The 288358-nt window shown below is 42.4% G+C and overlaps 1 protein-coding gene and 2 long non-coding RNA genes across 7 annotated transcripts; 2 read left to right on the top strand and 1 right to left on the bottom strand.

The window, feature by feature from the left end:
• The first annotated feature begins 69454 nt into the window (after positions 1-69454).
• Positions 69455-202854, top strand: MTPN (myotrophin). Of its 4 annotated transcripts, XM_060414890.1 has the most exons (7): positions 69949-70138; positions 98318-98456; positions 99425-99635; positions 117842-117955; positions 118790-118873; positions 158013-158163; positions 202659-202854. In XM_060414890.1, the coding sequence occupies exons 3-7, from the start codon at positions 99573-99575 to the stop codon at positions 202808-202810; spliced, it is 564 nt and encodes a 187-aa protein (XP_060270873.1). In that variant the 5' UTR covers positions 69949-70138; positions 98318-98456; positions 99425-99572; the 3' UTR covers positions 202811-202854. The 4 variants fall into 4 exon arrangements, with proteins under 4 accessions (XP_060270872.1, XP_060270874.1, XP_004008140.1 ...); XM_060414889.1 differs by lacking the exons at positions 69949-70138; positions 98318-98456; positions 99425-99635 and adding an exon at positions 69455-69819; XM_060414891.1 differs by lacking the exons at positions 69949-70138; positions 98318-98456; positions 99425-99635; positions 202659-202854 and adding exons at positions 69455-69819; positions 195729-195745.
• Positions 202855-244088: 41234 nt separating this feature from the next.
• On the bottom strand, positions 244089-264200 carry LOC132659710 (uncharacterized). Its single transcript, XR_009600452.1, has 5 exons — positions 263836-264200; positions 257088-257223; positions 252146-252248; positions 250665-250902; positions 244089-244616 (listed from the first exon to the last, which is right to left on the bottom strand). It is a non-coding gene; the product is annotated as an uncharacterized LOC132659710 (long non-coding RNA).
• Positions 246522-280539, top strand: LOC114114614 (uncharacterized). Of its 2 annotated transcripts, XR_009600451.1 has the most exons (7): positions 246522-248558; positions 249010-254805; positions 255479-255595; positions 255912-267153; positions 268048-268195; positions 268584-268853; positions 276960-280539. It is a non-coding gene; the product is annotated as an uncharacterized LOC114114614 (long non-coding RNA). The 2 variants fall into 2 exon arrangements; XR_003589247.3 differs by having other exon boundaries at positions 249010-255595.
• Positions 280540-288358: the final 7819 nt, after the last annotated feature.

The raw sequence follows: 288358 nt of genomic DNA, 5'->3' as shown, positions 1-288358 counted from the left end.
AGCTTTAGCAAGAAAAGGGATATATTAGTTTATATAACTTTAAAAAAATAAATCCATGGATCAAGGCAGCTGGAATCAGGTTTTCAAATAATGTTTATATAATTTCATGGCAAATAGATGGGGAAACAGTGGAAACAGTGGCTGACTTTATTTTTCTGGGCTCCAAAATCACTGCCGATGGTGATTTTAGCCATGAAATTAAAAGAAGCTTACTCCTTGGAAGGAAAGTTATGACCAACCTAGACAGCATGTTGAAAAGCAGAGACATTACTTTGCCAACAAAGGTCCATCTAGTCAAGGCATGGTTTTTCCTGTGGCCATGTATGGATGTAAGAGTTGGACTATAAAGAAAGCTGAGCACAGAACTGATGCTTTTGAACTGTGGTGTTGGAGAAGACTCTTGAGAGTCCCTTGGACTGCAAGGAGATCCAACCAGTCCATCTTAAAGGAGGTCAGTCCTGGGTATTCATTGGAAGGACTGATGTTGAAGCTGAAACTCCAATACTTTGGCCACCTGATGAGAAGAGCTGACTCATTTGAAAAGACCCTGATGCTGGGAAAGATTGAGGGCAGGAGGAGAAGGGGACGACAGAGGATGAGATGGTTGGATGGCATCACCAGCTCAATGGACATGGGTTTGGGTGGACTCCAGGAGTTGGTGATGAACAGGGAGGCCTGGTGTGCTGTGATTCATGGAGTCGCAAAGAGTCAGACACGACTGAGTGACTGAACTGAACTGAATACCTGCAAGTAATGTTCTCTGGTTCTCCTTCTCTCAGCCCTGCTTTCTTTCCCCTGGGTTGGCTTAATTTTCAACCAGACTTTCCCTATTGGGAGCAAAGATGGCCCCTGTAGAGCCAAGCTTACTTGGCCTTAGTACCTCGACTCTGAGAACAGCACCTCATTCCTGGTAGTTCTAGCAGAAATCCCAGGAAGGGCTCTCATTGACCTGGATTTGGTTGTTGTCCATCCTTGAAGCAGTCCCTCTGATCAGGGTAATTTTATGCTGATTGTCTGAGCCTGCATCGCATGCTCACTCTTGAAAACAAAAATGAGGGGCCCCATCCAAAGCACATGGACAGGAAAGCAGTTCTCCAAAAGCAAGGTGGGATATGTGATGGTTAATTTTATATGTCACCTCAGCTGGGCCACAGGACCCAGATATTTGGTCATGTTGCTATTAGGATATTTTTTAGATAAGATTAACAATTTAATCAGTACACTCTGAATAAAGCAAAATGATCAGGGTGGGTCTCCTCCAATCAGTTGAAGTCCTTAAGAGAAGGAAAAAACTGACTGCCTGTCCACCCTCTCCTTTCCCCCTTCCGAGAAAGAGGGACTTATGCCTCCAGGCTGTATTCAGACTCAAGCGGAAATGTCAGTTTTTCCCAGTCTCTAGCTTGCTTCCTATCTTATGATTTTTAGGCTTGCCAACCTCCAACTATTTCAAGAGCTAGTTCATTAAAATCTCTCTTGAGATAGAGCTGATAGAGATATTGGTTCTGTTTCTCTGGAGAAACCTAACTAATATAGACACATATAGATATAGACATATTAATCTAAAGAAGGACATAAAGATGCTAGGTGGACCAAAAAATATGTATGTATACTCATTGATAGTTAACAATTGTTACAAAAGGTGAGTTGGCAGATTTTTTTTAAATAAGGCTATCATTTCTACCTTAAGTGGGAGGACAGGATGCCTGAGTGTACATAAATCCTCAGCAACAAACACCCGTGTAAAGGTAAAGACATGATTTATCCAAAGTATGTAGCATGTGTCTAAAATCCAGCTTCCTATTCTCTTTCAAATATGGGAGATAAAATCAGTTTAGGGACATCACCAGACCAGGATATGGACAGAAGTGGGTCCGAAAAGTGCTTTGTGGATGAACACAGATCTCTAACAACCCAGAGCAGGAACTGGTGCCACAGACAATGTATCTGATAGATTCCAACCAGGCCGAGGACTCTGCAGGAACACGGATGTACACTGGACCTTCAGGGATGCATTATGGAGACTTAACAGAACCTTCAGCTGTCCTGGTTTCTCTCCTATCTGAAGTTTATTGTTTGGATTCTTTTGCTTGAAAACAGAATCTTTTTACTAAATCATAACCTGCAGTTTTGCAAGTGAGAGAACTGGTGTCAACATTTTAGGGATCATGGAAACAGATTTTTTTTTCTAGGTCTTCGCATGGAGGTCCAAAGTGTTCTAAGAAAAGCAACCTTAAAAATTAATCCAGGACATTTCAGTCTATAACACAATGGTTGCACAGTGAAGCTTGCTTTACGGCTCCCTCAAAGGACACTGAGGAAGTTAATAAACATTTCTCACCCACCATAAACAATAAAAAAAATAATTTTTAATGCCGCATATAGTATGCCTTTCACTGAGGCACATAAGTGTTTTTGTTTCTTTTTAATGACAATTTCAGGAATTTTACTGGCCTCTGGTCACACTACCTTGCAATCCAGTCTATACTGAAAATAGCTGGCATGCTAGCACCATGCCAACACCCACCTAAACACACTAGCTTCTCATAAAACTTCCCTGAGGGCAGCATACAATGAACAATTTGAATTTCAAACAATTCTTGGGTGAAACAGTATAAATAGGGAACCAAGATGATGACAAAGCAAGTCAATAAAGACTGGGACAACAAATCTAACTTGAAAGTAATTTCCTGTATTAAACAAAAATGCAAAAGATTCAGCCACAATTCAGTTTTCCTGTTCATAAAAAGTCATAGCTATGAAATGATCAAAATAAATAGATAAAATTAAAATTTAAAAAGTGAATAAGAAAGACAAAATTGGAGCTGAAGCTCCAATACTTTGGCCACCTCAGGCAAACAGACAACTCATTGGAAAAGCCCCTGATGCTGGGAAAGATTAGGCAGAGGATGAGATGGTTGGATGACATCACCAACTCAATGGACACAAACTTGGGCAAACTCCAGGATATAGTGAGAGACAGGAAGGCCTGGTGTGCTGCAGTCCATGGGATCACAGAGTCCAACACGACTTAGTGACTGAACAACAAGAAATGAAACACAATTAAATAGATTGATGTATTAAAAAGACTGATAAAATGGTAAACTAAGTTTTAAAAACAACAAAAATGAGTCTCAGGTAAAAGAATATTCTAGAAAACGTAAGGAGCATGAGAATAATTTAGAATATCAATTAAAAGAATATCAGAAAACAAAATAAAATTATAAACATTTTTAGAAATTCAGAAGTCCTATGATTAATACCCTATTGAGAAGTAAATAAGGTCCCTTGAAGCAAGATGACTCATGGTAGCCTTTCAAGAGGTTTTATATCTCTGGGCAAATATCCCTAAACAGAGGCACGTGGTCCAGAGAGGGTCTCAAAGTAACTTCTGTAGATCACATTTCCAATTACTAATCAAACCAAAAAAAAGAAAAATCACCTAATAAACAATACAACCACAGAAGTCAACAACTTCTTGGCAGACTGCATGGAGAGGAGAAACAATACTCTCCCAGGGACCCCTCTAAACTGTAAGATCTCAGAGGACTGGACCCCATCATGCAGAGCCTGAGGGGAACTCAGTTGAACTGGACAGAGCTGAATCATTCCATAAACTCATAACCTTAAGGAAAGTGCATGCTAACAACATAATTAAGCTACCCCTTTAATCTCAAAGCACGTCACCAGCTTCATTCTCTTCTTCCAGGTACATCGTGGAATGCATCTCATATCAAGCTAGAGCAGCCCTGTTCCTTCAGGTTTTCAGCACCTAAATGAGAGTCTTGAGGACAGAAATCATAGGTAGACCAAGGCCATATTTGGGAGTGAGCATTTTCACCATTCTCAGAATCTCTGGGGGTGCTAGTTCAAGGTGAGACTCTTGGGGCACATCACAGACTTAACACATCAGAATCTCTGAGGTTGCTGCCCAGGAATCTGCCCGGCGAGTCAGCACCAAGTAAGGGACTGGTGTGCTCACTAACACTGCAGAGTCACCAACTTCAAGGGAAAGTAGGATCAGAGAAACCTAGAGTCCATAAGCCACAAATGCCCACTCTGGGTAGGAGTAAGTATCTAAAGCAGAGACTGTGAGGAAATCCAGCCACAAGAGTAAGGTCACAGGAGTCAAGGTCATAGAACCAGAAAGGTAGCATTAGGGTCTCAAAATATTTTCTGGATCCCAGGGGCATCTCTTTGGAAAACCACAGTCGCCATCCCCTCCAGGCATGCCTCTGCAGCTATTAAAGGTGTGGTGTGCTAACAGATTACAACTCCTTACTAATTAAATTGTAAGTCTTGTTTCAACTTTCTTAAAAAAAAAAAAAAAAACCAAGGACACTAAAATGCAGGCATCTTGAAGCTAGCACAGAGTCACTGTCTTAATCTTCAAGGAACACAACACCCCAACAAAATCTATATCAGAGCTAGAGCAAAGAGTCCTTGAGAGCTGGAGAGGGGAGTTGTTACTGTGATCAAGTGCAGTTAAATATTGCCAGAACAAAAAGTCCTAAACAGACCCTTGAAGTCTTAGCAACAACCTGAGAACCTTGTTTCCAAATTTATAGTCTGCTCAAAAGATTGCACTGCCACACACCTTAAATCTTGTGCTCAACTCTAGATCTCTCCTAAAAACCTGGGTCTCTCACAGTTTTTGAACAATAATGCTAGAGTTTCTCCACTAATTTTAATGGAATACAATCTAGAGTTCCAGATCTAGGAGATTCCTGGGAGGTCAACACATTGTCCCTCTACACTAAGAAAGAAGGCAGTTACAAACATTTTTTACAAAAGATATCTCTGCTTGCCACACTGGTTCATGCTAGGGATTCAGAAAAAAAAAAATAATCACAAGATCACTTTTCACATATGCTTCTTACCCATGTCAGTTTCTCATGGTGAGGAAGAGAGATAACACATACTTCTATTAACCTGGCTTCAGGCTTCCATGGGACATCATCACTATAGCTCATGACCTCTCCCAACATGCTTACTTATTTCATTCCATGGTGGGTGGAATGATTTGTAAGACTACTGAGGTCTTCGACCTCATCTTTCCATTCTTCTACCTCCCTTGCAAAGAGCTCTGGTCTGATCCTCTATCTCCTCAAGGTTGCAAGGAAGCCCCTATTTTACAACTGGGTAGATGAACCTCCTTAGTTCTGGGATAAAAAGCTAAGAAGTTCAGTATTCCCAAAGGTTTAAGTCATAGTCTCCAAATTAACCTTTATTACTAACAAAGAGGATATTCAGAATTCCATCTGCCTTATTCTTTCTCTCTCAGTTGGTTGAAGGAATTGGAAAGGAAAAGTAGAATAATGTATTCAGTTCAGTTCAGTCACTCAGTTGTATCCAACTCTTTGTGATCCCATTGACTGCAGCTCACCAGGCCTCTCTGTCCATCACCAACTCCCACAGTTTACTCAGACTCATGTCCATTGAGTCAGTGATGCCATCTAACCTTCTCATCCTCTGTCATCCCCTTCTCCTCCTGTCAGCACTTGGGTCTTTTCTAATGAGTTAGTTCTTCGCAGCAGGTGGCCAAAGGATTGGAGTCTCAGCTTCAGCATCAGTCCTTCCAGTGAATATTCAGGATTGATTTCCTTAGGATGGACTGGTTGGATCTCCTTGCAGTCCAGAGGACTCTCAAGAGTCTTCTCCAACACCACAATTCAAAAGCACCAATTCTTCAGTGCTCAGCTTTCTTCACAGTCCAACTCTCACATCCATACATAACCATTGGAAAAACCATAGCTTTGACTAGACAGACCTTTGTTGGCAAAGTAATGTCTCTGCTTTTTAAAATGCTATCTAGGTTGGTCATAGCTTTTCTTCCTAAAATGGACTGGAATGGACTGGAATAGGTGAATTTAACTCAGATGACCATTATATATCTACTACTGTGGGCAAGAATCCCTTAGAAGAAATGGAGTAGCCATCATAGCCAACAAAAGAGTCTGAAATGCAGTACTTGGTTGCAGTCTCAAAAACAACAGAATGATCTCTGTTCGTTTCTAAGGCAAACCATTCAATATCACGGTAATCCAAGCCTATGCCCAGACTAGTAATGCTGAAGAAGCTGAAGTTGAATGATTCTATGAAGACCTAGAAAACCTCCTAGAAATAAGACCAAAAAAAGATGTCCTTTTCATTATAGAGGACTGGAATGCAAAAGTAGGAAGTCAAGAAACACCTGGAGTAATAGGCAAATTTGGCCTTGGAGTACAGAACGAAGTGGGGCAAAAGCTAATAGAGTTTTGCCAAGAGAAAGCACTGGTCATAGCAAACACCCTCTTCCAACAACACAAGCGAAGACTCTACACATGGGCATCACCAGATTGTCAATACCGATATCAGATTGATTATATTCTTTACAGCCAAAGATGGAGAAGCTCTATGCAGTCAGCCAAAACAAGACCAGGAGCTGACTGTGGCTCAGATCATGAACTCCTTATTGCCAAATTCAGACTTAAATTAAAGAAAGTAGGAAAAACCACTAAACCATTCAGGTATGACCTAAATCAAATCCCTTATGATTATACAGTGGGTGACAAATAGATTCAAGGGATTAGATCTGATAGATAGAGTGCCTGAAGAACTATGGATGGAGGTTTGTGACATTGTACAGGAGGCAGTGATCAAGACCATTCCCAAGAAAAAGAAATGCAAAAAGAGGCCAAATGGTTGTCTGAGGGGCTCTTACAAATAGGTGAGAAAAGAAGAGAAGTGAAAGGCCAAGGAGAAAAAGAAAGATATACCCATTTGAATGCAGAGTTCTAAAGAATAGCAAGGAGAGATAAGAAAGTCTTCCATGGTGATCAGTGCAAAGAAATAGAGGAAAACAATAAAATGGGAAAGACTAGAGATCACTTCAAGAAAATTAGAGATACCAAGGGAATATTTCATGCAAAGGTGGGCACAATAAAGGACAGAAATGGTATGGACCTAACAGAAGCAGAAGATATTAAGAAGAGGTGACAAGAATACACAGAAGAACTATACAAACAAGATCTTCATGACCCAGATAATCATAATGGTGTGATCACTCACCTAGAGCCAGACATTCTGGAATGCAAAGTCAAGTGGGCCTTAGGAAGCATCACTATGAACAAAGTGATGGAATTCCAGTTGAGTTACTTCAAATCCTAAAAGATGATGCTGTGAAAGTACTGCAATCAATATGCCAGCAAATTTGGAAACTCAGCAATGGCTACAGGACTGGAAAAGGTCAATTTTCATTTCAATCCCAAAGAAAGACAATGCTAAGGAATAATGTATTGGCTGTCTTCAAATCTCCAACATTTGACTTTTAATTTTAATTTTTAAAAGAGCGTATGATTTGGGAGAATGCCATTCTAACATGTATACTATCATGTGAATTGAATCGCCAGTCTATGTCTGACACAGGATGCAGCATGCTTGGGGCTGGTGCATGGGGATGACCCAGAAAGATGTTATGGGGAGGGGAGGTGGGAGGGGGGTTCATGTTTGGGAATGCATGTAAGAATTAAAGATTTTAAAATTTAAAAAAAAAAATAAAATAAATAAAAGAGCGTAAACCCCTCTGGTCAGAGAGATAGAGGATTCCCCTCTGCCCAACACCATGAATACAGACTACAGGGAAAAACAGCTTCCCTATATGGCCTCATTACATGTATTTCAGGGTGACTGTTGGCAGAAAACCAAAAGCACTGGTTGTATATTTGCAGGTAAGGATTACCAGTGGATTGAAGGCATCATTGCTCTGTGTTCCACCCTCAGTTTCTGGTTCTAAGTGGACCAAGTGAATTTTCTGTTTGCCATTTCCGTAATTGTTGATACTTTCTCACCTGCACACCTTCGCACACACTATCCCCTCTGGAATGGCCTCTCTCCTGCCCTTCCCCAACTGTTGACCTAAAAACTCCTGCTTATACTTCAAGACTTAGTTCAAATTTCACTTCATCCTGGCCCTATCAGACAGAGTTAAATACTGCTTGGTTCTACTGTAACGTCGCACTTCCACCTTTATGAATTGCCATCATTACTCTTTCCATGCATTCCCCTCCTCTCAACCCCTACCTGTTAGCCTGAGAACTCAGGAAAGTATAAACTGCCTTCTTTAGGATCTGTATAATCTCCATTCCCTAACCTAGTGCTTGGCATGTGGTAACACATAATAAATATGTGACGAGAGAGGCAGATGGAAAACAGAGAGACAGAAGATACGAGAAAGAGAGACACACAGATACAGTGTCAGGAGAAAGACAGAGAGAAATAGGAAAAAAAAGCCCAGAAAGAGAAACCAGAGAAGGCAGGAGAAGCCTTGATGAGGAAGGAAGGAAGAAAAGAAAAGTTAAGTCATGAACATAATAACTACATAGCCCCTACTCCTACAAAAAGTATTTGCTAAGTTCTTGCTGAATGCTAAAGACAGCTATCAATGGAATAAAACTAGCCAGCACAGACAGGTACAAGGGCATGTGGAAATGGCTCAGAAGCAAAGGGGCTGCTCTGACAAACTGTCTAGAATCTAGGCAGACCTGCAGACCTTCATTCCCCTGCTCATCGAAGTGTAGGGGGAAGAGCGAGTTTGCTTGCTGCAAATATTCATAAATCCTCCCACGTGTGGAAGCTTTCTATTTCAACTGTGTTGTGAATAAGTGACTTATCTGCTTGCTAAGAGCATTTCCCAATTCTGCTTGACTTGTCTCATAATTTAAATGCAGAAGAAAAGAGTTTAAATGGATTCATTTTTAATTTTGACCTCTAAACCCCATGGCGGGGCTGTGGGTCTCTTTGGTAACTTAAACATTCATGTTTGCGTCAGAAGGCTCTTTCCCAGTAGTCACACCATGGATCTGCAGGATGAACTGTGAGTCACTCTTGCAGGTGTGGAGGTGTTAGCGTGTGATTACATAAGCATTCCCAATAATGGAAAAATTTCTGGAAGTTATGGCAAAGGACAAATAAAAGCAGCAATATCCATCGAAATGTTGTATCTCCCTGTCATAATAAAAGATGGTCTGTGTATAAAGTAGTTTATAACAGCTAGCAAGCAAATCAACACTTTTTAGATGATGATCAACCAAATCATCATGTACCAAAGAGGGGAAAAAAAAAGAACAAAATATAAATAGAAATAATAACTAGCTGTCTGTTATTGTTTAGTCACTCAGTCGTGTCTGACTCTTTTGCCACCCCATGGACTGTAGCCCTCCAGGGTCCTCTGTTCGTGGGATTTTCCAGGCAAGAATATTAAAGTGGGTTGCCATTTACCTCTCCAAGGGATCTTCCTGACCCAGGGATTTAACCTGTATCTCCTGCACATCTCTTGCATTGCAGGCGGGTTTTATATCACTGAGCAACTGGGAAAGCCCAATAATAACTAATAATAGTAACTATGACATGTCCTCATTTTTACATTGTTTCTTCCAATTAGTGGATTATTTCTTCACAGAGTAAAGAAGTCCATGATGTATACAAAGCATTTCCTATGTCTACCTTAAGGCGTCTCTACTAGGCTGTCAAGTCATAGTGGTCAAGGACCAAAGTAATTCCTTGGTTTGCATTTAGCACTAAAGCACGTAAATATGTTTTTATATTTCTTTCTTGGTGGTAGCAGTAGTTTTGTTTTATGGGTTCTGTTTTCTAACATTTTGTTTCCAACTCCGTGCACCCAGCATCTGCTGGGCACCTTCTCTTTAGGAAATACTGTGCTAAGACCCGAAAAAAATGTTGTAAAGAAACAAACGAGACTCGGGCTCTATATTCAAGGATCTCAGGGTCAGTAGATTAATATAGACATTCTATCTTCCATCAGCATGGTCCCCATAGTTTCCCCGGGGAACTTAAAGAGAGAGCTTAGAGGTCCACTCTGCCACCCTCCATCTCTCTTTCCCCTCAAGCATGTCTCACTGGGCTCATTTCACTCTTTCAACACCTGTTTTATTTGCCTCTACATCAATGCCATGCATCTACTTGCAATATCCTCTAAGCAGGTCACGGGTGTTTTCAGTACAATAATAGGTCTTACTTGTTTGATGTCATTCAGAGCAAGGAGACAGTACCTAGGCTAATAAACTGTTTTGTCTCATCTTCCTAATGCTTATTTGAAGACATGAACTATGTCTGATTTTTTTTTTTTTTTTTTTTTTTTTTTGGTGATAGCCAAATACTCCAGCATAGCACAAATTCCACAGAACACTCTTAGGAGATATTTGTTGAATGAACTAATAGGAACATGAACTACTCAGAGCAGAAGCACTTTTGTCTGCTGGTCTAATCGCATTCTCTTCTGGCTCTGGAATTTTGTTCTGCTATTTTCTTTATTCCTCTAAGAATGAGTTCATCTATCTCAAAGTGTGTTATGAAAATGAAAAACTTTGGAATGCTCTATACAGTTCTTGGCTCTCAGAGAGTGCCTTAGTAATGGTAGATGTAGTATAACTTAACTCTCAAGATTAGAGGATTAATCTCAGGATGAAGGAAGACCACCCTTCCAACTCTTACTTTGAGGGGTGAAGGAAATTGAACCTTCATACTCTGGCCTGAAATGTGTCTTCACCCTCAAAAATACTCAATTTGTCAGATTTATAGGTGGAAACTAAAGGAATTTCTGAGGGTCTGTGTGAGAGCTTAGCAAACAGTGGTTTTTAGCTTAGATGTCATGAATGGGCTTCAACCGATTCATTAATTCCCAAATGCTAATCCAAAGTGTATGAGTAAGCATGAAGATGAATTTTTCTGTGCAATGATTACACAGCTTTGATTAGGTATTCAAAAGAATCAAGGGCTCATGATAGAGTTAAGAACTCCTGCCACTGAATAACCATAGGGTGAAGTGAAGTCGCTCAGTCGTGTCCGACTCTTTGCGACCCCATGGACTGTAGCCCATCAGGCTCCTCCGTCCATGGGATTTTCCAGGCAAGAGTGCTGGAGTGGATTGCCATTTCCTTCTCCAGGGGATCTTCCTGACCCAGGAATTGAACCCAGGTCTCCCGCATTGCAGGCAGACACTTTACCATCTGAGCCACCAGGGAAGCCTGCTATACCTTAGGGTAAGTTCTGCTATTCCCTAAAAATCATTGAAGAGAATTTTCTTCATGAGTTGAGGTGTCCAGGAAGATCCTTGCACCTAGGGTAGATGTCATATTTAATAAAGTCAAAGAATTAGTGATTTTAAAAAACAGAGAACTAAGAAAGAAGGGAAAGATCTGATATCCAGAGGCACAAAACAGCAAGATGCCCTATGAAGAAACAAGTTCCTACGATCAAAACCTGACACATGCTCACTCAACACTTGGGCTTGAAATATATTAGAAAGAAATGTCATAGCAATTAATAAGCTTCCATTACGGACACGACTGAAGCAACTTAGCAGCAGCAGCAGCAGCATACCTCCTCTCCATATTCATTGGGGGAAAAAATAAACAGAAGATGAGCAATTGCAAAAATCAAACAGCTGAGTTTCGTTAGTTCCACAGGATATTCCAAAGAGAACATATTTCTTTTTTAATGGAGTATGCCACCAGCAGCCATGAGATGACATAAAGGAAGTTTTGTGGCAATACGAGAATATTGTTTCATGGGGCCAGCTCTGTAAGTCTGATTTCAATCATCTCAGATTTCAGAGGCCCATAAAATGCAGTGGTTCCAGATATTCTTCTCTTAGTATTACTATTTAAAACTACCCAATTATTTCCTTAACTAAAATTTTACCACTGCTTTCTTTCAGTGCTTTTATCCTGGTTTGTTGTTTGTTATCATTAATGAGTGCTATTTTACTGAATGCTTTTTATCTGTACCTGTTGAATTATTTATATTTTTTATTAAATTATAGTTAATTTACAGTGTTTCAGGTATATAGCAAGTGGCTCATGTGTTTTATATATATATACAAATATATGTGAATATATATACTTTTTCAGATTCTTTTCCATTATAGGCTGTAGGTTATTACAAGATATTGAATATAGTTCTCTGTGCTATACAGTAGGTCCTTATTGTTTATCTATTTTATATATAGTAGTCAGTTCAGTCACTCAGTCATGTTCAATTCTTTGCAACCCCATGAAATGCATCAAAATTTGTCTCTAAGCTTCATTTGCAAAGTATAAAAATAATTCTGAGTCACTTTGGGGTCATAAAGATGTTCTAATTTTCATCACTCAACTCCATTGTCTTGACAATTGTAACATTTTTTGATTGCTCATATAATTTAAAAGCACATCGAACAATCTGGAATTTTGCCTACATTTCTGCTTTGATTATGCTTATAAGATTTTTTAATGGACTTACATATTACTGAAATTTAAACTGCTTTTCTTGAAAGTCAGCTAAAAGCTTTTATCTGATGTTCCGAGCTTGAGTGATAGACCTTCACAAAACTGGTTGTATACACCTTTCTCCTAGCTTTGAAGATCCCATGATGTATTCTGAAAAACCTGGCCTTCTCTGATATCTTTAATTGCATTGCCTGATGAGTAAAAGGTTGTCTTCTATTGAAAAAAAAAAAAAACTTTTAGTTTCTATGTGGCTCTATGGTGCAGCCTTGTTTAAAAATATTTTTGTTGATTCTTACAGTTACACTTCTAAATTTGATTTCAATGATATAGCACCTGTGGGACTACCAACGGTTCTAACACAACCAAGGTCAACATCTACCCTCCACATCTAGTAAAGCTGGTACATGAACACAGCTAAGTGATGGCAACTTGTCAGGTTCTCTCACAAGCACCTGGAAAGTCTCTTTGGAAAGGTTTTCAGACACATCCTGATTTCAGAAATGTCACAATGTGGGAAATGTTCATCTTGATATCAATCTAATAGCTGATATTCTTTTATTGAGATAATACACCATAGACTTTTTCATGTAAGTAAATCACATGGTTTAATTCATTTAATCTGCACAACAATCTAGAAAGCTATAGCTCCTATGCCCATTTTACAAATGAGGAAACTGAGGTCATAAGGTTAATTAATTTCCTGAAGACCACCAAGTTAGATAATAATCAAGTGAGATTTGAGGCCAGCCCATCTGATTCCATATCCCATGTGTTTAATCAGTGTATCAAAATGCTTCCTAATTAATTACATCATAGCCAATAAAAGTCATTAAGAGAAAATTAACCATCAGAATCAATCTATCTTGATATTATTCAATAACTGAGCTCAGTTCAGTTCAGTTCAGTTCAGTCCCTCAGTCGTGTCCCACTCTTTGTGACCCCATGAATCACAGCACGCCATGCCTCCCTGTCCATCACCGACTCCTGGAGTTCACTCAGACTCACGTCCATCGAGTCCGTGATGCCATCCAGCCATCTCATTCTCGGTCGTCCCCTTCTCCTCCTGCCCCCAATCCCTCCCAGCAGAATCCAAGAAATGCAGACAGCGCTACTAAGCAGTTAATGTATACATCAACATCATTTCTGATACTGTTGGATAAATCACAAGTCACATGTACTTAGGCCTCTCATCTTAAAATTCAAGGAATGATTTCAAATGACAATAATAATAAGTGGGAAATAACTTGCAGTTAAGGGGTTTTGAGGCGCTGAGCTCTTGTTTCACCTCTTCTGGTCCAGGCGGCTGGAGCAGGACAGTGCCATCCTGACCATCACTTTCACAGGATGAGGGACTGAGCAGATGAACATGAAAGGCCCCTGCCCCTTTCTTTTTTATTTATGTATTTGCTTTTATTGACATATAGTTGGTTTATAACATGTTAGTTTCTATTGTATAACAAAGTGAATCAGCTAAGCATATACATATATACCCTCTTTTTTAAAATTTCCTTCCTGTTTAAGTCACCGCGGAGCATTGAGTAGAGTCCCCAGTGCTATAAATAGGTTCTCATTAGTTATCTATTTTATACATAGTATCAATAGCCTATTTCATACATAGTATCAACAGTGCATATTGATACTATGTGTATAGTCTCAATTTTCCAATTCATCCTATGCCCCTATTTCCCACCTTGTTATCTATATGTTTGTTCTCTACTTCTGTGTCTCTATTTCTGCCTTGTAAATAATATTGTTGATACCAATTTTTTCAGATTCCACAAGGATGTGTTAATATATATGCATTGTTTTTCTTTTTCTGACTTTTTCACTCTGTATCACAGTTTCTAGATCCATCCAGGTCTCTACAAAAGACCCAATTTTGTTTCTGTCTGTGGCTGAGTGATATTCCATTGTCTATATACCACATTTGCTTTATCCATTCCTCTGTAAGGGGACACTTAGGTTGTCTCCATGCCCTGGCTATTGTAAATAATGCTGCAGTGAACACTGGGATGCATGTGTCTTTTTGAATTACGGTTTTCTCTGGGTATATGCCCAGTAATGGGATTGATGGATCATATTATAGTTCTACTTTTAGCTTTTTAAGGAACTTACTGCTGTTCTCCACAGTGGCTGTATCAGTTTACATTCCCAGCAATAGGGCAAGCTGCTGCTGCTGCTGCTAAGTCGCGTCAGTCGTGTCCAACTCTGTGCTACCCCACAGACGGCAGCCCACCAGGCTCCCCCATCCCTGGGATTCTACAGGCAAGAACACTGGAGTGGGTTGCCATTTCCTTCTCCAATGCATGAAAGTGAAAAGTGAAACTAAATAGTGCAAGAGGGTTCCCTTTTCTCCACACCTTCTTCAGCACTGTTTATAGATTTTATGATGTTGGCCATTCTGGCTGGTATGAGGTGATATTTCATTGTCGCTTTGATTTGCATTTCTTAATAATTAGTGATGTTGAGCATCTTTTCGTGTGTTCATTAGGGTTCCTGAACCTTTCACATCAGGACTGGTACCAAAGGAATGGGAATGGTACCAAGGGGTGGAGTGTGGCACAGCAGGATGTCACTCGCCTCAAAGTGTCAAAGGACAACTCAAGCACAGTAGCTATTGCAGAACATTAATGCCATCTAAGGGCCTATATTCTTTATCAGGAAACTGATGCTTCCTCATCCAGACCTGCCAGGATGGGTGAGGAAGGCCTTACTCTGTGCTGTGCTGTGCTTAATCACTCAGTCATGTCTGACTCTTTGAGACCCCATGGACTGTAGCCCGCCAGGCTCCTCTGTCCCCAGGCTCTTCTGGGGATAATCCAGGCAAGAATACTGGTGTGGGTTACCATGCCCTCCTCCAGGGGATCTTCCCAACCCAGGGATTGAACCCAGGTCTCCCACACTGCAGGCAGATTCTTTACCATCTGAGCCACAGGAAGCCCAGACCTTACTCTAGCCGCAGCCAATAGCAAACATCTTGCCTATTCAATTAAAGTGCATCAATAAAGTTTGCAATATTACGCTTCAAGCACAAGGAACATTTGCAAGCCAAGCATAGTAACTCAATCAGGGCACCAGCAGGTTCTTAAGATTTCCTTCTCTGATTCTGGAAACCCATCCTGGAAAGCTTTATTACTTTCCAAAGTGGTCAATGTGGTTATTTGTTTTTCTTTAATAGTTTATCTAATGAACTGAAGAAATGCATGATTATTGTTTAGAGAACTAAATAGAAGGCACAGCAACTTTCTGTGTGGGCGTTAAATGTGTTTGCCTTATTTCTCATCAGGCGCTGGGCTTGCTCTGTTGCCCATTTTTATGGCTTCCTTCCTTTGACGTTTCCATCTCCCTGCAGCTCATCATGCTCATCCTTGTGACTTTTAGGTTAAAACTGGTTACCTCGGGTTGATGTATCCTTTTCTTTCTTTCATTTATATTTTTCATTTATCTGTGCTACAAACACTGAGTTCCTACCACGTCTCAGGTGCTGCTAAGTATGTGGTCCTTGTTCACTGGGAACATTGCAGTCAGTTCAAACAAACACCAGCTTCATTCAATAACAAACAGAAAATTCAGTTCTATTCTTCCTTGGAATTGCAACTGGCTTCTGAGTTGCCTTGGGACACCCTTAGAACAGAACCTAAATCTGCCTGTCTTTAAGTATCATCCATGCTGTGCAGGGGGAACCTCGGCCTTTGGAGGATTATGGATTTTGGCCTTGTTCACTTCCCATCCAAATTCTGTATCAACTACTAGGTGTGAAACCAGAAATAAATTTCATAAATTCTCCAAGTCTCTGTTTTCTGCATTTAGTAAACGTCATTTTACCTTTATCTCAGAGTAGTTCAGAGGACCAAACGTTACTGTAAGTAATGACGAACCAGGCAGTCAGTAAATGTTACTTCTCCGAGGACTTACCTCATTCTTATTTATATATTCCTCCTATTTACATTGTGTTACATATTCATTCTTCATCTGTTTACTGAGCCCCTATTATGTGCAGGCCCTGGGCCAGGCTTTGAGGACCCAGTGGAAAACAAAATGACTCTGTGGCACATCCCATAGAGTTTACTACCTGGCAAAGGTAAACTCTTAATTGAATACAAAGAGAGCTAGACATTTTTCCTCTCAAATGGGGCAGAAAAGAATGACAGTTCTGGAAGTTCTAAATAGGAAGTTCTTACAGGCACTCTGATGGAATGGAGACTTATCTCAAGGCTTTATTTCCAAAGCAAGCTAGCTTTCTACTAAAATCTCTGTCCATGGGGTTGGGACTGGGAATGCTGATGGGCGGTACAGCCCTACCCACACTGCACCAGCCAACCTCCCTGCAGAGAATGCCTCCTTCTGCTTACACCTGAATTGCCTCAGCTATTGATACTGCAGGCCTGATCTGTGCATGGAGGTGTTTCAGGCTGCCCTCACTCATGAACCAGATGAAAAGAAGGTTCCATGGCTTCCCATATCCTTGTCCAGAATCCCCAGCTCTCCTTCCAAACTGGCTTCCAGGAAGGCAACCAACTGCTCTGCTGGTTCATCTTTTCTGCCCTGGCTGTGGATGAGGAGACCTCTTAAGCCAGCTTCCTTAGTCACTGGATTCTTTTTCTTCTACTCACATGTCCATTGCTTATAAGGCAGCCATAGTTCATTTAATTACTAGTGACAAAACCTATTTTTTATTTCCTTTGTTCTTTGGTTTGGAAGTGAAATGCTTTTGTGCATATATATTAATATCTGTTTAGTGTTCTTTTAGGCCACATTTCACACACCTTATCTCATTTAACTCTTAGGACAACCCTGAGATATGGGTGTCATTACTCCTCCTATTTTGAAGATTTAAAAAAAATCAAAGCATAGATTGACATGTAGGAGTCTTCAATTCCATAGGCTCTTTCCATTACCCCAATATTGAAGAATTACTACAAATATTCTGCAGACAAATTCATAAGTAGAATAGGATACAAAAACTGTATGTGCAATGGCCAGCTGATGCATGCACTGAACTTGCCTTTATTTTTCACTTGTTAAATATTCAATCCTAAGCACTCAGGCATCTTCTACTCTATAGAGAGCACTTGAGTCTAAATTTTGAGAAGCAATATCTCAACTTATTCATCCCTATCAAGCTAGTATTCAGTAGTACATTTTCTTAAGCATCAGTAGACCAGAGGACTTTATAAAAGTAATGGAGTACAATTATTACCATGCACATCAATTCTTTGTGTCTGTGTTACACTTATTTACTGGCAATGTCCCCCCAGTGTCAGCACTGTATCTTTAGTACAACTTTAGAAGAAAATTGTGTTCTCCTCTGACTCATACATCTCTAACAAAATTACTAGCAAAGATCCAGTTCTCAATTACAGGCACAAAGTAGCCTACATTTTAGCATATATCAAACCCATCTAGTTCAACAAGTGTTCTCTGACACTGATTAGGGCGAACAGAGAACACTGATTAGTTTTCTTTGACACTGATGTATTTCCTCAGGATGGGACAAGTCAGTAAGCCTTACAAGTTCCCCTAATACCATATTATTAGATTGTATTTTCCTTTTAGATCTTCAGTTTTTGTCTTCACATCCTAAAATCAATAGCGATCAGTTTTAAAGTAGATTTTTTTAAGGCATATGTAACTTTGAAATGGACACCTCACCAGCAAGATGGGAAAACTTTAGCAAATTTGCCCAAGAAAACTCCTCTAATTTTATGTGAAGTTTTGGGGGGCAACCAACTTACTGCTTTATTCTTACTCACCCTAGTAAATGTTCAACAGTATAATATATCCTAAATGTTACAATATGAAGGCCTGCCTTAGTCTTCTCGAGCTGCTATAACAAAATACTATAGACTAAGGGGGCTGAAACAACAAACATTGGGAAGTCCAAGATAAGGTGTGGTTATGATCACATTCTGGTGAGAGGTCTCTTCTTGGCTTACTTGGCGACCTTCTTGCTGTGTCTTTACACAGCAGAAAAAGAGTATGCAAACTCTTTAGTCTCTTCTTGCAGGGCATTAATTCCATCATGAATTTACCCTTATGACCTCCTCTAGACCCAATCACTTCCCAAAGTCTCTACCTCCAAATACCATCACAGTTGTGTTGGGGCTTTAATACATGAATTTTCAGAGGACATAAACATTTAGTCCATAACAATGCCCTAGCCATTTAGGATGATTCATAGATTCATTCTGTGACGATCTGTCTAAAAGGCTTTAAATTGCTGGTCCTATCACTGGCTTGTGTTCACTCCAAACTATGCCTAAAGTATCCTTTGCTAATCATAACAAAGCAACAAAAAGCCAGGGTCTGACCAGGGAGGAAGAGTAAGAGGCAATAAGTCAGGATAATAAAAAGAAGAGACAGTTCAGAGTTCAGGGACCTGGACCCTGTACAGCTCTGTCACTATTTCTGTCTCCTTAAATTGCGTCATTTGCTTGGGCTGCACCTTACTTACCAGAAAAATGAGCGAGGCAGAATGATCTCTAAGGTATCACCAGCTTCAATAAATAAAGATTCTATGATTATACAAATAATGTATATCCTGAGATTGTTGAGAAAACATACCACAGACTGCACTGAGGAAAACTTTACAAGGAATTAAGTGTGAACAAAGCCGTAGTGAATAAAGAGTGACTACTGACTGAAATAGTTATCTTGCTAGGTTCTCTGTTTCTAAGGGGAACGAACTTCAGTGAGATCAACAAAATTTTCCTGCTTGGAACAGACTAAGTAATAAAATGTGAATTTATTATCTATAATACAAGTAATGCTTGCCATCTGTTGGGTTGATATTCTGTGCTGGGCACTGTATGTCTTTAGCTCCTGTGATCCTTAAACATCCTTGCAAAGTAGACTCTATCACTGCCTTCTTCTCTCTGCTCCAATCACATTAGTTTTCTGGATCCTTCAGATACAACAAGTTCACTCACACATCTCCTGGCTCATCTTGCTTCTAGTTTTATCTCATCATTTGGGTGTCTACTCAAGCGGCACATATCAGCTGAGAGTTTTTCTTTCCCTGACTAAGTACCTACTCTACCTTTACTCACAGCCACTTTCTATCCCATTGCCCTGTATTCTTCATACCACTTATCACTATGTGAAATTATTTTAAGTGTGTTTTTTCTCCCTCCACTCTCCACCCTGGCTGCAGTGTGAGCTCCATGAAGTCAGGTACTTAGCTTGCTCACAGCTAGATCCCCAGCACTTAGGACAGAGTTAGCTTAGTTTCTACACATTGAATAAGTGAAGGTCATCCTCACTTTACAAATACAAAACTTCCAGCCCAGAGAGGTTCAGTGACTTCCCCAAGGCTACATACCAAAGTACAAGGGCCAAGGTTTCAAGTTCAAGGTTACTGAGCCCTAATATCCATGATCTTCCCAGTGTTTCCCAAATTCATAGATGTCGGAATCCTCTCTACAATAGTTTGTTTTTTTGTTTGGTGGTTTTGTTTTTCTGGTAATCTAAAAGTAAGCATGTTCAGAATGATATATCATGTCAGCTTATTACTTTAAAAATGAATACATCTCCGAAATTTGGGGGCTTGGCTTGCTCTTGGATTTGCCACGACTTTAACACCATCTAAGCAAACATACAAAGGAGGCTTTTTTCCAAGAGAAGACTAAGTGATGTAATGACATATGATAGGAAATAAAAGTTTACAATAGTTCAAATGGGAAAAAATGGTAGAAGAATGGAATCATCACTTGACTTACGATGATTTAAACATGCCAAATTCAAATGAACCTGTGTCGTAGCATCTAGCACCAAGACAAAATGAGCAGAATTGTCTGAAAATGGTCCTAAGAACTCACTTTGAGTCACCTGAATTACAAGCCCAGTGGCCACCTTCCCCCAGCAGGACAATCTGGCCAAAACCAAACTCTGTATGGATTCCTTAATGTTTCCAAGTAGCTGGTTTTCTCAGACAACTTTTTTAACACTGGAATCAAAAATTCAGATATCCCAAGGAGTTGAGTAGTCTGTCTCACTGCTAACATGACTACTTTTCTGCATTTATACTATAAAAAAGGTACAGCAGTAGAGGGCAAAGAACCTTCACAAAATCACACACCCACAGCATGTACAGTTAAGCTTGCTAACTCCAACCACCTCCCTCCACAGACAACCATATGTCTTTCTTCTCACAGATTCTTGCCTTGTAAGTTTCCCCTAGTGAGACCTGTTCCCTATTCATTCTGGCTGGCATTGTGAAATTATTTCTGAACCCTCTTGCAAGATGGATAGTAATCATGAAAGGACCTATCTTCAACGAAAGGTGGTAGCTACAAAGTATCCACTCACATAATGAAAGGTAATTTAGTTTTTAACAAACCAGCATTAAATAAGTGTCCCAGATTTGGATTCTGTTGATCTTATAGATTGTATCCAATTAGTTTGTAAATTTGATTTGTATTATAGTTATGTAAAAGCTATAAGCATAAACTGTTGATATCTGGTTCTGGATTTATTCATATGGTCATACCTCATCTTAATGGGCTTCACACTTATTACAGTCTGGGATGGGGGGAGCTTTTTTTTTTTAACAGATGAAATGTTTGTGGCAACCTGTGTCAAGTAAGTCTATCAGCATCATTTTCCAACAGCATTTGCTCACTTCATGTCTCTGTGACATATTTTGGTAATTCTCAAAATATTTTCATTATTATTATATTTCTTATAGTGATCTGTGATCAGTGATCTCTGATGTCACTATTGTAATTGATTAGGGGCATTGTAAACTGTGCCCAAATAAGTAGTTTGGTGGGACATATATATACCACTTCTTTATTCATTCATCTGTCAATGGACATTTAGGTTGCTTCCAAGTCTTGGCTATTGTGAATAGTGCTGCTATGAACATAGGGGTGCATGTATTGTTTGAATTACAGGTTTGTCTGAATATAAGCCCAAGAATGGGATTGCTGGATCATATGGCAATTCTATAATATTTTCTTGGTAAATCTCCACACTGTTTTTCACAGTGGCTGTACCAATTGACATTGCTATTGACATCATAAAAGTATTCCCTTTTCTCCACACCCTCTCCAGCATTTGTTATTTGCATACTTTTTAATGATGGCCATTCTTTCCTGATTGAGGTGGTACCTCATTGCAGTTTTGATTAGAATTTCTCAAATAGTTAGAAACTGTTGAGCACCTTTTCATGTGCCTGTTGGCCATCTCTGTGTTCTCTTAGGAGAATGTCTATTTGGGTCTTCTGCCCATTTTTAAATTGTGTTGTTTTGTTGCTGTTGCTACTGGCTTGTATAAGCTCTGACTAGCACATTTCTGTTTCCCTATGGAAAGAAATCCCTAAGAGGGTGCATCTTGGTAACAATGAGTTTCTGTAGTCCTTCAGTGACACTACCTAAGCAGCATCCCAAACATGTGAGTATGAGTAAGCCTGAATGAGGAAGATGCTATTCACCCCTCAATATCAGAAAACATACTTTGGGCTGAGTTTCCCCTTGCAGTCATGAGTTGTACTGAGTCACACATGGTTCTCCCAGAGGTTGATGGGAGAACCCCTTGATATAGAATATTTTAGCCTTAAACTACTTCAGCAAAACCTGACCTTATCAAAATTTAAGATTTGACTGGAGTACAGGAAGGGAACATTCTCCATATAATACTCCATCCCTACTGGAGGACTGAAAATATTCCCTTGAGTTTCCTTATGGAATCAAGCAGTCCCAGGCCCCCTTTCTGACACCAACACTGAATTTGCCTAAGAAACTTGAAACAGTAAGAGTTTTATCAGACACAGGAACCCAACCAAATAGCACAAAGGTGAAGGATAAATCACTGGACACATTCATTTTTCTCTCCCTCGTTGTACTTTTGCAAATCTGTAACCCCTAGTTCCATTTCTGCTTCTCCATCTGCCTTTAGGGAAACCTTGCCAAGCATGTGATCCCTTGGAAATTAAGCCCTCATGACTACGTCTCTAGTCAAGTTAAGTTGGGTTCTTCCCTCATTTGTTTTTCCATAAATCATTTGAGCTTTTGAGTTTGCCAACAAGCATGATTCATAAATTCATTTGCTGTTGAGTTTCTCAATATAATTTTAATTCTGTAGTTTAATGAACTGGCTTATAACAATATTCTAAAGACATCAAATCTCACTGCTGATCCTGTTTTGGCATACTGTGTTCACCCTGCCTCCTACCTACATGTTTATTCTTTCAGAGAATTAACTTATTAAGTCAAATTTCCAGAAGAAGACAATATTTAATCCCGCTATTGTTTCTAACTCAAAGCAAGTGCAGTAATTGGTTTCGTATACAGAATAAGCAGCCAACTACATTATTAATATATAACGCTATCAAAACATATATGTCAAATGCTATTTTAATGTGCTGACTATTGTTTAATAAATTATCCAAATATTATCAAAATGTAATGTTTCCATGTGCTTTAAACCATGCACAAACCATTGAATTAGACTAAACAGACCAGTAGAAAGCTCCTAGGAACTGTTCAGAAACCAGAGATAAAAGCTTAAAAATAGAACAATACTTTTTTAGTGTTTATTAAAAACATTCCCCATAAGGCTTTTGAAAGGAATCATTTGAAGAGCTATAGCAGTTTAGTTGTTCTGGAAATGAGGTTTTATTAAAGAGAGAGGAAAAAAGCAAGATGTTACCAAAGAGATGGAATTTCAAAGAAACTGAGTTAAAATTAAAAAGTAATTTAATATCTCAGTTCATAGGACTCTTAAGACTTCAGCTCAAATTTTAGACATGACTAAAAATATGATAGGAGTATTCTGATGACCACACTCTTCTCCCCTCAGTAACCCTCACTGACCCTCCTACTCAGACCCTTCATTTGGAGAGACTCACAAAAGAAGACTGTCTTCACACTTTCTTTATTGGGCATCTCAAGAAACGCCCAAGAAATTAAGATGTAACCTGTCACAATTAAGAAAGGGAAATAAAGACTCTAGTACTAAAGAAAGAAAAAAAAAGACTCACCCAGAGATAAATTTAAGTATTGCTCAAAGAAGCTGTGTGTGTGTGTGTATGTGTGCATGTGTGCTAAGTCACTTCAGTCATGTCCAACTCTTTGCAGTCCGTGGACTGTAGCTTACCAGGTTCCTTTGTCCATGAGATTCTCCAGTCAAGAAGATGCCCTTCTCCAAGGGATCGTCCCACCCAGGGACTGAAACCATGTCTTAGTCTCCTACATTGGCAGGCAGTTTCTTTTCCACTAGTGCCACCTGGGAAGCCATATATATGTATACACATATATATACACCCACAAACACACATATGTATATAAATGTATATGCATATATATACCACAATCCATATATCTATATACATGTATATGGGTGAATAGAGCATATGTCTTTGTATATATATGTGGAAAGAGGGAGCATGTGTTTTCTTTAGGAAGATTTTGTTCATTTCTGGTTTAGTCTTTCTGTGCATAATCCTTTAAACTTATATATTTCAAAGAGCATCTGTATGTCAATATCAGTATAGATATATATTGATAAATATACAGATACAAATATGTTAACAGTAGCAACATAAAGAGTTTTTACAATACTTTAGGATTGAAATGTACACACTGCTATATTTAAAATAGATACCTAACAAGGACCTACTGTACAGCACAGGGAACTCTGCTCAGTACTCTGTAATAACCTAATAGGAAAAGAATTTGAAAAAGAATACATATATTTATGTATTTATTATTTTGCTGTACATGTGAAGCTAACACAAGATTGTTGATCAACTCTGCTGCTGCTGCTGCTAAGTCACTTCAGTCGTGTCCAACTCTGTGTGACTCCATAGATGGCAGCCCACCAGGCTCCCCCATCCCTGGGATTCTCCAGGCAAGAACACTGGAGTGGGTTGCCATTTACTTCTCCAATGCATGAAAGTGAAAAGTGAAAGTGAAGTCGCTCAGTCGTGTCGACTTTTAGTGACCCCATGGACTGCAGCCTACCAGGCTCCTCCATCCATGGGATTTTCCAGGCAAGAGTACTGGAGTGGGGTGCCATTGACTTCTCTGTGATCAACTCTACTCCAATACAAAATAAAACTTTTTAAAAATACCTAAGAATAAATTTAACTAGCAAGAAGCAGAACCTTCTTGAAGCAAATGTTTATCTATGTCGAGGTCCATAAAAGAAGACTTAAATACATCACATACCCTGTTCTTGGGCTAAAAATCTTAAGCTTGTAAAAATGTCAATTCCATTTAGATTAACGTACAAATTTAGTGAGATCCAAGTAAAAATACTGGAAAGTCTTTTAACCTTGCATAACTGCAATTTTTTCCTTTTGTATAATTTTATTGGCTAATTCTTTCAGAAAAAATTAAATAATGACGGTAATAATTATCACCTTTTTTTTTTTTTTACTATACTTTCCATCATTAGGAGTTAGGCCAGCATTGGTTGATACAACATACACATACTGTAATTTTTTAGTTACATGAAATAAGCGTAACACTGAACTTCTTAAATTCAATCAACACTGCTTATCTGCCTTTCTGCTTTCTTCTTGTGGCTTCGTATGCCACCATACACTCCTACCTCTTCTTCACTATGGTCCTTTGCTGTCTATACCTCTTTATTCTGACGTCTAAAAGTTGAAGATCCCTCGAGTTTCTCTTTATCTAAACTCTTGTTCATGTAATCTCATCTGGTCCATCGATAAGATCCTAAATTAAAAGAGCCAAGCTGGGCCTCTTTCCCAAGTTCCTTCCTCATATCCAACTCCCTTAATGACATCTCCACTTGCGTGTCATTAGGCATCTCAAGATTATCATGCCCAAAATAAGACTCTCTGTTCTCTCTGCCCCCAAACCTATTAGTCACCTCACACACTCTTTGTCTCAGTAAATACCACCAACAACCCACTCAGTTGCTTAAGTCAAAAGCTGAATTCTTCTTGATTCTTCCTTTTCCCTCATACAGTCCTTTCAGCTGTACCCCCAAAATATCTTTCACATTTCTTCCTTTCTATTTCTATTCCTCCATCCCAGTGCAAGCCACCATCATTTTTAACATAGACTCCTACAGTAGCCTCCTGGCCAGTCTCTCTGCTGCCACTCTACCTGTGCCCCCGAGCCCACAGCCCATCCTCCGTGCAGCAGCCAGAAGGATTGTTTTAAGCATTAACCACATCTTGTTACTCCTCTGCTTAAAGTCCTCCAATGACTTCCCCTTGAAAGTACCATAAAGTCCAAGCCTTTCTCTGCACCCCAGCCAACAAACCCCTTGCTGGTAGGATTCCCACTCACTCCTCCAACCTCAACTCACACCACACTCTTCATCACAAGTTTCCAGCTTTCTGGCCATAAAGAGAGAGGGATCTGATTAACTTTTGATTTCCAAATCAATAATTTTCTCTTTATTCTGGTGTTTATATATACAATTTTTTCAATGTAAAGTTATGATATTTTAAAGGAGTCCTCTGTTTTACCCAGCCTGTTGTCACTTATTGATGTATAGCTAGTGTTGTATTTAAACAATTCTTGTCCTTTGCACCAAATCTAAACTCCCTTCTACCACATACAGTCAACGCTTTCCCACTCCATCAGGTGCACAAAATATCTTTACTGAGATGAGCTTATATTCAGTGAAACAGGCAAACCAAAAAAAAAAAAAAAAGGTTGGATAGAAGGATAATTATGCTATACAGATCCCTCCAGGGGATCTTCCCAACCCAGGAATCCAACCCCAGTCTTGTAGGTCTCTCACTCAAGTGGGTTCTTTACCACCAGTGCCACCTGGGAAGCCCCATGTGGAAACTGACACTCCTGTGAAATTTTGTGCATGTGCAACTGAGCTCAGAGAAAGACTTTCACACACGGCTTCTGATTATGGACATCCAACTGAAGCAGAGCAAGTTTGGGGGTTCCTGTCCCCCCTTATCTTAACCTTTTTCTTGCTCCCTACCTCACAGTACTTCATGCTTCCTGCTTCCCACTTCCTCCACCCCGAACCAGAAGTCATTCAGCATCTTCACTGGCACTTGTCTGGTGTGCATTAGTGAAAATGATCCAAGGCTCATTGTAAGCATTTGTCATTTAAACTTTTATAAAAATAGAGAAGGGCTTTGTTTCCTATTAAAGGCTTTGGGAAACTTAGGGAAACCCTCCATAGTCACACTGTGCTGTGCTTAGTCACTCAGTCACCTCCGACTCTTTGCGACCCCATGGACTGTAGCCTGCCAGGCTCCTCGGTCAATGGGATTCTCCATGCAAGCATACTGGAGTGTATTGCCATGCCCTCCTCCAAGGGATCTTCCCAACCCAGGTATTGAATCCAGGTCTCCCACATTGCAAACAGATTCTTTACTGTCTGAGCCATCAGGAAAGTCCCCATTGTCACATTAGGTTGTGTATTTTAGGTAAAATGTACACATTCTTTAAGGACACTTGTATATCCAAGCATGTTTTGTAAAGTCCTTACATTGATTATTTTAGGTGGTAGAAGAAGTACAGAAAAGTGGAATTAACCATTGTATTCACTTCCTACTGCTGGGGCAACACCTTTCCAAAAATGTGGTAGTTTGAAACAGCACAAGTTTATTTTCTTCTCATTCGGTCAAAATGGGTCTCACTTGGTTGAAATCCAGGGGTCAGCCAGGCTTCTTTCTGGAGGTTCTAGGGAGGAATTGTTCCTTGTTTTTTCTGCCTCTAGAGTCTGTACAAAAAAGATCTTCATGACCAAGATAATCATGATGATGTGATCACTAACCAAGAGTGAGACATCTTGGAGTGTAAAGTCCAATGGGCCTTAGAAAGCATCACTACGAACAAAGCTAGTGGAGGTGATGGAATTCCAGTTGAGCTGTTTCAAATTCTGAAAGATGATGGTGTGAAAATGCTGCACTCAGTATGCCAGCAAGTCTGGAAAACTCAGCAGTGGCCACAGGATTGGAAAAGGTCAGTTTTCATTCCAATCCCAAAATAAGGCAATGCCAAAGAATGCTCAAACTACCGCACAATTGCACTTATCTCACATGCTAGTAAAGCAATGCTCAAAATTCTCCAAGCCAGGCTTCAGCAATACATGAACCACTAACTCCCTGATGTTCAACCTGGTTTTAGAAAAGGCAGAGGAACCGGAGATCAAATTGCCAACATCCTCTGGATCATGGAAAAAGCAAGAGAGTTCCAGAAAAACATCTATTTCTGCTTTATTGACTATGCCAAAGCCTTTGACTGTGTGGATCACAATAAACTGTGGAAAATTCTGAAAGAGATGGGAATACCAGACCACCTGACCTGCCTCTTGAGAAATCTGTATGCAGGCCAGGAAGCAACAGTTAGAACTGGACATGGAACAACAGACTGGTTCCAAATAGGAAAAGGAGTGTGTCAAGGCTGTATATTGTCACCCTGCTTTTTTAACTTCTATGCAGAGTACATCATGAGAAACGCTGGGCTGGAAGAAGCACCAGCTGGAATCAAGATTGCCGGGAGAAATATCAATCACCTCAGATATGCAGATGACACCACCCTTATGGCAGAAAGTGAAGAGGAACTAAAAAGCCTCTTGATGAAAGTGAAAGAGGAGAGTGGAAAAGTTGGCTTAAAGCTCAACATTCAGAAAACGAAGATCATGGCATCTGGTCCCATCACTTCATGGGAAATAGATGGGGAAACAGTAGAAACAGTGTCAGACTTTACTTTTTGGGGCTCCAAAATCACTGCAGATGGTGACTGCAGCCATGAAATTAAAAGACACTTACTCCTTGGAAGAAAAGTAATGACCAATCTGGATAGCATATTCAAAAGCAGAGACATTACTTTGCCGACTAAGGTCTGTCTAGTCAAGGCTATGGTTTTTCCTGTGGTCATGTATGGATGTGAGAATTGGACTGTGAAGAAGGCTGAGTGCCGAAGAATTGATGCTTTTGAACTGTGGTGTTGGAGAAGACTCTTGAGAGTCCCTTGGACTGCAAGGAGATCCAACCAGTCCATTCTGAAGGAGATCAGCCCTGGGATTTCTTTGGAAGGAATCATGCTAAAGCTGAAGCTCCAGTACTTTGGCCACCTCATGCGAAGAGTTGGCTCATTGGAAAAGACTCTGATGCTGGGAGGGATTGGGGGCAGGAGGAGAAGGGGCCGACAGAGGATGAGATGGCTGGATGGCATCACTGACTCGATGGACGTGAATCTGAGTGAACTCCAGGAGTTGGTGATGGACAGGGAGGCCTGGCGTGCTGTGATTCATGGGGTTGCAAAGAGTTGGACCTGACTGAGCGACTGAACTGAACTGAGAGTCTGTCAATGTTCCTTGGCTCGTGTTCACCCTCCATCTCCAGAGTAAGCATCTCATGGCAGCTGACCTCTGCTTCTGTCATCACACCTCCTTCTCAGATTCAGACTCTCCTCCCTCCTCCTTTTGTTTATAAGGACCCTCGAGATTACACTTGGGTGAGCCTGGAAAAACCAGGATAAAATCCTCATCTCAAAACCTTTCATCACATCTGCAAAAATTCTTTTGCTGTACAAGGTAACATATTCTCTGGTTCCAAGGATTAGGACATGGACATCTTTGCAGGGGAAGGTGTAACTAGTTTGCCTATCACAGTGATGAGGGGGAAAAGAATAAAATAGAGCAAGAGAAAGGTAAATTAGCAGTAGAAATAATAGTGGGTCTGTAAATTCCATGCATCTGAGATTAGAAACTCCTTGTTTCACCAAAGTATTGTACAAACCAGTGATTCTCAGCCTTAGCTACATGTTGCAATCACCTAAGACGTTTTTAAACCTCCTGAAAACTAACCCAGGGGCTTCCCAGGTGGCTCTGTGGTAAAGAATCTTTCTGACAAGTAGGAGGTGGGAAGTGGGAAGATTTCCTGGAGAAGGAAATGGCAACCCACTCCAGTATTCTTGCCTGGAAAATCCCATGAGCAGAGGAACCTGGTGGCCTACAGTCCATGGGGTCACAAAAGAGTCAGACACAACTTAGCAACTGAGCATGATCACAAATAACCAACCCACACCCCAGGCAAGTTAAATCAGAATCTCTGAACATGGGGAGCATCAGGAGTCTTTTTTTTTTTTAAGCTTTTTTTTTCTTTTTTTTTTTCACTTTTAATTTTTACTTTATTTTACTTTTCAATACTGTATTGGTTTTGCCATACATTGACATGAATCCGCCACGGGTGTACATGAGTTCCCAATCCTGAACCCTCCTCCCACTCCATATCATCTCTCTGGGTCATCCCCATGCACCAGCCCCAAGCATCCTGTATCCTGTATCGAACATAGACTGGCGATTCATTTCTTACATGATAGTATACATGTTTCAGTGCCATTCTCCCAAATCATTCCACCCTCTCCCTCTCCCTCAGAATCCAAAAGTCCGTTCTATATATCTGTATCTCTTTTGCTGTCTTGCATACAGGGTTATCATTACCATCTTTCTAAATTCCATATATATGTGTTAGTATACTGTACTGGTGTTTTTCTTTCTGGCTTACTTCACTCTGTATAATCGGCTCCAGTTTCACCCATCTCATTAGAACTGATTCAAATGTATTCTTTTTAGTGGCTGAGTAATACTCCATTGTGTATATGTACCACAGCTTTCTTATCCATTCATCTGCTGATGGACATCTAGGTTGCTTCCATGTCCTGGCTATTATAAACAATGCTGCAATGAACATTGGGGTACATGTATCTCTTTCAATTCTAGTTTCCTTGGTGTGTATGCCCAGCAGTGGGATTGCTGGGTCATAAGGCAGTTCTATTTGCAATTTTTTAAGGAATCTCCACACTGTTCTCCATAGTGGCTGTACTAGTTTGCATTCCCACCAACAGTGTAAGAGGGTTCCCTTTTCTCCATACCCTCTCCAGCATTTATTGCTTGCAGACTTTTGGATCGCAGCCATTCTGACTGATGTGAAATGGTACCTCATTGTGGTCTTGATTTGCATTTCTCTGATAATGAGTGATGTTGAGCATCTTTTCATGTGTTTGTTAGCCATCTGTATATCTTCTTTGGAGAAATGTCTATTTAGTTCTTTGGCCCATTTTTTGATTGGGTCGTTTATTTTTCTGGAATTGAGCTGCATAAGTTGCTTGTATATTTTTGAGATTAGTTGTTTGTCAGTTGCTTCATTTGCTATTATTTTCTCCCATTCAGAAGGCTGTCTTTTCACCTTGCTTATAGTTTCCTTTGTTGTACAGAAGCTTTTAAGTTTAATTAGGTCCCATTTGTTTATTTTTGCTTTTATTTACAGTATTCTGGGAGGTGGATCATAGAGGATCCTGCTGTGATTTATGTCCAGAGAGTGTTTTGCCTATGTTCTCCTCTAGGAGTTTTATAGTTTCTGGTCTTACGTTTAGATCTTTAATCCATTTTGAGTTTATTTTTGTGTGTGGTGTTAGAAAGTGATCTAGTTTCATTCTTTTACAAGTGGTTGACCAGTTTTCCCAGCACCACTTGTTAAAGAGATTGTCTTTACTCCATTGTATATTCTTGCCTCCTTTGTCGAAGATAAGGTGTCCATATGTGTGTGGATTTATCTCTGGGCTTTCTATTTTGTTCCATTGATCTATAGTCCTGTCTTTGTGCCAGTACCATACTGTCTTGATGACTGTGGCTTTGTAGTAGAGCCTGAAGTCAGGCAAGTTGATTCCTCCAGTTCCACTCTTCTTTCTCAAGATTGCTTTGGCTGTTCAAGGTTTTTTGTATTTCCATACAAATCTTGAAATTATTTGTTCTAGTTCTGTGGAAAATACCGCTGGTAGCTTGATAGGGAGTGCATTGAATCTGTAGATTGCTTTGGGTAGTATACTCATTTTCACTATATTGATTCTTCCGATTCATGAACATGGTATATTTCTCCATCTATTAGTGTCCTCTTTGATTTCTTTCATCAGTGTTTTATAGTTTTCTATATAGATTCCAACAACACGTTAAAAAGATCATACACCATGACCAAGTGGGCTTTATCCCAGGGATGCAAGGATTCTTCAATATCCGCAAATCAATCAATGTAATTCACCACATTAACAAATTGAAAAATAAAAGCCATATGATTATCTCAATAGATGCAGAGAAGGCCTTTGACAAAATTCAACATCCATTTATGATAAAAACTCTCCAGAAAGCAGGAATAGAAGGAACATACCTCAACATAATAAAAGCTATATATGACAAACCCATAGCAAACATTATCCTCAATGGTGAAAAATTGAAAGCATTTCCCCTAAAGTCAGGAACAAAACAAGGGTGCCCACGTTCACCGCTACTATTCAACATAATTCTGGAAGTTTTGGCCACAGCAATCAGAGCAGAAAAAGAAATAAAAGGAATCCAAATTGGAAAAGAAGAAGTAAAACTCTTACTGTTTGCAGATGACATGATCCTCTACATAGAAAACCCTAAAGACTCCACCAGAAAATTACTAGAGCTCATCAATGAATATAGTAAGGTTGCAGGATATAAAATCAACACACAGAAATCCCTTGCATTCCTATACACTAATAATGAGAAAGTAGAAAAAGAAATTAAGGAAACAATTCCATTCACCATTGCAATGAAAATAATAAAATACTTAGGAATATATCTACCTAAAGAAACATCAGGAGTCTTAAATGTTCCTCAGGTGATTCCATTTGGCAGCCGAGTTAGAAAACCCCTGGTCTAGGTTCTTGATGCTTAGTAAAGACCTCTTCCTGTGCGTTTTCACTAAAGACTTGTTCCTGATTGGTTAAGGGACCTGGAGCTCTCCCAGTTGGCTGCTGCCTAGTTCCAGCTACGTTCACCCCTGACTGGGTGCTCCATTCTCAGGTGAAAGATGCCGCATTCTAGTTACTGTCCCCAAGGGCTCCTGTCTCCTCCTTCGAATCCGACCCTCCAAGCTGCCAGGGTCCAGTCACCATCTCACTGTGCTCTCCACCTACCTCACGATAGAAACTGCTGCCTAAATCTCTTCTACTCCATCCTAACTTTCTCGCAAAGTATTAGGACAATGCTTTGCTTCTGGGAAAGGTCATTCCCAGTTCCTTGGCCCCATCTCTCTTTTAGCCTCCAGCATCCAGCAGAGCAGCCTCTGAAACACCCAGAGGGTGGAAGCGAGGACATGGAAGGAAACACAGGAAAAACACAGCTGCCTAAGATCTTAAGAATTGAGAGGTTAGTTCCAGACAGTGTGTGTGTGTGTGTGTGTGTGTGTGCATGGGTGTTTTAAACTGCATGTGTAAAAAGTACAAGTGATTATCATTTTGAATAACTCATGGGAAGAAAAACTGTAACATCTCATCTTGATTCCATAGAAAGTAATACCAAGTGATTTTCATGAATTGTTTTTTACTTGCATAATCATTGCATAACATGAATATTATATATAATTTTATGCTGCATAAATATGTGTATGTATATGTCAGATAAACTTCACTTAACAATAACCCTTATAGTTCCTTGTATTACGTATGCTACAGGTTTTGGTTTGTAACATCATACAGGAAATTTTGGTATATGAGATTCAGTTTTGAAGTCCATTGTTTGATCAACAACATACCCAGTTAATGCCAAATGAGCCCTGTTCTATCCAGTGATTCTTCACGGAGCTTTTTACAATGTTCTGTCTGATAAGATGCCACCTTTTCCTGTGACCTGGTGTAGAAACAAGACTGATTAACTGAAATATTTTCAGTACACTGAATAGGTACAGATAGTGTATAGAATATTCATTCTTCCAGCAGGGGGCTGTCTCACCATTATAAGTGTAGCTGGGAAAAAGTATTTAAAATTATCCACTCCACTGTACATTCAGGTACCCATCCACCAAAATATCATTGAGTGCCTACTAACTGCCAACTTCTGTTACTTTCCAGGAATACAGTAGGAAGGCCTTGGTCTCAGGGAAATTAGAATCTAATTTCTAAATTTTAGCTACCTCTAATAAAAGTAATCATTGTTTCTTAAGTAAAAGCTGTTATTACTGGGACATTCATTTGGGGATTGGGTGATTCTGGTTGCTGAGAAAGTACTTCGAAAAGATTTGGAATATACGTTAAATTTGATTTTGTTCTCCTCTGTGCTCTGAGAGATATACTTCCTGTGGCAACTAGAAAGAGAAACTAACTGCCTCTGTTCCTTTGATCTACTCTTCTGAGATCCAGTCAATGTTCGATTCTGAGAGAAAATGACTGAGCTAAAGGTAGAAGCTTCCTATGCCAACAATTTCAAATTGCTTGTTTTAGAATCAATTATTCTAAGAGCTGGTGGTTTCCCTGGTGGTTCAGTGGTAAAGAATCTGCCTACACAGCAAGGGACATAGTTTCAATCCCTGGATGGGGAGTATCCCCTGGGGAAGGAAATGGCAACCCACTTCAGTATTCTTGCCTGGAAAGTTCCATGGACAGAGGAGCCTGGTGGGTTACAGTCCATGGGGTTTCAAGAGTCGGACATGGCTTAGCAACTAAACCACCAACCACCACCATTCTAACAGCAATGAGAGAATGAGAAACAATATTCAAGATGCAGAGACCATAAACATTCTCTAGCACGATGCTTGTCAAGCAGTTTTATATATTGACTAGTCAGGAAAACTCAAGATTTTTCAGGTTACATTTCTGTCTTCCTTCCCAATGAAAATGGCATCATTGCTTCTTATGGGAGAAAACCATTCCTACAACTTGGATTTTCCACTTTAATGAGTTTTTTAAATGCAAATGAGAAGATTGGTACTGTTTTAACAACCAGTAAAACATTAACATGAGAACATATTTGAGAGGTAAAACATATTGGCAGCTTCTAATCTTCCTTCTTAACATTTCAGGCTGGATGCAGCTTCAGGGCCACAGAATGTACCTTGATCCCATATGCAACCATCTCATCTTGCAGATTAAGGTCTAGAGCCCAGTGACAACTCAGGATTTGTCCACATTGCACAGTGAGTACACAGGACATCATTTTTTTTTTTTTTCAGAATTAGTTCTTAAAAATTGTGAAACCAGAGATTCTGTGAGTTAAAAAAGCATCTTAGGAAGTCAACCAATTCAACCAGCCCAAAGTGAAAGCCAGTTCAGTAACCCCTCTGAAAAGACATCACTTAAGAAATGACAGATTGCTAACTGCCTTCACCCCCTCACAGGAGCCCACTCCACCCTGAGAATTCTCATCTTATAAAATCACACTTTGGGCCCAAAGACAACTTCTCATTGTTTCTAGCTTTGTTCTCTGCATCTGTATAAAGGGTTTCACTATAACTATTTAAGAACAACCATCATAACTTCAGTTATCTTTTCCAAGTTCAGTTCAGTTCAGTTCAGTCGCTCAGTCGTGTCTGATGCTTTGCAACCCCATGAATCCCAGCACACCAGGCCTCCCTGTCCATCACCAACTCCCAGAGTTCACTCAGACTCATGTCCATCGAGTCAGTGATGCCATCCAGCCATCTCATCCTGTCATCCCCTTCTCCTCCTGCCCCTAATCCCTCCCAGCATCCAAGTTAAACATCCTCAATTTTTTCAGGCATTTTGCATTTCCAAAGTTTCTCCCTAAATCCCACCCAGATCCTAACATGTGATGTCTAATGTGAGGTTATTTCAGAAGAATGTGACAAGCAGTGAGTACAAAGCAGTGAGTGGGATAATCAGAGAAACAAAATATTTCCATTTCCCAGAAAATGTTTTATCTACAGATGAGAGGAAAAAGAATAATCACTCTGAACAACTAAAGGAAAAACTTTTTGCCTTTCATGCCATTTCAATCAATAGAAGGGCTTTTTCAGTTTAGCCAGTTCTTCAACCTTAAGAATGAGTTTATTTGGGGGGGGGGGGACAAGACATTTCATCCATATGATAGCAATTTACAAATCAACCCAGAAATTCCAGACACCTCTCTTTCCACCCGAAAATCCCAGAGGGGTCCAAAGGGATCAATGTGTACCTGGAGGTTCAGTGCTCTTCTGGGGGTATTACATTGTCCAGAAACACATAATCTCCACTGTCTGGGATATAAGAGGTCTTTGGATTAAAATCATAAGCATACCAGAAAAACCACCAAGGTGTCATCTTCTATTGGTAAGTAATTCTAGATGTGTTTATGCAAATCAATGAGTAAAAGATACTCTTTGCAACAATTTCCAAATACAGTTCCTAAAACTAGTTTTAGCTGATTAAATATGGTAAAAATGAATCCATTGTCCTCGGTCGGGCTCTTCATCATTGAGCGAATCAATTGTCACTCAGAATAGTCCAGCTTAAGGCCAGCAAATCTGTATTGACAGGTGTTCAAATTTCACACTAGCCCCTAACAACTTACATGATTTGTCCTTTGAATATTTTCAATTAGAAACCAGCCATGTGTTCATCTTGTTACCTGTGTGTCAAGGCAGAGTTTCTTTTCAGAGACTTACAGTGATCATATTCACTGTACTGAATTGGAAGTCAGAAAACTGCATTCTAATTCTACCCTCCCCAACTACTCCTGTGGGTAAGTAATTCCTTGGAATCTGTTGCCTAACAGAAAGCCCTCACGTAAAAATAACTGAACTAGTTCAGTTCAGTTCAGTTCATTTGCTCAGTCGTGTCCGACTCTTTGCGACCCCATGAACTGCAGCACGCCAGGCCTCCCTGTCCATCACCAACTCCCAGAGCCCACCCAAACTCATGTCCATTGAGTCGGTGATGCCATCTAACCTTCTCATCCTCTGTCCCCTTCTCCTCCTGCCTTCAATCTTTCCCAGCATCAGGGTCTTTTCCAATGAGTTATCTCTTCGCATCAGGTGGCCAAAATATTGGAGTTTCAGCTTCAACATCAGTCCTTTCAATGAACACCCAGGATTCAGTTCCTTTAGGATGGACGGGTTGGATCTCCTTGCAGTCCAAGGGACTCTCAAGAGTCTTCTCCAACACCACAGTTCAAAAGCATCAATTCTTTGGCACTCAACTTTCCTTTTAGTACAACTCTCACATCCGTACATGACTACTGGAAAAACCATAGCCTTGACTAGACAGACCTTTGTTGACAGACTAATATCTCTGCTTTAGAATATGCTATCTAGGTTGGTCATAACTTTCCTTCCAAGGAGTAAGCATCTTTTAATTTCATGGCTGCAATCACCATCTGCAGTGATTTTGGAGCCCCCCAAAATAAAGTCAGCCACTGTTTCCACTGTTTCCCTGTCTATTTCCCATGAAGTGATGCAATCAGATGCCATGATCTTCGTTTTCTGAATGTTGAGTTTTAAGCCAACTTTTTCACTCTCCTCTTTCACACTTTCATCAAGAGGCTCTTTAGTTCTTCTTCACTTTCTGCCATAAGGGTGGTGTCATCTGCATATCTGAGGTTATTGACAATCTCCTGGCAATTTTGATTCCAGCTGTGCTTCCTCCAGCCCAGCATTTCTCATTATGTACTCTGCATATAAGTTAAATAAGCAAGGTGACAATATACAGCCTGACGTATTCCTTTCCTAATTTGGAACCAGTCTGTTGTTCCATGTCCAGTTCTAACTGTTGCTTCCTTACCTGCATACATGTTTCTCAAGAGGCAGGTCAAGTGGTCTGGTATTCCCATCTCTAGAAGAATTTTCCACATTTTGTTGTGATCCACACAGTCAAAGGCTTTGGCATAGTCAATAAAGCAGAAATCAAATTCCTAGAGTTGTTATAAATATGCAGTAAGAATAATATATGTGAAAAATATTTCTCAAAATCCTACATGAGACATTGTTATTATTATGCTTTGTATTTACTTGATTTTCTCCTTTATTTATAAGATATAGCCACCTGGAATATTTTCACATTTCCATCTTAAGCAATGGCACCCCACTCCAGTACTCTAGCCTGGAAAATCCCATGGATGGAGGAGCCTGGTAGGCTACAGTCCATGGGGTCGCGGAGAGTCGGACGCGACTGAGCGACTTCACTTTCACTTTTCACTTTCATGCATTGGAGAAGGAAATGGCAACCCACTCCAGTGTTCTTGCCTGGAGAATCCTAGGGACAGGGAAACCTGGTGGGTTGCTGTCTATGGGGTCGCACAGAGTCGGTCACGACTGAAGCGACTTAGCAGCAGCAGCAGCATAACCAATGTGGAATATTTTCACATTTCCATCATTATTATAGCTAAACAATAATAAAACATCAACACAGTGAAGTACTTTTCAAATGTTAATTTTCATAGTTTGCCAAAGTTACATAACAATGCTCTACCTTTAATGTTCCTACCATTTCATTTTACTTTTTCTAACAAGTACAGAGAATGATGAATTTAACTAAGAATGATTTCAGATTAACTTCTCTAACATAAAGCCCTCAACTTTTATAATATATGAAGAGCAAGTATAATAAGCACAGAAAAATGTAATTGCTTTTTAGGAAATATTTGTTTCCAATTTAGGCTTCAGAGTAACGTGGAAGACTAAATTATACCATTTTTAATGGCTATCAGGTAAAACTCTCAGGATCAGTAGTGCATTAAGAAATAGAAGGGCAATTATAGAAAAAAGAAAAATTAACTTTAAAAGCACTGGACCTTAGGCTCTACCATTATTCCATAAACCACAAGAAGACCACACCATTATTGCTGAAGTAATATTATCAGTCATGCTTTATAATATTCCTGTATACAGCTAGTTGTACCCTGTTATAACATTTGTAAGTGTAGATTTTAATCCCATGTTTTCATTTTTATAATCAACAAATAAATCTATATATATTCATCTTGATGATAATTTATAATTTCTTTCATCCTGTATTTTATCTTCATTTTTTAAAAGTCATATTTAGCAAATGGTACAATGTACACCTGTAGGGTATTTCTGGCACCCAGGTTTGGGTGTCCCATTCCCATTTTCTGTGACTGAACTAAATTCTCAGAATTTCCTTACTCAGTGTGTGTTAGTCACTCAGTCATGTCCATCTCTTTACAACCTCATGGGCTGTAGCCCACCAGGCTCCTCCATCTATGGAGTTCTCCAGGCAAGAATACTGGAGTGGGTTGCTATTTCCTTCTCCAGGGTATCTTCCCATCCCAGATTGAACCCAGGTCTCCCACACTGCAGGCAGATTCTTTACCATCTGAGCCACCAGGGAAGCCCCAAATAATTAGAAAGTAAAAGCGACTAGGTTCCACCAAGACTTGAATTCAGATCACTGGATTCAGAGTCCAGAGTGCTAACCATTACACCGTGGAACCCCTCAGCTACTCAACGTCTGCTGTGATTTGTAGCATGCCCCTCCAGCCACTTCCTATCCTATTCCAGCTACATCCAGCTGTTTGGTGTGTGCATCTAGTTATCTGCAAGCCAGCTGCTCCCTTCATGGATCCAATGAAAGACCAGGTAGACAGGATGTCTTCATCCTCAAAAGAAAAATCTGAAAATACCCTTAGCATGCTCCTTGTCCAAAAATAGAGACACCAGTTCAGTTCAGTTCAGTCGCTCAGTCGTGTTCGACTCTGCAACCCCATGAATTGCAGCACATCAGGCCTCCCTGTCCATCACCAACTCCCGGAGTTCACTCAGACTCATGTCCATCGAGTCAGTGATGCCATCCAGCCATCTCATCCTCTGTCTTCCCCTTCTCCTCTTGCCCCCAATCCCTCCCAGCATCAGAGTCTTTCCCAATGAGTCAACTCTTTGCATGAGGTGGCCAAAGTTCTGGAGTTTCAGCTTTAGCATCATTCCTTCCAAAGAAATCCCAGGGCAGGGGGTCCTTAATTGTTTGTGCATGAGTTCATTCATTTAGAGATGTTGTAACAAAGTATCAGAGCACCACCTCTAGAACAGCTTCCATTCCTAACTCTGCTACTTATTAGCTATGATCTTGGGTGACTTACTTAAACTCTCTGTGCCTTAATTTCCTCAACAAAATGTGGGAAATCATTGGACTTACTCATAGAGTTCTTGCAAGAAGTAATTGAGTTAATATGTGTGAAATACTTAGTTCTTGATACTTAACATGTGTCCTGTTTGGTCCTACTGGTCCCTACTAGTGCTGTTACTTGAGGCATTATCATACAACCTTGAGCAAAGGAAACAAACAACCCTTGTGGAACCTGGACAAATGCAACTCAAATCATTTCACAAATATACAATAGCAAACATGATATAAATACATAAGGGAAGACTGCCCCCCCCCCCCCGAGAATCATGAGTCTTATTTACCAGCTTTCTTTCTTTTTTTTTTTAAGTTTATTTGGCTGCATCGTGTTTAAGTTACGGTCCGTGGGACCTTCTTTGCATCATGTGGGATCTTTCGTTGCAGTATGAGGGCTCAGTAGTTGTGTCTCACAGGCTTAGTTGTCCTGCAGCACAAGGGGTCTTAGTTCCTTGACTAGGGATTGAACTCACATCCCCTGAATTGCAAGTAGATTTTTAACCACAGGACCACCAGGGAGGTCCCTACTGAATTTCTTAATACCTATAGTTGTTCCATTTTTTCCCAGGTGACAGGAAGAAGCCTGTTCAGTTACAGACTAGTGAACTAGTATGACTTATCCTTTGTGCTCTAGTTCCAAGAAAAGGCCTAGTTCCCATTCCTCTCCATCTTGTTTTAGAATACGTCTATTTGATAGTACAACCCATATGTCATGATTCCTGCAACAGAGAACTTCCCTTTTGAAGCTCAGCCCAGGACCTGATTCTATTTAAGCCAGCAACCCTCCTGGGCTCTGCCACTCAGATAGCAGTGGACTCTCATTGTTTGGAATGTTGCCCATCTTCCCACAACCTTCTACTGCACACACTTTAGGATACCTGTATCTGGCTTCAAGGGCTTCCCAGGTGTGCTAGTGGTATAGAACCTGCCTGCCAATGCAAGAGACATAAGAGACACAGGTTTGATCCCTGGGTCAGAAAGATCCCCTGGAGGATGGCATAGCAACCTACTCCAGTATTCTTGCCTGGAGAATCCCATGGACAGAGGAGCATGGTGGGCTACAGTCCACAGCGTCACACAGAGTCAGACATGACTGAAGTGACTTAGCACACAGGCATGCATCTGGGCTATGGTAATCATCTCTTACATGACCTACCTATTTCCCCCATTAAGCAATTGTTTTCTGAATAATCAGTTGTTGGTTATTATTTCCAACAATCAATTCTTCACATACCAAAGTGAGAGAGCATGAACACAAATCCTATCATGTTACTCCCTACTTAAGACTTTTGGGGCTTCCTGCTGCACTTAAAACATAATCCAAGCTCCTGACCCTGGACATGAGCCTATACCACTTGGCCCCTTAGCTCCCCTCTCCTGCCTTACCTTCCAATCCTACTCCTCCTCTCCTCCTTTAACACTAAGCTCCCACCACACTGTCTTCAAACACACCACAATGGCTTACACCCAAAGAGCTGCATGCATCTTACTTTCTCTGCCTCACGTCGTGAACCTGGTCTTGGCAAGACTGGCTTTCTCTTCTTCCTTCCAGTCATACTGAAACACTTCTGTCTCAGAGAAGCTTTCTCTAGCTTCTCATTTAGAAAAACAAGTCCCTCAAACTTCGCCAGTCATTCTCAGCAAAGTCCAACAGGACTTCCTGTGATGGGAATGTTGGAAATGTTCTATAATCAGTGCTGATCAATACAGGAGCCAAGACTCACATGTGGCTATAGAGCACTTGAAATATGGCTCCTGCAGCTAAGGAGCTAAGTTTTTAATTTTATTTCATTTTAATTTATATTAATATGAACAGTCCCATGTACACTATAGCACCACTATATTTTCTTTTTCTCAGTGCATCAGTAACTACTTAAAGTTATGTTCATTTCTTTCATACTGTTGAAGGAAGAAGAGGGGCATGGGAGGAGAGTCATATCCCAGGACTTGAGTGAGTCCCTGGGACTGGCCGCCAAGTGTGGGTCCTTGGTTTCATGCCGGAAAGAATTCAAGAGTGAGCCATAGTAAAGTGAAAGCATGTTTATTTAGAAAGCTACATATTCCCAAAGCAGAACACAGTTTATCTCAGAAAGTGAGAGGACCCTTGGGAGAAACACACTCTAGAGAGTGTGGACCATCTGAGAAGGCAAGAGGCCCCAGGGTACCTGGTTGTCAGTTTTTATGTGCTCAGATGCTTAATCGTGTCCGACTTGCACACCATGGACTGTAACCCACCATGCTCTTCTGTCCATGAGATTCTCCCAGCAAGAATACTGCAGTGGGGTGCCATTTCCTTCTCCAGGGGATCTTCCTGACCCAGAGATCAACCCCACATCTCCTACATTGGCAGGCGAATTCTTTACCACTAGCACCACCTGGGAAGCCCATAGTTTTTATAGGGGTAGGTAATTTCATAGGCTGTATGGGAGGATTATTCAAACTATTTTGGGAAAAGAGCAGGGATTTCTATGAATTAGGCCATCACCCACTTTTTGGCCTTTCATGGTAGGCCTTGGAATAGTCATGGTGCCTATAGATATGTCATTTAGCCTGCTGATGTGTTACACTGAGCATATTCTGAGGTTCAAGTTCTAGCGGAAATTGACTCATCCACCATCATGGACTTAGTTGGTTCTAACCAGTTTATGTTGTGTCCTCAAAGACTGTCATTCTTTTAAACATTGTGCCTCACCTCCTTCCTGTCTCAATAAGTTCCATAAGGGCAGGGATCTGGTCTACCTAGAAAAAGTGCTGGACACACTTTCTTTTATAGTATCAGTTGTCTATTTCTGCATAACAAATAACCACAAACTCAGTAGCTTAAAATAGCACTTATTTATATCACAGTTTCTGTGATTCAGGAATTCTGACATGACTTAACCAGGATGCTCTGCTCCAGTGTCTCTCACAGGTCTGCAATCAAAGTGTTGGCCAGGGCTGGGGTCTCACCTGAAAGCTTGACTGGGGAAGGATCTGCTTCTAAGCTCATATGGTTGTCAGCTGAGTTCAATTCTTTAAGGGCTCTTAGAAGAAACGTCTGTTCCCAGCTGGCTTTTTGGAGAAGGCAATGGCACCCCATTCCAGTACCCTTGCCTGGAAAATCCCATGGATGGAGGAGCCTGGTGGGCTGCAGTCTATGGGGTCCGCAAAGAGTCAGACACCACTGAGCGACTTCACTTTCACTTTTCACTTTCATGCATTGGAGAAGGAAATGGCAACCCACTCCAGTGTTCTTGTCTGGAGAATCCCAGGGATGTCGGAGCCTGGTTGGCTCTCGTCTATGGGGTCGCACAGAGTCGGACACTACTGAAGTGACTTAGCAGCAACTGGCTTTTTGCCTGGAAGCTGCCCTCAGTCCCTGTCTGTGTAGGTAGCTCTTCCATTCCGGTTCACTTTATCAAACACGCAAGCCAAGAAGGAAACAGAGAGTCTGTGCTAGCAAGAGAAAAGTTGCAATCTTACATAAACTGATCATGGAAATGACATCGCATGACCTTTGCTGTACTCTGTTGGTTAGAAGCCAGTCACTAGGCCAGCCTATATTCAAAGGGAGAGGAATATGCAAGTGCATGAATACCTGGAGGCAGAGATCATGAGGGGCCATTTTAGGGGGGGGTCTGCCTGCTGCAGGAGGTTCTTAAACCTCTTAAACCTCATTCACTCCTGAATGAGTGAATGAATGAAGATTCTATTCTGGCTGAGTGGTTGTTCCAGGTGTAGCACTTCTATTCCTCGCTGTGGAGTGTAAAGTCTCTTGAAATGATCAAAGGAAAGATAAGGAATCCTTCCCTGAAGAAATATGAAAATTAAAAGAGGAATGGAAAAGGAAACTTTTCGCAAATTAGGCATATGTCTACTTTATTAAGAGGACAGGCCCTGACATCAAATAGCTCAGATTCAAAGCCCAGTACTGCATCTTCCCAGTCATGTCCTCAAGTTCTCTGTGCCTCAGCTTGCTCATAGCACACAGTTGTCAGGAATCAGTGAGTTAATAGATGTAGTGAATTTAGAACAGTACTCGGCAGAGAATAAGCACTCCAGTTACTATTATTATTATTACTGCTACTGCTACTACCAAGTTTTGTGTTGAAAATGAATTTTCTGCTTTTATAGTTGTTAATGAGATTCTTATAAGTTAATAATTATATCATTTAGGGTTCTTAGTTGCAGGCAACAAAACCCAACTCCAGCTGACTTAAACATGAAATGGAGTTCATTAAGGAGTGACTCCCTGATTCACTGGAAGAATTAAAGAAATGGCATGGGGCTATGTAATCAATAACAACACCCCAAATCATGAGGCAGAGCCTGTCTGGTGAGGCCCCCTCTTCCCTCTTTCCCCACTATGCCATTGTCATCTCTGAATCTCAGGTTTATGGCTTGCACTGCTGGCAGCCCCAGTTCCAGATGCTGTCCTGAGGAACTCAGTCTTCCTTCAGCTGTCACGGCCACCTGGCTGTGGGCTTCAACTGGCATCATCTAACTGATGGAGGCTAGGTCTCAGAGAGATCCCAGAAGAGCAAGGATATAGCATCTTCTTCTATGGTTGTGGCTAAGCCCACCTCCTTCCAAGATTCATTAGAAGGAGGATTTCTAAAACCTAAGATGAACATCTTAATAGTTGATGGCCAAAACCATTTTTAAAGGTGAATGTCCACCAAAGTGGTCATTAATCATTTCTCTCTGATGTTGTTCAGTCACCAAGTCATGTCCAACTTTTTGCAGCCTCATGGGCTGCAGCACACCAGGCTTCTCTGTCCTCCACTATCTCCTGGAGTTTGCTCAGACTCATGTTCATTGAGTCAGTGATGCCATCCAACCATCTGTCACCCTGTTCTCCTCTTACCCTCAATCTTTCCCAGCATCAGTTTCTTTTCCAATGAGTTGGTTCTTTGAGTCAGGTGGCCAAAGTGAATGATTTTTTTAATACATGGGCAAGTAATCTGCTTGCAATGCAGGAGACACAGGAAATGCAGGTCTGATCCCCAGGTCGGGATGGTCCCCTGGAGGAGGAAATGGCAACCCACTTCAGTATTCTTGCCTGGAGAATCCCATGGACAAAGGAGTCTAGTGGGCTACAGTCCTAAGGGTCACAAAGAGTCGGACATGACTGAGTAGTCAAACACATATTAAAATTTCAGGATGTTTCTGCAGAAAAGATCTCTTAAGGATTTACATCCCTCTTTAGATTCTTTTCAAAGTTATAATGGTATTCTTGGAGCTGAAATGAAACTTTGGATCAAAATACTAATTGTTTAATTTATTTGCATTACTATTTTTTCACCAATGGATTTTCCTTCATCAGGAAATCATTAATTGCATATTATACTTCTCCAGCAATCCTTGTATTCTTTCAGCACTCAGAAGCTGTGATATTACAAGCCTCTTGCCCTGTAAAAATTAGGTGGTCTTTATTCATGACTTCCTTGGAAGAAGTTCAAAATCTTATTGCTTATGGTATTTTAATTTTATTTTTCTAGGAGACAGTCATGAGAGCATCTCTCATCAGAAACTTTGGAAGAGATGGCTCTGGGCTCTTGTAATTCAGTACTAAAGTTAAAGTTAGTCATGCAGTCGTGTCCGACTCTTTGTGACCCTATGGATTGTAGCCCACCAGGCTCCTCTGTCCTTGGGATTCTCCAGGCAAGAATACTGGAGTGGGTTGTCATGCCCTTCTCCAGGGGAATCTTCCCAACGCAGGGATGAAACCCAGGTCTCCCACATTGAAGGCAGACAGACGCTTTACCGACTGAGCCACCAGGGAAGCCATGATTCAGCACTAGTGAGCTTGATGTGAAATAGAGACTCCACATGGTAAAGAAGGAGTTGCTGACACCAACATCAAGATCATTTTACATGCCTACCAACAGCTTACATTTAATGTAAAAGAGAAAGACAAGATATTTCTGCTCCAGATAATATTCTACTGCCATTATCGCAAGAATCTGGAATTTTTCTCTAGTCTTTTACTATGGTCTTGAGACCATAATTTCCTCTTTTATTTATACCTGATTTTTTGTTGTTGTTTAGCAACTTAGTCTCTAAACATGACTTAGTCTCTAAGTCATGTCCATTTCTTTGCCACCCCATGGATTGCAGCCCACAAGGCTCTTTGGTTCATGGGATTTCCCAGGCAAGAATACTGGAGTGGGTTGCCACTTCCTTTTTCAGGGGATCTTCCTGACTATAGAGGGTCACTTGACAAGTTAATTGCATTGCTTTAAAAAATACAATAGTTTGAAGCAATTTAAAAAAAAATACTAAAATGCAGTTCATGTGCAGGCTGGTAAACACGAAGTTTAAATCTTCATTATTTAATTCAGCTTGACTCATCTTAAATAGTGGCTCAACCAAGGCAACTTTGTCCCTTGGGGGACATTTGGTAATGTTTGGAGATATTTTGTCACAACTAGGGATATGGATAAAGCAGAAATTGATGTTTTTCTGGAATTCTCAAAAAAGCAAGGGAGTTCCAGAAAAACATCTATTTCTGCTTTATTGACTATGCCAAAGCCTTTGACTGTGTGGATCACAATAAACTGTGGAAAATTCTGAGAGAGATGGGAATCCCAGACCACCTGACCTACCTCTTGAGAAACCTATATGCAGGTCAAGAAGCAACAGTTAGAACTGGACATGGAACAACAGATTGGTTCCAAATAGGAAAAGGACTCCGTCAAAGCTGTATATTGTCACCCTGCTTATTTAACTTCTATGCAGAGCACATCATGAGAAACGCTGGGCTGGAAGAAGCACAAGCTGGAATCAAGATTGCCAGAAGAAATATCAATCACCTCAGATATGCAGATGACACCACCCTTACGGCAGAAAGTGAAGAGGAACTAAAAAGCCTCTTGATGAAAGTGAAAGAGGAGAGTGAAAAGGTTGGCTTAAAGCTCAACATTCAGAAAATGAAGATCATGGCATCCGGTCCCATCACTTCATGGGAAATAGGCAAACAGTGGAAAGTGTCAGACTTTATTTTGGGGGGCTCCAAAATCACTGCAGATGGTAACTGCAGCTGTGAAATTAAAAGACGCTTATTCCTTGGAAGAAAAGTTATGAGCAACCTAGATAGCTGCGGGGGGAGCGCTCTGCAGAAAGAGAGAGGCAGTGGAACTTCCCTCAGCGAAGCCGAGGGGTCCCGAGGAGAGATCAGCCTGCTGCCCGCCAACCCAGCCCCTCCGCGAGGGAGAAAGAATCAGACGCGACAGGGGTTCCCTCTGAGCAGTTCCGCTTTATTGCCACAAACTCTTGGTTTATATAGGCAAGCAAGAGGGTTCTGCGAGGTACCTCCCATAGTTACACCAATCACGTTAAAGGTCAAATTACAATATGCCATAGTTACACCAATCACGTTAAAGGTCAAATTATAATATGCATATAAGGTCAAGTCGTCATGAGCTTAACAGGAGTCTGTGGTAATGACGCACTGTCCACCTACGGACGTCAAGAAAGCCAATCAAAAACTTTAACAGAGACCACGCCCCTATCTTTTCTGCAGGACGCCATCTTGGCTTCCAACCGCAAAAGCTAGCCCCTTTTTTTTAAGGTTTCCCACGTAGGGCCCCACAGATAGCATATTCAAAAGCAGAGACATTACTTTGCCAACAAAGGTCCATCTAGTCAAGGCTATGGTTTTTCCAGTGGTCATATATGGATGTGAGAGTTGGACCGTGAAGAAAGCTGAGTGCCGAAGAATTGATGCTTTTGAACCGCGGTTTTGGAGAAGGCTCTTGAGAGTCCCTTGGACTTCTTCTGGAGGAGATCAACCCTGGGATTTCTTTGGAAGGAATGATGCTAAAGGTGAAACTCCAGTACTTTGGCCACCTTACGCAAAGAGTTGACTCATTGGAAAAGACTCTGATCCTGGGAGGGATTGAGGGCAGGAGGAGAAGGGGACGACAGAGGATGAGATGGCTGGATGGCATCACTGACTCGATGGAAGTGGATCTGAGTGAACTCCGGGAGTTGGTGCTGGACAGGGAGGCCTGGCGTGCTGTGATTCACGGGGTCGCAAAGAGTCAGACATGACTGAGTGACTGAACTAAACTGAGGGATGGGGAAGGGCAATGCTACTGACATTGGTAGAGGCCAGGGATGTTGCTAAACACTCTACAAACAGCTCCTTACAACAGACAAAAAAATCATCCCACCCAAACGCCCAGGTCAAGAAACCCTAATATGAACACAGTGGCTTTCCCTGGCATTTCCAGTTTTCCTTCCTCACGTCATAGTCCTTTCCCTTCTTGGTCTAGAGATATCTTGTGGCTCTCAGGTCTTTAAAGAAGCAAGATTCTCTCCAGATAGTCGCCCCAGAGCCCAGCGTCAAACTTGAACTGTAGTAGATGAAGCCTGCTCTTCAATTCTGAAAATTCTTTGGGCAAATTTGCCTCGGTAAATACCCCTTCAGTTCAGTTCAGTTCAGTTCAGTTGCTCAGTTGTGTGTGACTCTTTGTGACACCATGGACTGCAGCTTGCCAGGCTTCCCTGTCCATCACCAATTTTGGGAGCTTGCTCAAACTCCTGTCTATCAAGTTGGTGATGCTGAAAGGTTGTTGCTGAATCAAGCAAAGATGCTGGGATTCTTGGCCCCCGGAGAATTCAATCCGGGGCCAGAGACGAGGCTTGATCGCTCAGAGCTTTGTGTAATAAAGTTTTATTAAAGTATCAAGGAGATAGAGAAAGCTTCTGACATAGGCATCAGAAGGGGGCAGAAATAGTACTCCCCTGCTAGTCTTCAGCTGGATGTTATATAGTCACTAGCAGTTTGTTAATGAAAGAAAGGAATGTCTTAAAGCTCAGAATGGCACCAGGTCCTCACCCATAAGATGTATTTTCGGGTAATCTTGACACCAAATGGTTCATCCTGGGCCATAAAATGATTAACTTAAATCTTAATGGACAGATTACCATACGAATAGTTTCATTTACATAGATTAGGGGAACAATATCTGAATATAACACACTGGTTTGTCAAGTAGGTTCTGAGCCCAAAAGGCGGAATTGACTTGAAGACAGAGTTTGGGGTAAATGTATGGTACATTAGCATAGCTTAAGACAAACTTTTCCATAAGAAAAATGCATTGATTATCTCAAGGTTTGAGAACAGTTAACTTCAGGTGAAACCAGGTGTCATTATGGCAACACAGTATTTTAAGAGAAACCTCCTTTTAAATTTGTATAGAGAAGGAAAAAAATATTGCTAGTTTGTATCCTTCTGTCGCTTAAGAGAGAGAAAAATGTCTGACACTTGCAGGCTATTTCCTCCTTTTGGAGACCCCTGGCCTTCCTGCCTGTTACCCTCTCAATGCCAGTCAACCATCTCATCCTCTGTTGTCGCTTCTCGTCCTGCCTTCAATCTTTCCCAGCATCAGGGTCTTTTCCAATGAGTCAGTTCTTTGCACCAGGTAGCCAAAGTATTGGAGCTTCAGCTTCAAGACTAATTTCCTTTAAGATGGACTCCTTTAGGACTTAGGGGTAAGTAATACGGCTTGGTTTTGAGCCTTTTCTGAAACACTCAGTTATGTATATTTGAACCTGAGATTTAACACACTTAACTGCTGTTCTCACCAAAGATGCATGTTTGTACACCCACCCCTGCAGTTTCTCTGAACAGTATCATCCTAAAGCCCTAATGGGCTTCCAGCTTCTCCACCTAGAGCTCACGTGGCCTTGGAAAGTCAGACAAGCTCTCCCTGCTTCATTTCCACATCTGCAAATAATATAATGAAACTATTAATAACTATTAACAACAAGGTAGTTTTATGGTCAGATGAAATAATACAAAAGCCATTTCATAATCAGTGAAACAGTAGAATGCTTTTGCCATTATCCTTCTTTTTCTTGCCAGTTCTTTTGCATACCTTACTCCCCTGTGGTTAATCTGTGTAGCCTCCCTGATAAGGATGTCACACAGCATGCCAGTCAAACATTTGCTTTTAGCCACAAAATCAGCATATCTACAACATGAGTTTTTGTTGCTCTTGCTCCTACCCATAGAGACAATGAATCTATTGATACATAATTACATATTTTAAAGCATAGAAAAGAGATGACAAGGGACTTACTTCCCTGGCAGTCCAGTGGTTAAGACTCGCCTTCCAAGGCAGTAAGTATAGGTTCAATCCCTGATTGGGAGCTAAGATCCCACATGCCTCCTGGCCAAAAAGACAAAACATAAAACAGAAGTTATACTGCAAAAGGACAATAATGAAATTGGCCCCTCCCCAAATCTAGCAGAAAAAAGCATTATAGAGATGGTTCAGGATTTTTACTAAAAGACAGCTGGGGATAGAAAATAAAATGAATTATCACAAAATACCATATTTTCTATTAGGCACAGTCTTATGATTTGTGGTTACGGAAAAAAAGAAAAGCCACCATCAAATCTAAGAAAGAACAAACAATAAACAAAATTCTATAATCTCTGAAACAGAAATTTACTCCAGCCCATAGAAAATAAACATAAATGTGTCAGACAGATCAATACATAATATTTGTGTTAGGCTTAACATTTATACGGAGAAGGCAATGGCACCCCATTCCAGTACTCTTGCCTGGAAAATCCCATGGATGGAGGAGCCTGGTGGGCTGTAGTCCATGGGGTCGCTAAGAGTCGAACACGACTGAGCGACTTCACTTTCACTTTTCACTTTCCTGCATTGGAGAAGGAAATGGCAACCCACTCCAGTGTTCTTGCCTGGAGAATCCCAGGGACGAGGGAGCCTGCTGGGCTGCCATCTGTGGGGCTGCACGGAGTCGGACACGACTGAAGTGACTTAGCAGTAACATTTATAAAACTTTTTTTATTGATGACTCAGTTAGTTTATGTTATAAAAATACAGCTCATGGAAGTTTGAATTAGCGTCTTCCTTGTCCCTTAGGATGTTTCTCAAAACTTAGTATAAATAATCCATTTACCTTGGAAAGCCTTACAGTGTTAACACCATTGTTCATAGAGTCATTGCTGTATCTAAGCATTTGAAGCTTTCCCAAAGAACTTGAGTTCCCCGTTGCCTCTATTCTCCAGTATTGAATGGGAAAACAAGCCACATAAGGAAAACTATAAGAAAATGAGTGATGCAAAGGACAATCCCAGTCCGCTGGCTGTGAACATTGTGAACATTAATGAGTTGGCTGTTGATGAAAAGGTCAGTTTTCATTCCAATCCCAAAGAAAGGCAATGCCAAAGAATGCTCAAACTACCGCATAATTGCACTCCTCTCACATGTTAGCAAAGTAGTGCTCAAAATTCTCCAAGCCAGGCTTCAACAGTACGTGAACCATGAACTTCTAGATGTTCAAGCTGAATTTAGAAAGCCAGAGGAACCAGAGATCATATTGCCAACATCCGCTGGATCATCAAAAAAGCAAAAGAGTTCCAGAGAAACATCTGCTTCTGTTTTATTGACTATGCCAAAGCCTTTGACTGTGGATCACAACAAATGTGGGAAATTCTTCAAGAGATGGGAATACCAGATTACCTGACCTGCCTCCTGAGAAATCTGTATGCAGGTCAAGAAGCAACAGTTAGAACTGTACATGGAACAACAGACTGGTTCCAAATCGGGAAAGGAGTACATCAAGGCTGTATATTGTCACCCTGCTTGTTTAACTTATATGCAGAGTACATCAGGAGAAACACGAGACTGGATGCAGCCCAAGCTGGAATCAAGACTGCTAGGACAAATATCAATAACCTCAGATATGCAGATGATACCACTCTCATCCCAGAAGAGAAGAACCAAAGAGCCTTTTGATGAAAGTGAAAGAGGAGAGTGAAAAGGCTGGCTTAAAACTCAACATTCAGAAAACTAAGATCATGGCACCTGGTCCCATCCCTTCATGGCAAATAGATGGGGAAACAGTGGAAACAATAAAAGACTTTATTTTGGGGAGCTTCCAAATCGCTGCAGATGTTGACTACAGCCATGAGATTAAAAGACGCTTGCTTCTTGGAAGAAAAGTTATGGCCAACCTAAAAGCATATTGAAAAGCAGAGACATTACTTTGCCAGCAAAGGTCCATCTAGTCCGAGCAATAGTTTTTCCAGTAGTCATATATGGATATGAGAGTTGGACTATGAATAAAGCTGAGCGCCGACAAATTGATGCTTTTGAACTGTGGTGTTGGAGAAGACTCTTGAGAGTCCCTTGGACTGCAAGGAGATCCAACCAGTCCATCCTAAAGGAGATCAGTCCTGACTATTCACTGGAATGCCTGATGCTGAAGCTGAAACTTGAATACTTTGGCCACCTGATGCAAAGAAGTGACTCATTGGAAAAGACCCTGATGCTGGGAAAGATTGAAGGTGGGAGAAGGGGACGACAGAGGAAAAGATGGTTGGATGGCATCACTGACTCAATGGACATGAGTTCGAGCAATCTCCAGGAGTTGGCAATGGACAGGGATGCCTGGTGGGCTGCGTCCATGGGGTCACAAAGAGTTGGACATGACTGACCGACTGAACTGTTAATGACAGAGCCTTTTGAGCAGCAGGTGTTAAAGACCCATCCTCTCTGCTTATCATGCTGCTCCCCTGAGTTACCTCCCAGACTTTACAGCAGCGTGAAACACTACCTCAGAGACTGCAGAGTGACTGAGTCTATTCACATCAAGGTGAATCCTGGGTGTCAACTATCCAGCTACCCACATTTGATATCTACTTGTATTTCCTAGTAAACCACCTTTCAATTTTATAAAATGTGATTCCTTCACACCATATGTATTCTTGGTTCAGTTCAGTTCAGTCGCTCAGTCGTGTCCAACTCTTTGCGACCCCATGAATCGCAGCACGCCAGGCCTCCTGGTCCATCACCATCTCCCAGAGTTCACTCAGACTCACGTCCAGCGAGTCGGTGATGCCATCCAGCCATCTCATCCTCTGTCGTCCCCTTCTCCTCCTGCTCACAATCCCTCCCAGCATCAGAATCTTTTCCAATGAGTCAACTCTTCACATGAGGTGTCCGAACTACTGGAGCTTCAGCTTTAGCACCATTCCTTCCAAAGAAATCCCAGGGTTGATCTCCTTCAGAATGGACTGGTTGAATCTCCTTGCAGTCCAAGGGACCCTCAGGAGTCTTCTCCAACACCACAGTTCAAAAGCATCAATTCTTCAGTGCTCAGCCTTCTTTACAGGCCAACTCTCACATCCATACATGACCACAGGAAAAACCATAGCCTTGACTAGACAGACCTTAGTCGGCAAAGTAATGTCTCTGCTTTTGAATATACTATCTAGGTTGGTCATAACTTTTCTTCCAAGGAGTAAGTGTCTTTTAATTTCATGGCTGCAGTCACCATCTGCAGTGATTTGGGAGCCCAAAAAAATAAAGTCTGACACTGTTTCCACTGTTTCCCCATCTATTTCCCATGAAGTGATGGGACCAGATGCCATGATCTTTGGTAAGTATGTATAAAGAAGACATTTCAGGATTACTTAGTCAGGAATGTTATATATGCAGATACTTTTATGTGTATCCTAAATGGAGATCCACTCCCCTGTAGCTACAAGCATGTTTTTGGAAATTATTCTTGATGTATATGAAGTGAAGTGTTAGACACTCAGTAGTGTTCAACTCTTTGCGACCCCATGGACTGTAACCTGCCAGGCTCCTCTGTCCATGGGATTCTCCAGGCACGAATACTGGAGTGGGTTGCCATCTCTTTCTCCAGAGGATTTATCCAAACCCAGGGATCGAACCTGAGTCTCCCACATTACAGGCAGATTTTCTTTACTGTCTGATCCCCCAGGGAAGTCAAATACTGTGTCTCTGTATTGTTACTGGATTCTGCACTGACAATTTATGGCTCCTGCTCTTGAACACATATTTTTGTTTAATAGTCCAGTGAGATTTCAGCTCTTCAAGAGGTCATTAGTTGAGTCATGAGTATCATGGACTCAACCTAATGTGGCAGACTTTGCAAGCTAAATCTCTGATTCTTAATCCATCCTGCCTGGTCTAGTTCCCTAAGGGTCCATTTCAGCATTTGCTATCACTTGTGGCAGCATGACCTTTGCCTTTTCTATCTTAGGTTCAGGATTGCAAAATTGATGCCTCAGAGACTGTTCAGGAATATGCCTGAAAATTCAAGTGCTGCCAAAGCTGAGTAGAAGTCCCTGGCACTAGAATCCACATCAGTTCAGTTCATTTCAGTTCCTTTCAGTCACTCAGTCATGTCCGACTCTTTGCAATCCCATGAATTGCAGCACTCCAGGCCTCCCTGTCCATCACCAACTCCTGGAGTCCACTCAAATTCATGTCCATCGAGTCGGTGATGCCATCTAGCAACTCATCCCTTCTCCTGCCCTCAATCCCTCCCAGCATCAGAGTCTTTTCCACTGAGACAACTCTTCAGATCAGGTGGCCAAAGTATTGGAGTTTCAGCTTTAGCATCAGTCCTTCCAAAGAACACCCAAGACTGACCTCCTTTAGAATGGACTGGTTGGATCTCCTAGCAGTCCATGGGACCCTCAAGGGTCTTGTCCAACACCACAGTTCAAAAGCATCAATTCTTCGGCGCTCAGCTTTCTTCACAGTCCAACTCTCACATCCATACATGACCACTGGAAAAACCATAGCCTTGACTAGATGGACTCTTCTCTTTCACTTTCAAGAAGAGGCTTTTTAGTTCCTCTTCACTTTCTACCATAAGGGTGGTGTCATCTGCATATCTGAGGTGATTGATATTTCTCCCGGCAATCTTGATTCCAGCTTGTGCTTCTTCCAGCCCAGCATTTCTCATGATGTACTCTGCATAGAAGTTAAATAAGCAGGGTGACAATATACAGCCTTGATGGACTCCTTTTCCTATTTGGAACCAGTCTGTTGTTCCATGTCCAGTTCTAACTATTGCTTCCTGACCTGCATATAGGTTTCTCAAGAGGCAGGTCAGGTGGTCTGATATTCCCATCTCTTTCAGAATTTTCCACAGTTTATTGTGATCCACACAGTCAAAGGCTTTGGCATAGACAATAAACAGAAATTGATGTTTTTGTGAAACTCTCTTCCTTTTTCCGAGATCCAGCAGATGTTGGCAATTTGATCTCTGGTTCCTCTGCCTTTTCTAAAACCAGCTTGAACGTCAGGAAGTTCACGGTTCACGTATTGCAGAAGCCTGACTTGGAGAATTTTGAGCATTCCTTTACTAGCATGTGAGATGAGTGCAATTGTGCAGTAGTTTGATCATTCTTTGCTATTGCCTTTCTTTGGTATTGGAATGAAAACTGATCTTTTTCAGTCCGTGGCCACTGCTGAGTTTTCCAAATTTGCTGGCATATTGAGTGCAGCATTTTCACAGCATCATCTTTCAGGATTTGAAATAGCTCTACTGGAATTCCATCACCTCCACTAGCTTTGTTCATAGTGATGCCTTCTAAGGCCCACTTGACTTCACATTCCAAGATGTCTGGCTCTAAGTGAGTGATCACACCATAGTGATTATCTTGGTCGTGAAGATGCTTTTTTGTACAGTTCTTCTGTGTATTCTTGCCACCTCTTCTTAATATCTTCTGCTTCTGTTAGGTATATATCATTCCTGTCCTTTATCTAGCCCATCTTTGCATGAGATGTTCCCTTGGTATCTCTAATTTTCTTGAAGAGATCTCTAGTCTTTCCCATTCTGTTGTTTGCCTCTATTTCTTTGCACTGATCGCTGAGGAAGGCTTTCTTATCTCTTCTTGCTATTCTTTGGAACTCCACATTCACATGCTTATATCTTTCCTTTCTCCTTTGCTTTTCACTCCTCTTCTTTTCACAGCTATTTGTAAGGCCTCCCCAGACAGCCATTTTGCTTTTTTGCATTTCTTTTCCATGGGAATGGTCTTGATCCCTGTCTCCTGTGTAATGTCACGAACCTTATAGGTATGAATTAATAAAAGGAAAAACAGCATATTTTCCACTTGGTTGTATTTTGTTCATAACAATATATTTGTTTCTATAAACCAAGGTAGTAACAATAAATTATCCTCTAATAATTAAATATAAAGTGAAATATAATTCAGAACAAGGAAGAAATTCACACATCTCAGTAAATTCTCACAGATATCTGCAGTAAGTCAGGATCTTCCCATGTCTCTAAATATCTCTGTTTGGTCAAGTTATCTCACCACCTTCCTAAAATGGCCAAGGCTGTTTAATCTCAAATGACTCCCATTCTAAAAATGACTCTAGATCCTATGAAGTGGTGGTACCTAGCTCTAGCACTGTATTTGACAACTCAAGCTGTGTGCCCAGCCCAGGCGTTGTGACCATCCAGATTCACAGCCATCCCCATACACAGCATGGTCTGTATGCTGCCCCCAGGCCCAGCTTTAACCTTGGATATCATCAACACTTGCTGCCTGGAACTCAGTGCTGATACCCAAGCATTAATTTCTGAGTGCTTAATCGGGACATGAAGAACAGAGTTCTTTGAAGCCTCATCTCTCTCTCTCTCTTTTTTAAAGGTATTTGAACCATATGCAAATATATCCATTCATATTTTTTATAAAGTTTTTATGAGTTTGTTACAATATTGCTTTTGTTGTTTATGTTCTGGTTCTTTTGGCCATGAGGCATGTGGAATCTTAGTTCCCTGACCAGGGATTGAACCTGTGCAGCCCATGCATTGGAAGGCAAAGTACCAACCACAGGACCATCAGGAAGTCCACCTTGAAACCTCATCTTGAAATTGTTTACATATAAGGGTCTTAATTCTTCATGACATGGAATCTAACTGAGGCATGCACGCATGCTCAGTCACTCAGTTGTGTCCAACTCTTTTGTGACCCCATGGACTGTAGCCCACCAGGCTCCTCTGTCCTTGGGATTCTCCAGGCAAGAATACTGGAATGGGTTGTCATGCCCTTCTCCAGGGGAATCTTCCCAACCCAGGGATCTAATCTGCAGCTCCTGCATTGGCAGGTGAATTCTTTACCACTGAGCCACCAATATAATCTAAATAAAAACTTGACCATAGCAAGAGAAATAGGAAACTGAATTTTATACTCATTAGACTATCTGTGTGATGTTAGTGCCATCTTAGCACTGCATTGTTTTCACCACATTGTCAGTAATATTCTATAGGTCATTCTTTCGCCTCCTCCAAGAAAACCCCCACAGCATATTCAGCAATCCAAAATATTGTCGGGACTTGCCCTGGCTGTTCATATTCACCTACCTACTAGCTGAGCCCACTCACCTCCTGATTCTGCCAACCCTATACCCACCTTGGCCTTTGCAATTGCTGTTCCTTCTTCCTGGAAGTTTCTCCCTGCAGAAGCTTCAGTGGCTCACTCCTTCTCATCCAAGTCTCAACTCAAATATTCTGCTTCAAAGAGGCTGCCTTTCATCACCCTACTTAGCAAACTTTGCCCCCTCCAACAACATTCACTATTATAATGCCCTTCTCTCGTTTCTTCATAGCACTAAACACTACCTAAATTAGCTTACTAATCTATTTGTTTATTATCCTCCACTAGACTACTGATCCACCTGAGAACAGGAATCTTATCTGTTTAGTTACCACTTCCTTCTCAATTTCCCAAACAGTGTCAGGCACTGAATAAATATTTATTGAATTAACTGCTTGTTGTAAATTCATATTATGTTTGAATATCTGATAGAACTATGTCTACCTCATTGCTCTTTCTTGTCACCTACCTTTATAATATTTTTATATTGCAGTGACTGCAATTCATTTAACTGAATTGGACATAAGCTCTACTCTAAATATTGAACATATGTAGATATGCTCTAGATATTAGATATCTGCTCTAGATATTAGATATTGTCACCCTGCTTATTTAATTTATATGCAGAGTACATCATGTGAAATGCCAGGCTGAATGAAGCTCAAGATGTAATCAAGATTGCTGGAAGAAATACCAATAACCTCAGATATGCAGATGACACCATCCTTACGGCAGAAAGCAAAGAGGTATTAAAAAGCCCCTTGATGAAGTTGAAAGAGGAGAGTGGAAAAGCTAGCATAAGACTCAACATTAAAAAAACAAAAATCATGGCATCTGGTCCCATCACTTCATGGCAAATAGATGGGGGAACAATGGAAACAGTTAGAGATTTTATTTTCTTGGGCTCCAAAATCACTGTGGGTGGTGACTGCTGCTCTGAAATTAAAAGATGCTTGCTCTTTGGAAGAAAAGTAATAACAAACCTAGATAGCATATTAAAAAGCAGAGACATTACTTTGCTGACAAAGCTCTGTCTAGTCAAAGCTATGGTTTTTCCAGTAGCCATGTACAGGTATGAGAGCTGGACAATAAAAAATGCTGAGCACCAAAGAACTGATGCCTTCAAACTGTGGTGCTGGAGAAGACTCTTGAGAGTCCCTTGGACTGCAAAGAGATCAAACCAGTCAGGCCTAAATCAAACCAGTCCTGAATATTCATTGGAAGGACTGATGCTGAAGCTGAAACTCCAATACTTTGGCCATCTGACATGAAGAGCCCATTGTTTGGAAAAGACCCTGATGCTGAGAAAGATTCAAGGCACGGGACGGCAGAGGATGAGATGATTGGATTGTATCACCAACTCAATGGACATGAGTCTGAGCAAACTCCAGGAGATGGTGAAGGACAGAGAGGCCTGACATGCTGCAGGTTCCATGGGTTCACAAAGACTTGGACACAACTGAACAACAAGAACAACAGCTACTTATATATATGACTTAATAAAGCTAATTCAATTTTTCTGATTCTTAAATTAATATTTGTTGATAGAAAACTTAGAAAATGTAGGAAAATATACAGAAGAAAGCAAGATATCAACCGTACTCCCATAACTCAGAGTAACATGATTAATCACGACATGATTAATATTTGATTCCTTCTAGTTTTTTATATGCATACATACACACAGTTAACGGTTTTGCACCCAATTCTATTGTATGTGGAGAAGAGACTGGGAGAGTGTGAGAGGGGTTTCTCCACACCAACAAGAAAAGTTCAGATATCACCTGGATGTCCTACAGCTCAACCCAGTTATGACACTATCTAAAATGGCAACCAACTCCAGTATTCTCACCTGGAGAATCCTGTGGACAGAGGAGCCTGGCAGGCTCTCCCCACCTCAGTCTCAGATGCTAATCACAAGGCCAGGTTTTTATCTGTGCCTTTGAAAGTTCCATCCCTCTAATCACGTGGTTGGTTTTATGGGCAACCAGCCCCCATCCATAGATGGGATCCCAAAGTTATTTTATTAACACTATAAAATTCACCTTTATAGTTCTCAGCACTTAGGAGATTCTAAAGGTTTTAGGAGCTTTGTGTCAGAGACAAAGACCTAATATATATTTCTAATGATAAGTCACAATGGCACCATGATACTCCTTTTAAACATTTCTTTCTTTCTTTGTTTTTGACTGTGCTGGGTCTTCACTGCTCCGTGGGCTCTTCATTAGTTGCGGCGAGCTGGAGCTTGTTTTTGGTTGCAGTGCGTGGCCGCCTCATGTGCTGGCATCTCCTGTTGCAGACCACAGGCTCCGGGGCGCACAGGCTTCAGTAGCTGCGGGCACTTGGGCTCAACAGCTGTCGTTCCCGGGCTCTGCAGCACAGGTTCAATAGTTGTGGCGCATGAGTTTAGCTGCTCTGTGGCAGGGATTGAACCTTTATCTTCTGCGTTAGCAGGTGGATTCTTTACCACTGAGCTATGAAGGAAGCCCCCAAAATACTCTTATAAATCCATTTCTGTATGTTTTTATTGTCTCGAATTTAACACACATACCATAGTTCCCCAGTACTGCTGAACATTGTTAGTGATTACCTGTGGGAAAGTAAGTGGCGTGGTTTAAGAGAGAGATCAGAGACTGCAATAAAGACTGTTTTCACTTTATTACTCTATGTGCAGTGGTGTTTCCTTAAAATTTTAAAAACAGGCATACATTCACATAGTACTTTTGTAAATGGAAATTGAACATGGCCCTCCTACGATCATGCTCTGGTAGCTCAGATGGTAAAGAGTCTGCCTGCAATTCAGGAGGCCCCAGGCTTGATCCCTGGGTCAGTAAGATCCCCTGGAGAAGGGAATGCCAACCCAATTCAGTATTCTTGCCTGGGAAATCCCAGGGACAGAGGAGCCTGCAGGGCTACAGTCTGTGGGGTCGCAGAGAGTTAAACATGACTGAATGACTTTACTTAAGATTATTCTTTTTATGTGTTATTTTGAAGCAACCTCAAAATTTGTTCTGAAAACTCTTTAGGCCTGTTTATTATTGACTCATCACCATGCAAAATTGAGGTGACTATTCAGACACAAATTTTGGCTAATTAAGGTCTTTCTTTAATTATGCTAAGAGAATTCACCCATATATTAATTCATGAAATATTTATTGAACACCTACTATGAGCCTGTGAAATGAAAATATTTCCTGCCATATCAGGAGACAAGAAATGTCACAGGCATCAGTGATTTCTGGCCTCCAAATGTGAAAGTGTGTGCTCTGTGCTAAGTCACTTCAGTCTGTCCAACTCTTCACACTTCCTGCATTGGCAGGCGGGCTCTTTACCACTAGCGCCACCTGGGAAGCCAGGCAAAATGTTAACGAGGGCTCCCCAAACTGTGATCCAGCAGATGCTGCAACCCTATACGTTGATTGCTGAGGAGCTGAGGCAATGCAAGAAGCAAGGTGAACAAAGAAACAGGATTGGCCTCAGGTAGCTAAGGTAAACGTGAAAGGAATGAATTCAGTGAGCCCAGAGAATTGCTTCTTCCCATACAAAGAATGCTAAATTCCTTAACTTGATCCTTGATTTTTCAGACTGCCTGCTCCCTTTGTTGCAAACTCATATATAGCCTGACTTGCCCTCCTGCCTCCTTGGAGCAGTTTTCTCAGAGCTACTGAGATGCTGTCTCCTGGGCTCAGAGTCCTAACTGTTCCCACCAAATAAAATAGCTCTCTACTTTTAGGTTGTGACTATCTTTTTTAGTCAACAAGCCAGTGTTGTGATAAATATCTGGTATATACCTTACAGCAAGATAGACAGGATTCTTATCCTCATTAAAAGCAGACAATAAATAGGTATCATTCAGGATAGGCTAGATTATTCTGCAGTAATATACAACTCGTTGATATAATACAACTCTACCACACATTAGCAGGGGAATCTGCTTCTCATAGTTACTCAAGAACTCAGACTGAGGGTTTCTTCTCTACTGGAAAAGGAACATCAGAGGAGCCCCCAATGGCAATTAAATGTTTGTGGGAATTCTCTGACTGTCCAATGGTTAGAACTCTGCACTTTTGCTGCTGAGGGCCTAGAATTAAGAGATCTCGCATGCCATGCTGTCTGGCCAAAAAAAAAAAAAACCTCTTAAGGCCCAAAAGTGATATATCACTTATGTTCCTGGCTCATTTGCTGGAACTAGTCACATACCCCTACCCAATCACTAGGCGGCCAGAAAGTGCTCCAAAAGGGGATGACTGCACAAGCAAGACTAATGACTACCACAGTCATCCCTGCTCATCAGATATTAGGTTTACTTTTTTTCCCATGTGCAAAATATACACATATTCTCTTCCAGAGAAATAACATGAAAAATTTCATCCTATCACAACATCAAGCTCAAAGTCCAGGTTCTGACAGTAGTCAAGCCTAGATCTGTATCTTCTCGGGATCTGGAGACATATGAAGAAAAGTTTGTGCCACACCCCTTACCTAATAGATAATGACAGAGGAGAAACTGGGTAACTGCCATAAACACTCCCATTTGAAATGGAGAAAAATGGGAGAGAGATAGCAATCAGTGTCCGGCAACTGTGGAATCCTACCAGGCAGACACTGCAAGGGTGTTGCCTCCTAGTCTTTCCACTAGGGTGGGGGATGTTACTTGTTAGGCCTCAGTTCTGATCCATGGTACACTCCCCTCCCCCACTGCATTGTTCTCAGATCCTTAGCTCCATCTTCTACCTTCTAGGGAAGGTCTTTTCCTTCATTCCCCTGTGCCCTGTAGACGTTGTTCAGTCACTCAGTCGTGTTCAACTCTTTGCAACCCCATGGACTGCAGCATGCCAGGCTTCCCTATCCATCACCAACTCGTGGAGCTTGCTCAAACTCATGTCCATTGAGTCCAAGATGCCAGCCATCTCATCCTCTGTCATCCCCTCCTCCTCCTGCCTTCAATCTTTCCAAGCATCAGGGTCTTTTCTAAGGAGTCAGCTGCTTGCATCAGAGTATTACTTTGCTATTAATGGAGCTTCAACTTTAGCATCGGTCCTTTCAATGAATAATCAGGACTGATTTCCTTTAGGATTGACTGGTTTGATCTCCTTGCAGTCCAAGGGACTCTCAAGAGTCTTCTCCAACACCACAATTCAAAAGCATCAATTCTTTAGCGCTCAGCCTTATTTGTGGTCCAACTCTCATATCTATACATGACCACAAGAAAAACCATAGATTAGACTATACAGACCTTTGTTGGTAAAGTAATGTCTCTGCTTTTTAATATGCTGTCCAGGTTTGCCATAGCTTTTTCTCCAAGGAGCAAGTGTCTTTTCGTTTCACTGCTACCACCATCTGCAGTGATTTTGGAGCCCAAGAAAGTAAAGTCTGTCACTTGTTTCATTTCCCCATCTATTTGCCATGAAGTGATGGGACCAGATGCCATGATCTTAGTTTTCTGAATGTTGAGTTTTAAGCCAACTTTTTCACTCTCCTCTTTCACTTTCATCAAGAGGTTCTTTAGTTCTTCTTCACTTTCTGCCATAACAGTGGTGTCATCTGTATATCTGAGGTTATTGATATTTCTCTTAGCAATCTTGATTCCAGCTTGTGCTTCCTCCAGCCCAGTGTTTCTCATGATGTACTCTGCATTTAAGTTAAATAAGCAGGGTGACAATATACAGCCTTGACGTACTCCTTTCCCAATCTGGAACCAGTCCGTTGTTCCCTGTCCAGTTCTAACTGTTGCTTCTTGACCTGCATACAGGTTTCTTGGGAGGCAGGTAAGGTGATCTGGTATTCCTATCTCTTGAAGAATTTTCCACATTTTTTGTGATCCACGCAGTCAAAGGCTTTAGCATAGTCAATGAAGCAGAAGTAGATGTTTTTCTGGAATTCTCTAGCTTTTTTCTGTGATGTTGGCAATTTGATCTCTGGTTCCTCTGCCTTTTAAAATCCAGTTTGTACATCTGGAAGTTCTCATTCACGTACTATTGAAGCCTGGCATGGAGAATTTTGAGTATTACTTTGCTATCATGTGAAATGAGAGCAATTGTGCGGTAGTGTGAACATTCTTTGGCATTTCAATGAAAACTGACCTTTTCCCATCCTGAACATAAAGAATAAGTCCTCAGGTTTTGAGCAGTTTTCTCAAACTACCTCCTGACCACAGAAAGGTGAGGACCAAGGGTCATTTTAAGTTTCGCTTACAGTTTCTTTTAGCACTCACTGGTAGAAATTTTGGCACTACCCTAAAAATTTTAGTCATCTTCTTTATTTGATTCAAGTCATCTGAGACACAAATTTTTATTTTATATCTCTCTTGTGGGTAACTTGAGCCCATGAGGCTTTGTTAACAGGAAGACCTGGGCCAGTGTATCCAACTTACTGGGCACCATTTTAATCCACTCAGAGGTTTAGTCATGAATGTGACAGTCATATCCTTGATCTGATCCTTGACATAAGGCTGAGTTCTAATTAGCCTTTGTTGTTCATCTCATTTAAAGATGAGAATCATTTGTATCTTCCAACAGTGCAAGTTTCCAAATTTTTGGATTCTTTATAATCTCTTCCATTTCTAACTATAAACTCAACAATTACTCTCTGATTCATCTTTTCCTATAATGTCTTATGTAATCAATAATTACCAACATTCAAATGTACCTAACAAACATATACAGAATATTCTATCTGACAGTATCAGAATACACATTCTTCTCAAGTGTACATGGAGTATTTTTTAGGATAGATCATATGAAAGTGTTAGTCACTCAGTCATGTCCAACTCTGTGTGACCCCATGGACTGTCGCCCACCAGGCTCCTCTGTCCATGGGATTTCCCAGGCAAGAATACTGGGGTGCTTCACCATTTCCTTCTCCAGGGGCTCTTCCCAACCTGGGTTTCCCACATTGCAGGCAGATTCTTTACCATATATAAAGGGGAAGAAGCCCTTACGTAAGGCAACAAAACAAGTCTCAAAAAATTCAAGATAGAAATTATATCATGTATCTTTTCTAACCACAGTGGCATGAAACTGGTAACAGGAGGAAAGCTAGAAAATTCACAAATATGTGGAAATATTTTTCATTAACTTGTTTATTTTAATTGGAGGATAATTTCTTCACAATACTGTGATGGTTTTTGCCATACATCAACATGAATCGGCCATCAGAATACATATATTCCCCCTAAAATATGTGGAAATTAAACAACACAATTCTGAACAACCAGTGGATCAAAGGAGAAATCAAAAAGGAAATTTAAAATATCTTAAAACCAACGAAAATGGAAACACAACATACCACAACTTATGGGATATAGCAAAGCAGTTATATGGAGGGCATTATGCAAGGTGAAATAAGTCAGACGGAGAAAGACAAGTACTGTATGGTCTCATTTAAATGTGGAACCTGAAAAATCCAAACCCACAGAAACAGTAGATAGGTGGTTACCAGAGGCTGTGAGGTGGGGGAAATGGGTGAAAGTGGTCAAAGAGTACCAAATGCCAGTTACAAGATGAATAAGTTGTGGAAAATCTAATGTACAGCATGGTGATTATACTTAACAATACTGTTTTGTATACCTGAAGAATGCTGAGAGAGTAAATCTTCCAAATTCTCGCCACAAGAAAAAAAGTAACTATGAAGTGACGGTTGTGTTGACTATCCTTGTTGAGGCAATAATTTTGCAATATATACATATGAAATCATCATGCTGTATATCGTACACCTATTCAATGTTATGTCAATTATATCACAGTAAAGCTGGAAAGAAAATAAATAAAAACATGTCCTTCACCTCCCCAGCACCCCACCCCACCCTCACCAAGCAACACATAAAAATAGTTACCAACACATGCCACCAGCTTTCCATTTCCCATTCTCTTCCACCAGAGCCACAAGTTTACAGCATACATTCATTATCTGCCTTCCATGCTATCACAGGAGGTTGTTTTGCCAAATGTTTCTTTCCTGTGAACATGAATCACCATCCATATGGCTTCCAATATCACTTCCTTTGTTGTGTACCACCTAGCCCCAAAATCAATGCCATCTATTGAAGATTTTTGTTCTAGTAATAGCCCACCACTGTCAGTCAAGATTGACTCAGTGTTGCTGCAGTCATAAACACCACAATCTCAGTGGCTTGAAACAATGAAAGTTTAATTACTATTTTATTCATTATGGGGTGGCAGGGGAATTCTGCTCATTGCAGTTGCTCAGGAACACGGCTGACTGCAGCCACTGTTTCTAATGTTGCTGGTTGCTGCAGGAGAGAGAAAAGGGCCCTCTGAAGGGTCTTGCATTGGCAAGCCTGGAAGTGACTCATGTTACTTCTGCTCATAACTAATAGGCCAAAATAAGTTACATGACATTATCCAACCACAAGGAAGCCAGGAAGAGCAATTCTCTCTTGTGCCTGGGATGCCAGACAAAAGGAAAAATTGCTGAATGCCTGCCAAAACAGGTAACCAAAAAGCAATGAATATATTTGTGATAAGTGAGCTAAATTTTAAAAGAAAAAGTAGGTTATAGGCTAGACACAATTGAGGGGCCTATTTAAAGTGAATAGTGTGGGAGGCCTCTCTGAAGAAGTAACATTTGCGTTGAGACCTCCAAGTGAGCATGAATTAAGAGAACATTCCAGACAGGAAGCAACAAGCTTAACAGCCCTAGGGTGGAATAGGCTTGATTTTTACTGAAACTGCCAGAAGATGAGATCTATGAGAAACAAAAAAGTAAAGGGATGTGAGGGGAGTGTTATGGATGGGAGAAACCATCAGGGTCAAATCACAGAGGACCCTGAATGCCACAGCAAATAAATAGAATTTATTCTAAAATGCAATAGGAAGTCATTGAAAGGTCTTAAGAAATACATGTTTGATTTATGTTTAAGAAAGTAACTGGCTCTGTGGTAAATTACTTGGAAAAGGGTGAGAGTGAAAATGGGCATGCCAGCTGGGAGGCGATTGTAGCAGTGAAGAGATGACAGGGTTAGGAAGGGCCATAGCGGGGTAGTCAGCAGGGAAGATGCCAAGAAGTGAACCACTTAAGATATATTTTGCAGAGCTTACTGATGGATGAAATAAAAGAAAAGTTGGGAGTGGAAGGAGTTGTCTATGACTCGCATTGTCAAGGATGAACAAAGCAGGACATTAGTTAATGTGGTAAGGACAGATTTTTATTAGTAATAACTACTGCTGTAAGGAAAAAAGAGTCCAACATGAACTGAACAAAACTTCAATCTGTACAGAGATGAATAGGTGTTTTAAAGGGAGAATGATGGAAAGGCGGGGGAGTCAAGTCAGGGAAGTAAAAAATTACAAAAGCTTAGTTAGTGTCAATGTGTCTGAGTCTTTCAATCCCATGCACTGTAGCCCACCAGGCTCCTCTGTCCATGGAATTTCCCAGGGAAGGATACTGGAGTGGGTAGCCATTAGGAGGGCATGACAACCCATTCCAGTATTCATGCCTGGAGAATCCCAAGGACAGAGGAGACTGGCGGGCTACAATCCTTAGGGATACAAAGAGTCAGACTCAACTGAAGAGACTTAGCACACATGGACGCAGTCAGTTTTGATGCAATTAGGCCTGCTGTATCTGCTAGTGGTGATGACTGGAGTTAGGATTCTACCCTCCTGCAGAAGCTGGGAGAGAGAGGTCCCAGTCTTGGGTGTTGACTGGAATAAACAGGGGCTTTGGCACCCTTGAATTTTCTCATGCAGGCACTTTAAGAGGACTGGGATTATTTTAGGATGTGGCCTCGAGAGGACCTATGTTCCTGTTTGTTCGAGTCTTTATAGACAGAGGTTGAAGCCTAGTCAAGAGGGCTCATAGGAGTCTGACTATAGTTTAGTCGAGGAGAGAAAATTTGTTGCTATGTTTTTGGTTTTAGTGGCAGGGTGCTTGGTGATGTCATTCACAGAGAAGGGATGGTCTAGGGGACAACTAAATTTAGAATACTGAAGAGACCAAATCCTATTTTTGACACATTAAGTCTGAAACATTCAAATGAGTAAAAAGTTAAATATCAGAATGGATCACATAAGAGAAGTCTGGGCTAGAGATATAAATCAAGAGGTTTCAGCAGGATGTAACTCAGAGATCACACAGGTGGGAGTTAAAAAAGACATAGGAACTTTAGGAGTTACCCAACAAACTCATCCTTGAGATTTGTTTCCAGAAATGTATCATCGTTAGGTATGTGAAATTGTATTTCTAATCGTCAGAAAGGAAAATTAACAGAATAACAATCAAGGTAGCTATTAAATATTTGGAGATTTTTTCTATTTTTCTTTTGGTTTGAATCCTATCCCTATTTGCTATTGCTAAATCATAGGGCTTCCCAGGTGGTGTGAGTGGTAAAGAACCCACCTGCCAACTCAGGAGAGGTGGGTTCTATCCCTTGTTTGGGAAGATCCCTTGGAGGAGGGTATGGCAACCCACTCCAGTATTCATGCCTGGAGAATCCCACGGACAGAGGAGCCTGGCAGGCCACAGGCCATGGGGTTACAAAGAGTTGGACACAACTGAAGCGATTTAGCCACACACGCACAAATCATAGGTAATATATATGCATGTATTGAACACTGTTCTCATACCCACTTAACATACATGGAAAACTGTACAAAGAAGGATTAAATAACTTGCCTGAGGTGACACAAAATTAATATAATTTGGGTCCTTTATTAAAACTAAGCATTCTGGTTCTAGTCTGTTTTCTGATCCCCTATTCTCTACAGCAAGCCTAGAAAAGTAGCTTGGTTTATCAATTATCAGTTTCAGTTCAGTGCAGTCACTCAGTCCGACTCTTTGCAACCCCATGAACCACAGTACGCCAGGCCTCCCTGTCCATCTCCAACTCCTGGAGTTCACCCAAACTCATGTCTATTGAGTCAGTGATGCCTTCCAACCATCTCATCCTCTGTTGTCCCCTTCTCTTCCTGCCTTCAATCTTTCCCAGCATCAGGGTCTTTTCCAATGAGTCAGCTCTTTGCATCATGTGGCCAAAGTATTGGAGTTTCACCTTCAACATCAGTCCTTCCAATGAATACCCAGGACTGATCTCCTTTAGGATGGACTGGTTGGATCTCCTTGCAGTCCAGGGGACTCTCAAGAGTCTTCTCCAACACCACGGTTCAAAAGCATCAATTCTTTGGTGCTCAGCTTTCTTTGTAACACAACTCTCACATCCGTACATGCCCACTGGAAAAACCATAGCCTTGATTAGATGGACCTTTGTTGACAAAGTAATGTCTCTGCTTTTCAATATGCTGTCTAGGTTGGTCATAATTTTCCTTCCAAGGAGTAAGTGTCTTTTAATTTAATGGCTGCAGTCACCATCTGCAGTGATTTTGGAGCCCAGAAAAATAGCCACTGTTTCCACTCTTTCCCCATCTATTTGCCATGAAGTGATGGGACTGGATGCCATGATCTTAGTTTTCTGAATGTTGAGCTTTAAGCCAACTTTTTTACTCTCCTCTTTCACTTTCATCAAGAGGTTCTTTAGTTCCTCTTCACTTTCTGCCATAAGGGTGGTGTCATCTGCATATCTGAGGTTATTGATATTTCTCCTGGCAATCTTGATTAAGCTTGTGCTTCCTCCAGCCCAGCATTTCTCATGATGTACTCTGCATATAACTTAAATAAGCAGGGTGACAATAGGCCATAAATAATAGACTATACATATATATGTATAATAGACTATTTATAAATATATAGACTATAAAATATATAATATAGTCTATTATATATAATATATAGACTATTATAATATATATAGTATATATAATAGACCATATATATATACACATATAATTGTTGCAATAAGAGTTTTTATTGTCTCTCTCTGTGTTGGTATGTGCACACCTGGATCATTAGGGTTGAAGCACAATTCACCTAGTGGCTGTGCCCCAGGTTATTAGAGTCAGTCTCTAGGAAAAGTGGAACCGGTTTTGCTAGAACAGTCCTGAAGCATCAAAGCAAAAAACAAAAATTCTTAAAACAATTTTTTTAAAAAAATACAAATTACAGCGGTCATCAAACTAAGGCATCAAACTAAGGTCTTAAGTCTCTGGACAGCATTTGCCGGTTAGGGAGATGAGTCAATTTTCCCTCCACAGAACATTATGTGTAGTATTTACACAGCATTCACTTCGTTGTCTTGAGTATGGAAGAGTTCCTTGAGGGCAGGAATTGTTTTATGCCACCCTTTTTTTTTTTAATCTCCTTGGAAGAAAAGTTACGACCAACCAAGACAGCTTATTAAAAAGCAGAGGCATTAATTTGCCAACAAAGGTCCATCTAGTCAAAGTTATGGTTTTTCAGTACTCATGAATGGATCTGAGAGTTGTACTATAAAGAAAGCTGAGCGCAGAAGAATCCATGCTTTTGAACTGCGGTGTTGGAGAAGACTCTTGAGAGTCCCTTGGACTGCAAGGAGATCCAACCAGTCCATCGCAAAGGAAATCAGTCCTCAATATTCATTGGAAGGACTGATGCTGAAGCTGAAACTCCAATACTTTGGCCACGTGATGCGAAGAACTGACTCATTTGAAAAAACCCTGATGCTGGGAAAGATTGAAGGCAGGAGGAGAAGAGGACGACAGAGGATGAGATGGCTGGAGGGCATCACCGACTCAATGGACATGAGTTTGAATAAGCTCTGGGAGTTGGAGATGGACAGGGAGGCCTGGCGTGCTGCAGTCCATGGAGTCGCAGAGTCCGACGCGACTGAGCAACTGAACTGAAGCTTTTTTTTTTTTTTTTTAAAGCATATTCTCCGTGCCTAGCGGAGCCTGACATGTAGTAGGAGCCCAAGGATGTTCGATAGTGGAGGAAGGAAAGGAAAGAGCAAGGAAGGGAAGGAAGGAGGGAAGGAGGGGAAAGAAAAGGGAAGGAATTCAATTTCTACCAAACACTTAGAAGGTGAGCAGGGTGCGCTCCAACATTATAAGTTGTTACTTTAAGTTTTTCCCATTCACGCTGCTCAGTTCCTCCACTAGCGCTCTGGCCCTTCTCGACCTCCAACCCAGTTGTCTGGTCTCCCAGACATGCCCACTACTCCCCGACCCGCGTTCGCCCGGCGGCTCAGTCACTGCGTCTGCGCACGCGGAGCGCACCGCCGCGCGCCTTCAGGGCGGGGTCCCGAGCAGGGCGTTCCGCCGCGGGGAAGAGGAAGAGGAAGTTGGGGGACGGTCCTAGCCGGGAGTGAACCGGAAGTGCAAGCGCTCCTGCTGCTTCTCGGCCAGGCGGAACCTGCTCTGCTGGGCCCGGTGGCCGCAAAAAAAAAAAAAAAACAAAACCCCAACTTCTTTCTCCCGCCCTAACGGTCGCCGCGGCCAACTGCCTTGCCCTCCTGGCCGCCTACCCCGCCTTCTCTTCTGTGCGGCTACCGCGCGGCCCTGTGTCCCTCTCGCCCGGCGGGATCCGCTTGCCGCTGCCACCGCCTCCTCGTCTTGCTGTCCGGCCAGCCGGCCCGCCCCGCCCCGCTGCAGTGATGTGCGACAAGGAGTTCATGTGGGCCCTGAAAAACGGAGACCTGGATGAGGTGAAAGACTATGTGGCCAAGGTAAGTGGGGGGAATGAGTGGAGTCGGCGAGAGCACGGAGGTGGGATGGAGAGGAGGCCGAGGAAGCGGGGGCGACCTCCTGGATGGAGGTGGCGCGGAGAGAGTGGGAGGCCGGGAGCGTTTAAAGCCGAAAACTGGGTCCACAGGAAACGGTCGCGTTCTGGGTCCGATAACTGCCGTGATGACACAGGGTCTTGCCTTCCTGGCTTCTCGGGGGAGGGGAGAGTGGGTGACCAGCTCTTCTAGAGTCGCTTAAGAGCACTGAGGACTTGAGTTCGGCCCTGTTCGACGCCAGCATTACTTCCAGTCTTTGGATGAGGTAATTCTCCATCTTGGACCTGCCCACTAATGAACGAAGTAACTTAAGTGATTAGAACCAGAGTAACGTTTTCTGTTTAAATTTGGGTCTGTTATGAATTTAAAGTATTCCTTGACCGTGAAAGAAAAAAAGGAGTACCGAAAATAGCAGTAGTTAAAATTCTGAAACTTGGTGTCACTTCACTGTGAACTCTTAACTTTGGGTGTGGCCTCTTTTCCTCTCCCCCGCTGCAACGAATAACTTAATTTGCTTCCAGTGGTCAAGTTGTCAGTTAGCATCTGGGAGTGTTTATGATACTTGAGCAGTTTTCAAACCAGCGGGTTAACTTCAGTGATTACATCTTTCTCCTAGATTCCATCAGAAGTGCTTACATGTGTAATAAAAAGTAATGTAGTTTAGTCACAGTACATTTAGAGGGAAAATCATGATGAAGAAAGCTAATCTCAAACCTAAACCCAAATGTGAATCCATGTTGTGATGGAGTGGTAAACTTAAAATTCCAACGGCCTGCCTTTGGACCCTGAAATTACCCCTGGTGTAATTATGAGAGAACTTATATGTGATTCTAATATGGTGGTGATCTAAAAAGAAATCTTCCAAAATAAAATAGGACTTTATTACATAAATATGGAGCACATGTTGTTTCTGAAATGTGTAACTTTGTGATACAATCATGGAGGGCATCTTGCTCAACTTCTAAAAGCTTGAGAATCTGATCCAGCTTCTAGTTCTTCAAAGGCTGTGACCACAGGTATATGATGCTGTTTCTGCTTCACAGTGGACTCTTAGAAGCAAGTAAGCAAACGCAGAGTTTCTTAAAACTTACAGGATTGTGCAGGGCAAGCTACTGTTAGTTTTTACTCTGTTTAATACCATTACAATCTAGACTTTGCGCATGCAGATTATCTTCTTAGTCCTTTGAGGTGGATTTTTAGGATACTGTTCACTGCCTTCAGCTAGTGGGAGTCTGAAATCAGTCTTCTTGGATGTTTCAATGTAAGGTTAAAGGAAAGAAGTTACTTGGAACTTTTCATGGTATAATTCCAGTGGTGAGACACTGCATGCAGTACTCTGGAAGTGAGTGGCCTTGTTTTTCTGCTAATGGTGGCACCTAGTTTATTTTATATTCTTGAGATTTGAAAAGTTAAGGACTGAACTTGCAGCTTCAAAAATAACATGCTTTACGTAGTGTCTTCCTGTTACATTATCCTTGTGCATCTTGTGAAGTAAATCTTATTAGTCCCATTTTACAGATAAGATTTCTGAGATACAGGGTGCATAAGGGGGAAAAAAAATCTAGTTACAGAGATAACAAAGGAAGGCAGAACTAAACTGCTGACTCCCAGACTTAGACTCCTTCACTGCTCCATGCAGTCTCACAGTCTAAACTGCAATTGTGAAAATTTATGATACCAAGGTCTCTAGCAGGACATTTCCAAGGTCCACATCCAGGCAGATTATGCAGTTGTCAGTCACACAAAAACATTTGTGTAAAAATAAGTGCTAGTAACAATGGATTGATTTGTTTTCGGTTTTTAAGTTAGGTCATTCTATTCCGTTTAATTTTGATTTTTCCCTAATACAACCATACTGCCTATACTCATTAACAAAAAAGATGTGCTTAAGAGGGAAGGGTAGGCATCAAAAGAAAGGATTAAGAACTGGTTTATCCAAAAAAGTAATTCTTTGAACAGATCATGGAGCTTTTTCTTTTCTTAGAGTTTATCGAGTAAAAACTAAGAGACTGTTGAGTCTCTTAAAATATCTTTTGCTTTGTTAATGAAAAATGATAAAACAGCCAAAAACTAGCCCTCCATTTTTCACTGACTGAGCTCTCCTGTTGTGCCTTTTTATATTTCAAGTCCATGGTTTCTTCTGCCCAGCTTCCATCTTCCCTGCTTATTCATAGATTTACCTTTTTCATCTGGTGGGCAGTCATTATTATTTTCTAAGTTTATGTGATCTGCATTTATCTGAGTTGTGTACAAAGAAAGTACATAAAGAAACATGTTCTCCAGTTTTCCTTCTAAGGGGTGAGGATCTTTAAAATACTCTTCCTGAGTACACCTGTGAAGATCTCTCACATTGTTAATGTATAAGAATGGACCTGTAGGTGAAGCAGTTTAGTATTTTTCCTTAAAATTAATGTTTTAAAAAGCAATAATTGTACTTTTCTACTGACTTCTGTACAGAAGTCTGGAGTATGGATAGGCATAAATTGTTGGCTTGGGGTGAATTCTCGAATTCTGAAAAATAAATTCAAAGTTCCAAAACCATTGAAAATTATATGTTCCTAAATGAAAAAAGCAACATATAAAGAAAAACAGATTATTCCATGTTACATGCTTATCTGAATCATCATTAAAACAGTATCTGAAGCAGTTTGGTTTCTTGACTATGAGAAATTAAATATAAAGACTATATTAATTCTTCCATTTTTATTGGGTACCGTGCAGGCCCCCAACGCTTTGCTAATTTTGGCATGATAGTGATGCTCAGAAAACTTAGACATTAATGTTCAGCTGACCTCTGGAAAAAGCATTCATACTGATAAGGTAGCATGTAGATTAAAAGTAACATCTCACATGTAACAGTTTGTTCAATTGGAAAACAAGTGAAAGACACAAAGTAGGATATTCATCAGCAGTGGTAGTAGTATTCACCGTTTTCAATCTGTGTGATTCATCTGAATGCCTTTTTTTTGCCTTCCATTCCTGCCTTTATGTTAATTTCTCCCATTGGTGTTAACTCAGCCTTCATTTGCACTCCAGACTTAGTAAATAACTGCATTCAGATAAATCCTGAATGTTTCTATTTTTCTTGTCCACCTTCTAATGACTTCATGACCCACCCATTTGCCCAAACTAGAAATTGGGGAATTTCCCCAAATTTTTGAGTGGTATCAAGACTACCTTATTTCTTAGTTCCTTTCTCTTTAACATCATTACTTTAAATTAACTGCTACTTGACCACCTGGACTATATTTTCCTTGACTGTAGTTTCTCTCTCGTCCCTGGTTAGCTGGAACGTCTCAGCTGGAGGAATCTCTATGTGATAGGAATCTGAGCGTCTTTTTCAGCCATCCTCCTTCATTACTCTTATACTTTTGTGATTCCCCATTATTTATTTTTAAAAGGGCCAACTCCTCCTTGGTTTGGCATCCCAGATCATGAAGATCTGGCCTATGCTGGCCTTTTTTAACTCTCCTCTTTACACGTGCTCTGTTCCAGACCTCACCAAGCTGTTTCTTACTTGTATATTTTCTTCACCTGTGATCTTTCATCCTTCCTGACCAAGTCAGTTCACCGCAGTCCCTAAGTCCTACCTGGTGATCTATTTATCCTCTTAGCTTAACTATCACCTCCTCCAGAAAGGCATTTTGACTTCAAATGGAGTGCTGCTTCTACTGTTTCACTTACCAAATTGCTATGATTTTGTGTGTCTGTCTTTAATTAAAGGCTGTGAGCCTCTGGAGGATAGTTACATTATCCTTTTTCATCTTTGTATCTCCAGTATGGTGCCAAGGAATCTCACACGTTAAAAGCATATGTTCCAAATAAATCCTTTATATTCTTAAGTTCACTGTAGTTTTAATATCCTGCATTAGTTATGTAATAATAATTATTGACAAGATGACTTATTTTGGCAGGTACTGGAAAGTAAGATTTGGCAGGTACTGTAAGATTTTTACCTCAATTTTTATTTGCCTTTTACCACAGCATTTCAGTGTAGATAATTGCATTCCCATTTTAAAGATGAGGAAATTGAAGCTAAAGAGAAGTTAAGTAATTTGACAAGGTCACAAAATAAGTAGCATACCTGGGATTTAAACACAGAGCTGTCTTTACAGCCCATGTATTTTTCACCGGATCGATCTGTCATGAAATGGTTATCTGGCTTCTTAGCTCACAGTAACTTACTTAGCGTGAGCACCTTAGGAAGATGAGAAAGGGGCTTGCAAGAGGCAAGCACAAGTTACTTGATTGTGAATAAGGCAATGGCGTCCCACTCCAGTACTCTTGCCTGGAAAATCCCATGGACGGAGGAGCCTGGTGGGCTGTAGTCCATGGGGTCGCGAAGAGTCAGACACGACTGAGCGACTTCACTTTCATGCATTGGAGAAGGAAATGGCAACCCACTCCAGTGTTCTTGCCTGGAGAATCCCAGGGACGGGGGAGCCTGGTGGGCTGCCGTCTATGGCGTCGCACAGAGTCGGACACGACTGAAGCGACTTAGCAGCAGCAGCAAGGATATAGTAAAACGGCTATAGTTTTTTAAAATTTTAGCTGTTTCCTTTTAAAATTGTTACATTTGGAAATAATTAGCATGGAGACTTCTCTATAAACTTTAAGTCTTGTCAGGTGCTATCTTCTCAAAAGTGTTCCTAAAGAAACTGATAGCTTCTGGAAATGTGTGCGTGCACGTGCGCGTGTTCAGTTGTGTCCGACTTTGCTGCCCCGTAGACTGTAGCCCGCCAGGCTCCTCTATCCATGGAATTTTCCAGGCAAGAATACTGGAGTAGGTTGCCATTTCCTACTCCAGGGGATTTTCCTGACCAGGGATCTAACCTGCGTCTCTTGCATTTCCTGCATTGGCAGGCAGATTCTTTATTGCTGTGCTGCCTGTGAAGCCCTCATAGTCATACATAATTTTATCATTTGTATTAATAATTATCCTATAGAAAAAGTTAAGTTGTGTCTGTTTGCTTTAAGAAGAAACAAAAGTTGACTGAGGTATTGAGATTTCTATTCAGAATGGTTTAAACAAATGGCACTTTTTTCAAAAAGTATGTTCTTAAAACTTTATTTGAATGCTGTGAAGCCATGTGGAAGTGTAACTGTTTTTATTTATCGCACCAACCCATGAATGCAGTTGATTTGTTAACCCAATATTAGAGGTTTTAGAGATGAAGAAACAAAGCCAAAGGTTAAACAACTTGCCCAAGATCATAGAGCTCTTGATTGACAAAGCTGAGATTTTAAGTCAGTCTCTCTGACATCAGAGCTCTTATTACGTAAGCATAACATTGACTTTCATTTTTCAATGATGCTAGATAACTCAGGAATGATATATTATTGAGTATAATTAAGTATTAAAAATAATCACAGCAAGATGGTAATTATCCATTGAGACTACTTAGAGGTGAGCTTTGTGTTTAGTTTTGAGACTCCAGCTCTCAGGTGAACGCTTGTGAGTGGTATGGTAAGTAGTTACCTTAGACTCTCCAGCAGGTCTGATATATGTACTCTTGTTTACATGTGCTTCTGTTTCGCTTACTGTGAAACACTAGACATCAGGTCTCTAACTTCTTTTTCTCTGTGGTTTTCTTTCCCACTCCAGCCCCTTTCTACTTACACCTGCCTTTGACATTCTGATAGGTTGAAAAGCAACAATTGTTCATCTTGTGAGAGAAAAGGATCTCTTGAACCTGAGGAAAAATCTTTAGAAATTGCATGACTTATTGGGATCATGTTTCACTTTCCTAATAAAATAGGCAATTGAAAAGAGGTCCTGATTCAAACTATCTTGCATATATCAGTTTTACATAGTTTCCTCTTTTTTGTTTCTTTTTTAAATTACCAGTTTGTTTCTTATAAAAATTTGTCACCGTGTTTAGGCCCTTTCTGCAGTAGGGCTTGTGACCCAGTCAGAAAGCCAGTAGGTCAGCTTATGTAAAAAGGTGCCCTCAGTAGATACAGAATAGTTTAGATACTTTTCTGTGTGTCTCTTACTTTGAATTTAAAATGAGACGATCTTTTTTACATTGCAGGAGGAGTGTTTACTCATATGTACATCAGCTATTTGTCATGTTTTGCTTTGAGAATCTGAACATTATACAAAACTAGGGCAAACAAGTAAAAGTGTAATAAAGCTGATTTAAATTTTAAAATAACATACTTATTATTTAAAGGATAAAGCTGTATTGATAGAATCATCAGTTCAGTTGCTCAGTCATGTCTGACTCTTTGCGACCCCATGGATTGCAGCATGCCAGGCCTTCCTGTTAATAAAATACAACGAAGTACCCCTTGCCCGTTATCCCTACTGGAGTGTTTTTTTATTTAAAATAAAGATTTTATTAGGTTTTTTAAAGACAGAAAAGTATAAAAGACAACATTTGGTCTGTAATTCTTCTCTCTAGATAATTACTGTTAACTTTAACAAGTGAAATTAACTCAGGTACAGACTAGAAAATACAGCACCTGTGGCTCTCTGTGCCAGTACCTGTGAACAAAGTTAGCCATTCTTAACAGCTTCCTGTAAGTAATTCTAGAAAAACATTGGGAAACCCACTTACTCATCCATTTCCCCACTTTAAAAAATTTCTAGGCACACTTCTGCACTTTGCTTTTTTTTTAATTCCTTAATAATTTATCTTAGGTTCTACATTGCATTTAGTCATCCCTCCTTTTTAAGTGGTGCATATTATTCCATTTTATGGATATACCATAATTTAATGCTCCATAATGAACATCTTTTTTCTGGCTCATGTTATTGTGATTACCTTTATATGTATATATAGACATGTTTATATGTGTGTACACACCTTGACAGTTTCTGAGGCCATAGCTCTATGACCCTCCGAATGAGTTTTATCAACTTAGACGCAAGTCAGTAGCATGCGAGACTGACCATTCCCTAATGACATTGCATTTTTGCTATTTGAATAGGTGATTTGCATTTCTTTAATGAGGAAATGAAACATCAGAACTTTTAGCATTTGTATTCATTTCCTCAGATTTCTTGTTTATACCTTTCTTTCATTTTTCTAGTAGGTAATCAGTCTGGTTTTTTAAATTGATTTGTATGAGCCTTTTATAAATTAAGTTAGTTTTTATCATACGTTTTGCAAGTGTTTTTCCCGGTTTGTCTCTTGGCTTTATCTTTTGTTGTTGTTTTCAGTTCAGTCGCTCAGTCATGTCCAACTCTTTGCGAGCCCATGAATCACAGCACGCCACGCCTTCCTGTCCATCACCGACTCCCGGAGTTCACTCAAACTCATGTCCATCGAGTCGATGATGCCATCCAGCCGTCTCATCCTTTTGGAATAAAATTCTGGCTAGCTTATTAACCTGATCACTTTCAGTGAGGTAGTTAACTGCTTAGAGCTTGAATTTCCTGAATTGGAGAAAGTGGGGATAATGATACCTACTTAATATACGTAAACTGTATACTATTTTCCCTGGATTATAGTGAGTGCCGATAAATATTAACCATTGTTATTAATAACAACCCAACATTTGTTTAGAAGTGAGACTACTCAAAGATCATTTAATCTACCTTCCTCATTTTGTAAATGAGGAAAAATTAAGATATTAAAGGACTTGACTCAGATTATACTGCTGATTAGGATTAGGGCTTCAGTTCACTTTTTCTGTCCTGAACAGGTGCCTGTTTCACTGCATTGCACTGTTTTCTAATGAAGTGCTTTATATAGCTATTACCACTGTTATATTCTTTTTTTGTTCCACTCTATTTGCTTGGTAAATTTCTGCTTATTTTTAAAGTTTTTGTTTTGCATAACATTTCCTGTATTATTAATCTCTCTTTTAAGCCAGTGTAGTATGCTAATAATATGGAGCTTTCTTATTGTATTATGTTTTAATGTAGAGTTGCTTAAACTTAAGACTTATGGGCTTTTGGCTTGACTAACAAGTCATTGGATTTGAGTTTGAAAAACTGTGTGTGGCTTAAGAAACCCTTTCTCTGTGGAATATATCTCTTAAGTTTTGAATGTTCCAAGAGTTTTGTCTTAATGAATGGTTAAAAAAGCAAAGGTGCCAGGTATAGGAGTTTATCACTTATTATTATTTAAGTATTTGACTAATGCCTTTCAAACTGAGAACACAGAGACTCCTCAAAATATTTCTGCAAGTCTCGATTTAATTTACAGTGTTTGTAAAGAGGCGTTTGTTTTCCTGGGGGTGGACCTCGCAGCCTTTGAGCCCCTTCCTGTTTTTGAAGACTGCCCTGCTATGTATATGGCTTCCCTGGTGGCCCAGAGGGTAAAGCAGTCTGCCTGCAATGTGGGAGACCTGGGTTCGATCCCTGAGTCAGGAAGATCTCCTGGAGAAGGAAATGACAACCCACTCAAGTATTCTTGCCTGGAGAATTCCATGGACAGAGGAGTCTGGTGTAGACTATAGTCCATGGGGTCGCAGAGTCAGACACAACTGAGCGACTTCATTTTCTTTTCTGCTATTTATATATAGTATGAATCTTGGTGAAATGCAAGGCCTAGCTCCCACTGCACAAGCAGAAAAGGACAAATAAATTGCTTTCTTATTGCCCAAAGTTTAGGAAATGGGCCATAACCCAAATATGGCTAATTGGATGCTTTTATCTGGAGCCAATACTCAGGCACAGGAAAAGATGAAGTGTCTGCAATAAAGCATCCAGTTTCCAAAAGGAGAAGTAGTGTCTGTTGTGGTATCTTTTCTCTACCCAGGTGGTTCGTGTCACAAATTTTGATTTTGATTTTTTGCCTTTAAGCCTCCTCACTTGGTTCCTACCCATTTCCTGAGTGTGGTTCTTCAAATGTCTCAGCAATTCTGAGAGCTGCTTTTAATATCTGTACGTTTCTGTTCATCAGTGTAAATTGATTTCTGTTGCTTGCAGTTAAGAACCCTATATTAATTTTGCCTGCCTGTCTGCCCTGTTATGCTATATAGTTTTTGAAGTTAGAACTTATCTTTGTATTTCCAGTATTTATCACATTATCTCTTAACCCACCTGTAGCTTAGTTAAATTTGAAGTATCTCCAACAATTGACCCTTCCTTCGTTTTTTCCAAAGTTTTTTTTTAAACCATATTCCTCTTTAAAACATATGTTCTTAGTATAAATATTTCTTCATTTCCTCACTTAAACAAAGCTCAGTTTCAAACTACTCTATTCACCTTTTCCTTATTACTGTAATAGTTGTGAAAAACAATAGTAATGATAGCAGTTATATAGGTATAAAACTAACTTCCACTTATAACCTCTTATGACAGTCATTTTAGAATTTCAGTTAAGTATTTTCAAATTCTTAATTTCATTACAGCATTATTTACAATAGGCAAGATATGGAAGCAGTCTAAGCCATCCATCAGTAGAAGAATGAAGCATGTGCCATGTGTATATATGAGGGAATATTACTCAGCCGTAAAAAGAGAATGAAATAATGTCATTTGCAGCAACATGGATTGACCCAGAGATTATCATATTAAGTGAAGTAAGTCAGAGAAAGACAAATACTGTATAGTTGCACTTATATGTGGAATCTAAAAGCAAAATAAGTAATCAAAACATAACAAAACAGATGCATAGATAAGAGAACAAATAGTTGGTTCCCAGAGGGGAGGAGGGTGGGAGAGTTGAGTGAAATAGGAGATGAAGAGTTATACTCTTCCAGTTACAAAATAAATGTGTCACAGAGATGAAATGTACAGTGTAGTGACTATAGTTAATATGGTAATAACTTTCTGTGGTGACAGATGGTAACTATACTAATCATGGGGATCATTTTGGAATCTTTATAAGTGTGATATCACTATGTTGTGCACCTGGAACTAATGTAGTGTTGTATGTAGGTCATTTATGTTTCAGTTAAAAAATAAGATTACATACATGAAAAAAGCTTTTAGTAACAGCATTTGAAAATATTATTACCAAGAAAAACACTCAAATATATAAGTAAGTCCTAAATGTGTTTCCATTTTCAGTTCAGTTCAGTCGCTCAGTTGTATCCGACTCTTTGCGACCCCATGGACTGCAGCACACCAGGCCTCTCTGTCCGTCACCAACTCCTGGAGTTTACTCAAACTCATGTCCATTGACTCGGTGATGCCATCCAACCAACTCATCCTCTGCTGTCTCCTTCTCCTCCCACCTTCAATCTTTCCCAGCATCAGAGTCTTTTCAAATGAGTCAGTTCTTTGCATCAGGTGGCCAAAGGATTGGAGTTTCAGCTTCAGCATCAGTCCTTCCAATGAATATTCAGGACTGATCTCCTTTATGATGCACTGGTTGTATCTCCTTACAGTCCAAGGGACTCTCAAGAGTCTTCTCCAACACCACAGTTCAAAAGCATCAATTCTTTGGCGCTCAGCTTTCTTTATGGTCCAACTCTCACAACCATACATGACTACTGGAAAAACCATAGCCTTGATTACCCCAACCTTTGTTGGCAAAGTAATATCTCTGGTTTTTAATATGCTGTCTAAGTTGGTCATAACTGTTCTTCCAAGGAACAAGCATCTTTTAATTTCTTGACTGCAGTCACCATCTGCAGTGGTTTGGGAGCCCCCCAAAATAAAGTCTGTCACTGTTTCCACTGTTTCCCCATCTCTTTGCCATGAAGTGATGGGACCAGATGCCATGATCTTCGTTTTCTGAATGTTGAGTTTTAAGCCAACTTTTTCACTCTCCTCTTTCATTTTTATCGAGAAGCTCTTTAGTTCTTCTTCACTTTCTGCCATAAGGGTGGTTTCATCTGCTTATTGATATTTCTCCTGGCGATCTTGATTCCAGCTTGTGCTTCAGCCAGCCCAGTGTTTCTCATGATGTACTCTTCATATAAGTTAAGTAAGCAAGGTGACAATATACAGGCTTGACGTACTTCTTTCCCTATTTGGAACCAATCTGTTGTTCCATGTCCAGTTCTAACTATTGCTTCCTGACCTGCATACAGATTTCTCAAGAGGCAGGTCAGGTGGTCTGTATTCCCATCTCTTTCAGAATTTTCCACATTTTATTGTGATCCACACAGTCAAAGGCTTTGGCATAGTCAATAAAGCAGAAATCGATGTTTTTCTGGAACTCTCTTGCTTTTTCAATGATCCAGTTGATGTTGGCAGTTTGATCTCTGGTTCCTCTGCCTTTTCTAAAACCAGCTTGAATATCTGCAAATTCATGGTTCACGTATTGCTGAACCCTAGCTTAGAGAATTTTGAGCATTACTTTACTAACGTATGAGATGAGTATAATTATGTGGTAGTTTTGAGTATTCTTTGGCATTGCCTTTCTTTGGGATTGGAATGAAAACTGACCTTTTCCAGTCCTGTGGCCACTGCTGAGTTTTCCAAATTTGCTGGCATATTGAGTGCAGCACTTTCACAGCATCATCTTGTAGAATTTAAAATAGCTCCAGTGGAGTTCCATACCTGCACTAGCTTTGTTCATAGTGATGCTTCCTAAGGCCCACTTGACTTCACATTCCAGGATGTCTGTCTCTAGGTGAGTGAGCACACCATCATGATTATCTGGGTTGTGAAAATCTTTTTGTACAGTTCTTCTGTGTATTCTTGCCACCTCTTAATATCTTCTGCTTCTGTTAAGTCCATACCATTTCTGTCCTTTATCGAGCCCATCTTTACATGAAATGTTTCCTTGATATCTCTGATTTTCTTGAAGAGATCTCTAGTCTTTCCCATTCTTTCTTTTCCTCTATTTCCCTGCACTGATTACTGAGGAAGGATTTCTTATCTCTCCTTGCTGTTCTTTGGAGCTCTGCATTCAAATGGGTATATCTTTCCTTTTCTTCTTTGCTTTTCGCTTCCCTTCTTTTCACAACTATATGTAAGGCCTTCTGAGACAGCCTTGTTGGTTTTTTGCATTTCTTTTTCTTGGGGATGGTCTTGATCCCTGTCTCCTGTATAGTGTCACAAACCCCCGTCCATAGTTCATCACGCACTCTAGCTATCAGATCTAGTCCCTTAAATCTATTTCTCACTTCCAGTGTATAATCATAAGGGATTTGATTTAGGTCATACCTGAATGGTCTAGTGATATTCCCCACTCTTCAGTTTAAGTCTGAATTTGGCAATAAGGAGTTCGTGATCGGAGCCACAGTCAGCTCCCGGTCTTGTTTTTGCTGACTGTAAGAGCTTCTCCTTCTGCAAAGAATATAATCAGTCTGATTTCAGTGTTGACCATCTGGTGGTGTCCATTGTAGAGTATTCTCTTGTGTTGTTGAAAGAGGGTGTTTGCTGTGACCAGTACATTCTCTTGGCAAAACTCTATTAGCCTTTGCCCTGCATCATTTTGTACTCCAAGGGCAAATTTGCCTGTTACCCAAGGTGTTTCTTGACTTCCTACTTTTGCATTCCAGTCCCTTATAATGAAAAGGACATCTTTTCTGGGTGTTAGTTCTAGAAGGTCTTGTGGTGTTCTTAGAACGGTTCAAGTTCAGCTTCTTTAGCATTACTGGTCAGGGCATAGACTTTGAATTACTGTGATATTGAATGGTTTGCCTTGGAAACAAACAGATCATTCTGTCTTTTTTGAGATTGCATCCAAGTGCTGCATTTTGGACTCATTTACTGTGATGGCTACTCCATTTCTTCAAAGGGATTCTTGCGCACAGTAGTAGATATAATGGTCATCTGAGTTAAATTCACTCATTCCAGTCCATTTTAGTTCATTGAGTCCTAAAATGTTGATGTTCACTCTGCCATCTCCTGTTTGACCACTTCCAATTTACCTTAATTTATGGACCTGGTGGCTCAGAGGTTAAAGCATCTGCTCAGAGGTTAAAGCGTCTGCCTCCAATGCGGGAGACCTGGGTTCGATCCCTGGGTCAGGGTTCGATCCCTGGAGAAGGAAATGGCAACCCACTCCAGTATTCTTGCCTAGAGAATCCCATGGATGGAAGAGCCTGGTGGGCTACAGTCCGTGGGGTCACAAAGAGTCAGACACGACTGAGTGACTTAACTTTAACTTAGCTTTATGGACCTAACATTCCAGGTTCCTGTGTAATACTGGTCTTTACAGCATCGGACCTTGCTTCCATCACCAGTCACATCCACAACTGGGTGGTGTTTTTGCGTTGGCTCCATCTTTTCATTCTTTCTGTCGTTAGTTCTCTGCTGATTTCCAGTAGTATATTGGGCACCTACTGACCTGGGGAGTCCATCTTTCAGTGTCCTTTCTTTGTCTTTTCATACTGTTCATGGGGTTCTTAAGGCAAGAATACTGAAGTGGGTGCCATTCCCTTCTCCAGTGGATCACATTTTGCTAGAACTCTCCACCATGACCTGTCCGTCTTGGGTGGCCCTACACAGCATGGCTCATAGTTTCATTGAGTTAGACAAGGCTGTAGTCCATGTGATTCGATTGGGCCATTTTCTGTGATTGTGGTTTTCCGTCTGTCTGCCCTCTGGTGGCGGAGAAGGCAATGGCACCCCACTCCGGTACTCTTGGAAAATCCCATGGACGGAGGAGCCTGGTGGGCTGCAGTCCCTGGGGTCGCTAAGAGTCGGGCATGACTGAGTGACTTCCCTTTCACTTTTCACTTTCACACATTGGAGAAGGAAATGGCAACCCACTCCAGTGTTCTTGCCTGGAGAATCCCAGGGACAGAGGAGCCTAGTGGGCTGCCATCTATGGGGTTGCACAGAGTCGGACACGACTAAAGCGAGTTAGCAGTAGCAGCCCTCTGTTGGAGAAGGATTAAGAGGCTTATGGAAGCTTCCTGATGGGAGAGACTGATTGAGGGGGAAACTGGGTCTTGTTCTGAATGGGGGGGGGCCATGCTCAGTAAATCTTTAATCCAGTTTTCTGTTGATGGGAGGGGCTCTGTTCCCTCCCTGTTACTTGACCTGAGGCCCAACTATGGTGGAGATAATGAAAATAACTCGACCTCCTTCAGAAGGTCCCATGCATGTACTGCTGCATTCAGTGCCCCCAACCCTGCAGCAGACGACCATGACCCACGCCTCTGCAGAGACTCCTGGACACTCCCCGGAAAGTCTGGGTCAGTCTCTTGTGTGGTCCCTGCTCCTTTCTCCTGGGTCCTGCTGCACACAAGGTTCTGTTTGTGCCCTCCAAGAGCCTATTTCCCAGTCCTGGGTAAGTTCTGGCAGCTCTGTGGTTGGGTTAATGGCGACCTCGTCCAAGAGGGCTTATGCCATACCCAGGCCTGCTGCACCCAGAGCCCCTGGCCCTGTGGCAGTCCACTGCTGACCCGTGCCTCCACAGGAGACACTCAGACACAGTTCTGTCTCAGTCTCTGTGGGGTCCCTGGGTCCTGGTGCGCATAAGATTTGTTTGAGCCCTCTGAGCGTCTCTGGCAGGAATGGGGTTTGATTCTAAACACGAATCCACCCCTCCTACCATCTTGCTGGGGCTTCTCCTTTGCCCTTGGGCATGGGGTATCTCACAGCCACTCCAGTGCCTGCCGTCTTACTGGGGTTTCTCTGACCTTGGACGTGGGGTATCTCCTCACAGCCACTGCTCCTGACCTTGGATATGGGGTATCTCCATTTTATTTACTATGCATTTATTAATAATTGCTTTAAATTGTCATTTAATCCCAATAAAACTTGTTTTTAAAAAATAAATAAAAATTAAAAAAAATTTTTTTAAACCATACAGTCTCAGTAAAAGTAAAGGTAGTTTTTATGCTCATTTCTTGTGAAAAGTAATCATTTTTCTTTCATTGGTATTAGTGGGCAGATATTAAAATCTATACTTAATTCCATGCTTACATACTAAGTAGTACTTACTACTACTACTGCTACTTATAAGTAGTAGTACTTACATACTGTTTACAGTATAAAAGCGTGTGGACCATCAAACCAATAAAATTGAAAGCTTTCTAGCCACAGACTAAGTCCTTAGAAAACACCTTTAGTGTTATTTTTAAAACCGCCTGAAGAAGAGTAATTATTCTTCTACTCCTGTTTCCAGTAGACCTAGGTTTGACTCCCGGTCCGCCTGTTAACTTTGACCAGACCTCAGCTTTCCCATCTGAAAACAGGAATTATAATAGTACCCAATTCATATGTTTTAACCATAAATTTTATCCAAAAATTTTACCCAATTTTTAAAGGAGATAGTTAAGGTAAATTTTAACAAAGCAATGCCTAACATATTGTAACTGTATAGTAAATGTGTGCTGTTTTTGTTGTTTTAGACCCTTTTCTTAGTGTCTCTTTTGGCTTAGGTTTTGTAAGCCTTACAGTCTCTATCGCTTTTCATGTCTGTTATTGTTTAAAAGCAGCTATAGATGATATGTAAACAGATGAGCGTGTCCAATAAAAACTTATTTACAAAAATAGGCAGCAGCCTAGATTTGGCACATGGGACATAATTTCTTCACTCCTGTGTAACACTCAAGTTCCCAAAACTAGGTTGTCCAGTAAACTAAATTTCATTTTTTCCCCTTGAGTTTTTGAGAACTAAAATAATTAAAAGATATGATCAAATATAAAACTTATTTTGGGGATCAGCCTTTCCAAAAAAATTATCTTTATGGTTTAGATACTGAACTATAAGGAAAAGCAAGTCATGGAAAGCCATGTGTAGATTGGGGTAAGAGAAGAGAGGCTGAATAAAGTTCTCTAAAAGTATTGAGCTTTTATCGTAAATTTGAACCTTAGGCAAGAGACCGTTACTTATAAACATGCAAACAAGCTAATTTAAATCTTAAAACTGAAAGGGAATTTTACAAAGTCTTCTTGGCTATCACAGGTCACCCATCCTCAAAAATGTGCCAGATTCTTCTCTTTCCAGCATTAGTGCCAGTCACATGACCTGGCTTGATTTCCAACTCTAGAAGTGAAAAGGCTAGTTAGCAACAGTTCTCACTGGTTCATTCACAGTTCATTCAGCCAGTATCATTTGAGACCTGCAGTGTTGGCCAGTGTATTCAGTAACTGTTGAGGATGAGTTTTCCTGGGTAGGTTCTGATAAGAGGGTGTATGAAACAGAAAATCATCCAGTTGTGTCTGACTCTTTATGACCTGATGGACTGTATAGTCCATGGAATTATCCAGGTCAGAATACTGGAGAGGGTAGCTGTTCCCTTCTCCAGGGGATGTTTCTGACCCAGGAGTTGAACCGGGGTCTCCTACATTGTAGGTGGATTCTTTACCAGCTGAGCTACCAGGAAAGAACAAAAAGGGTTTTTAGCACCAACAACAAATAAGGTAGATAGTTATGTAGGTTTTCAGTGAATTATTTCCCAGTTTAATACATGATCTATGAATAAAACTTAGCAACTGTAAAAATGCTTTAAGAAAACATACAACTGTATAAAAAGAATAAACAGCCTTAAGAGCCAAGAAGTCATGTTTGGTTGCAATATAGAGGAGAATGAATGCTATGGAACATCAGATTCAGAAGGGAGGATAGTGAGAATATATGCCTTCTCTTTGAGTGCTTAGGCCAGCTATGGTCCCACATAATTAATGAACATACAGATGTGTATGAAATTTAATCCTTATATCTATGCATGTAGGTCTTGTCTCCATTTTATAGTTAGGGAAATGGAAAGTAAGTAAATTGCCTGCAGTTCTACAACTGATAAGTGGAAGGATTGGATTTGGTCTGACTCATTCCAGCAGAGTATTCTTTCTGCATCATTTGCATTGAAATGTTTCAGAACCACTTTTGAAATACATCAGTTCAGTTCACTTCAGTCCAGTTGCTCAGTCGTGTCCTACTCTTTGCGACCCCGTGAATAGCAGCATGCCAGGCCTCCCTGTCCATCACCAACTCCCGGAGTTCACTCAGACTCATGTCCATCGAGTCAGTGATGCCATCCAGCCATCTCATCCTCTGTTGTCCCCTTCTCCTGCCTCCAGTCCCTCCCAGCATCACAGTCTTTTCCAATGAGTCAACACTTTGCATGAGGTGGCCAAAGTACTGGAGTTTCAGCTTTAGCATCATTCCTTTCAAAAAAATCCCAGGGCTAATCTCCTTCAGAATAGACTGGTTGGATCTCCTTGCAGTCCGAGGGACTCTCAAGAGTCTTCTCTAACACCACAGTTCAAAAGCATCAATTCTTCAGTACTCAGCCTTCTTCACAGTCCAACTCTCTGATCCATACATGACCACTGGAAAAACCATAGCCTTGACTAGATGGACCTTAGTCGGCAAAGTAATGTCTCTGCTTTTGAATATACTATCTAGGTTGGTCATAACTTTTCTTCCAAGGAGTAAGCATCTTTTAATTTCATGGCTGCAGTCACCATCTGCAGTGATTTTGGAGCCCCCCAAAATTGTTTCCCCATCTATTTCCCATGAAGTGATGGGACCAGATGCCATGATCTTCGTTTTCTGAATGTTGAGCTTTAAGCCAACTTTTTCGCTCTCTTTCACTTTCATCAAGAGGCTTTTTAGTTCCTCTTCACTTTCTGCCATAAGGATGGTGTCGTTTGCATATTTGAGACTTGATATTTCTCCCAGCAAACTTGATTCCAGCTTGTGCTTCTTCCAGTCCAGCATTTCTCATGATGTACTCTGCATATAAGTTAAATAAGCAGCATGACAATATACAGCCCTGACGTACTCGTTTTCCTATTTGGAACCAGTCTGTTGTTCCATGTCCAGTTCTAACTGTTGCTTCCTGACCTGCATATAGGTTTCTCAAGAGGCAGGTCAGGTGGTCTGGTATTCCCATCTCTTTCAGAATTTTCCACAGTTTATTGTGATCCATATAGTCAAAGACTTTGGCATAGTCAATAAAGCAGAAATTGATGTTTTTCTGGAACTCTCTTGCTTTTTTTGATGATCCAGTGAATGTTGGCAATTTGATCTCTGGTTCCTCTGCCTTTTCTAAAACCAGCTTGAACATCTGGAAGTTCACAGTTCACGTATTGCTGAAGCCTGGCTTGGAGAATTTTGAGCGTCACTTTACTAGTGTGTGAGATGAGTGCAATTGTGTGGTAGCTTGAGCATTCTTTGGCATTGCCTTTCTTTGGGATTGGAATGAAAACTGACATTTTCCAGTCCTGTGGCCACTGCTGAGTTTTCCAAATTTGCTGGCATATTGAGTGCAGCACTTTCACAGCATCATCTTTTAGGATTTGAAATAGCTCAACTGGAATTCCATCACTTCCACTAGCTTTGTTCATAGTGATGCTTTCTCAGGCCCACTTGACTTCACATTCCAGGATGTCTGGCTCTAGGTGAGTGATCACACCATCGTGATTATCTTGGTCGTGAAGATCTTTCTTGTACAGTTCTTCTCTGTATTCTTGCCATCTCTTCTTAATATCTTCTGCTTCTGTTAGGTCCATACCATTTCTGTCCTTTATCGAGCCCATGTTTGCATGAAATGTTCCCTTGGTATCTCTAATTTTCTTGAAGAGATCTCTAGTCTTTCCCATTCTGTTGTTTTCCTCTATTTCTTTGCACTGATCGCTGAGGAAGGCTTTCTTATCTCTTCTTGCTCTTCTTTGGAACTCTGCATTCAGATGCTTATATCTTTCCTTTTCTCCTTTGCTTTTTGCTTCTCTTCTTATAGGTGGAAAAAAATTGAAGATTGAGTGTTACAATAAATAAAACATTGTAACTAGCTTTTTCTGGTTAGGGAAGAACTTATAAGTTTGAATTGATTGATAGAGATACAAGTTTGCAGAAAAAAGACCCCAGATTGGAAATAAGAGGGTCTTTGTATTTCTGTTTAAAATTAATAAGCCCAAATGAGGAGCAAGATAGATGATGCTGGCTAAAATGATTGAACTTTGTTTTTTTCTTTTTTTAGTCTGTAAACTTCTGGGCAAAATAACATTAATTGCTAAGAGGTTAACCTTTATATTAGCTATGATGTTACTAGAAAACAGTGAAATAAGCAATTCTGTCAGGAATAAAAGATACAAAGAAATATATTTAAGTTGTCATTCACATATGATGGTGACAAAACAGTCTTAAGGAAGTATATACCGCCCCCACTTCTCACTCAACAAGTTTCTACAGAGACCATGCCTGAAGTTGTAGAGAGATAATTTTTCTTTCTTCTTTCTTGCCCCACTCTTTTCTGTCTTTTCCCCGTCTCTCTTCCTATCATAGGATTATTTACAGATGTTGTGTTTAAGAATGTAGACCTTTAGAACAGAACACAGGGTCTTTCCCTGGCTCCATAAGTTTTTGGGAATATATTCCAATTACAGAGCCATGAATTAGTTTATTGAAAATGAAGCTACTTTTTATCATACTAATCTTTTTTCCACATTCAGTTACTGCTATACTGTTTTAGATGGACTTTATTAATTTTGGTAGTTTTTATTTACATAGAAAAACGTATTTTGTTAAATTAAAAATTTTTATACCACCAGTTAAGTCGCTTAGTCATGTCCAACTCTGCGACCCCATGACCCACAGCACGCCAGGCCTCCCTGTCCATCACCAACTACCGGAGTCTACCCAAACCCATGTCCATTGAGTCGGTGATGCCATACAGCCATTTCATCCTCTGTCGTCCCCTTATCCTCCTGCCCTCAGTCTCTCCCAGCATCAGGGTCTTTTCAGATGAGTCAGCTCTTCTCATCAGGTGGCCAAAGTATTGGAGTTTTAGCTTCAACATCAGTCCTCCAATGAACACCCAGGACTGATCTCTTTTAGGATGGACTGGTTGGATCTCCTTGCAGTCCAAGGGGCTCTCAAGAGTCTTCACCAGCACCACAGTTCAAAAGCATCAATTCTTCAGTGCTCAGCTTTCTTTATAGTCCAACTCTCACATCCATACATGACCACTGAAAAACCATAGTCACCAGTAAAAAATTCTAATAGTTCACATTTTCAGTTATTAGGTTGGTACAAAAGTCATTGCAGTTTTGCATTGTTGAACTTTGCTGTTTGATATTAGAGTACATTTCTAAGTAAATGTGGTTATGTTGTATATCATTTTAATTCGCATTTCTCACTTTATGTTTTTGCTAATGATTTATTACTTGCTGTGTCGTTGTTCAGTCACTAAGTTGTGTGTCTGACTCTTTGGAACCCCACAGACTGTAGCAAGCCAGGCTTCCCTGTCTTTCACTGTCTCCTGGAGTTTGCTTAAACTCATGTCATTGAATCGGTGATGCTGGCCAACCATCTCATCCTCTGTCACCCCCTTCTCCTCCTGTCCTCAGTCTTTCCCAGCATTAGAGTCTTTTCCAGTGAGTTGGCTTTTTGCATCAGGTGGCCAAAGTACTTGGGCTTGAGCGTCAGTCTTTCCAGTGAATATTTAGGGTTGATTTCCTTTAGGACTGACTGGTTTGATCTCCTTGCAGTCCAAGGGACTCACAAGAGTGTTCTCCAGCACTGCAATTTGAAAGCGTATTTTATATTTATTTTAGACTAGAGAAATGATTGGAGGAGGCAGTGGCACCCCACTCCAGTACCCTTGCCTGGAAAATCCCATGGATGGAGAAGCCTGGTAGGCTGCAGTCCATGGGGTCACTAAGAGTCGGACACGACTAAGCGACTTCACTTTCACTTTTCACTTTCATGCATTGGAGAAGGAAATGGCAACCCACTCCAGTGTTCTTGCCTGGAGAATCCCAGGGACGGGGGAGCCTAGTGGGCTGCTGTCTATGGGGTCGCACAGAGTCGGATACGACTGAAGCGACTTAGCAGCAGCGGCGGCAGCAGCAGCAGGGACTTTTAACCTTGAGTGGCAGGGGAGGGAGGAGGACAGGATAGGAAAGGAGAATTGTTTGCATCCATCTAGGTCTCAAAAGGAACTGTCATCATAACAAAACTAAACACTCAGCCTACAAACTCCTAAATTCTGAGTGAGGAACTGTAGGGTTAGCTGTAACTGAATTACTGGGGACATTGACTCAACTATTTAGGATTTAAATATAATAGTTTTACCGCATTCTACAGTCAGTCAGATGTCTAGCATTAATTTACATGCTGTGCTCCAAAATGGTCACACCTGTGCTAATTTACTCTGTTAAGGAGCTTTTCAGCATACTGATTTCTTATGACAGTACAGTATGTACTTTTGCTTTAGAGCTCAGCAATGTGTACATATCTTATAGATCAAAGGAAGATAAATAGTTTCTTTTTACCTGAAGAAAGACCCAAAAAAGAAATCATTCAAGTGAACTATATGCTGTGTAGTAGAGGCCTGTAAGAAGTACTGGCTCTATGGTAAATATCTCCACCAAACTACACTTTTGAGATGCATTTTAAAAATTTTACCATTAAGGATAGGAAATCTAAAACTATTAAAAATACATTTTTATTCCATATTAAAGCCATTTAGAAGAGTGAGGAAGGCAAAGATGGAGACAAACTGGAGGAAATTTAGTGAAAGGAAGTGAAGTGAGTGAAGTTGCTCAGTCGTCTCTGACTCTTTGCGACCCCGTGGACAGTAGCCTACCAGGCAAGATCCATGGGATTTTCCAGGCAAGACTACTGGAGTGGGCTGCCATTTCCTTCTCCAGTGAAAGGAAGAGTGAGCTCTAAAAAAACAGAAATACTAGGTAAACTAGACTCTTCTTGATTTATTCTGTATTTGGATTGTGGGTGTGTTAGAATAATTCTGATCATAAAGCTCCTTGAACTTGCCTTTTCTTCACCAGTGTACCTAAACTGTTGCCCTTTGTTTGCCTAACTCATAGCTGCATTTACAATGAAATAGTAACAGCAGTCCCAACAGGAGAAATTTTTCTCTTTGGACCATATGTGATTAGAATAGTAATATCCTTAGAACACAGATTAACCAAACCAGAGGCCTAATTTTTTTATTGAAATATAGTTGATTTAAAATGTGTTTGTTTCAGGTATACAGCTGAGTGATTCAGTCTTATATATATTTGTTGTTCAGTCATTCAGTTGTGTCTGACTCTTTGCAACCCCGTGGACTACAGCACGCCAGGCTTCCCTGCCCTTCACCATCTCCTGGAGCTTGCTCAAACTCACATCCATTGAGTCGATGATGCCATTCAACCATCTCGTCCTCTTTCTTTTCCATTATAGGTTATTATGAGATATTGAATATAGTTCCCTATGCTACACAGTAAATCCTGTTGTTTTATATATGGTAGAGAAAGTCAGTGTTAGTTGCTCAGTCATGTCTGACTCTTTGTAACCTCTTTGTAACATGTAGCCTGCCAGGCTTCTCCATCATGGAATTCTCTAGGTAGGAATACTGGAGTGGGTAGCCATTCCCTTCTCTAGGTATCTTCCCAGCCCAGGGATTAAACCCAGGTCTCTTGCATTGCAGGCAGATTCTTTACTGTCTAAACCACCAGGGAAGCCCATGTATGGTAGTATGTACCTGTATTGTGATTATTGTTATTTCATAGCATAGGGCAAATCTTAGGTCTCTAGTCATAGAAAACAAACCAAAAAGGGGAGAGAAGAGGGTAAGGGATAAATTGAGAGTATGGGATTAACAGGTACTTGGACTGGAGGCTGTGGTCCCTGTTTAATGTGAGGTTGTTTACTTAGTGCTTGCGTTTTTGTGTCAAAATTTTGTTTCAAAAAAACCATTAAAGATTGTTTTTTCAGATGAGATGATTGAGACTTGGAGAAATTCAAGTAACTTGCCTAGGATAACCAAGCTAATAGACAGCAGAGCCAGAATTTGTTTTTGGACCCATTAGATTCTGGAAACCACTCTAATTCCATTACAGGAACATGAGTATTATTATTTTTATTTAAGATTAAGAGGGGAGAGGAGGAATAGAATTTGAACTTTTGTTTGACTTAGCACAAACCTATTGTCAAAAGAGAAACTTTTAGAACTTCAGTGACCATAGTCCAGCTCATGCTGAGTAGGTTACAGCCATGACTTGACCTGATGAACTTTGCCTTTTTCGTTAATGTCTGTATTTCTATCACTGAGGATAATGTATAAGCTCATAATGGGAGCTCATAAATCCTTGAATGACTGACTGACTAAATGACGAGTGACTAATAATAAGCTCTTTAAAGCTTCAAGGTCTGAGGAAAGATCTAGAGCTGTGTATACCAGGGTAAGAGGAGTGTGTGTATAGAAAGCTTGCAGCTCTTCTTTATCCAGAAGGCAGAATGGAGATCAGATTAAGGAATATCAGATCGAGGTGAAAGTCATTGGCAAAATTTGGAGCCTAAATAACAGGGAAAGAGGAGCATCCACAGTCTGAATAGGAAAAAAAGCATTAGCAGAGTTCGGATTTAGCAAACTGGCAGATAGGGTGTCTGGATGGGTAGAGATGGAGGAGGGGAGTGGCATCCTTACAGGATTTGATTCTTGTCAACCAGTTGATTACAAGGCGGGTGGGTTGAGGTGAGAGTGGTTCTGAGTTCTTTGATATTTTTAACTATTTTTACTCTTCTAAGGTGAAAGTAAACAAAGGACAGGAGATCAAATAAAGATGCCAGACTGCTTTGACTTAATCATGTGAAAAAAATGGTTCAGCATTTCAGCCTTCGTAATTAAATAATAATTTAAGTCATTGTAAACATCTTTACCTTTGGCACAGAATGTTGCTCTTTTTATTTTTTCCTAATTGTATTTCAAGAGAAAACAGTCAAATTGCTACACAGTACCACCAAAGCCAGATATTAGTTTGCAAGTTTTATTTAAAGTGAAATACTAATTCAGCAGCTACTTTGGCCCAAAATATTAATACTTGTATTTTTAAATTAGCTTGGAGATATTCATCAGTTAGTGCTGTAATTGCTACACTAAGTTGCTTCAGTCGTGTCCGACTCTGTGCAACCCCATAGATGGCAGCCCACCAGGCTCCTCTGTCCCTGGGATTCTCCAGGCAAGAATACTGGAGTGGGTTGCCATTTCTTTCTCCAATGCATGAAAGTGAAAAGTGAAAGTGAAGTCACTCAGTCGTGTCAACTCTGCGCGACCCCACGAACTGCAGCCTACCAGGCTCCTCCGTCCATGGGATTTTCCAGGCAAGAGTGCTGGAGTGGGGTGCCAGTGCCTTCTCTGTGTTTCTGTTTAGAATACTTATTTTTATAAGGATATATTTTGAACAGTGTCAGGTTTGGGAATAACTATTTTAAAGGAAATATTGATGGAATGTATTATTTTTTATGTATGTGTAGATATATTTATAAATATATATATAAATACTGGGGTTTTTTCTCAAGTATTAAGAACTCTATTTAATGAACTCTTCTTATTAACACTGATTTTCCCAAAACTGGAAGGATAGATCTTTGAAGTCAGATGTTTTTGAGGTTAATTTTCAATTTTCTTAGGAGGGAAGATGGATTGAATGATGTTTCTGATCAGACTTTGTTATGGATTTTTAAATTTGTAAAGATAGTCATTACCTTTCAGTTAATATGAAAAGTTATCACAGTATACTTAAAATTTTTGTCAGATTTCCCTAGTGATCCAGTGGTTAAGACTCCGTGCATCCACTGCAGAGGTCACGTGTTAGATCTCTCATCAGGGAGGTTCCACCTACTGCACAGTGCAGACCCCTCTGCCCACCAATATTTAAAAAATGTTTTTTGTTGTTTCAAGACTTAAGCAGAATTAGAAATGTTTCTGAAATCTAATGTGAAATAAAAGAACTGTGACAGACTTCAAATTTGTACTTTGGATTTAACCAACCATCTCACAAAAACTCACTTGGTTTTTTCACAGTCAGTTTTGGTTCTGACTATAAGTAATATTTTGTAATATAATTAATATTTTTTATTTTCAAAAGAGTCTAATTCTAGTATTGTGTTCCTTTTTACTCCATCAGTAATTTAGGATGTTATGTTTGTGCTTTGTTTTTTGTGTTATTTTTGTTCTTCGTTCTCTTGGTTTTTGTTCTGCTTTGTATTTGTGCTAAAGCTTTTGGTATTAATTTTTAGTTTTATTGCGTTGTGATTAGGGAATAGGTTCTGTAAGCTTCTGAACTTGGGAATGTATTGAAGTTTTCTTTGGTCTGTGAATTTTAATACTCCATGGAAATAGAAGGTGGTGTTTCCATAGAGTCCATAGTTTAATATATACTCATGCAGTCTCATTAATTATTAATCAGGCCCTGCTATATTCTTACCTACCAGAGACTCAGATTATTATGATAGAGCCTCACTACAGTGATGTTTTTTTAATGTATACTTCTTTTTGTTGATTCCTTCATCTTTCTTTAACAGGAGATTGATAGATTTTTTTGAAGTATAGTTGCTGTACAATGTTATATAAGTTACAGATATACAACGTAGTGAATCACATTTTAAAGGTTATACGCTATTGCTACTATAAAATGTTAGCTCTGTGCCCTAGTTGTGCAGTATATTCTCGACGCTCACTTTGTGCCTAATGGTTTGTATCTCTTACTTCCTTACGCTTCCTATACCACTCCTCTCCTGCTTCCTCTCCCCACTGGTAACCATTAGCATGTTCTCTCTGTCTGTGAGTCTGCTGCTTTTTTGTTATATTTGCTAATTTGTTGTATTTTTAGATTCTTCATATAAGTGGTATCATGTAGTATTTGTCTTTTTATGTGTGACTTATTTCACTTTACCATAATGCCCTCTAAGTCTGTCCATGTTGCTGCAGATGGCAAGATTTCAGTATTTTTAATGGCTAAGTAATATTCTACATACATACACACATACATGCATATATATATATATATATATGAAAGTTGCTCAGTTGTGCCTGACTCTTTGCAACCCCATGAACTGTAAGCCTGCCAGTCTCCTCTGTCCATGGAATTCTCCAGGCAAGGATACTAGAATGGATAGCTGTTCCCTTCTCCAGGCACCTTCCTGGATCTTACTTCCTTATCCTAGAAGATCTCCAGGGGATCAAACCCGAGTGTCCCTCATTGCTGGCAGTCTGAGCCACCAGGGAAGATACATACATAAATCTCTTTTTAATCTTTTTTATCCATTCATCTGTCAGTGGGCATTTAGGTTGTTTCTGTGTCTTGGCAGTTGTGAATAGTGAGTGCTGCTATATACATGTGTCTTTACAAGTCATTGTATCTGGTTTTTTGGATACATACCCAAAAGTGGAATTTCTGGGTCATATGGTAGTTTTATTTTTAGTGAGAAACCTCCATACTGTTTTCCATAGTGGTTGCACCAATTTATATTCCCACCAATGATGTCCGAGGGTTCCCTTTACTCCACATCCTCGTCAGCATTGGTTGTTTGTGTTCTTTTTGATGATAGCCTTTCTGACAAGTGTGAGGTGCTATCTCATTGTGGTTTTTGATTTGCATTTCCCCGGTGATTAGTGATGTTGAACATCTTTTCATATTCCTTTTGGCATCCTTATTTCCTCTTTGGAAAAATGTCTGTTCAGTTCTGCCCATTTTTTAATTGATTTTTTTAAATGTTGAGTTGTGTGCACTGCTGTTTATGTTAGTTGTTTTATTGATTTTTTCAGATAAAAATTCATGACTACTTTTTACATTTAAAAAAATGTAAAATAAACATCTTTTCCCCATTTACTTTCCTTTGTCTTTAATTCTACTTTGTTGTATATTAATATTAGTCTTAGTTTTTTAGATATATGTGCTTGATATGTTTTTGCCCATTCTTTTAAAGTCTTTCTCATATTACTTTGTTTTTAGTTGTGTTTCTCAATATCAGCTTCTATTTGGGTTTTTTGTTTGCTTTTCTTTCTTTTGTAATTTAACAAAATCCAAGATTGATTCTTTTTATCTTCAGTAGATAAACCTATTCACATTTAAAATTTCGGCTTTTTAGGCTTCGTTTTCACTTTGTTTAAATTTGCTTTCATTTTTTAGGTGTAGGAATTTACTTCTTTTTCTTCCATGACTTGAAAGTCTACTTAAGTCTACTAAAACTTTAATTTCATCAGAAAAAAAATGTTTAGGTCTAGATTTTGCTAAGCAGCAGCCTTTAGTTTTTCAAAAGAAAAATGTCTATCTTGCTTTGACTAAAAGTAATATGTGCTCATTTTTAAAAATATAGTAGTATTACTGAAATACAAAGGTATAAATATTCTCATAATCCTCTTATTAAAGATAACTACTAATAAATTTGTTGTATGTATTCTCTGAAATTTTATGATTATAAGCATCATCTGAGTTTTGAAATAAAGGGGATCATACCTCCTTTACTGACTAAATAGCGTGGTCATCTCACATTTCAACAATATGGAACTTGGATGAGTTACCTTGTCTGTGCCTCAGTTTTCTTTTTTTTTTTTTTTGCCTCAGTTTTCCTGTACAAAAGGAGTACTAACTTCCTAAAGCTTTTGTGCTTATGAAGTGAATTAGGAATTAATACCCAGAAAGTACTTACAACAGTGCCTGGCATGTTGTAAGCATTCAAGGAGTATGAGCCATTCTCATTTTCATTTTGAATGATTCCGCATAGTATTTCAGGGAGAATATGCTGTATTTATCTAAAAACCTCCCAGGTACCGCATTTAGCTCAGTGTGTCACTTAATAAGACCTTATATCTGACAAAATCTAATAGGCTTTTTATTTTCTACCCATTACTACTTTATATAAATGTGTGATTATTTATACTTGTTACATGGTATATCTTCTCTCTCAAGATTTATTTTTTAATCATATTTGCCTAAGTAAAGGCTCACTTAGCTTTACTTTTCATTATTCTTTTATGTCAAACTCCCCATTTTTGTGTTCTAATTTTGAATTCCTCTCTTTTGTTTCACTGGATTAGCAGTTCTCAAAGTATTATAGATCTCCTGGGGCCCCAGAGATCTTTTCAAGAGATTCATGAGGTCAAAACTCTTTTCATAATAGTATTAAGACTTTTATTTTCTCTTTTGATTGTGATATTTTACTGATGGTGCAAAAACAAAGGTAAGTATACCTGCTGTGTGAATCAAGGCAGTGGCATCAAAATATATAGCTGCCAGTTGTTGTGAACTTTACCCACACACATGTGTTGAAAAACAGGCCCTTGTTGAAGTGAGTGAGTGTGTGAGTGGAGTCACTCAGTCGTGTCCAACTCTTCGCGACCCCATGGACTAGTAGCCTACCAGGCTCCTCCCTCCATGGGATTCTCCAGGCAAGAGTACTGGAGTGGGTTGCCATTTCCTACTAAAAATGTATTTCTATTAAATGTTTGTTAAAATTTTATATATTTATTTTTTTGGCTGAGCTGGGTCTTTGTTGTGTGTATGGGCTTTCTTTAGTTGCAGCGAGTGGAGGCTACTCTAGTTGCCGTGTTGAGGCTTCACATTGCAGTGGCTTCTCTGTTGTGGAGCATGGGCTTTAGGTTGTGTTGGCTTAGTAGGCGCAGCGTGTGGGCTCAGTAGTTGTGGCACGTTAGCTTAGTTGCCCTTCAGCATGTGGAATCTCCCTAGACCAGGGATCAAACCCATGTCTCCTGCCTTGGTAGGCAGATTCCCAACCCCTGGACCACCAGGGAAGCCAGGCTTTTATTAAATGTTGATTGTGGAGTGCACATCTTTACTATTCTGTGTGCAAATGTCCTACATTTGTTGGACTTGCAACTTAAACTAGCTGCTTTTATATGAAACTTTTAAATATATATATATTTTTTATTGAAATAGGGACTCAGACAGGAGAGAATCTGCCTGCGATGCAGGAGATTGAACCCAGGGTTCAGTCCTGGGGTCGGGAAGATGCCCTGGAGAATGGCAACGCACTCCAGTATTCTTGCCTGGAAAATTCCATGGACAGAGGAGCCTGGTGAGATACAGTCTGTGGGGTCACAGAGAGTTGGACTCGGCTGAGCGACTAATACACACACACACAGAGTTGACTTACAGTGCTTCAAGTACACAGATGATTCAGTTGTACATATACACATTATTTTCAAAATTATTTTTCATTTTAGGTTATTGCAAGGTATTAACTATAGTTCCCTGTGCTATACAGTAAGCTTTTCCTGCTTGTTGCATATCTGTTTGTTTTTTTTTTTTAATTAGAAATCTAGCATTCTGTTCATGCTTAGTCAAACAAGTGGAATCAAAATGTCATAAATTTTTTAGGCCAAAATTCATGTTTTCTAAAATATAATGTATATAAAACCTTTTTCCACTATGCTTGATAAAGGCTTGAGAAAGAACATAAAAAACAAGAGATGGAAAAATAAATGAAATGAAATGGGAGCACTGAATATGAAATAGAAAAAGAGAAACAAACTAGATAAAAGTAAAAAATCATCATATAGTCCAGTTGTTTTTAAACATGGCTGGCTCACTAGAAACATATCTGGAACTTTGGAGGGAAAAAAAAGCAATGCTTAGGCATTTGTATTTTTCAAAAACTTCCAAGATAATTCTGATAGGCATCTGGATTTTAAAAAGTGATTAAAGGTTTTCCTATCAATGGTAGTTTTGGTGTTACAGAATTCTGTTATTTTCCTGTTGATCAATCATGATACAATGGTATTAAGTGAGTAATAGTTACATAATCACAGTAGTAAAGTATGTTCATCTGTTTTCACAATCCATAGCCATACAAAAAATAAAAGATAATTACAGTTGCAAGCCATAATAGGAACATGATTAACCTAACAGTGTAAAATAAATGCATACATTTGGGGGGGGGGTGGTCAAGGAGAGTGATGTGGTAAGTGAAAGAGCATAAATGCATGTTTTCATACAGCCTGTCTTTGTCTTTTGGTTGATACATTTAACCCGTTTACATTTAAGGTAATTTACAATATATGTATGGCTTCCCTGATGGCTCAGATGGTAAAGAATCCACCTGCAATGCAATAGACCTGGGTTTGATCCTTTGGTTGGGAAGATCCCCTGGAGGAGGGCATGGCAGCCCCACTCCAGTATTCTTGCCTGGAGAATGCCCGTGGACAGAAGATCCTGGCAGGCCACAGTCCATGAGGTTGCAAAGAATTGGACACCGGTGAGCAACTAAGCACAGCACATTATCCTATTACTGTTTTCTGAACTGTTTTGGGTTTATTCTCTGTCCATCTTTTTCTTCTTTTGTTTCCTATCTAGAGAAGTTCCTTTAGCACTTGTAAAGCTAGTCTGGTGGGGCTGAATTCTCGTTTGCTTCCCTGGAAAGCTTTTGATTTCTCCATCAAATCTGAATGAGAGTCTTGCTCGGTAGAGTATTCTTATTTGTAGGTTGTTCCTTTTTATCACTTTAAATATATCGTGCCATTCCCTTCTGGCTTGTAGCTTTTCTGTTGAGAAATCAGCTGCTAACCTGATAGGAGTTTCCTTGTTTGATGTTTTTCCCTTATTGGTTTTAATATTTTATCTTTGTCTTTAATTTTTGTCAGTTTGATTCCTGTGTGTCTTGGTGTGTTCCTCCTTGGGTTTATCCTGCCTGGGACTCTGTGCTTCCTGGGCTTGGTTGATATTGCCTTTCCCATGTTATAGAAGTTTTCAGCTATTAACCTCTTCAAATATTTTCTCAGGTCCTTTCTCTCTCTCCTTTCTGGGACCCCTATAATTCAAATATTGGTGAGTTTAATGTTGTCCCAGAGGTCTCTTGGGCTTCCCTTGTGGCTCAGCTGGTAAAGAATCCATCTGCAGTGAGGGAGACCTGGGTTCAATCCCTGGGTTGGGAGAAGGGAAAGGCTACCCTCTCCAGTATTCTGGCCTAGAGAATTCCATGGACTGTATAGTCCACGGGGTCACAAAGAGTCAGACATGACTGAGCGACTTTCACTAAAGAGGTCTCTTAGGCAGTCTTTTTTTTTTTTCATTCTTTTTTCTGTATTCTGTTCTGAAGCGGTGCTTTCCACCATTCTGTTCTCTGGATCATTTATCCATTCTTCCACCTCAGGTATTCTGCTGTTGATTCTTTCTGGTGTATTATTCATCTCTTTTGGTTCTTTAGTTCTTGTAGGTCTTTGGTAAGCACTTCTTGCATCTTCTCGATTGTTTTCCCGAGATCCTGGATCATCTTCGCTGTCATTATTCTGAATTCTTTTTCTGCAGGGTTGCCTGTTTCCACATAATTTTGTTGTTTTTCTGGGATTTTACCTTGTCCCTTCATCTGGGATGTAACTTTCTGCTTTTTCATCCTGATTAACTTTCTGTAATGTGGTTTTCATTCTCGCCACTGTGAGGCTGTGATTCTTCTTGCTTCTGTCTGCTCTCTAATGGAGGCTAAGAGGCTTGTGTAAGCTTCCTGATGGGAGGGACTGGTCATGGGAAAAACCGGGTCTTGTTCTGGTGGGCAGGGCCTTGCTCAGTTATGCTTTAATCCAGTTTTCTGCTGATGGGTGGGGTTGCCCTCCGTCCTCCCCATTTGTTGTTTGGCCTAAGGCAACCCAGCCCTGGTAGCTCTATGAGGGCCTCTGCCAAGGGGGACCTTCCAGGACTGCTGCTGCCAGTGCTCTTGTCTCTGGTGAGCCCCTGCTGACCCCTGCCTCCGTGGGAGACCCTCCGGCACTAGCAGGTAGTTATGGTTCAGTCTCATGTGCGGTCATTGCTCCTTTCCTCTGGGTCTTGGTGAGTGCAAGATTTTGTTTGTACCTTCCAAGACTGGAGTCTCTTTTCCCCCCTAGTCCTGTGGAAGTCCTATAATCAAATCCCACTGGCCTTCAATGTTAGATTCCCTGGGGATTCCCAATCCCTTTGTTGCTTCCCCAGGCTGGGAAGCCTGACTCAAAACCTTCACAGCAGTGGAAGAGCTTCTTTGGTATTATGTTTTCCAGTTTGTGGGTCACCCAGCCAGCGGGTATGGGATTTGATTTTATTGTGTTTGCACCCCTCCTACCATCTCACTGTGGCGGCTTCTTTGTCTTCAGACATGGAGTATTTTTTTGGTGGGTTCTAGTGTCTTCCTGTTGATGGTTCAACAGCTAGTTGTGATTTTGGTGCTCTCACAGGAGGAGATAAGCACACGCCCTTCTAGTCCACCATCCTGAACTAGAAGCCCACATCAGTTTTTTTTGTTTCGTTGGTTGGTGGTTTTTTTTTAACCAGTTGATTAAATTATAAGTTCAGTTATTCAGACTTGGATATTTGGCAGATACTGTCTTGAGGATGAATTTAATGAGACTCAATTCAAGGAAAACAGGTGATAATTTTTATTGCCAATGACAAAATTCAGATTTTCAGAGAAAACTAAAATTTTGGAACATTTATATCTGCCATTCTGAGCTTGACAACTTCTCAGTACTTAAAGACTTTTTCAGTGAAATCTGAGATTATATCAATGAATGTGATGTTTTGCTGTTGTATAAAGAAAATTGTCAACATCAGGAAGATTTGCATAACTCTAAATATAAACCAGTGTATTCTAATATATTGAAAAACCAATATTGGTAAACCAATATATTCTAATATATGGGTAATCCAGTATATTCTAAATGGCCAGGGCATGAGATTACAGAATCATGCTGCGTGGATAGCTATTCAAAGTGTAAGTAGACTGACTGATGGATTTTAATGTAACAGTATGAAGTTCATTGATACAGTTTCAAATTGCCCATTGTAAATAACCTTTAATAAACTACCATTTGTTTAGTTTTTATTATAATGTCAAAGAAGAATATCCATAATTGACTAAAAAGACTTAAAATTTTTTTTACTTGTTAAACTATGTATCTTCAGGAGGCCACATTTTTCTTCATATATTTCAGCCAAAACAGTATGTCAAAATAAATTGAATGTGGAAGCAGATATGAGAATTCAGCTGTCTTCTATTGAAGCAAGCATTTTAAAAATTTACAAAAAAAATATACAGTACCACCCTTCTCAATTTTGGGGTGGGGAAATATGGTTATTTTTATTAAAATTGCATTTACATTAGCATGTACTGTCATTATTTGTATATGAATTAATAAACATTTTAAAAGCTTTCTAATTTCACAGTCAATAAATACCTACAGATATAATCCCCTTTAAAAGAAAAAGTTCTTTGGGATCTTGGAACTGAAATGTTGGCGAATACTGCACTAGAAATCTTAAGATTTTCCTCACCTTTTTCTCCCACTCTCAAGGGAGCACAGGTGATCTGTTTTCTGATTTGCTGATTCCCAAGACTGCCTTTACACATGAATATTGATTTGCATAACGTATTCTTTCCAAACTGGAGATCAGAGATTCTCAACCTCCTGCCAGCCCTCCAGCACCTCGCACATCTCCCATCAGTATCGGTGTCAGTAGCTCCTCAGGGGATTGTCTCTGCCTCCAAGCCCCCGCTGCGTACCTTTGTAGTAGATTGTTCCTCTCTCTTCAGAACTCTGTGTTGTGGAGGGGTCAAGATAAGATTGGGCTAATTTAATTTTCTTTTGTATTAATGTATTTTTCTTTTTTACACTTTTTGGTTTTGCTTTATTCTTATAAAAAAATTGAAAAGCTGTATTGATGGAGAGGATCTGTTCAGTTTTGTTTGTAATATAATTACCTTTTATGGTCAGCAGACTCAGGTCTTTCTTGAGCTCAAAAAAACTTACTTTTATCACTATTTCTGCTCCCTTTGTTCTGTTTCTGTGTTTATAGGTTTGAACTTTAGACATACCAATTATCCTTTTTTTAAATTAATTTTATTTCTTTATCATCTTTATATTCTTGAAGATAAGCTTGTTCTCAAGTCTTTATTTAATTTTTCTTAACTTGAGTAGTGCTGCCCAATACTACTGACTTTGGTGCAGATTTTAGTTTTGCTATTACAGTTTTCATTTTCTTGCTACATTTTACTTTCTTAGCCAACTTGCTTTTCCTATCAGCTGGCATCTCAGTTTGTTCACTGTGTATGTTTGCCTGTTTTCTTCTTAAAATACCTGTTTCAAAGAAACCATGTCTTTTGGATTCCATTTTGGTCACACTATAAGTGCTTGCTAAAATTAAGTTTCTTGAGATTTCAATGTGATACTCCTTTTCTTTTGCTATATGATTAATTTTTATGCATTCTCATATTGTTTTTCTTCTGTTACTTACCTTTTAAAGTGGGAAAGCTGTCCAGTTTCAGGGTATGTGAACAGATAGGATGGGATGATTGCTTCTGCCTCGTGTGCTAGAATTCTAGTTTGAGGTGACTTTGTTGGCCTGATATGAGATATTTTATACTTTATACTGATATTGCCTGCTTCTAATAAACTTCAGAAAAAAATTCTTCAGACAGGAGTGTGCCTTAGGTCTCTTTGAATCTGCATAAGACGATCCATTGTGAGTAGAGAAATAGTAGATCACTTTTTTTCTCTCTCATGGGAGCAGGCTCTGCAGCTAAGAATGAATATGCAAGTAGTTTTCTGAACCTTTTTTTGGATTGTCTTTTCTTGCTTGTTTTCCCAGAAGTTAGGACAGGCATATCAGAAAATGTTTCCCTTAGAATATGTTACTTAAACTGGAGTTCAGTTTACTTTCCTTTTAAGTCTGTGGACATAATTCAGATAATGTCAGAACTTGTAAACATTTATATTAGCATTGGGGTTTAATGTGTCCTTTGGGGGTTTAACTTGAATCTCTTCATTATGTCAAAATCATGTAAAATTACTTTCAAAGTATGAAATATTCTATTCTCTTTTTTGCAGTTCTTGACTGTTAGATAAAGGAAATCTCAAGCATTTAATTGAAACTATGGATGATAGAATGTTATGCTTGGGGCCGTATGGGAAAGGATGGTTAGAAGAGAGTGTGATGAACTAGATCTAAGATAGTTTGAATGGTAGTACGCAAATACAATACCTATCTCTTTATGCAGCAAATTGAAGGAAGTTTTCTGACACTCGTGGGGTTCATTCTCTAGTCTTTTTCTTATTTAATTTTTTAATAAATGTCTTTAGGTGACCATAATGAGGATAGGTGAGATACAACTGGAGGGAGGGGCAGATGAGGACTAATAAAACTCTTTAATAAAATCTAGAAAGAACTTGGGAGCCTGGAAAAAGAAAATGACTGTTTTAAGATGCAGTTTAATAGCAGTTTATGTCCACCATGTATACTCAGAAAGTAACTGAAATTCAAGATGACAGCAAATCATATAGAAAAAAAATCTCATTTTAGTACCGTGGCTGCTGCTGCTGCTAAGTCACTTCCGTCGTGTCCGACTCTGTGTGACCCCATAGATGGCAGCCCACCAGGCTCCCCCGTCCCTGGGATTCTCCAGGCAAGAACACTGGAGTGGGTTGCCATTTCCTTCTCCAGTGCATGAAACTGAAAAGTGAAAGTAAGGTCACTCAGTTGTCTGACTCTTCGCAACCCCATGGACTGTAGCCTACCAGGCTCCTCCGTCCGTGGGATTTTCCAGGCAAGAGTACTGGAGTGGGGTGCCATTGCCTTCTCCGAGTACCATGGCTACTAAACAGTAATCTAATGAAAGGGGGAACTCCTTGTTACATGTGTCCCCAAAGAACAGGATCAAAACCAGTAAGCAGTGAATTTTCCAGCATTTAAAGCAGGGATAGACTGACTTGTAAGGTCTTGAATTGCCTTACTTTAGAGAAATTCAGTTGTATGCTGGGCATACACAAGCAGGGATTCAGATGCAATACGGGTGGTTGAATTAGATGACAGAGTCCTTTCCAACAGTGAGATTAGGTGGCTTTCATACACTCTTAACAGTGTTTTTTAAATACCTCTTTATATTTGTTTTGTATATGTTTTGGTAAGCAAAAGGTTACATAGTGTGACAAACGTGGTATAAATGAGTACACTAATTCTTTAAATTGGACTCTTATGTACAAGTCACCCATAGACGTAGTAGGTAGGCAGTGTATACATAAGGCATTGTCCTTGCTTTAATGGCGTTATCATCGAAATGACATACACCTAATTAAATAAAGGTAAATGTAGTAAAAGACATAAATAAGAACTATAAGAATTAAACGGAGGAAATTGTTTATCAAGAGTATCAAGGGTGGAAGGCAGGGAGAGTATCAGGTAAAAGTTTATAGATAAAACAAATCTTCAAGGGCAATGGAATTTCAGTAGACCAAGAAGAGCAACAAAGTGAAGTTTCCCAGATACGTTGGGAGCAGTGTGTCTGAGAATAAAACAGTCCAGAATGGTAAGTTGGTACTGAAGATGCCTTGAGTATCGTGGGGAAGATTTTCTGTTTAACAAAAGGAAGCAGGTGAAATTTTTTTGTGTGAGAAAGAGGTGTGATCAGTGTTCCTGTGTTACTCTTCAGGAACATTGATTTACATTTTTTAAATTGTTGAAAGTAGGAAAATTGATTGGAGAACTATTCAAATGAGAACTATTGAGACCTCTGATAATATTATCAGTTAACATTTATTAAGTGCTTCCTGTTCCAGATACATTACCTTATTTCAGTGAAGCCTCACGTCAACAGGGACTTCTCTGGTAGCTCAGCTGGTAAAGAATCTGCCTGCAGTGCAGGAGACCCCAGTTCAGTTCCTGCGTCAGGAAGATCCTCTGGAGAAGGGATAGGCTACCCACTCCCTTGTTCTTGGGCTTCCCTGGTGGCTCAGACGGTAAAGAATCTGCCTGCAATGCAGGAGACCTGGGTTCGATCCCCTGGTTGGGACGATCCCCTGGAGAAGGGAAAGGCTACCTACTCCAGTATTCTTGTCCATGGGATTGCAAAGAGTTGGACAGGACTGAGTGACTTTCAGTTCAGTTCATAGCGACAATGTATTGTAGGTGCTTTCCAAATGTGCACCTGGATTTCCTGAAGGTTTAGAAGAACCATGTTTAAAATTATGGTACAAATGAAAAAGTATAAGATGTGGTGTCTGACCCCTAAGGCCATTGAATTAACAATACAAGATATAAATAGATGAGAAGTTAAATTACAGTAAAAGATGAATTGCCAACAAAGTTGTCGAACATTCAGTTCATTAAGGTTCCTCTGTATTTTGTGGTACTTAACTAAATGGCATTCATTTATTTGCATGCTAGCTTCCCAGGAAGGTAGCAGATTCTTTTAATCAGAGTTCGGCCGTCCTATTTTATCCCAAGCAAGTAGCACGGTGCCTAACTTATATATAGTAGGCTCAGTAAATGTTGAATTAAATTGATTGCAAGTAGTGTGTCTTTTTCAAATACCGTATTGCATCTTTTTAAAAACCATTGCCTACTTTTGTTAGCAAAACAACTCTAAGAATAGGTTTGAAAAAAAGTTTTTTACTTTGAAATGTAGATGTATTTTTTACATGATTCGTGTTGTTGTATTAAACCTTCATGCTTGGTCCAGTTTGTGTGGAAAGTTAAATGTACCTGTGTAGCAGCCATTTTCCGCTTCCAGTCTCTTAAGCTACTACTTTGTTTTCATGGCCAGAAGTATAGAAACACCTATTTTCTCAAATATAAGGGGGAATGGTTGTAGACTTAAGAGGCCATCTGCTCCAGCTGCAGAGTTTTCAGTGAGGAAACTAAGGTCTTCCAAGCTTCTTGCTTCCTCATTGTGGGCAGTTGCAAAGGTAACTTAGCACTAAGGGTTTCTGTCTGGTGGTCTTTCCACTGTTTAAATACTACTTCCCATCATAAAGTAGAAAAGTTAAAGGAAGGGGTTCCTAACTTCTCAGGGATCATGGTACCCTTTGAAAATCTGATGAAAAGTGACCTGGGCTCTTTACCTAGAAAATGTATACACACAAAAGAATTTGTAAGCTTTTTGAAAGTCTTTTCAGTGATTGTCAAGTAGAATATATCATATTTAGAAACAAAATAGCTTCAAAACACATTTCTTGGTACAAGAAAAATATAGTAAAAAGTATAATTTTAATGTAACAAAAATCTGTTGTATATTTAACAACCAACAGGCTTCACATTGTGATGATGGAAAGGAGAGTAAAATGATACTAGATAAATTATTCTTGCTAAAAAAGGAAAAGTGAAGCTAAACCAGCCTGGATGTGTTGACAAGTTAGATTTGTCAGCCTGCTTTACCTGAACTGTATGTGGTAAACAGAAGCTGTGTGCAGTTATTTGTCACCTGCCTGGTTATTTACACACCCATAATGATGAGAATTTATTGCTGCAACTCTGACACATGATATGATACTATTGCATGATGTTGCTGCATGATGTCTTTAAAAACATGAAAACTATCACTAAAGAAGTAATCAAGTGTATACTATTACTGGACTATAAAGCTAACCAGTTTTTATCAACTGAATTATATATGATAATCAGAATTCATAACCAAGGTCTCAAAAATTAGTTTTAAACATCTCCTGCTGCTGCTGCTAAGCCGCTTCAGTCGTGTCCGACTCTGTGCGACCCCATAGACAGCAGCCCACCAGACTCCCCCATCCCTGGGAGTCTCCAGGCAAGAACACTGGAGTGGGTTGCCATTTCCTTCTCCAGTGAGTGAAAGTGAAAAGTCACAGTGAAGTCGCTCAGCTGTGTCCAACTCTTCGAGACCCCATGGACTGCAGCCTACCAGGCTCCTCCGTCCATGGGATTTTCCAGGCAAGAGTACTGGAGTGGGGTGCCATTTCCTTCTCCAAACATCTCCTAGAAGTGGACAAATCAGAAGAGGAAACAGCAAATAGCAGAAGGAAAACTACTATAATGTGGTGTCCCTAAAGCCAGGGGAAGAGAGGGTGCTTTAAGAGGGGAGAAGTGATCCACTTGGTCATGTTGGGACCTCAGTTAAGGTGAGGGCTAAGAGATAACCTTTGCATTTCACAACATGGAGGTCTTTGACCTCAGCAAAAATGGCTGTAGTATAATAATGAGGGTGGAAGCCAGATTAGAACAGAAAGTAAGAAACTGGAGGTAGCAGATATTCCCAGTTGTTTTGGCAAGTTTAGCTATGAAAGGGAGGAGAAAGAATAGTAACTAAAAGTTGGTTTCAGGCCTAAGGATAGATTTTTATGTTGCTGTTGCCTTTTTAATGAAGAGTTGTGAGTGGCATATTCTGATGAAAGGGAGCAAGTAGAGCAGGAGAGGTTGAAAACACAGGCAAGAAAAGGGATAACAAAGGAATGAGTTTTTTTGTAAGACAACAAAAAAGGATGATATCCAAAACTTACATGAAGGATTGTCTTTAGATAAGAAAGGATTTGTCAGTTGCAGGAAAGTAGAGAGAAGTTCAGGAGGAAATTCACGTCTGAAGACCATTTTCTGTTTGGAGAAGAATACAAGGTTAACTGCTAAGAATAAAAAGAAAGGAGGAGGCTTACAAAAAGTAGAAGAGATTTAAAATAGTCTCTGTGCAACATGGAAAAGCAAGAAAAATAGGAACGTGGTAGGATTCCCATGTAATGCTAAGGGAACTGTTGAAATTGTGCATCTCTCACTTCTAGCACCAGAAGCTGGGTGACAAAATTAGGGTTAGATTTTTCTCCGTAGCTGGTAATGTTTCATGAAGTTAGAATGAAGGTGAAGAATATGTCTGACGTCCTCTCTTCTGATCACTGATGCCGACCAAGAGTGAGGAGAAAGGAACTAGATAGAGCACTGCCTTCCTTCCCTATTTCAGCACCGCTACTGAAGTTAACACCTCTCCAACTGCTGGGGAGCTGGTTAAATTGTCATTCCAATCCCTCCGTCAGTAAACAGCACTGGTCTCAACTTACTGCTGCTATTACTGGATAAGTAATATCAGTAGTTGCTTGAAGTAGAAGATGGTGTGTATGACTTACTTCCAAGTCTGTCACTTGAGCAACTTCACATTTGTTCAGTATAGAAGCTTCTATTATGTAAAATTTACTATGTATCAGAAACTATATAGGCATTAGAGCTGCGAAAGTAACTAACAGTGACATGATGTGTGACCTGCCTTCATAGAGGATACAGATAGAGGCAGGTTGAGGTGAATGTGACACAGGGAAATAAATACGAGCTGCTTTGGGCACCCCTGTGAAGGTCGTATAACTCAAAGATGACTTTTCAGAGGAAGTGTGATTAAAGCTTGATTCTAAAGGATTAGTAGGAATTAACTGAGTAAAAGACAGTGGAAAGGAATGGGGTCGGCGCCGAGTAAGATTTTTTTTTCCCAGCAGTGCAGACAGTTGTTTTGCTATCTGAAGCCCACCCAGCTAATAGGGGCCATACTGATCCACACTTACTTCACCTTAAAACTTTTCTTCCATCTAGTTTGTTGAGTTATGGAATACAGAGGTCGGGAGCTTTTCATTTAGCATTAACAGTGAAATAACTTGACCCCAAGTAGCTTTTGCTTTTAAGTCTCCCATGAAGGTACTATTAGTCATTACTGCCCCTCTTCTACATCAAATTTTAGTTAGCATCAAGAATAGAGCCACAGAGACTTGATTTACGAAAATCTATGTTATTGAGGTATAATTTAAATGCAAGAAATTGCAGATATTTAAAGAGTGCAACTGGATAAGTTTTGACATGTATACAATCATGAAACCGTCGCCACAATCAAGATAATGAATTTGGTGGATTCCATCACCCTCAAGTACCCCTTCATAGTCCCTCCCTTCCATAATACCCCAGTAAGCAACTACTATTCTGGTTTTTTATTAGTATATATTAGTTTCCATATTTTATACCTTAATGCCAGTACCATGCTTTCTTGATTACTGCAGTTTTTAATAATTTTTGAAGTTGGATATTGTTAGCTCTCCAGTTTGTTCTTTCTTTTCAAAGTTGTTTTGGCTGTTCTAGATTGTTTGTTTTTCCACATGAAATTTAGGGTCAGTTTGTCAATTTCTTTTTTTAAAAGCCTGCTATGATTTTAATTGGTATTGCGTTGAATCGGTATATCAATCTGTGGAAAATTGGCATCTTTGCAATATTCAGTCTCCCCACCCATGAATGTGCTTATCTCTCCATTTATTTATTTAGATCCTCTCTTAATTGATTTTAAGTATATAGGTATTGTATTTTTTGTTAAGGTTTATTACCAGATGTTTTATAAATTTGTATGCTATTGTAGATAATACTGGTTTTAGTTTTGATTTGTAATTATTAATTGCTGGTGCTATATAAAAATGCAGTTGAGTCGGTATATTGATCTTTTGTTCTTTAACATTGCTAAAATTACTTATTCTGGTAGCTTTTTGGTAGATTCCATTGGACTTTCCTCTACATAGCTATCATCATCTATAAACAAAGACAGTTATACTACTACTTTTTCATAATGGATGAGGTTTGTTTGTTCCCTAGTTGCACTGTTCAGAACCTCTAGAACAGTGTAGAATATAGGTGGTAGAAAAAAGATGTCCTGGTTTTAGGAGAAAAGCATTCAATCTGTCACCAGTAAAGTATGATGTTAATTGTACTTTCTCTGTAGAGGCCCTTCATTAGTCCAGAGAAATGTCCTTTTCCTAGTTTGCTGAGCTTTTATCATAAAGGATGTTGTATTTTGTCAGATGCTTTTTGAGATGATTGTACTGTTTTTCTTTTTTCAGTTAAAATGGTGAATTATGTGGACTGTCTTAAAATATTCAACCAACCTTGTATTCCTGGGATAAATACTACTTAGTCATGGCCTCTTGTACTTTTATACGTTATTTGATTGAATTTGCTAAAATTGTTTAGAGTTTGTGTTTGTGAGGAACATTATCCTGTGCTGTTCCTGACTTGTAACTTCTTTGTCTCAGAATCAGAGTATGTTGACCTCAAAGAACACATTTTGGCCTTCCTATTATTTTGGAAGAGTGTGCAGAATTATTATTATTAATCATTTTTTCTTAAGTGTTTCGTAAAACTTACAATGTAGCTATCTGTGACCTGGGAGTTTCTTTGTGGGAAGATGGTCTGTAAAATCTGCTATTAGCACTTTCTGTCCTTTTTTTCCCCCTAATCATTCTAGCCAGAGATCTATCAATGGTATTGATCTCAGAGAAATAGCTTTTGATTTCTATTATTTTTCTGTTTTCAATTTCATTGATTTCTGCTCACTTTGAATTTAATTTTTTTTTTAATAGACTTTATTTTTTAGAGCATTTTCAAGTTTGCAGCAGGGTACAGAGATTTCCATATGTCTTTTTCCCATGCATTTTCTTACTGTAAAAGGACAAAGATGGTTAATTCGAGACCTTTCTACTTTCCCAATATAGGTATTTAGTACTATAAAGTCCTCAAAGTCCTGCAGAAGAAGATGCTTTCTTTCCTGTCAGTCACACTAAGCCTTTCCAGTATTGTCATTTTTGTCTGCTAAAATAAGAATTGTAAAGGCAGCATCTGCAGGGATAAAGGGGAATTTAAACTCACAACTGTTCTTTTTCATATGCCTTTTGCACATTTATACCAAGTTGAGAAGGACGGTATCACATATTTTAATTAAGGAAAACAACTTTTGACAAAGCTGTCTTACTGACTGCTTACTGCAGTTATTTCTTTACTTTGTCCCACTAAAAAGGCCTATCTAGTTAATCCTCTCCAGTTAATATTAACATGAATAATGGAAAGGAAGTGAAAGGAAAACTAGTTTTATCTAAATCATTTTAAGCAATACTTCATTGCCTCAAAGCCTCACATTTCTGCAGTTGTGAATAAAGATTAAGCTGGTACTCCAGGTTGGCCTTACTTTTAAATTTGCTTCTGAATAAAAAGTATAATAAGTCATGATATTTCAGCCATTATTCTGAACCTTCATTAACGTAATTTTGGATAGTCTTTTAGAGCTAGTGTGAATCAATCCACAGCAATAATACTTAACCTTTATTAAACACACTACCTTGTCTAGTACTGTGTTAGATACTCTGCATGGATTATTTCATTTGATGATACACTAAAATCCAGTGAGGTGTGTTTTAAGTCCCATTTTATAGATGGGAGTAAAAATGGGAAGAAAACAAAAATTTAGAAAGTAGTCTAAGGTCCTACAACTCAGTGGTAGAATTGGAGCTCTCACCCAGTCTCCAGTGATATTAAGTATGTTATACACCTTCTTTCTACTAATGTGTTAATTTACTATGTAAGGAGCCCTGTTGTTGTTCAGTTACTCACTTGTGTCGGACTTTATGACCCCATGGACTGCTTCATGCCAGGCTTCTCTGTCCTTCACCATCTCCCAGAGTTTGTTCAAACTCATGTCCCTTGAGTCAGCGATGCCATCCAACCATCTCATCCTCTGTCATCCCCTTCTCCTGCCTTCAGTCTTTTCTAGCCTCAGGGTCTTTTCCAGTGATTTGGCCAGTGAATATTCAGGGTTACTTTAACATTGACTGGTTGGATCTCCTTGCAGTCCAAGGCACTCTCAAGAGTCTTCTCCAGCACCACAGTTTGAAGGCATCAGTTCTTCGGCACTCAGCCTTTTTTATTATCCAGCTCTCACATCCCTACATGACTACTGGAAAAACTATACAGAACTTTGTAGGCAAAGTAATGTCTCTGCTTTTTAATACACTGTCTAGGTTTGTCATTTTCTTCCAAGGAGCAAGTGTCTTTTAATTTTGTGGTTGCAGTCACTGACCACAGTGATTTTGGAGCCCAAGAAAATAAAGTGTGTCACTGCCATTGTTTCCCCACCTTAATCCTTAGTTCCTCTTCGCATTCTGCCATAAGGGTGGTATCATCTGCACATCGAAGATCATGGCATCCAGTCCCATCACTTCATGGGGAAACAGTGTCAGACTTTATTTTGGGGGGCTCCCAAATCACTGCAGATGGTGATTGCAGCCATGAAATTAAAAGATGCTTACTCCTTGGAAGAAAAGTTATGACCAACCTAGATAGCATATTCAAAAGCAGAGACATTACTTTGCCGACTAAGATCCGTCTAGTTAAGGCTATGGTTTTTCCTGTGGTCATGTACGGATGTGAGAGTTGGACTGTGAAGAAGGCTGAGCACCAAAGAATTGATGCTTTTGAACTGTGGTGTTGGAGAAGACTCTTGAGGGTCCCTTGGACTGCAAGGAGATCCAACCAGTCCATTGTGAAGGAGATCAGCCCTGAGATTTCTTTGGAAGGAATGATGCTAAAGCTGAATACTCCAGTACTTTGGCCACCTCATGTGAAGAGTTGACTCACTGGAAAAGACTCTGATGCTGGGAGGGATTGGGGGCAGGAGGAGAAGGGGACGACCGAGGATGAGATGGCTGGATGGCATCACCGACTCGATGGATGTGAGTCTGAGTGAACTCTGGGAGTTGGTGATGGACAGGGAGGCCTGGCGTGCTGCGATTCATGGGGTCACAAAGAGTCGGACACGAGTGAGCAACTGACCTGAACTGAACATCTGCATATCTAAGGTTATTCATAGTTCTCCTGGCAATCTTGATTCCAGCTTGTGCCTCACCCAGCTCAGCATTTTGCATGATGTACTCTGCCTGTAAGTTAAACAGGATGACAATATTCAGCCTTGACATACTCCTTTCCCAATTTGGAACCAGTTTGTTCATTGTTCATGTCTGGTTCAAACTGTTGCTTCTTGACCTGCATACAGGTCTCGCAGGAGGCAAGTAAGGTGGTCTGGTAATCCCATCTCTTGAAGAATTTTCTACAGTTTGTGTGATCTGCTCAGTCAAAGGCTTTCATGCAGTCATTGAAGCAGTTCAGTTCAGTTGCTCAGTTGTGTCAAGACTTTTTGCAACCCCATAGACTGCAGCACTGCAGGCTTCCTTGTCCATCACCAACTCCCAGAGTTTACTCAAACTCATGTCCATCCTGTTGGTAACGCCATCCAACCATCTCATCCTCTGTCATCCCCTTCTCCTCCCGCCTTAATTTTTCCCAGCATCAGGGTCTTTTCCAATGAGTCAGTTCTTTGCATCAGGTGGCCAAAGTATTGGAGTTTCAGCTTCAGCATCAGTCCTTCCAATGAATATTCAGGACTGATTTCCTTTGTGATGGACTGGTTGGATCTCCTTGCAGTCCAAGGGACTCTCAAGAGTCTTTTCCAACACCACAGTTCAAAAACATCAGTTCTTCAGTGCTCAGTTTTCTTTATAGTCCAACTCTCACATCCATACATGACTACTGGAAAAACCATAGCTTTAACTAGATGGACCTTTGTTGGCAAAGTACTGTTGCTGCTTCTTAATATGCTGTCTAGGTTGGTCATAACTTTTCTTCCAAGGAATGAGCGTCTTTTAATTTCATGGCTACAATCACCATCAGCAGTGATTTTGGAGCCCCCAAAATAAAGTCTGTCACTGTTTCCACTGTTACCCCATCTATTTCCCATGACGTGATGGGACCAGATGCCATGATCTTCATTTTCTGAATGTTGAGTCTTAAGCCAACTTTTTCACTCTCCTCTTTTACTTTCATCAAGAGTCTTTAGTTCTTTGCTTTCTGCCATAAGGGTGGTGTCATCTGCATATCTGAGGTCATTGATGTTTCTCCTGGCAATCTTGATTCCAGCTTGTGCTTCAGCCAGCCCAGTGTTTCTCATTATGTACTCTGCATATACGTTAAATAAGCAGGGTGACAATATACAGCCTTGGCGTACTCCTTTCCCGATTTGGAACCAGTACAGTTCTAACTGTTGCTTCTTGACCTGCATACAGATTTCTCAAGAGGCAAGTCAGGTGGTCTGGGATTCCCATCTCTCAGAATTTTCCACAGTTTATTGTGATCCACACAGTCAAAGGCTTTGGCATAGTCAATAAAGCAGAAATAGATATTTTTCTGGAACTGTCTTGCTTTTTCGATGATCTAGCAGATGTTGGCAATTTGATCTCTGGTTCCTCTGCCTTTTCTAAAACCAGCTTGAACATCTGGAAGTTCATGGTTCACATACTGTTGAAGTCCGACTTGGAGAATTTTGAGCATTACTTTATTAGTGTGTGAGATGAGTGCAATTGTGTGGTAGTTTGAGCATTCTTTGGCATTGCCTTTCTTTGGAATTGAAATGAAAACTGACTTTTCCAGTCCTGTGGCCACTGCTGAGTTTTCCAAATTTGCTGGCATATTGAGTGCAGCACTCTCACAGCATCATCTTTTAGGATTTGAAATAGCTCAACTGGAATTCCATCACCTCCACTAGTTTTGTTCATAGTGATGCTTCCTAAGACCCACTTGACTTTGCCTTCTAGGATGTCTGGCTGTAAGTAAGTGATTGTACCCTCGTGATTATCTGGGTCGCGAAGATCTTTTTTGTACAGTTCTGTGTATTCTTGCCACCTCTTCTTAATATCTTCTGCTTCTGTGAGGCCCATACATTTCTGTCCTTTATTGTCCCCATCTTTGCATGAAATATTCCCTTGGTATCTCTGATTTTATTGAAGAGATCTCTAGGCTTTCTCATTCTATTGGTTTCTTCTGTTTCTTTGCATTGTTCACTTAAGAAGTCTTTATCTCTGCTTAATATTCTTTGGCACTCTGCATTCAGATGACTTGAATAAATAATCCATTAGAAGTTACTGCTGTAAATTACTCATGTCCTCGTAACTGCAAAAGGTTGTTTTATCATCAAGGAATTAAAAAGGAGAAAAATTATTTTTGATTAAATTCTTGACATAGAGACAATATATTTAAAACATACATCAGGCCTGGAACTCAGAAACACTGTGTGTAATTTAGTTTCCTGACTTAATGCTCTGAGGCCTCCACTGATGTGACAGGCAGGTGGTTTTACCTCTTGGAATGCCTTTTTTTTTTTTTTTTTTTAATGTACCAGCCCTTGAAAAACAAGATGATAACGCTAATACTTTCTGGAGGATGTAAAACCCTGGAGGTAAACTTTTTGCTTAAGGGAAAAAAATACCTCTATATATTTTATGATTTCAAATTGTTTGAATTCAATGATTTTATTGTTTGTAAAATAGATGCTTTATCTATATAATGACCCTTGGAACTAAAAAGCCTCTTGATGAAAGTGAAAGAGGAGAGTGAAAAAGTTGGCTTAAAGCTCAACATTCAGAAAACGAAGATCATGGCATCTGGTCCCATCACTTCATGGGAAATAGATGGGCAAACAGTGGAAACAGTGTCAGACTTTATTTTGAGGGGCTCCAAAATCACTGCAGATGGTGATTGCAGCCATGAAATTAAAAGACGCTTACTCCTTGGAAGGAAAGTTATGACCAAACTAGATAGTATATTGAAAGGCAGAGATACGACTTTGCCAATAAAGGTCCGCCTAGTCAAGACTATGGTTTTTCAGTGGTCATGTATGGATGTGAGAGTTGGACTGTGAAGAAAGCTGAGTGCTGAGGAATTGATGCTTTTGAACTGTGGTGTTGGAGAAGACTCTTGAGAGTCCCTTGGACTGCAAGGAGATCCAACCAGTCCATTGTGAAGGAGATCAGCCCTGGGATTCTTTGGAAGGAATGATGCTAAAGCTGAAACTCCAGTACTTTGGCCACCTCATGTGAAGAGTTGACTCATTGGAAAAGACTCTGATGCTGGGAGGGATTGGGGGCATGAGGAGAAGGGGCCGACAGAGGATGAGATGGCTGGATGGCATCACTGACTCGATGGATGTGAGTCTGAGTGAACTCTGGGAGTTGGTGATGGACAGGGAGGCCTGGCATGCTGTGATTCATGGGGTCACAAAGAGTCGGACATGGCAGAGCTATTGAACTGAACCTTAAAATGAAAATACTGAGTAATGGATTTGACTCAGTATTTAAATAAATACTTATTTATATAGGTAGCTTATAATAATAGCTAACCATATATCTGCTAATTTTAGCTATACCACCTTATTTTCAGTGCTTTGCATGGATCAGTTACTTTAATTCTCATAACTCCATTAACTGTATGTTTAATTATGTGATTATTAGATTACTATCTGCCTCCCACACTGGGTGGTAAGCTCTGTGAAATCACAAACCATTTTTTATTTTGTTTACCATTGTTCACTCTGTCCAGAGCTGACCATAGAGTAGAGCTTAAATTTGAATGAATGAATGAAATGAATTCTTAATAGCTAATACTGATTACCTTTTGATAGTGATGTCTGCCTCCATCAAAGTAGTGATGCTTTCTCTGAAGTATTAAAATACATGTCATATGATCTGTGTAAAATCTTAAGTATTTAAACTCAACATTTTTTCTTTGCTGGTTACATCTTGACATCATGGTGATTAAAATTCCTTAGAAAGGGAACACAGTAATATATTTCATTACATTTAGCATTTTTTTAATTGTTTTCAGCTTAACTAATGGTTTGAATTGCAGTCATACTGTGTGCTAACCATTTTGCGGAATTTAATTTCAAGTTCTTGGTTGCTTGTTTTCACTTGACAGGAAATGTAATTCTTTGACGAAACCCTTGTAGCTTTAAGAAAGTAATGCTACCAGGTGCCTCATTTCCTTTCTTCAGTCTACCATCCTTAGGAATACTGTTTTCATTTGGCTTCTAAGGGAGAAGATGTCAACCGGACACTAGAAGGTGGAAGAAAGCCTCTTCATTATGCAGCAGATTGTGGACAGCTTGAAATCCTGGAATTTCTGCTGCTGAAAGGAGCAGATATTAATGTATGTAAAGAACATTGTCATTCTAGAAAAAAAGATTCCTGTTGTATGCTTTTGGGTAGTTGTTTTCAGTAGATTTGTAAAATAGTTACTGGTGGAAATCTCATGTGAATTAAGAATATAGTCTGAAATTTTTCCAGATTTCTGTAGCTTAGAAGTACATGTTTGTGATTTTTTTTTTTAAATAAGCAGAACAAGTTTATTTTTTTAAACTGATAAAACTAGGGGGTGGGGGACACGGGATAGATAGATTCATGCTTCCTTTTCATGTTCTAAAGTATTTTGAGAGTTAGCACTATCTGTAGGTGGCAAATGGCTATCACCCAATGGAGGATAGGCCCTGTAGTCATACGAAAAATCTAAAAGTGGATTTTTGGACAACCGTCAGGCAGCAGTTATCTCTTGATTCTTGCCTTTTGTAGCTTCTGCATTTCAGAGTTTCAGAAAAATGTTTAACTAACCATAACAGCAAGTGAGGTGAACTTTTCACATCTCAGGGGCTGCCATGTCACCTGGCCCTACTGTGGGCATTTGTTACCTCTTCATACTGGCGTGCCTACAATAGTGGGGAGTTGAGGCTCAGAGAGGTTAAGTAACTAACTAGTCACACAGTTAAATGCCAGAGTCCAGATTTGAGCAGGGGTCAAAGTCCTGCTCCCTCTGTTTCACTGGCTTCTAAGGAGAAACTGCTTGTGAGCCTAGGCCTCTGTCAGCTCTGTAAGAGGCTAAAAATGGGAGAACATTGATTTTCAATTATTTATAAGCATTCCTTAATGATCTAGAGAGAAGGAAGAAATGAAAAATGGGTAAAGTGATCTATATCTCATTCTTTCATAGGCTCCAGATAAACATCATATCACACCTCTTCTGTCTGCCGTCTATGAAGGTCATGTTTCCTGCGTGAAATTGCTTCTGTCAAAGGTGAGGTCAATTGCTGATTTTTATTGCTTTTTCTATTGTTTTATAACCAAGTAATTGGTTATTAATTTACTTAAATTTTGTGTGGCATCAGGAACAGAAAAATTAGAGGTAAATTAGCCAAAATTAGAGGTAAATTAGCCAAAATTGAAGTCTAGAGCAATGTTACTTGAAAGAGCCGATCCACATGCTGTTACCGGTTCTTGGTGGGTAAAGAGCCTGAGCTAGAAAATAAGTCAACACAGTCTCCTTCATCAAGAATATCTTGCAATTTTTTTTTTAAGTTAGCTGAACTAGACATTGTACTTAAAATGTTGTCCTGTGCTAGTAACAATTTGCAGACTGGTGCCACATTCACATACCACATTTTCATTAACCTTGCCTTTGACATTTGTAAACTTCTTTGTATGTAGTGATCTTTCTGAGCAAGATTATTGAGGATTGCTGTAAGGGCTCTCCAAGTCATTTGGTTTCTTGATGTGATTGAGATCATGGTACATTTGGAGTTTTCCAGTGTTTTGTCTTTGATTACAAGCTCTCAAATGAAGATCAGAGTCCAGCCTTAGAAATTAACCAGTCAGTTGCAGCCATTCTAACTGTATTAGATGGAAACTGCAAATGTTGGAAGACAAATAGTCATAAAATAAGGCACTCACATTAATCCCAAGATTATCTTTTCATGGCCATATTCTGGAAAATGTTCATAATGTTTAATTTGGAATTTTCAAATAAGTCCTGCTAAAAGAAGCAAGAAAGAATTAGAAATAAAATGAGTAAATATATATGAAGCATTTTGCACAGTACCTGACACATCATAATAGTCAAAAAATAGTAGCTTTTATTATGCTTAAGACTAAAGAGGATTTTATGCTTCATAGATTCAGTTTCAGTAGGATTTGGAGAACATTGGGAAAGAAAGTAGTACTTTTGTCCCAACACTTTATTGACAACTTTTCAAAGGTACTATCTGAAAGCAGTTAATCCAGGTCCTTTAAAATTAGTGGGTTTTACCCATACCTTCAGCACAAATACCAGACTTCTTAAAGTGTGTGGTGGTGGTGGTTTTTGCAAGTTTTGGAGAGTTGGGAGGTTTGGGGTAATTTTTAGATATTATATACCACACTGATTTAAAAAGCCAAAATAAAGGAACACATTATTCTTTGCCACTGTAATGGATGCAGCATCTTTGGTAGGATGTGGTCATGAAGATTTCCAGCCACTGTATCTCCTGTCTTCCTGTCCCCCACACCCATGTAAAGATTAAAAAGAACCTTTGAGAACTATGGATAATTTCAGCCTTGGGGGAATGTTTTTGTATTATGTTAAAAACTGGTTGTCACAGGCTACAAATACTAGTTTACAATTCATGAAAGATTTATTTAATTGTAATATTTTATTGGTTAGGACTCTCTATTGAAAGTAACTAAACCCAGCTTAGACAGGCTCAAGCAATAAAAGAGATCATGTTGACTCACATAGTTCTAGGTTGAGGCACAGCTTGTCCGTGGGTTTAAGCAACATGACCAGCATCTGATTTCTTTGTGTGTATCTCTCAGCTCTCTTCCTCAGGGTTGGCTTAATTCTCCCACCTCAATATGTCTTCTGAGTGTAGAGCAAAGAAGCGGCAATACTATATTATATTTGAGAGTTGCTTAGAGCTTAAAAGCTCTCAGAGGAAAAAGTTTAAACTATGTGAGGTGATTTTTATTTAAACTTATTGGGGTAACCATTTCACAGTACATACACATATCATTTTGTTGTATACCTTAAATTGTTATTAAACTATAAATTATATCAATTATAAATTAATAAGTCAGAATAAAAACAAGAAATGAATGACTACTCCTCCTCCTTTTTCTCCCTCTTTCTGTGACCTTTTGTACCTAGCCAAGGGATTTTGTTCTCTGAAAATAAAAACCTCCATGGGATCCTCTTTTAGCTTAGGGCTCTGGTCATTTACCAAATGAGGTACCCCTAAGCCAGCTCCTTCTTTGTAGTCAGATCTCAAACTGTAGATCAGAACTGTATTTCTTTGTGATGAGCCTTTCTTTCCACCTGAGTTCAGTTCAGTTGCTCAGTCGTGTCCAACTCTTTGCAACCCCGTGAATGACAGCATGCCAGGCCTCCCTGTCCGTCACCAAGTCCCGGAGTTCACTCACACTAATGCCCATCGAGTCCGTGATACCATCCAGCCATCTCATCCTCTGTCATCCCCTTCTCCTGCCCTCAATCCCTCCCAGCATCAAAGTCTTTTCCAGTGAGTCAACTCTTTGCATGAGGTGGCCAAAGTATTGGAGTTTCAGCTTCAGCATCAGTCCTTCCCATGAACACCCAGGACTGATCTCCTTTAGAATGGACTGGTTGGATCTCCTTGCAGTCCAAGGGACTCTCAAGAGTCTTCTTCAACACCACAGTTCAAAAGCATCAATTCCTCGGCACTCAGCTTTCTTCACAGTCCAACTCTCATATCCATACATGACTACTGGAAAACCATAGCCTTGACTAGGTGGACCTTTATTGGCAAAGTAGTATCTCTGCTTTTCAATATACTATCTAGGTTGGTCATAGCTTTCCTTCCAAGGAGTAAGCGTCTTTTAATTTCATGGCTGCAGTCACCATCTGCAGTGATTTTGGAGCCCCTCAAAATAAAGTCTGTCACTGTTTCCGCTGTTTCCCCATCTATTTCGCATGAAGTGATGGGACCAGATGCCATGATTTTCGTTTTCTGAATGTTGAGCTTTAAGCCAACTTTTTCTCCTCTTTCACTTTCATCAAGAGGCTTTTTTTAGTTCCTCTTCACTTTCTGCCATAAGGGTGGTGTCATCTGCATATCTGAGGTTATTGATGTTTCTCCTGGCAATCTCGATTCTAGCTTGTGCTTCTTCTAGCCCAGTGTTTCTCATGATGTACTCTGCATATAACTTAAATAAGCAGGGTGACAATATACAGCCTTGACTTACTCCTTTTCCTGTTTGGAACCAGTCTGTTGATCCATGTCCAGCTCTAACTGTTGCTTCCTGACCTGCATACAGATTTCTCAAGAGGCGGGTCAGGTAGTCTAGTATTCCCATCTTTTTCAGAATTTTCCACAATTTATTGTGATCCACACAGTCAGAGGCTTTGGCATAGTCAATAAAGCAGAAATAGATGTTTTTCTGGAACTGTCTTGCTTTTTCCATGATCCAGCGGATGTTCGCAATTTGATCTCTGGTTCCTCTGCCTTTTCTAAAACCAGGTTGAACATCAGGGAGTTCGTGGTTCATGTATTGCTGAAGCCTGGCTTGGAGAATTTTGAGCATTACTTTACTAGCATGTGAGATGAGTGCAGTTGTGCGGTAGTTTGAGCATTCTTTTGCATTGCCTTTCTTTGGGGTTGGAATGAAAACTGACCTTTTCCAGTCCTGTGGCCACTGCTGAGTTTTCCAAATTTGCTGGCATATTGAGTGCAGCACTTTCACAGCATCATGTTTCAGGATTTGGAATAGCTCAACTGGAATGCCATCACCTCCACTAGCTTTGTTCATAGTGATGCTTTCTAAGGCCCACTTGACTTCACATTCCAAGATGTCTGGCTCTAGGTGAATGATCACACCATCATGATTATCTGCGTCATGAAGATCTTTTTTGTACAGTTCTTCTGTGTATTCTTGCCACCTCTTCTTAATATCTTTTCTGCTTCTGTTAGGTCCATACCATTTCTGTCCTTTATCGAGCCCATGTTTGCATGAAATGTTCCCTTGGTATCTCTAATTTTCTTGAAGAGATCTCTAGTCTTTCCCATTCTGTTGTTTTCCTCTATTTCTTTGCACTGATTGCTGAGGAAGGCTTTCTTATCTCTTCTTGCTCTTCTTTGGAACTCTGCATTCAGATGCTTATATCTTTCCTTTTCTCCTTTGCTTTTTGCTTCTCTTCTTTTCACAGCTATTTATAAGGCCTCCTCATACAGCCATTTTGCTTTTTTGCATTTCTTTTCCATGGGGATGGTCTTGATCCCTGTCTCCTGTACAGTGTCATGAACCTCCATCCATAGTTCATCAGACACTCTATCAGATCTAGTCCCTTAAATCTATTTCTCACTTCCACTGTATAATCATAAGGGATTTGATTTAGGTCATACCTGAATGGTCTAGTGGTTTCCCCTAGTATCTTCCATTTTTGTCTGAATTTGGCAATAAGAAGTTCATGATTTGAGCCACGGTCAGCTCCTGGTCTTGTTTTTGCTGACTAGATAGAGTTTCTCCGTCTTTAGCTGCAAAGAATATAATAAATCTGATTTCAGTGTTGGCCATCTGGTGATGTCCATGTGTCGAGTCTTCTTTTGTGTTGTCGGAAAAGAGTGTTTGTTATGACCAGTTTGTTCTCTTGGCAAAACTCTATTAGCCTTTGCCGTGCTTCATTCTGTACTCCAAGGCCAAATTTGCCAGTTACTCCAGGTGTTTCTTGACTTCCTACTTTGCATTCCAGTCCCCTATAATGAAAAGGACATCTTTTTTGGGTGTTAGTTCTAAAAGGTCGTTTAGGTCTTCACAGAACCGTTCAACTTCAGCTTTTTTCCACCTAGGACAAACAAAATAAGGAGTGATTACTCTTAAGATAGCAAGAGCGCAGACCATTGTTCCATATTTCTTATTCCCAAAACACTATGCTGTAGGTCATTAAGACCTTAAATCTTCTACTTAGATAAGTTCCTGAAAAGCTGGCTTGATTTGAATGTATTGTAAGCCATTATATGTTATCCCAGAAGGGTCTTCATAGATATATACTATATTGCTGAATTATCGGTTATAAGTTGAGTCCTGACTTTAAAGTAGTTTTTAATTTTATTTGTGCCTGTAATTTTGTCCTTTCATTATATCTGAACCTTAATTTTTGTAGCTAAATTAGTGACATTCAGTGGTGGCTATTTGATGGCAAACCAATTGTAACCATGTAGAGTTGTTATTTTAGATGAAAGAAAGATTTTCTTTTTATGTTTTTGAAAGCAACATATTACCTTTTTAAAGCAATGTAATACAATGTGGTGTTGGGTTTTTTCCCAGAATTAATTATGTTGATTTTATTTTTGCATAAGCTTCTTAATGGATACCCAGTAGCTCTGTTAACAGAATTTTTAAAGGAGGAAATTGTGCTCTTTCAAAAATCCTTAATTAACTAAAATAAGGCTATTCCAGTGCATTTATTTAAAGTCCAGTCAGAGGTTATATTATGTAATCTGGTTTGTCCTGCTTTTTATCAACGTTAGAATCCTTATCAATTACTATGAATTCATTTGAAAGTACATAGTTTTAGAAGTTTTCCAGATTTATTGACAGCTCTAATATACAACTGATTCTTGAACAACAAATGTTTGTATTGAACCAGCACACTTACATGCAGATTTTTTTCAGTAGTAAATGCTGAATATACTGCAAGATGCATGGTTGGGTGAATCGACAAATGTGGAGGAACCACAGATACGAAGAGCCAGCTATAAGTTACAAATGGATTTTCAGCTACACAGAGGGTCAACTATATTATTCCACTGGTACATCATTAGCATAAGGGAAAAGCCAAAATAATATTTTAAAACTCAATATGATCACAGGTAATCGTAAAAACAAAAATTACAAAAACAAAAAAGTTGCTAGAATGTATAAAATCAAACTATGGGATTTGATTTTATATTAAAACAAGCTGTGCCAGTTACTGGACAATTTTTATTTTAATGCAGTAGAAGATGAAGTTATGACACAAGTAGGAATAAAAGATGTTTAATTCTTTATTATCCATATGGCAAAAAGGAAGGTAACATCTATGGAAAATATAACTTTTGTTTATGAAATCTCCAAATACTTAAGGTGACCATAAAGGAAGTTAAACAACTTCCTAAAGTCTAACAGAAAGTAATGGAATCAAGATTTTTTCCAAGACATGACTCCACACATGTTCTTTCTCCTTGAGAGTTCCTTTTCAGACTTACCATCATGGACAATTATGAGAAATGATTATACTTCTGCAGGTAAAAGCTATTTGGCCTGATTTTTTATTGTTACAACTCATGATTGAAAAAAATGTAGAGATCAACACTTGTGAGCCTTTCACTTCAAGACCGAGGTCTGAGCATGTGCCAGGGTATCCCCCTTTAACCCTCTGATAATAGAAAAGAGATTTTTTAAAATAAATGAATCGACATCTGCTTTAAACCATAAGATGGGATTTATGAGACAATAAATTATCCTTGAGAGACAGAAAACAGGTGAGATGAAGCTGAAGAAGGCAGCATTCCCAAACATAAGCAAGAGAGGACTGTTGCAAGTTACGAGTCGATCCAAGGCAGCTTGAAGCCCAGAAGTGGTCAGCACCCTGGAGCAACAAACAAGTGAAAAAACAAACCCAAAGGAGAAGACTGAGATGTAAAAATGGATACACAAGAAATTACTACGTGAATAAAAACAATTATTGAAATATAAAATCAACATGAATATTTAAAAATATAAGCTAAAACTATAGAACTGCTAAATAATACTAAAGAAGATTCAAGGAATGTGAACAAAACTCCTGGTACTCACCAAATCCAGAGTACCTCAGAAACAGTGGTAAAACTGGTGAAAGGAGACAGATGAAACAGATTCAAAATTCAGGCTCCAGAAGCATCCTGGGGAACTAGAGTAGTCTTTAAGCCCGTGTGAGGGTATGAAACAGAAGTGGCAGCAGCCCCACAGTCACTAAAAAGACCAAACCTAACAGACCTTGACCTAATGTTATGAAAGCAAAAACAGACCATCTAAGCACCTGTCATTTTAAATTGTAATTATCTCACAGTTGAATAAGATTTTTTTTGCCTGAAAAAAATCTTAAAAGGAAACTTTTGAAATAAAAGATATTTAAAAGATGTATAAAAATATTACTGACTTCCTGACTAAAATCGCAAATGCCTGAATAATAGTAATGTTGCAGGCACACATTATGTAGAAGAGAGTTAATCACAAAATGGTACTCTTGAACTATGTTATAGCTGATGGATATTTGTAAGTCTAAATTTCATTTATTTTTCACAGTTACATATAATTTGGCAGCATCTAATTTCTGTGTGGTTAAAAAAAACAGTTCTCTGTGAGAAGTAATTGTTTGCCTATAACATTAATACACTATCAGGCTAGACATTTCCTCTAATATTAACATTTCCTCTAGTATATAGTATTTAATATATATATCAGATTTCTATATTTATACTTACTAAAATTCTTTATAATTTATGTAATTCTCTTGATAATAAAAGATTTTAAGAAGTCTTGTTAAGAAAACTGTTTCTAAATAATCCACTCTAGGGTATTGTGGGGAAAAGGGAAATACTTAACATCAAAGTAACATTTAAGTTTACTATCATTTAGAATTCAGACAGATAAGCATTCATTACTCTAGTGTATGTTTATACTCTGTCCCTTATATGCGATATACTGCTATTAAAAATGACCACTCAACTTCTATTAAATAAGAATTCTTTTAAACAAAGAGAAAAGGCACCTTAGCATGAGAGAATCACAAATCTTATAAAATTTAATGAGTTTTTAAACATAATTACTGTTTTATTATTACAGAATCAAACTGACAATATACTTGTTATTATAAATTCATTTGTTGGTAGAGACAGCATACTAAGCTATATCTGAGAAAGAAAAGTCCAGAATAAACTTGGCTCTTTTGTTTTCTGTTATTTCTCTGCTTTACACTGTGTCACAGAATTTACCTCCTTAGGACGTCTCCTGTAACCTTTCAAGAGAAATATGTAACCACTGATGTTTGTGCAACTCTGATGCACAGCTGATTCAGACCACTCTATGTTCATTGTGTGGATAAATGAGTGAAAGACAGATTTACTCAATGGCCTTCCTTTTATAAACAGGAAGTTAAAATGATTAACATCTTATGTACAACTGCTGTAGAGAATAAAAAGTACTAAAACTGCTAATATTAGAAAAGCACCTTACCTGATAATGCTGAAAATTTTGCTCAATATGTTTTCTGTGCTGTACTTGAAAAAACTCAAGCAGCCGGTTGGTAATAAAATTTGAATATCCCTCTCAAATAGCAGCATTGTTAAAAGAGTTGTCTGTGGTACAGATTCTGCTGCTTGAATTGAGAATCAAGATAGAAGGGCTTAGAGGTCAACCCCTTTTCAGCTTAAGTAGATGTGTGGTAGGTAGAAACATTTTTTTACTCAAATTACTCACTATTCTACTCCTGGTAAAATCTAAACAGTTTTGCATATTCTCAAAGCACACATATTATTGATTATTGCTTTAACCCCCAGAGTTCTTTCCCATGTAACATAGGCAAGTTTAGTTTCAAAAAATTTTAGGACTAGTGACCTGCAAAGAACTGAGCAATACCTTTTCTGAATTGCCTTATTTTAAGAAACATGAGGAAAGAGCTAGCAGGCTTGATATAGCTAGAATAGTACCCCCCAGAGACTGTAGAAACCAGTTGTTATACTGTTTTGATACACCTTACAAATCTCATCCACAACTATGTCCTTTGTAAGCTTTTTTTTTTTTTTTTTAACCTATTTAGCTCTGACTGGAGTGCATTGATAGATAGTTTGTTAGTGACATAAAGTGTGTGCTGTGATGTCACACACCTCCAAGTTTGGCTTTCAGTTCTCCTTAATAACTGTGGCTTTAAATAAATTCCTCATCGTCTCAGCCTGAATGTTCTCTTCTGAGACATGGGGCTAGTACTTACCACATAGAGTTGATGAGAAGGTAAATGAATTAGCTCCTAGTTAAAATAGTACTTATACCTAAGAAATGTCGTTTAAGTGCTTTACGTATATTGATTCATTTAATCACAGTAATCCCAATGAAGTGGGTACGATTTTTAATCCCCCATTTTACAGATGGGGAAACTGAGGCACCAAGCATTGGGAAGCTTTCCCAGGATCGCACAGCTCATTAGGAGAATGAGGATTCAAGCCCCACTACTTTGACACCAGAGCTATAACATAAGAACAAATCCAAGATCATTATACATGCAGCAGAAAATGAACTGTAGTCACTGTCTCCAAATGAGAAGTACAGTGAAACATAGACTGTGTCTCATTGCTCCGGGGGTGGAGAAGGGGCTTCATTTGTTAGGTTTTGTTATGTAAATAGGTTGGAGTGGCTACTTTTCTCTGTAAGAGTTAATTGAGGTTATAAGAATCAGTTTTTTATTTTTTATTTTTCAAACTAAAAGGTTAAAATAGCAACACAGCCCACCACAAAAATTAGAAGTCCTCGCAAGTATTGTTGTTCATACATGCCATTTCCTGTTGCTTGTTTAGCACATTGTTTAGAGAGGCAGACAGGGTCCATGGTCCTGAAGTTAGCAAAGACAGATTTAATACCTGGTCCTATGACTTCCCCGGGTTTGATTCCTGGGTTGGGAAGATCCCCTGGATAAGGAAATGACAACCCACTCCAGTATTCTTGCCTAGAGAATTCCATGGACAGGGGAGCCTGACAGACTGCAGTCCACAGGATTGTCTGAGTGGAACATGACTGAGCGACTAAACCGCCACCTGTGACTTCACAGCCAATAATAAAACACAGTTAGCAGATAATTAAAGACTGTGACAAACACTCTTAAGAGAAGTGGAGTTCAACTGTAACAAAACTCCTGCTACAGAGATTTAAACAAGAAAGTGGCTTCCCCTTTTGTGGCTGAATAATATTCCACTATTTAACTCTTTATTTTTAAGAGAGATTAACAGAATTTTTGATGGAGGACTTTGCAGAGGTCATGTAAGCCTTACCATTTTATTTACAGATTGTAAAGCAAATAAAACATCTGCAGAGAGGTTAAGGATTGCCTAAAGTCACACAGCTACTTCAGGGTAGAATTGGGATCCACACCACCTGCTTGATTTTTTTTTTTTTTTTTTTGAAGTGTAGCTGTACAATGTTGTATAAGTTACAGGTGTATAGTATATTTTTTTTAGTGAAGTATAGTTGATTTACAATATTGTGTTTGTTTCAAGTGTACAGAAAAATGATGAGATTATACATATATATGTGTATATCTGTTCTTTTAAAATTCTTTTCCATTATAGGTTATTATAAGATACTGAATATAAACCCTTGTTTATATATGGTAGTACGCATCTGTTACAGCTTATCCCTCCCCTCCCCTTCCACTTTGGTAACCACAAATTTGTTTTCTACGTCTGTGAATCTGTTTTTGTTTTATATATAAGTTCATTTGTACTGTTTTTCAGATTCCACATGTAAGTGATACCATATAATGGTTTGTCTTTGACTTGAATTATTTAGGATAATCTCTAGGTCCATCCAGTGATTCACAATTTTTTAAGATTATATTCCATTTATAGTTATTATAAAATATTGGCTATATTCCCTGTATTGTACAGTATATCCTTTCCAAAATTTGTGACAGCATGGAGGGACCTTGAAGGCATTATGCTGAATGAAATAAGTCAGAGAAAAATACCATATGATCTTATTTACATGTGAAATCTAAAACAGAACTCACATATACAGAGAACAAATGATGTTGATGGTTGCCAGAGGTGGGAGGGTTCAAAAGATACAAGCTTAAAATTATCAGATAAACAAGTCCTGGGGATGTAACATAAAACATAGTAACTATAGTTAACAATACTGAATTATGCATCTGAAAGTTATTAAGAGAGTAAATCTTACAAGTTCTCATCCTGAGGGAAAGACTCTGTAACTCTGTGTAGTGATAGATACTGACTCGTCTTATTGTGGTGGTCATTGTGCAGTACACCCATGTGTCAGATCATCATATTGTGCACCTAGTGTCATGTTCTGTGTCAGTTACATCTCAAAGGAAAAGTGGCCTGCAGGTATGACAGTCCAGGGCTGAATGACTGGCTCCCCTTGTCCTTTCCCCTAGTCCTTACTGTCTCAGGACAACTCGTCCTGAGGATTCTCTCGTCCCTGGGGCTTTATGGAGAAAGAAAGCTGTCCACAGGAGAGGCCAGCTGTGTGCCAGAGGGCCGCCTGCAGCTTTAAGGGAGTCTGGGGATTCAGTTTCTTCTCTGTAGGGGAGGAAAGCACAGAAAAAAAGGGGGGCTGTACTAGACTTTAGATAAGCCAAGCTAGAGTGTCTGCCTTGAAGTGTGGTCGACAACATGCCCTTGCATACAGGAGGAGAGAAGCCAAGTCACTGTCTGGAAAATTCCAGAAGGGCGTCACAGAGAGTAATAGTTGAATAAGAGTTAGTCGAGTGGTTAAAGGGAGAGGACAAAGAATTGCTTTGTTCCTTTACATTTTAAGAGTCCTGTGGGGCATTTAATACCAGATATTCAGGCATTCGTTTTGTATTTGATTCTAACTCGCTTCCTTTCCAAAAGTGAGTTGAATATATCAAACCACGGTTGCTAAGTTTTTATTTAGTAGTTATAGATCCATGATATTAATGTACTTTATGATTAGATTGAATTTTTGTTGCTGTCTCATTAGTTGTATTTGTATTTGAAGTAGCGTCAGACACGACTAAGCGACTTCACTTTCACGCATTGGAGAAGGAAATGGCAACCCACTTCAGTGTTCTTGCCTGGAGAATCCCAGGGACGGGGGAGCCTGGTGGGCTGTCGTCTGTGGGGTCGCAGAGAGTCGGACACGACTAAAGCGACTTAGCAGTAGCAGCAGCAGCATAGTGGTTATATCCTGTCAGTTCAGTCACTCAGTCGTGTCCAACTCTGTGCGACCCCATGGACTGCAGCACGCCAGGCCTCCCTGTCCATCACCAACTCCTGGAGTTCACTCAGACTCACGTCCATCGAGTCCGTGATGCCATCCAGCCATCTCATCCTCTGTCGTCCCCTTCTCCTCCTGCCCTCAATCCCTCCCAGCATGAGTCTTTTCCATTGAGTCAACTCTTCGCATGAGGTGGCCAAAGTACTGGAGTTTCAGCTTTAGCATCAGTCCTTCCAAAGAAATCCCAGGGCTGATCTCCTTCAGAAGGACTGGTTGGATCTCCTTGCAGTCCAAGGGACTCTCAAGAGTCTTCTCCAACACCACAATTCAAAAGCATCAATTCTTCGGTGCTCAGCTTTCTTCACAGTCCAACTCTCACATCCATACATGACCACTGAAAAACTATAGCCTTGACTAGATAGACCTTTGTTGGCAAAGTAATGTCTCTGCTTTTGAATATGTTGCCTAGGTTGGTCATAACTTTCCTTCCAAGGAGTAAGCGTCTTTTAATTTCATGGCTGCAATCACCATCTGCAGTGATTTGGGAGCCTCCCAAAATAAAAGTCTGACACTGTTTCCACTGTTTGCCCATCTATTTCCCATGAAGTGATGGGACCAGATGCCATGATCTTCGTTTTCTGAATGTTGAGCTTTAAGCAGACTTTTTTCACTCTCCTCTTTCACTTTCATCAAGAGGCTTTTTAGTTCTTCTTCACTTTCTGCCATAAGGGTGGTGTCATCTGCATATCTGAGGTTATTGATATTTCTCCTGGTAATCTTGATTCCAGCTTGTGCTTCTTCCAGCCCAGCGTTTCTCATGATATACTCTGCATGTAAGTTAAATAAGCAGGGTGACAATATACAGCCTATGCTTCCATGTCCTAGCTATTGTGAACAGTGCTGCGATGAACATTAGGGTACATGTGTCTCTTTAAATTCTGGTTTCCTCAGTGTATATGCCCAGGAGTGGGATTGCTGGGTCATATGGCAGTTGTGTTTCCAGTATTTTAAGGAATCTCCACACTCTTCTCCATAGTGGCTGTACTAGTTTGCATTCCCACCAACAATGTAAGAGGGTTCCCTTTGCTCCACACCCTGTCCAGCATTTGTTTGTAGACTTTTTGATGGCAGCCATTCTGACTGGCATGAGATGGTACCTCACTGTGGTTTTGATTTGCATTTCTCTAATAATGTGATGTTGAGCATCTTTTCATGTGTTTTTGAGCCATCTGTATGTCTTCTTTGGAGAAATGTCTGTTTAGTTCTTTGGCCCATTTTTGATTGGATCATTTTTCTGGTATTGAGCTGCATGAGCTGCTTGTATATTTTTGAGATAATTCTTTGCTTTCAGTTTTTCACCATTGAGGATAATGTTTGCTGTGGGTTTATCATATATGGCCTTTATTATGTTGTGGTATTTTTCTTCTGTGCCTGCTTTCTTGAGAGTTTTTATCATAAATGGGTGTTGACTTTTGTCAAAGGCTTTCTCTGCATCTGTTGAGATAATCATATGGTTTTTATCTTTCAGTTTGTTAATGTGGTGTATCACATTGATTGATTTGCAGATATTGAATCCTTGCATCCCTGGGATAAAGCCCACTTGGTCATGATGTATGATCTTTTTAATGTTGTTTGTTGGATTCTGTTTGCCAGACTTGTTGAGGATTTTTGCATCTGTGTTCATCAGTGATATTGGCCTGTAGTTTTCTTTTTATGTGTGGCATCTTTGTCTACCCAGAAGTAATTTAAGCATTGTTTTTAAATTTTAACTGTAAAAGTCTATCAGTATTCAGGCCTAGATAGCTTTACTGGTGAGTTCTACCAAACATTTAAAGAAGAGTTAATATCAGTCCTTCTCAAACTCTTCCCAAAAACATCAGTACAGATGGGACCACTTCCAGTCTCATTTTACAAGGCGAGCATTTCCTCATCCAAAACCAGACAAGGATGCCACAAGAAAATTGCAGGCCAGTATCCCTGATGAACATAGATAAAAAAAATCCTCAACGAAATGTCAGCAAACCAAACCTAGCAATACATTAAAAGGTTCATACTCCATGATCAGATTATTCCAGGGACACAAGGATGATTCAGAATCTGCAAATCAATCATTGTGATATAATGCAGTAACAAGGAAGGATAAAAATCATATGATTATTTCAGTAGATGCAGAAAAAGCATTGACATAATTTAACATTCATTCATAATGAAAACACTCAATAAATCGGATGGAGAGGGAATATACCACAGCATAACAAAGGCTGTATTATGACCACAACCTGTATGTCTTACTCAACTGCGAAAAACAAAGCTTTTCCTCTAAGATAATGAATGAGATGAGGATGCCCACTCACACCACTTATTTAACATAGTACTGGAAGTCCCTAGCCAGAGTGGTTAGAGAAGAAAAGAAATAAAAGGTATCCAGTTTGAAAGAGAAGAAGTAAAATGTTCTCTATTTGCCAATGACACAACATATATTATAGAAAACCCTAAAGACTCCACTAAAATAGCTGTTAGAACTATTCACCTAATTCAGTTAAGTATCAGGATACAAAACCAGTATCCAAAAATCTGTTGTGTTTCTGTATACTAATTACAAATTATAAGAGAATTTAAGTTTCACTTAAAATAATTGCATCAAAACGAATGAAATACCTAGGAGTAAATTTAACCAAGAAGGCAAAAGACTCATTCGTATGCTGAAAACTACATGGATGAAATATATTGAGAAGACACAAATAAATGGAAAGATACTTTGTGCTCACGCATTGGCAGAATCAGTATTGTTAAAATGTCCATAATGCCCAAAGAAGCTTTAATGCCGTTTCTATCAGAATTCCAATGGCAATTTTTATAGATTAAACAGTGCTAAAATTTGTATGGAACCACAGCAGATCCTGAATACTCAAAGCAATCTTGAGAAAAAAGAACAAGGCTAGCGGTGCCACACTTCCTGATTTCAAACTATATCACAAATATGTAGGAAGCAAAATTGCTCCCCAGGTGGCCCAGTGGTAATAAATCTCCCTGCTGGTGCAGGAGACACAGGAGATGTGAGTTCAGTCCCTGAGTTGCAAAGAGTAGGAAATGGCAACCCACTCCAGTATTCTTGCCTGGGAAATTTCATGGACAGAGGAGCCTGGTAGGCTATGTCCATGGGGTCACAAAGAGTTGGACATGGCTGAGCATACATGCATAAGAATCAAAACAGTACAGTATTGACATAAAACAAGGTACATAGATTAGCGGAACAGAAAATAGAGAACCCAAAAATAAGCCCACAGATATATATATATATATATGCACACACACATATGAAATTAAAAGACGCTTGCTCCTTGGAAGAAAAGTTGTGACCAACCTAGATAGCATATTCAAAAGCAGGGACATTGCCAACAAAGGTCCATCTAGTCAAAGCTGTGGTTTTTCCAGTAGTCATGTGTGGATGTGAGAGCTGGACTATAAAGAAAGCTGAGCGCCGAAGAACTGATACTTTTGAATGTGGTGTTGGAGAAGATTTTTGAGAGTCCTTTGGACTGCACAGAGGTCCAACCAGTCCATCCTAAAGGAAGTCCTGAATATTCATTGGAAGGACTGATGTTGAAGCTGAAACTCCAGTACATTGGCCACCTGATACAAAGAACCAACTCATTGGAAAAGACCCTGATGGAAAAGATTGAAGGCGGGAGGAGAAGGGGATGACAGAGGATGAGTTGGTTGGATGGCATCACCTACTCAATGGACATGAGTTTGAGTAAACTCTGGGAGTTGGTGATGGACAGGGAAGCCTGGTGTGCTGCAGTCCATGGGGTCACAAAGAGTCGGACACGACTGAACAACTGAACTGATATACACACACGGTCAATGAATTTACCGTTAAGCAGCTAAGAATATACAATTGGCAAAGGACAGTGTAGTCAATTAATGATATTGAAAAGTGGGCAGTTATATGCAAAAGAATGAAACTGGACCACTGTCTTACACCACACACAAAAATTGACTCAAAATGGATTAAAGACTTTAAAATAAGACCTGAAACCATGGAACTTCGAGGGAAAAAAACATGGTTGATAAGCTCCTTGCCATTCATTTTGGTGATGTTTTTGAATTTGGCGCCAAAAACAAAAGAAACCATCAACAAGATGAAAGGGCAACCTATAGAATGGGAGAGAATTATTTGTAAATCATATATATGATAAGGGGTTAATATCCAAAACAAAATATTCACATAACCGGAAAAAAAAGTTTAAAAAAATCTTGTTTTAAAATGGATAGAGGATCTGAATAGACATTTTTTACAAAAGATACTCATATGGCCACCAGGTACATTAAAAGGTTCCTCAACGTTAGTAATCATCAGGGAAATATAAATCAAAACCACAATGAACTGTCACCTCATATCTATTAGAATGGCTGTTATTACGGATATAAGAAACAGTAAGTGTTGGCAGGGATGTGGAAAAAAGGGAACCCTTGTGCACTATTAGTCAGCGAAGGCACTGTCACCCCACTCCAGTACTCTTGCCTGGAAAATCCCATGGGCGGAGAAGCCTGGTGGGCCACAGTCCATGGGGGTTGCAAAGAGTCGGACACGACTGAGCAACTTCACTTTCACTTTTCACTTTCATACATTGGAGAAGGAAATGGCAACCCACTCCAGTGTTCTTGCCTGGAGAATCCCAGGGACGGGGGAGCCTGGTGGGCTGCCGTCTATGGGGTCGCACAGAGTCGGACATGACTGAAGGGACTTAGCAGCAGCAGCAGCGCACTATTGGCAGGGTGCAATAGTTGGTGCAGCCTCTGTAGAAAACAGTATGGAGGGGCCTCAGAAATTAAAAATAGGACTACCGTATGATCCAGCAGTTCTACTTCTGGGTGTTTATCTGAGGGAAACAGAAGTCCTAACTCAAAAAGATATCTGTACTTTGTGTTCACTGCAGCATTATTTACTGTGACCAAGACTTGAAAATAACCTGTATGAATAAAGAAAATGTGATATGTGTGTTTGTGTATGTGTATATATATATACACACACACTGCAATGGAATATTATTCAGCTATTTAAAAAAAGAAAATCCTGCCATTTGCAACAACAGAGAGGCCTTGAGGGCATTGTGTTAAGTGAGATATATTGGAGAAAGACAAATACTGTATTATCTCATTCACATGAATCTCAAAACTCATTTGGGTGCGAGGAATGGGTGAAGGTAGACAAAGTATCTTACAAAGCAGAGATACTGTCCGAATTGATGGAACAAGAAACACAGGTTTAAATAAATACATCACAAATTTACAGAGAAACAAAACTGCTGTTTTTAAGTATAAGAAACTGGGAGGATCTGGGGTGGAAGGGGGTGGTGTGTTAGAGCCGCATCTGTGTAGTGGGGAATCAGAAGGTAATATCGAAAGTTAATAACTCTAGTGGCATGAGTGTATTAGTTACAGCCATGAAACAATCCTTAGAACTAATAACAATTGATTGAAAATGGTTTCCTCAAGGAAGGGATGAGGCCAGATGTTTAAGTTCTCCAATCAGCTACCAAAAATCATTTTCTTTTAATATCTTTTTCCATGTTGACAGAACTGCTTTATCACTTTTAGAAGAACTGGTTTGAGTTAATTAAATTTATTCCTAACATTTATTTTTGATACTATCATAAATGGAATTGTTTTCTTGGTTTTATTTTTAAATTTTGGATATTAAGCCTTTTAATAATACGAAATGTCCCTCTTTGTCTTGGTAATACGTCTTTATCTTAAAGCTTCTTTTGTGTGGTGTAAGTCACTCTGTTTCTCTTATGGTTACTCATTTATTTTTAAAAGCAGTACATGCACATACATATTTAGGACATGAGTAGATAGAAACACTAGAATGTTAATGTTAGTTGTATCTGGCTTATAGAATAATGAGTATTATGGGGGCTTTTTTGGTGTGTCTGAGTTCTGTGATTAGTTTGTGTCATAATTAGGAAAAAAGAGATGGCTTATATAAAATTTTAGATACTTTTATCAGCCAGATTTTGGGGGTTGCAAATAGCAGAATTTGACTCAAGTAGAAGATAATTGGCCTAATCATAGAATCAGTTGGCAAGTTGGAGTACTGGGCTGAGAAGAGGCCAGAACTGTGCCAGCTGTGAGACTTTAGATAGGAGACACTTCACTCCTTGCTGCCTTTTCTGGGTGACGCCACAGAAATAAGAGAGCTCTGACTTCTTGTTGCCTTTCTTTTGCTCTTTTCAGTCAAGATTCAAAATCCAGGAGTGAGTGTCCTGCCCTGATGGTTGGCAAGAAAAGTACCTGGCACCTTAAGTTATAGTTTGAGGAGTCCACACAGTGGTGACAAATGATTCCCTAGAATGAAATTAGGATGCTGTTATCAGAAGAAGGGACGTGAACTCTGGCAGCTGAAAAGCAACAGATGTTCACTGTGATATTTGACTTTTTGTTAATGCAGAATTACAGTTTACAATGCTAGTCATAAAAAGTTACCAATAAGAATAAGAAACATTGTTTTGTTAAAAATAGAACCACCATATCATCCACTTCTGGCCTTATAAGCCAGACGAAACTATAATTCTAAAGAAGATAGATGCACCCCTCTGTTCGCAGCAGCACTGTTTAGAGTAGCCAAGACATGGAAACAGCCAAAATGTCCACCAACAGATGAATAAAGATGTGGTGCATATATATACAGTGGAATGCTCCTCAGTCATAAAAGGGAATGAAAGTATGCCATTTGCAGCAACATGGATGGGCCTAAAGATTATCATACTAAGTAAATCAGAAAGAGAAAGACAAATAACGTATGATCTCACTTATATGTGGGATCTAAAATATGACACAGATGAACCTGCCTATGGAGCAGAAACAGGGACACAGAATAGACGGGTGGCTGCAGAGGGATAGTGATGGGAAAGAGGCATGGATTCCAAGTTTGGGGTTAGCAGATGCAAACTGGTACGTATAGAATGGTGAACAATACGGTCCCACGTAAACCATAATGGAAAAGAATATGAAAAAAATGTATGTACATATAACTGAGTCACTTTACTGTACAACAGTAATTAACACAACAGTGTCTTTCAACTAGACTTCAGTAAAAAAACATTTTAAAGAATTTGTTTTGAATACAACTGACCCAGTTATTGTCCCCAAACCTGGATGTGAGAGTTGGACTGTGAAAAAGGCTGAGCGCCGAAGAATTGATGCTTTTGAACTGTGGTGTTGGACAAGACTCTTGAGAGTCCCTTGGACTGCAAGGAGATCCAACCAGTCCATTCAGAAGATCATCAGCCCTGGGATTTCTTTGGAAGGAATGGTGCTAAAGCTGAAACTCCAGTACTTTGGCCACCTCATGCGAAGAGTGGACTCATTGGAAAAGACTCTGATGCTGGGAGGGATTGTGGGCAGGAGGAGAAGGGGATGACAGAGGATGAGATGGCTGGATGGCATCACTGACTCAATGGACGTGAATCTGAGTGAACTCCGGGAGTTGGTGATGGACAGGGAGGCCTGGAGTGCTGCGATTCATGGGGTCGCAAAGAGTCGGACATGACTGCGCGACTGAACTGAACTGAACCTCTATTGGCATGCTCGCCACTGAAGTTCTCACTTGCAGATTTCTCTGTCACTTGACTGTAAGTTCCGTGTGTCTCATAGTGCAGTTAAAATCACTTAGAAAATGAGAAAGCAAACCTTTATATTCGTCATGGGAGGACTTTGCAATTTAACACATGCTAGAATTTCTGTCATCTCCTTCCTGGCTCACTTAATCAGCTTGTACTTACTCATCAAGAGCCAGCTCAAGCATTACCTCATCCAGAAAGACTCCTGCACCCTCCTCCTTATCCCGTCCTGGTTTATGGGCCACTCACCACTGTGCTTAGTGCTCTTTTTGTTCTCATCCCATTGTATCATATTTGTCCATTTGTTTGTCTCGCACACGAGCCAGACTGGCAGAGTGTATCTTGTTTTTCCTTTGATTCTCCAGCCCCTTAGGCCTGAGAAATCCCATCGAGAGAGGAGTCTGATTGGCTCCCATCCATGAGGTCACAAGAGTTGGACACGACTTAGTGACTGAATCACCACCAGCCCCTTACACAGTGTCTATACCTCAGGCATTCAGTCAATATTTGTTGAATGACTGAATGGGTTCCCCAGAGAAAGGAGGCAGGGCATTCCCTATGGAAGCCAGCAATGTAAAGGTATGGAATGGTGAGACATTCTAGAGGATCAGCACATTGGACGATGAATGGGAGCAGAAGCTGGTGAATTTGACTGACATTGGTCTCTACAGGACCATGTACTCCCAAGTTTAGACAGTTGTATAGGCCTCAGGAAGAGAAGAGCCTTGGCAATGGTAGGAAGACAGGACACTAGAGGTTATGTGGTGAATACATCCTGGTTGGGCTGGAGCTGTCAGAGAGCCCTCAGACGGCAGAGTGTTGCTGTCACTGGGAGTTAGAGAGCTCAGACATGGTTTGGGAGCAAATCCACCTCCCGTGTACCAGGCACTTGTTTAAATACTGCGGACACAGTAGTGGATAATATGAATAAGATTTCTACTTACGTTGAGTTTTTTTCTAATAAGGGAAGATGGATAAGAACAACAGACACCAACCAAAGCATACGTACACATTCTCAAAACCGAAGTGCCATGTTGCAGGTAAAATGTCCAGAACAGCACTCTCCTCCAGAAGCACAAGGGAGCAAACTGGAGAGGATCTGTCTGGAGTATAACAGGGACCCTCGTTTCCTGGCTCACATTCCAGTGGAAGTATAATGACCAGTATCATACATGTTCTTTAGGAATTTGTCTAAAAGATTTATAAGTTCTAGATTTTAAAAATATGTGTGTAATATTTATGCACTCTCCAAAAAGTGTTGCAAAGAAGAAAGTGTTGTCACAGTAATGCTTTTTTTTTTTTAGCAAAAGTGTTCTCTCCCCACCCTCATTATATACTACACACAGGAATCTTCCTGTTTAAAACTTAATTGATTGGGTATTATAAATAAAAACCAGTCATTGCCTATATTATTGGCAAGTTGTGTTTGTAGTTAGTATATTTCTAATGCCTGAAAAATAATCTGATACTTTTACAGCTTAATCTGTGTCCTTGACAACTTGGGGCTTTTCCTTCAAGGGAACAGATTCCAGGAGCAAGAAGTTTTGTATGTGTTCGTTCTCTTCTCTTGGCTGTAGGCTTGTTTAGTGATAGAGGTTCTTTCCTGTTTTCCAGGGCGCCGATAAGACTGTGAAAGGCCCCGATGGGCTGACTGCCCTTGAAGCCACTGACAACCAGGCGATCAGAGCCCTCCTTCAGTGACGGACGGCGGGCTGACGGCTCTGGAAGGGTGGCTCTCCTGTGGCCTCACACTGCTGCCTGTCTGTCTGTGACTCTCTATCTGCCAGCTTCTTCAGCTAAAATACTTTTAGAGGGGTGAGGGGAGAGAGAAATTCATAACCAATCAGACTACCAGGAACAAAAAAACAATGAACAAAAAAAAAACAAGATCAGGCTTTTACTAGGATTCCTGATCAGGTCAGCCTCTTTTCCATTTCCAGTTTAAAAAAAAACAGCGGATACCCATGGGAGAGCAAAGACAAAACATACCGTTAATATTTGACCTTTTCAGCTCCCTAGCTAATTTATTAGATTGTGTTGAGGGTCTGATTATACCAAGGCCAACTATACATTTGGTAGCCCTATCTGTGTGAGCAGTAGTGGCTGCTGTGACGAAACTTAGGGTGCTGAGACAAGCAATTAGCTCTAGCCTTCTGCCTTAAGATGCACTCTAGTGGGGATTTCCCGGCATAGTTAAGAGCGCTGCCCTGTGGTTGGTGACCAAATCTCCCCTGGTGACTTCCAGCTTTACATGAGGGCTTGGTTAAGGCGAGGGGGCACATACTCCTCCGCTGCTGGACGGCTGGACTTTGGGTTTCCTCTCCCCCTTCACATGGATTTCATGTATCTTTAGGTAAAACTGACTAGTTATATTTATAAAATCTCAAATTTTGGAAGTCTAAAGGAGAAATCATTCCAGTCTGCATTTTTTTTCCCGTCCTCTAGATTCACACATAGATCATTGAAACACTTTTCCAACTCCTGCTGGTAGTAAAAGGGGATTTAAAAATAGAATCATAGCCATAAGCCTGTTAGATAAAGAGAGAACAGTTGTCTTAGTACCTATGGATTTTCTTCATTTGCTGTTTGAATAGATTGGCCTCAGTTCTGTTTGGAGAATCAAGGAACATTCTTTTGGAATGCCTCTGTCAGACCCACCTTGGATGCTGATTACTTACTACACCAAAGCTCTCACTGGGGTGAGATATACTCTTCAGACCAGTTTAACCCCATCTCTTAAAAATACGCATGTCACCAGGTTTCCCAGAGTTGTTGATAGGCTTGTGCTGAATGTATGCCAGCCCACCTGCCTAATATATTTTTCTTTTCTCTTTTATGCACTGCATAAAATGGGACACCTTCAAATTATATTCTGTATTAAAAATACAGTGCCCTAAAACGGTGTTCTGACCTGCAGAAAATAGTTAGGCACATTTTCTAATGTTTATTTCTTGAGCAGTACAGATAATTAAAACATACATATACCCTTAAATTTGCTGTCCTGCATATAAAATAAGATTCATTTGACTTGCCATCCATATATGCTTACTAAAAATACTAGCATTTTTCCTTAGCCATGTCATGCAATAATTGAATGTACCTCAAATTTTTAAAAGTGGGGGGAGGGTGGGTTAGGGACTTATATTCAGATTGTGGTTAATAAAGAATTAATGACAATTTTTTAAGGCCATGTAGCATCCTAACAACAGGGTTAAACTAGTACCAAGAACAGTCAGCCTGGCCAATAACAAATCTTACCAGTTGCTGATTGGTTGGTTGATGTGTGGGTTTGTTTGTGTGTATTTTTCCCCGGTGAACCCTTTTTTTATCCTGTGGCTTTTTCACTTAAAACTAGCCTAACCCTGGAATTTTCCTGCGTCCAAGAAAACAATCACAGAATACTGGTTTAAATACTTTGATACCTGTGGCTAATTCTGCTGTCTTGATGCAGGCTATTAGAGTTGGATTAGAAGTCAGTAATTAGTGCTTTATGACATCACTGAACTGAAACACAGTGATCCTCGCTGAAGATGGAGGGCACTCTATCAGGTGTTCTGATATCTTTGTTTTCGCTTCTCGGCATACTGCTGTTAAAAAGGCTCAACTTCTACTCTGCACAGTTTTCACCTTTACTTTCCGAGTGTTTTCTGTAGTAGGCTACTATAGAGAGTGTGCTGTTCTACCATTCCTAAACCTGGTCTGCTTCCTCCAGTCACCTGGTCCAGGGACCATGTGATTCTTTGTACAGTTTATCCTGGTGATCCTCGTAATGCAGTAGAGGCTACTTTGCCTTCCCTCTTCTTTCTCAACCATTTTGTAAACCCCGTAATTATGAAGCGGTTGCTTGAGAAAATAACAGATAAACATAGAATAGACTGACCAAGATGGTTTAGAGTTTCTTTTTTTTTTTTTAACTAGGTTATTTATAATGTATTTCTGAACCACTTGGCAGAGAAATTTACAACACTTAATGTTCATATTTTGAATAAAGAAAGCGAAAACCTTGTCTGCTTTTTTGGTACTACATGCATTAGTAAAAGGTTAAGTAAGTTTTGTTCTCCACTGCAGTAATATTTAACATCTCAGAAAAAAATCTTGCATGTTCTGTAGTTTTGTATTAAGTCAGTCTTTTCATATGCACTATTTCAAGTGAAAACAGGTGGTTTACCTGTCTACATTAGTATCCTAACAGATTCCCCCTTGCAGCTTCAGACTGGTGTCCACAGACTTACAGGTCAGCTAACGGCCCCGGAATCGACCCAGTAGTTCTCTGCACAGCTCACCTTCTAAACCCAGTGGGGCCTGAAGGAGAAGTAGGTGGATGCCATGGGTGGAAGCTGCCAGCAAGCAGGCCCTTCATTCATTGATTTCCTTCCCCCAAATAATGGATTTCAAATCTATATGTACCTATTTGATTTTTTTCCCCTAAAACTTCAACTAAGCTGCTGTTTTCTTCCATGCAATATTGTATACTCGATTGTGTATAGAAGAAGCTGGTGAGAGTGCCCTCCTACATAAGCAATTGCAGTGTTTGCATGCAAAATTTTAAAAAATTTAAATTGTCCTGATTCTATTTTGTAAATGGAGAAACAATCATATCTTTCTAAGCAGTAATGGAGGAAGACTAGTGCTTTGTGCATTTTGATATATTTGAGTTCATTTTTTCCACAGTGTAATACATTTGACACAGTTGGGTTTCTCATATTATCCTAGTTCATGTACATCAGAATGCTAAATAATACTGTGTTTAAGTTTTGTGTTGCAAGAACAAATGGAATAAACTTGAATTGTGCTACAGCCAACGTGTCAGGGTTTTTCATTTTTCTCTTCCCTTGGTTACTTTGGGTTATCACCACCTTCCTCCTCTAGTCTTCTTTATAACTGTATTGGTACTTTGCCTTAAACTTTAATCTGAATTTCCCCCCCTTATTCCACTTCTAGAAAGAAAATAAGACTAGGAAGGATTTAACTGAAATAAACTGTACTACTCATCTCATTGAGAGGTTCTGCTCATCTGTCAGTTTCCCAGTACACACTGTTTGTAACAAATGATGAGTTTTATGAGCAGGCTGTAGCTGGGAAACATCGGAGTGTCAGGATCTTAATATGTGTTAGAATAGCATCAAGCTAAACCTCATTAATCCTTTCACAATATATCAGACTGTTAGATTTTGTCCTCTTTCTGTAAGATCAGTTATTCTCAAAATGTGGCCCCTAAACTAGCAACTGTAACCTGGAAACTTGACAGAAATGTCCAGCCCGGGCCCAGCAGTCTGTTACAGTGAGCCCTCCAGGTGAATCTAATGCACATGAGTTTGTACAAGACAATAAAGAGAAAAACAAAAAGCCTCTAAACAAGATGTCATCAAGGGTGGCTTCCTGGAGAGAAAGTAAACAAGCTGCTAACACGTGCAACAGCAAAACTGGACACCCGAGAGAATTTTAAGATAAGCTTCAAAGTTATGTTCTGGATAAAAAGATTAAGATAGAATAGCGGTTCCAAAGATGTAACACTGGTAAGAATGATGTGTGTATTCACTTAGTTGTGTCCAACTCTGCAACTCTATGGACAGCAGCCCACCAGGCTTCTCTGTCCATGGGGATTCTCCAGACAATACTGGAGTAGGTTGCCATGCCCACCTCTGGGGGCTCTTCCCAACCCAGGGATTGAACCCAGGTCTCCTGCATTACGTGCAGATTCTTTACCATCTGAGCCACCAGGGAAGCCCAAGAATACTGGAGTGGGAAGCCTGTCCCTTCTGTCGGGGATCTTCCTGACCCAGGAATTGAACCGGGGTCTCCTGCACTGCAGGCTGATTCTTTACCAGCTGAACTATGACCCTTCATTATTAGGATTTTTCCCTGAAGGATTAGGGAAAATAGGATAGGATTAGGATTGTCCCATCAATGGCTGTGGACAGTATTTCCATGGTCTCCAGCAGCAACTCATGGTTACAGTCCTCATAGCTGAATTGCTGAGGCTTGAGACTTGTCCAAGCCCTCTGAATTCCTGAGTGAGGGGAACATGCAAGGAATTTGGGGAGATATGTGATAAATCTCATGCTTATGGCGCAGGTCACAGGGATGGCTCTAGTCCAGCTGTGTCCCTGCTGGCTTCTGCCTGGCAGTCTCCTACATCAGGAGAGCCCTCTGGGAGAAAAGGTGCCTTCTCATCTCTGCTGTCCTATGGAGGTATCAGTGCTTTGGATATGGATTTGCTACTGCACCGGGTGTACCACCAACTCGGGAACAGCCACCCTTGTGCCAACAAACCATCTCCTGTTTTAGATCCACCATCTTCCCCAGACACTAACTGGATCATCACACGTCTGCCATAGGATATTTTTCTCGAGTCAGACACGACTGAAGAGACTTAGCACACACAGTAGAATTTATCAGCAGCTTTAGGAACACCTGATACATAGCAGACTTTCACTGTATTTGCTCTGAACCACTAAGGTCAAATCATTATACAGTCAGATGCAAGATAAACTTTGTTTTAGTAAATCCTAGCTAAAGGATTACTGGCTATTAGGATCGTGGGGCTACACCTAAGTGTCATTGTACTCAAATATTGGCCAAGCAGCCTCAAAAGTACCACTGAACTTACAGACCGAAATCAATTACATGCCGAGGAAATGCTGACCATGGGGTCAAATGCAGGTCACTGAGCTATTTGTAGTCTATACTAAAACACAGCTGTAAATAGAGTAGCGACACAAAGGATGGTCTGGCCACCCTAGCAACTTCTACGCATTCAGCAGCTGCAGCAGAGCAGCCTCATTCGCATCATTTGGATAGAACGATGGGTCACAGATCTGGCAGTGTTGACAGGCCACAGCATCTTATCACACAAAGAAAAATAATGTATAGACAATTAGCCACTGGATGCTGATTTTGAAGACACTATTAGATAACTTTCTTTTTAAAAAGAAGCTGTGTTTTTCTAAGGTTTTTCTAACTAACAAATCTAAGGCTGTATCCGACATCTGTGTATCTTCTTGATATTTAATAATGTCCTATATGTTTATGCACATCCACCAAGTCTAGCCATGTACCCCTGTTGGTGAATTGTGAGTCCAATTTCAGTAGGCTTGAAAGTACTTGATCTAAGTTAATTTAATTTTACTAGTAGAATTTTAATAAATAAATATTGTGTTACAGCTAGGAGTTGTGCTGAGAACTTTTTACTCTGGTGGTGGTTTAGGTGCTCAGTCGTGTCCAACTGTTTGCAACCCCATGGACTGTTACCCTCGCAGGCTCTTCTGTCCATGGGATTTCCCAGGCAAGAATACTAGAGTGGGTTGCCATTTCCTTCTCCAGGGGATCTTCCCAACCCAGGGATTGAACTTGGGTCTCCTGCATTGCAGGCGGACTCTTTACTGACTGAGCCAGCAAGGAAACGGCCCTTTTATATTATCTTATTCAATTTTCATAATAATCATGTTAAGGATATCATATGTTAAGGAAAAGAGAGTATAAAGTTAAATAACTTGCTCACAGCCAATAGTTCTGTTTGATTTTAGAGCCCACACTCCTTCAAATTAAATGAAGAAGAAAAACTATTCTCTTCCAAAACCAGAGCTTATACCTCGGTGCTCCCTTGCAGAAAGTTCAAGGAAGCCTAGCAGCCCTGGTACCTCTTTTTCTTAATAATAGGTCTACAGAACTTATTTTGCATAACAGAAAATTTATGGGGGAGGGAAGGGCTGGGAGTTCAGGATTAGCAGGTGCAAGCTATTATATATATGATGGATAAACAATAAAGTCTTACTGTATAGCACTGGGAAATATGTTCAATATCCTGTGATAAACCATAATCGAAAAGAATGTGAAAAAAAGAATGTCTACATCAAACCAGGCAATCCTAAAGGAAATCAACCTTGAGTATTCATTGGAAGGACTGATGCTGAAGTTCCAATGCTTTGACCACCCAATGTGAAGAGCCAACTCATTGGAAAAGACCCTGATGCTGGGAAAGACTGAGAGCAGGAGGAAAAGGGGGTAAAAGAGGATGAGATGGTTGGATGGCATCATTGACTCAATGGACATGAGTCTGAGCAAATTCTGGGAGATACTGAAAGACAGGGAAGCCTGGCGTGCTGTGTAGTCCATGGGGTCGCAAAGAGTCAGAGATGACTGCACATGAGATGACTGTGTATAACTCAGCCACTTTGCCATACAGTAAAGACTGGCACAACACTGTGAGTCAGCTATACTTCAGTGAAAAGATGACATTATAAAAAGAAGATCTGCCTAACTGATTTATTTTGCATAACATGAACTTTGTAACCTTTAGCCAACACCTCCCCACTTTCGCCTCCCCTAGCGGTTGGCAGTCTCCATTCTGTCTCTGCTGCTGTGAATTTGAATCCTTTTGATTCTACACACGACTTGTTTCTGACTTATTTCACTTAGCGTAACACCTATCTTGCCGCAAATGGCAGAATTTCCTTTTTCCAGGGCTAAATAATATTACCCCTATATCACATTTTCTTTGTCCATTTGTATAGCAACAGATATTTAAGTTGTCTCCATGTCTTGGCTATCATGAATAATGCTGCAAGGAATGTGGGAGTGCATTCAACTATCATTCAACTATCTCTTTGAGATCTTGGTTTTACTTTCATTGGTTATATACCCAGAAATGGAATCACTGAATCAAATGGTAATTCTATTTTTAATATTTTAAGGAACCTCAATGTTGTTTTCCGTAATAGTTGCATGAATTTACGTTCTCACAAATAATAAGGGTTCCCTTTTCTCCACATCCTTACCAACATTTGTCCTTTATGAGGTTTTGTTTTGATAACAGCCATCCCAACTGGTGTTAAGGTGATATCTCATTGTGGTTTTGATTTGCAGTTCCTTGATTAGGGATGCTTCCCAGGTGGCTTAGTTGTAAAGAATGTGCCTGCCAATGCAAGAGACTCAAGAGACACAGGTTCAATCCCTAGGTCAGGAGGATCCCCTGGAGTAGGAAATGGCAATTCACTCCAGTATTCTTCCATAGGAAATCTCATGAACAGAGAAGCCTTGCAGGCTACAGTCTATGGGGTCACAAAGGAGTTGGATACAACTTAGCGACTAAACAACAAAAATGATGATTAGTGACATTGAGCTCTTTTTCATATATATGGTGGCCATGTGTATGTCTTCTTTGGAAAAATGTCTATTCAGACATTTTTTATCAAATTATTTGGGAATTTGCCCATTTTTAAAATCAAATTTTTGGGTGTGTTTTTGTTTTTTTGTGTGTTTTTTTTTTCCGCTATTGAGTTATAGAAAGAAAGTGAAGTCACTCAGTCATGTCCTACTCTTTGCAACCCCATGGACTGTAGCCTGCCAGGCTCCTCCATCCATGGTGTTTTCCAGGCAAGAGTACTGGAGTGGGTTGCCATTTCCTTCTCCAGGGAATCTTCCCGACCCAGGGATTGAACCCAGGTCTACCCGCATTAAAGGCTTTACTGCCTGAGTCACCAGGAAGATCCCATTGAGTTATATAGTTCCTTATATATTTGAATATTAACCCCTTATCAGCTATATGGTCTGCAAATATTTTCTCCTATTGCGTAGGCTGACCTTTCATTTTGTTGATGGTTTCTTTTGCTGTGCAGAAGCTTTTTAGTTTGATGTGGCCACACTTAATCTTGTTTTGCTTTTGTTGCCTGTGCTTGTGATACTATATCAAAGAAACTATTTCAGAAACCAATGTTAGAAGCTCTTTCCCTGTATTTTCTCGGAGTCTTATTGCACTGGGGCTTTAAGTCTTTAATCCATTTTGAGTTGAGTTTTGTATATAGTGTGAGATGAGAATTCAATCTTATTCTTTTACACAGGGATATCTAGTTTTCCCAACACTGTTAATTGAAGACTATCTTTTCCACATTGAGTCTTCTTGGCTCCTCTGTCAAATATTAGTTGAGCATACGTATATGCCAGAGTTCATTTCTAATTTCTTTTATTCTGTTCCACAGTCTGTCTGAATGTCTGTTTTTATGCCAGTACTATACTGTTTTGATGATGGTAACTTCATAACATGTTTTTACAATCAGGGAGCTTTGTTCTTCTTGCTCAAAACTGCTTTGGCTACTCAGGGTCTATGGTTCCAAATGAACTTTAAGATTGTTTTTCTATTCCTGTAAAAATGTCTTTGGGATTTTAATAAGAATTACATTGAATCCATAGATCATTTTGGTAAATAGGGACAGTCCAACAATATTAATTTTTCCAGTCTGTGAATGTGGGACATCTTTCCATCTGTATTTCTTTTATCGATGATTTGTAGTTTTTAGTGTACAAGATTTCACCACTTTGGTTGTTAACTTTATTCCTAAATATCCTATTCTTTTTTACACTATTGCAAATGGAATTGTTTTCTTAATTTCCTCTTTGTTTTTGGCTACACTGCACAGCTTGTAGGATCCTACTTCTCTGACCCAGGATTGAACCTGGGCCTTCAGCAGTAAGAGCACAGATTCCTAAGCACTGGACCACATTAGAATTCCATTTTCCTTTTTGGATAGTTGTTTGCATATAGAAATGCAACTCATTTTTGTAGACTGATTTTCGTATCCTCTGACTTTACTGAACTTGCCTATTATTTCTAATAAAGTGAAAATTAAGTTTTTGAAACTAAACACGATGAACCTGGAAATCCTATCATGTACCCAGGCTTATCAAAAATTACTATTTAAGGGAATTAGAATTTTATGACATTTTGATGTTTGTTTCACATTTTAACTGAGCATCTATTATGGTCTGGTCATATGCTAACTATTTCCTATGAACTAACTCATTTTCACTTCATAAAACTATAAGGTAGGACTATTTTCAAATGAGAAAACTAAAGCTCGGAGAAGTCAGGTAACTTGCACATACTCAACCTGCCATATACTAGTGGTAGGCTGTGCTTTCTACATAAATTGCCTCTCCAGCTCTCACTGAACCAACTTAGGACATTTTATTCAGTAAATACACACTTTCCAAGTTCTTAAACATTTTATGACTCTATAAGAAAACATTTTATGAGTTTGTTTATGATGTTAAGCAATTAGATGAAAAGTATCATGTAACATGCCTTGATCAATCACTTCTCATGACAAAATCAAATTCTGCAGAGATGACATTCAATTTTTCGTTTGAAAAATAGCACTACTTGAATGCACTGTTTTTCTGGTATCTAGAATTAATATATAGATCAAGAATCAGCACACTATGTCCCACAGACCTAACCTGGCCCACCACCTGTTTTTTTATAAATACAGTTTTTTATTGGAACACAGTTTTACATCCATTCACTTGCATATTATTTATGGCCTCTCGCACACTTCAAAAGGAGAGGTGAGTAGTTGTAACAGAGACTTGATAGCTCACAAGGAAGGAAAGCCTAAAATATTTACTCTCTGGCCCTTCACACAAAAAGCTTGCCAACTCCTGATATACTTGTTTAGTTCAGATAAGTTAAAGAAAACTCTGTAGGACTGACCAGGACCTAATTAGAGAGTGATCAGCAAGTCATTGGAGAATGTAATGTGTTAAATGAAACAAATTATTAATAAAAGCCAAGCCTATAAATGGGCTTCCCTGATAGCTCAGTTGGTAAAGAACCTGCCTGCAATGCAGGAGACCCTGGTTCAATTCCTGGGTCAGGAAGATCCCCTGGAGAAGGGAAAGGCTACCCACTCCAGTATTCTTGCCTGAAGAATTCCATGGACGGTATAGTCCATGGGGACAAAGAGTCGGACATGACTGAGCAACTTTCACTTTACTTCAAGCCTATAAATAATGCACCTGTCTTCATACCTAGAGTAGATTATTACAGTAATGGTCTCCAGTGAGTCATGTCTGGGTATGTAGGCTTTGGGGCAACCCTTTCTCACACTGACACTAGGGCTTGGCCATGTGACCTACTGGGGCCAAATGGGCATCGAACATGAAACCAGGAGAAGCAGAAACAGGTGTTGCCTTGCTGGGGCTTGCCTCCTTAGAGCTTAGCAATCTCAGCATGGAAAGTAATCCAGAGTTATACCTCAGGAGAGACCACATGAGGAGCTGAGGTATCCTAGTCCACAACACCAGCTACCCACCAGACAGATGAGTGAGACCATCTTGGACTATCCCACCCCATTTGGGCCCCCAGAGAACTGTAGCCATGAGTGACCTCAGGTGAGATCAGAAGAAACACCAACTGGACCTAGCTCAAATTGCAGAATTATAAACAAATATATATGGTTGTTTTAAGCCACTAGGGTTTGGGGTTTTTTTTTAAATGCAGCAAGAGACAATGACACCTCACCCTAGATGGAGGAAATCTGTTGATGAAACATCAGGAGCGTCACCTAGGGACAAGAAGATATGTCTCATTAAAAGGAAAGCATCATCCTTTTAATCATGACCAGATCACGACCTCCTTATTGCAAAATTCAGATATAAATTGAAGAAATAGGGAAAACCACTAGGTCATTCAGGTATGACCTAAATCAAATCCCTTATGATTATACAGTGGAGGGGATAAATAAATTCAAGGGACTATATCAGATAGACTGAGTTCCTGAAGAACTATGGATGGAGGTTTTAATATTGTACCAGAGGCAATAACCAAAACCATCCACAAGAAAAAGAAATGTGAGAAGGCAAAAAGCTTGTCTGAGGAGGCCTTACAAATACTTGAGAAAAGAGAAGCAAAGGCAAAGGAGAAAGGGAAAGATACACCCATCTGAATGCAGAGTTCCAAAGAACAGCAAGGAGAGAGAAGATATTCTTCAATGAACAATGCAAAGAAATAGAGGAAAACAACAGAATGGGAAAGACTAGAGATCTTTAAGAAAATTGGAGATACCAAGGGAATATTTCATGAAAGGATGGGCATAATAAAGGACAGAAACGGTATGGACCTAACAGAAGCAGAAGAGATTAAGAAGAGGTGGCAAAAATGCACAGAAGAACTATGCAAAAAAGTTCTTAATGATCTGGATAACCTTGATGGTGTGGTCACCCACCTAGAGCCAGATATCCTGGAGTGTGAAGTCAAGTGGGCCTTAGGAAGCATTACTATAAACAAAGCTAGTGGAGGTAATGGAATTCCAGTTGAGCTATTTCAAATCCTAAAAGATGATGCTATGAAAGTGCTGCACTCAAATATGACAGCAAATTTGGAAAACTCAGCAGTGGCCACAGGATTAGAAAAGGTCGATTTTCATTCCAATCCCAAAGAAGGGAAATGCCAAAAAATGTTCAAACAATTACACAATTGCACTCATTTCACATGCTAGCAAGGTAATTCTCAAATTCCTTCAAGGGAGGCTTCAACAGTATGTGAACCAAAAACTTAAGAGATACAAGCTGGATTTAGAAGAGGCAGAGGAATCAAACTGCCAATATCTGTTGGATCATAGGGTTTCCAAGGTGGCACTAGTGATAAAGAACCTGCCTGCCAATGCAGGAGGCATCAGAGACAAGTGTTCAATTGGGAAGATCCTCTGGAGGGGGGCATGGCAACGCACTCCAGTAGTCCTGCCTGGAGAATCCCAAGGACAGAGGAGCCTGGTGGGCTACAGTCCATGGGTCACAAAGAGTCAACACAACTGAAGTGACTTAGTACACACAGTACACACACTGGATCATAAAAAAAGCAAGAAAGTTCTAGAAAAACATCTACTTCTGCTTCACTGACTACACATTTGACTATGTGGATCACAACAAACTGGAAAATTCTTAAAGAGATGGGAATACTAAACCAACTTACCTGCCTCCTGGGAAATTTGTAGGTAGGTCAAAATGCAACAGTTAGAACCAGACATGGAACAATGGACTGGTTCAAAATTGGGAAAGGAGTACATCAAGGCTGAATACTGTCACCCTGCTTATTTAACTTACATGCAGAGTACATCATGCAAAACACTGGGCTGGATGAAGCCCAAACTGGAATCAAGACTGCTAGGAGAAATATCAATAACCTCAGATATGCAGATGACACCACCCTAATGGCAGAAAGCAAAGAGGAACTAAAGATACTCTCGTGAAGGTAAAAGAGGAGAGTGAAAAAGCTGGCTATGGCAAATAGATGGAGAAACAATGAAAACGGCGACAGACTTTATTTTCTTGGGCTCTAAATTACTGCAGATGGTGACTGCAGCCATGAAATTAAAAGACGCTTGCTCCTTGGAAGAAAAACTATGACAAACCTAGAGAGCATATTAAAAAGCAGAGACATCACTTTGCTGACAAACGTACATCCAGTCAAAACTATGGTTTTTCCAGTAGTCATAAATGGATGTGAGAGCTGGACTATAAAGAAGACTGAGCACCAAAGAACTGATGTTTTCGAATGGTGGTGCTTGAGGAGACACTTGACAGTCCTTGGAAAGCAGAGATCAAACCAGTCAATCCTAAAGGAAATTAACCCTGAATATTTATTGGAAGGACTGATGCTGAAGCTGAAGCTCCAGTACTTTGACCACCTGATGTGAAGAGCTGGCTCACTGGAAAAAACCCTGATGCTGGGAATGACTGAGGGCAGGAGGAGAAAGGGGCAACAGAGGATGAGATGGTTGGATGGCATCACAGACTCAATGGACATGAGTTTGAGCAAACTCCAGGGGATAGTGAAGGACAGAGAAGCCTGGTGTGCTATAGTCCATGGGATCGCAGGGTCAGGCAGGACTGAGTGATTGAACAACAACCATGAAGGGTCCAGCATTTCCTTTCCTTTCAGCTCTTGGAGAAAAGAAAAAACACTCTAAAAGCAAAATACTTTGGCTTTCTGTCTAAGAAAGGTTGCTGCTGTTGCTAAGTCGCTTCAGTCGTGTCTGACTCTGTGCAACCCCACAGACGGCAGCCCACCAGGCTCCCCCGTCCCTGGGATTCTCCAGGCAAGAACACTGGAGTGGGTTGCCATTGCCTTCTCCAATGCATGAAAGTGAAAAGTGAAAGGGGAGTCGCTCAAGTCATGCCCGACTCTTAGCAACCCATGGACTGCTCGACCCCACAGACAGCAGCACGCCAGGCCTCCCTGGCCATCAGGGAAGAGCTCTCTGTAGGGAGCCGCTAATGCTTCCGGGTCCAGGGAGAGGTTGACCAGTGCTTAGCTTGCTTTACCAAACAGGAGTGAGGTCCTCAGGCTTTGTCGCCCCAAGGAGGATGTGCCATCTAAATATCTACTCCTCACATTCAGCACAAAACACTAGAGAGTGGCTTGCCATCTTTTTCTTACTCTGCCTTTTCTTTTTGAATGCACCATCAATCCTGAGTTCGTCTCATTTCAGTAGCTGTGAGTTTAAATCTTGGTTTCACGTCTTTATTAGCAATTCTTTTCATGATGATGAGAATCAGTACAAACCCCAATTAAAACCTGGACATCTGCCACCCAGTTGCCACAGGCAACGAAGCCCGTCACTCAGGAGGTTTGGCCGAAGTTTGATGATGTGGAAGAAAGAAGGGAATTCTCCCTGAGGATAGCCGAGCCGGAAACATATATTTTGATTGTGTGACCCAGTGGATTCTGTTTTAAAAGTTTAAACTCCCTCATTTAAAGAGAGATGTATGTGTTTTTTTAAAAGGAGGTCTTATAGAGTACAGACTTGTGGGGGCCAAGCAGGAGGGGTGAGGGGAGGGATGGAATGGGAGGCTGGGGTTAGCAGACATAAGCTATTATATATGAAACGGATAAATGACAAGGCCTACTGCAGTAGCCCCCAACCTTTTCGGCACAAGGGACCAGTTCCATGGAAGACAATTTTTCCTGGGGGCAGGGGGCGTGAGGTGGGGACAGGGATGGTTTGGGGATGATTCAAGCACATTAGAGCATCATGTGATTTATTTCTATTATTATTACATCAGCTCCACCTCAGATCTCAGGCATTAGATCCTGATCGTTGGGGACCCCTGATCATTGGGGACCCCCGTTCTACTGTAGAGCACAGAAAATGATATTCAGTATCCTATGATAAACCATAATGGAAAAGAATATTTTAAAAAAGGAATGTACATATAGATATAACTGAATCACCTTGCATACAGAAATTGACATTGTAAATCAGCTATGCCAAATAAATAAATAAATGACTAAATATTAGGGAGTTTAAAAAAATCTACCACCTCTGGCTCAGAATGTTTTCATTTAATTCAATTTCCTTTTTTCTGAGATAGTCACTATCTTCTTTTTTTTTTTTTTTAACTATCTTATTATAATATAGAGTCAAGCACACCACTTAATGTGCCTTCCAAACTGTGGAGTGTTGAACAAAAAGAAAATATCTTTATTACAAGTTTTCTCCTGCCACAGTTATTTGAGTTATTCTGCCTTGTGCTTCCCGACATATTTTAGGAAAGAATTATGTTCAGTGCCTTGCCGTGCCTGTGTGCGTGCTAAGCTGCTTCAGTCGCGTCTGACTCTTTGCCACCCCATGGACTGTAGCCCGCCAGGCTCCCATGTTCATGGGATTCTTCAGGCAAGAATACTGGAGAGGGTTGCCATACCCTCCTCCAGGGGATTTTCCCAAGCCAGGGATCGGGCCCTCATCTCTTTTGTCTCCTGAATTGGCAGGTGGGTTCTTTACCACCATGTCATGAGTTAACTTGACAATCTTTTTTGCCAAAAATCACATCCACACTTTTAGCCCTATTCTTTCTCTTTGAGGTTGTCATCTCCTTGTTAAGAAGGAAAAAAATAGGGGCTTCCCTGGTGGCTCAGTGATAAAGAATCTGCCTGTCAATGTAGGAGACAGGAGTTTGTTCCCTGGTCCACGAAGATCCCACATGCCTCAGAGCAACTGCTGGGCCTGAGCTTTAAAGCCTGGGAGCTGCAACTACTGAAGCCTGTGCTTCAGCGCCCGTGCTCCGCAGCAAGAGAAGCCAGCACAGTGAGAAGCTGGTGATCCTTTACTGTGAACGATGTCGGATTCATGATCTCCGAAGCTTTAGCTTCAGGACCAGGGACCAGGCTAAATTAGCATGAAAAGGCACAGAAAAAGCTTCTGACATAGACAATCAGCAGGGGGACAGAGAGTCCCCAGCCCCCCACCTTACCCCCACTGCTAGTCTTAGCAAAGCCTTATATACTTTTATCAGACTCACTCCCACAACAGACATCTTAAGATAACAGGATTAGTAAGATGGTTTTTGTTAAGGAGAAACATATCCTTGAGCAAGATACATTGTTATGTATCTTGCTAAGATAAAGACAAAGCAATGTAGAAAAAAAATGTTTGTCCTTTTCTCAAGAGCCTTGGACCCCTTTCTCCTTGTCGGGGACCTGGACTTCTCAACCTTCCTAGGAATTAACTCTCTCATCAGCACACTGCAACCAGAGTAGCCCCCGCTGACTGCAACTAGAGAAAAGCCCGTGCAGCGTGGAAGACCCGACACAAGCAAAAATAAATAAATCAAATTTTTCAAAAAGAAGGAAAAAGTTTATGCTTCCATAACCTTGTGGGCTAACACGTCAAAGGGGAGGACGTGGAAGCCGATTCCAGGTGGCGGAACATGGGGCTGCCCGAGGCTGATTTCAAGTAGAAGTCTGCAGCCGAGCACTTCCTTTGCTCATGCTGTGTTCTGTCCTTTCCTGCACACGGTGACACTTAGCATGCAGATGAGCTTGCATCCTAGATGAACCTGTCCAGGTGGTCACACCTGGCTGGTTCCCAGGAGGTCAGACACAGTCCTGACACCAAGGACAAACCAGGTTCCTCATGTCCCAAAGTAAATCCATCCAACCAAATTTGAATTAAGAGGTCCTCATTGCCCAATCCTGCTTCCTCCCTTAACGATGCTTAATGGGTCTAATAAAGTTTCATTAGGACCACTCAGGCCTCCAGGGACCATGGTAAACAGCTGACGAGCAGTACTGGTTAGCCAGGTTTAAACCGGATGACTAATGGAGGCAAACACGTGGGCAAGAAAAAGTGCTGAGAGCCCTGCTGATTCTGCAGCACAAGATGGTCACAAAATGATTCAAGGTGTTTAAACACAGTGTATTTTGAGAAAACAGTTGTGCCAGGTTTCAGGAAACCTGAAGATATCCTGTTTCCAGTCACAACAGAGAGGGTTCCAGGAGTGTGGGGGCATGAACAAGAACATCCTGGAGATAAGTTTCAAGCCAACTTGATAGAGTCCTTCGGCATCCTAACTCCTAAAGCACTTTTAATCTCGTCTCATTCTCAAGGAGACACCTCCACAAAAAGCCTATCACACCATCAACCCAGGAAACCAGGGTTCATTTTTTATGACAGGAGTCCCCACCCTGCTGGAGAGAGAAGTTGTGCAGGACTAGAAGAGTTCCTTACACAGATCTTTAATATCAACACAAGAAATGGCAACTCCAAAGCCAGTTCAGGGATACAGACAATAACTTAAGGGCTCCAGGAGCCACCCCCGTCCACCAGAATGACTCCCAGATTTACATCTTTCTTGAAATCTCCCCCAGGCTCTGGGCCTAGACCTCCAACTATCTTCAACATCCACAACTAAACCTATGATCCTCACTGCCACCCACTCACAAAAAGAAAACATTTCAGTCCTGCTAGGAATGTTTATGAAAATCCATTAATTGACTATATACCACAATATCATTTTCAAAATCATAATGATCCAAAACTTCATCAAAATTGCTTGATTATACACCCTCAGTTTCAGCTTCTCTCATAGTCATTTCTTCCTTAAAAACCCTCCATGGTCAGAGTCTGCCCTAGCGGTCCAGTGGCTAAGACTCTGAACTCCCAATGCAGGGGACCTAGGATCAATCCCTGGTCAGGGAACTAGATCCCACTTGCCATAAGTAAAGATCCTGTGTGCTGCAGCTAACACCTGGCATAGCCAAAGAAATAAATAAGTAAAAATAAATATTAAAAAAAAAAAAAAACTTGGCCACACTTAACTCTCCATTCACACTCATGCAGGTTGGATACTGTCACAACCCCAGCAGAAAGGCCCTCACTCCAATCAATCAACACACTCCATTTAGACTAACCTTATCATTATCTCACTCTTTACCGATTCACCCCCATTGTGGGTTGAATTGTGTTTCCCCAAAAGGTAAAAGTTGAGGTCCTGACCTCCATACCTCCTAATGTGAGTTTCTCTGGCAATAGGGTTACAGGTGTAATTAAGATGAGGTCATACGGAGTAGGTGGTCCCTTCATCCAGAGTAACTGGTGCTCCTACAAGATGTTTAGCTGTGAGAGGAAGATACCGCATGAAGACAGAGGCAGAGACTGGACTGAGACAGCCGCAAGCCAAGATGGATGGCCACCACCCTGAAGTTAGGAAGGGACCAAGAGGATTCCACCCAGACCCAGAGTCTCAGAGGGAGTAGAGCCCTGCTGACAACCTTGATTCCTAGCCGGAACCATGAGACCATAAATTTCTGTTCAGTGATCCAGTTTGTGCTCCTTTGTGATGGCCACCCTAGGAAACGAATACAAGCCCCGTTCCCTTCTGAGACCTTCGTTGATTCCTATTCCTTCATTATATCAAGTTCGATTCTTTGACCTGGCTCCTGAGGCCCTTTCCCACATCACCCTCCCTGAACAAATATATCTCCCACTATTTCTTCAACACTTTTTCTAAACTTCAATCTACACTGACCTCTCCCTTCTTCAAAGTCTTACTGCCTATTGTCCCACTAAAATATCCTTTCACTCTACCAAGTATATTTATTTCTGCCTTTCCTATCAATTCATAAGCACCTTGAGAAATGGACTATGATTTTTTTTTTTTAACCTCCCCGAGTACTGTTGCTGTTGAGTCATTAAGTTGTGTCTGACTCTTTTATGACCCAATGGACTGTAGCTCTCCAGGCTCTTCTGTCCACAGGATTTCCCAGGCAAGAACGCTGGAGTGGATGGCCATTTTCTTCTCCAAGGGATCTTCCCAGCCCAGGGATTGAACCTGCATCTCCTGCATTGGCAGGCAGATTCTTTGCCACTGCGCCACCAGGGAAGCCCCCCCAAGCAAGAGATACTCTGTAAGTACTCATAGATTAATTAATCTAGCAGCCTTTACACATGCTTTGCCCTTGGCCTGAAATACCCAAGTAGGCTGTGAGCTACGTGCCAGGGACCATTGTTTTAATCTTTGTGTCCCCAAAGTCTCACACCATATCTGGCATTTCATAAACTTTCAATAACTATTTTTACTTAATTCATTTAAAAAACCCTGTCTCCAAGCATATCTGTTTTGGGAGTAATATCTGCCTCCTTTTAAAGAAATGACTAATGAGAGGCCTTGAAGTTCTTCAGACAAAAGCGGCTGAATTCCACTTCTCTTATGGCCCCACTATGGAGTCATTAGCTGGGCCCCTGCCTGGAGCTTCAGGGAGCCTTATTAGTCCCCTGCGACCCATCCAAAAGGGGTGTCTTCCTCCCCGTTATCAGGCTTCCTGTTTAACAATACATGACAGGGTTTGTTCTTCTACCCCATTGTTACCTGTGTTTCCAAGAGCCCTTTGAAAGCATAAATAAATAATTGTTGACTGATCTCCTTTCCCCGGGATTTTGCCAATGCTGAGAATCCTGAAAGCTTTCCAAGGCATGATTTGTCACTGAAAATGCCAAGCTGGGGAGTTGTTGTCCTCTCTACTCATAGGGGTGCTTGATAATTCAAAGTCCCCCCGTTTCTTCCCGCAGAGTCGGGCAGACTAATGTGCTGTCACAAATTCTTCAGTGATAGAGCTGTGCAGGGGGCTTTCCAAACAGCGTGAGCCTCTGCAAGGTCAGGGAGACCTCTGCTGGGCCATGAAGTCATCCAGACTTCCAAGATGCTACACCCAGAAAGCCTGCAGGGGCCACCCAGTGACTCTGAGGGTCAGAGTCAGGGAAGGTGCCCGGAGGAAAAATTCAGCTGTTCCAACGCTGTCAGCCTATCAGTGCCCCTCCCCCACCACCTTTCTACCCACTTTCTCTAAAGCATATGAATTAGCCTCCCTAACAGACAGCATATTTAAAAGCAGAGACATTACTTTGCCAACAAAGGTCTGTCTAGTCAAGGCTATGGTTTTTCATGTATGGATGTGAGAGTTGGACTATAAGGAAAGCTGAGTGCTGAAGAATTGATGCTTTTGAACTGTGGTGTTGGAGAAGACTCTTGAGAGTCCCTTGGACTGCAAGGAGATCCAACCAGTCCATCCTAAAGGAAATCAGTCCTGAATATTCATTGGAAGGACTGATGATGAAGCTGAAACTCCAATACTTTGGCCACCTAATGCGAAGAGCTGACTCATTGGAAAAGACCCTGATGCTGGGATAGATTGAGGGCCTGAGGAGAAGGGGACAACAGAGGATGAGATGGATGAATGGCATCACCGACTCAATGGACATGAGTTTGGGTAAACTCTGGAGTTGGTGATGGACAGGGAGGCCTGGCGTGCTGCGGTCCATGGGGTCGCAAAGAGTCAGACACGACTCAGTGAACTGAACAGACAGCTGAATATTTTCTTGGTCATGACTCTCAGAATAGGAAACCTCTGGCCATCCACTGGATACTTACAAGGTTAGGTCAGGGGAGGAGAGGTGCAGTATGGAAGGTTGAAGAAGCCAAAGAAGAAAGAGAGGAACTTCCAGTTTCCAGGTCCATATGTAAGGAGTTTAAAGTCACCACTCCACTTTGAGAAATAGAATGTGTGTGCTTGCTTACTCAGTCCTTGCAATCCTATGGGCTGTAGCCAGCCAGGCTCCTCTGTCCAAGGGGATTCTCCAGGCAAAAATACTGGAGTGGGTAGCCACGCCCTCCTCTAGACAAATAGAATATGCCTGCCGTATCAGTAAACAGAGGGTCACCATCATCAGCAATTGCTGCCCTCCAACATGAGCCAGTGAGCTCCGAGGAAACTCAGGATGTGAAAACAGGATACTGGCCTATTTACTGAGGTGCCTATCAAAGGAATAGTTTCAGTGAGCCCAGACTCTTGCCTCTTCCCATACATAGAAAAGCACTAAATTCCTTAACTTGGGAGATCTGGTTTTCTTTAATTAACAACAATCTTTCGAAGTTCAGACTACCTGCCCTTTGTTGCAACACTTTTATATAACCTGGCTCATCCCCTTGCCTCCTCAGAGCAGTTCTCTCAGGGTTACTTGAGATGCTGTCTCCCAGGCTTGAAGTCCTAAAAATTCCTGGTCGAATAAAACATAACTCCCAACTTATAAGGTTGTGAATATTTTTTGAAAAGACAATCCTGGCCACTTGATGTGAAAAGTTGACTCATTTGAAAAGACCCTGATGCTGGGAAAGATTGAGGGCAGGAGGAGAAGGGGACACAGAGGATGAGATGGTTGGATGGCATCACCGACTCAATGGACATGGGTTTGGGTGGGCTCCAGGAGTTGGTGATGGACAGGGAGGCCTGGCGTGCCTCAGTTCATGGGGTTGCAAAGAGTCAGACACGACTGAGCTGAACTGAACTGAACAACAAGTAGAAAGCCGAACAGACTGAAAAATCAACAGTACTTCTTGAATCTTGTTGGAAAGCGGAGAACACAAGGCAAACCACTGCCCTTAAGGTTAGAGAGGCAGGAGAATATAGGAGTCACAACTTACTTGAGCAGAGACTTGGGAGAAGAAACAGCAGCGACCAGGGCTCAGCCAGGAAACGGGTATTGTTGGAGGCTCATGTGGACAAGTCTGACGGTTAAAAAACTAGAGTGAACAAGTCATGGCCAGCCAGCAGCACTCTGCGAGACTTCCCTCCGGGAGGAGGGTGGCAAAGGAAACATTTTTAAATTGACCACAGCTGCTGATCATCTCAGTGAGGCCTGCCCTCAGGTGAAACCAGTTAACCAGAGCCTGACCCACTGGTGTATTATTATCAGAATCTAACCAACCTGGGAAAGGGGGATACCCAGCTCCAACTGGCTCTCCGTGGAAGAAAACATATACCCAGCCCCAGCCAACTCGAGCCTTCATATCCCACCTCAGAAGGGAGCAGAAAACTGAGAAAAACTCATGAAGTTCCCAGTCCAGAGGCACAGGCTCCCTAAAATATGGAGATGGACTTATGGGACAGAGAAGCCTCCTCTCCCCGTACTCATCACCACCACATTGCTGTCACTGTTTAGTCGTTAAGTCGCGTCCACATCTTTTGAGACCCCATGGACTGTAGCCTGCCAGGCTCCTCTGTCCGTGGGATTTCCCAAGCAAGAAGATTGGAGTGGGTTGCTATTTCCTTCTCCAGGGGATCTTCCCAACCCAGGGACTGAACCCATGTCTCCTGCATTGACAGGTGGATTCTTTACCACTGAGCCACCAGGGAAGATAAGCCTATTACCAGGACTTCCTTTCACCTGGTGTATCATGTCCAGCTAGCAAGAAAACATTAAAAGGCATACCAAAAGGTAAAAACACAATTTGAAGAGACAGGGCAAGTCACAGAATCAGATATGCAAGGGTGCTGGAATTATCAGGCCAGGAATTTAAAACAACTCTAATTATTACACTTAAGGGCCTTCATAGATCAAGCAGACAGCATACAAGAACAGATGGGCAATGTAAGCAGAGAGATGGAAATCCTAAGGAAGAACCAAAAAAGAGATAGGAGAGATTAAAAAAACCTCTGTAACAGAAATGCAGAATGCCTTTGATGGGCTCGTTAGTAGATTGGACACAGCTGAGAAGAGTATCTGAGCTCCAGCCTGCCATCAACAGAATTCTCAAACCAGAAAGCAAGAGAACAAAGACTGGAAAAAAAAAAAAAAACCAGAATATCCAAGGATATGAGACATTTACAAGGGTATGATATACGCAATAATGGGAATATCGGAAGGGGAAAGGAACAGAAGACATATTTGAAACAATAATGACTGAGAATTTCCCCACATTAATGTTAAACACCAATAGTAGTATCAAAATTAATATCAGACATCAAACCACGGATCCATGAAGCTCAGAGAACAAACACCAAGCAGGATAAATGCAAATAATAACAACAAAGACTACACCTGTGTGTGTGCGCCTGCCAGGCTCCTCCGTCCACGGGATTTTCCAGGCGAGAGTACTGGAGTGGGTCACAAAAAGTGGATATGACTGAAGCCACTGAGCAAAGCAAAGCCCAAAAAAAAAAAAAAAAAAAAAGGCTCCTTTCAGAATTTTTCTTTATCTTCGATTTTCTGCAATTTGATGGGCCTGGCAACCCACCCCAGTATTCTTGCCTGGAGAATCCCATGGACAGAGAAGCCTGGCAGGCTATAATCCATGGGGTTGCAGAGAGTCAGACACAACTGAGCTGAATTGAACTGAACAACAAGTAGAAAGTTGAACAGACTGAAAAATCAACAATACGTCTTGAATCTTGTTGGAAAGCTGGGTAAAGCGTGTCTGAAATGTTTTGGGCTGTCTTTGCAACTGTTCTCTAAGTCTAATATTATTTCAAAATAAAAATCTTCTCTGGGACTTTTCCAGGAGTTTTGGTTAAGACTCTGTGCTTCCAATGCATGGGGTGTGGGTTCAATCCCTGGTCAGGAACTAAGATCTCCCCTGCAGTTTGGTGCAGCAAAAAAAAAAAAAAAAATTTTAATATTGAAAAATTTTCTTTTTCTCTAAACGTCCCTTTATATCCCATTCTTTGCAATAGGGGTGAGAATAGAGAACTAAATCATCGACCATGTTTTCTCTGGGGGTGGCAGAGGGGGGCCATGGTGCAGGACTCCCTGCAGTTCCTCCACCCCACAGGAGGGGAGGGAGCCAGGAGCTGGAAAGTTTCAAAAACGGAAGACAGATTTTAAAAGCTAATTTCATGGAGACTGATGTGGAACATAGAATCTGCAATAAGGGAGATGAGCATTGGCCTACTTCCAGGTGCCTGGTGCAAAGACAGGCCAGGCGCCTTCATTTGAAGACTGTCAGCTGTTTGTGTCCACAAAAGAGAGAGGACTCGGCTACCACGTGAGCAGCCCAGGGCTGCCCTCCCCTTGAGCTAGTCAATTCTGTGGCTCTGAGGGCTTCGAGCCTGATTATTGTGGGGATTAGCACCTGACAGTCTGGGAGGCCTAGATAATTCTGCTTATTTAGGGCAATCCACCATAAAGTGGAAGGCCAACACCCTCCCCCACCACCCAGCCATCTTCCAACTTTGTGGTTTTAAGTGTTTCTGTTGATGTTGTTGTTCATTTTACAAAAGCTCCCTTTTGAGTACCTCCCCTGATGAAGACATAAATAAGTCCCAGAAGACAGAAAATACCTCTTGAACAAGAATGAAGCACTAACACATAGTAGGCTCTCAATACAGAATTTGCTGAATTGACTAGAGAGCCCTCAATGGGTAACACCCAGAAAGATGATCTATGAAATTGCGGTGTTTCTGGCCATTAACCTCTGATGCACAGTTATGAGCCAGACTATCGTGTAAATTGCGGGGCTGAGGAGTAGCTGCAAACATTTCTAAAGATGCAGTCCTTAATGGAGTGACTCCTTTGTACAAGATGCACCATGAACTCTAGATAAAAAGTAAAAACACTAATAATAATAACAGCTTATATTGCATGTTTACTGGGTGCCATGTACATAAACCTCCGAAGAACCCTATAAAGCAAGAACTATTATAGATCCTGGTTGGCAGATGGCTAGTAACCGGTACAGCCTAGAGGCAACCCAGGTACTTGGAATGGAATCCATGCTTTCAATTCTTCTGCTGCCATTTTTCACATTCCTCAGTTCTGGTCCAACTTGAATGCAGAACTCTGGGCAAGTATTTAAAATTCTGTGGGACCCGATGATCTGCTTGTAAGAAAGCGGGTAATAATTCCATCTTGCCTCCATCAAAGGATCTACTACACAAGAGAATATTTACAAAAGTTGACCATATAGTAGGTCACAAAGAAGTTCCCTAAAATTTCAGGGACTCTATAGAGCGACCATATCTTAAGCCATAAAACCATCATTTATGGTTTTGGCCATCTTTGGCAATTAAACCCAGTTAAACCCAAAATCAGACCCCCAAAAGATAGTTGAAACTTATTTCAAACCTGTGTGTTAAGTCGCTTCAGTCGTGTACGACTTTTTGCTGCCCTATGGTCTGTAGCCCGCCAGGCTTGTTTGCCCATGCGATTTTCCAGGCAAGAATACTAGAGTGGGTTGACATGCCTTCTTCCAGGGGATCTTTCTGACCCAGGGATTGAACACGTGTCTCTTATGTCTCCTGCACTGGCAAGTGGGTTCTTACCACTAACACCACCTGGAAGGCCCAATTTTAAACCTGCATGCACTCATAAATAAGTCATGGGTTTAAAAAGTTGTCTCATTAAAACAACAAGCTGATTATACATTTATCCACAAAATCTAATTCCTAAGTGGGGAAAAATTGAGAAGCAGCCTATTTTAGACTTTAGGACTCCCAAAAGATCTAGACATTACAGGAACCAGGAAGCTCCGAAAGCGAGGATGGGGGAAGGTCTGAGGATTGACTGGAAATCAGCTTAGGAAGCATGTGGCCCTCAGGGTGCTTTCCCCTCTGCACAGCCAGTGACCGTCTCTCCCATCCCCTCCTGCCCAGACAACCCAGGGGAACAGCAACATGCATTTTCTGGAGACAGTAACTTGCGGATCTCTGGCCCAGGGAACAGCAGGCATGGTTGACGGTTTTGATCCTGAAATACAGTGCAGTGGCATTAGATTTTGACCTTCAGTCAAGACTTACACTGAATACTGACACCCTCTCATCTCAGCCTCAGCTGTTTTCCCTCATTCTCGCCCAGAATGCCAGCAGCCAGGTTTGTAGGCTTTCGGCAAGACCTTGAAAGAGGCTTCACTGGGGAATCTCAATCTAAGGTTCTGAAATATAGGTTCCCCCAGGAACTGGCCTGGCCAGAACTCCTGACAGTCAATAAGCTCCAGTGAGCTCAGGGCTGCCAATCATCTTTTATTTTTCTCATTGTGGTAAATCACAGTTTATATAAAATGTGCCATTGTAACCATCTGTGAGTTTACAGCAGCGGCATTAAGTACATTTGCAGTGTTCTGCAATTACCCCCACTATTTCCACAATTTTCATCACCCCAAACAGAAGTTCTGTGCTCATTAAGCAATACTTCCCACTCACTCCTCCCCCTTAGCCCCTAGTGACCTCTACTCTACTTTCTGTCTTGATGAATTTGTCTATTCTCAATATTTCATATAAGTGGAATCATACAGTATTATAAATACTACAATGAACACTGGCGTACAAGCATCTGAGACCATCTTTTCAATTCTTTTGGGTATTCTAATCTTTTTTTGGGTGGGGGAGGGGGGGTGGGCTGTGTACCATGTGGAATCTTAGCTCCCAAACCAGAGATTGAACCTGTGCCCCCTGCATTAGAAACACAGAGTCTTATCCACTGGACCACCAGAGGAGCCCCTCCGGTCCATTTTTAATGCCTCGTGAGGTGACTACCAAGGATCGCCAGACATTCGAGGGAAGAATTTATAATGAAAAGCAAAACACAAACAGGAGAAAAAGAAACCTGGAGGGAACAAAGACTATCTGCTGCTGCTGCTGCTGCTAAGTCGCTTCAGTCGTGTCCAACTCTGAGCCATCCCATAGACGCAGCCCACCAGGCTCCCCCGCCCCTGGGATTCTCCAGGCAAGAACACTGGAGTGGGTTGCCATTTCCTTCTCCAATGCATGAAAGTGAGAAGTGAAAGTGAAGTCGCTCAGTCGTGTCCGACTCTTCACGACCCCATGGACTGCAGCCCACCAGGCTCCTCCATCCATGGGATTTTCCAGGCAAGGGTACTGGAGTGGGGTGCCATTGCCTTCTCCGAAAGACTATCTAGAGAAAAGAAATCAAAGCAAAAACGTTTGAATATCGTAAGATAAAAAGAAAACATTGCAACTATAAAATAAGAATAGTATGCTCTAAAAATGGAAATTTCAGAGAGAACAAAACAGTAGTTCTTAGGAAATAGATGTATAAGAACAGAAATACAAAGCTCAATGAGTAAACATGTTATAAGTTGGGGAATTTGCCCAGAAAATAGAAAGACAAAGAGATGAAAACAGAGAGGAAAGAGAATGAAGATAGAAACTCTGAAGAAGGGAGGTAGAATCTGAGCAAACAGAAGCTCTATAGTTGAGAGAGGAAACAGAAAATTAAATAACAAAATATTAATAAATTAATATAAATAGTAACATAACAGAAAATAAATTATTATTATTATAATCAAGAAAATTTCCCAGTACAACATTGTAAATCAACTATACATCAATAAAAACAGAAAAGAAAATTTCCCAGAATCTTTGCACATGGTTGGTAAGATTATTAACTGGTTCAGCAACCACGAAGCACCATATGGAAGTTCCTCAAAAAACTAAAAATAAAACTTTCATATGATCCAGCTATCCCATTTCTGGGTATATATTCAAACGAAATGAAAACAGATTCCCCAAGAGACACGTATGCACTCCCATGTTATTGCAGCATAATTCACAACAGCCAAGATATGGAAATACCTAAGTGTCCATCAGTGGATGAGTGGATAAAGATGACACAGTATATATACATAGATATATAGATACACACACACAATGGAATGTTATCCAACCATAAGAAAAAAGAAAATCCTGCCATTTGCAACATATATGGACCTAGAGGATATTATGCCATGTGAGGTAAATCAGAGAAAGACAACTACTCTATGATATTTTTAAGAAGTGAAATCTAAAAAAATCTAAAATCATAAAAGCAGAAAGTGAAATGATGGTTACCAGAGGCTGGGGGCTATGGGAAGGAGCAGGAAATGGGAGAGCTGCTGTTTGGGGTACATACTTGTAACTGGTATCTCTGGGATTTATTTATCCCAGAGATTTTACGCAAATGGTCCCCAACTTACGATGGTTTGACTCACAATTTTCTGACCTAATGATGGTGCAAAAGCAACATGCATTCAGTAGAAGCTGTACTTCAAATTCCAATTTTGATCCTTTTGCAAGCCAGTGATAGTGTATGATACTCCCTTGCGATGCTGGACCACAGCAGTGACCCACACCTCCCAGGGAGCCACGCGGATGCAAAAGTAGACAACCAAGACACTTATAACCATTCTGTACTCAGACAACATTCCGGTTTTCACTTTCAGTCCAGTATTCAATAATTTACAGGAGATTTTCAACACATTATTGTAAAATAGCCTGTGTATTAGATGGTTTTGCCCAAATGTCAGCTCATGTAAGTATTCTGAGCACATTTAAAGTAGGCTAGACTAAGCTATGCTGTTTAGTATGTAAGTAAGTAAGCACTAACTGCTCAGTGAGTCCCACTGTTTGCCACCCCATGGCCTGTAGCCCACCAGGCTCCTCTATCCATAGAATTATCCAGGTAAGAATAACGGAGTGGGTTGTCATTCCCTTCTCCAGGGGATCTTCCTGACCCAGGGAATGAATCCCGATCTCCTGCATTGCAGGCAGATTCTTTACCATCTGTGCCACCAGGGAAGCCATCTAATCCGTTCAGTAGGTTAGATGAATTAAATTATTAATAATTTTTGACATGATATTTTCAATTTACTATGGGTTTATCAGAATAAACCTTATCATAAGTCAAGGAATATCTGTACACAATACAGTGATTAGAGACAGCAAAACTATCCTAAAATCAGTAAGCTTGCTAACAGACTAGATCTTAATTGTTCCCAAGAGTAGAAAAAGTGATAATTATGTGATGCAACAGGGGTGTTGGCTAATGTTACAATGGTAATCACACTGCAATCTAAATGTATCAAATCAATATGTTATACACCTTCAATTTACATAATGTTGTAAACTAAATACATCTCAATTTTTAAAAAGTAAAGAAAATACCCCAGTGTTAACACAGATGAGATGGGCTCACATCAAGGAACATCATCATGGAACTTCAGAGCACAGAAGACTAAGGGAAGATCCTACGATTTCCAGAGACAAAACCAAAATCACACACAAAGCATCTGGAGTCAAGGTGACTTTTGACTTCTCCTCAGCAACTCTGGAATCCAGTGGACAATGGAATAACCTCTTCAAAACAGTTATGGACAGTGATCTCTGACCTAGAAATCTTCCCTACTATTAAAGGCACTTGTACTCACATACATGTGGGATTTCACTGTGGCAGTATTTCCCCCCTGACCAAATTCAGTCATTCACACAGTACCTTCATGATTTTTGCCATAACCACAGTCTGTATACCTTTTTATTAATTTTCCTTAAATTAAGTCACTTTTTTTAACTTTTATTATTTGTGATAAGTAAAAGACAAATATAAAAATTAAATCTGCCTGAAATGCAGGAGACCTGGATTTGATCCCTGGGTCAGAAAGATCCCCTGGAGAAGGGAATGGCAACCCACTCCAGTAATCTTACCTGGAGAATTCCATGGACAGAGGAGCCTGGCACAGGCTACAGTCTATGGGGCCGCATGAGTTGGACACAACAACTAACACTTTCACTTTTATATAGACACAGGCCCCCTTGTCATTCCTGAGACTTGCTAGTGAGTGGGGTACAGTCTCTGTGTCCTTTCAGTGCAACATTTTTACGAAAAAACTTTTAGAATAGTTGGGGGCTGGGGTGGAGGGTGGTAGGTGGTACACTGAGGGGGCGTTGTATAACTTTGACTCACAGAGACAATTAGTCCTTTCAAATATCTTTCAATCTTCTGGATTACATCAAAAAAGTTATGGTGTGGGTCTTTAACACCTCTCTATCTTTACTAATCTTCCTTTTTCATGAAGAGAAAAGCTCTAGGATCAGAACTTTGGGAGGCCAAAAGGAGCCATTCAGAAATCATTGCTTTTATTTTTTAAATGTATTTTATTTTCATATTTGCCTTTTGTGTGCTGTGCTTAGTCGCTCAGTCATGTCAGACTCTTTGTGACTGCATGGACTGCAGCCCACCAGGCCCTTCTGTTCATGGAATTCTGTAGGCAAGGTTACTGGAGTGGGTTGTCATGCCCTTCTCCAGGAGAGCTTCCCGATCCAGGGATCAAACACAGATCTCCTGCATTTCAGGCAGATTATTTTCTGTCTGAGCAACAAACAAAAGCACTAAAGGGCCCCACCAGGCTCAACAGCTAAAACCGGACAAGAACACTAAACCCTGTTTCGGTTTTTTAAAAAATCTGCTTGTCTCTGTTCTTCAAAGCTCTGAAACCAAAGGAGGCCCTCCTGCAAAAGGGCAAGTTTCCTCTTGGGGACCAAAACAAGAACTCATTGCAACCAACCCCCACCTGCATCTCCAGATTGACTTCAGTCATCTCAGTTTGCCACTTCAGAGTGGCTTCTGCAGACCTCTCCCTCCAGGGTTGGGCCACATGTAAATGGTGGCCTCATGGGGCCTCTAGCAACACTTGTGGTTTCCCTCTGTTAACACAATCACTGAGGCTGGTCTCCAGAGGCTTGAAGACTGACTAGTCCCTGACTAAGATGGGCAACTTCATAACTAATTCTGTTCAGAACACTCTCTGGCAAAGCTAAGCCATGTCTCAGACCCCAAGACTCTGTGTGGCCTGCACTGTCTGCCCTCCATGGCCCACTCCAGCCATGAGACAGGTCTGAGCAAGGTCTGCTAGTCAAGAGACCAAGGACAGTTTCTAGGAGTTGTGGTTGTACTAAGTCCACAAGAAAATTTTTAAAAATTCAGTTCAGTTCAGTCTCTCAGTCATGTCAGACTCTTTGTGACCCCATGGACTGCAGCACGCCAGGCCTCCCTGTCCATCACCAACTCCCAGAGTTTACTCAAACTCATGTTCATTGAGTCAGTGATGCCATCCAACCATTTCATTCTCTCTTATCCCCTTCTCCCACCTTCAATCTTCCCCAGCATCAGGGTCTTTTCCGATGAGTCAACTCTTCGCATCAGGTGGCCAAAGTATTGGAGTTTCAGCTTCATCATCAGTCCTTCCAATGAATATTCAGGACTGATTTCCTTTAGGATGGACTGGTTGGATCTCCTTGCAGTCCAAGGGACTCTCAAGAGTCTTCTCCAACACTACAGTTCAAAAGCATCAATTCTTCGGCACTCAGCTTTCTCTATAGTCCAACTCTCACATCCATACAGGACTACTGGAAAAATCATAGCTTGGACTAGACGAACCTTTGTTGGCAAAGTAATGTCTCTGATTTTTAATATCACTGTTCTGAACAGAATTAGCTATGAAGTCTCCCGTCTCAGTCAGGTACTAGTGAGTCTTCAAGCCTCTGGAACTCTCTTGCTTTTTCAATAATCCAATGAGTGTTGGAAATTTGATCTCTGGTTCCTCTGCCTTTTCTAAAACCAGCTTGAACATCTGAAAGTTCACAGTTCACGTACTGTTGAAGCCTGGCTTGGACAATTTTGAGCATTACTTTACCAGCATGTGAGATGAGTGCAATTGTGTGGTAGTTTGAGCATTATTTGGCATTGTCTTTCTTTGGGCAATTTTAAAAATTACTCTTGGCCTAATAACAATAACTGCTCACCTAAAGCATATAACTTGGAGAGTCCAAAGGAATATTGCCCCTAAAGGCCTCTTTCATATGGATTGTTTTCTATAAGTGTTGGTGAACCCTAGAGTCCACCTTTAGACAATCTCTCATCTTTTCCATTTACCCTCTGTCCCTTGTCAAATTATCCAGTCTTATGGTTTAAATGGTTATAGAGCTTGTTCAAGGTCGTATTACCTAGGAAATGGTCAAGTATTCAACAGGAGTCCATTTGTTGTCAAAGGCTGTGCTTTTAACCACTACTCCTGGAAGATAACTATTTTGGGGGTCTCACATCAGTTCAAAATAGTCACCCTCTTGGGCTCTCCTTGGCTATTCTGCTCTGATGGGCTCTTTTGTCCTTCCCAACCCAACAAACAGAAAATCCATTTGAGCTTCAGCTCCAGAGAGGTAGTCTCCCACTTTTTCCTACATGCCAGCCTCTGTACACTGGGCTCCTGGGCAGGGTTATGCAGCCCTGAGGCTGCCAGTCCTTATCCACCAGCATGGGAGGGCTGGCAAGCTCTGTTGAAAAGTGCAGAAGTGCCATTTTGTCCCCAGGATGTGAAAGTGCTCAGGGCAAAAACAGGGCCCTGGTGGACACTGACCAAGGGCCAGGAATAGATAATTTCACAGGGGCTTTTGGGGAGGAGGCGCCACAGTCATTTTGAAACAACCTTTGGTAATATCTGTGGTTAAACCCAAGTATCATGGTGAAGGGTGCCAGTCACCCACAATATGTGTTACTTTTTAGAGCTGGTTGTTTGACACCTTCTGATACTGAGAATGAGTCATGACTGAGGACAGGAAGCAGTGCAGGAGCACCAAGTGTGTATCTCCTCTCTGTTGACACTTACAACATCCAAGGACCTGGTGTTTAACGAGAGCCTACTATATGACAGGCATTTTATCCGTGCATTTCATCTCTACAGCCCTGTGATGTAAGTAGTGATATCCTTGCTTTAAAAATGGTGAAGCTGACACTCTGAGAGTTTGCAAGCAGTGAGGCCTAGCTTCAAATCGAGCCTGCCTATACCCTAAGCTCAACCATGAACTTTGTCTTAAGGGAAGACAAGCACCCGTTAACTAAGAAAACTTTCCATCTCAGGAAAATAGCATGTTTCTAACCGGTTATGCCCATAGTACTAACCAAGTTACCAAAACAACAACAAAACAACTTCCTAGCTGGATGGACTTTATTTATACTGGGGAGTGCTGAGCTCAGAGCAGATGGATGGCCTCAGTTGTGGCAGCTGGGGGGATAGGGGTGGGAGGATGGCTTACAGAGGTGGCACCCCCACTGTGGTGGGAAAAAAATACAAAAAACCTTTACCACCCTAGAAAGCTGCTCCTAATATCTTTCCCTGCCTCCGAGAGGTATTCCTTTATGTTGTTTAAAAGGTTTATGACTGCAAGCATCTCTGCAAATTTCTCATGTTAAACTTACCTGGGGGAAGGGATTGACCAATCTGGATTCCTCAAGGCTGTGATGCTGGGAAGACTTAGATCAGTTACAGGAATGGGGCACACAGCTTGAGCAGTTTTGAAGCAATCATCAAAGTTGATCTTTCCCTAAATTATAAATTTGTCTGTTGATAACTGCCATCAGTTCACTGAGTCACATCTGCACCTCAGCCAACACTACATATCAGGACCTCCATCTGTGTAATGGGGATCCTGTAAGACTCTCCAGATGGGAGAATCCTCCAGCATCAGTCTGGTTTAGCCCCTGCTCCAGGGACTGCACAAATTCTCCCCACAAAGTGGAGGAGGAATTCCACTCTTTAAGGTATTTCTTAGCTCTCCTATAAGCACTTGCCAAGGTCTAACCATTCCACACAGAAATTCTCCCTTATATCTGATTTCAAATTCTCCAGGGAAATTTCAGCTCATTTTTTTTTTTCTTTATCAAGACAGAAAATCCTTCTCACAAAAGATTTAAGTATATTCAATAACATTCAATAACATTACAAAATCAGGAAAGACAAGTTTGTAAAATATTCAATCTTCCCAGCCCACCTTCCTTGTCATTTTTCTGCATCCTCTTCCAATGTTTATCCATGTGTATAAGTATTTGAAATTATTATAATGCTGACACAGGCACCTGGTGGCTCAGACAGTAAAGAATCTGCCTGCAATGCAGGAGGTGCAAGTTTGATTCCTGGGTTTTGAAGATCCCCTGGAGAAGGAAATGGCAACCCACTCCAGTATTCTTGCCCGGAGAATTTCACAGCCAGAGGAGCCTGGCGGGCTACAGTCTACGGGGCCGCAAAGAACTGGACACAACTGAGCGACCAACACTTTCACTTTTCAACACAGGCACCAGTTTGTAGATTCCCTGTCTCATTGAACTACTTCTTCATACACAAGCTTATTTTCATCTCTTTCAGGCAAATCCTCGGTAATGTACTGTCCTTCCGGTACGTTTTATTCCGAGAGTCCTCATCCATAGTCTGGAAAAGATATAAAGAGTTCTTTGTTTGCGGGGTGTGTGTCTCTCTAGTAAGGAGATGGGACGCATTGAGCCAGTCTATCTTATCTCGCCACATCTTCCTTGCACCCAAGAACATTCATGTGTAACATGGATGGTTGCTGCTGCTGCTAAGTCGCTTCAGTCGTGTCTGACTGAGTGACCCCATAGACAGCAGCCCACCAGGCTCCCCCGTCCCTGGGATTCTCCAGGCAAGAACACTGGAGTAGGTTGCCATTTCCTTCTCCAATGCATGAAAGTGAAACGTTAAAGTGAAGTCGCCCAGTTGTGTCTGACTCTTCACGACCCCATGGACTGCAGCCCACCAGGCTCCTCCATCCATGGGATTTTCCAGGCAAATGACTACTGGAGTGGGTGCCATTGCCTTCTCTGATGGATGGTTGAGGTTACATCTAAGTTTTTCTCATTTTCAGATTAGGATTCCTGTCCCTTGCCTCCTAATCAACCTCGATATGGACACATACTTAGGATACCTTGACCATGAACCTTAATGGTTGCTTCATGCTATCCTAGGAAGGGAACAAAGAACTACAGGGCCAAGCATGAAACCAGATGTCCTGCCCAGTCATCACAAAGACACTCATACCAGTTTTTGATATCTGAAAACTGAGCTGTATCTTGACATTGGGTGAGTGAGTGAAGTCACTCAGTCGTGTCCAACTCTTTGTGACCCCATGGACTGCAGCCTACCAGGCTTTTCTGTCCATGGGATTTTCCAGGCGGGAATACTGGAGTGGGTTGCCATTTCCTTCTCCAGGAGATCTTCCCAACCCAGGGATTGAACCTGGTCTCCCTTATTATAGGCAGATGCTTTACCATCTGAGCCACCACATTACAGGTCTGCTAAGCTCTGGTTTGCTGGGGAGAGGGTTCTGCCTGACAGTGGGGTCCCCATTAGTTATCAGAGTATGAATGGACACTCTTTCTACTTCAAGTTCTTACAGTTAAACATCACACAGTCCATGGCCATTGAACAAGATTATTCTCAGTATAACTCACTGGCTGCTGAATTGAAAAAAAAAAAAAAAAGACCTCCATTATGCTTTCAGTTACAGTTAAATAAGAGGGAAATATGAGGCCCTCCCTGAGCATACCCTGGGAAATAATTTTTTTTTTTAACACAGACAGTAATATTTGAGCACCAGCCCTTAGAAATAGCAACAAGAAAGGAATGCATAGCTATAGGAAAATAAATGCCAATCCAGAATAAAAAGTTGATTTCAGTTATGAGCATAAGACTAAAGATGAGAAACACCAAAGAGCATAATATTGAGCCCCACCTGACTCCCGAATTTTCTTCCACCTGACACTTGGGAAAAGAGTGAGTCTCTCAACTTGGTACAGTTCTTACTGGCAATCCAATTTCTGAGTGTCACTGCGTGCCCTTCTAAAAGCATCAAGACATGATGACTTCTGGCAGGAGGCCCCAGGAGAGTTGTCAGACATCCTGATAAATAGGAACAAATCCTGTTTTCACTGTTTGACCGCACATTTCGATGTCAATCTTCCACACTTTTCTGATGTCCACACTGACTTTTCCCCATAGCCTGGCATAGAGCCAACACAATGAGTGAGCCTCTGCCCCTTCTGTCTAAGTCCTGCTCCTCTCAGAATAATGGACAGGGAGTCTTCTTCACAACGGTGTGCAGCTCCTAAGAGCTGACTATTAAATTTTCAAGAATTCTGCGAGCAAGTTGCGACTATCTTGATAGCTGGACATCAACCATGAGAAGATGATTTACACCCAGAAACTGGCAGGTACGACAAATCGGTACCAGTTTTTAAACACTCACCAGCACATTACAGCTTATTATTGAATCCTTGGGATTTGACAGACATTCAGAAAGGGTTTGAGCTTGAGCTATTTCAGGTATTAATTCTCTCCAGAAAAGACCAGCAAAGATAGAAACAGAGAGTCCTAAAATGTTCAGATTAGAAGGGATGCTAGAGGTCACCCAGTGAAAATACTGTGCCCAAGAGAGGTGACAGGAATGTCTTACTGCCAGTTCCAGACAAACAGGACGAGACCCAGGCCTCCCATCTCCAGGTCACCATTCTCTGCAACATTCCACACAGATTCCAAAAAGACAAGCAAAAGTCAGTCGTGGCTCCCCCAGCCCCTATAGTGCTGAGGAAATAAGGTCCCTGTCCCTTCTACAAGTTGACCTAACACAACTATCCTCAGGCCACCCATGCTGGGGCCTCGGAAGAATGTCAGAATTCCTGCCTGTGAGGGCCCTGATCTCCATTACCCTGAGGACCTGGGGAGCTGGGTAGGGAATGAACTGGGGCTCCCATTTTGTGGCTTGCGGAAGAGGAAGTACTGCAACTTTTCCAAGTCTATAAGAAAGCCAAGGCAAAATCAGAACTTCTGACCTTCTGAATTTACTTAGCCTGGAGAATAATTGAAAGCAGCTCAAAGAGTAACAGTGAAGTGTTAACGAGCTAATTAGCACTTGTGCATTGTTTGGGAATGGTTCATACGGGACCAAAGTACCTGCCTTTGGTACTTAGAAGTTTGTTCTCGACACTTAATTAAATAGGGTACTAACTATTCAAAGGGAAAAGTTAGGTGTTAGATTATATGGTGTTAGACTTCACAAAAAGATTACAGAATATTTTATAAGAAAAGTACATTTGAGTCAATCCAGTCTGAAATGGAATTGATACTCTAGTTCCTCTGCTTGAAGTAAATGTAACCACAGGTCCTATGTTACTATAAACATACGTCACCAGCCATAAGGTGAAAGACATTTTCAATATATCCCCAGCACTTAGTAGGGTTTCATCCACCTCATTGACGCTAACTGTGTGACTTGGATCTATTTCAGGGAAAGGAAAGCGTAGTTGTTCTCTGAGGACTCTGACTGGATCACTGGTTCCATTAAGCTCAGCATTCAGTGAGGGCCTCCTGTCTCTAAGAAACAGCCACCTTCTCAAACTGTAAGGTACATGTGAGTCCCCTGGGGATCTCCCTGCGAAAATGCGGATTCAGACAGGCTTCCGGGTGATCCTGAGGCTACAGGTCCAAGGACCAAATTTCAAATAGCAAAGAGCTAACAACAGAAATAAAATGATGAACGAAGTCTTTGCACCTTAGGGTTATAGACAAGCACACTGAATTTTCAGTACAATGTTGGTGCTGCAATAGACACACCAAATGCCCAGACACTGGGTCATTGAGAAGAGACACCTAACAGCTAGGGAGGGAGGGATTCCAAGGAAGACTTCTGGAGAGGAAAAGGAGGAACAAACCAGGATGGCTTTGTATCTCTGGCTACAGTGTTTAGAATTTGTCTGATAAATAGCAAGGAAACCCTGAGGGTTATTGCACTGTGAAAGACATGTGGTTTCAGCTGTGTTTAGAAAATCACTCTGGAGCTGCTGATGGAGGTTGGAGGAGACATCCTTGATTCTTTCAAGTCCTATTGATTCTGCATCCAAACTGTATTTTAATTCCATCCACTTCTTTCCATCACCTTTCCATTCCCTTAGGCCAGCCATCATTTCTTACCTGGAATAATGCAATCACTACTAACTACTTCTAATGATATACCTATAACCTATTTCCAAGCAGCAACTAGAGTAATCTGCTTTGAAAGTAAATCAGATCAGGTTATTCTCCTGATGAAAATCCTCTAATGGCTCCCCGTAAGTCCCTAAACCCATTCCATGACCTATAAAGGCAATCCTTACAGGTCCTACCTATAGGACTGCAATCCTACCTCATCCCAGACTGTTCTTGCCTTCACCTGACATCTTCCAGCCACACCAAACATGGACCTACCTCAGAGCCCTTCTACTCTGCTCTCCCAGTCCAGAAACCTCAATCTTGAGGTATTCCAGAGATAGGCTCTTTCTCATTCTTTGGTTCTCTGCTCAGATGTTACCCACTCAAACAAGACTACTCTGAATATCCACATTTAATTCACCATCAGTTAGCTTATATTCTATTTTCTTGTCTTTGGAGCACTTACTATTTGAATTATTATATTTAATGTAGATTTATTTAATGTGGCTTGCAGCTTACATATCATACTGACACACGCTCTATTCTGTTTACCAGTAACTACCCAGCCACAATAGTGCATATGCTGGGTGTTCTATAAATGCTTTGAATACATGGATTTGTTGGAAGTAAGATAGGTGCCAAAGGGACCTATTTAAAAGCTTTTGGAATCATCCAGGCAAGAGTAAAGGAAGCCTAAACTAAGGTATTGGTAACAGATATGAAGAGATAATAAGCTGGAAAATATTTAGGAAGCAGGATGAATAGAACTTATTGATTGAAGGGAGATGGAACATACAGATAAAGGAAAATAAATATGACTTGGTGACTTCTATCTTACCAACCTAGTGAGTGGCAGTGCCATTAAATGAGGTAGAGAATCCCAGAGCTAGAAAATGATGAGTTCAGTTATGGCTAAGATGAGTTTGAGGTTCTTCTGGAACATCTAGATGGAGATGAATATATGGGTCTGGAACCTGGGAGAGATGTCCATGCTGCAGATATAAACTGGGGGTTTATCAGCATCCGGATAGTGGTTAGACTGCTCAGAGAGAATATGTATAAGAAGAAGATGCATGCACAACGGATAAAATCTTAGATTATACCTACAATTAGATGGTGGTGAAGAAAGTGAAGAAAGTAGAGCCCACAAAGGAATAGTCAAATAGAGATGATAAGAACCAGGACATTTTTCTCTGAGAACATAAAAGTTTCCAGGAAGCAGTAGTGATTGATTAACAGTGTTAGATTTAGCAGAGAGGTCAAGGGAGATGATGAATGGAAAGTACCCACTGGATTTGCCAATTAGGTACTCAAAGGCTCCTAACATTCAATAGAACTGTGTGGGTAGAAGTCAAATTGCAGTGTAATGAAGATCGAATTGGAGAGGAGATCATTAAAGAAACAAGTCTTTCAGGAAGTTTGAAAGAGACCGGAAGGAGAAAGAACAGCAGCTAAAGAAGTCAGAGGAAGGTTTTGCTTGAGCGTGTTTTTAATGATGGGAAAGACTTGAACACATATTTATGTGCTATGGGTAAAAATTCAGGAAAGACAGGGAGCTTGAATATAGGAGAGGTGAGCTGAGTGATGGAGCCAGGGCCCAGAGAAGGGAGGAGAGGGTTAGAGGGTAGGATCTAGGACACAGGTGGGAGCATTGACCTCCGATAGGGACATTTTGTTCTAACCGAAGAGGGGTGAAAAGGTGGAGAGGACTCAAGAAGGGAAAGGGGGAGCCAGATAAGTAAATGAGATTAAGAAAATATTATGGCCTCAACTTTCACAGTAAAATAGGAAATAGATATTAGATGGTTTAACACAAGCAGCACCGTAAGAATGATAGAAGCCTAGAAGTCATGCCTCGGCAACCTGTGCGTAATTTGCTGGAGCCGGGGAGACCTAGGAGGAGGTCATTTTAAACCATCATAAACAGCAGCAAATAAGAACCAAGAAGAGTGACAATGTTGTGCGGATGGCAGAGTGCAGCTCCGCAGCACACCATCCCATCGGGGCATACACTCCCTCATATCACGGAGACCTGAAATTTATACAAGACAACGCGAGTGTTGCTGTTATGTCCTGCGTCGTCACTCTTAAGTAAGGGAAGACCCTTACTTGCTCAAATATCTTGGAGTAAGAATATGTGTAGAAAACAATGAACACATCAAATCTGAGACTACTAACCTTAGAAAGTTCTGCTTACAAGGTTGGCCTCTGGGAACTAGACACTCAAATGGTTCCCTAAATGATAAGACTGGTTTACAGTGCCTCGACTATTTGTGCAAACAATGTGGTTTATGCTGAACACCTGCTTTCCTTCTGGGAGCCTGGAAGTTTCTGAAATTGAAGCATTGCTTATTAACACTGTTGGGTTAGCCTGGAATTATGTATGTGCTATGCAGTCCATGTCTCTGTGCCCAGCACCAGAGAAAAACCTTGGGCATTGAGTCTCTGGTGGAATTCCCTAGGCAGGGATCACACATATGTTGCTGCATTTCACTGATGGGGGAAGAATGAGCATTTTGTGACCCTTCCTGAATGGGAGAGAGCATAAGGAAGCCTGTATATGGATTCTTCTAGACTCTTCGTCTTTTCCCCTTATGATTAGGTGTGTACCCTTATTATATCACTGTAATAAATCTTGGCAATGAGCACATTCATATGCCAAGTCTCATGAGAGCTTCTAACGTATATCTGAACATGGGAGACTTGGGGACCCCTGCCATATGGTCTATAGCTGCTCCTGTTTCGGTGTTACCTCCCATTTAGTCTTCTACCAAATGCACCCCAGTGGCCATCCATCCCATTCCACTGAAGAAGCACATTTCTAACAAACCACACGCATGAGTTGTGGGAGTCGGGTCAGTCCCAGCATGGTTGTCCAACCATCTGCATCAGGTACATTCATGTATGATTCAAAATGTATTTCAAGAAGTTTCTTCAGAAAACCAGATAGCCCTTACTGAATATCAGTTCCATTACCTAAAAGCTAAAAGTATAACTTCCATGATGGGTTCAAACCCTAGAGCAAGAGTCAGCAAGCTCATAGACCAAATTCAACCCAATGCTGGTTCTTATAAATAAAGTTTTATTGGAACACAGGGGTGCCCCTTTGCTTCCATAGTGTCAGTGGCTGCTTTGGCATGACAGCTGCAGGGTAAAGTACTTCCAAAGAGACTCAGTTGTCCAGAAAGTCTAATTTATTTACTACCAAATAGTTTACAAAAAATCCTTGTGGACTCCTGCCTTAGATGAATAAAGTTCTGCAGGATAAGAAAAGGATGGAAGTTAGGGAAAATTTCCCATTTATGCGTTTGCCTCAGCCTGGATTGTGAGCCTTATTCCTAGGTTTTCTGGATTATATGTCTCACAAAATATAACCTTAAACAAGAGAGGAAGTCACAAAACATTGGGAAAAGCTTTTTGCTTTGCCTAAGAAAGAAGTCTTGGTCAAACTAGAAACAGCCATATTTAGGTATATTCATTCAGTAAATGTCAACAGAGCAGCAACAGTGTATGAGGCTCTGAGCTGAGACTGTTAAGGCGGAGACCCAATCCCTGCCTTCCAGGGGCTCCCTGTACAGGTTGTGAACTCTTCAAGGGCAGCATCCAGGCCTGTTCACCTGTGTATCTCTGGGGCATAGCTCTCAGTGCACTCACACTGAGTAGGTCCATAGGAGCTGGGTGCTGCTCCACGGATGGAATGGGGAGACAAAGGCAGCAGGGGCTCCAATGTCTGGTCTTGAGTTAGGTCCAAGGAGTTATTAAAATTCACTTGTGCGCCAAACAGTATCTTTAGATGGAATGATATCTTATACCCTATTTGTAAACAATGTAACTGACAAGGGCCTAATTTCCAAAAGACACAAACAGCACGCAACACAACAACAAAGAACAAAGAACCCAGCTGACAAGTGGGCAGAAGACCTAAATAGACGCTTCTTCAAAGAATAGATGGAAAGATGCTCAATATCACTAATTATTAGAGAAATACAAATCAAAACTATAAGGTACCACCCCATGCCAGTCAGAATGGCCATCACTAAAAAGTGTACAAATAACAAATGCTGGAGAGGGTGTAGAGAAAAGGGAACCCTCCTATACTGTTGGTGGGAATGAAAGTTGGTGCAGCCATGTGGAAAAAATATGTGGAAAAAAGTTTTCCTCAGAAAACTAAAAATAGAATTATCACATGATCCAGCAATACCTCTCCTGGGCTATTACCCAGACGAAACTATGATTCAGAAAGTCACAGGCACCCCATGTGCACAGCAGCAATACTCACAACAGACAAGACATGAAAATAGCTGAAATGTCCATTTACAGAAGAATGGAAAAAGAATGTCCATTGACTTCTTAGATACACCCATCACTTAAAAATGGACATTTAATTTCCAAATACATGGGATTTTGTTTAAAGTATCTTTAATATTAATTTCTCATTTGATACTAATTTCTCATTTAAATGCTTTCTTCTGTGTGATCACGCTGTCTTTTCAGTCTAACTTTATCAAGGCTTTCAGTGGTCAAAGATCTCTCTTAGTAAATGTCACATGGCACTTGAAAACACGTGGGTTACTTTCAAATATTTTTTGATATTTGAAAATGATAGTGAAAAAGAGAACAGACTCTGTATGATTTCTTTAAAAAAAACAAAAAAACAGGCCTCAGCGGCGCTTGCTCTGCTCCTGCGCCCTGAGCTCATGGGAGCCGCACATTCCAACACAGGAGGCTGCACCGCGCACCCGACCCGCGCCGCCTCCGACACTCCCGGGACATGCTCCCTCTGCATGATTTCAATACCTTCAAATCATGGAATTTTTGTACCTTGCTATATGTCCCTAGATATGTTAAAGTGTCTCCTAGTTTAGTCTATAGGAACTTGAATAGACTTGTATCCCACTGCTGTGTGAAAATTCTATAAATCTTAATAGTGTTGAATTGGTTCATAGTGTTTTTCAGGTCTACTATATCCTTCTACTTCTCTGTGTTTCATTCTATTAATTTCTCAGACTCTGATACTGAAACTCCAACTAAAAATCTTAATGTATCTACTAAAAAAAATTGTAATATATAGTGGAACTATATGTAACCTTGTTCTGTATTTTCCAAGTCTCCTATAATTGTGTTATCATACTTTCATAATTTAACAAAGTAAAAATTAAAATAAGAAAAGAATGTCCAATGACGGATGAATGGATAAAGAATATGCAGTATATACAATGGAATACTACTCAGCCATAAAGAGGAATGAAATAATGTCATTTGCAGCAAAATGGATGGACCTAGACATTATCATACTAAGTAAAGTAAGTTAGAAAGAGAAAAGCAAATGCCATGTGATATCACTTATATGTGGAATCTAAAAGAAGACACAAATGAACCTATCTATGAAACAGAAACAGACATAGGGAACAGACTGGTGGTTGCCAAAGGGAAGGGGGTTGCCAAGATCCTACTACATAGCACAGAGAACTATAGTCAATATCCTGCGATAAATCATAATGGAAAAGTAATATAAAAATGTGTATATATATGTATAACTGAACATCACTTTACCATATAGCAGTAATTAAAACAGCATTATAAATCAACCATAGTTCAATTAAAAAACAAAGCTATTATGGACATTTGTGTATAAGTCTTTGGGTGGACATATGCTTTCCCCACACTTGAATAAATATCTAGGAGTAAAAAGAACTATTTGGCTATGTATTTTGGTAGATGTGTTTAACTTTTTAAGAAACTGCTAAACTGTTTTCCAAACGCTATACTATTTTCCATTGCCTCCAGCAATGTATGAGTTTTAACTGTTCCATATCTCACCAACATTAGGCATATTCAGTCTTTTTAATTTTAACCATGCTAGTCTTGCCAGGAGAATCCCAGGGACAGGGGAGCCTGGTGGGCTGCCCTCTATGGGATCACACAGAGTCGGACACGACTGAAGTGACTTAGCAGCAGCAGCAGCAGCAGCAGTGGGTATATAAGGGAATCTCCTTGTGATTTTAATCTGCATTCCCATAGTAACTAAAGATGTTGAGTGTCTTTTCTTGTGCTTGTTTGCATCTGTACATTTTCTTTCATGAAGAGTCTACTTAAACTTTTTGTCTATTTTAAAATTGGGTCACTTGCCTCTTCATTATTGATTTGTAAAATATATATACTCTTCATATAAGTTTTGCAAATACCTCCCTATATATGATGAGCCTTTTATTTTCACAAGAGTCTTTTGAAAAATAAACATATCGTGGGCTTCCCTGGTGGCTCAGATGGTAAAGAACCTGCCTGCAATGCAGGAGACTCAGGTTCGATCCTTGGGTTGGGAAGATCCCCTGGTGAAGGGAATTCAAGAATCCAGTATTCTTGCCTGAAGAATTCCATGGACAGAGGAGCCTGGCGGTCCACAGTCCATGGGGTCACAAAGAGTCAGACACTACTGAGCAACTAACACTGACTTTTCACTTAAATATGTCCAATTCATTGATTTCTTTATGTGTGTCCTATTAAGTCTTTGCCAAACTCAAAGTCACTAAGATTTTCACATATGTTTTCTTCTGGAAATGTTATCATTTCATTTCTTATATTGAGGTTTATGATGACTGTCAAGTTACTTTTAACAGGCTGTGTCAGGTAGGGGTTAAGGTGTTTTTTGATTGTTTTTTGGTTTTCTGCATATGGCTATCCAATTTTTCTAGCACTATTTGTTGGAAAGATTACTCTTTCCCAATTGAATTGTCTTGGCACTTTTGCTGAAAATCAATTGACCATATGGTATTGACATACGTGTGAGTCTATTTCTGTATTCTTGATTCTTGTCTACTTGTCTATTTTATGCCAATTCCATACAGTATTACTATACTTGAAAGTTTGAAGTCAGGTAAGTCCTCCAGCTTTGTTCTTCTTTATGAAAGTTGTTTTAACTACTCTATATTCTTTGACTTTCCTCACGATTGTTAGAATTGCCTTGTCACTTTCTACCCCAAAAAAAGCCTGCTGGGATTTTAATTAGGTTTGCTTTGGATTTCTAAATCAGTTTTGGGAGAATCAACATCTTAACTATATTGGTCCTTCTAATTCATAAACATAACATCTCTCTTTTATATGACATCTCGGTTTTAGAGTTTTCAGTGTATAGGCCTTTCACATCTTTTGTCAAATTTGCTCTTAAGTGTGTTATAATTTTGATGCTATTATTAATGACATTTAAAATTTTCTCAATATCCAACTGTTAGTATATAGAAATACAATTACCCTTTTTATCAGTCTTCTGACCTGCAAATACAAGTTATTAGTTCTAGTAGATTTTTCTTTTTTTTTTTTAGATTCTTGGGTTTTCCTACATAAAAGATCACACTGCCTGGGAGTAAATACTATTTTACTTCTTTATCTAATCAGTCTGCCTTTTATTTCTTTTACTTTCCTTACTACACCAACTAGGACCTCTAGTAGGTTATTAAACAGAAATGGTGAGAGCAAACAGACATCAGCCTGGTTCCTTATCTTAAGGAGAAAGCATTTGGTCTTTCATCATGAAGTATAGGCTTTTCAGTAGAGGAATATACAGGTTTTTATTAGGTAGTAGAAGTTCCTTTCTATTCCTGGCTTGCTAAGAGCTTTCATTATGAGGGATATTGATTTCATGCATCTGTTGTTTTATCCTTATGTATTCTCAATTTCCATCAGTAAGTCACCATAAAAATTTATTAGGGAGAACTTCTGCTACTTGCAAAATATATTTAATTTTCAGTATTGTTGGTACTATTTATAGGATTGGGGATAGCAGAAATGTCAAGCGGGAATTTTAACTGTAATGACATCCATATGTTTGATTTTATGTGATTTTACGTGACGTATTGTCTGGTTTATTTGAGTCATAAGCACTTCATGCGTGCATGCTCAGTCGCTAAGTCATGTCCGATTCTTTGCGACTCCATGGAATGTAGCCCGCCAGGTTCTTCTGTCCATGGGATTTCCCAGACAAGAATGCTGGAGTGGATTGCCATTTCCTTCTCTAGGGGATCTTCCTGACCCAGGGATCAAGCCCCTGTCTGCTGCATGGGCAGGCAGATTCTTTACTGCTGAGCCATCAGGAAAGGCCGACGAGCACTTCAGAAAGCTTAATTCTGGTAAATAATGGATAAATTTCAATTTCAATTCTTGAAAGAAATAACTCTAACAAGAAAGAAGTAGGAAAAGAACACAATTGTTTATATGGAGCTTGAAATATTGCCCATAAAACAACACTGACTTCTAAGTTTCTAGACTGTAAGAGTCCCAAGTGCATATCAAGTACTGTTTTCTCTCATTTCTTGCTAGTTTATAGAAAATGTAATTCTCAAAGCTCTACTATACCTACAGACTCACCTGAGTAAGACTGACTCAGGTTTGCATAAGATCCAAAGAACCTTGAATACCTTATATAAACCTTTCAGATTAGGTTTCTTTGGAAGAGAGAGCTTGTCTGGAGTCAAAAGTAAAAATAACTTGACCCTCAAAAATTTTAAATTTATTCCATCACTTAAACAGCACATCTTTGAGCAAGATGCCTCCTTATCTTGCTAGAGACTAAGCCCACAGAGATGAAATAAAAATGATTCATACTCATAAACATTTGGGAGTCTACAGAGTTGCCATCACAACAAATAAATGAAATGTCCATTTCCCACAGCTGGGTTGTTATGTGAACGTGGGGAATAAGTAATCCTTGCCCCTGGCAGTCACTTCTTTTCCCTCTTCCAGATAAGACCAGCCCTGTTCAAGGCTCAGCCTTGCACTTGCCTGGAGTAAATGATATAAATCCCTGGGAATCTTCCCTACTAGAAAAAGTTACACCACCCACAGGCTTATCTCCAGGATTTCGCTTATGGAGAGCTTTTGACAGTTTGGGCTGGAAAAGCCAGGAAGGAGAATGGATCAGATTACTCATGTGGGCTAGAACCTCCTTGAAAGCTCCTCCTTCTCACAGTCCATAGCACCTCTGGGCTCTTCTGATTCAAAGAACAACCATCTTTTTCACTGGGGAAAAAAAATCTTCCTATACATTTCACCCAAGGGTCTTAGCCCTGCCTCTTGGCAATACGTTATTGAACTAGTCTATCTTTCACAGGAGCAGGCGGCAGTTCTCCAGGCCTTGCCGAATCTCTCTTTACTCTTCATTGATCCAGATGTATCCCATTATGTCTAGGTGTTTCTTACAGCAAGGAATCTAAGACCATATGTAACAACTCTAAGGGAAGTGTCTGATCCCAAAGGAGTCAGGCTGGGATTTACACCTCTTCCAAGCTTTACACTGTTTTCCTATTAATGCAACCTTTTTAAAGCAATCACAGCATACTCCTAATTCTTTTTACGATTAGTACGGAATAGCCCAGTGAAATGTATCATTCCATTTAGAAGCAGTTCTTTTAAAATGCAAATGCCTCTGGAAGAGTTTACAAACAACACTATAGAAAGAAACCTAGTTGTGAATTGATTTCTCAGATCTACGTCCTCTGTGGCAAGTAGGACAACTGGGTACCGAGAGAAGTTACTCAGTTTGAGGGAAGAAGAGGTAAATTTTATGAGAAGCCAGGAAGCCAGGCCTATTGGGGTTCCACAGAGTACAGCACAAGGGGGAGGAGGGAAGGTCACAAACCGAGGAGAGGGGATCGTGTCAAGGACAGAGTCCAGCTTTTCTGTAGTTTCCCCAGGGTTTAAACTTGCCAGAACAGCAAGCCACGCACCATGCACCCAGTTAATTCTGTAAGAGCAGAAACTCACTTACTCAGTCAGCCTGCTCACATGGAGAAGGGTTGTTCCCCTTGTTCAGCAATTTCAAGTTTCACACCCTCTCCCGACAGGTTCTGACCCAATCCCCTTTTCCCTTTGAGCCTTTTTTAACTTATCTCTTCCTTTCTCCTAGTTAATATTGTCATAAACAACTGCATGGCTCCTTAGCCAAGGAATTAATGAAGGGAGGATGGGGACAAACCAGACAAACCACTCATGCAACCAGAATAACAGCTGTCAGATGGCAGCCAGGGTGTAATGCAAACAGAGGACATCACTGCAGTCAAGCTTCTGGGTGCACGTGTCATACACTGACACCTGGAAAGATGAGGTGAGAGCAATGGGGTGACTGTGCTGAGGTCTGGAGCCTAGCCATTGAAGGGCCAGGGGAGGAGAGGAAGAAAAGTATTAATAACATACTTTGAGCATCCCAGGCACAAGCTGGGTGCTTGACATACATTTAATATTCACACTAATCTGGCGAAGTGTGTAGTATAAGGCCTATGTTACAGGTGAACTCACAGAGGTTAAGCTCACAGACCTTGTCCAAGGCCACACAGCTAATGGATGGACAAATAAGATTTGCGCAACATCAAAGTCCGTCACATTTCCACCTTCTTACACAGCCCCTGGGGACTCAAAAGAATCTTATCTGAAGCCACTTGTTCCATTTGATTTTTGGTTGTCAAACTCTAAAGCCACAGGCTAAAAATCACAGACATGACTATGTAATCCAATAGTGCTGAGAAAGAAAGAAGGTATTGTGAAGAAAAAGCTCCAGTTCTGCTTTAAGCCTGAAAGGCAGAATCACAAATGACTACAGGGCCTGCAAGTAACAGTCTACATCTACAAGCTAAGAAGCACCAATGGGTGAGCAGAGGGAGGGAACCAACAGTCACATATCATGTCCAGGCTCATCTGCCCTACATGGGCTACATCAGTAACATCATCTCGCACTTCAAAGGCAGTGATGTTAAATAAACACACGTACACACAGACATTCACATCCACAAACAATACTTCACTATTGCTCTGTTTTTCAACTTGCATCTCATTTCGGTACATAAAGATGCCACTTTGCCGCTTGTGTTTGGGAGGGTGGAGCTTGGAGTTGGTGGTAATGTGGGAAGAGACACACAAAGAGCTGGAGTGAGCTGTGGTTGGAGAGATGCCTTGATGAACAGACTGGGAGGTGAAGAAAGGGGAAGGAATGGCTGAGAGCCGTCCCCCTGAATGATCTGGGAAATACAGGTCCATAGTGAACCTTGACTGTTCAGTCACTATCAAGGAGTAACTAGCTGATTCCAAACACTTGTGCCCATAAGAGAGAAAAAGAGCAATGTAGTCAGGCCACTGCCCCTTACTAATTTCTAGGGCAAAATTAAATGGCACATCTGTTTCCTTGTGATTCTTTCTTACTCGAACACATGAAGGATCTTTTTTAAAAACCAGTATACATGTATATTTTAAAATATTTATTTATTTGTCTGCACCAGGCCTTAGTTGTGTCACACGGGATCTTTGGTTGTGGTGCACAGATCTTAGCTGGCATCTCAGTTCCTCCATGGTGTGTGGGATTTTAGTTCCCTGACCAGGGATCGAACTCACATCTCCTGCATTGGAAGGTAGATTCTTAACCACTGGACCACTACGGAAGTCCCCACATGAAGGATCTTAAACAGTATGTCCATACTCTGAGCTCACCTCACAGTTGATAAAATATATGAAACAAACAAAAAAACCTGCAAGTCATAGTTGGACTTAAAAATAAGCATCTCCATGGAGCAGTTCAGGCAAAACGATCAGAACTAAAGAAAGGATACAGGCTACTGAGCCACAAAGCAGGCAAGGGCAGCAAATGGTTTGGTCACTCTGAAGGAAGGTGTGTCAGCCTGCCCAGGCTCCATAACAAAGTACCAGAGACTGGGCAGCTTGAACAACAGAAGGCCACTTTGTTCTAGAGGCTGGAAGTCCCACATCAAAATCCAATAGGGGTTCAGTTTCTGCTGAGAACTCTCTTCCTGCCTTGAATTAGCCACCTTCTCACGTGTCCTCACAGGACCCCCTCCTCTGTGCAAGCAGAGAGAAGGAAAGAGATGGGAGAGCGTGCCCTGGCATCTCCTCTTGTAAGAGCTCCACCCCTCGGACCTCACTTAACCTGCTACTTGGAGGGCCCATCTCCAAGAAAGTCACACCAGTGGCTACACTTCAACATAGGACTTTGGCGAGGGGCACAAACGTTCAGGCCATAGCAGAAGGGGCTGGCCTCACATTCACTGTTGGAACCAGGACTGGGGAAGGGACCTGGGGATGGAGGAGATGAGGGTTTACTGCCTGTGAAAAGAAGCTGAGAAACTGTCATCAACCTGCTGCCTGGGACAAAGCCAGAACCTCAAGACTGGGAATTAAGCTGTTTCATCTGTATCATCCCCAACATTTCTATGGAGCAGGAACCCCAAAATACCATCATAAGACTTGATTCTGGATAGGAACCTGATAGATCAGATGGAAAGCATCAGCAATAATCATAAAACTAGATGAGAAGACAGCATGAAAATAAACAAACATGAATCTTCATTGAAGATGACCCTACAGATATCATTAGTGAATACTGGTATTTGTTGCCACCACTGCTGCTTTCAGCTTCTGGAGGTGGCTGATACAGCTTATTACTTCTTAGGCTTCTTTTTTAAAACCGGCGTTTTAGTGCTAGAAACTCTCCTTAAAGCAAGGCTTCAGCTGCATCCACAAGTTTGATCTGCCAAACTTTCATTAAAATCCAGTTCAAAATATTTTTAAATTTTCACTCTGATTATTTTGTATGCATGAATTATTCAGGAGAGTGTTCTTGATTTCCAAATATAAAGGATTTTAAGTCCTTTTTTGCTATTGTTTTCGTGGTTGATTTTTAGTTTAATCGCACTGGTCAGGAAAGCACGCTCCTTGTAATCTCAAGACTGTTATATGTCCCGAGACTTCTTTCAAGGCCCAAAATATAATTTTTTAAAAATTACAGCTCTTACGTTTAAAAACTTGAAATGTACTCTTAAATCATGCATAGATTACACAGAGAATTATCAATGAAACAGTAAAATATTTTGACCTGAACTGCAATGAAAATCATTCATTTTAAAAGCTCTGGGTACAGTTTAGGTTGTTCTTAGAGGGCAATTCAGAGCTTTAAATAAATTAATTAGTCAAAATTTTAAATTAACAAGATTTAAAAGCTAAAAAAATAAAAATTAAAAATTGAAAATAAAACCCCTTAAAGTCACAAAGTCCATTTAGGTCAGGAGTAGCACAATGATTCCATTATCACATCTGTCATTCAGTACTGACTGTAGGTTCCAGCTAATGCAAGAAGGCATCCTTAAAAGATATTCTTGCAAGAAACAGAATAAGAACTGGAAAGGAAGAAAAAACTATCTTTGTTTGCAGATGTTAAGATTGTTAAGAAAATAAAATAGAATCTATGTATACTCAATGATATTTAGTGGGAAAATTCACTTTAATATTGGGTGTAAGATCAATGGCTTTCCGATAGATACACCAATAACAAATTAGAAAATATTCATTTGAAACAGGATTTCATTTAAGCAGTCATAAAAATGGTAAGATCCTTAGTGGGAAGACATATAACAAAATATATATGAAATGAAAAAAATCATGATGTATAGTCAGCAAACATAAAATTCCTAATTACAGAGATATATTAACCACGCTTATTAACGGACTCAATATCTTAAAGATGTCAATTCTGTGCAACACAATTCAATCAAAATCATAGAATTAGATAAGTTCTTTCTAAAATTCACAAGAAAATACAATGGGCCAGTATAGTTAGGATTGTTTTGAAAAAAATAGTAGGAAAGATTTACTCTATCAGATATCAGACTTATAAAATTATAGTAATTAAAACAGTGAGATATGAGCTAGACCAACAGAACAAATAGAAGTACAGACACAGACCTGACACGTGATAGGCCTGGCTCTTCCGATCAATGGGGATAAGATGGACTAACCAGTAGGAGCTGGGACAACTAGTCATCTAAAGTCACTTTTGCGACTATTCACAAAAGTCAACTTCAGATGGATTTAAAAACCTACATGTGAAAAACAAACTGTTGAAACTTTCAGAAGAAAATATAGCAAAATAAGACAAAATAAATCATGAAGAAAAACATTCACAGATTTTACATTAGAATGCAATGAACTTGTTCAAATAAAAACAAAATACAGTGAAAAGATAGACTATACATGGGAAAAACATCTGCAATATGAATAACAAGTATACACAATATACAAAGAGTTTCTAAGTATCAATAAATAATAGAAAACAGACTTTTTTAGAACTTGGAATAAGCTAAAACAACAGAATAGTCTATAGTAGTTAAAAGGAATGCATTGGAGCTCCATCTGTCAACACAGATAAATCTCAGAAACAGTGTTGGATGAGCAAACCAAATTGCCGTGTGATACAGCATATAATTTATATAAAATTTTTAAATAGGTAAAATAACAGCATATATTACTTATGGTTATACACCTATAATTATGGTTTAGAAACAAGCATTAGAAGTATTAATACCACAGTAAAGACAGTGGCTACCACTAATGAGAGAGAAGGGTTGGGAAGGGTTATCTACACTGACTATTTCTGATATTTTCTATATTTTATTTCTTAAAGATAATTTCCTATTTATCTAAAGTTATATATATATTCTATTTATCTGTGCATAAAGAGATATTGGAAAGGAAGTTGACGCAAATTGATACTGGATTTGGGGTGAGTTTTGAATCTTCTTTATAGCTCTTGTTCTCCTTGAAACTTCTTCAGGAGAAATATTGTACACAAAGTATAAATCATATTGCCATCTTTTGAGTAATTTCTCAAAAGCTTATCAATGAATGGGAAGAATTGTGATACCTACTCTGGTTTCTCAAATTCTATTATTGATAATGTGAAGAAGGCTGAGCGCCAAAGAATTGATGCTTTTGAACTGTGGTGTTGGAGAAGACTCTTGAGAGTCCCTTGGACTGCGAGGAGATACAACCAGTCCATTCCGAAGGAGATCAGCCCTGGGATTTCTTTGGAAGGAATGATGCTAAAGCTGAAACTCCAGTACTTTGGCCACCTCATGCAACGAGTTGACTCATTGGAAAAGACTCTGATGCTGGGAGGGATTGGGGGCAGGAGGAGAAGGGGATGACCGAGGATGAGATGGCTGGATGGCATCACTGACTCGATGGACGTGAATCTGAGTGAACTCCGGGAGTTGGTGATGGACAGGGAGGCCTGGCCTGCTGCGATTCATGGGGTCGCAAAGAGTCAGACACGACTGAGCGACTGAACTGAACTGAACTGAAACTGGTGCAACTTTTCTGGAGAGCAATCTGGGTAATATGTATAATATTTGAAAATGTAAAAACACTTTGACCTATTCATTTCATTTCTGGAATTTGTCATAAGGAAATAAATAATGAAATAAGTACAAACAGATGCATATACAATAATGTTTGTATAGCAGTATAGCTATAAAAGCCAAAATAGTAACTTTTAGTCCCTAGATAATAAATTCAGAATTGACAGCTGAAAACTATTTCATTTTAGTTCCACAAGTTGTGGTCCATCTATATAGTGGAACACCATGCTGCCATTACACATGAATCTTTGACTTTACATTTATTGACATGGGAAAATGCCTATAACATGTTATTAAGTGCAAAACGTTACAGAGCAGCCAATATAATGTTGTATTTATTAAATTTCTTCAGGTTGTAAGCAAGAGGAGCTGATTCTAGCAGCATAAGCTCAGAGACCGAAGAAGGAAGGGAAGGGGAAGTGATGGGAGGAGGGATGAGGAGGGAGAAGGGAGTTTACTGGAAATACGCTGGGCTATTTCATGGGTGAAGAAAGAATAAGACAAGTGAAAACAAAGAAAGGTCAGAAACCCGCATAGTTTTGGAGACCTCAGCAGAAAAAAATTTCCAAAGTTTTAAAGTTGGTCTAGATTGGCTGAGATGTCTATATCAAAACCAATCAGCTTTGGTTCAGCAAATAACATAAACATGTTATTTTATGTTTATATGAGACTCACTCAACACTGATTATTGGGATGTTCCCAGCATAAGAAAAATTATTGTACACATATGCAAGCATGCGCCCAAGTGGTGTCTATTACCAGTATGATTCCATTTTTATAATGTGTGGGTACAGTATGTGTGCGTCTCATGGCAACAGAATAAGAAATGATATTTGTTTTCTTTATACCTCTCTTTGTCTTTTTTTTTTTTTTCAAGGAACATAGGTTATTTTTTACAATATAAAAAAAGCAGTTTTCCTTTGAGTGGAAAGACTGTTACTCCAGAATTTGCTAACCTATTTTATGAGGCCCTGGACAGACAAGACAGCCAGAGGGTGCGCAGCTTTCGTCAAATACTCTTAAGAAAGGAAAGGAGCCACCAGCTCTTTCCTATCCTTGCCTCTCTGCTGTCTGCCCACCTCGGCTTCCCTGTCACTCACCCAAATACAAGTCCTTAATACAAAACAAAGAGGAGATTATCTTGTAGAGTATAAGCTAAAAGTAAGGACAATAGACTCAAACCATCAAAACAGAAAAAAAAGTTTTCAACTGTCAGTTCTGAAATCATCATCTGGCAATTCAAGTCATTCCAAAATCTAGAGCCTTTGAGTCTATGTCTTTCCCTGCTACTGATTCACAGAATATGTTTTTTAGCTGCTGTTTTCTCTCCCTTTCCTTTATACACACATTGCAGGAGGGAAAAAAATCCAGATATTCTTTTAAAATCTTTTAAGCACCTCTTGTGCACCCTGTTCTGCCTATTCTGGAAATATTCACATACGTCCCATGAATGAATATTCAGTTGACAAACATGGGCCATCAACTCTGTTAAGACAGACCAGCTCAGACTTTGGCATCAAAATGTCCTGGGCTTGAATTCTGGTTTTGCTTTTACTATTGGCATGGCTAAAATAAATCACGTGACTGCCAAGAGCTTTTGTTTCGCAATCTATTAAAAGGTTATTGTGAGGAGCAACCGAGAAGGCAGGTGGGTAGAACAGCCTTAAACTCATACACACACAAATTGTTATTCACACATCTACCTTACCCTCCAGGTCATCAGAAAATTAAGGGAAGGAATTACAGCTTCTTCTTCTTTGTATCCCCAAGCCTAGCTCAGTGCATGGAGATGATGATGGGAATAGGGGGAGGAGTATAGAAATAAGAACCACCGTTTGCTGAGCTGTAGCAGCCACGATTCAAAACATATCCCCTCATCATATCTTTCTACTTGTCTACATTCCCAACTGTGCCCTAGCCACGTTTAATCAAGTCTCTATCTTTTGTGTCCAGAAGGATGCTAGGTGCATAGTAAGAGGTCCATCATTACTTGTAGTTAATACATGCAGTCAGCCAGGCACGAAAGTGAAAGCGTTAGTCCCTGAGTCACGTCCGACTCTTTGTGACCCCCATGGACTGTAGCCCGCCAGGCTCCTCTGTCCTTGGAATTCTCCAGGCAAGAATATTGGAGTCAGTAGCCAATTCCCTTCTCCCAGGGATCTTCCTGACCCAGGGACTGAACCTGGGTCTCCTGCACTGCAGCAAGTTCTTTACCATCTAAGCCACCACGAAAGCCTACATACACTCTTATATTTAACCAGCATCCCCTCCTCTTGTATCAAAGGTACTGTTCCCAATAAAGACAAAAGGTGGTAAGAAGTTGGATGTTAATGCTGAACCATTGGAGAAACTGAGGCACAAAGCTATTGATTGGCTCATATTTAGCCACCCTCAAGTCAATGAGAAAATGTCACTCAGTGCACTCATATCCATTCCCTATCCAGTTTAACTACTGTACAATTGTGCTTATTTCACATGCTAGCAAGGTAATGCTCAAAATCCTTCCCTGATAGCTCAGTTGGTAAAGAATCCGCCTGCAATACAAGCGATCCTCCTGGGTTGGGAAGATCTGCTAGAGAAGGGATAGGCTGCCCATCCCAGTATTCTTGGGCTTCCCTTGTGGCTCAGCTGGTCAAGAATCTGCCTGCAATGCCAGAGACATGCGTTCAACCCCTGGGTTGGGAAGATCCCCTGGAGAAGGGAATGGCTACCCACTCTAGTATTCTGGCCTGGAGAATTCCATGGACTATATAGTCCATGAGGTTGCAAACAGTCGGCCAAAACTGAGTGATTTTTACTTTCAGGCGTCAACAGTACGTGAACTAAGAACTTCCAGGTGTACAAGATGGGCTTAGAAAAAGCAGAGGAACCAGAGACCAAATTGCTAACATTCATTGGATCATAGAGAAAGCAATGAAATTCCAGAAAAACATCTACTTCTGCTTCATTGACTATGCTAAAGCCTTTGACTGTGTGGATCACAATAAACTGTGGAAAATTCTGAAAGAGATGGGAATACCAGACCACCTCATCTGCTTCCTGAGAAACCTGTATGCAGGTCAAGAAACAACAGTTTAGAACCAGACATGAAACAACAGACTGCTTCAAAATTGGGAAAGGAGTATGTCAAGGCTGTATGTTGTCACCCTGCTTATTTAACTTGTATGCACAGTACATCATGTGAAATGCCAAGCTAGATGAATCACAAGCTGGAATCAAGATTGCTAGGAGAAATATCAATAACTTCACATACGTAGACTGCATTACTCTAATGGCAAAAAGCTAAGAGAAACTAAAGAGCCTCTTGATGAAAATGAAAGAAAAGAGTAAAAAAGCAGGCTTAGAGCTCAACATTCAAAAAACTAATTGGATTATGGCATCCAATCCCATCACTTCCTGGCCAATAGACAGGAAAAAAAAATAATAATGGAAACAGTGACAGACTCCAGGAGATCATGAAGGACGGGGAAGGCTGGCATGTGGCAGTCCATGGGGGTTGCGAAGAGTCAGACACAACTTAGCAACTGAACCACCGCCACCACCCAGTTTTCAGCCAAGTGAGAGACACAGAGAAAGCCACTGGGTGGGAGACGAGCAGTAAGCAAGCCCTGGCATGAGGTCAGGACAAAGGAGACCGTCCACCAGGCGTCATAGAGCACACTGAGGGGGTAAGGGGGCTTTCAAAATGGGGACGGAAACCGCTACCTGGAAACCCCACCTTTACTCTAATCAGCCAAAGAGCCAAAGAGTGAGTTGCCGTGTTGGGAAGAACTCCCAGAAACAAATGGTGAGCACCTGTCTAGAGCTTCCTAACGCGCCATCTGTTCCCAGGGGACTCAGGGATCATGGACATCAGTGAGCACGTCCACGTTCCTCTCGGGAACGAGGGAAAGAGCCATTTTCTTTCTCAGATAAACTTTTCTTTCTGTAATTCCAGAATGTGCTTGGGCCGTCCAGTGGTGTTGTGCCAGAAGACGGGTCATGTTTTATTCCAGAGAGAGGCTGCTCTTTTTACCAATAATGGAAGCAAAACAAAACAACTGGAGGAATCTAGAAAAAAATGATACAAATGAACTTATTTATAAAACAGACTCGGAGACTTAGAAAACAAATATATGGTTACCGGGGGAGGAAGGGCTGGTGGGGGGTTAGGAATAGATTGGGAGTCTGGGACTGACATGTACTTAAAATAGATAACCAACCACATCCTACTATACAGCATAGGGAACTGCTCAACACTCTGTAATAACCTAACTGGGAAGAGAATTTGAAAAAGAATAGATACAGATATAACCGAAAGTTTAACTGAATCACTTTGCTGTGTACCTGAAACTAACACAGCATTGGTAATTAACTATACTTCTATATAAAACAAAAAATTTTAACAAAAAAAAAAATTGGAGAAAGTGATCAAAACATTGTTGATATATTTAATAAAAGAGAAACTCACTTGAAAAGATAAGCAAACCACGGGGACCATGTAGAATTAAGTGCCACTAATGAAATTTAGGATCAGAAGAGGCAGCAGGCACAATTCCTGCTCAGAACAATTAGGATCCCATCTAGTGGAATGATATCTCTTTGTCACAGACCACACCCCAATGCTGGCCAACCTTCACAGATCTGGCCAGTGCCACAAGGTTAACAGCTGGGTCTATGTTACCTGGTCTCACAGCCAGAAAAACCACCCAAAACACCATCTTCCCAAATAAGGGCAAAACACTAAATGACAGGCCGGCCAAAGGGTCCTTCCAGAGTTCTGGAAAAGAGCTTTGTGGCTCCATTCAGTGCCATGGAGGAATAACTGGGAATTAGGATTGCACTTCTAGGGCCAGGACTAGACTGAAACGGGTCCTGAAAAATTCTGTGTTTCAGATAAATAAAATTCTAATGCAATATTTTTTAAAAATGGAAATTAATGTAAAAGCTACTATAGGAATAATTTAGTGGTTCATGAAAAAATTAAACATAGAATTACTATATCATTCAGTAATTCCACTTCTGGGTATATACACAAAAGGAATTAAAATGGAGACTTGAATACTCATATCCCCATATTCATCACAGCACTGTTCACAATAGCTGAAGTAGAAACAACCCAAATGGATGAATGAATAATAAAAATGTGATATATACACAAAATGGAATATTATTAAACCTTTAAAATGAAGGGAATTCTGGGACTTCCCTGGTGGTCCAATGGTTAAAAATCTGCCTGCCAATGCAGGGACAATGGGTTTGATCTCTGGTCCAGGAAGATACCACATGCCACAGGGCAACTAAGCCCATGGAACACAAGTACCGAGCCCAGGTGCCTAGAGCATGTGCTATCACAGCTCAAAGCCCAACAGTGCACCTGGAGAGTGGCTCCTGCTAGACACAGCTAGAGAAAACTCATGCATACCAATGAAGACACAGCACAGCCAAACGTAATAAAAAAAAAATGTTTTTAAGGAAGGAAACTCTGACACAGAATACACAGAAGAACTATACAAAAAAGATCTTTATGACCCAGATAATCACGATGGTGTGATCATCAGTCTAGAGCCAGACTTCTTGGAATGCGAAGCCAAGTGGGCCTTAGGAAGCATCACTACGAACAAAGCTAGTGGAGGTGATGGAATTCCAGTTGAGCTATTTCAAATCCTGAAAGATGATGCTGTGAAAGTGTTGCACTCAATATGCCAGCAAATTTGGAAAACTCAGCAGTGGCCACAGGACTGGAAAAGTCAGTTTTCATTCCAATCCCAAAGAAAGGCAATGTCAAAGAATGCTCAAACTACCACACAATTGCGCTCATCTCACATGCTAGTAAAGTAATGCTCAAAATTCTCCAAGCCAGACTTCAGCAATACGTGAACTGTGAACTCCCTGATGTTCAAGCTGGATTTAGAAAAGGCAGAGGAACCAGAGATCAAATTGCCAATATCCGCTGGATCATCGAAAAAGCAAGAGAGTTCCAGAAAAACATCAATTTCTGCTTTATTGACTATGTCAAAGCCTTTGACTGTGTGGATCACAATAAACTGTGGAAAAGTCTTCAAGAGATGGGAATACAGACCACCTGACCTGCCTCTTGAGAAATCTGTATGCAGGTCAGGAAGCAACAGTTAGAACTGGACATGGAATAACAGACTGGTTCCAAATCAGGAAAGGAGTACATCAAAGCTGTATATTGTCATCCTGCTTATTCAACTTATATGCAGAGTACATCATGAGAAATGCTGAGCTGAAGGAAGCACAAGCTGGAATCAAGATTTCCCGGAGAAATATCAGTAACCTCAGATATACAGATGACACCACCCTTATGGCAGAAAGCGAAGAACTAGAGCCTCTTGATGAAAGTGAAAAAGGAGGATGAAAAAGTTGGCTTAAGTCCAGGTTCGATACATGATACTGGATGCTTGGGGCTGGTGCACTGAGATGACCCAGAGGGATGGTACGGGGAGGGAGGAGGGAGAGGGGCTCAGGATGGGGAACACCTGTGGCAGATTCATGTTGATGTATGGCAAAACCAATACAATATTGTAAAGTAATTAACCTCCAATTAAAATTAATAAATTTATATTTAAAAAAAAGAAAAAGTTGGCTTAAAACTCAACATTCAGAAAACTAAGATCATGGCATCTGATCTCATCACTTCATGGCAAATAGATGGGGAATCAGTGGAAACAGTGACAGACTTTATTTGGGGGGGGCTCCAAAATCACTGCAGGTGGTAACTGCAGCCATGAAATTAAAAGACGCTTACTCCTTGGAAGGAAAGTTATGACCAACCTAGACAGCATATTAAAAAGTAGAGACATTACTTTACCAAGAAAGGTCCATCTAGTCAAGGCTATGGTTTTTCCAGTGGTCATGTGTGGATGTGAGAGTTGGTCTATAAAGAAAGCTGAGTGCCAAAGAATTGATGCTTTTGAACTGTGGTGTTGGAAAAGCCTCTTGAGAGTCCCTTGAACTGCAAGGAGATCCAACCAGTCCATCCTAAAGGAAACTAGTCCTGAATATTCATTGGAAGGACTGATACTGAAGCTGAAACTCCAATCCTTTGGCCACCTGATGCAAAGAACTGACTCATCTGAAAAGACCCAGATGCAGGGAAAGATTGACGGCAGGAGGAGAAGGGGACAACAGAGGATGAGATGGTTGGATGGCATCACTGACTCAATGGACATGAGTTTGAGTAAACTCCAGGAGTTGGCGATGGACAGGGAGGCCTGGTGTGCTGCAGTCCATGGGGTCACAAAGCGTTGGACACGACTGAGCAACTGAACTGAACTGAGCTGAATTCTGACACTTGCTACAACATGGATGAACCTTGAGAACATTATGCTAAATAAAATAAGCTCGTCATAAAAGACATGTACTGTGGGATTCCGCCTACAGGAGTCCAGGAGCAGTCTAATGCTAGAGACAGAAAGCAGAACAGTGGCTGCAAGGGGAGGAGGATGGGGAATTAGTGTTTATGATACAGAATTTCAGTTTGGGAAAATGAAGGATGTTCTAGAGATCATGGTGGTTGAATTAAGAGTGAATGCATTCAGTACTACTGAGCTGTACACATGAAAATGGTTTAAATGGTACATTTTGTGTTATATGCTTCATCAAAACAAAAAAATGCAAAAATGCAAAAAAAAAAAATACATGATGGACAAAATGGCAAAATTTTGAAGACAGGACCAATATTATTGATTTGCTCCTCTTCCTAAGGCTCCAACATGCTCCATTCAGCCTTTCTTTAAAATTTTGGTATTTTGTTCACCACAGATTGTATCTGCATTAATTTTAATTTTTGTGATTCAAAGTATTACCTTGAAATACTGTTCATCTTGAGTTCTGAGACTCAAGGCTCCTTGAATTTTGGGACCGAGTGAAGTGCCTCAGTGTCTTCTCTTGCCTCTCTCTGGCCCCCTCTGTCTTTCTACTGCTCCCTTTTGAGAGTCCAAACTCCTCCAATCTCTCCTTTGCTGTGTCTGGACAGACAGACGAGACCCAGAAGCTGGTGCCTCTCAGTCATCAGTCTTGCTTCCGTCTGTGAACCTTCCTGACTTGCCCTGGGCCCATTACTACTATATCTTGGGCTTGTTTCACATGGCAGTTCCCTCTCACCCACCCCGTCATCACCTGGAATCTTCCAGCCTGTGACCCCACATTACCTTGGGCAAAGGGCCCTGCAGGGCTCCTGTGCCAGCTCTTTTTTTCCTCTTCTAGAGGAATTGATTCCTTGTGATCCTCTGAGCTGTAACCTCATCAGGCTGGAATAACTTGACACTCCCATTTGTCTGACACAGAAGTCATTTGTCTCCCAGACCTCAGGGTCAGGGTGGTTGTGAATTCCTCCCCCTGGCCTCCTCTTGGAGGGTTGTGACCACTTCATCAAATGCTTTTGCCTTGCCTCTGAGAGGTTCCATGACCAGCAGGGAAGGAGAGATATCCTGGGTAGAGAGTAAGTGAGAAAGCTATAGGCCAGGTGGGGCTGGAAATCAATCCAGGACTGTTCTTGCTGAGAGCTCCTTGCCACCTTCAGGGGATCCAGACTCACCCAATCTGGCTCCAAAGGCAAGACAGAGCTCTGCAGCGCTCTGCTAACCCAGAGGGTGCAGGACTGTCCAGCAAGGATCCTGGCTCTTGGGTAACGCTTCATCATAGCAGCACATACCATTGTCATCAGGTATGACCACATTACCATGATGCTGTCCACAGAGCAGCAGGTGAGGCGTAAGGAAAACTGGGGCCAAGTCCAACCCTGCCCCTTAGTAGCTATGCAACCTTGAGCCCTTTAGGCCTCAGTGGCTTGACTCCATGATGGGGATAATCATAGCTATTTCAGGGGGCAGCTCAGCCAATAAAATGAGTTCATCATCATGAAAATGGAATTCTCCAGGCAAGAATACTAGAGTGGGTTGCCATTCCCTTCTCCAGGGGATCTTCCTGACCCAAGGATTGAACCTGGGTCTCCTGGATTGCAGGCAGATTCTTTACTATCCAAGCCACCATGGAAGCCCCTAAAGTGTGCTCTGTTAGCCATTCAGTTGTGTCGACTCTTTGTGACCCCATGGACTGTAGCCCACCAGGCTCCTCTGCCCATGCGATTCTCCAGGCAAGAATATTGGAGTGAGTAGCCAATTCCCTTCTCCAGGGGCTCTTCCTGACCCAGGGATCGAACCTAGGTCTCTGGCATCGCAGGTGGATTCTTAATTGTCTGAGCCACCAGGAAACTAAATGGACCTTTGTCGGAAAAGTAATGTCTCTTCCTTTTAATACTCTGTCTAGGTTTGTCATAGCTTTTTACATCCAAGGAGTAAGTGTCTTTTAACTTCATGGCTGCAGTCACCATCTGCAGTCACTTCCTGGGCCAGCAGCAGAGCTGGTCCAAGCAGAGATGCCCAGTGTTCAGTGAAGGCAAAAAGCAGTTGCAGGGGCTTCACCAGGCTGTAGTTTGGAATGTGATTGGGGTTGAGGTCCTAGCTAAAACCCAGTCTCTTGTTCAAGCCTGCTTTTCAAACTTGGTTCTGAAGGGTCTTGATCTGTATAGTAAGTCTCTCTAACCTTCACGTAAGCAGAAGTAGCAGCTCTTGATTGCCTTGAATTCTGGGTGACATACCAAGTAGAAGACATATCGCAAGCTCCTCTGTCCCAGTTCCAGATACATGCCCAGGGGCAGCCCTGACGCCTACCATTCACTCGGCCCTTGAATTGCCAGCCCAGCTTCTCGGAGGCCCTGAAGCATTGACTTGGGGCATTAATGCAAGGAACGTGCTCTTCTGCTCAAGTCACATGGGGCAAGACGAAAATCTCCCTCAGGTGGGGAACAAAATGACAACAGTTCACGTCAAATTTTAAAGATGTTGCATATTTCGGATCTTCTGTTTCCATGGGCTTTGTCTTAATAAAAGAATTCTTCTGTACAATGACTTTGGCCAGAATCTGGATTAACAGGGAGAACTTTTAAAAGTTAGAATGTATTCCTGGCACACGCCACCTTAGAATAAATGAGGACTTGGCTTGCTAACTCATAAGGGTTGCCAACCCCTGAGTTAGGAAAATGCCCAAGACTCCTGGCCATTGGACAGAAAGAAGGTTCAGCAGAAAGGGCCTGGCTCCAAGCCAGCCTGCTCCCCAGCACCCTGCCTATTTCCCCATGTTAGTCAACACAGAGGTCCAGGTGAAGGCACTCTTCAGCCTCAGGTTTACTCCTTGGGAAAGGAACCAAACAGCATCTTATCCCCACTGCATGAAAAGGGGACTAATGAAAATGAAATAGCAGGATGAGATGGCAGGATTTCTTTTGAGATATGAAAATGGATTTCTTTTGAGATAACTGCATAAACTTAAGGTATAGTCACAGAATTCTGAAGCTGGAGATGGTGGTGTGTAGGTAAATACTTAAAAAACAGCTCTCCAAAAAAAAGTGAATCTATGTGTATGTGTATATATACATACACATACACACACACACAAGGCTATTGTAAATTTTACTGATACACATCACATATATTTATAATACATGATTTACAGATAGTAATGACATATACAACTGTCTTTACTACAGAGCCTGTACAGTTGATTTTTCCTCCCAGGACGCTCTTGAATCTGTAGTCAAACCACTGTTGCATTTGAACCATGATCCGACGAATGGAGTTGCATTTCAGTCTGCTCTTTCCCCCAATACATGTATTGTCATTATATATAACATCCACTGATAAATTCACTCTTGTACAAATTGTGTTCTTTGAGCTAAATCCTCTTCACCCTCACCTCTAGTCATTCCAGACTTTAAAGTTTAATCTGCATTATTAATATTTTCTCCTTGACTTTCTTAAATCTAGACAAACAACAAAACAATAAACCGTGCACTGATTTCTAGCGCTTGCCAGGCTCCTCGGTGCACATACGCCTGATGTGGACGGTTTCAAGCTTCCAACACGACAGCACCAACCGCCAAGGAGAGGAGAAACCCAGGGGCTATCGCATAGTATTTCCACTGTGGCGAGACGATGGAATAAAACTCGCATATGATGGCAAGACAAGAAAAAGTGGAACATAAAAGTTCTCTTTGCCTGTTTGGGCCTCCTCCTTCCTCTTTACCGTGTGTCGTACATCTGCGTTAACCAGACCTCCCTAGGAGATAACATTCTTTCTTAATCTCACAAGCCTCACAACTCCCCAGGAGATAACATTCCTTCTAAATCTTGTGAAGAGTCGTGATGACCTGTGACTCGCTACTTGCTTTGTCTCTTAAATCTGGACTGTGCAAACTGTCAATAATCTGTCATTTAATATACCTAGGGCACTCAGTCTCAAAAAGTTGTAGAACTGTTTTAGCCTTTTAGCAAGTGAAACTGTTCTGAGTTTTCTGAGAGGCTGTTCCCAGGTTATAATCCTATCTGGCTTGAACAAAATTTTCCATGTCTTTCTTAGATAGATCAACTATTGATTAATTTTTTGTCGACAGATACAATCATCTTAAAAAACTCAAAAGCACAAATAAAATGTGTGCCATAATTAGGCAGTGATGTGTTTTGAGTATCACCTTTGTTTTTTAATACACTTACTTAGACACTTATATAATTTTTAATAATGGCTATATTTAACAAAGCAGGCCACAAAACTCCTAAAAACGTAACAGCTAGCTCTCAAATTCTGATATGATCTGATCCCCTGTCCCCCCCTCACACACATACTACTGGTGGGAGAAGATCTGAGAGGGTCACCTCTAGTTCTCCGCATATATAGAATATGTGGAGATGAGAGGTGGGGATGGTATATGTTGGGATCAGGAAATCCAACTGTCCCACAAACATGTCCCATGCACCCACATGTAGTTCTGGATGTTTAAAAAAAAGTGCCTGAACCCTGGTATGACTGCCCTGGCATGAAGCTCTGTGGCTCCTCACTGCCTTTGTGGATCTGACCTATTTTCAGAGCAAAAAAAAGATGCTGATTTACTCTCCAGTTGCCAACTCTGGCTACCAGTTGCACAGACCTCGCTCTACCCCTCCAGACACACCCCTAGGCTTTGACAGCATTTCCCAAAACTCTGCAGGTCTGGAAAGAATGACACAGCTGGAGATCATTTTGAAGACAATTAAAGCTAATGAGCTGACTCAGCAAAAGAGGCAGGAAATGGCTCTGGCGAGAGGATAGCTTTGCCTGGGTAGTCGGAAAGAGACCAGTAAGGAAGTAAAATGGAGAAGATCTGACTTACCAGCAGAAATTAACATTTGCTTAACCAAGCCTTGACCATAGCTGAATTGCAGGAGGCACTGCTGGCACTTTTCTGTACTGATGTTGTTGTTCAGTTGCTCAGTTGTGGCTGACTCTCTTCGACCCCATGGACTGCAGCATGCCAGGCTTCCCTGTCCTTCACCATCTCCTGGAGTCTGCTCAGACGCATGTCCATCGACTCCTGTCCATCATCTGTCCTGATGGGAGCAGTGTAAACTGGTTCAGCCTTGGCTTCCCTGATGGCTTAGTGGGTAAAGAATCTGCCTCTAATGCAGGAGACACAGAAGATGCGAGTTTGATCCCTGGGTCAGGAAGATCCCCTGGAGAAGTAAATGGCTACCCACTCCAGTATTCTTGCCTGGAGAAATCTGTGAGGAGAGGAGCATGGAGGACCACCGTCCATGGGGTCACAAAGAGTCAGACGTGACTGAGCAACCAACACTTCATTGTTTTAAATGCACATTCCCTTTGACCCAGACATTTGAGGATATTCATTGCAGCATTATTTATATTAATAATGGCACTTAATTAGAAGCAAACTGAAAGCCTATTAGTAGGTGGCTTGATACATTTATAAAAGACAATACATCCAGATGAAGGAATACTATACAGCCCCTAAAAAGAGTGTGGCAGCTGTTACCTATTGAAGAACAATCTCAAATCTGTTAAGTAAGAAAAGCAAGGTAAAGAACACAGTATGCTACCATTTGGATGTTTTACACGATACATTTATGCCCTTAAATGTGCACAAAATACCTTTGGAAGTATACACAAAGAAACTGGCCACAACTGCCTCTGAAAAGAAAACTGACAGAGGTCAAGAGTGGGAAAGACTAACTCAGCAACATACCCCTTTAAAATGTTTTAATTTTCCATTACAGACTCTCTTCTTTATGGAGGAGAAGGAAAGAATGACTTTACTACTTAACCAGGCAAAAGCAGAACATAGTCGGCTAGCACCTTGAGAACTGTGCCCCATCCCTGATAATCAAGGAGAGGTCAGACTCTCATTTTTTAATAAAAAAAAAAAAATTAAGTATGTGGCTATTTTTTAAATGGCAACAAAAATTACACCTCCATGATTATTAACCACAGCCCTGAGCCTGCTCAAGCATTTCTCTAGTCAAATTTTAACAGTGTTCCTCCACTCCAGTTTCCCTGGGACTATCCAGATTTTAGCACTGAAAGTCCCAAGTCCTGGGAAACCCTTCAGTCCTGGCAAACTGGGAGGGCTGGACAGGTTCTTCCCTTCTCCAGACTGACGGGTGCCCTCAGGCCAGCCACATCCATCCATAGGCTTCTTTCTGTCTTGCAAACCCAGCCGGAAGACAGAGAGTAGGATGCTCCAGATGTGGGCTAAGCAGGTCAGCCTCCTGGGCACTGAGCTGGGGGAAAGGATGGGGAGGGGTCCTGGAGGAGCCTAGCCCCTTACAGAGGCCTCACTGCATGGCCAGGGAATAAGAGGCAGGGACTGTGATCCCAGGCTCTAGCCTCAGCTCTGCCCTGAGTGGCCTTCAGTCAGTCCTGTTACTTTCCTTGGCCTCTGTTGTCTCGTTTGTAAACAAAAGGGGGAAGCAGGTGCCCATCACAGGCCCAAGGGCACATCTCCTCCCCTCTCAGACCCTCGAGCTCAGGGCCACTGCCCATCAAGGAGCAAGGTGAGGGCTCCCACGAACGCTTGGCGCTCTCCAAGGGAACAGCCAGAAACCACTTGGCTCTAGTTCAGAGACATTTCACAGGTAAAGAACCAGAAGCTTCTACCCAGAAAGTTCCTACTGAGGACGCAATTGAAAGCTTCCTTCTCTTAAAGCAGCATTTCTCAACATAGGGAATGAGTTCAAAATGTCAATCCAGGGCCCCACAACAGAGATTCTGATTCAGTAAGTCTTGTAGGAATTCAAGGTAGGTCCCCTGCCCCCTTCACCCACCGGCATCACCAGCACCACACTTTGAAACCCACTGTTTTAAAGAACAAAGCCGCATCAGACTGTAAGCGTTTTGTTTCAATGAAAACAAGCTATTACTCTCTAACAGTTATCTTTTAAAAACAACATGAGTTTGGAGGTATGCACTGCAGTCTGGAATGACACACGAAATAGTAAGATTGTGTTTCAAAACATGACCCAACGTCAGCCTCATCAGCCAGGTGTTAGACTCAATCACAAGCCTCAAAACACACAATCAAGTATCAGTAAGCAGGTGTTTGAAGGGAAGATTGAGATAAACAGTTGCTTTTGTGGTTATTTAAGAGGTTTTGAAACATTAAAATGGAGTACCTCACGCTCAAGCTGGCAAACTTCAGGGGCTTCGCGGCTGAATACATCCAGGCAGTAATTAGCACCGGAGAGTTTAACAGGATTGCAATCAAAAAGCTTTGATCCTTATTGAGGAAATCTGTGTCCTTTCCTTTATTTCCACTATCTTTAAAGAGTTGCCCTTATGAGTGGCAATGCTTTGAAGAATCCCTAGAACACACTTCACTGTGTTCAGTTTGAAGATTCTGATTTCTTTAGAGAAAATCACACGCTGATGATGTGAGTACACTCACTGCAATAGTGCCAGGGACCCACCCTACCTGTCTCCCCAGGGTGACAAGTCTGGAATAGGGAGTTCCAAAGAAAGAGCAAAGTTCCACTTTAAATATTAATTTTTGGTTTCATACCCTTTTCAAATGGCTTCTTGGTGGCCCAACTGCCCCATGAAAATCCCTGAAAGGTCTGGGGACAATTTACAGTGGATACTCTCAGGGCTCCCCTGGAGGCTCAGACTGTAAAGAAACCGCCTGCAATGCAGGAGACTCGGGTTCGATCCCTCGGTTGGGAAGATCCCCTGGTCAGAGGAATAAAGGGAATGGCTACCCACTCCAGTATTCTGGTCTGGAGCATTCCCATGGACTTGGTAGTCCATGGGGTCGCAAAGAGTTGGATACGACTGAGCAACTTTCACTCTCAGTAGAAGCCCCCGCCTTTCAGTTCAGTTGCTCAGTCATCTCCGACTCTTTGCAACCCCATGAATCACAGCACGCCAGGCCTCCCTGTCCACCACCATCTCCTGGAGTTCACTCAGACTCACATCCATCGAGTCAGTGATGCCATCCAGCCATCTCATCCTCAGTCGTCCCCCTCTCCTCCTGCCCACAATCTCTCCCAGCATCAGAGTCTTTTCCAATGAGTCAACTCTTCGCATGAGGTGGCCAAAGTACTGGAGCTTCAGCTTTAGCATCATTCCTTCCAAAGAAATCCCAGGGCTGATGTCCTTCAGAATGGACTGGTTGGATCTCCTTGCAGTCCAAGGGACCCTCAAGAGTCTTCTCTAACACCACAGTTCAAATGCATCAATTCTTCAGCGCTCAGCCTTCTTCACAGTCCAACTCTCACATCCATACATAACCACAGGAAAAACCATAGCCTTGACTAGATGGACCTTAGTCGGCAAAGTAATGTCTCTGCTTTTGAATATACTATCTAGGTTGGTCATAACTTTTCTTCCAAGGAGTAAGCGTCTTTTAATTTCATGGCTGCAATCACCATCTGCAGTGATTTGGGAGCCCAAAAAAATAAACTCTGACACTGTTTCCACTGTTTCCCCATCTATTTCCCATGAAGTGATGGGACCTGATGCCATGATCTTCGTTTTCTGAATGTTGAGCTTTAAGCCAACTTCTTCACTCTCCTCTTTCACTTTCATCAAGAGGCTTTTTAGCTCCTCTTCACTTTCTGCCATAAGGGTGGTGTCATCTGCATATCTGAGGTGATTGATATTTCTCCTGGCAATCTTGATTCCAGCTTGTGCTTCTTCCAGCCCAGCATTTCTCATGATGTACTCTGCATATAAGTTAAAAAAGCAGGGTGACAATATACAGCCTTGACGTACTCCTTTTCCTATTTGGAACCAGTCTGTTGTTCCATGTCCAGTTCTAACTGTTGCCCCCTGACCTGCATACAGATTTCTCAAGAGGCAGGTTAGGTGGTCTGGTATTCCCATCTCTTTCAGAATTTTCCACAGTTTATTGTGATCCACACAGTCAAAGGCTTTGGCATAGTCAATAAAGCAGAAATAGATGTTTTTCTGGAACTCTCTTGCTTTTTCCATGATCCAGCGGATGTTGGCAATTTGATCTCTGGTTCCTCTGCCTTTTCTAAAACCAGGTTGAACATCAGGGAGTTCACAGTTCACGTATTGCTGAAGTCTGGCTTGGAGAATTTTGAGCATTCCTTTACTAGCATGTGAGATGAGTGCAATTGTGCGGTAGTTTGAGCATTCTTTGGCATTGCCTTTCTTTGGGATTGGAATGAAAACTGACCTTTTCCAGTCCTGCGGGCACTGCTGAGTTTTCCAAATTTGCTGGCATATTGAGTGCAGCACTTTCACAGCATCATCTTTCAGGATTTGAAACAGCTCCACTGGAATTCCATCACCTCCACTAGCTTTGTTTGTAGTGGTGCTTTCTAAGGCCCGCTTGACTTCACATTCCAAGATGTCTGGCTCTAGATTAGTGATCACATCATGATTATCTGGGTCGTGAAGATCTTTTTTGTTCAGTTCTTCTGTGTATTCTTGCCACCTCTTCTTAATATCTTCTGCTTCTGTTAGGTCCATACCATTTCTGTCCTTTATCGAGCCCATCTTTGCATGAAATGTTCCCTTGGTATCTCTAATTTTCTTGAAGAGATCTCTAGTCTTTCCCATTCTGTTGTTTTCCTCTATTTCTCTGCATTAATTGCTGAAGAAGGCTTTCTTATCTCTTCTTGCTATTCTTTGGAACTCTGCATTCAGATGCTTATATCTTTCCTTTTCTCCTTTGAGTTTCACCTCTCTTCTTTTCACAGCTATTTGTAAGGCCTCCCCAGACAGCCATTTTGCTTTTTTGCATTTCTTTTCCATGGGGATGGTCTTGATCCCTGTCTCCTGTACAATGCCATGAACCTCATTCCGTAGTTCATCAGGCACTCTATCTATCAGATGTAGACCCTTAAATCTATTTCTCACTTCCACTGTATATCATAAGGGATTTGATTTAGGTCATACCTGAATGGTCTAGCGGTTTTCCTACTTTCTTCAATTTAAGTCTGAATTTGGCAATAAGGAGTTCATGATCTGAGCCACAGCTAGCTCCCGGTCTTGTTTTTGTTGACTGTATAGAGCTTCTCCATCTTTGGCTGCAAAGAATATAATCATTCTGATTTCAGTGTTGACCATCTGGTGATGTCCATGTGTAGAGTCTTCTCTTGTGTTGTTGGAAGAGGGTGTTTGCTATGACCAGTGCATTTTCTTGGCAAAACTCTATTAGTCTTTGCCCTGCTTCATTCCACATTCCAAGGCCAAATTTGCCTGTTACTCCAGGTGTTTCTTGACTTCCTACTTTTGCATTCCAGTGCCCTATAATGAAAAGGACATCTTTTTTGGGTGTTAGTTCTAAAAGATCTTGTAGGTCTTCATAAAACCATTCAACTCCAGTTTCTTCAGTGTTACTGGTTGGGGCATAGACTTGGATAACTGTGATATTGAATGGTTTGCCTTGGAGACGAACAGAGATCATTCTGTCGTTTTTAAGATTGCATCCAAGTACTGCATTTCGGACTCTTTTGTTGACCAGGATGGCTACTCCATTTCTTCTGAGGGATTCCTGCCCACAGTAGCAGATATAATGGTCATCTGAGTTAAATTCACCCATTCCAGTCCATTTTAGTTCGCTGATTCCTAGAATGTCGACGTTCACCCTTGCCATCTCTTGTTTGACCACTTCCAATTTGCCTTGATTCATGGACCTGACATTCCAGGTTCCTATGCAATATTGCTCTTTATAGCACGGGATCTTGCTTCTATCACCAGTCACATCCACAGCTGGGTATTGTTTTTGCTTTGGCTCCATCCCTTCATTCTTTCTTTTTAATAAGACTAGCCCACCACTTAGGCTTAATAGCACTTGCCCGTGTGACTTATTTTAGGATATACTGCCAAAGGGTCCCTACTTAAAATTTTAGCTTGTTAATCTCTATTAATTCCCCTTAATTGTAAGTAGCCATTTAGTTTTGAGAAAATACTCTATGCTCCACTTTCTATTTCTCTTCTCTTCCCCTGGCCTTGGATTACCACCAAAACATTAGTTTCAGTTCTTATAATTGTACCTCCTACAGTTAAAGGTGCTGTTAGAGCATTTGGTCCTATGTGATACCAAGTTAATAACAAAGCCCCAAGCACCTTTACCATCCAACAGACATAAAGGTTTTTGAGACATGAAAAAGTTTCACTGCCAATCATGGATATCAACATACTCCTCTGAAACAAAATCAAGAGAGTCTACCAAGTTTGAACAAATCAAGTGTACTGAGGCTGAAAAAGCCTGAAGGGCTTCATCCATTCCCCGCTGTAGTCAGTAATTGTGGACCACCCCATGACTTCTCTTTCATACCACCTTCCTCTTTTGAGCTAGAGGATTCCAGGGGGGTGCTGGTTAGTGAATAGTTGGGGCTTTTGTGACTCAGGACATTCAAACCTAAACTCTGAGTCTATTTGCAAAGATAAAAGTTCCTCTCTAATTCAGGGAGGCTGCCTCTCTTTGGGCTTTTCTGGTCTTCCTTCATCATGTAATACTCTACTTCCTTTGGTATTTGTCCTCTCTAATCTGTCCTCTCTGGTAGGAAAGCCACAGAGACAGCCCAGCCAGGAAGCATTAACCTCGACTTCTGGTGTGTGTGTATGTGTTAGTTACTCAGTCATGTCCGACTCTTTGCCACCCTATGGACTGTAGCCGGCTGGGCTCCTCTGTCTGTGGGACTCTCCAGGCAAGAATGCTGGAGTAGGTTGTCATTTCATCCTCCATGACTTCTCCTTACACAGGAGGAATTCAGCAGCCCTTTCAGCAGCCCACGCTGTAGTAGGGGGTTTCACAACTTCACGTTGGACTGGAAATTCCTGAGGAATTCCATCATACAATTTATTTGGACTGATTCAGTCATTTTTTCCCCTTCATTATGCTTCTGGCTCAGATCATGAACTCCTTATTGCCAAATTCAGACTTAAATTGAAGAAAGTAGGGAAAACCACTAGACCATTTGGGTATGACCTAAATCAGATCCCTTACGATTATACAGTGGAAGTGACAAATAGATTGAAGGGATTAGATCTGATAGACAGGGTGCCTGATGAACTATGGACAGAGGTTTGTGACATTGTACAGGAGACAGGGATCAAGACCATCCCCAAGAAAAAGAAATGCAAAAAAGCAAAATGGCTGTCTGACGAGACCTTACAAATAGCTGTGAAAAGAAGAGAAGCAAAAAGGAGAAAAGGAGAGATATACCAATTTGAATGCAGAGTCCCAAAGAATAGCAAAGAGAGGTAAGAAAGCCTTCCTCAGCAATAAATGCAAAGAAATAGAGAAAAACAACAGAATGGGAAAGACTAGAGATCTCTTCAAGAAAATCAGAGATACCATTCATGCAAAGATGGGCTCAATAAAGGACAGAAATGGTCTGGACCTAACAGAAGCAGAAGATATTAAGAAGAAGTGGCAAGAAAACACAGAACTATACAAAAAAGATCTTCACGACTCAGATAATCATGATGGTATGATCACTCACCTAGAGCCAGATCCTGGAATGTGAAGTCAAGTGGGCCTTAGGAAGCATCACTACGAACAAAGCTAGAGGAGTTGATGGAATTCCAGTGGAGCTATTTCAAATCCTAAAAGATGATGCTGTGAAAGTGCTGCACTCAATATGCCAGCAAATTTGGAAAACTCAGCAGTGCCCGCAGGACTGGAAAAGGTCAGTTTTCATTCCAATTCCAAAGAAAGGCAATGCCAAAGAATGCTCAAACTACCGCACAATTGCACTCATCTCACATGCTAGTAAAGGAATGCTCAAAATTCTCCAAGCCAGACTTCAGCAATACGTGAACTGTGAACTCCCTGATGTTCAAGCTGATTTTAGAAAAGGCAGAGGAACCAGAGATCAAATTGCCAACATCCGCTGGATCATGGAAAAAGCAGGAGAGTTCCAGAAAAACATCGATTTCTGCTTTATTGACTATGCCAAAGCCTTTGACTGTGTGGATCACAACAAACTGTGAAAAATTCTGAAAGAGATGGGAATACAGACCACCTAACCTGCCTCTTGAGAAATCTGTATGCAGGTCAGGGGGCAACAGTTAGAACTGGACATGGAACAACAGACTGGTTCCAAATAGGAAAAGGAGTACGTCAAGGCTGTATATTGTCACCCTGCTTATTTAACTTATATGCAGAGTACATCATGAGAAATGCTGGGCTGGATGAAGCACAAGCTGGAATCAAGATTGCCGGGAGAAATATCAATAATATGCAGATGACACCACCCTTATGGCAGAAAGTGAAGAGGAGCTAAAAAGCCTCTTGATAAAAATGAAAGAGGAGAGCGAAAAAGCTGGCCTAAAGCTCAACATTCAGAAAACTAAGATCATGGCATCTGGTCCCATCTCTTCATGGCAAATAGATGGGGAAACAGTGGAAACAGGGTCAGACTTTATTTTTTGGGGTTCCCAAATCACTGCAGATGGTGATTGCAGCCATGAAATTAAAAGATGTGCTTACTCCTTAGAAGAAAAGTTTTGACCAACTAGATAGCAGATAGCATATTCAAAAGCAGAGACATTACTTTGCCAACAAAGGTCCATCTAGTCAAGGCTATGGTTTTTCAATAGTCGTGTACAGGTGTGAGAGTTGGTCTATAAAGAAAGCTGAGTGCCGAAGAGTTGATGCTTTTGAACTGTGGTGTTGGAGAAGACCTTTAGAGTCCCTTGGACTGCAAAGAGATCCAGCTAGTCCATCCTAAAGGAAATCGGTCCTGAATATTCATTGGAAGGACTGATGTTGAAGCTGAAACTCCAATACTTTGGCCAACTAATGAGAAGAACTGACTCATTTGAAAAGACTCTGATGCTGGGAAAATTAAAGGTGGGAGGCGAAGGGGACGACAGAGGATGAGATGGTTAGATGCCATCAGCGACTCAATGGACATGAGTTTGAGTAAACTCTGGGAGTTGGTGATGGACAAGGAGACCTGGCATGCTGCAGTCCATGGGGTTGCAAAGAGTCAGACATGACTGAACGACTGAACTAAACTGATGCTTCTATATATCTCTGCTCTCCTGCTTCATGGAGAAAATAGAAGTCATCACAGGGAAGTTCTATCAACTCCTTGCCTGCCTCCATTAATCTAAGACTTGCCTTCTCCCTTCCCTTCTCTCACAAGGGAAAGAGACCCTCTTCCCCCTAGACCAATTTCCCACCAAAGTTTTGGACCCCAATTCCATTGGCCCCTCTTCTGCATCTTCAGCTTCTCCGTCTGTATTAGCTGTGGCTCATCATTATTTGTATACAACAAAATGTTACATTAGAAGGTGGGACTGTGGGTCTTCCCTGGTGGTCCAAGGGTTGAGACTTGGTGCTTCCAGTGCAGGGGGCGAATGTTCAATCCCTGGTCAGGGAACTGAGATCCCACATGGGACACAGCCAAAAACAAACAAACAAACAAAAAAAAACAACTAATTAATTAAAAAAAAAAGAAGTTGGGACTGTGAAGCACCAAAATATAACCAAATCTACATTCCAAAGGATGTGCTAGGATGTATGTAAAATCTCAAAGTAGAATAACCAAGAACCAGTATTATGATTTTTAAATCCCCTCATTCAGCAGATAGATGAAGAGTCAATGGAATGGGGTTTCGAGTGGAGTCTTGAGTAGAGCATTAGAATGCTGTGGGTCTCAGACCCCAGGGATGTGGAGGATCTCTGCCTTCTCTTAAGCTGAGTGAGTATGCTTGAAGGGAACAGCATGGAGAGATGAATGCATGTTCCCTGCAGCTGGGCACTGGGAGGACCGGGACCTACTCATGCCTGAGAAGGTCAGGGCAGCAGGGGAGAAGACTGGTCTGGGAAGTAACTCACCCCTGGAGACCAAACTAAGATTTCTGCTCAGGGAGAGGCTCCCCAAAAAGATACCCCAGAAGTAAGAGACTCTGAGCCGTCCTGGAAGGTGGAGGTGGGTTTGGGAGATGGGACAAGGCCAGCTGAAGAGGTGCAGGGGGGAGGCCCCACGAGGAGAGAGGCACTGGGTGTGCTGGGGAGAGAAGCACAATTGGCAGGCAGGGAATGAGGGAAAGTGTGGATGTGGCGGAGAGGGGGGAAGAGGAGGGTTATGCCTGCCCCCACCATCAAAGCAAGGGGCCAGCTTGCTGTGAGGGCAGCGGGGAGAAGACCGAACAATAAAGCAGCTTCAGAGTGTTGACTGGTATCTTGGAGCAGACATTCTAAATGAATTGAGACTGAGACTGTGACCTATCATGATTCAGAATTTTAAGTAAGAGGAACTAAAGAAATGACCAGTCCCTGCAGCAGATTTAAAGGAACATTGAAAAACAAGAGTAAGACTGCTTTTAAGAAAACCTGCCATGAGCACTGATGTCCCATGGACAGACAGATAGACATGCTTAGGCAAGCAGCAGAAACCTCCCCTTGACTCTATTTCCAGCTTCTCTCTTGTATCTTCAGCTTCTCCCTCTTGACTTTATTTTCTTCCCCTCACTCGAGATTATTAAAGATTATTTCACACTCCCTGCCTCTATTCCATCTTCTCCCACAGCCATCTAGCTTCTGTCCTGTCATTACTGCCCAGAAACATCTCCAGACAAGGTCACCATTGACATATTTTTTTCTTCCTTTTTTCTCAAAATAATTTTTTATAAAGCAAATATGCTCATTTGGACCATAAAGAAGGCTGAGTGCCAAAGAATTGACGCTTTCAAACTGTGGTGCTGCAGAAAATTCCTGAGAGCCCCTTAGACAGCAAGGAGATCAAACCAGTCAGTCCTAAAGGAAATCAATCCTGAATATTCATGGGAAGAACTGATGCTGAAGCTCCAATACTTTGACCACCTGATGAGAAGAACTGACTCATTGGAAAAGACCTTGATGCTGGGAAAGACTGAAGTCAGAAGAGGATGGCAGAGCCTGAGATGCTTAGATAGCATCACTAACTCAATGGACATGAATTTGAGCAAACTCCAGGAGACAGTGAAGGTCAAGGAAGCCTGGCATGCTGCAGTCCATGGGGTTGCAAAGAGCCAGACACGACTTACTGACTGAACAGCAGCAACAATGCTCATTACAGAACAATTAGAAACGACAAGCAACTAAAATGAACATTAAAAAATAAAATCCATAAACCCACCCACACCAAGCCAACCACTGTCAGTAGATTGACGTAGATCCTAGATTACCTTCTGTGCATATGTTCACGTATAGATGCAGAGCTATATGCACAGATAATACACACACGTGTAAATGTGAGTTATTTAAAGTTTCTCACTGTTCAGTTCAGTTCAGTTCAGTCGCTCAGTCTTGTCCGACTCTTTGCAACCCCATGAATCGCAGCACGCCAGGCCTCCCTGTCCATCACCAACTCCTGGAGTTTACTCAGACTCACGTCCATCGAGTCAGTGATGCCATCCAGCCATCTCATCCTCGGTCGTCCCCTTCTTCTCCTGCCCCCAATCCCTCCCAGCATCAGAGTCTTTTCCAATGAGTCAACTCTTCACATGAGGTGGCCAAAGTACTGGAGCTTCAGCTTTAGCATCATTCCTTCCAAAGAAATCCCAGGCTGATGTCCTTCAGAATGGACTGGTTGGATCTCCTTGCAGTCTAAGGGACCCTCAAGAGTCTTCTCCAACACCACAATTCAAAAGCATCAATTCTTCGGTGCTCAACCTTCTTCACAGTCGAACTCTCACATCCATACATGACTACTGGAGAAACCATAGCCTTGACTAGATGGACCTTAGATGGCAAAGTAATGTCTCTGCTTTTGAATATGCTATCTAGGTTGGTCATAACTTTCCTTCCAAGGAGTAAGTGTCTTTTAATTTCATGGCTGCAGTGATTTTGGAGCCCCCAAAAATAAAGTCTGACACTGTTTCCGCTGTTTCCCCATCTATTTCCCATGAAGTGTTGGGACCAGATGCCAAGAAGCTAATTTAAAGAATTTTGAATTCATATTATATTTATACTACTTAATGTGTGTATATGTACAAATTATATATGAATTTTCGCAAGTGCAGGTTTAAGCAGAATGCTCACCAAAAACATCAAACAAATAAGAACAAGATAATAGGAGTTGGCAATAGCTACAGGTATAGTCCTTGGGATAAGGAGTACATACAGGTATATTCCTTACCCGGGACTGCCTTCTCTCACATAGCGAACGTGTAAAACACCATCATCCACAGTCCCTGCTTTGTTTTCCTTGCTCAATCTTTCTGCTGTTTTACCTTTGCATATCTTACATAAATCAAAACTAGTTTATGCATCCTGCTGCTTCTACATTATCCAAAGACTTATAAAATTGTTGGCTTCTGTTATTAAAGAAGGCACTCTGTGACAACTTGACACATCTATTTACATGTCAGAAAACAGTGGGAGCCAAAGGATGTGATATTTGCTTAACAGTTTATCAAACAGTAAGATGTTATTCCATTTATTTTCTAATTATATATGTTGTGATGTTAAGATAGGAAGGGATGATGCTGGAAGTCCTAGGCAGATGACTTTGATGTAAGGAACATATTTTGCACTCATAATTATGTTAAGTCCATCTTTACCAATATGCCAATATACAGTTTTTACTACCAACCTCATGTAGACACATGCCACTACATTAAAAATAAACACACAATAAAGAAAAGTTTAAAAAAAAAAAAGGAGCTAAATATTTGACTCCCTGGAAAAGACAACACTGAATAAATCTGTGTAAGCCTTTCAAAACTTTTCCTAATCATTTATAACCATACCTACCAATGCATTTTATTTACTTATTTTCATAAGATGAGACCATGCCACTTAAACTGCTCTGGAACTTGCTTTTTTCACATAATAATATCACAAGCAGTTTTCCAAATCAGGACCTACAGCTTGACTCATTTAAACAGATGAATACTGCTTTATCACTTATGATGGCCCATAATTTGTTGGATCATCTCCTTGTTAAGAAACATTTGAGGTATTTCAAAGTTTTTGTTATCACCAATGAGGTCTACACATCTTATATCTCTATCCTTTAATAGTTGTCCAATTCATGTAGGCTAAAGAGCCAAAAGTAGATTTGCTTGATCAAAAAATACACACATTTACATTTTCATGGAACCAGATTACACTCTAAAAAGACTGTACGGGGTACTCTCATTCACCCTCTCCCAAAATGGATATCATCAATCTTTCAATTTTTGCCAACCTGGTTAATTAAAAAATGAACTTGTTTCAATTAGCATTTTGTTCATAGGGAGACTGAATTCCTCACAGGCTGATTGGGCATTTCATTTATTGTTCTAGGAGTTGCCTACCCATCTTTGTTCATTTTTCTGTTGGGCTATCTATCTTTTCTATAACATCAGTTTATAAAACTTCTTTAGCTAATAGAGATACTAATTCTGTCATGCAGACTGCAAATAATTTTTCCTAGTTTTTCTTTTTTCTTTACGTTGTCTATGTATTTCCCCCAAGAGTTTTAACTTCTTATATAGTCAAGTATATCCATCTTTTCCTCATGATTTCTTATTTTAATATTATATTATGCTAGGTTTCACCACTGTATGGTTATAAAAATATTCACCCTTATTTTCTTCTATTATTTTTATAATTTTACTTCTACACTTAAATTGTGACTTCATGCAGTACATATTTTGGCATAAAAAGTGAAATAAGGACTTGCCTGATGGTCCAGTGGTTACGACTCTGCTTTTCCACTGCAGGGGTCATGAGTTCAATACCTGGTCATAGAAGTTCTGCATGCATGCTACTGCAGTGCTGCCAAAAAAAAAAAAAGTGAAATAAGAATCCAATACTATCATACTCTACATACTATTTTACAATAATTTCTTTCACTTACTGCATTGTGACCATATTTTCACACAAGTAGACATATTCTATATTATATTGGTTGCATAATTTAATTAATCTTCTATAACTGGACAGTTAGGTTGTTTGCAACTATTTCAAACAGCTGTCTGATAAACACCATGAGCACTAAACCCTCATTCATTACCTTGACAATCTCCTCAGCACGCACTTCAGACTATTTGTGTTCTCTCTATTATAAACCTTGCCCTGTCTTCTCATCACATCTCATTCCCATCCTATTGCCCAATTCAAAATCTTAGAAGTAATTTTTGATTCCTCACTTTCCCTCAACCTTCAAACCTAATCCATCAGAAAGATTCCATCAGCTCTACCTAGTCATCCACTTACATTCCATCCTCCTCACCCAGATGGCATGGCCTCTCTGTTTCCACTCTTGCCCACTGCAATCCTGTCTCCACAGCAGCCAGACTACCATTTCAAAATGTAAATCAGATCAGGTCACTTCACTGCTGGCAATCTTCTAATCGCTTCCCATTGCACTTTCAAAAGTAAAATAAACATCCCTTACCTAGCCCTCCTTCCAAGGCCTCTATGACCTGGTCCTATCCACATCTCTAACTCAAGACTCCTGTTTCCCAGATGTTGAACTCTTTTCTACTCTCCTCAAATGAACCAAATTTGTTCCTAATTTAAGGCAGGATTTCTCATCCTTAGCACAAACGACATTTCAGTTCAGTTCAGTTGCTCAGTCTGGTCTGACTCTTTGCGACCCCATGAACTGCAGCACACCAGGCCTCCCTGTCCATCATCAACTCCTGGAGCCCACCCAAACTCATATCCATTGAGTTGGTGATGCCATCCAACCATCTCATTCTCTGTCTTCCCCTTCTCCTCCTGCCCTCAATCTTTCCCAGCATCAGGGTCTTTTCAAATGAGTCAGCTCTTTGCATCAGGTGGCCAAAGTATTGGAGTTTCAGCCTCAACATCAGTCCTTCCAATGAACACCCAGGACTGATCTCCTTTAGGATGGACTCATTGGATCTCTTTGCAGTCCAAGGGACTCTCAAGAGTCTTCTCCAGCACCACAGTTCAAAAGCATCAATTCTTCGGTGCTCAGCTTTCTTTATAGCACAACACTCACATCCATACATGACCACTGGAAAACCATAGCCTTAACTAGATGGACCTTTCTTGGCAAAGTAATGTCTCTGCTTTTGAATATGCTGTCTAGGTTGGTCATAACTTTCCTTCCAAGGGATAAGCGTCTTTTAATTTCATTGCTAAAGTCACCATCTGCAGTGATTTTGGAGCCCTAAAAAATTAAGTCAGTCACTCTTTCCACTGTTTCCCCATCTATTTCCCATGAAGTGATGGGACCAGATGCCGTGCTGGATAATTCTCTGTCGTGGGGCCTGTCCTGTGCATTGTAGGCTGGTTACCAGCATCCCTGGCCTCTACTCCCTAGATGTCAGTAACACTCCTTCCCCTTCCAGTGGTGTTTGTCTCCAGACATAGCAAATGTCCTCTAGGGACAAAATTAACCCAGCCTGAGAACCACTGGTTTGGAGTCTTTGCACAAGCTATTCCCTCTATCTGGAATGTTCGGCCTCTTGGATCTTAATGTAAATATTTCTTAATCAGGACTTAGGTTAAATATTACCTCCTCAAACAGGCCTTCCCTGTCCACCTAGTCTAAATAAGCCCCCTGCCCATCACCAAATGCCACATCAACCTGCTTTGTTGGGGTTTTTTTTTTTTTTTAATTGGAGTATAGTTAAATTCCCCTTCGTGGATCACAGCCTTCTCATGATGAAAGGGCTTGCATAACTCAGAGAAGCTACGAGCCATGCCATGCAGGGCCACCCAAGATGGCTGGGTCATAGTGGAGAGTTCTGATGAACATAGTCCACGAGAGGAGGGAATGGCAAACCACGCCAGTATTCTTGTCGAGAGAACCCCATGGACAGTATGAAAAGGCAAACAGATATGACACCAGAAGATGAGACCCCCAGGTTGGTAGGTGTCCAATATGCTAGTGGGGAAGAGTGGAGGGAAATTACTAATAGCTCCAGAAAAAATGAAGTGGCTGGCCAAAGCAGAAATGACATTCATTTGTGGACGTGAATGGTGGTGAAAGTAAAGTCCGATGCTGTAAAAAATAATACTGCATAGGAACCTGGAATGTTAGGCCCATGAGTCAAGGTAAAGTGGACTGTTGAAGCTGAAACTCCAACACTTTGGCCACCTGATGTGAAGACCTGTCTCATTTGAAAAGACCCTGATGTTGAGAAAGATTGAAGGCAGGAGGAGAAGGGGATGACAAAGGATGAGATGTTTAGATGGCATTAGTGACTCAATGGATATGAGTTTGGGTGGGCTCCGGGAGTTGGTGATGGACAGGGAGGCCTGGCGTGCTGTGGTGCATGGGGTCACAAAGAGTCGGACACAAGTGAGTGACTGAACTGAGACATGGTCAAGCAGGAGATGCCAAGGGTGAACCTCGACATTATAGGAACCAGCAAATTAAAATGGACAGGAATAGGTGAATTTAGTTCAGATGACCACTATATATACTACTGTGGACAAGAATCCCTTAGAAGAATGTTGTGAAATTCTCTCAGTTGTGTCCGACTCTTTGCGAGCCCATGGACTATACAGTCCATGGAATTCTCTAGGCCAAAATGATGGAGTGAGTAGCCTTTCCCTTCTCCAGGGGATCTTCCCAACCCAGAACCCAGGTCTCCTGCATTGCAGGCAGATTCTTTACCAGCTGAGCCAGCCACAAGGGAAGCCCCTAGAAGAATGGAGTAGACCTCATACTCAACAAGAGAGTCAAAAATGCAATACTTGGGTGTAATCTCAAAAACAACAGAATGATCTCAGTTCATTTCCAAGGCAAACCATTTAACTTCACAGTAACCCAAGTGTATGCCCCAACCACTAATGCTGAAGAAACTGAAGTTGAATGGTTCTGTAAAGACCTACAAGACCTTCTAAAACTACCACCAAAAAAGATGTCCTTTTCATCCTAGGGGATTGGAATACAAAAGTAGGAAGTTAAGAGATACCTGGAGTAACAAGCAAGTTTGGCCTTGGAGTACAAAAATAAAGCAGGGCAAAGGCTAACAGAGTTTTGTCAAGAGAACACACTGATCATAGCAAACATCCTTTTCCAACAACACAAGAGACAAATCTACATATGGACGTCACCAAATGGTTAATACCAAAATGAGGTTGATTATATTCTTTGCAGCCTAAGATAGAGAAGCTCTATACAGTCAGCAAAACCAAGACCTGGAGGTGACGGTCACTCAGATTATCAGCTCCTTATTGCAAAATTCAGAGTTAAATTGAAGAAAGTAGGGAAAACCACTAAGTCATTCAGGTATGACCTAAAACAAATCCCTTATGATTATACAGTGGAGGTGACAAATAGATTCAAGGGATTAGATCTGGTAGACAGAGTGCCTGAAGAACTATGAACAGAGGTTCATAACATCATATAGGAGGCAATGACCAAAACAATGCCAAAGAAAAGAAATGCAAGAAGGCAAAGTCTGAGGAGGCTTTACATATAGCTGAGGAAAGAAGAGATGTGAAAAGCAAAGGAGAAAGGGAAAGATACACAAACTGAACAAAGAGTTCCAGAGAATAGCAAGGAGAGATAAGGTTTTCTTCAATGAAACAAAGAAGTAGAGGAAAACAATAGAATAGGAAAGACTAGAGATCTCTTCAAGAAAATTGGAGATATCAAGGGAACATTTCATGTAAAGATGGGCACGATAAAGGCCAGAAATGGCGAGGACCTAATAGAAGCAGAAGAGATTAAGAAGAGGTGGCAAGAATACACAGAAGAGCTAGACCAAAAAAAGGTCTTAATGATTGGGATAACCACAATGACGTAATTGCTCACTTAGAGCCAGTCATCCTGGAGTGTGAAGTTAAGTGGGCATTAGGAAGCATTACTACAAATAAAGCTAGTGGAGTTGATAGAATTCCAGCTGAGCTAGTTCAAATCCTAGAAGATGATTCTGTGAAAGTGCTGCACTCAGTATGTCAGCAAATTTGGAAAACTCAGCAGTGGCCACAGGACTGGAAATATCAGTTTTCATTCCAATCCCAAAGAGAGGCAATGCCACAGAATGTTCAAACTACCACACAGTTGCACTCATTTCAATGCTCAAAATCCTTCAAGCTAGGCTTCAACAGTATGTGAACTGAGAACTTCCAAGTGTACAACCTGAATTTAGAAAAGGCAGAGGAACCAGAGATCAAATTGCCAACATCCACTGGATTATAGAAAAAGCAACACAATTCCAGAAAAACATCTACTTCTGCTTCACTGACTATGCTAAAGCCTTTGCCTGTGTGAATCACAACAAATTACAAAAGATTCTTAAAGAGATAGGAATACCAGAGCACCTCACCTGACTTCTGAGAAACTTGTATGCAGGACAAGAGGCAACAGTTTGAACTGGATGTGGGACAAAGAACTGGTTCAAAATCAGGAAAGGAGTATGACAAGGCTGTGCGTTGTCACCATTTATTTCAACTATATGCAGAGTATGCCAGGCTGGTTGAATCACAAACTGGAATCAAGATTGCCAGGAGAACATCAACAACCTCAGATATGCAGATGATACCACTCTAGTGGCAGAAAGTGAAGAGGAACCAAAGAGCCTCTTGATGACAGTGAATCCTGAGCATTCATGGGAAGAACTGATCCTGAAACTGAAGCTCCAAAACTTTGGCCGCCTAATGCAAAGAGCCAGCTCATTGGAAAAGATCCTGATTCTAAGAAAGATTGAAGGCAAAAGAGAAGAGGATGGCAGAGGATGAGATGGTTAGATAGCATCACCAACTCAATGGGCATGAATTTGAGCAAACTCCAGAAGACAGTGAAGGACAGAGAAGCCAAGTGTGCTGCGGTCCATAGGGTTGCAAAGAGTCGGACACAACTGAGAGACTGAACAACAAATAGTTGATATACAATGTTAATTTCTGCTGTACAACAAAGTGACTCCGTTTCACATATGTATATATATACATAGGTTTCCCAGGTGGTGCTAGTGGTAAAGAATTAACCAGCCAATGCAGGAGATGTAAGAGCCACGGAATCCATCCCTGGGTCAGGAATATCCCCTGGAGCGGGGCATGGCAACCCACTCCAGTAAACTTACCTGGAGAATACCATGGACAGAGGAGCCTGGTGGGCTAGAGTTAGACACGTGCACATACACTCTTTTTATAGGCTTTTCCATTATGGTTTATCATGGGGTATTGGTTATAGTTCCTTCTAGTTTGCTATAAGTAAGGCTTTGTTATTTATCCTTTCTATAAGAGCTCTTCGGAGAAGGCAATGGCACCCCACTCCAGTACTCTTGCCTGGAATATACCATGGATGGAGGAGCCTGGTAGGCTGCAGTCCATGGGGTCGCTAAAAGCCAGACACAACTGAGCGACTTCATTTTCACTTTTCACTTTCATGCATTGGAGAAGGAAATGGCAACCTACTCCAGTGTTCTTGCCTGGAGAATCCCAGGGATGGGGGAGCCTGGTGGGCTGCCGTTTATGGGGTTGCACAGAGTCGGACATGACTGAAGCGACTTAGCAGCATAATAGCTTTTATCATTGAGTGAAATAGCCTTCTCCTGTTACTGGCTTACTTCTTGGTTGCTTGTCTCTTCTACCAAAATGTAAATTTCAAACCAAGAGCAGCATCTGGCATGAGTGAGCCAGGAAATATTTGCTAATTGAAAAAAATGAACCCCCCTAAGTGGAGACCAAAAATCTGTTTGTTCCAAATCTAATAAAGTTCTTATATGAATTCTCTCCAACTCTGACACTCTTGATCACCTGCTCTTTCTTCACATCAGTACTTCCCTCGGCTTCTGTGACCCTGTGTTGAAACCCTGGTCTCAGGGACTCTCCCTGCCAGTTCCCCTCAGAGCTCCTCTTCCTCGGCCCATCTCCAACATACTGCTCTTCAGGGAGTCCCATCCTGGCCCCTCTTCTCCCGTCCCATGTCATCCAGTGAGGGAACCTCCACCACTCCCATGCTTCATCAATGACTGTCTATTTTCTCATGATTCCCAAATCTGTACTGCTACCCCACATGCAAGCAGCCACCAGGAAGTCCCACAGGTCCCTCCAGTTGAATATTTCCGACCTGAACTCATCACTTCCAACAACCCCAAGCCACATCCTCAACAACCGAACTCATCACTTCCAACAACCCCAAGCCACATCCTCAACAACCGCTCTCAGGAGATGCAGGTGTGACTCCTGCTGCTGAAGCTCCTAGTTTCGGTGGTGGAATTATTGTTCTGGGTTATTGTAGCATTGGATCACTATGCCCTCTAATGGCCTCCATGAAACCCTGGCTCCCAAATAACACACCTGACTCTCTCTCCCACTTGCAGCTCTCAGTGGCTTCCCATTGTCCTAAGTTTAAGATCCAAATTCCCACCCACACCTTCAAGACCCTTCATGATCAGTCCCTTTCATATACCAACCATCCCAACTGTGTTCTCCCTTCACCCATGGAACCACGGATGCTTCTTCCCGTGTTGTAACTACCCTTGTCTCCCACCTCTCTTTACCAGGATTCAGACAGTATTTGTAAAAGCAACAGGTGAATGGAGGAATTTTCTTGGTGCTTCCAGTACCCTTGCTCTTGAGTCACTGTTTCTTTGGTCTTGATCTCATAAGGCTTTGAAGCTTCTTTTAAAACAGGCTTCTAGTCTCCTTCGGGGGCTTCCCTGGTGATTCAGACAGTAAAGAGTCTGCCTGCAATGCAGGAGACCTGGAGTCGATCTCTGGGTCAGGAAGATCTCCTGAAGAAGAGACTGGCTACCCGCTCCAGGATTCTTGCCTGGAGAATTCCATGGACAGAGGAGCCTGGCAGGCTACAGTTCACGGGGTTGCAAAGAGTTGGACATGACTGAGCAACTAACACTGCATATTCTCTTTCTTCCATTGCCAGTCCTCAAATAGTCTTTGCTTCCAATGCAACTGGAGATCCCTCTTTGAAATGATCAGTGGTGTTTTTAATATCCTACCCATCTTTCTTCTCAGGCCCTAATCCTAATATTTATATTCCTTTCTTCCATGCTGCATCACAAACCAACATCCTAACAAGTTTTGGAATATCTGGGTTGATGGGTAGTTAGAATTTGCATCTCCAAACTAAGAATTTAGCTCAATATTTACATTGTGCTACCACTGGGTACATTCAGTAACACTGACTAAACATCTTGGCAGCTCTCAAACTGTATAAAAGAGAGTCAGACATAACGTAATAGATCAAGAATAACTGATGAACAAGCAATTTATTATAAATAAGACATGAATTCATGAGTTTCATGTTAAAACAAGGGCTTTCCAGGTAGCACTAGTGGTAAAGAACCTGCCTGCCAAGGCAGGAGACATAAGAGACACAAGTTCAATCCCTGGGTCAGGAAGATCCCCTGGAGGAGGCTGGGGCAACCCACTCCAGTATTCTTGCCCAGAGAATCCCATGGACAGAGGAGCCTGGTGGGCTACAGTCCATGGGGTCACCAAGAGGCAGACATGACTGAAGCAACTTAGCAAGCACATATTAAAACAAGCATTCAAGAGCTACAATAAAATTGCCGTCTGCTCCAGAACTGTGGCCGTTCAGCCTCTGTAGTCTGTCCCCAGCTCCGCTGTCACTGCCTTGCCAGTTCCTTGGCGTGCTGGACAGATTACGTGAACACACTCCCTGCTAAGCCAACTCAGGAGTAGAACTGAGAGAATCCACTCCTGGCTATCAATCCACCCAGCTCCCCAGTCAGGCAGCCCCGGAGGCACTTTCAAATGACACGCCCCTCAAAGCGTCATGCCCCTGCTACCTTCCCTCATGTGTTACTATTCTGGGTGACAGTGACCCTGGGAGCTGACAAGCTGGTGGATGTGGCCGATGGTCTGTGCTGTTCTCCCCAACTGAACAGACCTAGGGAACAGCAGCAGTGAAGGACGACCCTGCGACCATCTCCCAGTGTCCTTGCCAGGCTCCCTCCGGGAGTGGTACAGCCAAGGGAGAGGGCAGGAAACCCATCACGCAGATGAATGGTGCTCACAGGGGGTTCATGGAGCAAAGCTCAGCCCCAACAGGCAGCTTCCACGTGACCCTGAATCACAGTTTTGAGAACGTAGAGCCAGGCACCCCAGCATTACCTCACTCTTCTGGCCTCAGGGACACGGGATTCTATCGATGGTGGGAGCCTGTTGTGGCCAGTTTCTCAAGGCCGTGCCACAGAAAGACTTTGAGAGGCCCATCTGAGTCTCCTAATGACCGTGGAAGCCACAGAGCAACAGGTTTCCAAGGCTTGGGAAGGAGACTCCTAACAATTAACAGCCACAAAATGTACATACGCTGCAAAGTGTTAAACAGACTGGCCCTGGTGCTCAGCCGGGCACTCGGCACCAGATGGGAATTTTAAAAAGAAAACCCCTGCGTGGAGGTAGCTGTGACCTAGTTTAGGGAGAGAGACCTCTGCATAGAAAATGATACCTTGTGTTAGAGGTCTTGGCCTGCTGCCCCACGCCGCCCAAGCCATGCTCAGCTGCTGGGAGGGTCAGCACAGGCAGGCTGTATCCGGGGCCACAAAGGGCATGGTGCCCAGGGCCTGTGATAGGTTAGGGGGCCTGAAAATGTTTTAACTCCTTTTAAAACCAGAAAGACTGATGCTAAAGCTCCAATACTTTGGCCATCTGATGTGAAGCACCAACTCTTTAGACAAGACCCTGATGCTGGGAAAGATTGAAGGCTGTAAGAGAAGGGGACGACAGAGGACGAGATGGTTGGATGGCATCACCAACTCAATGGACATGAGTTTGAGCAAGCTTCAGGAGATGGTGAAGGACAGAAAAGCCTGGTATGCTGCAGTCCATGGCATTATAGCGTCAGACACAACTGAGCGACTGAACAACAGCAACAAAAATCAGGAGGAAAAAATTGAGTATAATCCAATCTGACTTGCATTCACCTGTCTACCAGTGCAAGCGCAAAGTGTTTTTAAATTTTTTTTAATGCAAGAGGAGGCCCAAGAAAGGCATAACTTTCTGAGAACTCCAGAAATTGTAATGCAGCCCTGACCAAACCAAAGGGAAACCAAACCAGCAGCTGCCCGAAATGCCCAATTCCTATTCCTCCCTTGCATGGGCAGCTGCCAGCCGCTCAAGAAACATGCAAACCCCAAGAGTCCTGGAGCCAGTCCTGAGTAGCTGCTTTGCTCACAGGCATGTGAGCATTGCCCTGGACCTGAAAACGAAGTGCTGATAGGAGTGATTATGGTGATAATCATTGCAACCATTTAATGAGTACTTCCTGGGTGCATCAGATTCAGTACTAGAAGCTTTACATGCTTGATCTTACTTAATCACCTCTAGGCCTTGGAAGGTAAATGTTATTACCTGCATTTTAGAGATGGAGAGACCACAGCTCAAAGAATTTACCTAACGAGCCCTGGCCTCAGAGCCCTACACTGGCAACTGCAGGGGGCACCAGCCACGGTGTATTCCCTGATACTGATCCCCAGAATCACACGATATGACAGTGCTGGCGGGGCTCACCTTATGTTTTTGCATCTTCACTCCTCTGCCTCTGTAATGATAGACTTTTCCTAAGCAAGAGCACACGCCCCACCAGACAAGAGGGAGTACACGAGAAGAGGGCCCCAAGTTCCCTAAACCTAAAAGTCCAAGTTTTCCTTTAAGGACCACATACCTCAGGTCACAGGACAAGGGCTCCTCATGGCTGCTCCCCTGTCAGTGCTGCTGGGGGAGCCTGTGTGTACAGCGGCCTGCGGGAGGGCAGTGCAGGTGGATTTCCTGCTTTCTCCAGGCTTTCTCCTCTCTCTAGCATTATTGTTGAGCATGTCTTTGCCAGTTTTTCTTAGATGCTCTTTGTAAGCATGTCTGGATGAAGGAGATAAACTTAACTGCTAATTGTTGTCTGTGTGTTTCCCATAAAGCATCTTATATCTTCTATGGGCCAAGCTGAGTATAAACACTAAGTGATAAATTGTGTTGTCACTTTTTAGTCACTCAGTCGTGTCCAACTCTTTTGCGATCCCATGAACTGTAGCCCACCAGGCTCCTCTGTCCATGGGATTTCCCAGGCAAGAATACAGGAGTGGGTTGCCATTTCCTTCTCCAGGGATCTTCCCAACCCAGGGACTCAAACCCATGTCTCCTGCGTTGACAGGCAGATTCTTTACCACTGAGCCACCTGGGAAGCCCCGTAAGTTGTGTAGTACTTTGCTATTCAAAGTATGGTCCCTGGACCAGCAGCATTTGGAACTTGCTAGAAAGGCAGAACTCAGGCCCTGCGGATGCCTTGTTGACTTGTGTGTGTCTTGAGGTTTGAGAGGTGTCACGGTGATATGGAAGAAGGGAATCACTGAGATTGTCAAATCTGGCTCTACGTTGAATCACCAAGAGCTTTAAAAGTTACTAATGCATGGATCCTATGCCAGAGACTCTTATATGACTGGTATAGGGAGTAGCCTGTGCATTTAGGATTTTGTAAAGCCCCCAGAGTGATTCTAACATGCAGCAAAGTCTTAGAACCCCTTGACTAAGTGGTGTGCAATGGTGAGGCTTCTAAAGAACTTGGAAAGGAGGGTTTGTGGTGTATGGAGGGTGTGCAAGGTGTGGAGGTCGGTGTTCATGTATGTTCAGGGGGTAGTGAGAAGGCCCATCTGGAGAGAGAAAGCAGAGGCCCTGTAGAGGCCAGCTGGGATAAGGGTTAGGGGAGCAGGCTATGGTCACAGGATTCAGACTTGAAGTAGTAAGAATACGGTGCTGCAGGAGATAAAGACCGCTCTTAGCAAAGCTTGCTCTGACAAAGGTTTGCTGGACAGGATGGAGAGTGACGAGCCTGGGTCAGAGAGAACAGCTGTTCATAGGAGCCCACATAAGAGTTGATGAGCTCGGAAAGGCAGAATGAGTCTCAGAAGAAATGTAAATGAGGACAGGCAAGTTGGGTTCATTTGCCGGGGCTGCTGCAAAAGCATCACAAACTGGGCAACACATACAACAGCCGTTTATCATCACACAGTCCTGAAGGCCAGAAGTCCACATTCAAGGCGTCAGTGGGTCTATTTCTTCTGAGGGCTGTAGAGAAGAATCTGGTCCACGCCTCTCCCTTTGCTTCTTGTGGTTTGCTGGCAATCTTTAGGGTTGCTTGGCTTACAGAAGCATCACCCCTATCTCTGCCTTCTTGTTCTATGGTGGTCTCCCCACACATGTCTGTGACCAGATCTCCCCTTTTCATGAGGACATTAGGCTTCCCTGGTGGCTCAGATGGTAAAGAATCCACCTGCAATGTGGGAAACCTGGGTTCGATTCCTGGGTCGGGAAGATCCCCTGGAGAAGGAAACAGCTACCCACTCCAGTATTCTTTCTTGAAGAATTCCATGGACAGAGGACTCTGGTGGGCTACAGTTCATGGGATCGCAAAGAGTCAGACACGAAGCACCTCAGTTTACATAGGGGCTGTAAAGCCCCTATGCCCAAATACAGTCACATTCTGAGCTACTTGCTTTAGGAGTTCAACAGATGAATATATGGGGCACATATTCAACCAGTAAGACACCCCAAAGGGAAACAATCTATAAGAGATTGGTTTTTCTACCTCACAACACAAACAACTGAAGTCAGCTGGATGGAATCTCCATTCCCATCTTCTGAGGTTGGTGAAGATCTTGTTTATCTGGAGGCAGATGCAATAAAAATGAAACTAAAGGGGACTTTCTTTGGCAGGAAAGCCAGCCCAAAATCTTTTATAATTCAGTTTTTCTTGCATCATAGCCATGACAGTTGGTTTAAATGTATCCACTTATCAAGCTGGGATTTACAGTTCCACGTGTAATATGAAAAAGCAAATGATCTTCTGTATATAGAAATAACTGTCACAGCCTAGCAGAGGTATCAGCAGGCCCTGGATGGTTGGACAGAAAAGGAAATAGAACAGTCCCTAGGTAGGTGTTGGGCTCTAACAATGCAGCTGGTGGACTGTGGGCCAAGGGCTCAAGCCCATGTTCAAGGAGGCAGGAGCTGTCCAGGGTCAAGAGCAAAGGCCACAGAGGTGAAGGAAGCCAAAGGGTGAAGTCATGAAGGTGAGGTTTTTGGCAAGACACACTCAAACCTGCTGGACACCTCTGGTGACTCTGATCTGACAGCAGAGGCAGTGTGTGCAGTGGGAGAGTCAGTAATCCGGGTCTGAAGAGCCTAAGGGCGAAATCGCCACCCAGAGGAGGGCATGACCTTCCACAGCTTCAGGTGTGCCCAACGTGGTTCTGCTGCAACTCAGCAGCAGGGGCACAGAGCTCCATCACCTTTGTTTTCTTCTCCTAGTAATATGGATGGGCTTGGAAGGGCAGCCAATCTCAGATGTTATATGCATCAGAACCACTGAAGGGACTTAGTAAAACTGATTTTCTTGATCCACCCCTAGAATGTTTGATTTGGTAGCTCTGAGGTAGGCGTCGAGCATTTGCCTTCTGAACAAGTTTCCAGGTGGTGCTGACTGTGGGCCACCCCTTGAGAAGCGCTCTGCAAAGTCAGACTCTCTCCCTCTCTCCCCCTCATGATGAATGTTTGAGGAGCAACCGGCCAACGTGCAGTCTGTGACCATGGGGTGCAGTTGTCCTCGTCACTATTTATTAAGGTTCAAGTTCAGATGGTTAGACAGCATCACCAACTCAATGGATATGAATTTGAGCAAACTCCAGGAGATAGAAGAAGACAGGGGCCCTGGGTGCTGCGGTCCATGGGATCACAAAGGGTTGGCCACAGCCTACCAACCGAGCAACCAACAAATTCAGTGTCTCCTCGGTTCGCTGGCTTCATGCTCTAACCAACAGAAGCAAGTGGCCTCCACTTTTAAATCTTCCGGGATCTAAAGGATCCTGACAAGAAGAGACCTATTTGATTTCCATGGGCGATCATTTAACCCAAAAGTACAACCTCAAGGATGTGAGAGATATCCTCACATGTACACAGAGTCATTGCTCTGTGCAATTACCTACTAGAATAGCCAAAGCTGGAAAAATCTAAAGGGCTAGCCAAAGGAGAATACATTATGGAATATCCATACTAAATAACGCAACACAGGGATTTAAAAGAATGTACAAACATGAAAAATCTACAAGGTATAATTAGAGGAAAAAAAGAAACTGCAAAACAATACATGCTAAATTATCTAGTTCATGACTTTTAAAACCCACAAAGATATGTGTACAAAGGCACAAAAATAGCCTGGAATGATACACACTAAGCTGTTAAGAACAGTTATTTTGAGGAGAGGAGGGAAAATGGGAGAAAGATTATCTCAGTTTCTCATACAAAGAAGATTCTGTCTTTGGCTCTTGCCATAGTGGAAAGTGCTGGGCTCCGCCGCGCCCAACGCAGTTCTGGGGTCCCCAGTACAACCCAGGTAGAATCTTGGCATCTAGTCCTATCACTTCATGGCAAATAGAAGGAGAAAAGTGGAAGCAGTGACAGATATTATTTTCTTGGGCTCCAAAATCACTGCAGATGGTTGACTGCACCCATGAAATTAAAAGACACTTGCTCCTTGGAAGGAAAACTATGACAAACCTAGACAGCATATTAAAAAGCAGAGACATCACTTTGCTGACAAAGGTCCGTATAGTAAAAAAAAAAACTACTGGTTTTTCCAGTGGTCATGTATGGATGTGAGAGTTGGTCCACAAAGAAGGCTGAGCACCAAAGAATCGATGCTTTTGAATTACGGTGCGGGAGAAAACTCTTGAGAGTCCCTTGGACAGCAAGGAGATCAAATCAACCAATCCTAAAGGAAATCAACCCTGAATATTCATTGGGAGGACAGTTGCTGAAGCTCCAGTGCTTTGGCCGCCTGATTTGAAGAGCTGACTTACTGGAAAAGATCCTGATGCTGGGATAGATTGAAGGCAGGAGAAAGGGGTGGAAGAGGATGAGACGGTTAGATAGCATCACTGACTCAATGGACGTGAATTTGAGCAAACTCCAGAAGATAGTGGAGGACAGAGGAGCCTGGCATGCTCCAGTCCACAGGGTCACAAAGAGTTAGACACAACTTAGCCACTGAACAAGAACAATAGCAACAACCACCTTTGATCAATGAAAGACGAGGTAACAGAAAGCTTCCTTGAGTATACCTTTGGAGTAACTGGTTTCTTGGCTATGTCCCTCATGACCAAGATCATCTGAGTTCTCTTATTTTCCTGTGAACCTGTGGCCTAGTTGGTAACCCCCACCTTATAGTTACCTTCTGCCTTCTGGACTCATATCCCTGTTTCTCTCAGTCTCAAGTATTCACACAGTAAGTTTCATCTCCAGCTCATTTTTTCCTAGAGAATCTGAACTCAGCCCATCTATTTCTGTGTTCCCTGAACTTTGTACAATGATAATGTATTCAGCTAATAACTTGTAAAAGGATAAAATAAGATTAAGAGGGGAAGGTTGATCAGTTTATTATGAAGAACAATATGAATGTCCTGGTGATTCAAGGTGCTTTGCTGGAGGAGGGTGAGGCAGAGGAGGTGCCTGTTTCAGCATTTTCCAGGTACTCCCAGAGGAGCTTGGAAACCAAAAGCTCCTCTGTCTGACAATGTGATGTTTTCATTTTTAACTGGGTCCCACTGCCCCTCCCAGTCAGGTCCACTGGGTCAGACCCTCTAGGAACTACAGTGAAGTGATGTGCAAGTCACTCAGTCATGTCTGACTCTGCGACCCCATGGACTATACAGTCCATGGAATTATCCAGGCCAGAATACTGGAGTGGGTAGCTTTCCCTTCTCCAGGGGATTTTCCCAACCAGGGATAGAACCCAGGTCTCCCGCATGGCAGGCAGATTCTTTACCAGCTGAGCCACAAGGGAAGCCTAAGAACACTGGAGTGGGTAGCCTATCCCTTATCCAGCAGATCTTCCCGACCCAGGAATTGAACCGGGGAATCTTGCATTGCAGGCGGATTCTTTACCCACTGAGCTATCAGGGAATTATCACCCTCTCCGAAACCTCAGAGCCAGTTCCCCTTGCCTCCTCTTTCTTCCTTCCCTGCTTGTGAAAGGGGGCGGAAGTGTGTATGTGTGTTACTTTGATCATTTCAGATTGATTGAACTGGGGACTCAAAGTCCAAAGGAGAGCTAACTACCACATCCTTCTCTTCTTCCCATTCAAAAGAACCTTGAGGACTTCCTTGCTAGTCCAGAGGTTAAGAACCCACCTGCCAATGCAGGGGACATGGATTTGATGGATGGTCCGGGGAGACTGCACTTGCTGCCGGGCAACAGCCTATACATCACAACTGCTGAGCCCGAGCACCTGGAGCCTGTGCTCCACAACAAGAGAAGCCAGCACAGTAAGAAGCCCACACATCTCACCTGCAGACTAACGCCCGCTAGCCACAACTAGAGAAAGCCCACACGCAGCAGTGAAGACCCAGGGCTGCCAAAAACAAGTGAGTCATAAAATTTTAAAGAGAGAGAGAGAGAAACTTGAGTCCTTCCTCGGAGGAGGCAAAGAATTGGAAGAGGAGAGGTGGAAATCTTGACTTGAAGTTTAGCTGGGTGTAAGGGCCTCCCCCGCCTCTTGCCACAGCAAATGCCCCAGAAGCAAAAGCAACGGAAGGTAAAGCTCTCCAGATTATATATAAGAGAGTGTGAGATAGGGAAAGTTACTGGGGGTGGGGGAAATCAGTAAATGAGCAAGTTCATAGATGCAGTCACCAAAAGAAATTGTGTTTCACAAACAACTTTCAAGTTCAAAAAGGAGCTCTAATAATAATACAAAGTCCTGCCCGTTCCTTGCATTCCTTGTACTTTTGCTCCAGAGGATAACAGCTGGGTGCTGACCTAGAAGGGTGGGGCCATCTGAGTTGAGTCTGCCTTGGCTAAGTGTGCTGGGTACAATTAAAGGAGACGTTTGACCTTGAAAGTCCCTTGGACTGCAAGGAGATCCAACCAGTCCATCCTAAAGGAGATCAGTCCTGGATATTCATTGGAAGGACTGATGCTGAAACTCCAATACTTTGGCCACCTGATGCAAAGAGCTGATTTATTGGAAAAGACCCTGATGCTGGGAAAGATTGAGGACAGGAGAAGGAACGACAGAGGATGAGATGGCTGGATGGCATCACCAACTCAATGGACATGGGTTTGGGTAGACTCTGGGAGCTGGTGATGGACAGGGAGGCCTGGCGTGCTGCGGTTCATGGGGTCTCAGAGTTGGACACAACTGAGTGACTGAACTGAACTTGACCTTCAGGGAAGTGTCTGTGGTCGCTGCATAAGGAACACAAAAGAGAAGGGAGTCTTTCTCAGGCAGTGTTTGTTTTGTCTCAGAAAATCTCCCTTTATTCTGACTCAGGGATTGTTTGAAAAGACAGAACAAACAAGAGCCTGCGGGTAACAGGGTCCTGGCTTTTAGGTGAGAGAGGATTTGGTCTCTCTTAGACAAGAATCCTGAGAGTCAGATACCCTATAATTGGATAGGCTTGCTGTAAGAACTTCACTGCAGGATTTGTTGAAAGGGAAGGTTTAACCAAAAGAAGTTTAAACAAGAAAAAGCCTGAGGTTTTTGATGTGAAATGATAGAGGTCTGGAATTGAACATCTTTTCTCAAAGCCAGCCCTGATTTCAGATTAAAAATGAAGTAAAGGGCTGAGAGATGCCTTCTCCACCAAGATCAGGCAAAAAGCCCACTGGGCCCCCCTCTGTCTGACATGACCCTCCTCCTGCTGGCAACTCTAGCAGATTAATTCGCCTGGAGATGGTCAGGCCTGCTAGGAAATCCTTTGTTATGGACTCCTCTCCCACCCAAGCAGACCCAAGGAAGATCATTACATCCCATAAGAGTACTTTGAGAACTTTCCTGCATTTTCTGTGGATTTCTTTGGGAACTTGAGAAGCACTCCACCACAGAGTTCTTCCTTAAAATCTCTAGTCTTCACTTCCAAGGCCACCTGTGTCCTGCTGACCCCTGGCTCCCCGCTTCTGCCCCTACTGCTTGGTCCTACCTACAGTGCCCCCCACCTGCAGGCCCAGCCTTACCCAGCCCCAGGCCAGTCCTGACCAAGGCCGGAAAGAAATTCAGAGCCCCAGGTCACCGGCAGATGCAATGTGGAAACAGGTGCTGCTCTGGGAGCCCAAACCTTCTCGTGCCCTCCGGTCCTCCTGCCAAGTCCTGCCACACAGCTGGGTTTCCCCCAAATGCACTGAGGCCCTGGCACCTGCTCTGTTGTCAGTTCCTCTCTCTTAGGGATGGGCCGGACCCTGTATCCACAGTCAGGGGCTGGGGCTTGCTTTTTCACTGAACAGTCATCTGCATTCAAAGCCACGGCCTGCCGCCTGGGTTGCCTCGGTCATGCCTGTGGACAGCCATCCCCAATTCACCTAAGCTCCCTATGGCTTAAAGGTTCTCAGACTTCCATGTGGGGACCTCCTTAGTGGTCCAATGGCTAAGATGCCACACTCCCTATGCAGGGGGCCTGGGTTTGATCCCTGGTCAGGGAACTAGAACCCACATGTGGCGACTGAGAGTTCACACACCACAGCTAAAAGTCATGCACGCCAGCAACTAAAGATTCCGCATGCCACACTGAGACTCAGCACAGCCAAACAAATAAATTTTTTTAGAAGGCATTCTTTAAAAATCACAAAACTTCAGTGTGCATCAGAATTCCTGGGAGCTTGTTAAGAGTGAAGTCCTGTGCCCACCCCTGGAGATTCTGGTCCATCCATTCATCCCAGTCCTGGGTGATGCAAGGGGAAGAGCTCCTGAACCCCATCTCGTACAACCCATAGACCAAGTCCTGTTCAGCTCTGGACGCCTGCCCTGTGCTCCTCCTGACCGCACCTCTTCAATTCCCAGCCTGCTTTGCGGTCACGTCACTCAAGCCATGACACCTAAAACACCTTCACATTTGTTCCATTGCGTGTAAAGCAGTCTGCGGTTATGGGACATGAGCCATCTCTTCAACTAAATTGCACTCTGGCTTCCTAGACCAGGGTTTACACAAGATTCTACACACGTTGGCCACTCGCTACATTCTATATCTGGCAGAGACAAGAAGCTTATCTGAGGAATGGATATACACTGTAAAAGAGAAATGTGGTGCCAATAATTTCAAGCATGATGAGTTTTTAATGAACAGTAGTCAACAGAAACAGATTAACCTAAGAAGGCTAAATAAAATAATTTTATATTTGTCCAATTTGGTCTGTCTGCCTCCTTTTCATGTTGAAGCAGACTATATTTTAATCTGACACCAGAAAGAACTTTCCACCATTGCTTTATTTCAGAAGACCTTGTGGACCAAGAGCTATTTGCCCAGACACCCTCTTTACAGCATAACCACCCTGAGGAGCCGGTGACTGTCCAATCCCACTTACTCTCCTCGCTGCGAGGGGTCCAGGCCTTGGGCTCAGCTCCCTCCTTCCCTCGTTCCCTCCCCCTCCAACCACCGCCCTCGCCTCCCTTTCCCAGTCTGTCATCTTGATTCACAAGACACGGTGTCAGGGCCTATACTAGCGTAGAGAATGGCAGAGAGGAGCACAGGGTGTGGGAGAGCCTTCTGCTTTCTCCTTTCTCTGCAATTATCACTCAACTCCTTCAGTAAACAACAAAATTGTTCCCCACACACGTCATTACCATTTACAAGATTAAAATAGGCTGGAGGTCAGGAAAGGGAACACAGGTTAGCTTGAGTTTTTGAAATGAACTGCCGTCCCTGGCTAGCCTCCCCACCCCTGCCCCGACCCTTTCTTTCCTGAGGAAAATTGAGGACAAGAGGCCTGGGAGAAGTTAAGGTGCACCTCCTTTCTTGCTCATGGAAAGATGTGAGAGACAAAACGAGGAAAAGACAGAGCTCAGCGCAGGCCCGCGTCTGAGGCTCTCCTGGCGCTCTGAACCCCTTCCTGGGCCGCGGCCAGCCTGGTCTCTCCTCCTCAGCACAAGGCTTCTGTTCTACCTGCAGGGCCCACAGCGCAAGTCCAAAATGAGTCCCTGGTGAGCAGCTTCACACTCACCTGTTCAGATTATAGTTTCCAGTGTGGGTACCCATCCCTAAGGGGCAGAAGCTTTTGGCATAACCAGGGCAGAGTAATAATGACCCAACAGGCTAGAGCTGAAAGCTCCTTACAGACTGCCAGGGCCCCCCGCCTACCCCAGGGGCTCCAGGCACACTGCCCTCTGTGTGAGCCACGCCCTGGAGTTGGGTCACACCACGAAAACCTTAAGTGTCAGAGAGCTTCCTGGCCTTCTTAGCTGGTGCTCTCTGATAAACAGCAGTCCTTCCAAATAAGAAGATGTTTTCTATTATCTTAAAACATGTCCTGAAAGGGTTCATGAGGATCAGTCAAAAAAGAATAGATTTAGGCAGATTGAGGCAGATGTTTCCACCCCAGCACAAAGTTTATAAGACAAAGGTCAAAGTTTACAGGGCAAAGTGATGTGATAAAGGCGAGGAAGGTTATGTGAGTCAAGACAAGACCACCTGCAGGTCTTCAAATTCAAGTTTAAAAATGTGCCAGCCAAACAAAATCCTTCTGAAGACCAGGAGCAACATTCTGGTCTCCAGTTTGCAAATCCTGAACTATCGGGGAGGGGGGGGGGCGGCGGGGAAAGAAAGTAAAAGCAAGAGATCAGAATGAACAAGGGCAAAGTATTTTGTTCTACTAACTAGGAGCCCACATTCTCTCTGCTGAGAAAAAAAATGGGTTGACCAAAAAGTTCATTTGGTTTTTTCCATAAGATGGCATAGAAAAACCCAAACCATTTCTTTTTGGCCAACCCAATATCATCCAGACTAGAGGAAATGATCACCATTAAAAGAACATACTTCCAGGATGTTTTTCTGGTATCAGGATAGCTCCCGCCAACCAATCCCCCTCTCTGCTGAGGCGGGGCCTGATCTCCTTTGGGACCAGGGAACATCTATGACATCAGAAGTGCATCTGTGTCCACAAGATGGAGGGTTTTCTTCCACTGAATCTAATTAGCACTGGCCATAATAAAGCCCCCATGTCCTTAATATTATCGGTTTGGTGCTGTGACAACAGTACTGCCTGTCATTGATGTTGGTGAAGACAGGAATGAGCAGACACGTGATGATCGCAGCCCGATCGCTCATCTTTGTGCCAAGCCCGTTGGCTAACAGCATCACTACCATCCCACAGCTGAGACGATGAATTAGGGCTCGATTACATCAGCCTAGATTAGAAGTGGGTGGAGCTCCAAGCTCAGGGAGCATCTGGCTGAAACAATTCCTGCGGCTTCTCCCAACACAGGTATCACTGGTCCGTGGAGACTCCCAACAGCTTGGTTGAGAGCAGATGGGAGAAGAGCTGCTGTGGCAGGGTCGGAAACCAGAAAGGGAAACAAATGTCAGGCTCTGGGGACTCAGATAATGTATGCGTCCCATGTGGCCTCATCCCCTTAAGATCAATATTGTGGATGGTTGTGACAATTTGGGATCTAATTAGATTACAGTTAGTTGGTTAAAAACATTTGCTTCCCCAATCATGATGTCAATCGAAGACACTGGTCGGTACCTTGTCCTTGTATTTTCCATAAGTAGGGAAACTCCAAGGATATGGGTACAGGAATGACGGTAGCTCCCTACTACATGCCTGATGAGGTTTGGAGAAGTCTCTTGGGAAACAGCTGGGAAAGAGAAGGCTGCAGAAAGAGGAAAAGGTTGGATGTCACCCTTTGGTCCCAGACCACCACCTGCCCTGGGTCCCTGGAACCCTGGTTGTGTGCCGTTGGGCCACCTGGCACCCACCAGCCCACCAGCTATCTCAGCATGGTTTCTGCACTCCTGCCTCATTCCTGCAGGTCCCCGTGGCCAAAGCAGGCACAGGGCTCCATAGACTCAGTGCCCTTCTGACCCCGAGTTGGTGGCTGCCTAGCAGCCAGCCAGCACTCCTCCAGGGACGCCCTCGTGTGGTCATTCACAGGAATTGCAGCCTCTGCCGCTTGATTCAGTTTAGACCAAGTGAGCTACCCTAGCTAAGACACCCCTGTCATCGCCCCAGGTAGAAAAAGCCCAGCTTTCAGTGCTAAGCATGCGCTGGAAGCTCCATAAGTACAAGCTAATTTCCTCTCCAGAACACTTGGACTTAACTGAAATAAGTTACTGTACCAAAGAGAATCCCTAGGCGGGAACTCGGGTCCTGCCTAAAAGGTAAAAACAAACCCAGGGCACCAGTCAGGCATCCCGCTTATCAGAGATTAAAGCAGGCTTGAGAAAACCTACATTTGGGCAGCCTAGGGAGGGCCCAGGTCACAGTATTAGGGCCCGTCAGAATAGGTCCAAGGCCAGGAAGGAGGCCCCAGTCTGCCTTCCATCACTGGGGCTGGGGTCTTGAGCATCTCTCCACACCTCGTTTCTTTTTTCATGAAGTGTATTTAATAGCCTGTCCAGCATCAGGCTTCCCTGGTGGCTCAGCTAGTAAAGAATTCACCTGCAATGTGGGAGCCCAGGGTTAGATCCCTGGGTTGGGAAGATCCCCTGGAGAAGGGAACGGCTACCCACTCCAGTATTCTGGCCTGGAGAATTCCATGGACCGTGGGGTCACAAACAGTTGGACATGACTGAGCAACTTTCACTTTCTTTCAGCGTTGTTCCATTTAAGCCTACAAATAGCAAGGGTGAAGCTTTCACTCTGGGCAGACTGAGTTGCTGAATGGTCCTTAAGGGAAAGGGAGACCCCATGCCTCTACCGCAAGAGAGCACAGCAACTGAGGCTTTCTCCTTTCGTTTCTCACATCCATGGCCACCAGTGAACTGTGGGTATAACACGGCAGGCAGGATGGGAGAGTCAACCAAGGTGTTGGCTAGATTTGAGGAGATGATGGAAGCGGGAGTCAGAAACCAGGCAAATAGTCAAGAGGCAGAAAAGGTAGTAGTGCCAGAGGATGGCATGGTGGGAGCAGAAACCCAGATGGCAGACACAAGACGCCGGAGCAAAGCTGCTTTGAACAAGAGGCAACTCTTGGGAGAAATTGCTTACCGCTCTCCCGCGGGTTGGATCTAATCGTCCAGTTAAAGTCCTCTCTGTGAGTGAATGAACTGCACCGTCTGCTCGGAGGGCCAAAGCAGTAATGAAGGAGGAAGGCTTCTCTCCTCCCCTCTCACAAATGCAGTTCATCCTGCCTCCTAACCTCTCTCTCCTCTTCAGCCCCACTGCTTCCTTCCTAATCCAGGCTGCCGTTTTGTAGCCAGATCAGTGGTTCCCAATCCTGGCTGCACCCTGGGAGCTCCACCCATAGAGATTCTGATGTCACTGGTTCGAGCTGCAGTCAGGGCAAAGCCAGGTGCCTCTTTAGTTTCTCGAGATTGAGAATCACCCAGCCCAGGTGATAGCAGATCTCTTAGCAAGGCTCCTTCCCTCTGGTCTTGCTTCCATTCTCTCCAACCTGTTCTCCATGTGCTAACTGAAGGAAACCAATCAGATAATGCTACACCCTTCCCTGTAAACCTACAAATGGTCTCCCATTGCACTCAAGGTTAAGTTCAGATTCTATCACAGGGCTTGCAATAGCTTCATCAGCTAGTTCCTGCAAATTCTTCATATTCCCCCACGCTAATAGATGTTTGAGCATTTCTATTCCAGTTCCTCAGAGAAACCAGCCATCTTCCCTGATAGCTCAGTTGGTAAAGAATCTGCCTGCTATGCAGGAGACCCTGGTTCGATTCCTGGGTTGGGAAGATCCCCTGGAGAAGGGATAGGCTACCCCCTCCAGTATTCTGGCCTGGAGAATTCCATGGACTGTATAGTCCACAGGGTTGCAAAGAGTCAAACACAACTGAGTGGCTTTCACTTTTCACTTTCATACCACCTTTCCCCTTCCAAGCTCTGTGGCTTAGTCACTCAATTGTATCCAACTTTTTTCGATTCCATGGACTATAGCCCACCAGACTCCTCTGTCCATGGGATTCTCCAGGCAAGAATACCAGAGTGGGTTGCCATGCCCTCCTCCAGGGGATCTTCCCAACCCAGGGATCAAACCCAGGTCTCCTGCGTTACAGGTAGATTCTCTACTATCTGAGTCACCAGGGAAGCCCTTCCTTTCCAAGAGCATTATCCAAGAATTTTCCTAGTTTATAAACAACAAAGAACAATAACTTCATTTCATTCAGCATCCCAAAAGAAATATCTGTGATGACATAGTAATATAAAACATTATTTAAAAATACATTAGGATAAGTTGGACTTCTTTACTTTATTGAAAAAAATTCTACCATGAACAAGAGAAAGAATTTCTGACCCATGTCTGGGCCAATCTAATATCAGTGATCAATGGGCTGGGTTTTGTGCTTGAGGATGGCCCATAATTTTTCCTTGTTTGGGAGTACTTGTGGACAAAAGAAAAGCTGAGCACCAAAGAATCCACTCCAGTGTTCTTGCCTGGAGAATCCCAGGGACGGGGGAGCCTGGTGGGCTGCCATCTATGGGGTCGCACAGAGTTGGACACGACGGAAGTGACTTACCAGCAGCAAAACTGTGTGTTGGAGAAGACTCTTGAGAGTCCCTTGGACTGCAAGGAGATCCAACCAGTCCATCCTAAAGGAAATCAGTCCGCAATATTCATTGGAAGGACTGATGCTGAAGCTGAAACTCTAGTACTTTGGTCACCTGATGTGAAGAACTGACTTATTGGAAAAGACCCTGATGCTGAGGAAGATTGAAGGCAGGAGGAGAAGGGGACAACAGAGGAGCAGATGGTTGGATGATATCACCAACTCGATGGGCATGAGTTTGAGCAAGCTCCAGGAATTGGTGATGGACAGGGAAGCCTGGTGTGCTACAATCCATAGGGTCACAAAGAGTTGGACACGACTGAACTGAACTGTGGGCAAAATTTTCAAAAGGATATAAGGTTGTCATTATAAGTTAAACCATAAGTTCTAAGAACCATAGTGGAGAGACACAAAGTCTCTTGAAAGAAATAAAATGACTCTCAAACTTATAAGACAGGACTGAAAGCCATCACATAGATGAAGCAAGAATAGGCCATCAGAAATGGGGTTGGGAACCCCTACCCAAGGTGTGTTCAGGAGTGATGCCCTGCCCATTTTAAGTCCATCAGAGCCAGTGACCATGTATTTTACATATAACTGTGGTTGACCAGGTTCTCACAATTTAATGTTATTAAATAGCAAAGCCATCTAACCAGATCCCTTTGTTCTGATTTCAAACTCACCAAACGATCTACTGTTGACAACTGCCTTAAAGATTGTTCTATAGAAAGAGACAGATACAGGCCATTACCACATGTTTTACTTGGACGACAGTTGTGTTTTTCAGGATAAATCAAGGAAATGGCATTCTGAGTTGATTCACAAGCCTATAGATTTGGCTAGAGCAAATCTTTTCTAAGCATCGGATCTGCTCTTGATCCATGCTTTGAGCACATGAGGCTGGAGGCAGACCCTAGACTCTGAGCAGGGGTATCAATACCAACACCATTTGGGGAAGCCTCTTTGCATCTGCTAACTTTCCTGGATATACCTCACTCTTTCTTCAGTTCACCTCTATAACTTGCACTTGAGTTGTTTATTTTCTCGGAGTGTGTAGGGTTCAAAAGCGAAAGTGATAGTCATTCAGTCATGTCTGACTCTTTGCAACCCCATGGACTGTAGCCCACCAGGCTCCTCTGTCTGTGGAACTCTCTAGGCAAGAATACTGGAGTGGATTGCTATTCTCTTCTCCAGGGAATCTTCCCCACCAAGGGATTGAAGCTGGGTCTGCCACATTGCAGGAAATGCTTTATCAGCTGAGCCACCAGGGTTACCTGAGCACAGAAGCAAGGACATAATCTGCAAGATGCCTGCCCCTGGATGTTTTTCTAATCAATCATCTGTTAATCTCTGAAAATTAAACTCACAGCCCAGGTTTCTGAGTGCCTATCTCTGGTCAAATGAGTGAAGCACCTCTGGTGGAGGCACCATGAACACTCCTGACTTCAAGCACCTTATGTGGAGTTGGGTCCCCAGAGAGACAGTGACAGCTTCCAAAGTTAACAGAGGGGTTGTTGCCCCCTTTGCCCTTTGATCAGATTCTCACAGGCTCCCGTTGATGGCAAGCTTCCCAAGGATGCCGACAGGTGCATCCTCTTAGCCTGCTCTTCCTGTCAATATTCCAGTGCCCAAGAGAGCCAGACACCTAGCAGGGGCTCAATAGGTGTTTCAGAGACAAACGAATGTGTGAATGAATGAAAGCCGGCAGACAACGTTTCCTCTCCCTTTCTTCGCCCCTGAGTCGTTCACAAGCACATCACGTCCCTGTGAGGAACATCGCTATTCAGAGTGATTCTCAGCAGTGTGGGATTGTGGGGAGTGGGGAGTCTCAGGCCTGTATCAAAACATCTGAGGCCTTAGGCTTGTTGGTGCCTCCCACACCCACCAGGATGTCCTCAAACATCCCTGCCGACCCTTTGGAAAGAAGACTAAAGAAAGCACTTGCTGACTTCCTATGGCTGGACATCTGGTCAATCTCAGACAAAGCCAGGGGCAGTAAAGATGAGAGCATTGGTTCTCCAAGGTTCCAGTCCTCCTTCACATCCATCCACATGTCAGCTGGGAGGCTCACTTGCAGGCTGGTGTCACCATGTCCCTGCACAGAAAATGATTAAGGTAATTTTTTTCAGGGAATCAAACTTTCCCAAATAGGTGATACCCAGAGAGAAGCCCGGGAACGTGATCGCTCACCATGGGCTTAAGTGTGGAGCAGCATTTGCTTCTCAACAGAGATGGTCACGGCCGGTTCCCTCCCTTTGGTCGGGGGGGCAGCTGCCACCTTGCCATATACCTCTCCACGCTGGAGGCAGGCAGGCCAAACCCCCAGGCCACTGCCATCTGGGTATGAGCCACGTGGCACAATGAGAGCCAGAAACTCACTCTGTCATCGCCAACTATGTGCCTGGTGGGCCCACGACTTAGGTCCAGCTTCATGCACGACATAGGTTTGACCAGCAGAGGAAGCACTCCGTAGTTACGCTGAATGGATGAATGAATGAATAGACAGCAAAACAGGACATGAGGACTGGGATAAAAGATGGCCCATGGAACAAAATGAAGCACATGACATAGACTGGCGATTCAATTCACATGATAGTATACATGAGAATGCGTCATTGAAGATGGCCCATTTTGAAATGAAGCTCGTTGATGTGGAATCTGAGAGAAGAATCCAGAGTGCAGAGCTGGCCTGAGAAGCAGCCACCTGAGACGCAGAATACCTAGAGCAGAAAGCTGTCAAACGTCACATCAGGACCGCAGCACGTACCCGCCCCTGGAGTGTCCAGGGCCTCTCAGTTCTTCCATGCGTGCGGAGAGCAGGATGTGGGTGGTGGCTGGGGATGGTCCCTCACAAGCTCACGTGGTCCTTTCTCCCACCTGCCACCAGGAGAAAACCAACAGAGCAAGGGGCACTGGCCCTGAAAGCATCGCGAAGCCCGAGATGAGGCCGGAGGCGGGAGGGGACGAGTGGGCGTGGCTTCCGGTTCCCAGGCATCCCCAGGCTCTGTGGGGGCGGGGCCTGGCTTTTCTAGAGGGATCCGCAGTGATTTGCAGGGAGACTTCAGAGTCAGGCCTCACTTGGGAGTTTCAGCAGCCTGGTGCGGCTGCTCTGGTTCCAGAGCTCCTGCCACGTCAGCCTCGGTCCTGCTCAGAAATGAGAACAAGAAGAGCAGGTTCCCAAGCACATCTGACTCCCCAACGGAAGAAGCCTGTGTAGAGCCTTAAATTCACAGGAAGAGCAGCCACAAAGCATGGCGCACTGGCCTCGCACCTAACCTGGGGCTAAACCTTCAAGGGGTCCCCTCCCTTCCAGGCTGGGGCTTTCGGTATGCCCTGTTTATGAAGGAGACTTGGAAGTGGGGAACCCCTACTCTTAATAATGCCCTTCGCCTCTCTGGCCAGGAGCGTCAGTTTGTAGGACTTAGAAATAAATCTCTTGTTATAGAAGAGACTTTCCTTCCAGACAGGAGAATAGGAGACCACCCCCCAACATACACACACACACACACATACACACACACACACCCCCTCCCACTTCCTCCCTTACTCCATCTGTCTATGAAATACACATCTGCCGAGAGCCTCCCTGAGCCTGACGCCGACCTTCATTAGCCTCTCCTGGGGTGCTGATGTAGACCATTAGGTTTCAGGACAGGAGCGGTCAAGTGGCCCAGGGCTCCTGACACGGGGGTCCTGGCCTTTGGGAGCAGAATGACTGTTTGTTCACTTGCTCCCCTACCAGACAAGTAAGAGACCAGGCTCCCTAAGATGTTTGCTTCATAGGCAGCTCAAAGCCACCCCTCAACCCCAAAGCAAAACTAAAAGGGCATCTGTCTTCAAGGACACCAGGATCCTTTTTATGTTAATAAAAGAGGGGGGAAAAAAGGCTTTGCAAAGTGCTGAGAGGACTGAATTATAAAACATCAGAAGAGTATCCGCTGTTGTCCCTGCACTCAGTAGCCGGTTCAGTAGGAGGGACGGTGGAGGGGGCATGGCGGGGAGGGACACCTGAAGGATTTTACCACCAAACTCTGGCAAGGAGCAGCCCCTCTCCCAGAAAACCCAGCCCTTTGCAAGGGTTGAGCTGGAGCTCCTTCACGAAGGTTCTCCAGAGCAGAGGTTCTGAGTGCAGTCCCTGGACTACCAGCAGCAGCATCACCTGGGAGCTGGTTAGAAAAGCAAATTCTCAGCCCCACCCCCAGATCAGAAGCTCGGGGTGCTGGTGCCGGCTAGTTTGAGGACCTCTGCTCTGAAGGAGGAAAAGAAATCCCAGGGGTTTCTCCTCCCCACCGAGCTGCAGCCCAGTTGCCAAGCCCATGACCACAAGCCCAGAGGAGCCCGTGTAACTGTTGAGCTTTGTGGGCAAGTTGGCACACTGAATTCTGACTTCTGGAGTCAGCTCAGAGCTGAGCCTGTTGCTTCCCTAACTGAACTGACACTCTAAACATCCTAAAGCTCCTTTTCTGGCCAGATCCTGCCTCCTGCTCCCATGCCAGGTAGATGGAGGCCAGACTCCCAAAAGGATCAAGGACAATCACAGACGAAATGAAGTCATTCTTCACAAAGCGCTCAGACAATGTCTGCACCTTCAAGGCCTCAAAACTGTCGGTTCCTTTTCCTTCTTGCTTTTCACATCTCCCCTGAGCTCGGTTCATCCTGATCCAATTCTGATATCAATATGAACCATAGACCCTCTGTAAGTATCTAATCCTGCCATAAGTACCACAACCTCCCCCACTGAGAAAAGTCTCAAATCATGCTTTTGTCTAATCATCCATCCCTACAGAGGGCTCAGAAGCCACATTGGGGCCTCGTTACTAAAACGTACAGTTTGACACTGTTTTAGCACAAAGACAAAGCCTTGCTGGAAAAGCATCAATTTGGAGAATCGCTTGTCAGCACAGACATCGCGATCCCTAGGAAGCCTTGCATTAGAGCAGGAGAAGGGCTATTTTCCATGGGTGATTTGCCTGTTTTCTATTTAAGGGATGAGAGGCAAGTGTGGGCTTAAGGGCCTCCAATTTCAACTTATTCCACCGTTAGATAGGCCTTCAGCAGCCACCGCAGAGGGTGTGAGATCCTGTTCCTCCCACAGCCTGCCTAGAAACAGTGACCCATGATGCCAGGCGGCCAGTGAGGCCGAGAGAGAGCCCTTCAGAGTGCAAGGCCCCCACAGCAGGGCCTGTGAGTGTGGCTGATGACCAAGGTCTATTTGTGGCTGAGATCTGAGGCTCCTGTCTCCTGCCTGGCAGATGAGGGGAGGGCACAGGTGTGGCTTCTCCTGCCTCACTCCTTCCCCTTCAACGTAGAGCCTCTGCTCATCTGCCTGATTTGGAGGCCTGGTAGCTCAGCTGGTAAAGAATCCACCTGCAGTGCAGGAGACCCCGGTTCAATTCCTGGGTCAGGAAGATTGCCTGGAGAAGGGATAGGATACCCACTCCAATATTCTTGGGCTTCCCTGGTGGCTCAGATGGTAAAGAATCCACCCACAATGCGGGAGACCTGGGTTCGATCAATCCCTGGGTTGGGAAGATCTCCTGGAGAAGGGAATGGCTACCCACTCCAGTATTCTGGCTTGGAGAATTCCATCAACAGAAAAAGTCCATGGGGTCGCAAAGAGTCAGACACAACTGAGTCATTTTCACTTCACTTTCTGAATTCTCAGGTGCTAGTCAGCCTGCCACTCTTCTCGTCTGGAGGGGAAGCCACAGGGCCTGGAAGCAAACGATCTTTAATGAACCTGGAAGGATCTCGTCTGAGCCAACCTGTTCTCAGCTGGCCAGACCCCCTCTCCCCACTCCCTGTCCCCAGAACCACCTCCTTTTGCAGCTCATTTAGAAGGACTGAAAGGCAAACAGGCTTCCCTGGTGGCTGAGACAGTAAAGAATCCGTCTGCAATGCAGGAGACCTGGGTTCCATCCCTGGGTTGGGAAGATCCCCTGGAGAAGGGAAGGGCAACCCACTCCAATATTCTGGCCTGGAGAATGCCCAGGGACAGAGGAGCCTGGTGGGCTGCAGTTCATAGGGTCACAAAGAGTCAGACACGACTATGTACAGCACAGAAAGGCAAACAACTTCCAGACTCTTCTACCTCATAGACTAAGCTCATTAATGGAGATCAAGAGGGACTGAAAAAAAAAAATCACCAGATACAATCCACACTCTCCAAAAGTGAAATAGGTGTTCTTGTGTCTTCTGTTTAATATTCACTCACACATGGGCATAAGCATTGGCAAGCTCCGCCGGCCTCCCTGAAAGAACCTCATGGGAAAGAACAATTATTTATTCAGTAAATATTTACAACACACATAGGTTAAGCCCCGCATTGTGTTAGGTTCTGGAGTTACAATGCTGAGTCAGACTGCTGTAGTCCTTCTCTCACTGGACTTCGGTGTAGAAAGCAGACAGCATTCAGCAAGTAAGACAAACACACATCTGATTAGAATCCACGTTAGGTGCCGGGATGAGATGCTCCCAGGGAGCTGCCGGGACTATGGAGTCCTGTGGGCAGTTTTTGTGGAACATGGTGCAATGGAGTTGTTGCTGTTCAGTTGCTAAGTCGTGTCCAACTCTGAAACCCCATAGACTGCAACACGCCAGGCTTCCCTATCCTTCTCTATCTCCCAGAGTTTGTTCAAATTCATGTCCATCCAACCATCTCATCCTGTGTCGTCCCCTTCCCCTCCTGCCTTCAATCATTCCCAGCATCAGGGTCTTTTCCCATGAGTCAGCTTTCCACATCAGGTGGCCAAAGTATTGGAGCTTCAGCTTTAGGATCAGTCCTTCCAGTGAATATTCAGGGTTGATTTCTTTAGGATTGACTGGTTTGACCTTCTTGCTATCCAAGGGAATCTCAAGAGTTGGAGCAGCATATGGAAACTTGGATATGTATGAGCAGTGCCATCCAACCACAGTTGAAGCTCGAGTTGGCCCCAAAGATAACACACAGCACAGAGCTAGAGTAATCCTCACCGTCTCCTCTGCCCTGAAACAAACACGGCCACGAAGCCCTGCTCCCCTGCCAGTGCCTGGAGCCTGTCTCCCTTCCTCTGTGAATGCCACCCACCACCTTCACGCCTGGATCCTGTAGGTCCACATACAGAAGAAGGCTTTTAGATGCTTCTCCTGTATTTCTCAAGATAATGAATAAAACACCTAATTACATATAAAGCAGCCCCAAACAAAATACATACTAATTAGATGACCAGGCCTGTCATACCCCTGGCGTGAGCAATGAAGACCCCAGGGGCTTTCCCAGAGCCATTTCTCAGTGGAAAGAGGAGAAGAGGGGCTGGCATGCACACTCTGGGCTCCCCTACTTTCTCCCAGGAAAAACATTAGCAGGGTGGTGGGCACTCTCAGGGCTGCGTGTCTCACTTGTCCCTGTCCCTGGCTACTGCACTGGTCCTATCCTACCCACTGTTAGACCCGTGGCAAACTCCTGATTCCTTGCATTGCTTAAATGCCCTTCCTTAACTGTTGGGAGATCAGAGAAGGAACAACGCATAAATTTATTCGCTTCTTCCCGCCTCTGCAGATATGGAAGTGGCTTGGCCCCTGTCAAAATCTTCTTGCTGTCAACCAGTTGGTTCTAAACAACTCCAGAGAGAGAAAAAGGAAGAATAAACCTTTCCAAGTGACCTTCTGTCCAAGCAACTCCAACACAGAGGAAAAGGCATGGGTTTGACAAGAAGTCACTGATACCAATACCAAGTTAAGAGTGTAAGTGCCAACCAAACACAGGGAGCGGCTCTCAGTCACCTGTTCCCTGTCCCATCCAAGATCTGACAGGGACACATGTCCCTAGGACTGGCTGATTGCTGCCAGTAGCCATCCCAGCTGCAGGAGCAAGCCCAGCCAGGAAGTGCCAACTTCACCCATCTGCAGTTGGGAATGAACCACGTAGGCAAGGGAATCTGTGATGCTTGTCAGTAGCTGCTTCTTGGTTTACTACACTCTGCCCCTACACATTCACACATATTCACACACACACACATTGACTTTCTGCTATATGAGTGATGTCAAGGACTCAGCAATAGCAACACCTGTCTTTTTGCTGCTTTTCTAGTACACCAAGAGGCTGAGGGCATTTTCTATGGGTGGTACATGCACTGTGGGTGGGAGGACACAGAGAGAAAGAGGAGGAGTTACAGGCCACTGGGACACACAGAGCCCACCATCAGCCCTGGTGCCCACAAGGCCTCTTACAGTGTGAGTGGCTCTCAGTGCTGACGTGGGGGTGACCAACTGCTTGCCTGGGACCTGGGGGTCTCCTGAGACACAGAACTGATGGCATGAGAACCAGGACAGTTCTTGGCAAGCTGGATAGTTGGTCCCCCTAAGAGCAGGACTGCTGTGTTGAAAAGTCATTCTCTTTGGCAGAGGTTCTCCATTAAACACTGGGATATTGAATTTGTACTCATCCCTATATTTTATACACTGGTCATTACATACCACATAATTTGGCCCAGGATTTTACACACATAATAGTTTCACAGTAACACCAGAGATTTTTCAAAGACAGTTTTGAATCTGAGACTTTTATGTTATCTGATGACTTAGGATGACATGTAAGATGCAAGCTCACTGAGGAGGGACTGGGCCACCAAGAGTCCAGAATGAAATCTTCAGGCAGAGAAGAATGCTGTTGTGTGGGACACCAACTGGGCTGTGCATGGCCAAAGCCATCCGTGGCCCAGACTCGCCTCAGACACTGCTCTTCCCAGCCAGGGTAATGCACCAGCTGCCCACCCCTGCGAGGCTCGGATGACGCACTGACCCCTCTGTGTTCTCAGCGGCTCCTACCTTTAAGACAGTTGCAAACACCTGACTTCATGCCCAGACATTTGACATGGAAGGCTTTTTACAATGTTAACATGAAGCCTTTGGGCTTCCCAGGGGGCCTAGAATCTACCTGCCAATGCAGGAGATGCAAGAGACACGAGTGTGATCTCTGAGTTGGGAAGATCCCCTGGAGGAGAAATGTCAACCCCCTCCAGTATTCTTGCCTAGGACGCCCCATGGACAGAGGAGCCCGGCAAGCTACCGTCCGTGAGGTTGCAGAGTCAGACATGACTCAGTCCAAGCACATGCATGTGCACACACACACACACACGACAGCATTTCAAGGAAGCAAAGCCCCACCCCTCTGCCAGCCACCACCCCCCAGGCAGTCCACACCCAAGTGCTCACCAGTGTTAAGGTCAAAGACCTACAGAGGACAGGGAAGAATCCAAGCATGACATGGAGATAAGACCCAGATGGGCAAGCTGGGTCTGTTCACAACTCGGAGCTCCTGCGCTCTTGGGAGAGGGAGAGGGATGAGAAAGCAGAGCGAGACCAAGGTGAACTCTTCTGTGGATCTCAGAAAGCCGTGCCGATACCACGCATGGAGAGGGTGTATCTGAGCTACATTTTGAAGACCTGGGACCTGAGAGAGGAGGCATATTGGAGATGGGGCAGCAGAGTGACTCACAGCCAGGACGACACATTTATTAGGCGCCTGCTGTGTGCAAGGTGACTGTACCAGGGGCTGGGGTGACAAACGGGCACAGGGCGGGGCGGCTCATTGATGCCTTCACTCCACTTGGTGGACGAGGAAGAGGCGGAGAAGTGGTGGGGAAAGGGGTAGGAGGAGAGGGGACACTGAGGGGATGCCCTAGGAATTGCTTTTAGGATTCAGCTGCTGAGCTCTGGGGCCCTGCCTGGTCCCCTCATCTCTTGGGCCCCAGTGCCCTCACCCAGAGCAGGGAACACAGCTTTCACTGACCACTTGCTCACTCAATTCAAACACTTAGACATACTCCTCCTGCCTCTTCACTTAATTCTCACAAACACCCAGTGAAGTTAAACATGACTGTGTCTGTCTTACAGCAGCGGCAAGCAGGTTGAACTATTTCATCTTTCAAAGGTGCTTTCCCTTCTAATATCTGTGACCCATGAAAGTTTAATTCTGAGGCTCATCAGCAGGAGGACAAGCATACTCCCTCTATCGGCTTTCTTTTGCTGCATAGCACGTTAATCCAAAAACTTTGCAGCTTAAAGCAACCAGCATTAATTATCTCATCCTTTCCACAGGTCCGGAATCAGGGAGGGGCTTAGCTGGGGGTTCTGGCTGGGTGTGTCTCTGGGGAGGTTTCTGCTGCGGCAGACTGGGGCCACAGTGATCTGGAGTGAAGTGTCCCCTCCAAGCTCAGTCGCACGGTTGTTGGCCGGCCTTGCTTTCTCCCTGGCTGTTGGCTGGAGGCCTCAGTTCCTCGCCATGTGGAGCTCTCCAGACAGCAGCTCACAACCCGTCAGCCTGCTTCCCTCGGAGGGAGCAGGCAATGCAAGAAAAGAGAGCAGGCGGGAAGCCCCAGTGCCTTCTGTGACCTAGCTGCTGTCACACATAACCACTTCACCGTGTGCTGTTCATTACAAGCAAGACACAGGCTCAGCCCCAGGCAGGAGGAGGAAAATTAAGCTCCACCTCTTCAAGGAAGGAGATCAAAGAAAGTGTGGTCATCTGCTTAAAATCAGCACAGTTGCTTTTCCAAAAAGCAGATGATGAGCAAAGATAAATCCTTTGGGGGTTTACAGAACCTTTCTAACTGTGGAAGGAAGTAGATCCAGTGTTTGGAAACATAGGCCTTGAAATCAAAATACCTTGGTGGCTCAGACAATAAAAAACTCACCTGCAATAAAGGAGACCCTGGGTTCGTGGAGAGGGGAATGGCCAGCATTCTTGCCTAGAGAATTCCATGGGCAGAGGAGCCCGGCGGGCTACAGTCCATGAGGCTGCAAAGAGTGGGACATGAATGAATGACTAACACTTTCACTTTTTTTCCCAGTTACTTAACAAACGTACAACCCGGGGCAAGACCCTCAACCTCTCTCAGCTTTAATGTCAGTGTCCTCATCTGCAAAATGACGGCAATAACTACTCCTTCACGTGGTTATTATGTTTAGAAAATGAAGTGATGGTTGTAAAGCTAATGGACCACAATAAGCATTCATGAAATAATAGCTGTCATCACAAGCAGTTCATCTCACAGTAATCCTTGCCCATCTTTAGCAACAACAGCAAGTTACTGGGTTAGAAGAACATGAGGCAATAGGAAAAATAACGATACACTTGGGAGAGGGGTGATGAACTCAGAAAACCGGGGGTTTGATTGTAATATTGGTCTCACCTGAGTTCAACTTGGGATTAGACGGGTACACGCTGCTATATTTAAAATGGATAGCCAACAAAGGCCTGCTGGGAGCTCTGCTCAGTGCTATATGGCAGCCTGGATGGGAGGGGGGTCTGGGGGAGAATGGATACATGTATACGCATGGCTGAGTCCCTTCACGGTTCACCTGAAACTGTCACCACGTTGTCAATCGACTATACCCCAATACAAAATTAAAAGTCTTTTTTTAAGTACAAAGGAAATACTCTGTATTTTAAAGTATGCAATCCTTTATTACATCTGTAAAATTCTCTTTGCCATGTAACCCAACCTATTCATTCAAAGGGATTAAGCCATGGACATCTTTGGGGCCATTATTCAGCCCACCACAGATGCTAAATGGCTCCCCCGAATCATAATAGAACCACCTAGATTGTCAGCAGGGTGCAAGGGCCAAGAGATCTGGCCAGAGGAGCTGGCTTCAGGGACAGGACCCCAGACACTGAGAAGCACTGACAAGAGTCCCTGACACAGGATTAGCAGATAAGAGAACCAGGCAGAAATTCTAGAATGAGACAATAAGACGGAAACCAGCTTACTGGAAGGGGCACTGCATGGACAAATAGTTCCTGGTACAAGGCAGAAGCCCAGTTAACTACCCACAAGCCTGGAGCAAGGCTGGCTAGATGTTGTGTTTTCTGGGCTCCTGAATTGGGGGTCCTTTAGCATTTTCTGAGAGTTGGGTGCCTTCCAGTGTCTTCAGCTGGAAAAAAAAAAAAAATTGACTTGAAGGGAGAGAGCGAGCTAAGTCCTCACAGATCTCTTTCTGCAAGCTCAAAGCAGGAAATATGGCAAGAAGAGGGGGGAATAATTCACAGATAGCTTTATCTTAGCAATACTGCCCTTCTGCATACATTCAAGTACCAGGAGAGAAAAATTCCTCTAGTTAGTACATAGAGATGCCTGTTTGCTTTCCTTGTCTCTGATTCTTATGTCTCCTTGATTTTTACAGCTAGACCAATTCCTTTTATCCTCTGGACCTGGTGAGATGTTAATTACACTATTATATGTTACAAAGCACTTCCCAGGTGTCTCAGGGGTAAAGAATCTGCCTGCCAATGCAGGAGATGTGGGTTCAATCCCTGGGCTGGGAAGATCCTCTTGAGTAGGAAGTGGCAACCTGTGCCAATATTCTTGCCTGGAAAATTCCAAGAACAGAGGAACCTTGTAGGCTACAGTCCACAGGGCCATGAAGAATCAGACATGACTGAATACATATATACACACACCACCACATACGTTACAAAGCTGAAAAACGTCAAGTCCATAATCCAACAGAAACATAAGGGGCAACAGAGCCCTCCCTCGTGTATATTGCTTTGGTGTTGTTTTCGGTCACATCACTGAAGACCACAGCAGGTTGGTGGAGGAGGTGATGAAGAGAACCCCAGCCTACGTAGGAAAAGCTACAAAAGAGAAAGCCCATGTCCAACACTGCCTCCCCTGTCACCAGAGACAGAAGGGAAACAGTTGTCTCAGCTTCCAGAAACATCGGGTCTTGTTCTTTCCCACCCTCTCCACTCCTACTCCATCCCTTATCCCTGACACTACTTTTCCTTCTAGCTTCTCTCCTGTCCCCTAGACGTTTACTGACAGCTGATCCAAATATGAGCACTCCCTCTGTTTCAATGTTTCTGTGACTATTTAACTATATTTTCCCAAAACAGGAGGACTACAGATCAGAGGGGGATACCCTTCCAGCCTTGTAGGTCCTAGACCCCAGAGGCCTTGGGATAGCTTTAGAACCCCAATATAAGATGTACTTAGCAATCATTGCAGGTGGCAAATCGGCTCTAACTGCCTGAGTCCGAAAGCCCTTCCTGTGAATTTCCTCAGCTCAACAGCTGCACAAGGTGGAGGTGGGCAGAAATGAAGCCCCGAGTGCGGGAGTGCTGTGGGACCACTGAGCGAGGTTGGTGATATGTTCCTAATGGGTTCTGTAACGAATCTCTCTACTGTGCCCCTTCTCAAGAGGAAGCTGCTTGTGGTGGCTAGTCCTTGTCTCTCCCTGGATGCCAGATGCTCTAGCTTGAGCCCAAGATTCACCTCCAGCTCTGCCAGGACCTCTGTGTGACCTCTGGCATATCATGTCATCTCTCTGGAATTCAGTGTCTTCAAAGGTAAACACAGGCATTTGGATTAGATAACTCCTAGTTCAAGAATTTACAAGTCTGCATTCTTACCTCCAATCCTCAACAAAACAACGGACAGGTTAAGGGGCAGGAAAATATCAATGGACGAAATTCACAGCTAAACACGCACACACAGACACTGTGGAAACACCTACCTCAATCCTGCCCTCTCCATCTTCTCTTCCAACACGGGCTCTACATTATTCTTATGAGCTTGATAGAACGAAATGCTGCTGAGTGTCTAAAATACCCATCCCCAACAAGACCGTAAGCTCCTCAAAGGCAATAGCAAGGTCATGATCCTTTTGTATCCCCACAACACTTAGCATGGTGTAGGGTTGTGGTTCCCTAACTCATCACAAAGAAAGACGCAGATGCCAGGGCTCCATCCCAGACTGACTGAACTGGAGTCTCAACAAGGAAGAAACTGTACCTTATTAAAGCTCCCTGAGTGACCCTAATCACCGAATGAAGCCAGTGTTAGAAACGACTGCCCGAGCAGAGCTTGCACTAGGGACTCAACTGGGTGAAACCACAATGAAATCCAACCGCGCAGGAGACCCGATCGGAAAAAGAAAAATATTGTGCTAAAAGTAAGGGACTTTTCCAGCCCACAGGAGGAAAGCCTCATTTGGCTGATTTCTGTCTTCCTCGTTATCAGGTTAGTTTTTTCTGCGATGGCTGGATTTGCCTTTCAGAACAATAATCATTATTTATGGAGTGTCAAGCAAATTGAATGAAGAACCCAATGGTGCCAAATCTCTCCACCAGCTTTAAGGTACAAGGAAGGGGGCTTGGATTTTAAGGGTATAAGACCAGCCTAGGGACAGGAGATAAAGCTACTTGCACCCTTGGGCAACAGAGCTTTTGTCATACTTGCATTCTAGATTCATGTCAGGTCCAGGATGCAATGATGTGATGCTGAGGGGAGGATCAGAAGGAAGGGGAGAAGCCAGGACAGAGAAAATCCTTAGGTTCCTTTTTCTTCCCTTTTGTAAGTTTTTTTTTGGGGGGGTGGGCAGGATATGGACCATTTTTAAAGTCTTTCTTGAATTTGTTACATTATCATTTCTGTTTTATGTTTTGGTTTTCAGCCATGAGGCACCTGGGAATCTTAACTCATGACCAGGGATGGAACCCAAACCCCGTGCACTGGAAGATGAAGTCTTAACCACTGGACATCCAGGGAAGCCCCAGTTTCCTTTTTCTAATCGCCCTCCTTCTGAGCTGATACTGGAGAAGAGAGTCCTTGGCACTTGGCCTTCGACCTGCCAGTATGGATAACAGAGCCCTTGATCTGGACGAGACTCACAACTCTCAACACAGGCAAGAGATACAATATCGAAGCTACTTTCAGCCTTTTCTCTTTCCATGGCAGACATGTGATGGCTGCAAAAGAAAAGGAAGGTGCAGCCGCCAGCTGCAGAGGCAGGGAGGAGATCAGGGGGGCACGGCGAGGCTCTGGTGGTGACTAAGACATTCTCAATCAGGAGAGTAAAACAGAAACGTCAGAGCAGCTCCCACCTGAATGGCCTGAAAGGTCACAGCAGCAGCCGACAGGCACTGGTTTGGTGGCAGAGGGGGGTTAGTGGGCCACAGATCAGTTCCCAGCCGTCTAGGGTGGCATCTCAGGAAGGCCTTCACCAGGGGAGGGGGGCAACTCTGAACCTCAGCAGGGTGGGAGGACCAACAGCACGGGTGCTCTTAGCACACTCAGCAGTCCTCCAGCTTGAGAGCACTGCAGAATCACCTGCGATCTTGTTTAAAACTCAGATTCCTGGGCCCTCAGGTGGTTTTGCCCTGCCACCTGTCGTGACCCAAAGCCCTGGAGTTCCTGTGGATGGAAGCTGGACTCTCCCTTTTGCCCTGTTTACATCCTAGAAAAGGGCACTGAGCCCACCCTTGGGGGCCCTAACAGTCATGCCCGCCAGGGCCAGCTTGGTCCCTAACTAACGCTGAGTAGTGGATCCCTCTGCAGGGCATGTGGTTGCAGTCAAGCCCCACCCACAGAAGCTCCATTATTGCACTGAAATGTTTGGCCAGGGACTTCCCTGGTGGTCCAGTGGCTAAGATTCTGTGCTCCCAATGCAGAGGGCACAGGTTCGATCCCTGGTTGGGGAACTAGGATCCCGAATGCCACAGGTTAGGACCTAAAAAGAAAGAAAGAAAAAAAAAAAAAGACCTGAAATGATCTGGCGGCCTGGGCTAGCCCAGGGGGAAATTCAGGCCTGGGTACGTATCAGGAAGGCTGTGGATATCTGAGAACTCACTGAAAATGTGACCAGGATTGGGTTACCCACTCTGAGCCGGTCAGCTCAGATTTCCAGATGCAGGGAAGGTCTTCTTGGGACACAGCTTCACAGTGTCTCCCCATTCTTCTGTTCTACTTCAGACCATCCCACTGCCCTGCCAACAAAGAAAGAGTGTATGAGTCTGGGTGTGTATACTCAGGAGTAGAGGCGTGTACTAGGACATATGGCAGCTGTATGGATGTACATGGGCAGGACTCTTGGAGATTATTGGGGTTTTTTATCTTCCCTTTTGTCAAGCTTAAAGACCTTTTTACTTCATAAGTATTGACTGAGCAGCTCCTCTGTATTAAGCACCATGGGAGACACAAAGGCTCTTGTACATACCCGAACTTACAGCCTGGCTATGGCATTTTCCCAGAACATAAAGTATCTGATGAGAAGTAGAGGAGAAACAGTGTTCTTTGAACTTTGCACCCCTGATGCTGCCATACGATCTATGGGATTTTGAGCTCTTTGAGAGTCAGTGATTTCTATTATCTTGGTCCCCACAAACAACTCAGATGTCAGTAATGCTATTAAATGTTTGCTGATGAAAGGGACATTGAAAAGAATTTAAACATATTTGCTCTGCATATATGAACTTCAGAAAATACTCATTTTCAGTGATGTCTTTTGCATAATTTTTAATCTCTTTGAAAGCAACCTCAGTTTGCTTGCCTTTATAAGGCAAAATTCCCTTTAATATTTAACGAAAAAAATATTTTGCAAGATAGGGACACGTTTCACTCCATTTCTTTCTAATCCATTTCCAATCAATTTCACTCCACTCATGGAGCCCAGATCACTCCCACACAGCCCTATATTTACCCACCCCCTATTACATGCCCAGTATTGTGCCTGGTGCTATGGGGTAAATCAAAGATGCGTGATAAATAATTGGAGAGCCCAGTTTAGCGTTGCTTGTTGTTTAGCTGCCAAGCCATGTCTGGCTCTTTTTCAGCTGCATGGGCTGTCCGTGGGATTTTCCAGGTGAGAATACTGGAGTGGGTTGCGTTTTCCTTCTCCAGGGGATCTTTCCGAACCAGGAGTTGAACCCGCGGCTCCTGCCATGTCTTCTGCATTGCAGGGGAGTTCCTTGCTGCTGAGCCACCAGGGAAGCCCAAGCTTATCAGGCATAAATCTAACTGGAGGAGCACAGGAGACAAGTCTATAATGCCAATTACACAGACATAAGCCAAAGAGCTTTCTCCCAAATCTTAGTTTTTTTCAAACTAGAGTAATAAATAATCCCCTAAAAGGGAAGCCTTTTCAGGGACTTTCCAATTTGACTTAAAATTTTTTATAATGTTATTTGAATATGCATAAACATAAAACTTGGAATAACTTTTTAAAATTTATAAAAACCAAAGTAAATTTATAACTTGCAATCCCTCAAAAGAATTCCTGAAAAATCAATAATAATTAAATTAACATCAATTTAATGATACTGTTCTGTATAACCAAATTAGCAGTGTTGGGTGAGAGAGCCTCAGGTCTGGTTGTTTGTTGAATCAGTTTGGCTTTGCGGTTTGACTACTATAATACTAATTCAGAGAGGGCCTGCTTATGTAAGAGTGCTAGTCACAATTATATTCATGATGTCAAGGCTCCCTCTGCTCATTCAGAATAATCAGACCTCACACTTAACCAACATTCAGAAAACTAAGATCATGGCATCCAGTCCCATCACTTCATGGCAAATAGATGGGGAAACAGTGAAAACAGTGGCTGACTTTATTTTGGGGGGCTCCAAAATCACTCCAGATGGTGATTGCAGACATGAAATTAAAAGACACTTACTCCTTGGAAGGAAAGTTATGACCAACCTAGACTGCATATTAAAAAGCAGAGACATTACTTTGCCAACAAAGGTCCGTCTAGTCAAGGCTATGGTTTTCCAGTAGTCATATAGGGATGTGAGAGTTGGACTATAAAGAAAGCTGAGTGCTGAAGAATTGATGCTTTTGAGCTGTGGTGTTGGAGAAGACTCGAGAGTCCCTTGGAGATCCAAGGGAGATGCAAGGGGATCCAACCAGTCCATCCTAAGGGAGATCAGTCCTGGGTGTTCATTGGAAGGACTGATGTAGAAGCTGAAACTCCAATACTTTGGCCACCTGATGCGAAGGGCTGACTCATTTGAAAAGACCCTGAGGCTGGGAAAGATTGAGGGAAGATGGAGAAGGGGATGACAGAGGATGAGATGGTTGGATGGCATCACCGACTCGATGGACATGAGTTTGGGTAAACTCCGGGAGTTGGTGATAGACAGGGAGGCCTGGCATGCTCTGGTTCATGGGGTTGCAAAGAGTCAGATTCGACTTGGCGACTGAACTGACTGACTGACAGTTAACCAAAACTTGCTGCATAAAGTTCTCAAATGCCTTACGATGGCATGAATGATACGTCATCTGATAACACTGTGAAGCCAACTAATTCAGCTGAAGATTAACACTGTGACACTGTTGAGTCTGCATTAAATTTAATCGGATTATTGAACATATTAGGATAATTCTGTATCGTGGGCTTCCCAGGTGGCACAGTGGTAAAGAATCTGCCTGCCAATGCGGGTTTGATCCCTGTGTTGGGAAGATCCCCTGGATTACCTGGAGGAGGAAATGGCAACCCACTCCAGTATTCTTGCCTGGGAAATTGCATGGACAGAAGAGCCTGGTGGGCTACAGTCCTTGGGGTCTCACAGAGCCAGACATGACTGAGCACACAGATTGTAAATTTACTCAACTCAGCTGAGTCATGCAGTGTATCTGCCTATACACTGCGATGGTTAATTTCATGTGTCAACTTGACTGAGCTAAGGGATGTCCAGAGAGCTAGCAAGACATTATTTCTGGGTGTGTCTATGAGGATGTTCCCAGAAAAGATTAGCATTTGAATCAATAGGCTGAGTAAAAATGATCGCTCTCACCATTACAGGCAGGCCTCTTGCCATCCATTAAGAGCCTGAATAGACCAAAAAGACGGATGAAGGGCGAATTTGCTCTCTGCTTGAGCTGGGATGTCCGCCCTTCTCCTGCCCTCTCGTGTCATGCTGCTGACTCTCAGGCACTGGGGCTCAGATTGGGACTTACACCATGAGCTCCCCTGGTTCTCAGGTGTGTGGGCTGAAACCACAGCACCAGTTTCCTTGGGCCTCCACCCTGCAGTTGGCAGGTCATGGGACTCCTCAGTCACCATCATCCACAGGCCCCTCCCCTCATAATAAATCTCCTTCAGTGTATCTGCCCAAACGTGATTCTGCTTCTCAGGAGAAGCCTGGTTGATGCATACGTGGAGCTGCCCTGCACAGGCGCGGTTCTCTGCCTGCACCACCTGAGCCAGGAGATGACTCAGGCCTCCCACCTTGCTTCCTTATTTGAAGCATCTACAATTAAAAGATGCTCACTCCTTAGAAGGAAACCTAGACAGTATATTAAACAGCAGAGACATTACTTTGCCAACAAAGGTCCATCTAGTCAAGGCTATGGTTTTTCCAGTGGTCGTGTATGGATGTGAGAGTTGGACTATAAAGAAAGGTGAGTGCTGAAGAATTGATGCTTTTGAACTGTGGTGTTGGAGAAGACTCTCGAGAGTCCCTTGGCCTGCAAGGAGATCCAACCAGTCCATTCTAGGGGATATCAGTCCTGGGCGTTCTTTGGAAGGAATGATGCTAAAGCTGAAACTCCAGTACTTTGGCCACCTCATGCGAAGAGTTGATTCATTGGAAAAGACTCTGATGCTGGGAGGGATTGGGGGCAGGAGGAGAAGGGGATGACAGAGGATGAGATGGCTGGATGGCATCACCGACTCGATGGATGTGGGTTTGAGTGAACTCTGGGAGTTGGTGGTGGACAGGGAGGCCTGGTGTGCTGCAGTTCATGGGGTCGCAAGGAGTCAGACATGGCTGAGTGACTGAACCGAACTGAACAGTCAAAGCTATGGTTTTTCCAGTAGTCATGTACAGATGCGAGAGTTGGACCATAAAGAAGGGTGAGCGCCAAAAAACTGATGCTTTCGAATTGTTGTACTGGAGGAGATTCTTGACAGTCCCTTGGACAGCAAGGAGATCCAACCAGTCCATCCTAAAGGAAATCAACCTTGAATATTCATTGGAAGGACTGATGCTGAAGCTGAAGCTCCAATACTTTGGCCACCTGATGCGAAGAACTGACTCATTGGAAAAGACCCTGATGCTGGGAAAGGTTGAGGGCAGGAGGAGAAGGGGGCGACAGAGGATGAGATGGCTGGATAGCATCCCTGCCACAACGGACATGAGTTTGAGCAAACTCCAGGAAATACAGTGAAGGACAGGGAGGGCTAGTGTGCTGCAGTCCATGGGGACACAAAGAGATGCACACGACTGAGGCACTGAGCAACACCACAGTGAACACCCGACCGTGAAGAAGCCATAGGCCCCAAGAAGGCAGGGGCACACCAGGAACCCTCCATTATGACCTTCTCTGTCCCCTATGGCCTCAGGCCAGCTGTACAAGGTGTGCTCATGAGACCTAGGTAAATGAAAAGAATGAACTAATGTTGGAGGGGAAGGGATAAAGCCGAGTACTAAATATTGGGCTGACCAAAAATTTTGTTCAGGTTTTTCTGTAACATCGTATGGAAAAACCCAAATGACTTTTTGGCCAAACCAATAAAGGGGACTTTACTGGGCTCCAAAGGGACAGCATCTGAAATGTTAATGCCTCCACATAGGTGGCCCTCAGGGTGCAAATTTAGCCCCTAACCTGGCTCCCAGGAGTAGAACTCCCATATCTCCCCTCAAAGCATCTCCTTTCATCAAACCTCCCCAGCAGGATTCTCCAATGACCCTTGAGAAAACCCAATCTCTGTGCATCAAAAGGGACCGCAGTGCCACCACCATCTCCCTCCTCCCCCTCCAGTACATTTCTCAGAGGTAAATCACCTAGCCTGGAGAGCGTCCCTGACTTCTCCTAGATTAGCCGACATCCACGGACCCCCAGATCCCACGAGCATCCAGTTTGGGCAGGTTTGGGGATGCCTGCTTTCCTTTGGGTCCAGAAGGACCTTGTGGGTCAGATTGCCTTTGTGATCTCGCATCTGAATGGTTACAGGCATGACTGTTTCTTTAACTGTTGCACCTGTTGAAACAGGTCCACTCACACACACACACAGAACAAACATTAATTCTCAGAGACAGTAGCTTCTACTTATAGTTGCTGTTTAGTTGCTAAGTCATGTCCAACTCTTTGAGACCCCATGGACCAGAGCCTGCCAGGCTCCTCTATCTATGGGAATTCCCCAACAAGAATACTGGGGTGGGTTGCCATTTCCTTCTCCAGGAGATCTTTCTGATCTAGGAACCGAACCCATGTCTCCTGCATTGGAAGGTGGATTCTTTACCGCTGAGCCACCGGGGAAGACCCAGCTTCTACTAGGAAGGAAATATTTCCTGTTTCATAATCTCCAAGGTGCAATCTCTACCCACAAGGTTAGAAAATCCTTTTTTTTTTCCTCCCCCATGTGTCCTCTGCAGACTTACAGAATGGGAAACTGAGTAGTTGTTCCTTACAGCTTTTCCCTCGGGTGTGACAGCAGCTTTTAATCGACAGTTCTGATGAGGATTCATCTAAATTCTCTGCCGTTGCCTTGCCCTCTAGAGACTGGTCACTGAGGGACGGGAAGGTTGAGAGACTCACTTTCAGTTCCAAGTGTTATATGTTCTCACAACACAGAAACATCAGCGTTTTCTAGAGATACTAAGGAGGCTTCATGGGTGAGGTGAGGGCTGGGTGGAACCTTGCAGGGTCAGTGGGCTCAGCACAGGTGGAGTGGAGATGAGCAGAAGGGCAGGTGGGCAGGGAAGTGGCAGTGAGGGGCACGGATTGGGAAAGGCCCAGAGCCTGGCCATGCCAGAGTGTGTGGGAAATGGTATTGTTGTTATTGTTCAGCCACTGTCATGCCCGACTCTTTGCAACCCTGTGGACTGCAGCATGCCAGGCTTCCCTGTCCTTCACTATCTCCCAGAGAGATCTCCCACGCTCAAACTCAAGTCCATCAAGTCGGTGACACCGTCCAACCATCTCATCCTCTGTCGCTAGGCTGGTGCAGGTTATAGGGCTACTAAAGGACCAGACTAAGCTGGGCTTAGTCCAGAAGTTCTTGGAGAACCACTGGATTTTCTTGAGTAGAAAGAAGGGAACTTAGAAGTGAAGTGTGCTGGGGACAGATAAATCTGGCAGTGGTGAGCAGGATCTGGATACGAATTTAAGAGCCACTGTAATAATCCGGGTGATGAAGTGTGATTGCTGTGCTTTAGTTCCATATGGAAAGCGCTGTATCACTTGTGATAAACCCAAAGTCTACCCATGCAGGAGTTGCTCCCTTCATCACCTAAACAGGCTGAATAATGTCTGGTTACCAGGAGGTGTCAATAACGGAGCCCAGGGAAGCATGATAAAGGTCCCTCCCTACATTCAGATAGATAGCACTCCTACATACATCTGGCTCAAAGAACCATGATCCTCTGTGTTCTTTCTTATGAAAATATGTCACCAGAATCTCTCAACACTTTCCCAATCTACTCCCAGTAGCCTAGAATGACAGAAAGATGAGGGAAGAGGTTCCATCACTCCTAGAATCTCCAGGTGAGAACATTTCTGATGGCGCTCACATTCTATGCCAGGACAACTCTCTATGGCCACAGTGTTGTTGCATAAAAGCAACCACAAAACCTCAGTGGAGTGCGTAAACAGACCTTTCTTTCTGCTCCTGAGCAGATGCATTGCTGGGCCATCCTGCAGGTCAGCTGAGGACTGGTTGGTTTATGAGGGTCTTGGCTGATGCTTCAGCTCCATAGCCTCTCATCCTCCAGGAGGCTAGTCCAGGTGTATTCACATAAAGAAGCAGGAGCTGGAGATGGAGGAGAAAGCGGGCAAGTGTTTTGCACATCTGCACTCTCATCTGGTTTGTTCCTGTCCCGTTGGCCACAGCAAGCTCTGGGTCCCAGAATCAGAGTGTGCGGAGGCTGCACAGCTTCCCAGCAAAGGGCAGAGATACAGACGGAGTGCTCAGGGGGCCAGTCACGCCATCAGTGTCACAATGCCTGAAAGAAAAAATGCTGGAAGAGACTGGAATCAAGGGCAGGTGGAGATCTGGATTGAGGAAAGGAACCTCCACGGTAATGTTAGGAAGGAAATGATAGGACTGGTCCTCAGGACACATGAGCCTCACATGTCAGGAAGGCTGAGGAGTCTCAAACTGACCCCATGGCCCATTCTTGCTTTCTCTACACCTGTGAGCTGTAAGATCTTGGGTGAAGGATGGCTATTTTGTCCTCACTACAGGCAATCACAAATGCTTTTGCTTTCCCTACCAACTGGATCCTCCCCTTCAGCATTCGGATCCGATCTGTTCACCTTGAATAAACTCTCCCTTGATTTCATGTGCCTCTCCAGCTACTGGCTGTCTTGAAATAGAAGAACTAGATGGGAAGCAAGGAATCCTGGCGACCTGACACGGCAGTTCCCTTCAGATCAGCCTAGTAAGAAACCTTGGAAGCAGAAGGACTTGGTCAGGACCAGGCCGAGAGAGGCAAGGTGGGGTCTTGGTCTATCTATGCCATTGGCAAAGGCTGCAGAGGTTAGAACTGTGTACTTTGTACCCTTGACTCTGATGTCTGGCATAATCTGACACGCACAGGATGTCGGCAGCCTCCTCAACATTTAACAGAGTGATGAGAGAGTCATTTCATGAGATTCCCAAGACTCTGCTTCCCCAGGGTGATTCCTGCTGAGCGGGCGATGCTGAGACCTTTTGGAAGGTGCTTTGTTTGCTGGTGAGGCAGATGAACAACTTGAGAGGAGTTGGGGTAAGCACAGGGCTTGGGGAACAGGACCAGAAGTGCCCAATGGGCAGGTGAGGAAACTGGGAGCCAAGAGACAGGCAGAGCCTCTGAGGAGGACGGTGGGAGCAGGCTCAGCTCAGAGAAGCGAGGAGGAGACCGAGGGGCCGTGGTCAGGAGACAATGCTGGAGATGACGCCTGGAGGGAACACTAGCCAGGCCAGCGGGACAAGTGACCTCCAGCAGAGGTGGTCAGGAGCGAGAGCTGGCGTCTGTGAATGCAACGGGCCAAAGGGCAAAGCTTGGCCTCAGGCTGGGGGTTCAGATCCAGTGGGCTGCCAGGGAGAGTGGGCACTCCAGGGCCTGCCAGGGAGGGTCAGTGAGGAGACAACTAACCAGAGAGCTGGTTAGACTAAGCAGACGAGTCAGGGCCTGCGGCTGGGCTGAGCCCCCTCTCTCTGTGATGTACCTCCTCTGAGCAGCACTGCTTCCTTCTGAGCCCTGCAGCTCACAGCAGGATTTTATCAAGGCTGTGAACTGGTGATGTGCAGAGGGCGGAAGGAGGGACCCCAGAGATGAGAGGAGCAGGAGGGGACCCTGGATTCAGAAGCACACTCTCCAGAGATCTCTGACATCTTGTTTACCTTCCATTTGGAGACAGAGGAACCCTCTGGTTCCTTATGAAAACTAAAGGCTCAGTATTTCCTCTCCTGGTGAGATGATTGGAGAGAACAGCAATGAAACACATATATGACTATATGTGAAATAGATCACCAGTCCAAGTTGGATGCATGAAACAGGGCACTCAAAGCCGGTGCTCTGGGACAGCCCTGAGGGAGGGGATGGGAAGGAGGCGGAAGGGGTTTTCAGGATGGAGGACACATGTAATGTACACCCATGGCTGATTCATGTCAATGTATGGCAAAAACCACTACAATATTGTAAAGTAATTCGCCTCCAATTAAAATAAATTAATTAATTAAAAAAAAAAAAGAACTTCCTCTCCTTCATCGGTGAACAAGACTCACCAGCTCAGGGCCACACCCCCCTCCCCACCTCCATGGCTGGGAGTTTTCTGCTCCTCTTCCTCCAGGAGCAGAAATAATGAACGCGGACTCACAGGATCACAGAGATGGATTTGCAAGGCAGCGGGCCAGTGACTTTAACCTTAGCATTGCTCAGCTCAAACCAATCGCGCTAAGGCGGTAGATTACAAGGTGCTGCTGCTGCTGCTGCTAAGTCGCTTCAGTGGTGCATATGAGCCCAATTCTCCGCAGCTCGTCGGCGGTGAGCATTTGTCTGATAGTTGAGAAGAGAGCGCCACCTTGTGGGGAAACACTGAAGTTCAGCATGTGCCGGCCCATTCTTTTCTTCGATGAAAGCTCGACTTCACCTACTTTCTGCTAGGTCTGTACCCTCCCGCTTCATTTCCAGAGTGCACTGAGATGTTGGGTTATAAGAAACAGTATATTAAGCTATTTCCAGGTTCAAAAGGTAACACGAAAGATGTACCTGGCCCCCGGAGGGTGCCTTTCAAGTGTAGTTTTTAAGACCTGTCACTTGTCTTCCTCAGTTTGGAACTGAGAATCCCATAGACAGAGGAGCCTGGCGGGTGACAATCCATAGGGTTGCACAGAGTCAGACACGACTGGAGCAACTTAGCACACACACACAAGTGGATTGAAGGCGAAAGGAGAAGGGGGCAGCAGAGGACGAGAGGGTTGGATAGTATTACCGACTCAATGGACAGGAGTTTGAGCAATCTCTGGGAGATGGTGAAGGACAGGGAAGCCTGGCGTGCTGCAGTCCATGGGGTCGCAAAGAGTCAGACACGACTCTGTGGCTGAACAACAACAGAAGCGGAAAATCTGCCTACCTGAAATTCTCCACTTAGTGCATGTCTGTGAATTAAAGGTTTCCTGCAAGCACCTCCACTCAAGTCTGGAAAAGCCTGTTGAGTTTTCTCCAGCCCCTGAGTTGCTGTGAGCAGGCCAGTGGGGGTCGGGAGGCAGCCAACCAGTTCGCAGGGAGAGAGGGGCTGGTCCTAATCTGTAGAATCTGCTCTCTTCCATGCTGCAAATACTTCTGTGATGGCTGATCTCAAGCGCCAGACCAACAGAGGAGATGCAGACCGTGAGCTCCAGCAGGGGGCGCAAGCCGGCTAGAGCACACCACCAGCTCCTAGACTCGCGTCTTACTGCTCATCTCTGGAGTCCCGCTCACTTCTCCAAGGTAATTATCAAAAGGGACAGCGGGCTGAGGCAAGAAGACCAGATTCGGGGACCCAAAGATCTGCAAAAGTGCCAGGCAATGCCAGAAGCGAGTTGGAAAGCAAAGAATATATATATTTTTTCATCCTTTGACAAAGACACAGAATTCTGGGGACAGGGTCTGGGATGCTGTGTCCCAGAAGAGTTTATTTTCACCAGAGCAATAACCCGTGGAGAAGCTTCAAACAGTGCCTAACATTCAGGAAGGGCTCAATAAGTTGTGCTTTCTGATGTTCAGATTGCAACTTGTGGAACTTCCCTGGTGATCCAGTGGCTAATGCTGTGTTCCCAATGCAGGGGGCCTGGGTTCAATCCCTGGTCAGGGAACTAAACTCCACGGGCTGCAACTAAATATATATATGTGCAACTATATACCTGCTGCTGCTAAGTCACTTCAGTCGTGTCCGGCTCTGTGCGACCCCATAGATGGCAGCCCACCAGGCTCCCCGTCCCTGGGATTCTCCAGGCAAGAGCACTGGAGTGGGTTGCCATTTCCTTCTCCAATGCATGAAAGTGAAAAGTGAAAGGGAAGTCGCTCCGTCGTGTCTGACCCTTAGCATGGACTGCAGCCTACCAGGCTCCTCCATCCATGGGATTTCCCAGGCAAGAGTACTGGAGTGGGGTGCCACTGCCTTCTCTGATATACATACATGCATATATATATATATATATATATATATAATGGATTCCACATGCTTCAACTAAGAAATGACACAACCAAATAAGCATAAATATATAAATATTTTTTAAAGATGGCAATTTTCTGGAATGTCCCAATAGGCCACATATCTTAATTTCTTATTTTCCTCAATTGAGCTTCAAGGGAAATAACTGTATCTTTTTCTTCCTCCAACAGATATACCCTTGGCATTTCTTGAAGGCCCTGTTTATTTTCACTTGAAAAGGACCAAAAATGAGATTGACAAACACTCCTTCAATCAGACAACTCTCCTGGGAAATAGCATCTATGGAGTACCTTATATATGCCATCTGATTAATATCAGGTCTCACTTCTTTCTCACAGCAATTCTGTAAAGGGGGTGCTATCATTTTCCTTTCATAAATAAGGAAACTGGAGTCTGAGATGTTATGAGAGTTGTCCAGGACCATTTAATGGGATGGTGACAGAAACGAGGGGATTCAAATTGTGATCTTCGGGGCTCAAAGCACATTACCCTCTCCCTGCCTCCATATTGCCCCCAAATAAGAGAAGGCAGAGCTCAAAGAAAGCATTTTCATCCAGCAAACCCCATTTTTCATATCACATCACAGTCCATGTGAACGAGACCCTGGATTTGTGCAGTGCACAGCCTGTGCGCACTACCATAGCCGTATACGTATTTCTCTTCCCTCTTTTTCACTTGTACCATGGGGCCATCTTCTCTTCCCCAGGTTACACCAAAGTGGAAATGAAAAGCCAAAGAAATCACTGACTTCCACTTAAATGAGAGATAAATATTTCCTCCTCAGAGGCCTGAGGAAGGGGAGAGAATAGATGGTGGCCACTGAAAATAGGAGTGGGGGGCAGCCAGGACCCTGGAGGGATGAGGAGCACTCCAAGCAGAAGAAAGACCCTTCTATGAGAGAGGTCCAGAGGGGAGGACGAGCTGCCCCAAGTGGAAAGGCTCCTCCAAGTTCAGCTGGAAGGACATCCTGACATAGGTAAGTCCCTCTGATCTGCAGGTGGAGAGCTGGGCTGAGGGAGCCCTTCTGTGGGGCAGAAAGGGACAACTGCGTCCCTGACCAAGGGGTGCCTGAGCAGAATCAGAGGTGGGGTGTCCCCGTGAGCAAGGGCAGCATGGACCCCCCAACGACCTTACAAGAACTGCAAACCCCACCATGTGGGCAGGAGACTCACCGTATAACTGGATGGTATAACTGATACTGGGGATAAAACTATCCTCTTAAACAGCTGCCACCACCCCTCTTCAGGAAGAAACTCCTCGTCTGGGAGAGGAAGCTGGTGAGGACTCGGGGTGCATGGTGAGCCCGTGAGGGTGGGAGATATGGGGAGTACAAGAGCTTCCAAGGCGGGGAGCCGGGGCTGTCTGCTGGGGGGGGTGGTGGATGGGGTGTGGGGGGATGGAGGGGAGGAGGGGAGATGGTGAGAAGTCAGAAGATGGTGGGAGGCTGTGCGGAGAGGTGAGGTGCCCCCTCTCTGCAAGTGCCCAGCTCTAGGAACAATTCAACCGGGCTCAGTGGGGCTTTCTGGTCACTGGAGCCATGGCTGTGGTCATATGTGGGCAGCTGAGCTGAGGGCAGGGACACATCCAAAGACTTGGGGGCCTGGAGGCTGCAGTGACCCCGACCAACTACATCAGCCCCCCTCCCTCCTGGAATTTGAAGAATTGGGAGATTCCAGCCAAGGGCTGCGGCGTGACCCCAGGAGGCCCCAGCGGGAACTCGCTTCACAGAGGATTCCATGGCAGGGGAGAAATGTAACTTCCACATGGGAGGTTCCGAGAGCACGTCCTGGAGCAAGCGTTGACTTAGCATGCGAGCTTCCTTAGCCAAATAGGAAATGGCTGCCCACTCCAGTATGCCTGCGAGAATCCCACGGACAGAGGAGCCTGGCGGGCTACGGTCCATGGGGTCACAAAGCGTTAGACACGACTGAGCGGCTAACACACACGCACACACTTCAGGACACACTCTCAGAGGCCCTTCTCCCCACCTCACCAACTGGGTGTCACCCACCTCTTTCCTGTGGAGATCGGCAGAGAAAGGGAGGGGAAGGCTGCTTTCTCCCTGGTTCTTCAGAAAGTATGAAAGTGCTCAGGGAGAAACGGGGGTGAACAGTAGAGAGATTATTCTCACACTCAAAGGAAGCCTGGTTGCGTACGTTTGCCTTTAATCAAATGACGCACTAGAGGGCTGTTTATCTTACCGCTTACAAATGATTGGGGAAGTATTTAAACTTTAAAGACTCGGGGAGTGAGAATTTACTCCCATGCTGTTGGAATAATTTGACTGTTTTGGCAATGTCTACATATAAGCACCGTAAGACACTTGTCCGCCTGAGACTAATACATTCACTGCGGTATAACTAGCACTGGGTCCATTAACTTGGAAATGCAACTCCAACCAGCTGGCTGATGGCAAGGTTAGCCCATGGTTGGCACACTCCACACATTTGTGGAGGGAGGGAGTCCCCATGAACTGAGACTGACAGTGATTATGAACTTGGAATCATGAAAGAAAAGTCAAGGGCTTTGAAGGCAGAGGGCGCTGTCCCGCAGGAGACAGAAGATGGCACTTGAACAGAGAATTCCTCTGCTTGCTGAGACTGCGGAAGCTGGAGTGAGGGGCTCAGATCCAAGCATCCACAGGCGCCCAAACCTTCCCGGCCAGCACAATGGTCTTCTCTGGGTCTCTTGTTTGCTTTCCTTTGATTCTGCCCTTCAAAGGAAATAGGGTGTGTTGATGTTCTGGAGAAAGAATGTGCCTTCTGGGCGACCTAATTCATCCTGCAGTAGAATGAAAAGGAAATGAAGGCGCAGAAAGAAGCAAGGCTCATGGAGTATCTCAGTAGAGTGAAAGCCTGCAAGTCTGTTAATATACTGCTCTGTGCACGTGGGCAGGTCCTGCTGCTGTGCTTTCACCCGCTAAACCATGGACAGCAAACAACTGGTGTGAAGAATAAACGTTACATGGGATCTGGATGAAGGGTGAGACAAGAAGGCCTAATGTGCTTGACACAGAAAAGAACAGATGCACACCCTATCTCATTTAATCCTCACACCAGCCCAAAGGTAATGGTACATAAGCAAATAAAAGCAAAGCATACCAAAACAGGCTCACGAAGAAAACAGGCTTCACACCACTGGGAAGCATTAGGATCAAGACTTGGGGGTCTAGTTCAGTCTAATGCCAGAGTCCCTTCTCTTTCCACTGACTCTCAAAGCAACAAGCACTCTGAAAATCACAAAGAGCACTGGAAGTCCCCTGTCTATTGACCAGAGGCCAAAGATGCTTACTCCTGAAAATCCCCAGCTTAATAGAGGTCTCAGATCTTCAGAAGATGCAGTATAGATGAGATATTTTCAGCTAGCTACTTCTACTGGTCTACCAGGCTATACTTTTCCAGTTTAGCGATGGACAGGGTGAGTCATGGGATTTTGTTTTTAAGAAGGTTAAATTTCCACAACAAAGTAGCTGTGGTATGTTGGGCTAAGGGAGATGTTTTTGCCCAAGAAAGCTGGTTACTGGGGCCATGCAAGTTGATACATGCCTCTGAGTCCAGAAGCTTGAGGCAGACAGGTGCCCGAGAGGCGGGTATTAGATTCTGCCCATCCCCCCATCCCCACCCTCTACCTCCCCACCCCAACCCTGTTCTCATTTTATTCGACTTAAATTGGTCTTTAGTCAGCATCTGTGTTGATACAGAAATGCAGACTCTCTGTAGCTTGAATGACAGTCAGCCATTCAACCTTCTCTCTCCCAATGCCTGTGGTCTCTGCACTTGCTGAGTTGGTCACCTTCATCTACATGTTTGGGTCTCTGTGTGTTTAATGAACACAGGTGTTAGGGTTCCCGTAGAGTCAAACATTTGGGTCTAAACCATCGAGGACACTCACGCAGTTGGTTTTTCAGTCAGACATTTGACAGTGTGTAGAGACTGCTTCCCAGGTGGCGCTAGTGGTAAAGAACTGGGAGATGTGGAAACCTTGGGTTTGATCTCTGGGTCAGGAAGATCCCCTGGAGGAGGAAACGGCAACCCACTCCAGTATTCTTGCCGTGGACAGAGGAGCCTGGCGGGCTATCATCCACAGGGTCACAAAGAGTTGGACGTGACTGAAGCAATTTAGCATGCGCACACAAAGACGTTTAAGCCTATTCCGGTCTTCTTAAGACTGGAAGTGTAAGCAAAGACCTGCTCCTCTCAAAAGTGCTAGAAAGTTCCTCAAAAAGTTAAACATAGAATTTCCATTTAAACCAGCAATTCCACAGCTAGGTATACACCCCCAAAGAACTGAACACTGGAATCCAAACAAATACTTGTACCCAATTGTTCATAGCAGAACTGTTCACAGTCCAATGCTCACCAGCAAAGGAATGGATAAAGAAAATACGGTGTCTCCACACAATGGATAACGATTTGGCCTTAAAAAGGAGGGACGTGCTGATATGTGCTACAACACAGGTGAGGTTTCAACACATGCTAAGTGACAGAAGCCAGACACAGAAGACCATATATTTTAGGGTTCTGTTTGTATGAAATATCCAAAATAGGCAAATCTATAGAGATAGAAAGCCAGTCAGTGGTTACCAGGGACTGGGAGCCAGAGAATGGGGAGTGACTGCCTAATGAGCACAGGGTATCCTTTGGGGTTGGGGGAAATGTTCTAGGACTAAAGACAAGTGACGGCTGCCCAACACTGTGAATATACTGAAAGGCACTAAACAGTGCATATTAAAAAAGTTACTTCTGTGCTATGTATGTCTTGCCTCACTTTTTCTTCTAAGTGCTGGGAGCATGGAGTAGGGAGCAGAGAATGAACGAACGGATGGAAGGCCTGCGAGCAAACAGCACCATGGCAGGAGAAGCCAGGGACCAAGATACAGATGGCAGCAACTCCGCTACAAGCTGTGTGATGGTGGGCAAGTCACCCACCCGCTCAGGGCCTCCCTTCTCTCCTCTGTGGGAAGGGAGAGGCTCGGCACAGCCAGTTCTGAGGACACGCTGTCCATGTCAGCTACGGTTGCAAATACACTTGTTCATTTCATGGATCTACACATTCTTCTCTAAGGACCTTCTTCTAGATGCATTCCGTTGTTGCTTTTTTAAAAACATACCCTTCTAATCATTTTTAAATTTTGTTTGTTTCTGGCTGTGCTGGGTCATCACTGCCGGATGCAGACTTTCTCTAGTTGCAGCCCCACCCCTGCCCCACTACTCTCTAGGGCTTTAGTAGCTGTGGCTCATGAGCTTCACTGCCCCACAGCAGGTGGGATAGTCCCGAACCAGGGATCAAACACATGTCCCCTGCATTGGCAGGTGGATTCTTAACCACTGGACAATGGGGAAGTCCCACCCTGGTTTTTAAATCAGTTCACTCATTCAAGCTTCACCACCTTCCAAGAGAAAACTCAGAGAGGCCAGAAGAACCTGCTGTGCTGATTAAAAAAAAAAAAAAATTCTATGTTGAATAGGGGGATGTGAAAGGCAGAGCAGGGCCTGCAATTAGTGAGTACAGGGAGCAGATGACATCAATGCTTCTGGCCAAGGCTGTTGAAGAAATATACACTTTCACTTCACCGCCCTGCAAAGTTAAAACTCCCCACTATGTGTGATTCACTATGACCCTGTAAGTAATCCTGAGGCCGTCTACTCCAAGGGAAGATCTGATTTGCAGCCAGGGGAGCATCACGACTGAGCACACTGGCCATGATGAAGCTGGTGCCCCAACCCCTGCTGGGTACACCCAAGGTGCCAAGGAGGCTGCGGGGCTGTCTACTCTGTGACCGCGGTCCAGATGGGAAGGGCTACAGGCACTGGAGCCCCTGCAGGACACAACTTCAGACACACCCACGGGGCTGTGATCGGCAGGACATCCCGTGCTGTGGTGTGACACCCTGCTCCACCTTCCAGAGAGCAAAGCACCAGTCTCCCCTCTGCTGGGCCACCCATTAAGGGAGGGCCCCAGCTCCCCTGAGCAGCACTGGCACCAGCAAGCCGGCAGGGCAGGGCAGGCCACGGTTTGATGGGAGGCTCCCCTGGACAGACAGACCTGCTCCAGGGTGTTACCTGCTCTTGGCTGCCAACAGCTGGCTAGCCCTGGGAGCTCCGTGCACAGGGAAGAGAAATGCACAGACTCATTCATCTAGGTGTGATCCCCTGGACCAGTGGTCCCCAACATTTTAGCACCAGGAACGGGTTTCATGGAAGACAATTTTTCCATGGACCATGGTATGTGGGGGGGTGGGGGGGAGAGATTTCCAGATGATTCAACTTATCGTGCTCTTTATTATTACATCAGCTCCATGTCAGATCAACAGACACTAGATCCCAGAGGTTGGGGACCCCTGCCCCTGTACCTTCTGATGCTGCTTACACAGGCTTTGCCTTGACCAAAGAACTCTCCTATAAGGCAGAAAGCCAAGCACAGTCACCTGGGGTTCACGCTGCATTCAGTCTTCTCAGTATGCCAACTCATATACTGGCAAAAATGATCCGTGTGTGTCTACTTCACAATCGAACACTTACCAGTATGAACTGTGTTAGCATACTTCTGCTTAGTGCAGCGAGAGGTTCATAATAAACAGAAGGCCAGTTCTCTGCCTTAGGGACTTTCATTTGTTCACTCCTTGATTCACTCCATTTTTGAGTCTATCAAGTTGCCAGGCACTGATTCCACCTTCAAAGTCAATGGAGAGGAAAACTGCTCACACCTAAAACAGCTAGAGAATAATCCCAGACAGACATAGAAAGTGAGAATGTTAGTCGCTCAGTTGTGTCCAACTCTTTTCAACCCCATGGACAGACAGCCTCCTCTGTCCATGAAATTCTCCAGGCAAGGATACTGGAGTGGGTAGCCATTCCTTTCTCCAGGGGATCTGCCCAACCCAGGGGCTGAATGCAGGTCTCCAGCATTGCAGGCAGATTCTTTACTGCCTGAGCCACTAGCTGCTGCTGCTGCTAACTCACTTCCGTCGTGTTCGACTCCGTGCAACCACATAGACGGCAGTCCACCAAGCTCCCCCGTCCCTGGGATTCTCCAGGCAAGAACACTGGAGTGGGCTGCCGTTTCCTTCTCCAATGCAGCAAAGTGAAAAGTGAAGTCACTCAGTCGTGTCCAACCCACCTGAGCCACTAGGGAAGCCCCCAGACAGACATAGCATGGAGGCAAATCATGACAACTGCTGACACTCACTGTAAGTTTAGCCATTCAAGTTTATCCTTATATATATGTGCATCCTTATATATTCAAGTTTATCCTTATATATGCATCTACTTTCAAGCTAGAAAGAGTCCAAGTCACCGCTAGGTCCAATGGCATGGTACCCTACCCAGGGACTGACAATTCCAGGATCTCTTGGACAGCTTATTAAACGTACAGATTCCTCATGCCCATCAGGGCTGCAAGGATGTGGAGAAGCTGGGGTTCTAAGGCACTATTGGTGGGAATGTAAAACAGTGCAGCTGCAGGAGAAAACACTTTGATGGTTCCTCAAAAAATTAAAATTACCATGTGGTCCAGCAATTCACTTCTGTGTACGTCCAAAAAAACTGAAAGTAGGGTCTCAGAGAGATGTATGTACACCCAAGTTCATAGCAGCACTATTTACAATAGTCAAAAGGTAGAAGACTTCCCTGGTAGCAGAGTGGATGGAATCTGCCTGCCCAAGCAGGGGACACGGGTTTGATCCCTTGTCTGGGAAGATTCCACGCAATGAGGGGCAACTGCTGCTGCTGCTGCTAAGTCGCTTCAGTCGTGTCCGACTCTGCGCGACCCCAGAGACGGCAGCCCACCAGGCTCCCCCATCCCTGGGATTCTCCAGGCAAGAATACTGGAGTGGGTTGCCATTTCCTTCTCCAATGCATGAAAGTGAAAAGTGAAAGCGAAGTCGCTCAGTCATGTCCGACCCTCAGCGACCCCATGGACTATAGACTACCAGGCTCCTCCGCCCATGGGATTTTCCAGGCAAGAGTACTGGAGTGGGGTGCCACTGCCTTCTCCAACTAAGCCAGTCCAAAGCTTACCATGGACACCTAGAGCCCAAGCTCCAGAGCCCTCAAGCTGCAACTACTGAGCCCATGTGCCCGAACCACTGCCTGCGTGCTGAGAGCCCAAGCTCTGTAACAAGAAGACGCCACAGTAAGAAGTCTGAACACCACAATTAGAGAGTAGCTCCTGCTCGCCACAGCTCGAGAAAGCCCATGCAAACCCAGTGCAATGAAAACCCAGCGCAGCCAAAACCAAATAAAAGGTAGAAGCAACCCCAGTTCCCACCAACAGATGAAGGAATAAACAAAATGTGGTCTATACATAGAGCAGAATGCTATTCATCCTGAAAGAGGAAGGAAATTCTGACACCTGCTTCACAATAAACCTTGAAGAGCTTATGCTAAGTGAAATAGGCCCAGCATAGACAGACAAATGCTGTATGATTCCAGCGATTAGGAGAGTACTGAGAGTCACAGACACAGGTGGTTGCCAGGCGCTGGGGGAGGACAGAATGAGGAGCTGTTGTTTAATAGATACGGGGTTTCAGTTTTCCAAGATGAAAAATTTCTGGTGATTGGTTGCACAACAATATGAATATACTTACCATGACTGCACCGAATTAGTAAAAATAGTCCAGATGGTAAAATGTGTGTCATGCATTTTACCCCAATCTTTAAACACACAGGTTCCTGGGCCCTGGGCCCAAAGATTCAGACTCGGCCATCTGGAGAAGGACTCTGGAATCTGTTTCTAAGGCTTCCTGGGAGTTGCTGACTTGTGGCCAGTTTGGATACCTCCAATCCAAGTTCTTATTTTAGAGATGAGGAAACTGAAATCCAGGGAAGTAAAGTGATTTGCCAAAGGTCACTCGGCTCCCTGGTGATGCCTTAGGACAAGCCTAGACTGGCGCTTCCTAACCCTGGCTGGACATCTGAGTCACTCACCGGGCCCCAACCCAGACCCACTGAATGAGGATTTCTGGGGGAAGCGGCCTGAGCAACCAGAATTTGTAAACGCTCCATGAGTTCTTAAAATTTTGATGTGAGGCCAGAATTGAAGATGCCTGACCCAGTCTTCTGGTTCTTTTTCACTCTCACAGGCTGGACACCAGACGTTGGCTGAAAAGTGGGGACCACGTGTCTGCTGTTTGAGAGGCCTGCTACCGGCAGAACTTCCAGCCAAACTCAGTGGTTTAGCAACGGAAGTTTCTCTGTTGCATGTTTTGTGTTTCGGGGTCTAGTACATTGACTCTGTCTTCTCAGTGCAAAGGAGAACTCAGCCCCCTGGAAAAAACACGTTGAAGAAAGGGCAAAGTGTAACCACACTGCTCCACTTTGCTAGTCAGGGATGCAAAAGAAAGTCACATTTTTTATAAAGTCTCCAAGCTTCCAACTGCTCTAGTAAGAAATCAAGACCCACTTCCAGAACTTCCTTCCAAAAACCACTCCAAAAAACCCCAGGCTAGCTTATGCAAACCAAAGGGTAGCCCTGCCTATACTCAGCACAGAGTGACAAGACAGCCTTCCTGCTTCAAGCAGATCCAGTTCTAAAGGGCTGTGAGTCTAAAGTGAAGAAGCCACCTCTGGACTCACTGCCACCAATAGGACTGTGACTCAACCACGCAGAGCTTTAACACCACTTGTGGATGACATGCGTCATTTGGGGCAGTCATCAAAAAGATAAGAGATAATGAGTGTTGGGAGCCTGTGAAGAAAAGAGAACCCTTGTGCATCTCTGGTGGGAAAGTAAATGGTGCAGCCACCATGGAAAGCAATATAGAGTTTCCTCAGAAAAATTAAACACAGCACTACCATGCAATCCAGCAGTCTCATTTCTGGGTATACATCCAAAGGACGCTAACACGGGATCTCAAAGAGGTATCTGTACTCCCCTGTTCACCGCAGCATTATGTACAATAATCAGTACATGGACACAGCCCAAATGTCCATCAGCAGATGAACAGGTAAAGATGTGGTGTACACATACACAATGGAACAGTATTCAGCCATGGAAACAAAGAAATCCTGCTGCTCGCTACAACTTGGATGAAGCTTGAAGGCATTATGCTAAATGAAATAAGTCCGGCAGAGAAAGACAAACGCTATATGACCTCCTTTACATGTGGGATATAAAAATGCTGAACTCAGAGAAACAGAGAGTGGAATGGTGGTTACCAGGGGCTGGGCGTGGGGAAAATAGGGAGGTACTGGTCAAAAAGCACAGACTTCCTGTTATAAAAATAACAAATTCTGGGGATCTAATACCTAGCATAGTGATTATAGTTAATGATACTATAGCATACATCGGATATTGCTGAGAGAGTAGATTTAAATGTTCTCATCACTAAAAAGAAATACTAATTTTGGGGGATGGAAGTATTAGGTAATGCTAACATGGTAATGATTTTGCAATATTTAAGTGTATCAAAAGAATATGTTGTGCACTTTACCTTTTTTTTTTTTAACTTTGAAAGGAACAAGATTTATTATTTACAGGTCCTGGAAATTACACAGGACACCTGGAGGCCACACAGCAAGGTTGCAGGTAGAGAGAAGGCGTCATTGTGCACATTAAACTTACACGATGTTATATGTCAATTACATCTTAATAAAGCTGGAAAATAAATACATAGGCCAATATTACCCACACCAAACACCTGTTGAGACAGGTAAACTACTCCCCGTCCCCACCCCCACAATGATCTCTGCAAGTATCCTAAGAAAATCCTCATCATCTGTGATCTTCAGGCCAGTGTGTCTGCAGTCAGCCCCTCAAATTCACTCTGTGATGTGGAGCAGATTTGAGCAGGCCTTAAACCTATGTGTGGCTTGTGATGGTTCAGCAGCAGCGTTTTTACCACCTATTGGCTTTAAGGTCCTGAACAGACTCCTAGCTCTCATCTGAATCGACGTTAAGCCAAGACTTCTGACAACGGTACTCCTTTCATCACAGTAGTAAATGTCTTTGATTCCATCAGTCACTCTCCTTGCTCGCCTTTGACTTGGCAAATACCTCATGTGTTGCTTGGTCTACACTTTGTCCTTCTAACCATCACTATGTCTAGAAATAATTCACTATACATACACAAAACACACACATACACATACACAAAAGAGTATGCTGCTATGCAAGGACCTCGTCTGATCACCTCTCCTGCTACCTGTTGGGGGCAGGCAGAGCTGGTGCGCTTCAGCTCTGAAGAGGGGTTCTGAAGGTTAGAGGTTGGTTTGGAGGTGGAGAAGCATCTATGCTCTTCCCAGTCCCCCAATATCCTCATTCTCCATCCTTGCTGCCTCTTCTCCTAAAACATGACATCACCTCCAATACAATGGGCCCAGCGCCCAGAACAGGCCCGTTCACCCCAGGAGTCACCAGGACGATGCTGTGAAGGCTGCAATCCACAGGATGAAAGGCAGCCCTAAGCACAGCGCTCCCTGCAGCTGAGTACTATGGAGGGGTCCCCCAGCCCTCAGCCCCACACCCAGCATCCCACGGAAGGAGTGTAAGAACTTGGACTTCAAATGTTACAGGTCCAATAACCCACTCTTCCCATCTATGCATGTAGGAAGATACACACACATGCACACACAGTTGTTTCTTTCCCCAAAGTCACATTCACAGCTCCGTAAGAGTTAAACCTAGAGGAGTTCCTAAAAAGGCCGAATACTGTAGGCTCTCTGAGCCCTAGGCTAGACTCCCTAACCCTATGTGAGCTTCCTCTCAGAGATGTCTGTTATTCTTTCTTGCCATCTAACCTGCTGGGCAACTCAGTTTATAACTTATAACAACATTGAATTTCCTAAAGAGGGGATTAGGGTCTCAAACCAGTCCCTCCCTAGTAGACACCTGTGCTCCATATGTAAATATGCCCAGGGGTTCACTGGTGGCTCAGTGGTTAAGAATCTGCCTGGCAATGCAGGAGACTCAGGTTCCATCTCCGATCCAGGAAGATCCCACGTGGTCTGGAGCAGCGAGGCCTGTGCACCACAATTACTGAGCCTGTTTTCTAGAGTCCTAAAGCCACTGCGATGAGAAGCCCTCACACGGCAACTGAGAGTAGTCCCTGCTCACCAAAACCAGAGGAAAAGCCTGTGCAGCAAGAAAGACCCAAAGCAGCCAAAAATAAATAAATAAAATTTAAGTATATATATATATAGATATATAGATATAGATATATACACACACCCACACACCCAAACTCTCCCCATCCCAATAACCTTACTCTGCACAGGTATTGCTGAAGAACCATTCCATTAACTTTCCTGTCACAAGACAAAAGAAAGTCTTTTCAGACTTTAAAGAGATATAAAAACAATTGGAAAGGAAGAGGTAAACATCACCATTTACAAATTCTGTGATGATATACCAGACAACCCCCAAAACACTGACAGAGAAACTATCTCAAAACAATAAGAATATTTAGTAATATAGTAGGCTCCAGAACTAATAAACAATAAACCTCTGAAGATAAAATGGGGAAAACAGGCAGCATTTACAATAGGAACTAGAAAGAAAAAAGATAAAATTAACCAAAAATCTCAAGACCTAGAGGAAAAAAAACCTTGAAAACTGTTCTAAAAGGAAACAAAAGAGAATCTGAACAAAGAGAAAGGAATACTATGCTGTGATATGCCAATATTCTGTAAAAGAATTTATAAGCTTAATATATCAACATAAATACCCACAAACTTTTTTTTTCTGGAGTAAGACAAGATGATTCTAATGTTCTCAGAGAAAATTCTGGAAAAGGTAATGAGTAGTATTTATATTAGTATTATTAATTATCACAGTAGTATTATTAAACTTCAAAATTTTAATTTAGTAGTACTAGTGAATAAATAAGCAGACAGACTAATGAAATGGTAGAAAATCTAGAAATAGTCTGGAGAATACCCAGAAATAGCCTTCCTTCCAATGAAGGAGTTTGGTATATAAGAACACTGGAAAATCTGTGGGGAAAACATAGACTTTTTGATAAAAGGTGTTATTACAACCTGGTAGGCCATCTGGAAACAATTTGTAAACCATACCTTCTGCCAAAAGCCAAGAAAATTTTCAAGTGGGTCAAGATTTAAATGTGATGACAAAAAAAAAAAAAATCAGAAAACAAGAGAGAAATCTTTCATAACCTTAGAATGGTTAAAGCATTTCTAAAATGATTCAAAATCCAGATGAGAAAAAAAAGGTTAAAATTGTTTACTTCATAAAAATTGAAACCTCTGCATGGATAAACACAAACAGCCGAATGAACCATTATAAAAACAAGGACCAGTGACAAATAGAAAAATATTTTCAGTTCACATTCCATAGATAAAAAAGGCTCTTCCAAAATGATAGGTAAAATGATTAATGGCCCAAAGTTACATGGGTGAAGAATAGCCCATAAAAAGGAAATACAGACGCTCTACCTCGCTCATAATAAAAGATGCAAATGAAAGACACTGAAATACCATTTTCTTAATTAACAAATGGACAAGAATCCTAAAGTTTAATAAGGCAGAAGATTGTAGAGGAAGCAGATCCTCTCACTTATGGCTGGTAGAGGTGTAAATTAATACAATCTGTTTGGAAGTAATTTGGCCATATTCCTTAAAGCGCAAAGGTATGTTCCCTTTGACCCAACAATTCTACTTTCAGGGATTTATCCCACTGGCATTCTTTAACACATGCAAAATGAACCTCTGTACAAAGTTATTGACTGAAACGTTGTATGCAACAGCAAAAGATTAAAATCAACTTAGATTAGAATCAACTTTAATCAACATCTAAGTTGAGTACATAAGCTAAATGCAGGAAATGCAGGTTCGATCCCTCAGTTGGGAATCCCCTGGAGGAGGAGATGGCAACCCACTCCAGTGTTTTTGCCTGGGAAATCCCATGGACAGAGGGGCCTGGTGGGCTACTGTCCATGGGGCCACAAAGAGTTGGACATGACTGAGCAACTGAGCACATTTATAGGAACTAAAAATACATACATTCACAATTAAAGCAATTATGAACAATAAGATACAAGAAGGCCACAAACCAATTGCCACTTCAGAGGTGCTGGGAGCAAAAGCAGGCAACTGCACATGATCTCGGCACACAGCACCACCATGAGGGCGAACAGACCACCTAAGCCTCCCCTCTCGCCTGACCCGCCCATCTGCCTCTACCTTCACCCCATTAACCTGCCCTCCTCGGAGGGCGAGCAAGAGTGCTTATTACTTGTTTTCACTCCCTTGTGCTACAACCCGAGTCCCAGTAAAGCCTTGCCTGAATCTTTCATCTTGCCTTTTATCAATTTCTACTGATGAAAGAGTCTAAGGACCCAAGTCAGTAAGACAGCCACTAAATGGAATATTATACAACTCCAAAATGGAATGGGAAACTCTTCAGGGACTGTTATGGCAAAGTCTCCTAGAGAAGACATTAAGAGGGTAAATGAAGGTACAGAGTGTAGGGAACACCGTTAGTTGTTACTAAAAATTTGGGAGAGGAAAGCCTGTATATTCATATTTGTTTGTACCTGCTTTAATAATACATCTTAAAGAATGTTTGTACCTACTTTAATAATACCTCTTAAAAAATACTATGGGACAGCTGCTGGAGGAAGAGAAACTGGCAGGACAAGGGAGAGAATGGGGAAGGAGCCATTTTACCCTATCTATTTATAGTTTTCATTTTTGAACTATGCAAATGTATCACCTGTTTTTGAAAAAGAGTAATTTTTTAAAGAACATGCTGAACAAGGGGGATTAAATGGTATTTCCCTTGATTAACACTGGTCGTTAAAGCCACTCTCATGAAGCTTCCTGCCACAAACATCAATTAGGCTACTCTCTGCATATTGCATAGGGGGCCTCTGTGCAATTCCACTCCCAACCCACAGGTTTCAGTCCCCAAGGTGGGGACATTGAATGGTCAGCCAAACCCCAACTATCCCTGAATTGCTGAAAAAAAAAATGCAAAAGTAGATAACTTGGCCCAAGAAAGTCTTTCTTTGTTCAAGCTTATTTCCCAAACCATACAGTAAATGCTGAATGCTGCTGCTGCTGCTGCTGCTGCTGCTGCTGCTGCTGCTGGATGCTCAGTCATGTCTGACTCTCTGCGACTCCATGGACTGTAGCCCGCCAGGCTCCTCTGTCCATGGGGATTCTCCAGGCCAGAATACTGGAGTGGGTTGCCATTTCCTTCTCCAGGGGACCTTCCTGACCCAGTAAATGTTTAATGAGTTAATGCAAACTCAATATTCATTATGGAGATACAACAAAATAATCTGTGATTATATTTTAAGATAAAAATTGCTTTTAGAGGCAAAATACAAGAGAATATACAGCCTAAATGCATCTGACGCCGCCCACTAAAGTGATAAAGTGAAGTCGCTCAGTCGTGCCCGACTCTTGGCGACCTCATGGATAGTAGCCCCTGTGGACAGAGTAGCTTCTCCGTCCATGGGATTTTCAAGGGAAGAGTACTGGAATGGGTTGCCATTTCCTTCTCCAGGGAATCTTCCCAATCCAGGGATCGAACCCAGGTCTCTCACATTGTAGACAGACACTTTACCGTCTGAGCCACCAGCCTACTGTTTCACCATAATTGTTCTTTTATTCATGATGGTGTGTGCTAAGTCACTTCAGTCATGTCCGACTCTTTGTAACGCTATGGACTGTGGCCTTTCCAGGCTCCTCGGTCCATGGGATTCTCCAGGCAAAGATATGAGAGTGGGTTGCCATTTCCTCCTGCAGGGGATCTTACCGACCCAGGGATTAAACCCATGTCTCTGATTCTTCTGCACTGGCAGGCAGATTCTTTTCTACATGTACCTCCTGGAAAGCCACACATGAGGTGGTCGACAATTCTCTCAGAAGCAACATGTCAGGCTCTACTATATGATATGTTAAGCTCAGTTCTTATCTCAGAGATACCACGGGCATAGACAGATTTTTAAATTACTTTCTTTCCATTAGAACTGTGGCTATTTAAGCAACGCTATCACTCGAGTTAAAACGAAGAAGTGGGGGCCCTTCCTGCCTGCCCACTGTTGACGTATCTATTCCTCTGACTTGTGTGCAAAGCAAGAATGTGTTTGGAAAGGAGACTTTGCTCTTTTTCTGGATGGCTAAGCTCCTGAATACTGCCTATATTCTCAGCCAGACTGGAAGCTGTGCTTTATTTATCTGAATGCTCAAAGACTAAGATGTATCAACTGGCACACAGGAGGGGCTCAGCAAAGGTTTGGTAAATGAATGATGAGGTCAGAGAAAGGAAATTGAGCTACCAATGGTTAGGATAAAGCAGAGTCCAAGCCTTTCTTCTACTATCAGTTAGCAAATACAGGAGGGGTATTTAGGAAGCCTGAGAATTCTCCAGGGACATGGGCACTCCATGCATTTCAGTCTCTGTTGGCACATCTTTAGGTGGATCACTAACTTTCTGTGGACAGTAGACAGTAGGTGAACAATGGCACCAGCATGTTCAATCATAGAGTCAGAGAAGATATACCCAGCGTGGGTGAAAGAGCTCAGAAGACTGGGAAGGAAGGTGTTATGAATAGCAAAGATCCCAATGGGAAGCTGAGTCTCAAAGAAAGGGAGTTCAAGGCCAGAATTATTGGAGACTGGGTCGGGGGGAGAAAGGACAGAGGCAAATGGCAGAGGGGATAGGACAAGCGGTGGACATATGCCTCTATTTCCCTACCACCTTCCTTCTCTTTCCCCTGCTCCTCCCTTGAAAAGCTGGGCTGTGAGCTAGAGGGGGATCCTAACGTTGAGAAATAAAGTCCATGCAAGAGGTAACCACAAAAGAATTAAGATGAACAGGTAGAGCAAGAGCCATCCAAGGAAAATCGGGTGGAGGTGGCAATAGGGAGCTATTCTGAGTTCTTGAGTAAGGAGATGACAAAAGTGATGGTTTGATAAAATCAGTTTGACCAGACATGCGAGATTTACTGGGGGACTGCCAGACTGATCGAGCAGGATCCATGAATGGTTGGTAGAATGCTGAGAGCCAGAGTGAGAGTCAAGGCAAATGTTTCATTTCTAAGGAAGAAGATAGTTGCTGCCTGGAGGATCAGGTGTGACGTGCAGGGAGATTATCATAGAAGATTCTGAGACGTCTGAAGAACAGACAATGAGTTCCCCTGACAGGAACTGGGTAACTGGAAAAAGAAGCTAGGATTCAGGGTAGGAAGAGGATCAGTGAGGTTAACTAACGAGATGAGTAGGATTGTGGGGAGGAGCCCACTGAGGGGATGGCAGAATCATCTTACTAAATACCCTCAGGCGGATCTTCAGCTGGAGGGAGCTGCCCGTCCTGTCTTTGTGGTCCCATGGTACTGGACTTCCCCACATCAGTACATGTTCTCATATTTCAACTCAATGACAACTTCCATATTCTATGATAAGCCCATTGTCTGTAAGCTCGGGAAAGGCATAAAGGCTGTCATTTGGGAAGTCCCTCTTCTTGAAATCAGGGTCATCGAGTTCAGTGAACTTGAGACTTAGACCTGAATGAGCTGCTTGCAGGTGGCTCTCCTCGCCCATCTGCCGAGGGGTCCATATTCCCTGGTAGCCCTCCCATAGTAACGTGTGTGTTTGCCTGTCTCATTTCACACCGCTGACAGGACCCCGGCCTTTGACTGAATTGGTTTTGAATAAGGTGCTCAGACTTGGTAGAACTCACGAATCTTTCCTTACTGAATGTCTCACTGAAGGTAAGTGTTTCGAGTTGCCTTCCTTGGAAGGAAAAGGCTGCTCAGAATAGAAACACCACAAATCGTCTTCGTCCAGAAATACGCTCCCCTCCCCGAATGAAGCCGACTTGCAGAGGTAGTCCCTGGAAAGCGCAGGGCCCAGGGTGGGAGTGGGTGAGGCGGAGGTTATTTTTAGGCGCTGATGTCGCCTCCTGACGGGCATTAGCGTCAGTGGGCGAAGGAGGGCCAGCCCATTGGACCACGTCCTGCAGCCCACATCCCAGGAGCTGCTGGCTGACGAAGGTTCTTTTCTGCAAGGAAAAACGTACTGTGCAGATGAATAGTGGGTCTGTCTGAGGACTTGCTGGAAGGTGTTGGTGTGTTTCAAAAGCAGTCCTGGCTCAGGGACTGAAGAGCTTCACTTCCAGGCCAGCCTGGGTTTCCTCCCGTCACACTCCCCCATCCTCCCACCTTCCCGGGCCTCCTTTGCCTTCTCTTGTCACTTGTCCTCCTTCCTTCCTCATGCCACCAGACAGCTGCCTTGGCAAGGAGGGAAGGGGAGGGGGAGGGGGTGCGGGGGGAGAATGCATTAGCCCCTCACCAGGAGGCAGGAGCAGCTGGGCCCACAGTTTTCAGGATTCCTGCCCAGACATGTGGCCAGAAACTGGGTCTTTCAGGACAGGAAGGACTGGGTTTACTGCTTTTCACCCTGCTTGAACCCAGCGTGTCCTGGTGGACCTCTCAGATCATGTCCTAGTTTTTGAAATAAAAGGTATGTTGGTATGATGTAGATACAAGGTTTAAAAAACAAAAACAAACAAACAAACAAAAAAACCACCCTGGAATCAGGGGAATTGATTTGAACGAGACTGAATTCATGTCAAGCTATCGAATTTGAGTTTTCCTAGTCCACCCTTCCTTGCCTCAAATAGGGCCTCGCCTAACCCCAGAGCCCAGCAGTGAGCTGAGAATGGAGATGGAGACCATCAGCTGGCCTCCCCATCAGGAGGACAGAGTTTGGATGGTTGGGAGTTCTTTGTGATGCAGGCAGTCCTGAGGACACCTGCGCTCCTGACTTAGGGCCCCTCATCACTCAGAAAAGCAGGTAAGGGTCCTCTTGTCAAAAATGGTAGGCAGCCGGGGGCCTAGCCTAGCCTACAGAAGGCTCGTCTGCAAAATATCTCAGCACATATATGTTTGCCTGAATTAGACATGGTTTGGTTTTTGCAAGTCTGCAAACATTATGGAGTCATGTGTTCATTTGTGAATGGTTCCTTTCACTGAATATTATTGCTGAGGGTTTTTTCCCCCAAGTTAATGCATGAGCTGTCGTGGGTTCGTTTTTTGGTATATATAGCACAGTTTATGCATTCATTTTCTCCTGGGTGGATATTGATGTTGTTTCTAGTTTTTTCTTTTGTTTTTAGCAACAGTTCTGCTACAAAGATTCTTGTGCTCCTCTCCTAGAGTTCAAATGGAGGAGTTTCTCTAAGGGGTACGCAGTGGAATTTCTGCGCCATGCAGCATCTTCAGCTTTTCTAGATACAGAACTTTTTCCCCAAAGTACTGACTTACACATCCACCAGTAGGGCGTTGCTCTCAGCCATAGTGTAGTCTGAATTATTCATTTCTGCCAGGCTGGTGGCATAAAATCATCATCTCCTCCTTGTTTTAATTTTCAGTCCATGTTTAATCATGAAATTAAGCAATTTTTTTAAAATGTGCTGTTGTCTGTGTTCCCTTTCCTGTAATGTTCCTGCTCTCGCACCTTCTGTATTTGTATAGCGTGGTTTACCTGTTTCTTAGTGATTTTTGTAGGTTTTTTTATATTATATATTCTGGATGATAATCTCTTTTGTTTATATGTGACAAATACTTTCTCCCTGTCTGGAGCTTTTGTTTTCACTCTTTATATAGTCTTATAGCAGTTCTTAGGCTTCCAGGTGGCACCAGTGGTAAAGAACCTGCCTGCCAAGGCAGCAAACACAAGAGACCTGAGTTCAGTCCCGGGGTCGGGAAGATCCCCTGGAGGAGGGCACGGCAACCCACTGCAGTATTCTTGCCTGGAAAAGTCCCATGGACAGAGGAGCCTGGCTGGTTACAGTCCATGGGATCACAAAGAGCCAGACACAGCTGAGCACTTGTCAGCAGCAGCAACATAGCAGTTCTTAAGGTGGTAGAATTTCCAATCTTTGCCTTGCTGCTTTGCACTTTTGTGTAACATTTAAAAACTCCTCCCCCCTACCCTGATGTTCTATGTTTTAGAGACTAAAGATGTTCTATGCTTCTTCTAAAAGAACTTAAAATTTTGCCTTATACCTTTGAGCCCTTAATCATTCTAAAATGATTTTTGTACATGGAATGATATAGAGTTCCAATATCATTTACTTTCCATATGGATAATTACTGAAGGAAATGGCAACCCACTCCAGGATTCTTGCCTAGGAAATCCCATGAACAGAGGAGGCTGGCGGGCTACAGTTCATGGGGCCACAAGAGTCAGACATGACTTAGCAGCTAAACAACAGCAACGAAATTATTGAATGGTGTTGACATTTCCCCGCTTTTCTATAATGCCCCTTTTGCCAATTATCAAATTTCCAAAACTGCTTAGGTCTGTGTCTGGGCTGTTTTGTTCCAGTGGACTTTCTGTCTCTCCCTGAACTAACACCTCACTTTCTTCATTATTATTTTAAAATGAAGTTTGACACCTAAGAAGACAAATCCCTCCACTCTGTTCTTTTCCCTTCTCGACAGTGTTGGCTAGGCTTCAGACTTTTGCCCTGCCACATAAAAATCAGAGCCAGCTTGCCAACTTCCATGAA

Source organism: Ovis aries, chromosome 4 (assembly GCF_016772045.2).
Source record: "Ovis aries strain OAR_USU_Benz2616 breed Rambouillet chromosome 4, ARS-UI_Ramb_v3.0, whole genome shotgun sequence".
Classification (NCBI taxonomy): domain Eukaryota; kingdom Metazoa; phylum Chordata; class Mammalia; order Artiodactyla; family Bovidae; genus Ovis; species Ovis aries.
The sequence above is the reverse complement of the archived record's forward strand: the minus strand, read 5'-3'. Positions and strand labels throughout refer to the sequence as shown.

Coding starts and splice junctions, on each gene's coding strand:
- MTPN (XM_060414889.1), top strand. CDS start 69,748: ATGTGCGACAAGGAGTTCATGTGGGCCCTGAAAAACGGAGACCTGGAT. Junction 117,956..118,789: donor TGAAAGGAGCAGATATTAAT/GTATGTAAAGAA, acceptor ATTCTTTCATAG/GCTCCAGATAAACATCATAT. Junction 118,874..158,012: donor TGAAATTGCTTCTGTCAAAG/GTGAGGTCAATT, acceptor TTCTGTCCACAG/GATTTCCCAGGCAAGAACGC.